Here is a 288358-nt window from a genome sequence, read left to right as displayed (position 1 = left end):
AAAATGGAGGCTCTAGCCCCTTCCAGAGCTGAGATATCGAAAATCAAAAATTCGCCCCGAAAAAAAACGACAGTGGTACCCCTTACGTTTTTTTTTTTCGGGTGAAAAATTAAGTTTCTCCAATCTTCCCAAAACTCTGGATTATGATAGAGGGCCATGAGACTCAGACCTGAGTGCAAAAATGGAGGCTCTAGCCCCTTCCAGAGCTGAGATATCGAAACTCAAAAATTCGCCCCGAAAAAAAAACGACAGTGGTACCCCTTAAGTTTTTTTTTTTCGGGTGAAAAATTAAGTTTCTCCAATCTTCCCAAAACTCTGGATTCTGATAGAGGGCCATGAGACTTTGACCTGAGTGCAAAAATGGAGGCTCTAGCCCCTTCCAGAGCTGAGATATCGAAACTCAAAAATTCGACCCGAAAAAAAAACGACAGTGGTACCCCTTACGTTTTTTTTTTTTGGGTGAAAAATTAAGTTTCTCCAATCTTCTCAAAACTCTGGATTCTGATAGAGGGTCATGAGACTAAGACCTGAGTGCAAAAATGGAGGCTCTAGCCCCTTCCAGAGCTGAGATATTGAAACTCAAAAATTCGGCCCGAAAAAAAAACGACAGTGGTACCCCTTACGTTTTTTTTTTCGGGTGAAAAATTAAGTTTCTCCAATCTTCTCAAAACTCTGGATTCTGATAGAGGGCCATGAGACTTTGACCTGAGTGCAAAAATGGAGGCTCTAGCCCCTTCCAGAGCTGAGATATCGAAACTCAAACATTCGACCCGAAAAAAAAAACGACAGTGGTACCCCTTACGTTTTTTTTTTTCGGGTGAAAAATTAAGTTCCTCCAATCTTCTCAAAACTCTGGATTCTGATAGAGGGTCATGAGACTTAGACCTGAGTGCAAAAATGGAGGCTCTAGCCCCTTCCAGAGCTGAGATATCGAAACTCAAAAATTCGCCCCGAAAAAAAAACGACATTGGTACCCCTTACGTTTTTTTTTTTTTCGGGTGAAAAATTAAGTTTCTCCAATCTTCCCAAAACTCTGGATTCTGATAGAGGGCCATGAGACTTAGACCTGAGTGCAAAAATGGAGGCTCTAGCCCCTTCCAGAGCTGAGATATCGAAACTCAAAAATTCGACCCGAAAAAAAAAACGACAGTGGTACCCCTTACGTTTTTTTTTGGGGGGGTGAAAAATTAAGTTTCTCCAATCTTCTCAAAACTCTGGATTCTGATAGAGGGTCATGAGATTTAGACCTGAGTGCAAAAATGGAGGCTCTAGCCCCTTCCAGAGCTGAGATATCGAAACTCAAAAATTCGCCCCGAAAAAAAAACGACAGTGGTACCCCTTACGTTTTTTTTTTCGGGTGAAAAACTAAGTTTCTCCAATCTTCCCAAAACTCTGGATTCTGATAGAGGGCCATGAGACTTAGACCTGAGTGCAAAAATGGAGGCTCTAGCCCCTTCCAGAGCTGAGATATTGAAACTCAAAAATTCGCCCCGAAAAAAACGACAGTGGTACCCCTTACGTTTTTTTTTTGGGGTGAAAAATTAAGTTTCTCCAATCTTCTCAAAACTCTGGATTCTGATAGAGGGTCATGAGACTTAGACCTGAGTGCAAAAATGGAGGCTCTAGCCCCTTCCAGAGCTGAGATATCGAAACTCAAAAAATCGACCCGAAAAAAAAAACGACAGTGGCACCCCTTACGTTTTTTTTGGGGGGTGAAAAATTAAGTTTCTACAATCTTCTCAAAACTCTGGATTCTGATAGAGGGTCATGAGACTTAGACCTGAGTGCAAAAATGGAGGCTCTAGCCCCTTCCAGAGCTGAGATATCGAAACTCAAAAATTCGCCCCGAAAAAAAAACGACAGTGGTACCCCTTACGTTTTTTTTTTCGGGTGAAAAATTAAGTTTCTCCAATCTTCCCAAAACTCTGGATTCTGATAGAGGGCCATGAGACTTTGACCTGAGTGCAAAAATGGAGGCTCTAGCCCCTTCCAGAGCTGAGATATCGAAACTCAAAAATTCGACCCGAAAAAAAAACGACAGTGGTACCCCTTACGTTTTTTTTTTTTGGGTGAAAAATTAAGTTTCTCCAATCTTCTCAAAACTCTGGATTCTGATAGAGGGTCATGAGACTTAGACCTGAGTGCAAAAATGGAGGCTCTAGCCCCTTCCAGAGCTGAGATATCGAAACTCAAAAATTCGACCCGAAAAAAAAACGACAGTGGTACCCCTTACGTTTTTTTTTTTTTGGGTGAAAAATTAAGTTTCTCCAATCTTCTCAAAACTCTGGATTCTGATAGAGGGTCATGAGACTTAGACCTGAGTGCAAAAATGGAGGCTCTAGCCCCTTCCAGAGCTGAGATATCGAAACTCAAAAATTCGCCCCGAAAAAAAAAACGACAGTGGTACCCCTTACGTTTTTTTTGGTGGGTGAAAAATTAAGTTTCTCCAATCTTCTCAAAACTCTGGATTCTGATAGAGGGTCATGGGACTTAGACCTGAGTGCAAAAATGGAGGCTCTAGCCCCTTCCAGAGCTGAGATATCGAAACTCAAAAATTCGACCCGAAAAAAAAACGACAGTGGTACCCCTTACGTTTTTTTTTTGGGTGAAAAATTAAGTTTCTCCAATCTTCTCAAAACTCTGGATTCTGATAGAGGGTCATGAGACTTAGACCTGAGTGCAAAAATGGAGGCTCTAGCCCCTTCCAGAGCTGAGATATCGAAACTCAAAAATTTGACCCGAAAAAAAAACGACAGTGGTACCCCTTACGTTTTTTTTTTTTGGGTGAAAAATTAAGTTTCTCCAATCTTCTCAAAACTCTGGATTCTGATAGAGGGTCATGAGACTTAGACCTGAGTGCAAAAATGGAGGCTCTAGCCCCTTCCAGAGCTGAGATATCGAAACTCAAAAATTCGACCCCAAAAAAAACGACAGTGGTACCCCTTACGTTTTTTTTTTTTGGGTGAAAAATTAAGTTTCTCCAATCTTCTCAAAACTCTGGATTCTGATAGAGGGTCATGAGACTTAGACCTGAGTGCAAAAATGGAGGCTCTAACCCCTTCCAGAGCTGAGATATCGAAACTCAAAAATTCGGCCCGAAAAAAAAACGACAGTGGTACCCCTTACGTTTTTTTTTTCGGGTGAAAAATTAAGTTTCTCCAATCTTCCCAAAACTCTGGATTCTGATAGAGGGCCATGAGACTTAGACCTGAGTGCAAAAATGGAGGCTCTAGCCCCTTCCAGAGCTGAGATATTGAAACTCAAAAATTCGCCCCGAAAAAAACGACAGTGGTACCCCTTACGTTTTTTTTTTGGGGTGAAAAATTAAGTTTCTCCAATCTTCTCAAAACTCTGGATTCTGATAGAGGGTCATGAGACTTAGACCTGAGTGCAAAAATGGAGGCTCTAGCCCCTTCCAGAGCTGAGATATCGAAACTCAAAAAATCGACCCGAAAAAAAAAACGACAGTGGCACCCCTTACGTTTTTTTTGGGGGGTGAAAAATTAAGTTTCTACAATCTTCTCAAAACTCTGGATTCTGATAGAGGGTCATGAGACTTAGACCTGAGTGCAAAAATGGAGGCTCTAGCCCCTTCCAGAGCTGAGATATCGAAACTCAAAAATTCGCCCCGAAAAAAAAACGACAGTGGTACCCCTTACGTTTTTTTTTTTCGGGTGAAAAATTAAGTTTCTCCAATCTTCCCAAAACTCTGGATTCTGATAGAGGGCCATGAGACTTTGACCTGAGTGCAAAAATGGAGGCTCTAGCCCCTTCCAGAGCTGAGATATCGAAACTCAAAAATTCGACCCGAAAAAAAAACGACAGTGGTACCCCTTACGTTTTTTTTTTTTTGGGTGAAAAATTAAGTTTCTCCAATCTTCTCAAAACTCTGGATTCTGATAGAGGGTCATGAGACTTAGACCTGAGTGCAAAAATGGAGGCTCTAGCCCCTTCCAGAGCTGAGATATCGAAACTCAAAAATTCGACCCGAAAAAAAAACGACAGTGGTACCCCTTACGTTTTTTTTTTTTTGGGTGAAAAATTAAGTTTCTCCAATCTTCTCAAAACTCTGGATTCTGATAGAGGGTCATGAGACTTAGACCTGAGTGCAAAAATGGAGGCTCTAGCCCCTTCCAGAGCTGAGATATCGAAACTCAAAAATTCGCCCCGAAAAAAAAAACGACAGTGGTACCCCTTACGTTTTTTTTGGTGGGTGAAAAATTAAGTTTCTCCAATCTTCTCAAAACTCTGGATTCTGATAGAGGGTCATGAGACTTAGACCTGAGTGCAAAAATGGAGGCTCTAGCCCCTTCCAGAGCTGAGATATCGAAACTCAAAAATTCGACCCGAAAAAAAAACGACAGTGGTACCCCTTACGTTTTTTTTTTGGGTGAAAAATTAAGTTTCTCCAATCTTCTCAAAACTCTGGATTCTGATAGAGGGTCATGAGACTTAGACCTGAGTGCAAAAATGGAGGCTCTAGCCCCTTCCAGAGCTGAGATATCGAAACTCAAAAATTCGACCCGAAAAAAAAACGACAGTGGTACCCCTTACGTTTTTTTTTTTTTGGGTGAAAAATTAAGTTTCTCCAATCTTCCCAAAACTCTGGATTCTGATAGAGGGCCATGAGACTTTGACCTGAGTGCAAAAATGGAGGCTCTAGCCCCTTCCAGAGCTGAGATATCGAAACTCAAAAATTCGACCCGAAAAAAAAACGACAGTGGTACCCCTTACGTTTTTTTTTTTTGGGTGAAAAATTAAGTTTCTCCAATCTTCTCAAAACTCTGGATTCTGATAGAGGGTCATGAGACTAAGACCTGAGTGCAAAAATGGAGGCTCTAGCCCCTTCCAGAGCTGAGATATTGAAACTCAAAAATTCACCCCGAAAAAAAAACGACAGTGGTACCCCTTACGTTTTTTTTTTCGGGTGAAAAATTAAGTTTCTCCAATATTCCCAAAACTCTGGATTCTGATAGAGGGCCATGAGACTTTGACCTGAGTGCAAAAATGGAGGCTCTAGCCCCTTCCAGAGCTGAGATATCGAAACTCAAAAATTCGGCCCGAAAAAAAAAACGACAGTGGTACCCCTTACGTTTTTTTTTTTTCGGGTGAAAAATTAAGTTTCTCCAATCTTCCCAAAACTCTGGATTCTGATAGAGGGCCATGAGACTTAGACCTGAGTGCAAAAATGGAGGCTCTAGCCCCTTCCAGAGCTGAGATATCGAAACTCAAAAATTCGACCTGAAAAAAAAAACGACAGTGGTACGTACCCCTTTCGTTTTTTTTGGGGGGTGAAAAATTAAGTTTCTCCAATCTTCTCAAAACTCTGGATTCTGATAGAGGGTCATGAGACTTAGACCTGAGTGCAAAAATGGAGGCTCTAGCCCTTTACAGAGCTGAGATATCGAAACTCAAAAATTCGCCCCGAAAAAAAAAACGACAGTGGTACCCCTTACGTTTTTTTTTTTTTCGGGTGAAAAATTAAGTTTCTCCAATTTTCCCAAAACTCTGGATTCTGATAGAGGGCCATGAGACTCAGACCTGAGTGCAAAAATGGAGGCTCTAGCCCCTTCCAGAGCTGAGATATCGAAACTCAAAAATTCGACCCGAAAAAAAAACGACAGTGGTACCCCTTACGTTTTTTTTGGGGGGGTGAAAAACTAAGTTTCTCCAATCTTCTCAAAACTCTGGATTCTGATAGAGGGTCATGAGACTTAGACCTGAGTGCAAAAATGGAGGCTCTAGCCCCTTCCAGAGCTGAGATATCGAAACTCAAAAATTCGTCCCGAAAAAAAAACGACAGTGGTACCCCTTACGTTTTTTTTTTCGGGTGAAAAATTAAGTTTCTCCAATCTTCCCAAAACTCTGGATTCTGATAGAGGGCCATGAGACTTTGTCCTGAGTGCAAAAATGGAGGCTCTAGCCCCTTCCAGAGCTGAGATATCGAAACTCAAAAATTCGACCCGAAAAAAAAAACGACAGTGGTACCCCTTACGTTTTTTTTTTTGGGTGAAAATTTAAGTTTCTCCAATCTTCTCAAAACTCTGGATTCTGATAGAGGGTCATGAGACTTAGACCTGAGTGAAAAAATGGAGGCTCTAACCCCTTCCAGAGCTGAGATATCGAAACTCAAAAATTCGGCCCGAAAAAAAAACGACAGTGGTACCCCTTACGTTTTTTTTTTCGGGTGAAAAATTAAGTTTCTCCAATCTTCCCAAAACTCTGGATTCTGATAGAGGGCCATGAGACTTAGACCTGAGTGCAAAATGGAGGCTCTAGCCCCTTCCAGAGCTGAGATATCGAAACTCAAAAATTCGCCCCGAAAAAAAACGACAGTGGTACCCCTTACGTTTTTTTTTTTCGGGTGAAAAATTAAGTTTCTCCAATCTTCCCAAAACTCTGGATTCTGATAGAGGGCCATGAGACTCAGACCTGAGTGCAAAAATGGAGGCTCTAGCCCCTTCCAGAGCTGAGATATCGAAACTCAAAAATTCGCCCCGAAAAAAAAACGACAGTGGTACCCCTTACGTTTTTTTTTTTCGGGTGAAAAATTAAGTTTCTCCAATCTTCCCAAAACTCTGGATTCTGATAGAGGGCCATGAGACTTTGACCTGAGTGCAAAAATGGAGGCTCTAGCCCCTTCCAGAGCTGAGATATCGAAACTCAAAAATTCGACCCGAAAAAAAAAACGACAGTGGTACCCCTTACGTTTTTTTTTTTTGGGTGAAAAATTAAGTTTCTCCAATCTTCTCAAAACTCTGGATTCTGATAGAGGGTCATGAGACTAAGACCTGAGTGCAAAAATGGAGGCTCTAGCCCCTTCCAGAGCTGAGATATTGAAACTCAAAAATTCGGCCCGAAAAAAAAACGACAGTGGTACCCCTTACGTTTTTTTTTTCGGGTGAAAAATTAAGTTTCTCCAATCTTCTCAAAACTCTGGATTCTGATAGAGGGCCATGAGACTTTGACCTGAGTGCAAAAATGGAGGCTCTAGCCCCTTCCAGAGCTGAGATATCGAAACTCAAACATTCGACCCGAAAAAAAACGACAGTGGTACCCCTTACGTTTTTTTTTTTTTGGGTGAAAAATTAAGTTTCTCCAATCTTCTCAAAACTCTGGATTCTGATAGAGGGTCATGAGACTTAGACCTGAGTGCAAAAATGGAGGCTCTAGCCCCTTCCAGAGCTGAGATATCGAAACTCAAAAATTCGCCCCGAAAAAAAAACGACATTGGTACCCCTTACGTTTTTTTTTTTTTCGGGTGAAAAATTAAGTTTCTCCAATCTTCCCAAAACTCTGGATTCTGATAGAGGGCCATGAGACTTAGACCTGAGTGCAAAAATGGAGGCTCTAGCCCCTTCCAGAGCTGAGATATCGAAACTCAAAAATTCGACCCGAAAAAAAAAAACGACAGTGGTACCCCTTACGTTTTTTTTTGGTGGGTGAAAAATTAAGTTTCTCCAATCTTCTCAAAACTCTGGATTCTGATAGAGGGTCATGAGATTTAGACCTGAGTGCAAAAATGGAGGCTCTAGCCCCTTCCAGAGCTGAGATATCGAAACTCAAAAATTCGACCTGAAAAAAAAAACGACAGTGGTACCCCTTACGTTTTTTTTTTCGGGTGAAAAACTAAGTTTCTCCAATCTTCCCAAAACTCTGGATTCTGATAGAGGGCCATGAGACTTAGACCTGAGTGCAAAAATGGAGGCTCTAGCCCCTTCCAGAGCTGAGATATCGAAACTCAAAAAATCGACCCGAAAAAAAAAACGACAGTGGTACCCCTTACGTTTTTTTTGGGGGGTGAAAAATTAAGTTTCTCCAATCTTCTCAAAACTCTGGATTCTGATAGAGGGTCATGAGACTTAGACCTGAGTGCAAAAATGGAGGCTCTAGCCCCTTCCAGAGCTGAGATATCGAAACTCAAAAATTCGCCCCGAAAAAAAAACGACAGTGGTACCCCTTACGTTTTTTTTTTCGGGTGAAAAATTAAGTTTCTCCAATTTTCCCAAAACTCTGGATTCTGATAGAGGGCCATGAGACTCAGACCTGAGTGCAAAAATGGAGGCTCTAGCCCCTTCCAGAGCTGAGATATCGAAACTCAAAAATTCGACCCGAAAAAAAAACGACAGTGGTACCCCTTACGTTTTTTTTGGGGGGGTGAAAAACTAAGTTTCTCCAATCTTCTCAAAACTCTGGATTCTGATAGAGGGTCATGAGACTTAGACCTGAGTGCAAAAATGGAGGCTCTAGCCCCTTCCAGAGCTGAGATATCGAAACTCAAAAATTCGTCCCGAAAAAAAAACGACAGTGGTACCCCTTACGTTTTTTTTTTCGGGTGAAAAATTAAGTTTCTCCAATCTTCCCAAAACTCTGGATTCTGATAGAGGGCCATGAGACTTTGTCCTGAGTGCAAAAATGGAGGCTCTAGCCCCTTCCAGAGCTGAGATATCGAAACTCAAAAATTCGACCCGAAAAAAAAAACGACAGTGGTACCCCTTACGTTTTTTTTTTTTGGGTGAAAATTTAAGTTTCTCCAATCTTCTCAAAACTCTGGATTCTGATAGAGGGTCATGAGACTTAGACCTGAGTGAAAAAATGGAGGCTCTAACCCCTTCCAGAGCTGAGATATCGAAACTCAAAAATTCGGCCCGAAAAAAAAACGACAGTGGTACCCCTTACGTTTTTTTTTTCGGGTGAAAAATTAAGTTTCTCCAATCTTCCCAAAACTCTGGATTCTGATAGAGGGCCATGAGACTTAGACCTGAGTGCAAAATGGAGGCTCTAGCCCCTTCCAGAGCTGAGATATCGAAACTCAAAAATTCGCCCCGAAAAAAAACGACAGTGGTACCCCTTACGTTTTTTTTTTTCGGGTGAAAAATTAAGTTTCTCCAATCTTCCCAAAACTCTGGATTCTGATAGAGGGCCATGAGACTCAGACCTGAGTGCAAAAATGGAGGCTCTAGCCCCTTCCAGAGCTGAGATATCGAAACTCAAAAATTCGCCCCGAAAAAAAAACGACAGTGGTACCCCTTACGTTTTTTTTTTTCGGGTGAAAAATTAAGTTTCTCCAATCTTCCCAAAACTCTGGATTCTGATAGAGGGCCATGAGACTTTGACCTGAGTGCAAAAATGGAGGCTCTAGCCCCTTCCAGAGCTGAGATATCGAAACTCAAAAATTCGACCCGAAAAAAAAAACGACAGTGGTACCCCTTACGTTTTTTTTTTTTTGGGTGAAAAATTAAGTTTCTCCAATCTTCTCAAAACTCTGGATTCTGATAGAGGGTCATGAGACTAAGACCTGAGTGCAAAAATGGAGGCTCTAGCCCCTTCCAGAGCTGAGATATTGAAACTCAAAAATTCGGCCCGAAAAAAAAACGACAGTGGTACCCCTTACGTTTTTTTTTTCGGGTGAAAAATTAAGTTTCTCCAATCTTCTCAAAACTCTGGATTCTGATAGAGGGCCATGAGACTTTGACCTGAGTGCAAAAATGGAGGCTCTAGCCCCTTCCAGAGCTGAGATATCGAAACTCAAACATTCGACCCGAAAAAAAACGACAGTGGTACCCCTTACGTTTTTTTTTTTTTGGGTGAAAAATTAAGTTTCTCCAATCTTCTCAAAACTCTGGATTCTGATAGAGGGTCATGAGACTTAGACCTGAGTGCAAAAATGGAGGCTCTAGCCCCTTCCAGAGCTGAGATATCGAAACTCAAAAATTCGCCCCGAAAAAAAAACGACATTGGTACCCCTTACGTTTTTTTTTTTTTCGGGTGAAAAATTAAGTTTCTCCAATCTTCCCAAAACTCTGGATTCTGATAGAGGGCCATGAGACTTAGACCTGAGTGCAAAAATGGAGGCTCTAGCCCCTTCCAGAGCTGAGATATCGAAACTCAAAAATTCGACCCGAAAAAAAAAAACGACAGTGGTACCCCTTACGTTTTTTTTTGGTGGGTGAAAAATTAAGTTTCTCCAATCTTCTCAAAACTCTGGATTCTGATAGAGGGTCATGAGATTTAGACCTGAGTGCAAAAATGGAGGCTCTAGCCCCTTCCAGAGCTGAGATATCGAAACTCAAAAATTCGACCTGAAAAAAAAAACGACAGTGGTACCCCTTACGTTTTTTTTTTCGGGTGAAAAACTAAGTTTCTCCAATCTTCCCAAAACTCTGGATTCTGATAGAGGGCCATGAGACTTAGACCTGAGTGCAAAAATGGAGGCTCTAGCCCCTTCCAGAGCTGAGATATCGAAACTCAAAAAATCGACCCGAAAAAAAAAACGACAGTGGTACCCCTTACGTTTTTTTTGGGGGGTGAAAAATTAAGTTTCTCCAATCTTCTCAAAACTCTGGATTCTGATAGAGGGTCATGAGACTTAGACCTGAGTGCAAAAATGGAGGCTCTAGCCCCTTCCAGAGCTGAGATATCGAAACTCAAAAATTCGCCCCGAAAAAAAAACGACAGTGGTACCCCTTACGTTTTTTTTTTCGGGTGAAAAATTAAGTTTCTCCAATCTTCCCAAAACTCTGGATTCTGATAGAGGGCCATGAGACTTTGACCTGAGTGCAAAAATGGAGGCTCTAGCCCCTTCCAGAGCTGAGATATCGAAACTCAAAAATTCGACCCGAAAAAAAAACGACAGTGGTACCCCTTACGTTTTTTTTTTTTGGGTGAAAAATTAAGTTTCTCCAATCTTCTCAAAACTCTGGATTCTGATAGAGGGTCATGAGACTTAGACCTGAGTGCAAAAATGGAGGCTCTAGCCCCTTCCAGAGCTGAGATATCGAAACTCAAAAATTCGACCCGAAAAAAAAACGACAGTGGTACCCCTTACGTTTTTTTTTTTTGGGTGAAAAATTAAGTTTCTCCAATCTTCTCAAAACTCTGGATTCTGATAGAGGGTCATGAGACTTAGACCTGAGTGCAAAAATGGAGGCTCTAGCCCCTTCCAGAGCTGAGATATCGAAACTCACAAATTCGACCCGAAAAAAAAAACGACAGTGGTACCCCTTACGTTTTTTTTGGTGGGTGAAAAATTAAGTTTCTCCAATCTTCTCAAAACTCTGGATTCTGATAGAGGGTCATGAGACTTAGACCTGAGTGCAAAAATGGAGGCTCTAGCCCCTTCCAGAGCTGAGATATCGAAACTCAAAAAATCGACCCGAAAAAAAAAAACGACAGTGGTACCCCTTACGTTTTTTTTGGGGGGTGAAAAATTAAGTTTCTCCAATCTTCTCAAAACTCTGGATTCTGATAGAGGGTCATGAGACTTAGACCTGAGTGCAAAAATGGAGGCTCTAGCCCCTTCCAGAGCTGAGATATCGAAACTCAAAAATTCGCCCCGAAAAAAAAAACGACAGTGGTACCCCTTACGTTTTTTTTTCGGGTGAAAAATTAAGTTTCTCCAATCTTCCCAAAACTCTGGTTTCTGATAGAGGGCCATGAGACTTTGACCTGAGTGCAAAAATGGAGGCTCTAGCCCCTTCCAGAGCTGAGATATCGAAACTCAAAAATTCGACCCGAAAAAAAAACGACAGTGGTACCCCTTACGTTTTTTTTTTTTGGGTGAAAAATTAAGTTTCTCCAATCTTCTCAAAACTCTGGATTCTGATAGAGGGTCATGAGACTTAGACCTGAGTGCAAAAATGGAGGCTCTAGCCCCTTCCAGAGCTGAGATATCGAAACTCAAAAATTCGACCCGAAAAAAAAACGACAGTGGTACCCCTTACGTTTTTTTTTTTTTTTGGGTGAAAAATTAAGTTTCTCCAATCTTCTCAAAACTCTGGATTCTGATAGAGGGTCATGAGACTTAGACCTGAGTGCAAAAATGGAGGCTCTAGCCCCTTCCAGAGCTGAGATATCGAAACTCAAAAATTCGACCCGAAAAAAAAAACGACAGTGGTACCCCTTACGTTTTTTTTGGTGGGTGAAAAATTAAGTTTCTCCAATCTTCTCAAAACTCTGGATTCTGATAGAGGGTCATGAGACTTAGACCTGAGTGCAAAAATGGAGGCTCTAGCCCTTTCCAGAGCTGAGATATCGAAACTCAAAAATTCGCCCCGAAAAAAAAACGACAGTGGTACCCCTTACGTTTTTTTTTTTTTCGGGTGAAAAATTAAGTTTCTCCAATTTTCCCAAAACTCTGGATTCTGATAGAGGGCCATGAGACTCAGACCTGAGTGCAAAAATGGAGGCTCTAGCCCCTTCCAGAGCTGAGATATCGAAACTCAAAAATTCGACCCGAAAAAAAAACGACAGTGGTACCCCTTACGTTTTTTTTGGGGGGGTGAAAAACTAAGTTTCTCCAATCTTCTCAAAACTCTGGATTCTGATAGAGGGTCATGAGACTTAGACCTGAGTGCAAAAATGGAGGCTCTAGCCCCTTCCAGAGCTGAGATATCGAAACTCAAAAATTCGTCCCGAAAAAAAAACGACAGTGGTACCCCTTACGTTTTTTTTTTCGGGTGAAAAATTAAGTTTCTCCAATCTTCCCAAAACTCTGGATTCTGATAGAGGGCCATGAGACTTTGTCCTGAGTGCAAAAATGGAGGCTCTAGCCCCTTCCAGAGCTGAGATATCGAAACTCAAAAATTCGACCCGAAAAAAAAACGACAGTGGTACCCCTTACGTTTTTTTTTTGGGGTGAAAATTTAAGTTTCTCCAATCTTCTCAAAACTCTGGATTCTGATAGAGGGTCATGAGACTTAGACCTGAGTGAAAAAATGGAGGCTCTAACCCCTTCCAGAGCTGAGATATCGAAACTCAAAAATTCGGCCCGAAAAAAAAACGACAGTGGTACCCCTTACGTTTTTTTTTTTTCGGGTGAAAAATTAAGTTTCTCCAATCTTCCCAAAACTCTGGATTCTGATAGAGGGCCATGAGACTTAGACCTGAGTGCAAAATGGAGGCTCTAGCCCCTTCCAGAGCTGAGATATCGAAACTCAAAAATTCGCCCCGAAAAAAAACGACAGTGGTACCCCTTACGTTTTTTTTTTTCGGGTGAAAAATTAAGTTTCTCCAATCTTCCCAAAACTCTGGATTCTGATAGAGGGCCATGAGACTCAGACCTGAGTGCAAAAATGGAGGCTCTAGCCCCTTCCAGAGCTGAGATATCGAAACTCAAAAATTCGCCCCGAAAAAAAAACGACAGTGGTACCCCTTACGTTTTTTTTTTTCGGGTGAAAAATTAAGTTTCTCCAATCTTCCCAAAACTCTGGATTCTGATAGAGGGCCATGAGACTTTGACCTGAGTGCAAAAATGGAGGCTCTAGCCCCTTCCAGAGCTGAGATATCGAAACTCAAAAATTCGACCCGAAAAAAAAACGACAGTGGTACCCCTTACGTTTTTTTTTTTTTGGGTGAAAAATTAAGTTTCTCCAATCTTCTCAAAACTCTGGATTCTGATAGAGGGTCATGAGACTAAGACCTGAGTGCAAAAATGGAGGCTCTAGCCCCTTCCAGAGCTGAGATATTGAAACTCAAAAATTCGGCCCGAAAAAAAAACGACAGTGGTACCCCTTACGTTTTTTTTTTCGGGTGAAAAATTAAGTTTCTCCAATCTTCTCAAAACTCTGGATTCTGATAGAGGGCCATGAGACTTTGACCTGAGTGCAAAAATGGAGGCTCTAGCCCCTTCCAGAGCTGAGATATCGAAACTCAAACATTCGACCCGAAAAAAAAAACGACAGTGGTACCCCTTACGTTTTTTTTTTTTTGGGTGAAAAATTAAGTTTCTCCAATCTTCTCAAAACTCTGGATTCTGATAGAGGGTCATGAGACTTAGACCTGAGTGCAAAAATGGAGGCTCTAGCCCCTTCCAGAGCTGAGATATCGAAACTCAAAAATTCGCCCCGAAAAAAAAACGACATTGGTACCCCTTACGTTTTTTTTTTTTTTCGGGTGAAAAATTAAGTTTCTCCAATCTTCACAAAACTCTGGATTCTGATAGAGGGCCATGAGACTTAGACCTGAGTGCAAAAATGGAGGCTCTAGCCCCTTCCAGAGCTGAGATATCGAAACTCAAAAATTCGACCCGAAAAAAAAAACGACAGTGGTACCCCTTACGTTTTTTTTTGGTGGTTGAAAAATTAAGTTTCTCCAATCTTCTCAAAACTCTGGATTCTGATAGAGGGTCATGAGATTTAGACCTGAGTGCAAAAATGGAGGCTCTAGCCCCTTCCAGAGCTGAGATATCGAAACTCAAAAATTCGCCCCGAAAAAAAACGACAGTGGTACCCCTTACGTTTTTTTTTTCGGGTGAAAAATTAAGTTTCTCCAATCTTCCCAAAACTCTGGATTCTGATAGAGGGCCATGAGACTCAGACCTGAGTGCAAAAATGGAGGCTCTAGCCCCTTCCAGAGCTGAGATATCGAAACTCAAAAATTCGCCCCGAAAAAAAAACGACAGTGGTACCCCTTACGTTTTTTTTTTTCGGGTGAAAAATTAAGTTTCTCCAATCTTCCCAAAACTCTGGATTCTGATAGAGGGCCATGAGACTTTGACCTGAGTGCAAAAATGGAGGCTCTAGCCCCTTCCAGAGCTGAGATATCGAAACTCAAAAATTCGACCCGAAAAAAAAAACGACAGTGGTACCCCTTACGTTTTTTTTTTTGGGTGAAAAATTAAGTTTCTCCAATCTTCTCAAAACTCTGGATTCTGATAGAGGGTCATGAGACTAAGACCTGAGTGCAAAAATGGAGGCTCTAGCCCCTTCCAGAGCTGAGATATTGAAACTCAAAAATTCGGCCCGAAAAAAAAACGACAGTGGTACCCCTTACGTTTTTTTTTTCGGGTGAAAAATTAAGTTTCTCCAATCTTCTCAAAACTCTGGATTCTGATAGAGGGCCATGAGACTTTGACCTGAGTGCAAAAATGGAGGCTCTAGCCCCTTCCAGAGCTGAGATATCGAAACTCAAACATTCGACCCGAAAAAAAACGACAGTGGTACCCCTTACGTTTTTTTTTTTTTGGGTGAAAAATTAAGTTTCTCCAATCTTCTCAAAACTCTGGATTCTGATAGAGGGTCATGAGACTTAGACCTGAGTGCAAAAATGGAGGCTCTAGCCCCTTCCAGAGCTGAGATATCGAAACTCAAAAATTCGCCCCGAAAAAAAAACGACATTGGTACCCCTTACGTTTTTTTTTTTTTTCGGGTGAAAAATTAAGTTTCTCCAATCTTCCCAAAACTCTGGATTCTGATAGAGGGCCATGAGACTTAGACCTGAGTGCAAAAATGGAGGCTCTAGCCCCTTCCAGAGCTGAGATATCGAAACTCAAAAATTCGACCCGAAAAAAAAAACGACAGTGGTACCCCTTACGTTTTTTTTTTGGTGGGTGAAAAATTAAGTTTCTCCAATCTTCTCAAAACTCTGGATTCTGATAGAGGGTCATGAGATTTAGACCTGAGTGCAAAAATGGAGGCTCTAGCCCCTTCCAGAGCTGAGATATCGAAACTCAAAAATTCGACCTGAAAAAAAAAACGACAGTGGTACCCTTACGTTTTTTTTTTCGGGTGAAAAACTAAGTTTCTCCAATCTTCCCAAAACTCTGGATTCTGATAGAGGGCCATGAGACTTAGACCTGAGTGCAAAAATGGAGGCTCTAGCCCCTTCCAGAGCTGAGATATCGAAACTCAAAAAATCGACCCGAAAAAAAAAACGACAGTGGTACCCCTTACGTTTTTTTTGGGGGGTGAAAAATTAAGTTTCTCCAATCTTCTCAAAACTCTGGATTCTGATAGAGGGTCATGAGACTTAGACCTGAGTGCAAAAATGGAGGCTCTAGCCCCTTCCAGAGCTGAGATATCGAAACTCAAAAATTCGCCCCGAAAAAAAAACGACAGTGGTACCCCTTACGTTTTTTTTTTCGGGTGAAAAATTAAGTTTCTCCAATCTTCCCAAAACTCTGGATTCTGATAGAGGGCCATGAGACTTTGACCTGAGTGCAAAAATGGAGGCTCTAGCCCCTTCCAGAGCTGAGATATCGAAACTCAAAAATTCGACCCGAAAAAAAACCGACAGTGGTACCCCTTACGTTTTTTTTTTTTGGGTGAAAAATTAAGTTTCTCCAATCTTCTCAAAACTCTGGATTCTGATAGAGGGTCATGAGACTTAGACCTGAGTGCAAAAATGGAGGCTCTAGCCCCTTCCAGAGCTGAGATATCGAAACTCAAAAATTCGACCCGAAAAAAAAACGACAGTGGTACCCCTTACGTTTTTTTTTTTTGGGTGAAAAATTAAGTTTCTCCAATCTTCTCAAAACTCTGGATTCTGATAGAGGGTCATGAGACTTAGACCTGAGTGCAAAAATGGAGGCTCTAGCCCCTTCCAGAGCTGAGATATCGAAACTCACAAATTCGACCCGAAAAAAAAAACGACAGTGGTACCCCTTACGTTTTTTTTGGTGGGTGAAAAATTAAGTTTCTCCAATCTTCTCAAAACTCTGGATTCTGATAGAGGGTCATGAGACTTAGACCTGAGTGCAAAAATGGAGGCTCTAGCCCCTTCCAGAGCTGAGATATCGAAACTCAAAAAATCGACCCGAAAAAAAAAACGACAGTGGTACCCCTTACGTTTTTTTTGGGGGGTGAAAAATTAAGTTTCTCCAATCTTCTCAAAACTCTGGATTCTGATAGAGGGTCATGAGACTTAGACCTGAGTGCAAAAATGGAGGCTCTAGCCCCTTCCAGAGCTGAGATATCGAAACTCAAAAATTCGCCCCGAAAAAAAAAACGACAGTGGTACCCCTTACGTTTTTTTTTCGGGTGAAAAATTAAGTTTCTCCAATCTTCCCAAAACTCTGGTTTCTGATAGAGGGCCATGAGACTTTGACCTGAGTGCAAAAATGGAGGCTCTAGCCCCTTCCAGAGCTGAGATATCGAAACTCAAAAATTCGACCCGAAAAAAAAACGACAGTGGTACCCCTTACGTTTTTTTTTTTTGGGTGAAAAATTAAGTTTCTCCAATCTTCTCAAAACTCTGGATTCTGATAGAGGGTCATGAGACTTAGACCTGAGTGCAAAAATGGAGGCTCTAGCCCCTTCCAGAGCTGAGATATCGAAACTCAAAAATTCGACCCGAAAAAAAAACGACAGTGGTACCCCTTACGTTTTTTTTTTTTTTGGGTGAAAAATTAAGTTTCTCCAATCTTCTCAAAACTCTGGATTCTGATAGAGGGTCATGAGACTTAGACCTGAGTGCAAAAATGGAGGCTCTAGCCCCTTCCAGAGCTGAGATATCGAAACTCAAAAATTCGACCCGAAAAAAAAAACGACAGTGGTACCCCTTACGTTTTTTTTGGTGGGTGAAAAATTAAGTTTCTCCAATCTTCTCAAAACTCTGGATTCTGATAGAGGGTCATGAGACTTAGACCTGAGTGCAAAAATGGAGGCTCTAGCCCTTTCCAGAGCTGAGATATCGAAACTCAAAAATTCGCCCCGAAAAAAAAAACGACAGTGGTACCCCTTACGTTTTTTTTTTTTTCGGGTGAAAAATTAAGTTTCTCCAATTTTCCCAAAACTCTGGATTCTGATAGAGGGCCATGAGACTCAGACCTGAGTGCAAAAATGGAGGCTCTAGCCCCTTCCAGAGCTGAGATATCGAAACTCAAAAATTCGACCCGAAAAAAAAACGACAGTGGTACCCCTTACGTTTTTTTTGGGGGGGTGAAAAACTAAGTTTCTCCAATCTTCTCAAAACTCTGGATTCTGATAGAGGGTCATGAGACTTAGACCTGAGTGCAAAAATGGAGGCTCTAGCCCCTTCCAGAGCTGAGATATCGAAACTCAAAAATTCGTCCCGAAAAAAAAACGACAGTGGTACCCCTTACGTTTTTTTTTTTCGGGTGAAAAATTAAGTTTCTCCAATCTTCCCAAAACTCTGGATTCTGATAGAGGGCCATGAGACTTTGTCCTGAGTGCAAAAATGGAGGCTCTAGCCCCTTCCAGAGCTGAGATATCGAAACTCAAAAATTCGACCCGAAAAAAAAACGACAGTGGTACCCCTTACGTTTTTTTTTTTGGGTGAAAATTTAAGTTTCTCCAATCTTCTCAAAACTCTGGATTCTGATAGAGGGCCATGAGACTTAGACCTGAGTGAAAAAATGGAGGCTCTAGCCCCTTCCAGAGCTGAGATATCGAAACTCAAAAATTCGGCCCGAAAAAAAAACGACAGTGGTACCCCTTACGTTTTTTTTTTTCGGGTGAAAAATTAAGTTTCTCCAATCTTCCCAAAACTCTGGATTCTGATAGAGGGCCATGAGACTTTGACCTGAGTGCAAAAATGGAGGCTCTAGCCCCTTCCAGAGCTGAGATATCGAAACTCAAAAATTCGACCCGAAAAAAAAACGACAGTGGTACCCCTTACGTTTTTTTTTTTTGGGTGAAAAATTAAGTTTCTCCAATCTTCTCAAAACTCTGGATTCTGATAGAGGGTCATGAGACTAAGACCTGAGTGCAAAAATGGAGGCTCTAGCCCCTTCCAGAGCTGAGATATTGAAACTCAAAAATTCGGCCCGAAAAAAAAACGACAGTGGTACCCCTTACGTTTTTTTTTTCGGGTGAAAAATTAAGTTTCTCCAATCTTCTCAAAACTCTGGATTCTGATAGAGGGCCATGAGACTTTGACCTGAGTGCAAAAATGGAGGCTCTAGCCCCTTCCAGAGCTGAGATATCGAAACTCAAACATTCGACCCGAAAAAAAAAACGACAGTGGTACCCCTTACGTTTTTTTTTTTTTGGGTGAAAAATTAAGTTTCTCCGATCTTCTCAAAACTCTGGATTCTGATAGAGGGTCATGAGACTTAGACCTGAGTGCAAAAATGGAGGCTCTAGCCCCTTCCAGAGCTGAGATATCGAAACTCAAAAATTCGCCCCGAAAAAAAAACGACATTGGTACCCCTTACGTTTTTTTTTTTTTTCGGGTGAAAAATTAAGTTTCTCCAATCTTCACAAAACTCTGGATTCTGATAGAGGGCCATGAGACTTAGACCTGAGTGCAAAAATGGAGGCTCTAGCCCCTTCCAGAGCTGAGATATCGAAACTCAAAAATTCGACCCGAAAAAAAAAACGACAGTGGTACCCCTTACGTTTTTTTTTGGTGGTTGAAAAATTAAGTTTCTCCAATCTTCTCAAAACTCTGGATTCTGATAGAGGGTCATGAGATTTAGACCTGAGTGCAAAAATGGAAGCTCTAGCCCCTTCCAGAGCTGAGATATCGAAACTCAAAAATTCGACCTGAAAAAAAAACGACAGTGGTACCCCTTACGTTTTTTTTTTCGGGTGAAAAACTAAGTTTCTCCAATCTTCCCAAAACTCTGGATTCTGATAGAGGGCCATGAGACTTAGACCTGAGTGCAAAAATGGAGGCTCTAGCCCTTTCCAGAGCTGAGATATTGAAACTCAAAAATTCGCCCCGAAAAAAACGACAGTGGTACCCCTTACGTTTTTTTTTTTTCGGGTGAAAAATTAAGTTTCTCCAATTTTCCCAAAACTCTGGATTCTGATAGAGGGTCATGAGACTTAGACCTGAGTGCAAAAATGGAGGCTCTAGCCCCTTCCAGAGCTGAGATATCGAAACTCAAAAAATCGACCCGAAAAAAAAAACGACAGTGGTACCCCTTACGTTTTTTTTGGGGGGTGAAAAATTAAGTTTCTCCAATCTTCTCAAAACTCTGGATTCTGATAGAGGGTCATGAGACTTAGACCTGAGTGCAAAAATGGAGGCTCTAGCCCCTTCCAGAGCTGAGATATCGAAACTCAAAAATTCGCCCCGAAAAAAAAACGACAGTGGTACCCCTTACGTTTTTTTTTTCGGGTGAAAAATTAAGTTTCTCCAATCTTCCCAAAACTCTGGATTCTGATAGAGGGCCATGAGACTTTGACCTGAGTGCAAAAATGGAGGCTCTAGCCCCTTCCAGAGCTGAGATATCGAAACTCAAAAATTCGACCCGAAAAAAAAACGACAGTGGTACCCCTTACGTTTTTTTTTTTGGGTGAAAAATTAAGTTTCTCCAATCTTCTCAAAACTCTGGATTCTGATAGAGGGTCATGAGACTTAGACCTGAGTGCAAAAATGGAGGCTCTAGCCCCTTCCAGAGCTGAGATATCGAAACTCAAAAATTCGACCCGAAAAAAAAACGACAGTGGTACCCCTTACGTTTTTTTTTTTTGGGTGAAAAATTAAGTTTCTCCAATCTTCTCAAAACTCTGGATTCTGATAGAGGGTCATGAGACTTAGACCTGAGTGCAAAAATGGAGGCTCTAGCCCCTTCCAGAGCTGAGATATCGAAACTCACAAATTCGACCCGAAAAAAAAAACGACAGTGGTACCCCTTACGTTTTTTTTGGTGGGTGAAAAATTAAGTTTCTCCAATCTTCTCAAAACTCTGGATTCTGATAGAGGGTCATGAGACTTAGACCTGAGTGCAAAAATGGAGGCTCTAGCCCCTTCCAGAGCTGAGATATCGAAACTCAAAAAATCGACCCGAAAAAAAAAACGACAGTGGTACCCCTTACGTTTTTTTTGGGGGGTGAAAAATTAAGTTTCTCCAATCTTCTCAAAACTCTGGATTCTGATAGAGGGTCATGAGACTTAGACCTGAGTGCAAAAATGGAGGCTCTAGCCCCTTCCAGAGCTGAGATTTTGAAACTCAAAAATTCGCCCCGAAAAAAAAAACGACAGTGGTACCCCTTACGTTTTTTTTTTCGGGTGAAAAATTAAGTTTCTCCAATCTTCCCAAAACTCTGGTTTCTGATAGAGGGCCATGAGACTTTGACCTGAGTGCAAAAATGGAGGCTCTAGCCCCTTCCAGAGCTGAGATATCGAAACTCAAAAATTCGACCCGAAAAAAAAACGACAGTGGTACCCCTTACGTTTTTTTTTTTTGGGTGAAAAATTAAGTTTCTCCAATCTTCTCAAAACTCTGGATTCTGATAGAGGGTCATGAGACTTAGACCTGAGTGCAAAAATGGAGGCTCTAGCCCCTTCCAGAGCTGAGATATCGAAACTCAAAAATTCGACCCGAAAAAAAAACGACAGTGGTACCCCTTACGTTTTTTTTTTTTTTGGGTGAAAAATTAAGTTTCTCCAATCTTCTCAAAACTCTGGATTCTGATAGAGGGTCATGAGACTTAGACCTGAGTGCAAAAATGGAGGCTCTAGCCCCTTCCAGAGCTGAGATATCGAAACTCAAAAATTCGACCCGAAAAAAAAAAACGACAGTGGTACCCCTTACGTTTTTTTTGGTGGGTGAAAAATTAAGTTTCTCCAATCTTCTCAAAACTCTGGATTCTGATAGAGGGTCATGAGACTTAGACCTGAGTGCAAAAATGGAGGCTCTAGCCCCTTCCAGAGCTGAGATATCGAAACTCAAAAATTCGACCCGAAAAAAAAACGACAGTGGTACCCCTTACGTTTTTTTTTTTTTGGGGTGAAAAATTAAGTTTCTCCAATCTTCTCAAAACTCTGGATTCTGATAGAGGGTCATGAGACTTAGACCTGAGTGCAAAAATGGAGGCTCTAACCCCTTCCAGAGCTGAGATATCGAAACTCAAAAATTCGCCCCGAAAAAAAAACGACAGTGGTACCCCTTACGTTTTTTTTTTCGGGTGAAAAACTAAGTTTCTCCAATCTTCCCAAAACTCTGGATTCTGATAGAGGGCCATGAGACTTAGACCTGAGTGCAAAAATGGAGGCTCTAGCCCCTTCCAGAGCTGAGATATCGAAACTCAAAAATTCGCCCCGAAAAAAAACGACAGTGGTACCCCTTACGTTTTTTTTTTTTCGGGTGAAAAATTAAGTTTCTCCAATCTTCCCAAAACTCTGGATTCTGATAGAGGGCCATGAGACTTTGACCTGAGTGCAAAAATGGAGGCTCTAGCCCCTTCCAGAGCTGAGATATCGAAACTCAAAAATTCGACCCGAAAAAAAAACGACAGTGGTACCCCTTACGTTTTTTTTTTTGGGTGAAAAATTAAGTTTCTCCAATCTTCTCAAAACTCTGGATTCTGATAGAGGGTCATGAGACTTAGACCTGAGTGCAAAAATGGAGGCTCTAGCCCCTTCCAGAGCTGAGATATCGAAACTCAAAAATTCGTCCCGAAAAAAAAACGACAGTGGTACCCCTTACGTTTTTTTTTTCGGGTGAAAAATTAAGTTTCTCCAATCTTCCCAAAACTCTGGATTCTGATAGAGGGCCATGAGACTTTGTCCTGAGTGCAAAAATGGAGGCTCTAGCCCCTTCCAGAGCTGAGATATCGAAACTCAAAAATTCGACCCGAAAAAAAAACGACAGTGGTACCCCTTACGTTTTTTTTTTTGGGGTGAAAAATTAAGTTTCTCCAATCTTCTCAAAACTCTGGATTCTGATAGAGGGCCATGAGACTTTGACCTGAGTGCAAAAATGGAGGCTCTAGCCCCTTCCAGAGCTGAGATATCGAAACTCAAAAATTCGACCCGAAAAAAAAAAACGACAGTGGTACCCCTTACGTTTTTTTTTTTTGGGTGAAAATTTAAGTTTCTCCAATCTTCTCAAAACTCTGGATTCTGATAGAGGGTCATGAGACTTAGACCTGAGTGAAAAAATGGAGGCTCTAACCCCTTCCAGAGCTGAGATATCGAAACTCAAAAATTCGGCCCGAAAAAAAAACGACAGTGGTACCCCTTACGTTTTTTTTTTTTCGGGTGAAAAATTAAGTTTCTCCAATCTTCCCAAAACTCTGGATTCTGATAGAGGGCCATGAGACTTAGACCTGAGTGCAAAATGGAGGCTCTAGCCCCTTCCAGAGCTGAGATATCGAAACTCAAAAATTCGCCCCGAAAAAAAACTACAGTGGTACCCCTTACGTTTTTTTTTTTCGGGTGAAAAATTAAGTTTCTCCAATCTTCCCAAAACTCTGGATTCTGATAGAGGGCCATGAGACTCAGACCTGAGTGCAAAAATGGAGGCTCTAGCCCCTTCCAGAGCTGAGATATCGAAACTCAAAAATTCGCCCCGAAAAAAAAACGACAGTGGTACCCCTTACGTTTTTTTTTTTCGGGTGAAAAATTAAGTTTCTCCAATCTTCCCAAAACTCTGGATTCTGATAGAGGGCCATGAGACTTTGACCTGAGTGCAAAAATGGAGGCTCTAGCCCCTTCCAGAGCTGAGATATCGAAGCTCAAAAATTCGACCCGAAAAAAAAACGACAGTGGTACCCCTTACGTTTTTTTTTTTTGGGTGAAAAATTAAGTTTCTCCAATCTTCTCAAAACTCTGGATTCTGATAGAGGGTCATGAGACTAAGACCTGAGTGCAAAAATGGAGGCTCTAGCCCCTTCCAGAGCTGAGATATTGAAACTCAAAAATTCGGCCGAAAAAAAAACGACAGTGGTACCCCTTACGTTTTTTTTTTCGGGTGAAAAATTAAGTTTCTCCAATCTTCTCAAAACTCTGGATTCTGATAGAGGGCCATGAGACTTTGACCTGAGTGCAAAAATGGAGGCTCTAGCCCCTTCCAGAGCTGAGATATCGAAACTCAAACATTCGACCCGAAAAAAAAAACGACAGTGGTACCCCTTACGTTTTTTTTTTTTGGGTGAAAAATTAAGTTTCTCCAATCTTCTCAAAACTCTGGATTCTGATAGAGGGTCATGAGACTTAGACCTGAGTGCAAAAATGGAGGCTCTAGCCCCGTCCAGAGCTGAGATATCGAAACTCAAAAATTCGCCCCGAAAAAAAAACGACATTGGTACCCCTTACGTTTTTTTTTTTTTCGGGTGAAAAATTAAGTTTCTCCAATCTTCCCAAAACTCTGGATTCTGATAGAGGGCCATGAGACTTAGACCTGAGTGCAAAAATGGAGGCTCTAGCCCCTTCCAGAGCTGAGATATCGAAACTCAAAAATTCGACCCGAAAAAAAAAACGACAGTGGTACCCCTTACGTTTTTTTTTGGGGGGTGAAAAATTAAGTTTCTCCAATCTTCTCAAAACTCTGGATTCTGATAGAGGGTCATGAGATTTAGACCTGAGTGCAAAAATGGAGGCTCTAGCCCCTTCCAGAGCTGAGATATCGAAACTCAAAAATTCGCCCCGAAAAAAAAACGACAGTGGTACCCCTTACGTTTTTTTTTTCGGGTGAAAAACTAAGTTTCTCCAATCTTCCCAAAACTCTGGATTCTGATAGAGGGCCATGAGACTTAGACCTGAGTGCAAAAATGGAGGCTCTAGCCCCTTCCAGAGCTGAGATATTGAAACTCAAAAATTCGCCCCGAAAAAAACGACAGTGGTACCCCTTACGTTTTTTTTTTTGGGTGAAAAATTAAGTTTCTCCAATCTTCTCAAAACTCTGGATTCTGATAGAGGGTCATGAGACTTAGACCTGAGTGCAAAAATGGAGGCTCTAGCCCCTTCCAGAGCTGAGATATCGAAACTCAAAAAATCGACCCGAAAAAAAAAACGACAGTGGTACCCCTTACGTTTTTTTTGGGGGGTGAAAAATTAAGTTTCTCCAATCTTCTCAAAACTCTGGATTCTGATAGAGGGTCATGAGACTTAGACCTGAGTGCAAAAATGGAGGCTCTAGCCCCTTCCAGAGCTGAGATATCGAAACTCAAAAATTCGCCCCGAAAAAAAAACGACAGTGGTACCCCTTACGTTTTTTTTTTTCGGGTGAAAAATTAAGTTTCTCCAATCTTCCCAAAACTCTGGATTCTGATAGAGGGCCATGAGACTTTGACCTGAGTGCAAAAATGGAGGCTCTAGCCCCTTCCAGAGCTGAGATATCGAAACTCAAAAATTCGACCCGAAAAAAAAACGACAGTGGTACCCCTTACGTTTTTTTTTTTTGGGTGAAAAATTAAGTTTCTCCAATCTTCTCAAAACTCTGGATTCTGATAGAGGGTCATGAGACTTAGACCTGAGTGCAAAAATGGAGGCTCTAGCCCCTTCCAGAGCTGAGATATCGAAACTCAAAAATTCGACCCGAAAAAAAAACGACAGTGGTACCCCTTACGTTTTTTTTTTTTTGGGTGAAAAATTAAGTTTCTCCAATCTTCTCAAAACTCTGGATTCTGATAGAGGGTCATGAGACTTAGACCTGAGTGCAAAAATGGAGGCTCTAGCCCCTTCCAGAGCTGAGATATCGAAACTCAAAAATTCGACCCGAAAAAAAAAACGACAGTGGTACCCCTTACGTTTTTTTTGGTGGGTGAAAAATTAAGTTTCTCCAATCTTCTCAAAACTCTGGATTCTGATAGAGGGTCATGAGACTTAGACCTGAGTGCAAAAATGGAGGCTCTAGCCCCTTCCAGAGCTGAGATATCGAAACTCAAAAAATCGACCCGAAAAAAAAACGACAGTGGTACCCCTTACGTTTTTTTTGGGGGGTGAAAAATTAAGTTTCTCCAATCTTCTCAAAACTCTGGATTCTGATAGAGGGTCATGAGACTTAGACCTGAGTGCAAAAATGGAGGCTCTAGCCCCTTCCAGAGCTGAGATATCGAAACTCAAAAATTCGCCCCGAAAAAAAAACGACAGTGGTACCCCTTACGTTTTTTTTTTTTCGGGTGAAAAATTAAGTTTCTCCAATCTTCCCAAAACTCTGGTTTCTGATAGAGGGCCATGAGACTTTGACCTGAGTGCAAAAATGGAGGCTCTAGCCCCTTCCAGAGCTGAGATATCGAAACTCAAAAATTCGACCCGAAAAAAAAACGACAGTGGTACCCCTTACGTTTTTTTTGGGGGGTGAAAAATTAAGTTTCTCCAATCTTCTCAAAACTCTGGATTCTGATAGAGGGTCATGAGACTTAGACCTGAGTGCAAAAATGGAGGCTCTAGCCCCTTCCAGAGCTGAGATTTTGAAACTCAAAAATTCGCCCCGAAAAAAAAAACGACAGTGGTACCCCTTACGTTTTTTTTTTCGGGTGAAAAATTAAGTTTCTCCAATCTTCCCAAAACTCTGGTTTCTGATAGAGGGCCATGAGACTTTGACCTGAGTGCAAAAATGGAGGCTCTAGCCCCTTCCAGAGCTGAGATATCGAAACTCAAAAATTCGACCCGAAAAAAAAACGACAGTGGTACCCCTTACGTTTTTTTTTTTTGGGTGAAAAATTAAGTTTCTCCAATCTTCTCAAAACTCTGGATTCTGATAGAGGGTCATGAGACTTAGACCTGAGTGCAAAAATGGAGGCTCTAGCCCCTTCCAGAGCTGAGATATCGAAACTCAAAAATTCGACCCGAAAAAAAAACGACAGTGGTACCCCTTACGTTTTTTTTTTTTTGGGTGAAAAATTAAGTTTCTCCAATCTTCTCAAAACTCTGGATTCTGATAGAGGGTCATGAGACTTAGACCTGAGTGCAAAAATGGAGGCTCTAGCCCCTTCCAGAGCTGAGATATCGAAACTCAAAAATTCGACCCGAAAAAAAAAACGACAGTGGTACCCCTTACGTTTTTTTTGGTGGGTGAAAAATTAAGTTTCTCCAATCTTCTCAAAACTCTGGATTCTGATAGAGGGTCATGAGACTTAGACCTGAGTGCAAAAATGGAGGCTCTAGCCCCTTCCAGAGCTGAGATATCGAAACTCAAAAATTCGACCCGAAAAAAAAACGACAGTGGTACCCCTTACGTTTTTTTTTTTTTGGGGTGAAAAATTAAGTTTCTCCAATCTTCTCAAAACTCTGGATTCTGATAGAGGGTCATGAGACTTAGACCTGAGTGCAAAAATGGAGGCTCTAACCCCTTCCAGAGCTGAGATATCGAAACTCAAAAATTCGCCCCGAAAAAAAAACGACAGTGGTACCCCTTACGTTTTTTTTTTCGGGTGAAAAACTAAGTTTCTCCAATCTTCCCAAAACTCTGGATTCTGATAGAGGGCCATGAGACTTAGACCTGAGTGCAAAAATGGAGGCTCTAGCCCCTTCCAGAGCTGAGATATCGAAACTCAAAAATTCGCCCCGAAAAAAAACGACAGTGGTACCCCTTACGTTTTTTTTTTTTCGGGTGAAAAATTAAGTTTCTCCAATCTTCCCAAAACTCTGGATTCTGATAGAGGGCCATGAGACTTTGACCTGAGTGCAAAAATGGAGGCTCTAGCCCCTTCCAGAGCTGAGATATCGAAACTCAAAAATTCGACCCGAAAAAAAAACGACAGTGGTACCCCTTACGTTTTTTTTTTTGGGTGAAAAATTAAGTTTCTCCAATCTTCTCAAAACTCTGGATTCTGATAGAGGGTCATGAGACTTAGACCTGAGTGCAAAAATGGAGGCTCTAGCCCCTTCCAGAGCTGAGATATCGAAACTCAAAAATTCGTCCCGAAAAAAAAACGACAGTGGTACCCCTTACGTTTTTTTTTTCGGGTGAAAAATTAAGTTTCTCCAATCTTCCCAAAACTCTGGATTCTGATAGAGGGCCATGAGACTTTGTCCTGAGTGCAAAAATGGAGGCTCTAGCCCCTTCCAGAGCTGAGATATCGAAACTCAAAAATTCGACCCGAAAAAAAAACGACAGTGGTACCCCTTACGTTTTTTTTTTTGGGGTGAAAAATTAAGTTTCTCCAATCTTCTCAAAACTCTGGATTCTGATAGAGGGCCATGAGACTTTGACCTGAGTGCAAAAATGGAGGCTCTAGCCCCTTCCAGAGCTGAGATATCGAAACTCAAAAATTCGACCCGAAAAAAAAAAACGACAGTGGTACCCCTTACGTTTTTTTTTTTTGGGTGAAAATTTAAGTTTCTCCAATCTTCTCAAAACTCTGGATTCTGATAGAGGGTCATGAGACTTAGACCTGAGTGAAAAAATGGAGGCTCTAACCCCTTCCAGAGCTGAGATATCGAAACTCAAAAATTCGGCCCGAAAAAAAAACGACAGTGGTACCCCTTACGTTTTTTTTTTTTCGGGTGAAAAATTAAGTTTCTCCAATCTTCCCAAAACTCTGGATTCTGATAGAGGGCCATGAGACTTAGACCTGAGTGCAAAATGGAGGCTCTAGCCCCTTCCAGAGCTGAGATATCGAAACTCAAAAATTCGCCCCGAAAAAAAACTACAGTGGTACCCCTTACGTTTTTTTTTTTCGGGTGAAAAATTAAGTTTCTCCAATCTTCCCAAAACTCTGGATTCTGATAGAGGGCCATGAGACTCAGACCTGAGTGCAAAAATGGAGGCTCTAGCCCCTTCCAGAGCTGAGATATCGAAACTCAAAAATTCGCCCCGAAAAAAAAACGACAGTGGTACCCCTTACGTTTTTTTTTTTCGGGTGAAAAATTAAGTTTCTCCAATCTTCCCAAAACTCTGGATTCTGATAGAGGGCCATGAGACTTTGACCTGAGTGCAAAAATGGAGGCTCTAGCCCCTTCCAGAGCTGAGATATCGAAGCTCAAAAATTCGACCCGAAAAAAAAACGACAGTGGTACCCCTTACGTTTTTTTTTTTTGGGTGAAAAATTAAGTTTCTCCAATCTTCTCAAAACTCTGGATTCTGATAGAGGGTCATGAGACTAAGACCTGAGTGCAAAAATGGAGGCTCTAGCCCCTTCCAGAGCTGAGATATTGAAACTCAAAAATTCGGCCGAAAAAAAAACGACAGTGGTACCCCTTACGTTTTTTTTTTCGGGTGAAAAATTAAGTTTCTCCAATCTTCTCAAAACTCTGGATTCTGATAGAGGGCCATGAGACTTTGACCTGAGTGCAAAAATGGAGGCTCTAGCCCCTTCCAGAGCTGAGATATCGAAACTCAAACATTCGACCCGAAAAAAAAAACGACAGTGGTACCCCTTACGTTTTTTTTTTTTGGGTGAAAAATTAAGTTTCTCCAATCTTCTCAAAACTCTGGATTCTGATAGAGGGTCATGAGACTTAGACCTGAGTGCAAAAATGGAGGCTCTAGCCCCGTCCAGAGCTGAGATATCGAAACTCAAAAATTCGCCCCGAAAAAAAAACGACATTGGTACCCCTTACGTTTTTTTTTTTTCGGGTGAAAAATTAAGTTTCTCCAATCTTCCCAAAACTCTGGATTCTGATAGAGGGCCATGAGATTTAGACCTGAGTGCAAAAATGGAGGCTCTAGCCCCTTCCAGAGCTGAGATATCGAAACTCAAAAATTCGCCCCGAAAAAAAAACGACAGTGGTACCCCTTACGTTTTTTTTTTCGGGTGAAAAACTAAGTTTCTCCAATCTTCCCAAAACTCTGGATTCTGATAGAGGGCCATGAGACTTAGACCTGAGTGCAAAAATGGAGGCTCTAGCCCCTTCCAGAGCTGAGATATTGAAACTCAAAAATTCGCCCCGAAAAAAACGACAGTGGTACCCCTTACGTTTTTTTTTTTGGGTGAAAAATTAAGTTTCTCCAATCTTCTCAAAACTCTGGATTCTGATAGAGGGTCATGAGACTTAGACCTGAGTGCAAAAATGGAGGCTCTAGCCCCTTCCAGAGCTGAGATATCGAAACTCAAAAAATCGACCCGAAAAAAAAAACGACAGTGGTACCCCTTACGTTTTTTTTGGGGGGTGAAAAATTAAGTTTCTCCAATCTTCTCAAAACTCTGGATTCTGATAGAGGGTCATGAGACTTAGACCTGAGTGCAAAAATGGAGGCTCTAGCCCCTTCCAGAGCTGAGATATCGAAACTCAAAAATTCGCCCCGAAAAAAAAACGACAGTGGTACCCCTTACGTTTTTTTTTTTCGGGTGAAAAATTAAGTTTCTCCAATCTTCCCAAAACTCTGGATTCTGATAGAGGGCCATGAGACTTTGACCTGAGTGCAAAAATGGAGGCTCTAGCCCCTTCCAGAGCTGAGATATCGAAACTCAAAAATTCGACCCGAAAAAAAAACGACAGTGGTACCCCTTACGTTTTTTTTTTTTGGGTGAAAAATTAAGTTTCTCCAATCTTCTCAAAACTCTGGATTCTGATAGAGGGTCATGAGACTTAGACCTGAGTGCAAAAATGGAGGCTCTAGCCCCTTCCAGAGCTGAGATATCGAAACTCAAAAATTCGACCCGAAAAAAAAACGACAGTGGTACCCCTTACGTTTTTTTTTTTTGGGTGAAAAATTAAGTTTCTCCAATCTTCTCAAAACTCTGGATTCTGATAGAGGGTCATGAGACTTAGACCTGAGTGCAAAAATGGAGGCTCTAGCCCCTTCCAGAGCTGAGATATCGAAACTCAAAAATTCGACCCGAAAAAAAAAACGACAGTGGTACCCCTTACGTTTTTTTTGGTGGGTGAAAAATTAAGTTTCTCCAATCTTCTCAAAACTCTGGATTCTGATAGAGGGTCATGAGACTTAGACCTGAGTGCAAAAATGGAGGCTCTAGCCCCTTCCAGAGCTGAGATATCGAAACTCAAAAAATCGACCCGAAAAAAAAACGACAGTGGTACCCCTTACGTTTTTTTTGGGGGGTGAAAAATTAAGTTTCTCCAATCTTCTCAAAACTCTGGATTCTGATAGAGGGTCATGAGACTTAGACCTGAGTGCAAAAATGGAGGCTCTAGCCCCTTCCAGAGCTGAGATATCGAAACTCAAAAATTCGCCCCGAAAAAAAAACGACAGTGGTACCCCTTACGTTTTTTTTTTTTCGGGTGAAAAATTAAGTTTCTCCAATCTTCCCAAAACTCTGGTTTCTGATAGAGGGCCATGAGACTTTGACCTGAGTGCAAAAATGGAGGCTCTAGCCCCTTCCAGAGCTGAGATATCGAAACTCAAAAATTCGACCCGAAAAAAAAACGACAGTGGTACCCCTTACGTTTTTTTTTTTTTGGGTGAAAAATTAAGTTTCTCCAATCTTCTCAAAACTCTGGATTCTGATAGAGGGTCATGAGACTTAGACCTGAGTGCAAAAATGGAGGCTCTAGCCCCTTCCAGAGCTGAGATATCGAAACTCAAAAATTTGACCCGAAAAAAAAACGACAGTGGTACCCCTTACGTCAGGGTTCACCAATCTCGGCCCTGGAGGGCCACTGTCCCTGCATAGTTTAGCTCCAACCCTGATCAAACACACCTGAGCAAGCTAATCAAGGTCTTCAGGATCAGTAGAAACTCACAGGTAGGCGTGTTTGATCAGGGTTGGAGCTAAACTCTGCAGGGACAGTGGCCCTCCAGGACCGAGATTGGTGAACCCTGCCTTACGTTTTTTTTGGTCGGTGAAAAATTAAGTTTCTCCAATCTTCTCAAAACTCTGGATTCTGATAGAGGGTCATGAGACTTAGACCTGAGTGCAAAAATGGAGGCTCTAGCCCCTTCCAGAGCTGAGATATCGAAACTCAAAAATTCGACCCGATAAAAAAAACGACAGTTGTACCCCTTACGTTTTTTTTTTTTTGGGTGAAAAATTAAGTTTCTCCAATCTTCTCAAAACTCTGGATTCTGATAGAGGGTCATGAGACTTAGACCTGAGTGCAAAAATGGAGGCTCTAACCCCTTCCAGAGCTGAGATATCGAAACTCAAAAATTCGCCCCGAAAAAAAAACGACAGTGGTACCCCTTACGTTTTTTTTTTCGGGTGAAAAACTAAGTTTCTCCAATCTTCCCAAAACTCTGGATTCTGATAGAGGGCCATGAGACTTAGACCTGAGTGCAAAAATGGAGGCTCTAGCCCCTTCCAGAGCTGAGATATCGAAACTCAAAAATTCGCCCCGAAAAAAAACGACAGTGGTACCCCTTACGTTTTTTTTTTTCGGGTGAAAAATTAAGTTTCTCCAATCTTCCCAAAACTCTGGATTCTGATAGAGGGCCATGAGACTTTGACCTGAGTGCAAAAATGGAGGCTCTAGCCCCTTCCAGAGCTGAGATATCGAAACTCAAAAATTCGACCCGAAAAAAAAACGACAGTGGTACCCCTTACGTTTTTTTTTTTTTGGGTGAAAAATTAAGTTTCTCCAATCTTCTCAAAACTCTGGATTCTGATAGAGGGTCATGAGACTTAGACCTGAGTGCAAAAATGGAGGCTCTAGCCCCTTCCAGAGCTGAGATATCGAAACTCAAAAAATCGACCCGAAAAAAAAAACGACAGTGGTACCCCTTACGTTTTTTTTGGGGGGTGAAAAATTAAGTTTCTCCAATCTTCTCAAAACTCTGGATTCTGATAGAGGGTCATGAGACTTAGACCTGAGTGCAAAAATGGAGGCTCTAGCCCCTTCCAGAGCTGAGATATCGAAACTCAAAAATTCGCCCCGAAAAAAAAACGACAGTGGTACCCCTTACGTTTTTTTTTTCGGGTGAAAAATTAAGTTTCTCCAATCTTCTCAAAACTCTGGATTCTGATAGAGGGTCATGAGACTTAGACCTGAGTGCAAAAATGGAGGCTCTAGCCCCTTCCAGAGCTGAGATATCGAAACTCAAAAATTCGCCCCGAAAAAAAACGACAGTGGTACCCCTTACGTTTTTTTTTTTCGGGTGAAAAATTAAGTTTCTCCAATCTTCCCAAAACTCTGGATTCTAAAAGAGGGCCATGAGACTTTGACCTGAGTGCAAAAATGGAGGCTCTAGCCCCTTCCAGAGCTGAGATATCGAAACTCAAAAATTCGACCCGAAAAAAAAATTACAGTGGTACCCCTTACAATTTTTTTTTTTGGGTGAAAAATTAAGTTTCTCCAATCTTCTCAAAACTCTGGATTCTGATAGAGGGTCATGAGACTTAGACCTGAGTGCAAAAATGGAGGCTCTAGCCCCTTCCAGAGCTGAGATATCGAAACTCAAAAATTCGGCCCGAAAAAAAAACGACAGTGGTACCCCTTACGTTTTTTTTTTTCGGGTGAAAAATTAAGTTTCTCCAATCTTCCCAAAACTCTGGATTCTGATAGAGGGCCATGAGACTTAGACCTGAGTGCAAAAATGGAGGCTCTAGCCCCTTCCAGAGCTGAGATATCGAAACTCAAAAATTCGACCCGAAAAAAAAAACGACAGTGGTACCCCTTACGTTTTTTTGGGGGGGTGAAAAATTAAGTTTCTCCAATCTTCTCAAAACTCTGGATTCTGATAGAGGGTCATGAGACTTAGACCTGAGTGCAAAAATGGAGGCTCTAGCCCCTTCCAGAGCTGAGATATCGAAACTCAAAAATTCGACCCGAAAAAAAAACGACAGTGGTACCCCTTACGTTTTTTTTTTTTTTGGGTGAAAAATTAAGTTTCTCCAATCTTCTCAAAACTCTGGATTCTGATAGAGGGTCATGAGACTTAGACCTGAGTGCAAAAATGGAGGCTCTAGCCCCTTCCAGAGCTGAGATATCGAAACTCAAAAATTCGCCCCGAAAAAAATAACGACAGTGGTACCCCTTACGGTTTTTTTTTTTCGGGTGAAAAATTAAGTTTCTCCAATCTTCCCAAAACTCTGGATTCTGATAGAGGGCCATGAGACTTAGACCTGAGTGCAAAAATGGAGGCTCTAGCCCCTTCCAGAGCTGAGATATCGAAACTCAAAAATTCGACCCGAAAAAAAAACGACAGTGGTACCCCTTACGTTTTTTTTTTTTTTTGGGTGAAAAATTAAGTTTCTCCAATCTTCTCAAAACTCTGGATTCTGATAGAGGGTCATGAGACTTAGACCTGAGTGCAAAAATGGAGGCTCTAGCCCCTTCCAGAGCTGAGATATCGAAACTCAAAAATTCGCCCCGAAAAAAAAAACGACAGTGGTACCCCTTACGTTTTTTTTTTCGGGTGAAAAATTAAGTTTCTCCAATCTTCCCAAAACTCTGGATTCTGATAGAGGGCCATGAGACTTTGACCTGAGTGCAAAAATGGAGGCTCTAGCCCCTTCCAGAGCTGAGATATCGAAACTCAAAAATTCGACCCGAAAAAAAAACGACAGTGGTACCCCTTACGTTTTTTTTTTTGGGTGAAAAATTAAGTTTCTCCAATCTTCTCAAAACTCTGGATTCTGATAAAGGGTCATGAGACTTAGACCTGATCGCAAAAATGGAGGCTCTAGCCCCTTCCAGAGCTGAGATATCGAAACTCAAAAATTCGGCCCGAAAAAAAAACGACAGTGGTACCCCTTACGTTTTTTTTTTTCGGGTGAAAAATTAAGTTTCTCCAATCTTCCCCAAACTCTGGATTCTGATAGAGGGCCATGAGACTTTGACCTGAGTGCAAAAATGGAGGCTCTAGCCCCTTCCAGAGCTGAGATATCGAAACTCAAAAATTCGACCCGAAAAAAAAAAACGACAGTGGTACCCCTTACGTTTTGTTTTTTTTTCGGGCGAAAAATTAAGTTTCTCCAATCTTTCCAAAACTCTGGATTCTGATAGAGGGCGATGAGACTTGGACCTGAGTGCAAAAATGAAGGCTCTAGACCCTTCCTGAGCTGAGATATTGGCTGCGTTCCAAACCGCATACTTAATGAGTAGGTACTTAATTTCGAAAAGTACTTACTCAACGAGTGCTAAAAGAGTAGGTACTTTATAACCAAATCTCGTTAAGTATGAATGAGAACCGGACATCTGCCATGTTGACGTTATCATGTGACCTACTAAGCGTTATCACAAGCGCAACAACTTTAAATATACGTTTAATTCATCTATCTATAAATATCTTGATATTGATGAAACTTCCTCATTTTGTTGTGCTTTTATTGAAGAAACAGCTTCCCATTTATTTTTTGAATACATTTAGGGTTGATTTAAGTTGTTATATTTTAAACCCTACTAATGTGACCCACAGTGTTATTCTTATAGCGATATTTTTTTAATTAAGAAACCCAAAAATCGTCATCTCTTGAATATGTTGTCAATTTCTTTATTTTATACTCAAAAAAGTTTCTCCTTAAAGTTTTCTTCTTTTTCTTGATGAATTTACCTCCTTTCATCCCTCAGACTTATAACAACAACACATTTTTTTAATGTATCATGAAGAACTATTATGAAGATATTTAGCCTTGTTATTGTTTTTTTCCTGTGTATAAATATAATTTTATGATGTCACATTATGATGTACACAAACCAATGATCCTTATATTTTCGGTTTTGTCATTATGATTGTTACATACAACTATGGTCTCTTTCCATGATCTTGTGTAATAGGTTTAAAATATATATGCAACAGGTGCACTAACACTTCATAACATCAGTAACTCGACAGCACAACCTAGAACAGTTTTCCTCTGCGTTTGTAATGTCTCCACAAAGGAGACGGGCAGCTGCTCGAAGATCTCTTTTGGAGAAAACTGTTGATTTTATACTCGAAAAAATGTAAGTATCACTCCTTAAAAATTAATATTTCCTCAGAATGAATTGCATTGTTAGACCACCCCAAAACTTAAACACAACAATAATATTAAATGCTGAACAATACTTAATTATAAAACTTTTTTACATACTAAAAATAAAATTTAATAAAACAAGCAAAATGAGATTTGTTTTGTCATCTGACAGTTATGCATGAATACATTTATATTGCTATATTTACATTGCAGTGAAACATCTCAATTGTCCGTCAATCGATGAATTAATGCATACATTAATTAATTATATTTTATATACTGACAACAATAAGAAACATGAATAAATGAGTAAAAGAACAAATAAAAGTAACCATCACAATAAACAAATGCATATACAAGTCAACACCACATGAAACAAAGCTTTATTCAAACTACAAGCATGTATTTAGAGGCGCTGAACACCACATCCTACTGCCGACTCAACACAGCGGGTCCCATTCTGCAGCTTTATTCTGATGAATTCACCAGAGGGGACTGTGCCTTCGTCCCAGAGCTTGTTGCTGTGCTGCGCTTCACAATCTGAGGCAATAAGGGCAGGTGAAGCGATAGAGGGACTCATAAGGGCAGATGGAGGGTATCATAAGGGCAGGTGGAGCGATGGAGGGTCTCATCCATGGGACCAATTCCAGGATTCAGCTCTGGGCTCCTCATCCTCAGTGCTCACACCAGTCTGCAGACATTTCAGATCCTACAAAAATACACAAACATTACACAAAAGCAGTCATTTTAACAGCACAATGTCATTTGATTTATGTATTAAAAATAACCTTACTTTATATTTGAGTAAAATCCCCCAAACTTTTTTTCCCAAACAAATACTGCCATAATCTTTCCTTGCAGGTCCTGCTCCGCCAGAAAAGCTCTGCAGCAAATGCACAGAAATCAAGACTCAGAAAAATGTTGTACTTTCTATCCATTTCTGTAGTGTACTCACTCAAAGCCTTTGATGACAGCATTCAGCATCATGAGCCTCTCTCCACCCGATAAACACACGCGTGTTCTTCTGTCCCTGTAACATACAGACAAGATTCACATTATGAGCTCAACACTGCATTTAGCCTACATGCTGGTTGATGTGTTAACTCACTTTTAATCCAACTTAAATGTTCCTCAATATATCAACACTAATAAGGGACAAATTAAATATATATCATGTTTAGTTACTTTATAGATTTGTTTATTTGCCTTATTTACAGCACATTTGTCTAGCAGTGTTGACAACAGTGAATTATCCTACATAATAGCACACATAACGTTACATCACTCAGATGTATTTTTCATGATGGGATGTGCTCACCTTCAAAACTTATACAATATTTTCCTTCCTGATGTAAATAGACATTTTAAATAAGCGTGTTTAAGATCTATGGTTATGTAAATCCACTTTAGAAACGTAACTTAACGTACATGTGCTTACTGGAGCTCCCCTGTTAACTAGCTATACATAATAAAAGATGTGTTTACAGCAAAATCACAACTATTCTATACTGTCCAACTCCTTTACACCTTCAACAGTTAAAACCTTTACTCTAGTTTAACACATACAATTTAAACACAAGGAACCGTGTTTACTCATTACTTCACCCAGGTAATTCTCGCCTACTCATTTGGATTCATACATACTTTTTCGGTCGCCTACTCTTTTTCCCATACTAAATAGTAGGGAAGTATGTGGTTTGGAACGCAGCAATTGAAATATTTATAATGGCATACATGGCCCTCTATCAGAATCCAGAGTTTTGAGAAGATTGGAGAAACTTTTTTTCTCTCACCGAAAAAAAAAAAAAAAAATGACAGGGTACCCCTGTGGATTTTTTTTTTTTTTTTTTTTTGGGGGGTTGAAATTTCAGTTTCTCTGATCTTCTTGAAACTCTGGATTCTGATAGAGGGCCATGAGACTTGGACCTGAGTGCAAAAATGGAGTCTCTAGACCCTTCCTGAGTTGAGATATTGAGATCCCACATAGCATTTATGCCATTATAAATATCTCAATATCTCAGCTCTGGAAGGGTCTAGAGCCTCCATTTTTGCACTCAGGTCTAAGTCCCATGCCCCTCTATCAGAATCCAGAGTTTCAAGAAGATCAGAGAAACTCAAAATTCAAAAATACGCCTGTCAGTTTTTTCGAGGCGAAAAATTAAGTTTCTCTGATCTTCTTGAAACTCTGGATTCTGATAGAGGGCCATGGGACTTTGACCAAAATGGAGTGCAAAAATGGAGGCCCTAGACCCTTCCAGAGCTGAGATATTGAGATACCACATAGTATTTATGCCATTATAAAAATAGTGGGTTATTACTATTGCCACTGCCAGTACTGTAAAAATACAAGAAAACACAGGATGCACACAGGAAATGACTAACATGAATGCATTGATTGATTCCTAGGGTTATTTTGTTGTGAATAAACAAATGTGCAATACATAAAAGGAAAACGGTAACACTTTACAATAAGGTTCCATTAGTTAACATTAGTTAATGCATTAGTTAACATGAAATAACCATGATCAACATATCTGTTCAGCATAAATGTGTGAGTTAATGTTAACAAATATTAACTAATGCTGAACAGATATGTTGTTCATGGTTAGTTCATGTTAAAGGTGCCCTCTGGGATAAAATAAATCAAATCATACACCATATTCCATACCAGATGGAGGCAGTATACCTCCAGAAATACCTCTGCGGCCGCGACAAACCCTCATGTCTTCAAACAACACGGGCAAGCGCTGTGTTGCTCTGTCTCCCACTCTCCCTCGCACATATTAATCAAATCAATTGACACGATAGTAAAAGCTTGGAAGACCGCAGTTTCACGTGGAGCATTTTGAGATGTTCAGAGATTAGAGACTAAATGAACAACATCTCAACACTAAATTATAAAGGCCGTCTCATAGACAAGCCGGTGCATTTCGACGATATCGGAATATTAAAGCACAGGCTATTATTTCTAGTTTATAGTATTCGTTTTGTTCATTTAACATTTTTATCATTAGTTTGAATTAATTTGACAGACAGCATTCCCTGATGTGGACCAAGCTAGCACCTTTCAGAGCTGCCAACTCTCATAAATTCACCGTGAAACACACAACTGATACTACACACTCTCATGCCACACATCCAGTTTGTCATGCACAGAAAAGGACACGGAGACCGATCTCAGATTCTGTTATTTTTATTACGCAATTCAAACAATAAATGCAGTTTTGGCGCTTGTAAATGTAACACGACAGATCCCTAGTGCACGTGAATCGATCATCTTTACTAGCTAATGGTAAAAGAACACGAACACTGTTGAAAGATACAGTATGTTACAACTTACCAAAATGTATTCCTCATGCATAATATCGACCAATCATTTTTTTTAACTCATCCCTGAACTGAAATTTAGTAGTGGGCTGTATTTTCCACACGACTGACATCAGGTTCAAGCACACACACACAAGCCGGCGCGACTTACTCGTGTACATGAGTTTGGCTGGTGGTTATGTTGCCCGCCTGCATACCGCCTCCCATGGTCGAAATTGGTATTACGACACCTGCCGGGCCGGGATTAGTAATTTAGCATGCTAATTTAGGTTTATATCTCGGCAGCACTATAACGTGTCAGTTTTTTAATGACATCATTGCACTCATTTCTTCTCATTTTTTTGATGTGTGTAGTTCATTTTTTGGATATTTTTACCTCAATTATTCCATATGGCACCTTTAACTAATGCATTAACTAATGTTAACTAATGGAACCTTATTGTAAAGTGTTACCGAAAAAACCTTATGATTAAAGTTGTAATGTTATAATGTTCAAGTTTTTGTTCTAAAAGAAGAAAGATGCACACAGAAAATTACTCTAATATGATTGTTTGTAACAAACTAAATATCTTCGAATCAATCAATGTGCAATCTGTAAAACAAAAACCTCAAAATTACAGTTGAAATGGTATACTGCTGGAATTTTTTTGACCTTGAGGAAAAGCTTAAAGTATAGACCAACAAATTTTATGTTTATTAATTTATTTCATGTTGGTAAATTTTTTGGGAAGTACACCTGTTTTGACCTGATGTCTATTGGAATGGACAAAAAAAAAATCACAATGAGCAATCAGCAATCAGCAATTGTATATAAAAAAATTCATTTGTTTTCATTTATAGAAACCTCATGAGCTGAGAAAATGTACTTTTATATTTTTCAGAAACTTGAAACATAATTCAGGTCTGAGGGGGTTAATTTTCTGAGGGGGTTAATACCAATTACTCTACTCTCCTTGTGTTAAGCCTTGTGTTAAGGTGGGCATACACTCTGCCATTTTCATCTGATTTTGAGCTGAATTGTGGCTCATACAACTCTTTTTTTCGGATCAAGATGAATTTCAGCTTTGTCGTGCACTGTTTGAATTTTAAAGGTGGGAACTAGAGGCAATTCTGGCATGTCAGAAATTTTGGTCGCTCCTTGTGATTACCGGTATATCGCAAAGTTGAAGCAGAGCTACAAACCTCACTGCGCCTGCACGAAAACAGAAGTTTCATCTTTAATGCAGCAAGAAAGAAAACGAAAAGAGGGAGATATTTAAGTTCGGTAGATATCTATAGCTACAAATTACTGTTGCTTTGCTCCAGTTCGTGTTGCAAAAGGATAAACCATATTACCTTCGTCTTCCAAGCCACCTGTGATGTAGCTCTCACCTCTTTTATTAATTTGTTAAATGCTCATGTTAAACAAGCTGCTTTTGAAATAAAGCTGAAAATTCATTTTAATTTTAAGTAATTTTTAATTTACTGTAACCGAACTAAATGTTTTTAGACATTTAATTTTCAATGAGGAGGTGTAGCTAAGCTTCCATCTAATCTTCCAAAGAGCACGCTAGATAGCCTGCTCTAGGTCTGCAAGCTGCTGCACTGTGGTGACAATAGATACAAAATTAAGGATAATTTTTGGCTTCAATATATCGAGAAGATAAATCTTTCCCATAGCGTAAGCTAAACTTATGAGAGTTTATAAAAATATGAGAGAACCTCTAGTAAGAGAATGCGAGCTTTGGCTTTACATCACATATTACATAGTATTGCTGAAAATCTTGCTGAAATCGCACAGACATCGCAGTGAATGCCCGCCTTTAGTTCTTTCGGGCCATTGTTAAGCGTCATCTATGTTTTATTTGATTGTCAGTTATTTCAGAGTTATCTCCGACGTGTTCTCTTGTGGGTTCTGCTCATTAAAGAAGCTTTTAGTGACTCCTTGTATTCGTGCGACTCTCTATAACCAAGTGTGACAGAAGATACTAATAAGATTCTGCACCATTTTTTTTGTTCACTAAAAAATAATAATAAAAAATATAATTTAATTGTATGACATTGATGCATTTTTAAAGTAGGCAAATAGTATATTGTATATTTTCTGTATTTACAATACACTTTACCTTATTGTTGGATGCATACACTTTGTTTGGGTTGCCCAGTAATTCTGCTGTATAATTTATTTGATATGATAAAGTGTCTGAAGCTAGAGCTGCACAGCATTATGGGGTTTGCTACACTACAAAGCTCTTGATCATGGAGGTCACTGAAACAAGGGCATGAAAGTGAATTGAATCGATCCATATACCTGATCAAGCCTCCATTTGATAGATGGTATTCCACACAAACTTGCACAGTAATCTCTTTTTCAGGATAAAATGAAAAACAGGAGAAAAAAAAAATCAAGGCATGAAAAAAAAAACTCAGTGGTTCTGCTGAATTTATTTTAAAATATTTTAATAAATAACTGATAGTTTTTAAATTAAATGATTATTTATTATATATTTCTGAATTTACCTGAACTCAGTTTTAAATAAAGATTGGGCTAAATCTTCTAGCCCAATCGTCTAATTACTCTTCTAGGTTTCCAGGTATTTAAAAAAAAAAAAAAAAAAAAAAATCTGTCACTTTCTTTTAAGCTCAATTTAACAGATGGACTGTTAGGAAAATGAAAGAATAGAAAAAGAGTGTGAACGTAGTAACTTTTTTTTGGAACTAGGAAATGACACCGACTGGATATGAACTATGGTTGCCCCAACTAATTGATCTAATAATAGTTGAACTAATTAAACTAATTATAGTTAAAGTTGTATTACTTTTTCATATAAAAATGAGAAATATGTTGTGATTTAATATATTCAGACACATAAAAGTGGATCTGACAAGTTCAATTTGACAAATAATACCCCACTTTTCTTTAGAGAAGGAAAGCATCAAGAATTTTACTACTGTACTACCGATGGTTTGTAGGGAAGGTGACTGACCTAAAATATTAAAATTGAGTGAATTTATTTTTCATAAACATGATAGACACGGAGAGGTCAATTTGTATTTTTCATGAAACCATCTGCAGTTTGGTCATTTAATTTAAACAGTATACCTCACATAGGAAAATGAAAGTGCTGCAGAGAACAGAAAGCTTGAATTACAACAAATAGAGATGTTGACCCATATCACATTATGAGATGGTTCCGAACAACTTCAAACTACTATGGAATATTAAAAGAAAAACTATGCCATTTATTTAGTAGTTACACTTACACAATTTAGCCTTGATGATTAGACATAATTTGTATAGACATCATCAATCAGGCCTTTCATGACTGACTTTACTGTACTTGTGCTCAAAAACTCCTACATGTAATATCAAGCCAAGCCAGAACACTTGCATACATTGAGCTCTGAAATTGGCCCAAAGTACATATTATCTTTTCAAAACTGAATGAAGACAAAACATGAGATAATGTGGGTTAAATAATCCTGTGAACACATAAATCATTTAAGTACTTATTGTCTTGGGCAAGTATTCTGAAAAACAAAAAAAAATATCTGTATTGTGTAGCTTTTAGATGAGGCCAAAAGTAAAGCACAAATTCCCTACACTGTCAGAAAAAAACAACAACTGATTGTCACTAGTGTAAGTGACAATTTGTTTCACCTTATCTGAGAAATATACCCTGTAAAACCTGACATATTATATAATAGTCTGAAAATACATTTAAAAAAATGGAACAGGTTTATATCGAACATTTAAACAAAAAGTCTGAATATGTTTTTTTTTTTTTTTTTTATCTTATTTGATACTCCAGAATTGTATGGCTTTAGCAATATGATATAAATTTAGCTTACTTGAGGGAGAAAAAATACCTTATTCAGATTTAAAAATATGCAATCTGGTGAAGTTGTTGATATTTACATATCCAAAAAGTAAGATAAAATTCTGATTGCTTGTCATGTAAATCAATGATTTTTTAACCATAGCAGACTTGCATAAAATGCATAAATATCACATGCAATCTACATATCTTAATAATAAGTCTTATTAAGATGATTTTTAAATGCTTAATGATCAAAGCTCTCTTGTGTTTAATTGAGAGGGGCAAAACAAAATGCAATGCAATTCAATGATGAATGATAGATGTATAAATAAATGCTCCTCTAAAGCAATTATATCATATTTGATAAATTTTATCATGACTTCTCATAAAAAAAAAATAAGTATTGGTATTTAAGTAAACCTAAGATGTTTCCGGACAGTAAATTCTCCCAAGGCATCACCTAACTGATGCCTTGGGAAGTATTTTGACCATGCTTCAATATCTGACGCTTTAGGCGCCCTTTAGCGTCAGTTAGATGACGCCCTAGGATCGCGTGTAACCCTACCCCCACCCCAGACCTAAACCTAACTGCGTCATCTACCTGACGCTTTCCTTTAGCGTCAGTTAGATGACGCCGTAGGATCGCGTCATGTAACTGATGCTAAAGGGCGCCTAAAACGTCAAATATTAAAGCATGGTCAAAGGTGACGCCTTGGGGTGAGAATGCATTGAATATTACTAATATAAACAACGCATTCTCACCCCAAGGCGTCACCTTTGACCTAAAGGAAAGCGTCAGTTAGAGGACACGGTTAGGTTTAGGTCTGGGGTCGTGGTAGGTACACGCGATCCTAGGGCGTCATCTAACTGACGCTAAAGGGCGCCTAAAGCGTCAAATATTGAAGCATGGTCAAATGCTTCCCAAGGCGTCAGTTAGGTGACGCCTTGGGGGTGAGAATGGGTTGATATAAAATGTAATAAAATACTTTAAACAGACGTGTTTGTATACCACAGTCTTCGAAATTATGAAAGTATGAACTATCAATCAGACAACAGAAGGCTGTGAAGAATGTGTGCAACAGCTTTCTATTCAGCAGATGATAATTTAGTGACCTTATAAACTTGAATATAATATGGTATCATAGGCTTTATAAAAGGTTAAGATAGTATCTGTATACAACGTATACAACAATGTCCCTATGAGAGAACTGCCCCAGTGACAAGCTGCTGTATATTTTTTGCAATTTATTTCTTAGAGTGTAGATAAGTTATGGATGGGGAACTGTCTACATATATTGAGTTGCTTAAAATCAATTGATGTAAATGACTGGGTACAAAGTACAAAGCCCTTAAAGGGACATGGTGAAGGAAAAAAATATGAGATGGGAGGAAAAAAAAAATATGTCAATGCTTTCGCGTTTCCTTTCGTGTTTTTCGTGAGTGAACGCGAAGTTTCTCCGGGGAGAACAAAATTTTTTTCGAATGGAAGCCAAGTTTATCAGGGGAACGCAAATGTTTTGTGAGCAAATTATGTCCCCTTAAAGGGACATGGTGGTGAAAACAAATATAAGATGAGTGGAAAAATAATAAATCAATGCATTTGTGTTCTCTCGCAAATGTTTTTCGTTCCCCAGAACGAAAGTAAAGCACAAATGATACAACGAGTCATGACTTGACAGCTTTTTTTGACAGGTAAGCAAATGTACATAAAACAAATCAATGTTATTAACGTGATGAAACGTTAGAATATGATCAGTATGTTATTCTAATGTTGATCTAGCTTACTGCTAGTTTTGTATAGCAAACTAACTAACACGTAGTATAACATTATAACTTTCAACACATATTTAAATGCCATTTAGTGTAGGATGACCATATTTTGATTACCAAAAACAAGAACACTCGGCCGGCAAACAGATACTCAGATGATACTCGAAGTTTACTCAAAGATGGTTTATTAATTTCAATACATTTAAAGTAGGCTATGCCTTCTCTGTATGGATAGAAAATTGTTATATTGCAAGACACAAATTCAGATAGGCTTTTCAGAGGTTACTCAACATGTTTTATTTTGACATGTTTAAAAAATAATTCATGACATAAAGATAGAAATAATGTCTCTTCTGTATTAGAAAAATAAATATATAAATAATAAATAACTAAAAGAAATATCTCCAAATTGAACAATAAATAGCATATGTATGTATATATGTACTGGAACTCTCTTCCCCGATCACTCTGCTCTGTTAACACTATTTCTAAATTCTAATCCATGCTAAAAACTCACTTGTTTTCTGAATGTCATAATTCTTAAATTGTACTACTTTTTTATTTATTTATATATTTAAAACAAAAACAAAACAACAACACTTGTCTATATACTGGTGCTGTCTTTGTCGCCTTTATTGTTGCTTGTTTGCTGTAAAGCGTTCTTGAGCTCTGGAAAGGCGCTATATAAATAAACCGTATTATTATTATTATTATTATTGGAAACTGTGCCCTCTTGTGGCAAAAAAACCCTACATATTGTGCCTTTAATGATAAGATGAATGTTTCACATTATTAGGGAGATACACTATACTATATTTTCTCAGGAAGTAGCTGTATGCCACAAGCATATTATGTGTTCGTGTAATGACAAAAACATTTAGGAAAAATGTTGCCTGCTCCCAATTTCAAGCAATAAAACCTAGTACTCTTATAAGAGTGTTTTTTTACCAGCATGATCGGTACCACCAGCATCGAAGCTTATCTAATCATTTGCTTATCGTGTTAAAGCAAGGCTCACCCCCTCAGATATGCATATCCTAATATGTGTAACCTTAGTTTGGCATGCCAGCTGCCTGGAGCCTTTGCCAATGCGAGTTTGTTGTTGTTGTTGTTGCCGTTTCTACCATTATGTGGATGTAGATGTAGGAGGCAGAGAAAATGGCAACAGGTATTAATACTGCTGGTTTCTTTTCAGACAGTTTCCATGGCAATTGCAGAGAATCTTTCTCAGGTGGAGGGGCTTACGTGCCTGCTGCAACTCAGTAGCAGGATGAGTTTTTCTAAATGGCCATGGGGTGAGTATAAGGAAGGACAATCGCAATAAACAGTGTTTTTCAGTCAATCTGTTTTTGCCGCTCTATTGCATAATGACATTTTCTCAGGGAATTCATGTTGCTGTATGCACAAGTCACTTGTGCAAATAGGTGACAGTGAGCGAAAAATGGAAGGTAAAAGTTTGTTGGGTTATCTTTTTTTTTTTTTTGTTCTTAATGGAAGAACATTCCTATCAAAGATTCCAATCTTTACCGCGAACTGCTTATAAAATCAGAGATTATGTTGCTAAACCCCTTAAAGGTCCCCTGACATGAAATTTTCACTTTCAGAGTTTTTTTTTTTTTTTTACATTAATATGAGTTTCCCTAGCCTGTACGTGGTCCCCTAGTGGCTAGAATTTTAAATCGGTGAAAACCGAGCTTTGGCTATCTTTCTCTGCTATCTTTCCTCTGAAAATGAAAGCTCAGACGAGCTGATCTTGAATCTCCTCTGTATGATGTCATACGGAGGAAAGGTAACCTCCTCTTTCTTTTCCCATGAGAAAGTGAGCTAGGATGTACGAACGTGCGAGGGCTATTTGAGTTTTTCCTAGAGAGATATCATGGCTTGCAAACAAGCAAATCAGTGTTCGGATGTACAAATGAACACTAAAGTATTTTTTAGTTCCTTCATCCGAGCCTCTGATGAAACAATGGGTTCATTTTATTTTCTCTGGAAATACGCTGACACAACTTCCCAAAGTTTTGTATGGTCCAAACATTTCACAGACAACTGTTTCCTCAACTTGGGCCAATACAGAGCTGGCCTCGATGAACATCTAAAAAAATTAATCGTTCGAGCAACCAACCAACAATTTCTGATGTGTAGCCTAATTGTTCAAGTTCAGACAGGTAACCTTTCACACAAAATCTTTTTGCATCAGTAAGTCAAGCCAGTGACGAAAATATCAACTTCACATCATTTCTTTTAGCAGGATGAAAATAGTCTTATTTAAATTCTGAACAAATTATACACAGTGCAAGTTTATCTGGAGAACTTGTTATGAAATCAATGACGCACGTTACACAACAAAGCTCTTATTGTATGTACATCTTAGGTGTAATTTGTGGGTGGAACATCTCCCCATCACTTTTTGCCAGGGTTGATATTGTCCCCACCACTTTTGAAACATCTCACGGCATGGATGTAACTAATTCAAATAAACAAAACATCTCTAGTTAACTAGAAGAGCATTCATTTCATTAATTTGTTAAATAAGAGGTGATCTAACATGTTGAATTGTGTTTTTTAAATCAAGTAATCAAAGTGCTCATTCACTGCAAACAGTGCCGCGGATACAGTGTTCTCTTGTGGCTCGAGCACAGTCTTCATATGGACGTGCACTTTAATCTGTTGCGGAGAGACTCTATTCGTTCCGGTGAAATTACAAAGTAAATGCAAACAAAGTGCCCCTGCTTGATATACAACCACTTATGAACATAATTGGTTTTAATAAGAGAGAAAAAAAAAAAAAACTATACGAATGCAGATAAGAACCCAGAACCTCTGACACAACCCGGTCTCATCCCAAGACGTCATATAACTGACGTTTTGGGACGTCTTTTGACCATACGTCAATATTCGCCTTTTTAGGGCCCCCTTAAACGTCGGTAGATGAGGTTATGGGATCCTAACTCTACCCCATACCTAAACCTAACCCTAAACCTAACCCGTCAACTGACGTTAAAGGTAAAGCGTCAGTTGTATGACGGCCTGGGATCGCCATCTACCGACGTTTAAGGGGGCCCTAAAAAGGCGGATGTTGACGTATGGTCAAAATACGCCCCAAGACGTCAGTTATATGACTTTTTGGGATGAGACTGTTATCTGACACGCTTGGCAAAAGTTCTGCCACTGGACCATTATAAAGTACATGCATGATTTCTGTCAGATCTATATATTATTTCATGTGAAAATTATCGGCACCAACACATTCGTTTGTTCAGCTCATAGGACTTGCTGTTAATATCCCTAGTAATTAGCACTTCCTTGTTTTAAGTGGGGAGAGGGATAAGAACGTCATTAAGGTCTTCTGGTGGGCACGCCCCTTCAAACAGAGCTTTGAGGCTAAAATTTTATTTTTAAATTGACTATTTTTGATCTAAAAAAACATACTAACATTATAAGGGCAACCCAATAAAAATAATAAAATAACCCCATGTCAGGGAAGCTTTAACTCAGATACCTTTCCTGATTTATTATTACTAAAACACGATTTGTTAGGAATGTTGTTCGAAGATCAACAAGGATGTTGATGAGGATGTTGATGTCCTACTCTGCAAATATTGCAGTCACACTTGTTTATCCATAGTGTTTTGCTCTGATCTAGCTATGAAATAAGGCATGTCACAAACTCATGTTGCAGCATAGCATTGCCTAGAATGATTTAATCACTTTGTCCTTTGAATGACAGCTCCCCCTGGGCATTATATTTGGTACTGCAACCTGTGCAAGGTGAGTAAATGTCAACTGTACATCTTTTTTTTCTGTTCTTGCCTGATGTCTGAAGCTCTGTTCAATATCCATGGAATTCCCTTTGTTACATCTCCAGATATGACTTGGCACTTTGGCTTTGCTGGAAACGGAATTGAAAAAAGAAAATTCTGTCATCATTTACGCACCTTCATGTGGTACCAAACCTCAGAGACTTTCTTTTTATGTGGAACTCACAAGATTACATTCAAAATACTATGTTAGTCTTTAATATCCAAGCAATAAATGGCTGCTTCATACAAGGACAGAACATACCGGTACCACATTTGATCTAAATTTGAAGCATATGAGAGCTTTTTGTGTGGAACAGGCTAAAATTCATTGTAACTATGGGGGGAAGGGGGGCATTAGAAAGTTTGTAATTTTGCTCAGTAATTTAAGTTTCGAACAGTAAGTTTTGAACAGTAATAGTGTGACAGAGCATTTAGCCCATGCCCGTTCTCATCCTTTAGCGTCACATAGAACGCTATATGACAAAACGGCGCTACTACGCACATGGCACCCTTTATCGTTAATATTCAAGCGAACCCAAAGCGTCATAAATCCTTTCGCGTAATATGAGACTACCCCACACCTAAACCTAACCATCACAGCGCGTGTTATATTAACGATAACGGGTGCCATGTGCGTAGTATAGCGCCATTTTGTCATATAGCGTTCTATATGACGCTAAAGGATGAGAATGTGTTGAAACGTGTTAGCGCTGCCCTGGCAGACTGAATAAGGAAGGGATCTTAGTCCCTTGTTCCAGTGCTTTTAATCTTGTTACACGCTCAATGTATGTATGTTGTGTCCTACTTTATTGAGATGCACACTACAGACCGACAAGAGTAGGCTTCAGGTTGAGTTATATCACAAGATGGCCTCCTGGAGTAAAAGTATGTGAGAGACAGTCTAATATACTCCTCCCTCCCCTGGTCTAATAAAGTAGCTGAGACGCCTCTACTCCTCGACAGCTCTAAACAAAAAAGGTACACAGCAGGTAAATACAAAAATTAAGCAACATGTTCTGTATGTTCTTCCTTGTAATCAAGAGTTAGCTACTTCAGAGTTAATTATCTTAATAAGGTGTGTTAATAAGCACCTTTCACTGGCCTTCATAAAAGACATACGTGTCACCATAGCCTACCAGTATACCTGTCATTTCTGGATAAATAAGATTTGAGCTCAACAATCCCAGTCCCATGGGTCACATAATCAGTCAAAAGCCTTGTGTTTTTGTATATAATGTGGCATCATTGTAAATTCCTTTGAGTTATGCTGGGCTTTTTCCGTTAGCATAAAATCAGGCTACAGATTAATGTGCACACACTGGCAGATGAATAATTCAGTGAGTCAAATGAAATCAGTACCCTTACGAAAAAGTTTATTCAAATGTGCTATAGACCTTTCTTACAACTTCCGGAAATACACAATTGTCGTGGTAATCTTCCTCCGCTCCGGTCAGTACAAATAGCGCAAGCAGCTAGTAAGAGTTGTTGCGTACCGGTCTTTATTTGTTATTCCCAAAAGCAACCATATCTGTCGTTTTCATTCCTTTCCTCAGTTGCCTGTTGATGAAGCTCGACGGAAATAGATTCAGGCTATACGGCGGGATATTATTGATCCTGTGATCTTTAACTTCTCATGTCATTCACTAACCCGCCATTGTTTACGTTTATCATTTATGTATTATGATTTCTGTATTATGAAGTATGAAGCTGTTATGTTAAGGTACAAATCTTGCATAGTGTGCCTTTAAATACGAGATATAGGGGGTGTTTATGGGTAGGCCTGGATGTATAATGAATTTCAAACCTGAACAAAACATTTTTTTTTTTTTTTTCAAAGATCAACAGTCTGTCATTAATCTGCCACTAAAAAACGAAGTGTTGTGGTTCCGGTACACCAGCCATGTCAACAAAATGAATGAGTGAAAGTTTGCTTATCAAATGTATATCTAAATTCCCGCCAAATCTTTGTAGAACTTCAAAAAAACGAAACACAAAAGATGTTCCAGCCAATGAGCTGCCAGCAGGGGCCGTCTCAACCTCCACGACCAGTTTTTAACATTTTATCAGACAATAACAACAAGATTTTGCTTTAGTATAATTTTCCGGACAATTAGGGCCGGATTCAGGACAACAGCTTAGATTTCGGGACTGTTTACATTTTATATGTACATTTTATATACTTCTCAAATATACTTAAAATTACACTTAAATTGTACTTGGCTTTACTTTTGTTAACTCTTTTGATCGATAGCCTATTAAATATACTTTTTTTTACATAGTTTTTCATATACAATCTTATGAAACTTATGTTGTTTGAAAATATTGATTAGAATATTAATACAAAACAGATGTGTTTTTAATTCTGCGTATCTGATTTTTTTGTGTATAGGCTAGTCCACTGTCTACAGGAATTTACTTTAATTCTACTTTAGTCTTTTCCCATTATTGACTGAATTTTCCAGCTATCAATGTGTTCACTGTTATATGGTAAGGGGGGGCTATGACATCTTCTAGTGCAGAATCTCTGGATTAAAAACACAGGAGAAGAAGAAGCTGAAACAAGTGGAAGATTGCTCGTGCAAATGTAAAATAACATGATCAAACATTAAACAGCGTGTAAATCAAAACTGCTTAACGTTTCCAAATGAAATGAAGCGTTATCCATTAAGAGAAAACGACTGTGAATGCTTTGGGGGTGTTGGACTCGATCTGTGTTTTGATCATCGCTCTGAATCTGTTCAAAGCGTAGTCTTTGACAAAAAACAACAACTTTTGTTTAAAATGTTTCCTTTCTTTATGAAACTTAAGTATTTATGTAAATGAAGCTAATAAAATGTTGTTTGTTTAACTAGAGTTAAAAGTATTTTTAACTCTACAGGTGCACTAATAAGTATTAATTCATGCTTAACTAATGCACAGATAATACTGAATTAATGTGTAACTAATGATTATCTAAGGTATTCATTAATGATTACCACATTAGGAAGTAATTAAGAGCCTGTAAGGTTAATGTAGTTCATACATTAATTGTTATTAATTAAATATGCAATTGTGGATTAATTTCATAATAACTAATTTTTAGTGTTTAATTAATTAATATGTTAATTACCAGATTGAGCAGATAATATGACAAGTACACTAATATGCATTAATACATGATTACTTAATTGTTAGTGCAAATTCATGTGCAAATTACTACAATGACTAAATGCTTAGTTAATAATGATGTGCCTCAACAAGTAAAGTCATAACATAATGATACCACAATTAGCTTTGACTTTGTTAAGCATGAATTAATGCATATTATTGCACCCGTATTGTGAAGTGTTACCAAATAATAACAGGCAGGGTCCAACAGTGGCAAACATAACAGAGAAGGTAAGGTTGGGACAAACCAGGTAAATAGGCAAAGGGTCGAGGCCAGAGTCCAGTAAACAGTCAGGGGTCAGGGCATGCAGAGAAGGGTCAGCAACGATAAACAATCCAAGATCAAACCAGGGGACTACCACTCAGAACCAATGGCCAGGGCAGATCAAGACTTCACACTGAATGAGTGTGTGAATGAGGCTTATATGAGTGTGTATGAATGAGATGCAGGTGTGAGTGCAATCAGTCCCAGGTATGAGGCATGATGGGAATTGGAGTTCGAAGGGTAAAGTTAACATTTCAGAGACGGCTCCCTCCGGTGGTGAAAAGGAGTTGGTGGGGGAGCCTGCTCCATTATAAGCCTCATTCACACACAATTACATTTCTCCTGACCTGATTAGAACAATAAAATAAATAAGTAAAACAAAACAAAAAAACTAGGGAATCACTAAAACGAGAGATTTATTCTGATTTTATAAAACACTTATACAAGTTTAAATGTAGGCAATTGTGAATACATGTTAAAACAGTATAAAATATGCCGTGGTGTATTGCTGTACTCATCGACAATAAAGGCCGGTGTCATGTATGTTTACCTGGTTGTGTGGAGTATTTTAGAAAGGTTTACAGGAAATTAAAAGTTGAATTATTTCAATCCTCAATTATTTCAACTCAATTTTATTTGTTAATGTTCCAAATACTAGTTACTCAGATATACTTAATTTGTCTGTTTATGGTATATGTAATTAATTTCATTGTGTTTACATTTAATCAATATTTTGAAGTGTAAAAAAAAGTTTCACTACAAAAAAAAAAGACAAAATAGTAAACGTTTTTAGAGTGACGGCCCCCCGACCTCAGGCCTCTGCCAGCACAGTAGCCTAGCAACTATCCATGGCTAGTGACACGTGCAACTGTCTCCCACTTGCCAGTATGGGAGTGAAAGCACAGATGCTCTTATGTTTGAGGGACAAACTAAATGAGTGCTGCTGTTTGGGCAAAAAGTCATGCCACTCATGATCCATTTAAAGTACAAAGTGAGTCAGTCGAACCACTAGTTTCCGCTCGAAAAAATGGTGTTGGTTTAAGTGATCAGCAGAGGTTTCGTTTTATGGACATTTTAGATGATATGCCGATCAAATGTCAATAAGGTATTTATTTATTTATTTGTAAGAAATTAATTCTTAATTTGCAAGGATACATTAAATTGATTAAGAGTGACAGTAAATACATTTTTGATGTATTTTCAAAAATATATATATTTTTAATAAATACTGTTCTTTTTAACTTTCTATTAATCAAAGAATCATAAAAAAAAATATATCACGGTTTCCACAAAAATATTAAGCAGCACAACTCTTTTAATCATTTACAATAACAAGAAGTGTTTCTTGAGCAGCAAAGCAACATATTCGAATGGTTTCTGAAGGATCATGTGATGCTGGAAAATTAATTTAAATTGCAGCCTTGGTGAGCATAAAGGGACTAATACAAATATTTCTGACCTGAAACCAAGCTTATGAATGTTGAATGCTAAAGGTATATTTATGACACACAGACATCTTTTGAATTTTGAATAGTTTTCAAAAAACAATCTGGAAGAGCAGATGTTGACACTTAAAAGTGCCAGGCTTCCGATCTATTTGTGATAAAATGGTTGGGCGATATTGTAACTGTGTGTTTGGGTTGCAGCCAACATTCGGCTGGTATCCAACCTGCACTCTCAGTTTGTGCAAACATCTCTTGCACAGCTGTAGATTTTAAATGTATTTATGTTTTCTTATTTTTATTAACCAAAGATTACATAATAAACAGCTTCCAAGTTAAAAGACAAGCTATGCGTATTAACACGTCAACAACGTACTAAAACAGACTTCTTTTTTTTCCTTCGCATTTTTCGAGTACAGACATTGTACACAACATTGCCAAAACAATACCCATTCACATAAATCTGTGACAAGTCACTAAAGAAACACTATGATCCAATAGACTTAACATGTAATACACATGCACATGGTAGTCAACGTTTTCCAAAATTTGCGTTTTTGTAGCTCAAACTTAGATAACTGTATAATTCTAAAAAAACGTGCACTTTGAAACCAGTTTTCAAAAGTTTGCTTTTTACGCCGTTTTTGTGAAAATGAACGGCCAAAAAGTTTTTTTTTTTTTTAGTTCTAGTTGAAAACAGTGCTGCCCCTAAAACCAACAAAATTTCATAGCCAAGCTTGATGAACTGTTTCATGGGTAAATAAATAAAAGCGCTCTTGCATGAGGTGAAGAAAATACTCCTTGAATATGTATTCTGAATGTAGTAAGGCAATCTCGCTCTTGCTCTTTGACTGGTTATTGGTGTGTCATGGACTCTAGATTGATCCTGTTAACCAGTTTGGCTTCTCTTCTTATAGCTGACCTGGCAGGCAATGAGAGGGCACCTCATTCATAAGAGTGAATATTAATCGAGTCAGGCTGGACCAGAAGAGTGCCTCACATTAACTTATATGGACTCATCAATTTATCAGTAACCCAAGGTCAGATTGTGTGATATCTGTGTTGGGAGAAAAAAAAACTTTAATAAAATGTCTTGATGAGATGCTGAGCTGGCTCGGGTTTAAGTCCAATTTGTAGCAAACGAAAATGATTATTATTTACTGATGTCATTCCAAACCTCTATGACTTTTTTCTTCTGTAAAAAATTAAAAGGCTTTCATGCTACAAAACTGAAACAAAAGCACCATAAAAGTGGGCTTGCGCACTTTATTGTTAACTTTATAATGTCATTTATTCCAGCCCATTCTCATTTTGACCATGCTTCAATATCTGACGCTTTAGGGACCCTTTAGCGTCAGTTAGATGACGCCCTAGGATCACGTGTAACCCCTACCCCTACCCCAGTAGGATCGCGTCATGTAACTGATGCTAAAGGGCGCCTAAAGCGTTGAATATTGAAGCATGGTCAAAAGGTGACGCCTTGGAGTGAGAATGTAACATCTGGCTTTTGAATAACAGTCAGAGTAGCCTAAAAGATGGCAGAATTTTATATACATACCTTATATACTCACTACCAATCAAAACGTTTCAGTAAGAGTTGATTACTGTGCGTGCAAAGGCTGCATTTATTTGATTAATTAAAATGTCAAAAACAAGAGAGTAGATGTTAAAATTTCATGCTGATTTGTACTCGGCTTTAGCCAAGATAAGCACAGACTAAGGTGTAGTTTTACAATAAACTATGCATCTATATCCATTTATGCTTCTTTCCGTATGATGATGTGACTCTACTTCGGTCCGGCATTAACGGCCGCAGCGTACTTGGCGCTTCAGCACACACGACGGCTGCAACTACAGTGTAGTCTTCCTAGCGGACCAGCACGACAACCGTCTGGATTGTCTAGATACCTACTGCAGCTTTAATAGAAATTTGAAAAGAACAGCATTTATTTGAAATATAAAAATTGTTGTACAATGTTAAAAGTTGTTTCAAAGTTTATTCATCTTTGAACAATTTAATGAATCTTTGCTGAATAAACGTATTAAAAAAAATCTTAATGACAGTACAAAATGAAGTGGATTTTTCTTTCAGTGTTGATCCAGTGTCAGTCTAGCAACAGCGGTGAAGCACAACATGAGTCCTTTGAGATACGAGCTCACTACTAAGCCTGCAAGGCTTTTGTGTACAGCAGTTCAACTCTTAATTGCAAGAAAAAATAGGCGCAGTCCTCCACTTACCAAAGAGGCGGATGTTGCCATAGAAACGGTACAGTACTTCAAGGCTTTAGCAAGAGAGAGGCCTTGGGTTTGATTGGCCTGGAGGTCTGACCGCAGGGGAAAGAGACCAGACACAACTCTGGTATTACAGAAAACCCAAGGATAGATGTTATAAATACTGCAGTGCTTGATATTGACCACATGCAGCTGTAGAGCTTCCAATACTCATATAGCTAATGCGTCGCATAGCTGCATATCATTTAGCACTTATGTTTTAGTGGGTGTTTTCTCAAGAGGGAAAAAAATGAACATATAGAATTCAGAAAGCTACTTTATAAGGACTTTAATGTGTTTTTCCCTTCAACTGTGCCTTAGGCGATCCACAACCAAGAATCAATCAAAAATACCAATGAGCTATACAGGCCAAGAGTTTACTGCGGTATTTGTGTTCTTTTATCTTTTCATATTTTATGTCAGAACACTTCTAAAAAATAGCTATTTAGCTATAAATAAATAAATACACATACCACTGACCTTACACTTGGGCAGAAGTCCTAGACTGAAAACAAAATGACTAGCAAACAAAAGGAACCAAAGCTCTTCATACCGACAAAACAAATTGTGTTATTATCTGAGCTTGTTATTTTAAACTAATGAGATATTCTTCCATTCTTTGTGGGGAAAAAAAAAAACATTTAATGTGTAATGTGGTCAGACCAGTGTGAAGCTATCTGTATCCCTACAGCAATGTTTGTTGTTTGTTTAATAGAATCATTTAAATTATTATAATTTTTATTTTATTATTATTTTTTTTTTTATCAGGCATTAAACAAGGGCATCTTTCCTCACATCGTTTTGTATGGCCCTCATAATAATGAAACTGTTAGGATGGGCAAGCTTTTAAAAAAAAAATATATATATATATATATATAAAATTTGTATCTGTATGACCTTTTTGTTTCTTTGTTCTAACACGAAGGTCAAAAATCGACGTGCCAGAAAGGAATACAAAGGAAAGTAAATAACACTTTAATGCTTGCAGAGTGATAAGATTTTCATTCAGGGAGTTTCAAAAGTTCAAGAAGCTGCAGGTGAACTGCACTTCAGTGGTTTACTAATACAGTGTATTCATTACTCTGTAAACACAGTCTGTATGACTCTTCCAGCATCATTCACAGGCCGGGAGGGATGTGGGTTAGCAAGGCTAATCGTAATGTAGATTTCTATTGACTTGCCTATTGACGTTAGAGCTGCATGAATGCAAATGTGTGCTGTGTGGATTGTTTGTAGTGTTAGCTCTTACAGTCAAAGCTTTTCATTTTAAAAGGTCTCAGTGTTGTGGTGACAACAATTGACTGCTAATAAATTAAATTAGCAACTGTATACACAAGTGGTCTGTGGATGGAAAATAGGCTGCCTGTATGCCATATTAAAAACTGCTTTTTGAGATCAACTCTTCTTTTTTATAATTAATAAAAAGTGGCATTAAAAAGCTTCTTTTGGTTATAAAAAGGACAGTGGATCACTTCTGCCACCTAGAGTCTCAGATAGTTAAAGCAGTCATCAAATAGGCAGCAACCCAGGCAATTTCATCAGTTTTTTTAATGTTAAAATACTTCCAAGTCAGCTACTGTTTTATGTACAAAAATAGATTGCAAATCAACTAATTATATTCTGGAAAATCACAACCTTTAATTTTTTTCTTTTGCATTACACTGTATTTGACAAGTCATCAGAGCTGTAATCCAATTAAATTAATTTGTGAGATTTATGGAGTGACAAATTCATAATCATAATCCTCACGTGTTAGATCAACATTTAAAAGTAGGCGGTTTATTTCTTACCGAGTGCATCTGTTAACCAGTTGTGCTAAAGGTCAGTAACGCTACGTTACTAACGTTAGTGATTTTAGAGCAATAGTGAGAATTGTGAGATACAATACAAACAGTGAGATACAAAATACCTGAAGAAAATGGCACTTATCCAGGAGTTCATATAAAGGTATGCAACATATTTTTAATCAAATTATTTATAGAGTATGTTATTGTGATTCTGTTTATTTAGTTGAAAATAATGAAACATAAGAATGTATAGTTGAGCATGCAGACAAGCTAACATGACATGCAATTGGAGTCCACTGGAAACAAAAGTCTTAATACAAAGACATCATATAGATAGGCGCCCTATCGACCGCTACTACCTATTGGCTCAGACGAGCTGTGGGGCCGCCATCTTAAACCGGTCATATCTCACTGAATACTGAACTGATATTCATGCAGGGTTTTTTGCTGCAAAGGTCATACATGTAGCTATACAGGACACATGGGATATTTTATTCACAAAATACAACCAATAGTACGATAATGTTAAATCTTGTGAAAAGTAATTACCGAGCGATAGTCCGCCGATTTGGGCAGGAATATGCTGCACAGTGCTCTGGCATCTACTGCTGCTATGCAGCACAATAGGAATATGACCCGTTCAAGATGGCGGCCGGATTTCTCAGTGCCCAGCGGCCAATAGGGCATCTAGTCTCTATATCATATCTATGATTTCATATACAGTGTTTGAATTTGAGATAATTAGGGATGACTGATAATTTGTTTATAGTTGATAATTTAGCGAACATAAAATAGGATTAAAAATAAAAAAGGATTTCCATAAAGCAGGTCCCTGGCCATATGATGTCATTGACATCAATGACATTTTAAAAGACTTTTTAAAGGTTATAAGTGACTAATAAGTCTATTACTATAATTACTAAATTACTATATCCTGAGAAAAGCGGATTTTCAGGGGTATAGCTCCATAGACCACCATTCATTCTGCACATGACCTGTCGCGCAACTCCTCCCGCACCTTTTGTCACATACCCACAAATGAAAAATACCTTACTCACCTGTAGAGTAATAAAAATCTCTCCAAAAGCCATCCCATCCTGATTCTCGTTTTATTACGAGCTCTGTTGTTCCTGCGTTTTTTAAAACTGTTGATTCCCCGGAGGTTCGAGATTTAGCATGCTCCATGTCAATCTTTCTCACTTAAAAAAAAAAAAAAAAAAAAAAAATCAGTAAAAAATAAATGACTATAAACTGCAGTAATGTTTATACATTTTATACTGACAGTGAAAAAAAGAGAACAAATAAATGTATTAAAATTAAACAACATTTTGTTTGAGTAGAAAACAGTAATAAATAAAGTAGCAAAATTCCTCATAAATATGCCAGCTAATAAACATTTAATATAATGTAAAAGCAACAAACAAGATAAAATTTTGAACAGCTTTTTCCAAGAAAAAGAATCATTGCTCATTAAATGAACACTACATTACATGGTTAAATGTGAGCCATACATGTCAAGAAACACTGTTAGTCCAGCTGTGGAAAATGTACCATTGTAAGTGCTTCTAAGAGTTCAAGTGAAATTTCTATGGAAAAAAAAACAGGTTAAATCGTTTTAAAGACTGGAAGAGCTGTTCTCCACACTATAACACAAAACAATCTTAATGGTTCATTTTTATAATGACACTGGATTTGACAATCAATTAATGCCCAACAATTAAAAAAAATCCAGCCTTAAAATGATTTACCTTGACATTTCCATTTCAGCAAACAACAGAAAAGACCTTCAAAAGGTGCTCCTTGTGATTTCATTGTCCCTGTAGAGAGATAAGAACACATTTTTTAAAGTGTCTGTTTCTTGCACTCGAGTCAATAAACGTCTTCCCGCAGTTCTGACAGATGTGAGGTCTCTCTCCCGTGTGGATCCTGACATGTGTGTTCAGGTGGCTGGATTGTCTAAAGTTTTTCCCACAAAAGTTGCAGTGGTAGGGTTTCTCTCCAGAGTGAATTCTCAGATGAATTTTCAGCAGTCCGGGTGAGCTGAATCTTCTGCGGCAAACGACACACAAATACTCTCCTGTACCGTGTGGATTTCCTTGAATGTCTTGATGCTGCGGGTAACTTTCAGATAGTTCCTCTTCGTGCTGAACGTCTTCCAAACAAATGTCAGCCGGGTTTGTCTTGGATTCTAAAGAAGAGGCAAAATTACAGTTTTACGTTCATCCAGTGCATCTAAAAGAAAAGACACCATATCTGACCAATACTTCTTCAAAACGTCATTATTACTTTGATTTTGAATTTGTTAAAATGTCCTTACGCATTTGTTGTTGTTCTTTATCAAGTGCCACTTCTTCAATGTGCCGGATCTTCTTTATTCTGTACATTTCCTCATTTTCACTCTTTTTCCTCTTCTTTCTTTCCCACTGTGATTGCAATTTACTTGTGGGAAAAAGAAATACACATTACTTTGATTAAAGCAGCATTTATTGATGAGATTTATCAGGGGGAAAGGCTCCTATAATACTGTAGGCCTATTTTTTGTTGGGTTATTCTCACGACAATGCAATGTCCAAATAATATAAATATTTATACTTGGCACATAGTGAAACCGCTGTACTTAAAATAAAATTAATATTTCTAGTTCTCAACAAAAAATGTTTTAAGTATTTTTGAATTTTCCTAAAGTTGATGTATGTTGACATCCACCATATTTTATTTAAAATGTCCAGTGTATTTTCACCTGTCTTATCAAAGCAATGGCAAATTAATTATAGTGAATGCATTTGACTTCACTCACACAGCAAAAAGAGCAAGCACACTGCATGGAACTGCTTAATTCACCTTTTTTATTTCAAAATTCAAGATCATAAAAAAAATCATGTTTCAAATTACTTGGTCCATTTTCTAAAATATATAGTACATTAAGAAATTTATTACACTGATGACATGGAATGAATATATATTTGATGGCATTTTTATCAGAAACCTCATGCACAGTTTAGTTTTTTATGGAATATTTGCATTTTCGCAGGTGCTTTAAAACACATGAAATACATAGATTTTAACATTAAGTGCATTTTCTGCAAATAGTACCAATGACTTTGGCATTGGCTAGTGACATGCTCTACCAGTTGAGTTACAGGAACACAAGTCTATTTTGCACAAATTTCTAAAAGGCACTAATGTTGAGCAGAGGTGGTCGGCACTGGCTCTGGGGTGATTTGATTAAAGTCTTCTTTAATGTTGTCTAAAACCTCCTGAAATGATTTCTTTTTCCTGTAAGCAGCAGAATTGTTCCTCCACCTTTTCTGTTGCCTTCTCAATTCTAACGGGCTCAGATCTTTAGCGAATTTCACTTTCCCCTGAGATTTTCGTCTTTGATATCTACAAAAATGAGAAATATCAAGGAGTCAGTGTCTAAAAAGCTCAACTAAAGCTGATTTTCACATAAAGACCCCATTTCTAAATACACTGCAACATATGTCACAAGCAACCTGTAAAGTAAAGCAGTGGTCCTCAAAGTGTGGAAGCAAGATGATATTATAAGGGGGACAGCTCTATCTGAGATATATATATATATATATATATATATATCAGATAGATATCAGATCTATCTATCTATCTATACACATCTATACACAATTGGGTCAAATATGGACAAACCCAAATGTTGGGTTAAAAATGTAATTTCAAATTTTATCCCAACTTCAACTTTCGCTTTCAACTGTACATTTTATTGCATTTTTAACCCAACATTTGGGTTTGTCCATATGAGTGTATATATATATATATATATATATATATATATATATATATATATATATATATATATATATATATAAATATACTGTATATATGCAGTTATGTTGAACACTTTAATTTTAAATCACAGAAAGATAACTGGATTATGGTGGGTTGCATAATTTATTTAAAAAAATTTACATGGTTCTTTTACATAACCTTATTCTTGTGGTGCTTCATATTTTTGTGGAAACCATTATACATTTTTATCAGGGTTTCTTGATGAATAGAAACACGAATATCACCACAAAAAAAGTCTTTACTGTCATTTCTGATCAATTTAATGCCTCACTGCTGAATAAAAGTTAAAAATATTAATTTCTTTTTTTTAAATGACCCTGACCCCTAACTTTTAAACGGTAGAGTATTTATTAAGAACACACTTTCAGTTGTTACTACACCAATGCATTATGTACTTGCATTAGTAATAAAGTATCTAAGCTACAGTCACTCCTGAACAGTATAGTTCCTCATGTAAGCTGCAGTATACCTCTCTCTCTCCTTTTTCCTGTATGCATCACGAAGCTCAGGATTCCCGTACACTTTCTGCCTGTGCTTTTGGGATCTAGCGCTTGCTGCAGCCTTCTTTTGCTCTTCATCAGCCAGTCTAAACAACAAGAAAGATTTGACCTTAAAAAAGGAACTATCATATGTATTTGCTTCCTTAGGGCGATGTCCCACAAGCCAAATCAAAACAACTCTATTTTGGTAGGGGATGTCAAACCTGCAGACTATTTCAGCTAAGATCTCACCCTTTTCTGTCACAGGTTAAAAAAAGAAGAGGCTCTAACAGGCTAAATCACTGCCTCTGAGTTTGCCCTGAATGAGTGTGATTATTTTTATCCATCCAGGTCTTGCTGGAGATGGTGTGCAGGAAAACCTCTGAAAACCGTGTGAAAAAAGTCATTTCCTAGGCCACATTTCCTAGGCCACATCCACCTACTACCTGAGAGATATAAATACAGCTTCAAAAACCTACCTGGAAATATATGCTGAAAAAATGGCTAATGGGATGCCACCCCTGCGTTCACATGTGTATGGCTGAAGGAGAATGGAGTTTCTAGTCAAGCGTGACTGTGACTATAATCATAATATAGCAACTTATTGCTTAATGTACACTATAGTTCAAACTTCTGTTTAACACAAAAGAATATCTTTTAACAAATGTTGGTAACTAGAAAGTTGGTGTTAGCCACTGACTTCCATAGTATTTGGAAGTCAGAGGCTACTGACAACTGTCTGGTTACCAACATTCATTAAAATATATTCTTTTGTGTTGAACAAGTTAAATATATGATTTAACATGAAGTTCTCTGACATAATCTAGCGTTCACATTACTAATTAAAATGGTCTAATGCGTTTATGCGGTTTTGAGAAATATGTGCAAAAGTAAAGAAAGTCATTCGATTTAAATAAGCAACTAACAGTACTGTAGTTACAGTACAGCAATATTTATAAAATAGTAAATATGATTATGGTGTGGTTGACCAGGATATGTTCTGATGCATATGTGATAATCACCCAAGAAGAGTACTAACCAAAGCATCTGAAAATAAAATATATTTCATTTTGGGAGACACTGTTTTTAGTATAACACTGACTGTAGGCAGCCTGAAACAATACATTTCTATTTACATAAAACTTAGTTTAGAGCTCAGCTGACAATGGAGTGTCACATTTGAGCATTATTAGCAGGTTACATGTTACGACAGGCAAAGGATTTGTGGCACAATAATTTAAATACCGGTAGAATAAGTTGAATCAAATCAGCATGGATAAAACACTAAAGAATTAATTCAAGTACCTTTCCCTTTTCTGAGCCAGCTCCATCCTATGCTGCGTCAACATCTCTTGATTTCTGAGGGGCAGCTGTAAAAACAAAGACATCAATCAGCTCACATTTATAGCTAAGTGTATATTTATAGCTTACAATTCATTCTGAGATATAAACTTAGAATTGCGAGAAAAAATACAGAATTGTGAGACAAAAAGTTTATTTGACAATTCTGACTTTGTCACAATTTCCAATCCAGTTTACACCTCACAATTCTTAGAAAAAGCCAGAATTGCGAGCTTATATCTTGCAATTCTGACTTTTTTCTCTGGATTTTAAGATAAACTTGCAATTGCGAGTTATAAAGTCTGAATTGCAAGATTTAAACTCAGAATTGCAAGAAAATAAAATCAGAATTGTGAAATAAAAAGTCATATATATCTTTTTAAATCAGTGGAGGAAACAATCTCCCAGTTTGCTTAACATAAACACAGACTTACATAAAATTCTTTTGCCTTATGTCTGGGGCTAATGTGGCTAACTTTGATTTTGCTGACATCACTGGATGCATCACTGGCCCCTGAATCATCCAAGACGTGTCTTGTGATGTGTTGCTGTGCCTGACAGGTGGTGCCTGTTTCAGTATTAGTCTCAGGTTCATTCTTAATTTGAGGTGCTTCATTAATAAATGGAAAAGTATTCAAGCTGCTGTCCATCATTTGGGTTTCAGTGTCTTTATTGGGCATCTGATCATGGTAAATGTCCATACATGGTGATAAAGATGCTGATTCACGGCACACAGGTACTTGCAATTCATTCTCCTCCTGCTGTGTATAAACTTCTAGCTTCATATGCATTTCTGTATCCTTCAAATCATGTTCAGATCTCCATTCTTCAGAAAATGCCTGGGTGTATTTGTGAGTGTGAGTCTCAGAGGAGCAGGGCTGCAATTCTATAATGAATAAACAAAATAAACATACTTTAGTTCTTAAAGATCATAAACGGGAGATCATGTCATGAGTACGTTAGTAAAAAATAATACGTGAAGAACAAAGAGCAATTCATACTAAAAATGCCAAAGTAGTGACACAACCTAAACGTATAAAATAAGCTAATGTTAATATAATGTATAACGTTACTACTAGTAAATGATCATGGTTGACTTAAAAGGTTATGGTAACTTTAAAGGAATTAAATACTTTAACTATCGATATTTCGTGCTAATTAAAGGCATAACATGATAGAAAAATAAGTATAAAAGTCCGATTTAAGTTGAATTGACTAACCAGAGTCCATCTGAACTCCTGCCTGCTGCAGTCTCCTCTTGAGCAGCTCAATCTCCTGTCTGGAGCGACACATCTCCTCATTATACTCGGAAAATATGTCTTCCACAGCCTTGAATATCTCCTGCGCAGCTGAAGTTAATCGCTCTGTCAGAAAAACGCTTAAAATCTGCAGTTTGGACATTGTGCATTGATAAATATCACTAAAAATCCCTATCGAGCTCTTATTTCCACGTTCATAACAGAAATTTCTCGTCTATTGTTTTATTTGAGGTCATCCTGCTGAGCTCGGTGATAATCAGCGCCACGTGCCGGTCTGGATGAACGCTGCGTCCGACATTGAACAAACTCCGTCCTGGTCACTGCTTAGGGCAGGCCACTGTCCTGCTGAATTTAGCTCCTCCAAACCTTATAAAACACACTTTAACCAGCTAATCAATGTCAACAGGATCACTAGAAGGCTACAAGCAGGAGGGTTTTATCAGGGTTGGAGCTAGCTTTACAGTTATACAGTACAGTCAGTGGCTCTCCAGGACTGAGTTTGCCCATCCCTGGCTTAGGCAGCTGACTTGCCTCGTTGGCAAGTCAAATTTATTTCGGACAGACTTCTACAGGCTTATTTAAGTAATAGTTAACATGACTTTGGTGTGGTTGACCAGAATATGATCTGATATGTATGTGAGAATCACCCAAGATGAAAACAGATCATCAAAAACCCTTCACCAGCCACTTAAGTTTTATTTGAAAATAAAATATTTCATTTTTTGGATACATTTTTTTTTTTTAGCATAACACTGACTGTAGACTAAAAAAGAAAGTCATATTTGATTTGTTTGTATTTACATACAAACTTTGTTTAGAGCTGACAAGGGAGTGTCACATTTGAGCATTATTATAGCATATTTACATGTAGGCTATGATGACAAAGGATTTGTGCACACTTCATTTAACTAGAATAAGTCAAATCAAATCAGCATGGATAAAACACTAAAGAATTAATTCAAGTAAGTACCTCTCTCTAAAAATCAGACAAAAGGTAATTAAATGTAACATTAAACTCAACACAAATAACTATTGAGAGGCAGTCAGTATACACTCCATAAAAAAATCCTCTTCATCAACAGAGAATGGATGGTGTCCAATCAAGTTTACAGGTCCATGAAATATGTGGACTGTATCCCTTAAGTCAACATCAGGAGTAATGGGCCAGGAAAACAAATGGCTGACTCCACGCTGCTCCATCTTCATCCATACTCCTCTGTCAGTAAGATTCAAGAACTCCTTGGGTGGACAGGTGGACATTCCCTAAGAAATTCCATCTGCAAATCCTGAAATTACACAATAACAAATAATACTGCTTTACTATGTGTCATACACACACACATAAATAAATAAAAAGTGACCCTGGCTCTCCATTCATAAATATGCTGTTAAATTGTCTAATGCTGGGGACACAATTAACCACTAGCTGAAGCATTCTAAGACTAAACTGAACATACTGTTTCCAATGACTGGAGCAGATTTTAAAGAGACTTTACATAAATTTATAAATAAGACTTTACTTGTGTTATAGGATGGTCACGCTGAATTTCACCTCGTTAAACCAGGTAAAATGTACGGAGTTGCCTATCGCAGCCATCTTTTGTCAAATTTAGATTGCAGAAATGAAACATCTCCTCTGCATTTTTGATAGTGATCCTATGTAACTGGACAGCACGTTGAACAGATGATTTTACAAACCCAGAGACACCATCACTGGGCCAGTTGCTGTGGTGGGATCCAAAGTAACATCTTTCAACAGACAAACCATGTGAAGCCTTGGAGTTGCTAATGTCAGCAAATGCCACCATTGACTTGTATTGTGCGGCACAACCATTTGTGAATTCAACTACATGCTCTAACTTCAGTCCTCGCTTTTCTTTTAGGTGCTTTATAGCCAGAGTTTCGAAGTGGTGAACGGCATTGGTATCGTAGTTGAGGTCATCAGAGACAAAAACCAAGGCATCCTGGATGGTGTATTCATGACCCTCTGTGGGACACTTGTAGTAACAAATCATCGGGTGAACGGTTATCTGCTGTGTGGACCAATGTGCCGGCTGTGTTTCGTCTTGGGATATGCACGAGTAATTTTCGGCAAAATCCATGATGAACAGCGACCAAGTGTTGGGCAACTTTTCCCGGATAAGAGAAAACTGTCCATGCTGCCAGTTGACTGTAAACAGATGTTTAGCCAAAAAGTCTGTTTCGCGCAATAACTCATCAAACATTGTCTTGAATGTGCCACACTTAGTCGATTGAAACTTCTTGGTCTTTTGTTTACCATCCTGGTTGAAAGTCTTACTCTCCCAATTTTGCCAGGACACTTCTTGTTTGCCATACAAATCTACAACCATTTTAAACTTTTCCTTGAGTAGTGATACACCACAGTCGGAGCAGGTTCTGTTAAAGCACTTTAGATTATGGTACTTGCTGTTGCCACTTTTGGGACACAGAGAAAAACTGATAAGTTCATATTTGTTTTTGATCTTGAGTTTTATACACTCGGCATTGTTAGTAGCAGTGAGAATTCTGTTCAGGCTCTGAAGCTTCAGTAAAACTCCAGTACAATATTCACAGAGAGACTGGCTTCTGTCAGTCCGACGCTGAAGAAGAACACATGAAGGTCGAAGGCATGAGAAAACTGGAAAGGACACAACATTCTTTTCTGGATTTTCCAGCTTCCAAAGTTCATAGGCTTCCTGTAGAGAGATCTCCATGAGGAATCTTTGTTCTTGTTTCTTTACAGTCCTCATGTAAGGAAGTTCTCGTGCTACCTTAGGATTACGATAGAAAGCAGTTATATTGTTCACAACATCCATGCAAGTGGCATCAGACTTGCGTTTTTTATGTAAACCTTCGTTGGATGAGGAATATGCTGGACGGAGGTTAAAGCGCCTTGCTACAATATGTTGCATTCTGTACTTTTTGGCAACCATCAAACTAGTGACCATCAGGCGCCTCTTCTCCAAGGATGCAGCATCCTGCTTCTTCTTTAGAGCTTCAATCGTGGATCGAAGTTTTTCTTGAGATGGCTCATCAAAATCTATTCGTCGACAAGCTGTTTTCAGACCTCTGGCTTTTAAAGCTGCTTGTTTACGAGGAGTACAGCAATGGATGAAGTCCATTACAATGTCTGCAAATTTTTCTGCATCAGTCGGGATTTTTTTGCACATCTGTGACTCTGGCATTTGTTTCGCCAATTTAGTTCTAAAGCCTGTAGATCTAGCTGTACTACTTGGAGGGACAACATTTGTTTGTGGAGTCTCAGTTTGCCTTTTTGTCTGGTTTCTTTTTTCCCTCTTTCGGGACGCATCTCTTTCACGAATTAGTCTTTTCTTCAGTTCTCCCATTCTCTCCCTCTCCTCTCTTTTCTTTATCCTATCATACTCTCGTTTCTTCATCCTCTCGTTTCTTGTTAAGACTTCTCTTTTCTTAGGTGGCGGAGGCTCTTTATCAGCTTTACACTGTTTTTCATCTGTTCTTGTACACTGTAACTTCTTTTTGGCTCTGAATCTTCTCTGTCGCTCACGGTTATTTTCCTTATCAACTTCGATAGAAGCAGCAGCCCTCTTTCTTCTATACTCCTTTGCTCTAGCAGCTTCCGAAGCTTTGAACTCAGCAAATTTTACAGGATCTTTTTTCAAACGATCCCTCCAGGCCTGACTGTATCTCGCATTTTTGGCTTTCCACTTGTCATGTTTTGACACTTCATCCTGACAGACAAAAGGTTGACTTTTATGCCCAGAGTTACGGAGCTGGATTGTCAAAGACATTCTGAAATGAAAATTGAAAGTTGATTTATTCAAACATGTATATCGGTGGAGGGAGTTTTAAAAATGTAACTTATAGAGTATATACATAATATAATAAAAGAGAATAATGTAGTTTACTCTATTCTATATGAAGAGTTCAGATGCAAAAGCCTCTAAATGCCATTTAAAATTTTCTTCTAGAATGATAATTTTTATCAAGCTTGTATATTTAAGTTCAGTGATTTCACTTAAATGGCAATGATAATTACTTATTAATTGTTATTTAAGTGAAATTACTGAACTTAAATATACAAGTTTGATAAAAATCATCGTTAAAGAAGAAAATTTCAAATGGCATTTAGAGGCTTTTGCATCTGAACTCTTCATATATATATTATATATCACAACATCAATGTCTGTCAAAAACATGCACAATAGTAGTATTTATGAGAAGCACAGGTCCAGGTAGTGTGTGTGTGTATATATATATATATATATACACACTGCAATTGTGAGTTATATTTATAAACATCATAAACATCAGCAGAGAGTCAAATTGAACGACTACAGGGACATATCTCAAGATTAGTGAATTATGAAAAAAGGGTAGAGTAGTTTGTGCATAATAAATGTCTGTCAAAATATAAGAAGAAATGAGAAATGTTTACTAATCTGTTTAAGTTTTTCAATTGGATTGGCATTTATTCTCTTTAGCATGCAGTGTGAAGGATTTCAGTTCCTTGATCATTCGGATTAAATTTCACAAATTTACACTCATAAATTTGAAATGTTTAAGATTTAAGATTTGAAATAAATGGCACACTTCATATAACTAGAATAAGTCAAATCAAATCAGCACAGATGAAACACTAAAGAATTAATTCAAGTACCGTTCTCTTATCTGAGCCAGCTCCATCCTATGCTGCGTCAACATCTCTTGATTTCTGAGGGGCAGCTGTAAAAACAACGACATCAATCAGCTCACATTTATAGCTAAGTGTCTTACAGTTCAATTAAAATAATAGGGCCTTGTCCTCCACTTTTCTATACAAGCTTGTATACAGTAAGCCACAGAATAAAAAAAATTAAAAAGGTAATTGTGAAGGTAATAGTCAGTTTAATGTAATTTAAGTTGACATGACTAAAACATCTAAGTTGACTGTAGGCCTACTTAAAAATGCAAGCAACTTATTTTTCCAGATTAATATCAGAGGAGAATAATTACACATTTGGTCAAACGCACATGGCCCTTGGAGTGTGTGTGCGGTTAAGAGCAGATTTACAGTGCTGTGAAGAATAAGTCATTGTTTGACAGGGCCAGCTGTCAGCTCCACTCTTCCTCACGACAGGCCTTGCCTGGCCACCTGCCTACTATTCTCCAACTATGGTCACAAACTCTCTCCTCAGACCACCTCAGATTAGTGCCAAAACACATTTATTGCTAATTGCCATTTTGTATTGTTCAGTATTAAAAAAGTAACCAGTTGCTCTTCTCAAAGAATCATATAATGTCCATTTGGAGCTGTTTAGACAAAACACCTTATATACAAATCAATCATTTATTTTACATGATTTACATGATCTTTTATCGTTCAAAGAATTTGGGGTCAATATGATTTTTTTCAAGGATGCAGTAAACTGATCAAAAGTGACAGTTTAACTATTTTACTGTAAAAAAAATATTGTTGGTTTAACTTAAAAAATTAAGTAACCTGGTTGCCTTAAAATTTTAACTTCATTGAAATGGAAAAAATGAGTTAATACAATGAATGAGATTGATTTAATCACCAGAAACTCAAAATATTATGTTATCTGAACTACATAAATTATTTAAGTTGATATGACAAAAGAAAAAAAAAATTTGATTACAAATCAGGAAAATATTTTTTACAGTGTTGAAATAAATCCTGTTTTTTGTGTATCATAGTTTCCACAAAAATATTAAACCGTTGCAATATTGACAATAATAAGAAAAGTTTCTTGAGCAGCAAATAAGCATATTTGGGTATTTCTGAAGGATCATGTGACACTGAAGACTGGAGACCTAAGCAGAAAATTAAGCTTTGTCATTACAGTTTTAAATCTATAATCTATTTAGATTATAAGTTATTTTTAATTGTAATTTTAGATTTTTAATAAAATAAATGCAGCCTTGGCGACCATAAGAGAAACATTTTTACCAACCCCAAGAGTATACAAATGAAGCCTAGAGAAATGGAACAAATTACAATATGTATCCACAAGAAAAAATGCAAAAGTAAGTAAAAAGAAAACTACTTAAATATATATATATATAAAAAAAAAAAATTATATATATATATATATATATATATATATGAAGAGTTCAGATGCAAAAGCCTCTAAATGCCATTTGAAATTTTCTTCTTTAATGATGATTTTTATCAAACTTGTATATTTAAGTTCAGTGATTTCACTTAAATGGCAATGAAGATTACCTATTAATTGTTATTTAAGTGAAATTACTGAACTTAAATATACAAGTTTGATAAAAATCATCATTAAAGAAGAAAATTTCAAATGGCATTTAGAGGCTTTTGCATCTGAACTCTTCATATATATATATATATATATATATATATATATATATATATATGAGCATTTATTTATAAAGAACATTACATTTTAATCTATACATTTTAATCTATCACAATATACAAATTTACTAAAACTGCTAAGAATGCATCTTAAATTAATGTTTCTTAAAAATGATCACTGGATAATAAAGTTGTGTTTGATCCCATGTTGCATCAGCATTGCAAATCAGTCAGAACTCAGTGATCCAAACAAGATTGAGGAAAAAAAAAACAGTGACACATCAGATGCCACTGTGTGCTGGCATGAACATGCCACAGACATGTCAGCACAGCTACAACATAACTGTCATTCTGTGTCGTCCCAACGCCCCACAAAAACACTCTGCAACATGCCACTAACCGGCGCCTCCTAAAACACAGTTCTGTCGTAAACAAGCCTTTATGCTTTCAAACACGTATAGTAGAAAAAAGGTTGTGTTATGTTTATGTAGGAAGCTGCCTTGACTGGAACCTGTCTTTGTTTATCAAGTCACTGAAGTCAGGGATATGCTTGGTATCTGTGCCACTTTCCTAGATTTGCATTCCAGTGACTGGGATGTTTACACTATTCCGTTTATGTCTCTTCAAGTAAGAGTAACCGTATCTGCATCATGGGCATTCTCAACCCGTCTTCAATGTTGTCTAACTATTTGGTCGCTCCAGAAACCAAAGCGCTAAATTTGTGCTACTGGTGACATGGGAGAAGGTCACTGGAGCCCAGAGTCGGATATAAACAGTGAGGGACGAGCAGAGAAGCTTGTAGGCCATATTTTTACTCGCAGATAAAGCCTGGGACGGGGCTCAACTTTCCTTAACGTCCCAACTGGAATCCAGACATGGAAGACAAACAAAATTAGGACCATTGCCGACATAGTTTCCGCAGAGAACATTTGAACGGGGTCCCATCCCTGCCCCACCTTTTCGAATGGATGTCATATACAAGTAATGATCACAAATGTTTGAATGAAAAAGCGTTACGATTTCCATGCATTCGTCTATGGAATGATCGCCTTTAACTGCTGAGAATGAAAAATATGCACGTCTTTGAAATCTCTATTTCGAATTCCAAAGACTATATTAAGTCCACAAACTGCAGAGAAAGATGCTATTCTGAGAAGCATTCCTGGATGTTCGTGGTATTGAGGCATCAGTGGAGGTCTGTGGGTGACAATCAAATGGAATTCAACAGGAACACACACCCTGTTATGTGAAGAAGAAGAGAAAAAAAAACAGAATAGATATCCAATCTTGATCTTGACTGACGCAAGTCATAGGCGATCCATTTTTAGCAGTTATAGGCCTACACGACATGAAAATGCAGAGGTGCTTTTTTCCATGATGTCTCCTGAAGGGCAATGCAGCATATTATGAGGTTTAATGGGTTTGCCAGCTGTTCTATGATGCTCTTGTCGAGAGGTGTTTCCACCAGCTTCCCACATGGACAGCCGCCATGATGGTGCACTTAGAAAGTGATGTATCGTTAACGGCTTGTCTGGTCTATTTAAATGACCCATGAGAGGCCGCAGTAGCACTGCCACAGTTTAAGATGATGATTGATAGTTTTCCTTGTGAGGTTGATCCCGTCGTGGAATACATGCTAATTGGGCACATCTGACGTATGGAAACAATCTATCCCTGAATGAGATGAAAGCAAGGTTAAAGGGTAAGTTCACCCAAAAATTTAAGTTCTCTCTCATGTTGTTCTGAACCCTTAAGACATTCGAGTACAAATGAAGATATTTTTTTAATGAAATCAGAGAGCTTTCTGAACCATCCATAGACTGCAATGCAACAACCACTTTCAAGGCCCAGAAAGGTAGTAAAGACATCATTAAAATAGTCCATGTGACTACAGGGATTCAACCTTTTTGTGCGCGAACCCCTCCAAAAATAATGACGTTATTCAACAATATCTTCTCTTCCACGTCATTCTCCTAGATATAGTAAACACGTCCGGGTTCTGCAGCAGAACGGAGCCTCACTTTTGGCCAACGGTGGTTACGAGCACTACGACACATGCGTGTGATGCTGAAGTAGGAGCTGGCCAATAGTGAGGCGGTGTCCTGACTGAAAGCGCTTGGATCAAAAACAATGATGATTTTTATCAAACTTGTAGATTTAAGTTCAGTAATTTCACTTAAATAACAATTAATAGGTAATTATCATTGCTATTTAAGTGAAATCACTGAACTTAAATATACAAGCTTGATAAAAATGATCATTCTAAAAGAAAATTTCAAATGGCACTTAGAGGCTTTTGCATCTGAACCCTTCAAATGAGAAAACATGTAGATCACAAAAAAAAAAAAAAATCACTTCTTCCATTCTGAGGCATTGAGAGTCGAATAAGAAGTAGAGTCGACTCCATTAAAAGGCCAAAGAAAAGCGCCAACAGCTAGTATTGGGAATTTTGATTCACAATAAAAATAACTATGGCAAATGCTACCTTACAGAAGCTGGACTTCTTTATAAAGAGCGGATCTATTTCATTTTAATAGAAACCGTCAAAATTTTTTATCATTAACAATATCAATCATATAGTATATTTTGCAGTATTTACTGTAAGATCTCACTTTACCTTCGTTTTTGTTTAAATAATCAGAATGTGAGTCTGGAATCGACTCTTACAATTGACTCAGAGTTCTCGTTTTTAACAAGCGTGTCGTTTGGCGTTTGATTGGACCCAAAGTTGATCCTTTTACAATAATATCTGCATACAGGGGTTTTGTCAGATCAGAGGACACATTTAAAAAAAAGTTGGGCAAAATTTTAAAATAAACAAAAGGTTCATTTCAAAAAGACTTATTTTTACACATACAATCTTCTCAGGGACCACAAACAGAGCAACAGTGAATCACAACAGATTATGAAGGTTAAATTGGCCAAATGGTTTTTATGTGGTATCCTTCTTTCTGCTCCGACAGTGAGGCAGATTTGTTTGTGGTCTCTTGGAGAGAGGCATTTACTAACAGTGAGTAGCGTGCCACTGAGGGGTGAGGCAGTCATGGTGCTCCGAGAGTCAGGATCATTCCTGACTAAACATGACACCACTTGCACTAAGACATCGACAGCTGCACATGCACATGCTTTCCATTCTGTTTGTTGTAGAGGATTATAACCTGATAAAAGAGACCAGTGACTATCGTATTGTAAGGCCCTGTCCACTACTGTTTCTTTCTGACCGAGAGGCATAGGCCCCGTCCACACTACTGCGTTTTCGTTTAAAAACGGAGAATTAAAACGAATACGATCTCCGTCCACACCAGCGTTTTATCTGCGTATTAGAAACGATCTCCGTCCACATTAAAACGACTGAAAACGCGGATCACGTGACCATTCACCAACACTGGGCATGCGTTTTGTCTCGTCCACACTAAAACGCCCTCCGGAGATTCAAAACGCAAAACGCAGCTGCAGCGTTTCTAAACTTCTCCTTTTTAGGTCTTCATTTTTCCCGTTTTAGTGTGGACGGGAGGTGCAAACGTAGCAAAAGGTCTCCGTTTTTAAACGAAAACGCAGTAGTGTGGACGGGGCCATAAAGACACAATAAAAACACAGGTACCGGTCAGTGCTATATTAGTATTATTTACAGTATATTGTTTTTATTCATATTTTTCATATTTATATAGCCTTTTTTATTTTCGTTATTTGCTATATTATTTTATGTTTCGTTTTTTACATTTTTTTAATTTATTTTATTTCCATTTAACTTTATTTTGATTTCTTTTTAAGTTTAAGTCATTTTAGTACTTCAGCATATACTTTTTTATTACAGTTTGTTGCCAAGTCAACTTTTTTTTTTCGCATAAGATTTTTAAAGGTTTTTATCTAATATTTCTATCTTTCTTTAAAAAAATTAATAAAAATAAACATAGATTTAGTTTTAGCTAACAATAAAGGCCATTGCACACTGAGTCCGAAATTCGCGTCCGAAATTTCTGCACGTTAAAAAAAGAATACGACCTCACGTTATGTCAATCACGCTAGCACACTGCCTCCGAAACTTTCGTCCGTCTTAAAAAAAAATCGAATCGGGTTCGATTTTCTGAGTTTTTTGGCATCCGTAGCAAACAGTTTGAATGGTGTTTTGACAATTCATAGCCACCGAATCACGAATACGAAAAAACGCATACAAAAATGTGTGCAATGGCCTTAACAACTGAAAACTGCATGAATTGAGGTATAGGTATTCAAATATTATCAGACTTAATTAGATCTAGCAGAACTGTAACTGGTTGTCCATCATTGATTGATATTGTTTTATCATAAACTTCACTTTTTCATGATCAAAACATGAAAAATGCAAGTTATATAACATATATAATCTTATAAGATTTATATTATGTTTTGCTTCTCCATTTCTTTAAAAATCAATATAGCATCTGCAAACGTGAATCTAACACCTTTTTTACACTTCACTTTTATGTCCTCCTGTATATGCTGTATATCTTATGCAATATCTAATGTATATCTAATGCAATCACAATCCCACATTTATACGTGGGTCTTAAACCATTTCTGAGGCCGCTGCGTTTGATAAGGCATGCTTAGAAGTCCTAACAGAGGTGCTTGAAAAGAGAGAGTCCCTGACAAACAGCCCTGATGAGACTTGAACCTGTTGCTAGGCCAGCTCAGCACTGCATGCGGTCCAGAGGATCCAAGCATCTGTTCCAGTCGGTACTCCCTCTCCTAACAGCAATAACAGAGCTCATAATATCTTTCTCGGGTTTGAGAGCCAAATATGAGCGAAGAGTGAGCATTCCATGGCTAATGCAGCCACGTTCTGGGCATTTCTTCACAAGAAGCCAATTCCCCCTCTCTCCTCCTCCCTTTCTGCCAGCTGTCCTGCAATGTGCTGCTGCTTGTCAGTGAAGAGAAGTAGCGCACTGTTTTCAGTGACAGGGCAGCACACCATGTCGCCTTACACCTAAGACCCACTCAAATAGACTGATATCATCTGTCTGGTTGAGGATCTACTCAATCCCCCGTGATAAACCTTTGTTTCTAGCGTGCTTGCCGTAGTCAGGGACACTTGAACTTGAAACGGATCATAGTGACTTCAAGTAGTTGGACAGACACAAATAATAAAAAAAAAGTTGCGAAATACACTGCCTGACCCCCCCAAAAAGTTGTCGTTTGGATTTAAATAGGCAAATGCTTAAGAGACTATGCCTGGATTGTTATTGCAGGGATTATTATGTTAGCATGAGTTCTAGCAACAGTTCTTCTAACCCTACATGATGGAGTGTGTAGCTTTTCATTTCTTAAACAACCATGTAGGAAGACACATCATTGCCTTATTCCAGGATGACAAAGTCAAGATTCATAAGGCTCAAATTGCTCAAAAATAATGGTTCTGAGGGAGCATGAAGAATCATTTTCACACATGAATTGCCTCCTCTGAGTCCAGACCTTTTGGTCAAGATCTTGTATTGACAAAGCAAGAGTCAAGCACTCTGTAAAGTCTCCTCCAGCACATCCCAAAGACTTTCAATGAATTCAAGGTCTGGACTGTGCCAATTCATGTGTCTTCATGCCAACCATTCTTTCACAATTTGAGCCTGATGAATCTTGACTTTGTCATCCTGGGATATGGCCATGATGTGTCTTCATACATGGTTGTTTAAGAAATGAAAAGCTGCACACTCCATCATGTAGGGTTAGAAGAATGGTTGCCAAACATATAACATGCCAGAAACATAATAATCACTGCAATAATGATCCAGTCAAAGACACTGAAGCATTTGCCTATTTAAATGCAAATAAACTTTTATTTTTTAAAATATGGATATTTTTCTTGCACAAACACACTGCTTTAGAAGGCCTTTATCAACCCCCCAGAGCCGTGTGGAGCACTTTTATCATGGATGGGTGCACTTTGATGGACTTCAAAACATAAACAGCCATTCACTGCCATTATAAAGCTTGGAAGAGCCAGGACATGTTTTTAAAAAAAACTCCAATTGTATTTGTCTGAAAGAAGAACGTCATGTACACCTAGGATAGCTTGAGAGTGAGTAAATCATTTTACTTTGAGGGCGAACTATCCCTTTAAGCTAGATTTTAACAAAAAAAAACAAACATTTTTTTTTCTGAAAAATAGGCAAGGTTCTTGTTCTTTCACAATGCTAAAACACTGTGGGGTTGCCAAATATTATCCACAATCTGGCAAAAAGTTTACTTTTAATGACAAGGAAGTGTTACTTTGTGAAATGTCATGTGGTTAGTCACACCAGAAATATAATGACATATATAAAGTATTAGTTATGGTTGTCAATACAAAAAGAAATTCTTGAAAAATAAATTTCAAATATGTTTAAAGGTATAAAACAAAATACCAGTATTTTTACTGGATGGTGCACCACATATTTAAAGTCATTAAATTGAAACTGTCTTGTTAATTAATTGATTATTGTGTTGTTTTCCAAAAACCATATAATGCCAGTGTGAACACACACACACACACACACACACACACATATATACAGTATATATATATATATATATATATATATATACACACACACACACACACACACACACACATATATATATATATATATATATATATATATATATATGTATGTGTGTGTGTTTTAAAGCCATGTCATGGTTTATTTATGTCATGAACACCCCTCTTTGTGATACACCTTTTGCACAAGACAACTGTGTTATAACATTGGTAACCTGACCTTTCCAAAAATGCTGAGAAAGTGCTTTCCTCTTCAGGACGAGTGTGTGTGGTGTGTGTTGTGTTGTGTGTGTGCGTGTGCTAAACCCTGAGTTGTGGGGACAATTTTTTGGCACATATGAGTAAAACAGTTTATAAATGTCACTAAATGTTTTTGGAAAATGTAAAACTGCAGAAAGTTTTCTGTGAGGGTTGTGTTTAGGGGTAGGTCTAGGGTTAGGGGATAAAATATACAGTTTGTACAGTGTGAAAGAATCACTGCCCATAAAACATGAAAACTCAAAGTGTGTGTGTGTGTGTGTGTGTGTGTGCGTGTGTGTGCTTGGCTGCATGGACCTGTCACCCTGCCATCCTCCATTTTTGCTGACAGTAGGCCAAGAGAAGGTCCGGGGTGAATGACTCCCCTGCAGCCTGGACAGCCACAGAGGCTCCATTGTGCTCCTCAACCATCAGTGATCATCCATCACATTTTAACCTGACAGCCAACTGCACAGCCTCCTAATTCTGCCAAGGATGGAGGCTTGGGTTACCATGACGAGAGCACCACGGGGCTTCCAGCTTCGGACCTGTGCTGGACAAGGGCAGAAAGTACCTTTAAGTTCTGAAACGGGTCTCCACTTCATTTACAAACTAAAGATCTGTGAGGACAAAGTCAAGAAGTATTTGAGGGACTCTTTCACCAGTGACATTGTGGAAGTGTTCAGGGTACTGTCACTCAAAGAAAATATCATAGTGAAAAACCCCCTTCACCATGTACTACATGAACCTCGAATAGCTGTGGTGTGTCAGTAACCATAAATAAGCCTGTGGATTCATTAGGGAACATAGCGGAAGCTCTTCCGAATTAGCATGTGAGCTATGAGCCCAGACAAGCACATTAGGGATTTCCAGCATCCGGAGAGCTTACCTCACATTTTGGGGTCAGGGACAAGAAAGGTCTACCTTACTGAACCAATGCCAGACATTACAGGACAGGTAAACGCATAGATATAGTAGCTACCACACACACGAAAAAAAAAAAAAAGTAAGAAAAACATGCAACTAAAACAAAACAATTCATTTGTTAATAGGACAAAGGTTGCGAACATGATCATTTTAAATATGAAATATATTAATGTATTTATTAGTTACATTGAAATAATATGTATTATTATTATTAACAACAGCAAATTAAGATAATTTTAAATATTTATTATTTCTATTATTTATTATTATTATTAACAGCAAATTATAATAAGATTGAGAATATTATACGTTTATATATGCATTATTAAAATTCTATTCTTGACACTATTATTGTTATATTAAAATGCCTTTATTATTATTGTCATCAAAAATTGCTGACTGCTGATTGGACAAAGATTGAGTAAATGGTCAGCACTTACATTAAAACTAATGTAATATTGTTGTTTTTTATTTTTATAAATGAATATATTCTACTTATTATTTTACAAGATCATTTATTATATTTTGATTTTATTTAGTTATATTAATTGCATTTATTTTCTTTGAAACAGCTATAGAGTATACAAATAAAACCAGAGGATTAAAGTTTCCCATTTATCATGAGCTTCTTTTTCCAAACAGACACCCTCAATAATATGAACTGCTAATAATACATGAAAGTGACGAGACATTCTTCTGCTTTAGAGACGAGGTGATATTGTCCGACAAGAATGTAGATCGGCTAATTAATGAGCCATTGTGGATCTTTCATATCTGCTGCAGTCTGTTTGATTTCCACAGCCCCCAGATCATGTTCCTGCACTTTCAACAGTGGCCTGACGCCGTTCTTGAAGCAAACCGGTCCCAAATCCCCAGAAGATTGGGGAATGAAAAGAGATGTAAAGTTTAGATGTGTGGCAACAGCTAAACGCAGGGTCAGGTTTCTTTCGAGCCCTTGCTATATTTAACCTACTGATCTAACACCAGGCAGAGAGTTTAAATGCCACCACTGCAGTTGGTGTGGAGCAGTTGTCGTCCACAGATCTTCTTCAGCACGAGCTCAGCTCCGAGGGTTACACCCACCCACACACGCTCGCAAGGACCGTAAAGGACCTATAACGCTTTCAGAGAAGACACAGCAGAGCCGGTGGACTCTAATTCCAGCGAGACATGGAGCTTTTCGAGACCAACCCCTACTTCTTCGCAGACCAGCGTTTTTACGAAGGCGGCGATAACTTCTTCCAATCCAGGCTGACAGGAGGCTTCGACCAAGCGGGATATCAGGATAGAAGCTCCATGATGGGCTTGTGTGGAGACGGAAGGATGCTGTCCAACGGAGTGGGATTGGAGGACAAACCGTCTCCATCATCTAGCCTCGGTTTGTCCATGTCTCCTCACCAGGAGCAGCAGCACTGTCCGGGTCAGTGTCTGCCTTGGGCCTGCAAGGTGTGCAAGCGCAAGTCAGTGACAATGGATCGACGGAAAGCCGCCACTTTGAGGGAGAAGAGGAGGTTGAAGAAAGTCAACGAGGCCTTCGAGGCTCTTAAAAGGAGCACGCTTATGAATCCCAACCAGAGGCTGCCAAAGGTGGAAATCCTGCGCAGCGCCATCCAGTACATCGAGAGACTGCAAGCGTTGGTCAGCTCCCTCAACCAGCAGGAACATGAGCAGGGAAACTTGCATTATAGAGCCGCAGCTCCTCAAGGGGTGAGTGAAGCTTGGGGGAACAGGGCCAGGTGTATGGTGGGATTTATCAATAAACGTAGATGTTGTCAAACAGGACCGTACTTCCAAAACCTGCACTTAAAATTTTTGTTCTCAAAGCATGTTATTGGAAAGTGCTTCATGTCAATTCAGTGGACACTGTTTTGACATTGCACAGTTTTGTGGGTATTTGATTATCGAACTCTATTGTGTAAAAGAAATTGTGCAAGTGCATTCATTCATTAATTGAAGATGGCGATACATGCTATTTGTATTTTAAATTGAAGGCTAAATGCAGCCTTAAATGCAGCATGCATTGCAAAAAATAAATATTACATTTTTTATTTAAATAAAAATGATATAAATGAATACAATTTTAAATTGAAGACTAAATAAAGCCTTGAATGCAAAATGGATTCCAAAAAAACCGCAGAGAAATTCAAATTAAAATAAAAGTTGTCTAAATTTAATTGTAAAAAATGCATTTTAAATGAAATTTTACGTCAATTAAACAGTAAAAAAAATTTAAATTAGTAGTTTGCATGTTTCAATTTGTAAAAGCACGAACACGCCTATATAAAATGTTTAATCAAGTGTGTAAAAGACGATGATTGCTGAGATCAGCGCTTGTTTCTGATGGTTGTGAGGCTGTTGGGGGTCCTGTGGTCGGGTGTGACTGACAGTAGTGTGTGTGTTTGCGTGTAACAGGTGTCGTCCTCCAGCGAGCAGGGCTCTGGCAGCACCTGCTCTAGCAGCCCAGAGTGGAGCAGCGCATCGGAGCACTGCGTCCCCGTCTACAGCTCCACCCACGAGGGTAAGACCACCACACCTACGTACACCAACTAACCTGATGACAAACATGAAGGATCAAAATAATGAATTTTACATTTAAATGTGAGGTTTGAACGACTTGCCTGGCAAACATGTGACAGTGACATTTTCCTCAGATCTCCTGAATGACGATTCCCCAGAGCAGACCAACCTGAGGTCTCTGACCTCTATTGTGGACAGCATTACAGGAACAGAGGTGACTCCCGTGCCCTATTCAGTGGACATAAGCAAATAAATGAGGAGGCTGACCCTACCGTTATGTTCAGATCACCTTTCAACGACCATAACAGCACTATCTATGACACCCAAGGCGAATGAAGAACCTTTTAAAAGTCATAAAAGCCTCGGGGGCTTAATTTCCAGACAAATCTTGAGGTACATGTGATTATATTTCCAAGTGTTTCTTATCTCTGTGGGAATAAGAACGAATTTCAGATCAGCCTAATTCCTGCCGAAACTTAAGACAGCCAGGCTGGGCAAATCATATTTTCATAATTTGTCCTTTTTTTTCCTCTTGATTCCTTTATTTTTTCACTCTGTTTGTGTGTGCTTTATGCTTACCAACAAAAAAGAAACATTTGTGGGTCCAATGTTTTACATCTGGTTTTGACCAATTTCTGCTTAATTTAAACTAGTTCCGAATGCCAGTTATGTAAATATGTTCCTATTTTCTACAGAGTGGTTTTGTTATTTTATTTTGTATTTTTTCCTGTGTGTTTGGAATAACTTATTTGGACTTTTATAATAAAGATTGTTGTGTATTTGTAAATATTCATTTCATTCCCTGTCCCCTAAAGGAAAAAGAAATTATAAAAAAAAAAATATTAAAGCTACACTGTGTAATTATTTTAGTTTATTCTTAGCTAAAAACAATTAGTTCTTTCAAAAAATATATGTGCTCATTAATGTATATTTACTTCGTTCAAGTAATAAAGTATTCTCGTGAGTGTATAATATGCCATTGAAAATATACGGGTAAGGGGTTCTAATGTCAGTCGCCATGTTGCCCTTCTATCTTGAAAGTACATTAGCCTAAGAGGGACATACCCGTTAATTCAAGCTTCGCCTTTCGCGTTTACGTTTGATTTAACACTCATGGACGAGGTCGAACTGGAAGCCATGTTAATCTTGGACTACATTGGCCACCGTAGGAGTTAAAACGAAATCGGAATTGAGAGGAACAGAAACTAATATTCACTGGATGGTCATTAACATTTTCACTGCTAGATGGGGGTAAAAATCACACAGTGTAGCTTTAAGTACTTTCCCAGCATTACCATTTATCTCTAAAATATGCTTTTGTTTAGGCTTGTGTGCAAAAAAAAAACCAACAACAACAACCCAAAAATCCAATAAATGATTTATAATACATAAGGTAAATATTTATTTTATATATTCATATATAATTATTTGTGACAGATTTTTACATTTTAAAGTGAAAAAAAAAAACTCAAACAGTATCTGACACATACTATACAAACAAACATCACAATAAAAGAAAAAATCTCACTTGTTCAACCACATGCGTTATGTGGAATCTGCATCTATTCTATACAGAATTATATACATAAATCATCTATTTACACACACATTAAACCTTACATGCACACAAAAGAGAACGAGTTTGTGAGAGAGCTAGTGAGCAAGGGAGAGAGAGAGAGAGAGAGAGAGAGAGAGAGAGAGAGAGAGAGAGAGAGAGAGACCTGCACCTGTTTACAGTTCACATTACTGTCAAGAGCTACAGAAACAAATTAGCGTAAAAATGACCATCACAGGAGAACACGCTGCAAAGCAAGAGGCTTCAGTTACTCCACCACTGTCGCATCAGGGAAACGTCTCGGCATTGTACTAAAGCTTGGTCCTAGTCAAGGCATTTTTTTTTAGCAAGCCACTAAAGGATCAAATCGATGTTCAACGAGCGTGCTGAACATTTAAGAGACATTATTATAAATGAAACAGAAACAACTAAACTGGCTGTGAGAGGCTAGGCACAATTGGCAGACCGAGGCTTAAAAAAAAGAGCAGCACACCACGGGATTTCAAGTTCAAGTGTTTGCGTGGTGATATATTCTTTAGATCTGTGGTAATGACGATTGAGAGTGAGTAAGAGAGGCAATAGATGCTACAGTGATTGTCAAGTTTAGTGGCATGCATGCTCCACCGGACGCCCCAATGCCAACAGTGACCCACACAGCACAAACAGGATCATTCATTTCAAAGATGGGGTTTTTTTGCGTATAAAATGAAAAAACAGTCACTTATATTAATCGTTTTTTTTTTTAATAGAGAGCACTTCTTAAAGTAAGAACATGATTTGTCAGCATTGTGTAACACTTAAAATACACATACACACGTTTTCACACACAGTACAGTAGCTGCCACAATAGCACGATACATCCTGTGACTTATACAGAAAATATTGTCTTAAAAAAAAGAAGAAATGCCCAACGCACTCATAACTTGTTTGGTAGGTATGTTGCTCAAGAATCATTTGCTCCCATAGTGGTTCAATTTCAAGTGACGGCACCAAAAGAGATCACATTTTTTTCCCCTCTCCTCTCCTGATGCTAAGTGAACTGAAGTCAATTGCTTTCCCTGATGCTTGACAATATTTAGCATCATGGCTTCATACGATCTCGATGTCCCGGAAGTGTGTGGACAGAAACTCTACGTGGATAAGCACTGCTGATGTGAACACAAACGCACGTTTCTTCAGTCAACACCGACTACAAGTGTAACACCCTTTATAGCAGACGGAGCTGTCTAACCGACAGGAAACAGTCACAACTGAGACTTTAAAACTCATATAATAATGATATATTCATCTCGATATACAAGTCTGATATATATATTTCCATAAAAAACATAATCGCATAATTTTCTGTTTTTCATATATACATAGACATTGATTAATAATTTGCATAACCAAAGGGAAGAAAGCCTTATACAGTAAAATGCCAATGGCACACCCAAAGGAGCAGACTAGCACTGACAGACTACAGGGCCAAGTACACCAGTTAAGTACGACCACCACAAAGACTATATAACCAGGATTACTGGGAAACGACTGATATGACGAGATTTCTCCTTTGCGGCTGCAATGCGTTCCATGCGCTCGAGAGTTCAAAATTCGTCTTTCTGTCCCCCTCTATTGCATGGTGTCCAAGAAAGCTCTGGAGTGGTTCAGGACGGGAGGGGTGGAGGTTAACCCTTCCCTCATCTTTTCAAGGTGTCCCCAGATTTTGGCATATTTCATTGTCGAAAGGCCGCAAGCATGTGTCCGTACAGGTAGTGGGAATGCACTGGCAGGGAAATGAGAGGATACAAATCACAAGAAATCATCAAAATTGTTCCCGGTTCGAGCATGTCAGGGCATAAAACTGCAGTCAGTATACCTACAAATTATCATATCAAGGGCAAGTAAATAGAAATTATTTTATGGAATAAATCACGCAAAATTAATTAACTTAACATTTAGCTTTTGTGTGTTCCTTTGTAAGGGGTTACACACACAGAACGCATGCATTTATAAGAGTGAGATGGAGGGCAGTGGAATAAAAAAGGCGTTTTTTAAAGTTTGGGCTTTCAACTCGGCAACCTAGTATTTTAAAGGGGTTATGAACTGGCTTTTTAAATTTTATTATATTGTTTTTCTGAGGTCAACTTATGATGTTCGCTTCGTTTTTACATTCAAAATCATCAAAATGAATAAGTAAAAGGCTATTTTCTACCCTAGTTTTGAGCCTAGCACAAAAACGCTAGGTTTTTATGGTCGTCTTGACTGAAGACTTGGAAGTAAACGCCCACTGCTGTGAGTGGATAACAGTTTTGCATATTATAATGAGTTTCAACTCACTCATCGATGCACACGGGGGAAATTGTTTTGAAAACATCCAATGTTAATCGGAATGATTCGCCCATAAATGTTCGACCCAGAGTCCGTGTGTTGCACCATTCCTGTCAGATCCAATATAGAAGGCACAGCATGTTTTTTTTAATCTTAATCGGTCTGCAAATCCAGTCTTGTTTACAAAACAATCTTCAGTGAAATGAAGCGAACAATTGGACAATGTTTTATCCTTATCAGCTGGAACGTCAAATAAAGTTTAACCATGCATTCCTATTGGAATCCAGAGGAAGCATATGCAGTGACTGTCTTCTTCCACAACCAGGCACTGCACAATATTTTGTATTGCTCGATAGCTGATTTGGTTTGTCATCACGAGGTAGGCCAATGTAATTTAGCTATGCGTGTAATGCGCGAATCGGTGGGCGGGGTTAAACCGGCTGCGTTGAAGTAGAAGTTGATCTTCTTCTGCGGGGGTGGTGTTTTATCCTCTTTGACGTCATATTTCCCCACTTTGAAAAACGAGTCGCTTGCTGAGCTTGGTGTAGATAAAAGCTTTTATTGGACTAACAAGGACGTTTTCAGTTCTGAAACTTAAAGGATATTCTTATAATATGATGACCACTTAGATGTCAAAAGCTCAAGGAAAATTTGATTTCTCAGTTCATCACCCCTTTAAATGATGTGTCATAATGGAAGATGCAACAAACAATACAAGACCTAAGTGCAATGGTCACACAAAATGCAAAAATACAGTGTGTATGAATTGCCCCTAAGTGTGTTAGGGGTCATTCAGATAAAGCATATTTTTGTGTTTAAAAATGCCAGATGGAGAGCAATGTAATGATACAGGATCTAGAGAGGCATTTTTTCATGTAACAACTTTTTTTTTTTCAACAAAAGACGCAAGCACAACATCAAATAGTCAATGTGTGTATGTTTACATAGAAACCCAATGGTTAAGCAATGCAGTGGAGTGCAAATATGCGTTTTTTAGTGTCGGACAAAAAAATGCAAGATGCCAAGCAGTGGAATGAAAAAAAAAAAGCTCTTTTAAAGGTTGAAACTCTTTTAACTTGAGTGCTGCATTTTAGAATGGCTTGCTATGAGCGAGAAAGATGTGAGACGTGAGCGCAACAGTCAAACACATCTGTCTAGAGCAGGTTAACATTGAAAAACAAGAACAAGTGTTCTGTGAACGGCCCCTTACTCTAACTGCAACATCTGCTTTGAAATAGTTTTCCAACATTACGCTACAAGTTCTGACAATTGAGCTTAACTTGTATCAAACCCAGAACAATACTTAATAATTATCAAATGTGACACATTTTAATACATCATAACACAAATTAAATATATACTTGATTAAATCATGTAAAGACAGAAAATGTTAATAGTTCAGATGATTTTTATTCAGTCTCATATAATCCATGAGACTGAATAAATATCAATGAAAGGACATTGAAAATGAATAAATAACCGAGCGCAAAAATCCATTGCAATCTTCATATAAAGATGTCAGTGTGTTGTTATGCAGTTGCTAATGTGTTCTGATTGGTTGCTAGGTGGTTCCTAGGAGTGTCGAAAGGATTATATGAACTTTCATTCAATTCTGTTTAATAGAAGCTTACGCTACTTTGCAATTAAAACCCTTGAAAAGAAACTCAACTGACCATTCATGTACAAAAAGCAGAAGAAAAAAAGAGAAGCAACAAATCTGAGTATCATTACCTAACCAGATGCGAAGACGATAAGTTTCTTTTCCATTTTTATCAGAGTTTTTATCCTATCCAGCTGCAACGGCGGTACTAAACAATTATATTTTAAAAACGGTTTCTATTTTTCTGAGACGTTTTTTTTTTTTTCAGGAAACAAGAACGTTCAAAGTTTGAACTCAATGCAAACAAACAATTGGTGTGGACAGACTGCATGACGCTTGAATCGCAGCGCGTCTGGTTAGAAGATGGTGTTAAAGATCTCTTACTGAGCCATCAGAGTTTATAGACGAGAGGCTGAAGTGAACACCTTACCTGTTAGTGTAAGTGCAGTGGTTAGTAAAAGCAAGTTAGCAGGAGTAAGTCCTGACAGCTGAGGGGTCTAGTCTCTGCGGGGCCGGGGGACCGGCTGCTGAACCACAGAGACACAGAGGGGAGAAAACATGCAATGACATAAACTGTGACCCCGACCTGTGCCATTCATATTAGTTACCTATAACACATGCTTTCACAGTCAATACGTATTCATGTTTTGCAATTAGTATCATAAGATATACTGTAAAAGAGTTAGAGAAGGCACTAATTGTTAGTACAGTACAGCAACCATTAAAGAGCAACGTGCTAATGGCAATGCCGAACTCTTTTCCCCATTGTAAAACACCCTGCCCCCCTTTCTACCTTCTGGTTGCAGCTGTCTCCTGGGCACAGCAGCCATAGAGGCGGGAATGGACATGGTGTTGAGGCGGAAGCTAGCGGGAAGAGTCTCTATGGATCCCGGCAACATACCAAGACCCTGGCCGTCCCTCGGCCTGAAGCGCTTACGCCACGACGGAGACCTTCGGAATGACTTGTCATCACTCTGATGAGAAGGATGACATCACAACAACTGGGTTCAGATCTTGTTCAAAAGCATGACTGCACACACATTCGTATTATTTCAAATATGGCAACAGAGAATGAATATGACAGCACAACGATATAGAAGCTCCAGCTAATTTTCTCAATATATGGTGAAGAAATGTCTACGTTAATGATGAGCAGAGCAATCCTGGCTATTTCTGCAGACATGCACTCCCAGCTCACAAATGTAAAAGCAACTATCTGACATTTTAAAATCACATTTCATAGTATTTCGCATTTTTTATAATTAACATATGCATTTATTTTCTTTATATTATTATCTTTAGAAAAAGATGTCTTTATCTTTATATTATTATCTTTAGAAAAAGTTGTCATACGTATACAATAAAAAAATTCTAGTTTGTTTCATTTTGAAAAAGCTGTTACACAGAAAAAAAGAAAAAAAGAAAAATGTATTTTATATATATATATATATATATATATAAATAATTTTATGTTTCTGTTTCACTTAAAAAAAGCTGTTACACCGATAAAATTAATCAAAAATGAATAATATATATATATATATATATATATATATATATATATTTAAACATATTAAATAAAATGATTGGTACTTGACATATAAATAAAAATATATCCACCCCCATGATTTCTATAAAATGAATAAATAAGATTCCTTATCATGTAATCAAAAATAATTGTGATTACTCCATCCAGACCAGCGCTGACTAAGTAACAGATAAATTATGAGTGTTGTTCTTAGCTCTAAATTTTGCAATCATTATTCCCCATTAAAAACAACGCAGTTAAAACAAAAGAAAAACCATAATGTATTACCATGACAATATTTTGTGTTACATGCTTTTAACTTTATAAGAAAACAAACCCAAGTGGACAACAGTGCATTCCCAGCTCCATTGCAAATGGGTCATGATTGTAGGCTGAAATCCAACCAGAATCCGAACCATCACCCACCTCTTCCAGGCGCCGGTCAGTTCCCAATGCTAATAGGTTATTGAACTCCCTCTCCAGAATCTGCCTGGCCTGGAAGACAGATTTTGTAAAGACCCTCAGTATGCTTAACCACCACATCACATAAGTGAGTTTTATATGTTAGAAGATCTGTGCAGTCCTCACCTGGGTGTTTTGCATGGGGATCTGTAGAATGAGGGCCAAGCTGCTGAAGTCAAATGTCTCATCTAGAGCAATGAGAGCTCCATGCACGCCACATTCCAGCAGGTTATTACAGTATTCCTTCAGACCGATGTTCTGAATCCACTGCATCACGTGATCATTGGTCCACACCAGGGTATCTGGAACAGACAGCGGTACATGCATTTGCTATTACCTTTGCTAGATACAAAAAAACATCATTTGTTTTACATTAAACTGACTCATATTACTTGCATTATAAAGCCATATTATAAAACATGTAAAATTGTTGAATTTACAACAACAACAAGAATATCCGGTTATCGTGATATAAAACGATTTCGGTCAGACCACCTCTAACCCATGCAGCAAACATTAACAAAGCAAATCTTCGAAGGGGGCTGTGTTTACAACTGTACTGGAAATATCTGTGTTTAGGTAATCGTATATGTGGAGTGGGATCATTTTGCACAGCTGGCTAGCCTGCTTTCTGTTTGTTCAATCCTGTGCGTAAAGTGTGTGTGTCTTAAGCAGTTGGTGCGTGTGTCTTTAGCTATGAAGATGAAAGATTTTAAAAAGCTGTGACAGCTGTGTCAAGTTCATGTGTTATGCTGAAGTTCAGCCGGGCGCCGTCCCTTTAAATGGATTTGACACTAAAAAGCTCAGCTGTTGACCTCTCACATTCCTGCCACCGAAATGCAAATAACAGGTACGGCCACTAGATAGTGCTCTTCCCTTCATAAGGTAGAAGTAATGAATCCAGAGAGTGCAATGATAATTCTCTCGTACCTTTGATGTCATGTTGGAAATTCTCTCTTCTTCGCTCCAACTCCTTCCTGTCATAGTTCAGCCTTTTTAAACACATGATGCCATAGTGCAAACTAGCCCTGTAAGGATATAATGAACGTATAAACGTATTGTATGTAAAGTCTACTTCACACTGCGGTTGTTAAAAATGAGCAATCACTGCGATAGTTTACCGGTGGAAGCTGTCCACCATCTTGAGATGTGTCCGCAGGTCTTTCTTAGTAAGGTGGTCCAGCATACGAGCGTCCACCAAACACTCCATGAAGTAGCTGCGGTACTGAGGCAGTCCGAGACTTGGCAGCCACTCGTTCCCAATCCACTCATGGTTCATGTCACCATATGCTAACGTCTGAGAAAGAAAAGATAAATTATTCTGCTGTGCCTCTGACAACCGGATTTAGTTTGTTTAAACAGTCATTTTAATTAGATTTCACATAGAGCAAATACTTTTATTAAATTGATATACAATATGCATGTATACAGTAAATAACTATATAATAAACCAAATTGTTTATATATAAAATATTTATTTATAATATTTAGTACAGAATTTACAATATATAGCAGTATTTATATATTATTTTAATTTTATAAATATAATATGCAACTATTTACAGTAGTTAGAGCATTTTATACTTTTATAATTGTCCATAATATAATAATACACTTAGATTAAATTTGAATGATAATAATAGTTTATGATATACATTATATATTTAATAATATACACTATAGTAAAATAATAATGAAAAGATATTTATTTATTTCATATCATCGTAACTACCATATTTGAAAAAGTTTACCTTCCACATACAGTATAACTGTATTCATCAAATTTCCAATAAATTATTATTTTAAAATCACATTCCATTTGAAGATAATGCATTCTTTCTAAGCCATAAACCAAGTCAAGAACAGACTTTGAAAATGAATGCTTAATGGAAAGGCAAGTGAAACCCACAAATAAGAGTAAGTGGACGGCTTTTGTTTGGTCAAAGACAGCCAGCTCTCTCACCTGAGCCCAGCTTCCTTCCTCATTCTCCTGTCAGTCAAAGGTCAGAGTGACAGCGTGTTAGAGCACAGAGGAGACAGTGTTAGCAATGCTCTCTTCTAGCTGAATAGCTCACTTAGCTCAGTTCAGTCGGGAAATGATGTGCACACCAAGCAACAGCACCAGTGCTTGTTACTAGGTAACAATTATTGCAAATGCAGTTAAAAATGGATTAATTTAGCAAAGCAACGAGACATGAATCACACAGAAACATGCGAAAAGGTTTAATAAGCGCACTCTTTAGGTAGATTGCAGGGCAGAGGGGGGTGGGGGTAGAGTCAGGGGCAGCAGGCTGGGGGTTGTGAGGGCTGCGGAAGCGTGGCATATGCATGGCACCGCGGGCACAAGGGAGTCACCCAGATGGACTAACCATTTTGGTGGAGGTTGCCATGTTTTCCATCTCCTCGTGAGTCACCCACACATTTCCGGAAGACTGCACGGAGAAACAGAGGCACACACACATAAAAATGATCACACATTTCATATTCCTCATAAACACCTTTACGAGTGAGTGTTTACAGCAAAGTAACTTTGGCAGCAATGTTACTACCGCCCCTGGGAAACTATGTTCTATGTATGTAATAGGCGAACAGATGTCTATATTAAGCTGTTTAAATGGGGAAAGACCAAAATCTCCAAAAGTGTTTGTTAATTTATAAGTTTAAATGAAATAAAACAAAATATTTTTTTATAGAAATATGTTCAATATTGTTTTTTTTTTTACACACAAACTGTTGTTCAATTATTATTATATAGTATATTATATATTTAGGGGCCAAGCACCGAAGGTGCGGAGGCACCTATTGTATCTGTGCCGGTTCCTATTATTATTATTATTATTCTTCTTCCGACTGGGCGTCTATGGCAGCCCATAGACCGGTTTGCGGGAAAGTTGTTTTGGTTTGACATTCTGATAGAGGACAGTCCCAACTTTAAATACACCAATTTTGGTGTCTCTAACTCATTCCCTCTAGCGCCACCAACTGTCCAAAGTTTCACTTTTATTATGCTAATAACTTTTGAACCGTAAGGCCTATCAACAAAATTCTTTTTTCCTCTTGTTCCTGAGCTCATGCCGATTCGATCGCACCCTATGACGTCATTTTCCGTCATAAAAAAACGGCCGCCATTTTGAATTTTCCAAAAAACCTACTTTTGCGAACTCGTCCTAGACGGTTTGTCCGATTTTCACCAAAATCGCACCGGATCATCTCCAGGCAGTGCTGACAAAAAGTTATGGAATTCAAGATGATTCGAACAACCATTTTCGATAAACGCGTAAACAAAATTTACGTAGCGCTTGCGAAAACAGACGTGAGGTTGTATCTCCGCAATGCTTACTCGTTTTCACACCAAACTTGGTACTTGTTATCACAAGCATGAGCTGAGGCTACGTGCTGCGTTTCGGCGCAGCGCCACCTAGTGGTCCGGAGATATGAAAAATGGCTATTTTTGCTCGTAACTTCTGAACGGTTTCTCCAAAAATCAAAAACTTGGTCTCGTTAGATTCAGGGCGTCATGCCGAGTCGACCGATATCCAATTTTCCCAGATCGGCCATTTTGGCTGTCGGCCATTTTGAATTATGTGCTAAAATGCTGTATTTTTTGAACGCATGAACGAATTGTTACGAAACTCGTTATGGGTCATCAGTACGATGCCCTGAAGGAGCCTGAGAAGTTTCGAAACAGCGCCACCTAGTGGTGAATTGTTTTATTCAAACGCTTATAACTTTGGGTGTGGTACACTTATTTTCACGGGAGTCATATTTTTGAGGTCCTGAATCGTTGCCGAGTCCAACGATACCAAATATGTCAGGTTTCGTCTCACGGATGGCGTAGCGTAGCGATTTAGCGCGAAAAAAACACTTGGCGATATCTTCAAAACCGCTGTTCCGATCGAGACGAAACCACCGCCAGAAACACGGAATCATAGCTTGTTAACTATATGCCAATGCCCAAATGCGTAAATATTGATAGTAAGGGGTAGTAAAATTCAAACAAAGTCATGTGTCAGTCATTTTTTACGTGTTTTTTCATATAAATGTTTATAACTCGGAAGTAAATTGAGATATTTGCACCAAAATTGACACACATATGTATGGGGTCACTCTGAGGACACATAAAAAAAATTGTGGGACTGAGCCTCTTGGTGGCGCTATAATAGAACAAAACGTGAAATTCCCATTGACTTCAATACAGTTTTGTGAAATACAATGCTATACTAAACAAATGCTTTGGTCTAACATTACGAAACTCAGTGTGTGCCATAAGCAGCATGCCCTGAATGTACTCAAAAGATTTTGAGACAGCGCCACCTGTTGGTCAAAAGTTATAATTAATTTCTGAGAACGCTAATAACTTTTGAATAAATTTGCCTATTGCAATGAAACTGATCTTAATAGATTCCTTGGGTTATGCCGAAAACATAGATATCAGGTTTTGCATAATCAGCCAAACTTCCTGTCCGCCATCTTTATTTCTTTGAAAAACCTTCTTTTTCGAACTCCTCCTAGACCGTTTGTCCGATTTTCACGAAAATTTAATCGCATCATCTCCAGACCGTGCCGACTAAAAGTTATGAATTGCACGATGATAGACAAAACCGTTTTCGTATACCACAGCATCAAAGTTTAGGCATGCTGCCAAAATTACTATTTAGGCTTTATCTCTGCAATGCCTTCACATTTTGACACCAAACTTTGCATGTGTCATTGTCACCTCCCTCTGACCACATCACATCTATTTCGTAACTGCGCCACCTATTGTTCGAAAGTGATAACCCATTAAATCATCTTATAAGTTAATGTTTATGTGATTTTTTTAGCCATTTGCCCAAAGTTCTCTCAAAATGCCCTTAATTGCTCCTTGCTGCAGTTGGTCTGCCACTCCTTGCCATTTTGGCATATGTTGCCGCTTCTTGCGCTTGGCCCCGGTAATGGCTGCTTGCAGCTATATTTATTATTATTATTATTATTCTTCTTCCGACTGGGCGTCTATGGCAGCCCATAGACCGGTTTGCGGGAAAGTTGTTTTGGTTTGACATTCTGATAGAGGACAGTCCCAACTTTAAATACACCAATTTTGGTGTCTCTAACTCATTCCCTCTAGCGCCACCAACTGTCCAAAGTTTCACTTTTATTATGCTAATAACTTTTGAACCGTAAGGCCTATCAACAAAATTCTTTTTTCCTCTTGTTCCTGAGCTCATGCCGATTCGATCGCACCCTATGACGTCATTTTCCGTCATAAAAAAACGTCCGCCATTTTGAATTTTCCAAAAAACCTACTTTTGCGAACTCGTCCTAGACGGTTTGTCCGATTTTCACCAAAATCGCACCGGATCATCTCCAGGCAGTGCTGACAAAAAGTTATGGAATTCAAGATGATTCGAATAACCGTTTTCGAAAAACGCGCAAACTAATTTTACGTAGCGCTTGCAAAAACAGACGTGAGGCTGTATCTCCGCAACGCTTCATCCTATTCAGACCAAACTTGGTACATGTCATCACAAGCATGACCTGAGGCTACATGCAGCGTTTCGGCGCAGCGCCACCTAGTGGTCCGGAGATATGAAAAATGGCTATTTTTAGTCGTGACTTCTGAACGGTTTCTCCAAAAATCAAAAACTTGGTCTCGTTAGATTCAGGGCGTCATGCCGAGTCGACCGATATCCAATTTTCCCAGATCGGCCATTTTGGCTGTCGGCCATTTTGAATTATGTGCTAAAATGCTGTATTTTTTGAACGCATGAACGAATTGTTACGAAACTCGGTATGGGTCATCAGTACGATGCCCTGAAGGAGCCTGAGAAGTTTCGAAACAGCGCCACCTAGTGGTGAATTGTTTTATTCAAACGCTTATAACTTTGGGTGTGGTACACTTATTTTCACGGGAGTCATATTTTTGAGGTCCTGAATCGTTGCCGAGTCCAACGATACCAAATATGTCGGGTTTCGTCTCACGGATGGCGTAGCGTAGCGATTTAGCGCGAAAAAAACACTTGGCGATATCTTCAAAACCGCTGTTCCGATCGAGACGAAACCACCGCCAGAAACACGGAATCATAGCTTGTTAACTATACGCTAATGCCCAAATGCGTAAATATTGATAGTAAGGGGTAGTAAAATTCAAACAAAGTCATGTGTCAGTCATTTTTTACGTGTTTTTTCATATAAATGTTTATAACTCGGAAGTAAATTGAGATATTTGCACCAAAATTGACACACATATGTATGGGGTCACTCTGAGGACACATAAAAAAAATTGTGGGACTGAGCCTCTTGGTGGCGCTATAATAGAACAAAACGTGAAATTCCCATTGACTTCAATACAGTTTTGTGAAATACAATGCTATACTAAACAAATGCTTTGGTCTAACATTTTGAAACTCAGTGTGTGCCATAAGCAGCATGCCCTGAAGGTACTCAAAAGATTTTGAGACAGCGCCACCTGTTGGTCAAAAGTTATAATTAATTTCTGAGAACGCTAATAACTTTTGAATAAATTTGCCTATTGCAATGAAACTGATCTTAATAGATTCCTTGGGTTATGCCGAAAACATAGATATCAGGTTTTGCATAATCAGCCAAACTTCCTGTCCGCCATCTTTATTTCTTTGAAAAGCCTTCTTTTTCGAACTCCTCCTAGACCGTTTGTCCGATTTTCACGAAAATTTAATCGCATCATCTCGAGACCGTGCCGACTAAAAGTTATGAATTGCACGATGATAGACAAAACCGTTTTCGTATACCACAGCATCAAAGTTTAGGCATGCTGCCAAAATTACTATTTAGGCTTTATCTCTGCAATGCCTTCACATTTTGACACCAAACTTTGCATGTGTCATTGTCACCTCCCTCTGACCACATCACATCTATTTCGTAACTGCGCCACCTATTGTTCGAAAGTGATAACCCATTAAATCATCTTATAAGTTAATGTTTATGTGATTTTTTAGCCATTTGCCCAAAGTTCTCTCAAAATGCCCTTAATTGCTCCTTGCTGCAGTTGGTCTGCCACTCCTTGCCATTTTGGCATATGTTGCCGCTTCTTGCGCTTGGCCCCGGTAATGGCTGCTTGCAGCTATATTTTGATAAAGTTTTTAATTATTTTTATATAAAAGATTATAACAATAAGCAAATAAAAAAGCTAAAAATCATGATTAAAATTTAAACAACAATTTTATAAAATATATGTTTCAAACAAAAATGTTTTTTTTACATAAAATGTTTCACGTTGATAAAAAAATAATGATACAAAAACTACATTAAAATAAACAAAAAATTGTTACATAAAATGTTTCATGTTGATAAAAAATAATGCCAAAAAAATTTGGCAGAAAGTCGGAAATGATTTGGGAATGGGATTGGGACATATTAAAGGCTATACTGCAACCGGCAACTCTCAGTTCCGACTTTCACATATTACCAATAAGCCAATAATGTAATAAGTATGTTTATGCAATATTGTTACAAAGATAAAGGAAAGGATCTGCACAGACTAATTTTTGAATCATAATTGTTTTCAGTTTGAGACTGTATGTGAAAATGAGCAGTTTAGGAGCAGGCATCTTACTGTGCGTGAGGTGAGAGGAGCTGATGGACTCGTCAGTGACACCATTTCTTGGATGGCCAGTCTCAGCTTCAATCGATGCAGTGGGTTACTGATGCCGATCTCTCGCTGAATCTCCGTGTCCGACAGAGCCGACATGATGGCGCCGCTCTTCACATTGGCACGGCACGCTGCCACGTACCAAGCTGGCATGCCCACCCACAGCTGGAGGATGTCAGAGAGAAGACCGTCAAGATGCATCTTGCTATCTCTGTCATCATCAGAGCGAGTAAGTAATTATCCTAATTATTGTCATCCGAACCCCCCCCCCCACCCCCATTGATTTTATTTGTGTGATTATAATCATGAAGATCATGAGTGCTGTGCTCATTACTGCGCGGTGGGAGGGATGGTGGCTGATGTCTTTGTACCTCGAGCCAGGAGACCACAGTGGGGCCGTCCCACTGAGCAAAAGGAAGCCCTTTCCTCCTGGCATCCTCCAGTAGCTCATGCCTAATAGAAGACAAAGAAAGGTCAGAGCTGAGAGGAAATACAACCCCAGAGACATTGCATCAGCATAGAGTGAAGTAGTTCAAACATATGGGGTTTTCACCACCCAATGTTCCGTACAATCTCTTGAGAGAAGGTTGGCTGATATCAACAGATATCTATATGTTTTTTAAGAAGTCTCTAATGCTCACCAAACCTGTATGAATTTCTTTCTTCTGCTGAACATGAAGGAAGATATTTCAAAGAATAAGTGTACCCAAACAGTTGCTGGGTCCCATTGCATTTTTTTTTTGTGTATTATTGTATAATTATTTTATAAAAAAATAATAGTTTTTATTATTTATAAACTATTATATTATTTAGTTATATTTAATATTATTTAGTTCTATTTAATATTATATTATTTCATTATATTATTTATAAACAATTATAAAAAAGTAATAAACATAACAAATTTATTTAGATTTATTGATAGCATATGAGAAGTTTGTCTGTTTTCAATGTTTTATGAATTTTGCAACATGACATCATGACTTTTGTGTAAACATACACGCCACTTTCAAGTCAAGTGGTGTGTTATCTGTACGCAGTTTGAGCTATCCGCGTGTATGCGTGTATGTCCACACCGTTAAATGTCCGAGTGATTCCGCGTGTATGTACATGCCGTTAAATTTCCGAGCGAAATAAAGCAAAATGTAGATCTACATCTGGGGACTGATATTTTTTTTCCCTAGGATGTTAGGGGAACACTCATAAATGCTATTAACCTCAGTGACGGGTAGGTTTAGGGATGGGGTTGGGGTAGGTCATATATTTATATATACAGTAATGTAACGTTAAGTCAACTGTGTTGATAAACACGCTGAAAAGTGATTATGGGTGTTGATAGCATGTCAAAAATGGAAATACGAATTGGCGTGTCATACATACGCCATTTCAAGAGATCAGTCTGGAATTTTGAGTAAATGTTGTGTTTAAGTTCAATTTCAACAACTACACAGGGTACTCGCTTGACATTCTTTTTTTATTAGACTGCAAAGGCTATTCAATTTATTTTCCTCATCTTACACAAGAAGTACATTTTGTTCTTAGCACAGTGCCAAAGAATGGACACATACACACACACACACACACACACATACTGGTACGGGTGGTTTATAAGGACTTTTTCCCCAAAAAAGTCCCATCATGGTTTATGGGGACCCACCTTTCCCTTTGTCATAGAGATTAATAAGAAATATTAAACTGCTCCTTATGGCATGGGGTAAAATTCTGACTACTCAGAATTTCATTCTAATGAACCAGTCTGGAAATATGAAGACCTGACAAACTACAGCACTATGAGGACAGGGCAGGAGTGGGCGTTTCTTGGTTTAATTATGATTTATGAGGACCACCCTGGTTTATCTGGACATCACTCACATACACACACACACACCCATCTGACCCTTAATTATGAGGACAACCCCGGTTTATCTGGACATCACTCACATACACAAACACACACAGCTAACCCTTAATTATGGGGACTAACCTGGTTTATCTGGACATTATCTACTAGTACACACATTATTATACATGAGCATCATAGTTTAACTTTATCCATGGCAGTGCCACATCACTTAAGTCTGTTTCAATACCAGCATATAAAATAAATAAATAAATAAATAAAATAATAATTATTAGCAATTGTTCAACCTGGCTTAAAGTTTAAGAGAGATTTCAGAAAACTAACCTGAGTTTGTAATGTGAGATTAAGCAGGTATGAAGTGAGTGAAGAGCAAAGAGAGAAGAGGGAAAGTGAAATAAATATGGATATATTTTAACATTAAAAATTAAGAAATAAAAAAACAAAAACAAATGGAAAGTTTACTACTTAACCATCACTGACAAATGACAAAGTTTTGTCTAAAGATAGTTTTGAATAAAGCTAAATATTTCCAGTTGATTGGGTTTGGGTTTTGTTAATGTGAAAAGAGAAGATTGTTTAAGACTTAGTTTTATATCTAAATGAACATTGCTGACCATTTGGTTTTAACTGGACATTAGTAACCATATGAATCATGCATACACACACACACAACCCTGACTAACCCTTGATTATGAGGACATTTTGGGTTTAACAGGACCTCACTCTCACACACTCAAACACACACAACCACCTGACTAACCCTTGATTATGAGGACATTTTGGGTTTAACAGGACCTCACTCTCACACACTCAAACACACACAACCACCTGACTAACCCTTGATTATGAGGACATTTTGGGTTTAACTGGACCTCGATCACACACACACACACAACCACCTGACTAACCCTTGATTATGAGGACATTTTGGGTTTAACTGGACCTCACTCACACACACACAACCACCTGACTAACCCTTGATTATGAGGACATTTTGGGTTTAACTGGACCTCGATCACACACACACACAACCACCTGACTAACCCTTGATTATGAGGACATTTTGGGTTTAACAGGACCTCACTCACACACACACAACCACCTGACTAACCCTTGATTATGAGGACATTTTGGGTTTAACAGGACCTCGATCACACACACACACACAACCACCTGACTAACCCTTGATTATGAGGACATTTTGGGTTTAACTGGACCTCGATCACACACACACACACACACAACCACCTGACTAACCCTTGATTATGAGGACATTTTGGGTTTAACTGGACCTCGATCACACACACACACACACAACCACCTGACTAACCCTTGATTATGAGGACATTTTGGGTTTAACAGGACCTCACTCTCACACACACACACACAACCACCTGACTAACCCTTGATTATGAGGACATTTTGGGTTTAACAGGACCTCACTCTCTCACACACACACACAACCACCTGACTAACCCTTGATTATGAGGACAAACTGGGTTTAAATGGACATCACTATTAAGTCCACACATAGCAGGAGTACCTGTATTAGAGTAAAACCAAATCAACTATTCTACATTAAAGAATGAATTCACGAATGATTGTGCATCGTTTTGCTGCCACTAAACCTGTAAAAGTAATACGCACACGAAATGAAGTGCTACCATGTGCTGTAGCTATATCAGCCAACATATACAAATGTGGTGCAAAATGAGCCTGGTTGGAGAAAAGTCAGTGATCAAAGATCAGCAGGTTTTACACTTCACTGAAGACTAGTTGAAGGGCTATTAGATGAAGAAATGCAACTAGAAAGCCAATAAAACTAACAAAATTAAACTGAAAGGGCATTTTTTTTTATTTGCAAATGGTAAAAAAGAAGGCTCAACAACTGAGATCTAATAAGCACATAATGCCTTCCAGTAAATGCATGTATTTGTACATTTCTTTCAAAACAGTGTTTAATAAAAGTATATAAAAGGATGTCTTGAACACTCTTCTGGCCCAACAACACTTTAGAGAACTTTACAGAACAAAACGCACAGACATTAAAGGTGGTATCAGCGATACCACCTTTAATGGAAGGCAATACTGATCTCTCGAAGAACTCTAAGAAGATTTCTTTTTCAACATCAAACCTCGGTTCCTCACGAAATGCCTTATATTTTGGGCCATTCTTTCTCTCAGGACAGGGTCCTCTGCAGTCTTGCACAGCTCTTTGTTGCTAGGTGTCCCTTTGAAATATGGAAATGTTTCACGAAAGCATTAACTTCATTTGGGCTCCATGGCCTTTTTGCTATTCTCCTTGATTTGGTCTCTGTAAAACAAACAAACAAACAAACATATACATACACATATGTATACCTATATGTATGTACATGGAATAACTTTAATATTCCCAAATGTTTAAATACCTCTGGAGTTCTCAGTTTCATCCTGATTCATTTGTCTTTTTCCTGAGGGGTAAAAAGCAACAATTAAAATGTATTCCAGCCCAACAATCCAAACAGTTTCGGACCATGTGAAACATCAGCAGATAAGCACACAGGGAAACTAGTCTCTGGTCCTGTGCAACACAAAAAGGACCACATTTACACTGTTAGCGGTGTACGAAGATCAGACCCCAGTTCCCTTTCCCTACTACTGTTACAGAGTAGGCTTCCACTACACCTCCTCTTCACCACTGTAGGACACTTTCACCAGAATATTACCCATCATGAACTCAACATCCCATCATGCCGCTTACCTGAGACCGATTACAAACACCTGCAGCTCATGCACCCATATAAACCCCGTTCACTCAAGTTCATTGAGAGGTATTGCATTGCCCGGCATACAATTTCTGAGCGTTTTTTCTGTGTTTGCTAAACTGTTACTGACCTTGGATTGTTTCTACCGACTTCTGATTGTTCTGCTGCATGCCTCGACTCGGACTGTTATATCGACCTCTGATTCTTCTGCTGCCTGCCTCGACTCTGACTGTTATATCGACCTCTGATTCTTCTGCTGCCTGCCTCGACTCGGACTGTTATATCGACCTCTGATTGTTCTGCTGCCTGCCTCGACCCGGACTGTTGTATCGACCTCTGATTCTTCTGCTGCCTGCCTCGTCTCTGACTGTTATTTCGACCTCTGATTGTTCTGCTGCCTGCCTCGACTCGGACTGTTATATCGACCTCTGATTGTTCTGCTGCCTGCCTCGACTCAGACTGTTATATCGACCTCTGATTCTTCTGCTGCCTGCCTCGACTCGGACTGTTATATCGACCTCTGATTCTTCTGCTGCCTGCCTCGACTCGGACTGTTATATCGACCTCTGATTGTTCTGCTGCCTGCCTCGACTCGGACTGTTATTTCGACCTCTGATTGTTCTGCTGCCTGCCTCGACTCGGACTGTTGTATCGACCTCTGATTGTTCTGCTGCCTGCCTCGACTCGGACTGTTATATCGACCTCTGATTGTTCTGCTGCCTGCCTCGACTCGGACTGTTATATCGACCTCTGATTCTTCTGCTGCCTGCCTCGACTCGGACTGTTATTTCGACCTCTGATTGTTCTGCTGCCTGCCTCGACTCGGACTGTTGTATCGACCTCTGATTGTTCTGCTGCCTGCCTCGACTCGGACTGTTATATCTACCTCTGATTCTTCTGCTGCCTGCCTCGACTCGGACTGTTATATCGACCTCTGATTGTTCTGCTGCCTGCCTCGACTCGGACTGTTATTTCGACCTCTGATTCTTCTGCTGCCTGCCTCGACTCGGACTGTTATATCGACCTCTGATTGTTCTGCTGCCTGCCTCGACTCGGACTGTTATATCGACCTCTGATTGTTCTACTGCCTGCCTCGACTCGGACTGTTATTTCGACCTCTGATTGTTCTGCTGCCTGCCTCGACTCGGACTGTTATATCGACCTCTGATTCTTCTGCTGCCTGCCTCGACTCGGACTGTTATATCGACCTCTGATTCTTCTGCTGCCTGCCTCGACTCGGACTGTTATATCGACCTCTGATTCTTCTGCTGCCTGCCTCGACTCGGACTGTTATATCGACCTCTGATTGTTCTGCTGCCTGCCTCGACTCGGACTGTTATTTCGACCTCTGATTCTTCTGCTGCCTGCCTCGACTCTGACTGTTATATCGACCTCTGATTGTTCTGCTGCCTGCCTCGACTCGGACTGTTATATCGACCTCTGATTGTTCTGCTGCCTGCCTCGACTCGGACTGTTATTTCGACCTCTGATTCTTCTGCTGCCTGCCTCGACTCGGACTGTTATATCGACCTCTGATTGTTCTGCTGCCTGCCTCGACTCGGACTGTTATTTCGACCTCTGATTGTTCTGCTGCCTGCCTCGACTCGGACTGTTGTATCGACCTCTGATTGTTCTGCTGCCTGCCTCGACTCGGACTGTTATATCGACCTCTGATTGTTCTGCTGCCTGCCTCGACTCGGACTGTTATATCGACCTCTGATTCTTCTGCTGCCTGCCTCGACTCGGACTGTTATTTCGACCTCTGATTGTTCTGCTGCCTGCCTCGACTCGGACTGTTGTATCGACCTCTGATTGTTCTGCTGCCTGCCTCGACTCGGACTGTTATATCTACCTCTGATTCTTCTGCTGCCTGCCTCGACTCGGACTGTTATATCGACCTCTGATTGTTCTGCTGCCTGCCTCGACTCGGACTGTTATTTCGACCTCTGATTCTTCTGCTGCCTGCCTCGACTCGGACTGTTATATCGACCTCTGATTGTTCTGCTGCCTGCCTCGACTCGGACTGTTATATCGACCTCTGATTGTTCTACTGCCTGCCTCGACTCGGACTGTTATTTCGACCTCTGATTGTTCTGCTGCCTGCCTCGACTCGGACTGTTATATCGACCTCTGATTCTTCTGCTGCCTGCCTCGACTCGGACTGTTATATCGACCTCTGATTCTTCTGCTGCCTGCCTCGACTCGGACTGTTATATCGACCTCTGATTCTTCTGCTGCCTGCCTCGACTCGGACTGTTATATCGACCTCTGATTGTTCTGCTGCCTGCCTCGACTCGGACTGTTATTTCGACCTCTGATTCTTCTGCTGCCTGCCTCGACTCTGACTGTTATATCGACCTCTGATTGTTCTGCTGCCTGCCTCGACTCGGACTGTTATATCGACCTCTGATTGTTCTGCTGCCTGCCTCGACTCGGACTGTTATTTCGACCTCTGATTCTTCTGCTGCCTGCCTCGACTCGGACTGTTATATCGACCTCTGATTGTTCTGCTGCCTGCCTCGACTCGGACTGTTATATCGACCTCTGATTGTTCTGCTGCCTGCCTCGACTCGGACTGTTATTTCGACCTCTGATTGTTCTGCTGCCTGCCTCGACTCGGACTGTTATATCGACCTCTGATTCTTCTGCTGCCTGCCTCGACTCGGACTGTTATATCGACCTCTGATTCTTCTGCTGCCTGCCTCGACTCGGACTGTTATATCGACCTCTGATTCTTCTGCTGCCTGCCTCGACTCGGACTGTTATATCGACCTCTGATTGTTCTGCTGCCTGCCTCGACTCGGACTGTTATTTCGACCTCTGATTCTTCTGCTGCCTGCCTCGACTCTGACTGTTATATCGACCTCTGATTGTTCTGCTGCCTGCCTCGACCCGGACTGTTATATCGACCTCTGATTCTTCTGCTGCCTGCCTCGACTCGGACTGTTATTTCGACCTCTGATTCTTCTGCTGCCTGCCTCGACTCGGACTGTTGTATCGGCCTCTGATTCTTCTGCTGCCTGCCTCGACTCAGACTGTTATATCGACCTCTGATTGTTCTGCTGCCTGCCTCGACTCGGACTGTTATATCGACCTCTGATTGTTCTGCTGCCTGCCTCGACTCGGACTGTTATATCGACCTCTGATTCTTCTGCTGCCTGCCTCGACCCGGACTGTTGTATCGACCTCTGATTCTTCTGCTGCCTGCCTCGTCTCTGACTGTTGTATCGACCTCTGATTCTTCTGCTGCCTGCCTCGTCTCTGACTGTTATTTCGACCTCTGATTGTTCTGCTGCCTGCCTCGACTCGGACTGTTATATCGACCTCTGATTGTTCTGCTGCCTGCCTCGACTCGGACTGTTGTATCGACCTCTGATTCTTCTGCTGCCTGCCTCGACTCTGACTGTTATTTCGACCTCTGATTGTTCTGCTGCCTGCCTCGACTCGGACTGTTATATCGACTTCTGATTGTTCTGCTGCCTGCCTCGACTCGGACTGTTATATCGACCTCTGATTCTTCTGCTGCCTGCCTCGACTCTGACTGTTATTTCGACCTCTGATTGTTCTGCTGCCTGCCTCGACTCGGACTGTTATATCGACCTCTGATTGTTCTGCTGCCTGCCTCGACTCGGACTGTTATATCGACCTCTGATTGTTCTGCTGCCTGCCTCGACTCTGACTGTTATATCGACCTCTGATTGTTCTGCTGCCTGCCTCGACTCGGACTGTTGTATCGACCTCTGATTCTTCTGCTGCCTGCCTCGACTCTGACTGTTATTTCGACCTCTGATTGTTCTGCTGCCTGCCTCGACTCTGACTGTTATATCGACCTCTGATTGTTCTGCTGCCTGCCTCGACTCTGACTGTTGTATCGACCTCTGATTCTTCTGCTGCCTGCCTCGACTCGGACTGTTATATCGACCTCTGATTCTTCTGCTGCCTGCCTCGACTCGGACTGTTATATCGACCTCTGATTGTTCTGCTGCCTGCCTCGACTCGGACTGTTATATCGACCTCTGATTCTTCTGCTGCCTGCCTCGACTCGGACTGTTATATCGACCTCTGATTCTTCTGCTGCCTGCCTCGACTCGGACTGTTATATCGACCTCTGATTGTTCTGCTGCCTGCCTCGACTCTGACTGTTGTATCGACCTCTGATTCTTCTGCTGCCTGCCTCGACTCGGACTGTTATATCGACCTCTGATTCTTCTGCTGCCTGCCTCGACTCTGACTGTTATTTCGACCTCTGATTGTTCTGCTGCCTGCCTCGACTCGGACTGTTATATCGACCTCTGATTGTTCTGCTGCCTGCCTCGACTCGGACTGTTATATCGACCTCTGATTCTTCTGCTGCCTGCCTCGACTCGGACTGTTATATCGACCTCTGATTGTTCTGCTGCCTGCCTCGACTCGGACTGTTGTATCGACCTCTGATTCTTCTGCTGCCTGCCTCGACTAGGACTGTTATATCGACCTCTGATTGTTCTGCTGCCTGCCTCGACTCGGACTGTTATATCGACCTCTGATTCTTCTGCTGCCTGCCTCGACTCGGACTGTTACATCGACCTCTGATTGTTCTGCTGCCTGCCTCGACTCTGACTGTTATATCGACCTCTGATTCTTCTGCTGCCTGCCTCGACTCGGACTGTTATATCGACCTCTGATTGTTCTGCTGCCTGCCTCGACTCTGACTGTTATATCGACCTCTGATTCTTCTGCTGCCTGCCTCAACTCGGACTGTTATATCGACCTCTGATTCTTCTGCCTGCCTCGACTCGGACTGTTATTTCGACCTCTGATTGTTCTGCTGCCTGCCTCGACTCGGACTGTTATATCGACCTCTGATTGTTCTGCTGCCTGCCTCGACTCGGACTGTTATATCGACCTCTGATTCTTCTGCTGCCTGCCTCGACTCGGACTGTTATATCGACCTCTGATTCTTCTGCCTGCCTCGACTCTGACTGTTATATCGACCTCTGATTGTTCTGCCTGCCTCGACTCGGACTGTTATATCGACCTCTGATTGTTCTGCCTGCCTCGACTCGGACTGTTATATCGACCTCTGATTCTTCTGCCTGCCTCGACTCGGACTGTTATATCGACCTCTGATTGTTCTGCCTGCCTCGACTCGGACTGTTATATCGACCTCTGATTCTTCTGCTGCCTGCCTCGACTCGGACTGTTATATCGACCTCTGATTCTTCTGCCTGCCTCGACTCGGACTGTTATATCGACCTCTGATTGTTCTGCTGCCTGCCTCGACTCGGACTGTTATATCGACCTCTGATTGTTCTGCCTGCCTCGAATCGGACTGTTATATCGACCTCTGATTCTTCTGCCTGCCTCGACTCGGACTGTTATATCGACCTCTGATTTTTCTGCTGCCTGCCTGCAAGGATGTTTGCTAATTGGTCACTGCAACTAATTCTAGAATCAATCAAAGTCTTAATATCTAGTGGCCCTTTCATGGCTCCGTCGTGCACAAAGCAGACATATAAAACATGTGAGGAGGAGAAGGCTGATATGCAGATCTTGTCTATAAAGTCAGATAACATTATAAACATCAACATACCATTTCCTTTCCAGTGCATATTGGTTCTACAGCTTATCCACAATAAAGCAGCAGCTGACACATACCCAAAGCAACATCTTTTCCTCAAACCCTAACCCTGACATGACGGTCCTCGTAGTGGAGAACTGTCCTTACATTTCAGGTCAGTGTCATGCCCATCCCCCAACACACGAGTTATGAAAATGTATGAACTGAGCAAGGTACATTCTACTCGAACTTGAGACGTCACAACAGCGTCTTTAAGACGACAGTCCACGTCAACCAGTATAGTATGATGCCCAACCATCCTACACTTAACATTGCCTGTGTCAAAGAGAAGAAAACAATGAAGGAACATCCATTCACTTACTTTCTGTTTCACTGTTGAGGAAGGATTCACACTGCATTCAGTCACAGCCACTGATGTCTCGTCACACAATTCCTGTAATTATGAGAAAGACAGGTACAACACTGAGGCAAGGATGTTTGCTAATTGGTCACCGCAACTAATTCTAGAATCAACCAAAGTCTTAATATCTAGTGGCCCTTTCATGGCTCCGTCGTGCACAAAGCATGCATATAAAACGTGAGGAGGAGAAGGCTGACACACAGATCTTGTCTATAAAGTCAGATAACATTATAAACATCAACATACCATTTCCTTTCCAGTGCATATTGGTTCTACAGCTTATCCACAATAAAGCAGCAGCTGACACATACCCAAAGCAACAGCTTTTCCTCAAACCCTAACCCTGACATGACGGTCCTCGTAGTGGAGAACTGTCCTTACATTTCAGGTCAGTGTCATGCCCATCCCCCAACACACGAGTTATGAAAATGTATGAACCGAGCAAGGTACATTTTACTCGAATTTGAGACGTCACAACAGCGTCTTTAAGACGACAGTCCACGTCAACCAGTCGAGTATGATGCCCAACCATCCTACACTTAAAGGGTTAGTTCACCCAAAAATGAAATTTCAGTCTGTATTTACTCACCCTCATGTTGTTCCAAACCTCTATGTGTTTATTTGTTCTGCTGAACAAAAAGGAAGATATTTGGAAGAATGTTTTAATCAAACAGATCTCATTCCCCATTGACTACCATAGTAGGAAAAAATACATATACAAATATCTTCCTTTGTGTTCAGCAGAACAAATAAACACATATAGGTTTGGAACAGCATGAGGGTGAGTAAATACTGACAGAATTTTCATTTTTGGGTGAACTAACCCTCTAACATTGCCTGTGTCAAAGAGAAGAAAACAATGAAGGAACATCCGTTCACTTACTTTCTGTTTCACTGATGAGGAAGGATTCACACTGCATTCAGTCACAGCCACTGATGTCTCGTCACACAATTCCTGTAATATGAGAAAGACAGGTACAACACTGAGGCAAGGATGTTTGCTAATTGGTCAATGCAACTAATTCTAGAATCAACCAAAGTCTTAATATCTAGTTGCCCTTTCATGGCTCCGTCGTGCACAAAGCAGACATATAAAACGTGAGGAGGAGAAGGCTGACACACAGATCTTGTCTATAAAGTCAGATAACATTATAAACATCAACATACCATTTCCTTTCCAGTGCATATTGGGTCTACAGCTTATCCACAATAAAGCAGCAGCTGACACATACCCAAAGCAACAGCTTTTCCTCAAACCCTAACCCTGACATGACGGTCCTCGTAGTGGAGAACTGTCCTTACATTTCAGGTCAGTGTCATGCCCATCCCCCAACACACGAGTTATGAAAATGTATGAACTGAGCAAGGTACATTTTACTCGAATTTGAGACGTCACAACAGCGTCTTTAAGACGACAGTCCACGTCAACCAGTCGAGTATGATGCCCAACCATCCTACACTTAACATTGCCTGTGTCAAAGAGAAGAAAACAATGAAGGAACATCCGTTCACTTACTTTCTGTTTCACTGTTGAGGAAGGATTCACACTGCATTCAGTCACAGCCACTGATGTCTCGTCACACAATTCCTGTAATATGAGAAAGACAGGTACAACACTGAGGCAAGGATGTCTGCCAATTGGTCACTGCAACTAATTCTAGAATCAACCAAAGTCTTAGGCTGAATCCCAATTATCCGTCTTACCCTTTCCCCTTCCCCCTACCCCTCAGCCCTTCCCCTCACCCCTCACCCCTTCCACCTTCCCCTCACCCCTACCCCTATCCCCCACCTCTTACCCTTCCCCCTACCCCTCACTCCTACACCCCACCCCTATCCCCCACCCCTTACCCCTTCCCCCTACCCCTCACTCCTACACAGTCACAGCCACTGATGTCTCGTCACACAATTCCTGTAATTATGAGAAAGACAGGTACAACACTGAGGCAAGGATGTTTGCTAATTGGTCACCGCAACTAATTCTAGAATCAACCAAAGTCTTAATATCTAGTTGCCCTTTCATGGCTCCGTCGTGCACAAAGCAGACATATAAAACATGTGAGGAGGAGAAGGCTGACATGCAGATCTTGTCTATAAAGTCAAATAAATCCAATACACATTACATTATAAACATCAACATACCATTTCCTTTCCAGTGCATATTGGTTCTACAGCTTATCCACAATAAAGCAGCAGCTGACACATACCCAAAGCAACAGCTTTTCCTCAAACCCTAACCCTGACATGACGGTCCTCGTAGTGGAGAACTGTCCTTACATTTCAGGTCAGTGTCATGCCCATCCCCCAACACACGAGTTATGAAAATGTATGAACTGAGCAAGGTACATTTTACTCGAATTTGAGACGTCACAACAGCGTCTTTAAGACGACAGTCCACGTCAACCAGTCGAGTATGATGCCCAACCATCCTACACTTAACATTGCCTGTGTCAAAGAGAAGAAAACAATGAAGGAACATCCGTTCACTTACTTTCTGTTTCACTGTTGAGGAAGGATTCACACTGCATTCAGTCACAGCCACTGATGTCTCGTCACACAATTCCTGTAATATGAGAAAGACAGGTACAACACTGAGGCAAGGATGTCTGCCAATTGGTCACTGCAACTAATTCTAGAATCAACCAAAGTCTTAGGCTGAATCCCAATTATCCGTCTTACCCTTTCGCCTTCCCCCTACCCCTCAGCCCTTCCCCTCACCCCTCACCCCTTCCACCTTCCCCTCACCCCTACCCCTATCCCCCACCCCTTACCCTTCCCCCTACCCCTCACTCCTACACCCCACCCCTATCCCCCACCCCTTACCCCTTCCCCCTACCCCTCACTCCTACACAGTCACAGCCACTGATGTCTCGTCACACAATTCCTGTAATTATGAGAAAGACAGGTACAACACTGAGGCAAGGATGTTTGCTAATTGGTCACCGCAACTAATTCTAGAATCAACCAAAGTCTTAATATCTAGTTGCCCTTTCATGGCTCCGTCGTGCACAAAGCAGACATATAAAACATGTGAGGAGGAGAAGGCTGACATGCAGATCTTGTCTATAAAGTCAAATAAATCCAATACACATTACATTATAAACATCAACATACCATTTCCTTTCCAGTGCATATTGGTTCTACAGCTTATCCACAATAAAGCAGCAGCTGACACATACCCAAAGCAACATCTTTTCCTCAAACCCTAACCCTGACATGACGGTCCTCGTAGTGGAGAACTGTCCTTACATTTCAGGTCAGTGTCATGCCCATCCCCCAACACACGAGTTATGAAAATGTATGAACCGAGCAAGGTACATTTTACTCGAATTTGAGACGTCACAACAGCGTCTTTAAGACGACAGTCCCCGTCAACCAGTCGAGTATGATGCCCAACCATCCTACACTTAAAGGGTTAGTTCACCCAAAAATGAAATTTCAGTCAGTATTTACTCACCCTCATGTTGTTCCAAACCTCTATGTGTTTATTTGTTCTGCTGAACAAAAAGGAAGATATTTGGAAGAATGTTTTAATCAAACAGATCTCATTCCCCATTGACTACCATAGTAGGAAAAAATACATATACAAATATCTTCCTTTGTGTTCAGCAGAACAAATAAACACATATAGGTTTGGAACAGCATGAGGGTGAGTAAATACTGACAGAATTTTCATTTTTGGGTGAACTAACCCTCTAACATTGCCTGTGTCAAAGAGAAGAAAACAATGAAGGAACATCCGTTCACTTACTTTCTGTTTCACTGTTGAGGAAGGATTCACACTGCATTCAGTCACAGCCACTGATGTCTCGTCACACAATTCCTGTAATTATGAGAAAGACAGGTACAACACTGAGGCAAGGATGTTTGCTAATTGGTCACTGCAACTAATTCTAGAATCAACCAAAGTCTTAATATCTAGTTGCCCTTTCATGGCTCCGTCGTGCACAAAGCAGACATATAAAACGTGAGGAGGAGAAGGCTGACACACAGATCTTGTCTATAAAGTCAGATAACATTATAAACATCAACATATCATTTCCTTTCCAGTGCATATTGGGTCTACAGCTTATCCACAATAAAGCAGCAGCTGACACATACCCAAAGCAACAGCTTTTCCTCAAACCCTAACCCTGACATGACGGTCCTCGTAGTGGAGAACTGTCCTTACATTTCAGGTCAGTGTCATGCCCATCCCCCAACACACGAGTTATGAAAATAAAGCAGAAATGCAGACTTTTTTTTTTTTAATAATCTGCATCATATAAAAAACTAAAATTCATGAAATACAGAACATGGTTGACTTTCAGTGATAAAGTCTTTGAGAGACTCACCCTTAAACGCCAAGGCCAAGAGGAATCCCCATAGTTGTATGTGACCTCTTCATCTGGAAAGATATGTCTTATAGTACACAGACACAGGTGTGGCCTTCCATCAACAATGATTGTCTTGACTTTGCAATTTGGATTTTTGTCATCATTCACCAACCGAAGTGGACCAAGCGAAGTGTCCTCTTTTGTTGCATCTATGTGGTGATAAAAAATAGTGCAGTAAGAATATAAGGTTCTAGTTGAACATTTGGGTTAGGCTATCCTTGGCTGGCCTATTTAACCTATACTCAAATACACATTGTGAAAGTTAACTTGACTTCCTAAGAATTTAATAGGTCAGATGATCCACATAAGGTAAAAAATAATAATAGCCCAGATGAACAATAACCATGTTATTAGAGATGAACCGATTACAATTTTCTAGGCCAATCCCAATTTCCGATTTTTCCTTGAGTTTGACCTGCCGATTTTAGCCGATTCTGATTTCATTTTTTCAAATCACTTCACATTACACACAAATATTTATTTTCTATCTTCTCTTTAATTGAACATTTTGCATAGAACATTTTTGAAAAGATAATTGCTACAAAACAGAACTATATCAAGTTCTCCTGGTGTGGGAAATTCACACACATCTGAAGTGCAGTGTTATGGAAGAACCATTTCCTTTTCACATCCAATAAACAACTAGAAAAAAATGATATATTTAATATAAATAAAATCGGCATATGTCAGACTGACTGGCCGGTCGCCGATCACGGCCGATCACGTGGAAATTGGTCGATTCCGATCACCAGCCGATCAATCGGTGCATCTCCACGTTATTGATTATCTCTAACTAATATGTTCCTAATGTTATGAGAACCCTAGCAAATCTGCTATTGTAATAGTGCGGCATGATTAACCATATCAAAATTGTAATCACTATGTCAAGCTTATGCGATCAAAGTGCTGCAATTTTATGTAAAATAAACAATGGGCTGTTAACACAATTAACCCAGCATCTGTTATTTTTTGTCATCCTTTGGCTAGTATTACATGATAATGCTCTCATGCGATTGCTTAAAACCATTCACGCGAGACAAGTCAAAAGAAAGCGCGCATCCGACTGTGACTCACAGAAAGACGTGTGCCAGTATCATGTGCATGCACAGACCGCGCGCCAGAATACAGTACAATTCATTTTTTTCCAGAAATCAATGGCTTATTGATCATTATAGATGTTATCAATCATTTAGTTGTTGTTGCTAGTTTGAGTTGAGAAATACACATTTCAGAATTATCACTAATCTGTGTGTGCATTTTGCTTTAGAACCAAGCAAGTCGACTCATGAAACTATTTGTTTATTATATCGCATTTGCAATATTGACCTCAAAAATTCCAATATAACATTTTCCCCAAATCATGCAGCCCTATATTGTAATAATAATAATCATCATAATCATAACTAAAAAGAAACAGCCAGCTTACCAATAACGTGTTTCATTCCATGTGAAGTTGAACAAGTAGTTGCCTTAAACATCTTTAACATGTTTACTTTGAGAGAGAATCCCACGGTATTCAACAACAAAGGTGGATGGTTCAATGTGCTCAAGTGCAAACACACCTCTCCCTAAAAGGGCAAAATAATATAAACAATAAAATTAAATGAATAATAAAAATAAAACATGAACCCAAGAGCACCTATATGTTACACAGTTAAACAACCTATCATTTTAAAGAGTTAAAACCTGTAAAAATGTGTACTGTAATATGAGGTGCAGGAAATAAATAAAAAAAAAAAAAATTAAGCATTGGTTTTCACTGTGATATTAATTGTAAAATTGTGAAAATTGACATCCCTACTGTATACATAGTTTTAAGTATTTATTTAAAAGTAACAATAATAATTATAAAAATTGATTAATCTCTTAACCTTTACGAAAATGAGCAGCTTAAATGTGTGAATGTGAAAGATCATGTCCAGACTGCCAGCAATAGGGGTACTTTTCATTCTTTCAAATGCATGTCTTGTCTACTTTATGATTTAATTTGCCTGCAGTCTGAACATGGTCAAATTGCCTTGTGGTGCACAATCAATTTACCTTTTAATGTGTTGATTTGTCGTCCCTCAATGAAGGCTTTGTCTTTATCCGACAATATGTGTTCTTTTGCATCCTGCTCAGGTTTTATTCGCTTCTTTCTTAACATGTTGACTGAAAACATTCCAGAAAACATAATTAGTATGTAGCCTATAAGCTTCATAATATACAGTTCATTATCGTCAGACTGTAGTCTATATCAATATATACAACATTTCAAGTCAAGTCAAGTCAAGTCACTTCACACATAAATAGGTTTTTAAGACTTGTTACTTTTGATAAGAAACAGTCACTGATTTCAAATTCAGTCCATTTTAATAACATTTTATCACTCCTTAATGTGGTGCCTCAGATCAAATAAAGCCAAACTCGTTACGTTAGAAAAATTAACTATAGAGAGAAAGTTTTAGAAAATGTTACAGGTATTACACCTATTTAAACATTAAAATAATCAATAAAAATAGAATCGAAAGAATGTGAATTAAAATTGAATGGAATCATAAAATGTCTGCTAATATCCAGCCCTAAAATAAATCAACTAAAGTTAAATAGTTTTGTCACATAATTCTATTGACAGTAACGTTACATTAACGAGCCTACTTTTACATTATTTTTCGTTTCTGCTTATTAATATATTTCTGTATCTTACTGTATTAAACTGTAAATTCATCCACTCAACTTTACCAGTCATCGTGATGACAACATAGATTTGATTTATTTCAAAATAAGTCTATGAACAACAAGAGAATTTCGTTTGTAATAAACAAAACAAAAAAAAAGTGAATAGCATGTGCAAGATGTTTGGGGACGCCCTTTTTAAATGCCTATGGACTGATATTAGCGGCCATGTTTAAAATAATGTAACTAACGTTATTTAAAACTGACTCATAACACTTAACTCCATAAAGGTAGAATATAAATAAACACACTTACCTTCCTCGTGATAATCTCCCGCAATAGCTCGTCAACTTCGCTCGAATTCTGCTAATTAATAATCTTCTCTTCTGATTAATCACACCGTCACAACACACAGGCGATAGAGATCAAATGCGCAGGCGCGGCGCGCTGACTTTGACGGACGTGAAAAGCAGCCAATCACTGACGAGGATTCCAGCGTTCCACCAATGAATCGCGCTTGGGCGTGGTCTGGGTGTATGAAATGTGTATGATACTGCAGTACCATCGAATTTCACATAGAGGGAGATTATACACTCTGAGCATACACTGATACACACTGAAAAACGGGTACAACGGATTTATAAGGACATATTGAGAAAAAGCGGGAGGTGGTTAATCGCTACCTTATAAGCCTTTCTACATTGCTCGACTTATGAGGACATTAGTGCTGTCCTCATAGTTACGGTATGTCCTCATAGAGTCGGTATGTATCCATGTGTTTTGTCCTCATAATCCGGTCGCACCAACGCACACACACACACACACACACACACATGGCAGGTGTTAATTAGGAAACCTATCTTTTTCTGTCACCCTAATGGTCAGGGGACAGAGATAAGATGTGAAGATGAGGACAGACTCAACAGAACGGTAAATTACACTTAAATGAGGCCCTGTTATTTGCCTACTATTAAGCGTTATTTGTAACTTGTTTATCTGCAGGAAATGGCCCTTTGCCATTGAATTGATTGGTCATTTGCTTTAATTGAGCCGTGTAACTAGGTAATAAGGATCAGGTCAGATTATTGAATGTCTCGGTGATTTGGTGTGCGTCAGTGTGAAGGAGCTGTATGAGTGAGAATCACAGAGGAGGGAAGACCTACTTTTTCTTCATCCTGCGGTCTCGCTCTGCCTGTGTGCCCAGTTTGCTCAAGGTCATGGTATCTCCAATACTCATCTCGAAATCTGTGACACAACATATTAAAATACAGATACTGTAGTTAAGGAGTATACGATCTTGGACTGCATTTGGTAAATAGACTGCATTTATATAGCGCTTTCACAGACCCAGTGGCCTCCAAAGTGCTTTACATTTTTATATTTACCCATTCACTCACTCATATACCGACGGCGGTGTCAGCCATGCAAGGCGCCAGCCAGCTCATCGGGAGCAGCTGGGGTTAGGTGTCTTGCTCACGGACAACTCGACACTTGGTCAGGTGGAACTGGGGATTGAACCACCAACCTTTCGGTTTGTAGACAACCTACATGAACCACTGAGCCACTGCCGCCCCAATTACTTAGTTATCTAAAATCTAATAAAAACGAGGATTTCCTGCGTGTCATGTTCATGGTACCTGGAATGACGGGTGGTGTCACCTGGCCGTCCCTGCTCGGAGGCTGATCAAAACGCGCTTTCTCCTTCTTGCCAAAAAGACGGCCAATGGAGGACTTTATACCCTTCTTTTTGTTGCCTCTAAGCAGAGAGAAAAAGAGAAAGTGAGAAAAAAATTAAATTGTGTGACTTTTAGCATCATAATAGGTGTTTACACAGACAGATTTGTGGTGACAAAGCAACCGGAAGTCCTAATTTATGGTGGAATAAGCAACTATTAGCAATAGCAAATTCACTTCATTTTATGAAAATAAGAAGTAAAGCAATGTGGGAATTGCAAATGGGTTTAGCAGACAGTGATCTTTCAGCGTATAAAGTTAAAAAGGAACAGCAACAATGGTGAGGCTTGGAGACCTTAATCACTGTCAGTATATTTTTTGGGATATAGTTTTGGGTTTTGTGATATCGCATTAAAAAAAACAATGGAAAGAAACGCCAATATGCACATAAACTGTAAAAATTCTCATTAACATATGCGCACAATTTTTGACGGATTTTTTTTAGCTGATAAACTATGAGAGAAACATTTATTTAATAAATCTCTCAATGCGCAACAAAAAAACTCACTTGACTTTGCTTCAAAAGATCATGGGAGATGGCATAACTGTACTAACCAGCTTTACTACTGTACTGTACTATAGCTGTACTACTATGCCTGAGCCAATGTCTGTCATCAAAATGAATTGGTATAATTACCTTCCAGAACTGACTTCCATTTCCCAACGCAAGATACTGTATCATGACAGCGTAAATTGTGTTTTGACTGCGTGGTCTGGGCCGCAAGTAATTTATTCTGTAGGAAAAACAGCGCTACAGTGGTTTCCCCAATTGCAGTAGCTTCCATTTTAATTACAGATATTTTGCACCAATTTCGATGGAAGTGGCCATTTTGTTCTCTTGAACACATTGGATGGAAACAGTGTTTAATTTGCAAATTTGGATGAAAATTAGTGCGGATGCATCACAGTGTCATAAAATGAAGAAAGAAAAAAAACAACAACAACATGTAAGACTGGAAACTGGTTATAGAGAAAATATCTGACCAGTGGCCTCTAAAGACAATGGCAAATTAACATTTGACCCCCTACCCCCTTCCTCTGAGCATCTTTTCTATATTTTCTCTCGCTCTCTCTCAGTCAGTAACACTGAAAACTCATACAAGAATATATATGGTTTTAATGTGAATGTGATAATCTTTAAGGATTGTTTAGTATTGTTTTAAAGATCTCAGTGTGACTGGTAATAATGTCTTATTCCAAAAGAAGTAAATCAAAAGGTAATAAAGTTGTAAAATGCAAATTACAACTAAGCAAATGGTTACCTACTGGTAAATTTCCACTGGATCTTACATATGAAATGAGGTCTTTCTATATAAGAAAAATGCAATTTGAGTTCAGGGCTGCATTTTATGTATCAGATCAGCCCATGATGCTGTCTTCAAGGCTCAGCATTCATGTAGTTAATATGTTGGGTAAAGTTCTCTCATCAAAAACATTTGATGGTTTCCATTGATTATCTTGTCGAATTGTAATAATACATTTACCTGACATAATAAATTGTTATATTTGATTATTCTAACAGACTTTGACTTTATTTTCATTAGAGTTAAAAGGAATAGTCAAACATTAACGTGCATTTAATAATGCACAGATATCATTGTTAAACCTTTTTTTTCATTTTATGGAGTCAGATGAAACGAGTTGATACATAAGATTAAATGTGTTGCATTTAATTAAAAATCACTTTGCCATGGGAAAGACAGAACACGCGTGAAACCTTCGCCTCAAATCAAACGGCGTCTTTGGATCGATTTTGTAGCCCTTTACAAACAAAAAAACAGTAAGATTGCACGTAGTGGTTAAAAACATTCATCTGAATGTTTGTTTATTTGTATAAAAAAAGAAGTGCAGGGAAAATGCTTAAAACCCACCCTGCGTGAGCTTCACCTTATACTCTATAACATGCACGATCATTTCTGTTCGTATCATTTTTATCTGCCTTCCCTGCAGAGAATTGCTTTGTTATTCCTGCACTCTCATTTGGATCTATTGAAGCCAGTTCAATCATACTGAAATATCTCCTCCCCTGACATCACCATAAATTTGTGTGAAGCATTACATTCTGAAAGAGTCTGGCTGCTCCGAGATGCCGTTTAACAACCTAACAAGGATCTGGAAGTAGAAAGGACAGAGGCAGACTAAACAAGAGCACATTAGGTTTGATTTCTCGCTTTGATTCAAATCAATGCGTATTAGTCTGAGAGTGCAGGTCTTATTTAAATTAAATTAGCCAGACTACAGAAGTGTGATTTTTATTCGACAATGCCCATGGTAGTTCATCATTGAAAACATCACACACAGCTAAAACAGCTCAAAGAGCTCACATAGAAGAAGATTCTCTAGAGAGAACATCTGTAAGGAACATCATTAAAAACTCAGCATCACTGATGGATGGCTAAATGCCCAGCAGGAAATCTTTTTGTTCTTTGTATAAGTGTAAGATTGGAAAGTATTTAGAGACACTGGGGCTCATTTATCATGTATGTAACATAGAAACGAGCAGAGAAATCATCTTACTGCCAATCCCATCGTACGAATAATCGGACGTTGATAAATGTTTGAATATATATATATATATATACACTGTGTATATGCACACACATTTATTTAGCAAAAAATACTGCAAATGAACTTACAGCATCTTTGACATTATCTTTCTACATTAGGGCATGTAGATGATAATACAATGTTCCATTTAAAGCAAATAATCTGCACAACGTATAACTTTATTAAAGAGCTGAAATTTAGACATGCAACTGTGTTTTAAACACAAGTTATGATTGACGTTTTTGGCTCAAAAATCTGTGTATGTGCGGGGAGGGGGTGCATGACACACCTGGAGGTGTATAACAGGGCAAATGTGACTTGCATGTGACTTGAACAAAGGCAAACTGGCACTAATTAACTACTTTGTAGATCCATAGTCTCAAGAGCAGTTGAGTGTGTGTGGGAGAGTCTGTGCCTGTAACAAACTCTCATCTGTCCTCAAGTGTGCCTGTTGGGTAAATTATGTCTCATCTAGTTCAATCAGAGAGGAATCTATTAGCACCTGAGACGTGATCGTCTGTGGATTTGTGTGTGCGTTTACCCTCGGCCATCCTCAAGGCTTCCTGTCAGCTGAGCGAAGTTCATTTGGTCTAGTCTGAGACTTCGGGGGGAGGGAGGGGGCGACGTCTCACACTTGATGGTGGCTTTGTCCTCTCGGGCCTCCACAGGGGACTGAGGCAATCAAACACACACACAAACAGACAACATCGTCACAATATACCCTAACATTAGCAAAAAGCTAATGACACCAAATCTTTCCCACTCCTCTGAACAGAAACTCATTTATATACTGTACTTTGTCACCTGCAAATAAACCCACACTTTATCCACAGAAGCTACACACACACACTGAGTTAGAACAAGCAAGCAGTCATTTAGAGATGAACACACACTTACAGCCACTCTCCTGCGGTGTTTCCTTAAATCACTAGGCTGAAAGTGTTAGCAGGAAGAAAGAGACAGAGGAAAAATACAGGGTGACAGATGATTAAGTGTTGTCAGTGTTAGAAAAGGGAGATTTAACAGGTTTAGCACAAATAAAAGCATTGCAATGTGAAGCAAGGATCACCAGGGTCATGATCCCCAACTCGTGGGCCGCTGAACCGGATGTCAGTTTTGGTGTGGATCGGCCACTGACGGGAGGCGATGAACTGGCCAGAGAGAGGGCGGTGACGGAGGTGGGGATGGAGGTGCGCGGGCGCAGGGTCACATTGAGCCCATCCATACTGCCGCTGTTCACTCGACTCTCAATCTCATCAGCCCGGAGCTCTGCTGATTCCCTCTCCACCTGGATCATTCTAGAACAGAAGAGATAGAGATAGAGAGAACATTCAGTACATGGACAGCAAGAACTCAAACGTCCTACAAAAAACACACACATCCCTAGACAGCATATTCTCTGAAGAATACACTTCAAATGCAAGCCAAACTCAAGTGTGTCTGAAGAGTAGTAAGCACATCTCCCAAGCTTTTGTTGGTCATCTTTTCATCCAGGAGGTAAATCTTATTTCTGTGCCACCAGCCCAAAACCAAATGGAACTGAAAAAACTATATATATGAAGAGTTCAGATGCAAAAGCCTCTAAGTGCCATTTGAAATTTTCTTCTGAAATGATCATTTTGATCAAGCTTATATATTTAAGTTCAGTAATTTCACTTAAATGGCAATGAAGATTACCTATTAATTGTCATTTAAGTGAAATTACTGAACTTAAATATACATCGCCGAATCATCGGAAGTTTCTTCACTGCAGGTGAAGAAACAAGAGAGGATCATAGGGAAAATGGCAGATCATGGAGACAAATGTTATGTTCCAGGCTGTGCAGGGGATGTGGGGACTTTTCATACCTTTCCCACAGAAAATAAATGTCAACAGGTGTGGTTGATGTTTATCTATAAGCAGATACCGCAACAGTTTAATTAAAAAAGTTATTAGTTTGCTCTGCCCATTTCACCACGGACTTATTTTCTAACCCGGGACAATATCATGCAGGCTTCTCTCAGCGTCTCATTCTGAAGATTCCATATAATTTTAATTGTGTCTATTTCATCAACACGTCAGGGGCTAACTACGTTAGTTTAGTTGGTCACAGATAATTTTAGCTCACTCAATCCTTCTAGCTAACGTCACATTCTCTACCACATAAGTTGAAGCTATTTATTTGACAAGGCATCTAACGTTAGTCCATTAGTTAAAATGTTTTAATTTCCGAAAACTGACGTATGATTATTTTGACCCTTCCAAATAAGGTAAAAACAGAACATTTCATTCCAAGGCTAATTTCTAGAGTGGAAAATGGACATGTAAAACCATTTTAACATTTTTAATGCCCTTAAATAAGCCACATACACCTTCTATGTAGATATAAGAGACACATTCAAGGGCACATTAATTTATTAATAATTAATTTAGCATAATTTACTGCATTTGCTATAGTACTTATAAGGTGATACAATATTCAATGTCAGCTATACCAATTTTTTTTATATTTAAAGTTATAAATAAAGTTATCCACATAAATTATGTAAATAATGCATTATCATCCAATTGCATGTCTTATGTTACATCTTAAAATGAATTATAAGTGCATGATGTGGAAAAATAAATGGCTGTATATTATAATATATTACAGCAGTGGCTAGAATTCATTGTCAAACCATAAAATGCACTACTAATATCCTTATAGGCCATTATGCATTCAGCTTTCATAGAAAGGCCATCAGGACTCTGCTTACTATTTATATTTATTAGTATTCATGCGGTGGAAGGGGAACTTGTCTGTTGAACCTCATGTGTTTAACCCACAGCTCAGCTCATGAGACAGCACTATCTACACATTTCAGGTGATAGCTCTGCAATTCTCTGGCATTTAAATTCATCCACGACTCAGAATCAATTTGTGTGATGGGTAGATTCAGCTTACAAACTGTTCAGCTTATTGCCATATATGACAGATGTTCTACCGCCAGCGCTTTGTGCTTCTGAAAGGAATCCAGACAGCTCGGTATCAGGACAAGCTTCAGAGGACTGTTTGGATTTAGACTGAAGTTTTCGGCCTGCCTGACAGTTTCTGTTACCGTAAGTTATATCTGCGGTCTGTCAGAGCACAGAGAAGCAGAGGAGGTAATATAAAAAAAAAAATAAAATAAAAAAACTTTCAGAGTGTGATACAGTATATATTTCATGCAGTAGTGTACTTACATTATCCCAAAAATGTGTAAATCCAGAGAAATTCCAACTCTGCTCTCGTGTTTTAATAGGCAGGTAAGCAAATATATAATGTACACATACAGTTATATTGCACTTTGTGTGTACTTCAGTAACGCTTTTTAACAAGTCTGGTGAACAAGTCTATGGCAGTGAAACTAAATATAGTATGTGGTGCATAAAAATATATAGCCAATACTTTCAAACTGTGGATTTGTTCAAATTTACTTTTAGGGCGATTGTTTTAAACGTGTAAAACTACGCAGCATTAACCCACCAAAACATTTGACAAATAGTTACATATAAGTAACAGGCTAAAATAGCATTACATTTCACTTTCCTTTGCAGCAAATTCATTACGGTGACATAAAATGTCAAACGTACAGGTAACTCCATGTCCCAGTTTTCCATGTTACGTCTTCCTTTAATAGTCTCTATTTCTAACCTGATTTCCTCATTGATGGCATCCAGCTGTTCTTGAAGCATGAGGGCAAGCGTCTGGGCGTCTGAGTGCCCGCTGGGGGACAGCATATCGGCTGAGCTGAATATAGTCTCGCGGTCTTCATCATCCAATTCAGACAGCTCAGTGTCGCTTCCCATCAGGTGAGTCCGGCTGGCCCGTAAGCTGGAAGGTTGAGAGCGATCCCAATCCTGCTCCACCATTGGCAGGATCTAGGAATAAAGACATACAGTAGATCAGTGCACAAATCAATATTTGGAGGATTTTTTTCAAATCAGGCTTCCAGAATTTAGTGTTTCAGTAAGATCTGGTGTGCTAAAAACATGTTTTATTGTGGATTTGAGAACCCGGAACTTACAATGAACACATCCAACGGGGCAACAGAAAAGAACAGAGAGAAAGAGAGAGATATGACTGAAACAATAAACATTGTTCATGTCTGTTAGTTTAGAACAAAGATTGTCAGTGACTTGCACCAGTTATACAATTGCTCATACTTAATACATGCTAGTACAGAGAAGAGAACAGGAAGTTTTGGTTAAGACAGCGACAGAATGTGAGATGTGTGACATTGACACCTTCATCGGTTCATCCCTGAGTGCCACCAATCGACCTTTCTGAGCCCGTCGTATGACCCCTGTGGAGGAGTAATGATCCCCCTGACCTTCCACCACTGAGAACCGCAAGTCTGTGGCACTGCCAACATGAGACCTAATACAGCAGATAGAGAGACAGAAAAAGAGGCTCAAATACTTAACTTGGCATGTTTACGGATATATAATTATTAAAAAAAATTAGGGCTGTGCAAAAGTTAATTGCGATTAATCGCATCCAAAATAAAAGTCTGTTTTACATAATATATTTGTGTGTGCTGTATATAATTATTTTGTATATATAAATACCTATGCATGCATGTATATATTTAAGAATTATTTGCGCTTAAATTCTGTATATATATATAAACACATAATCTACACTCACCGGCCACTTTATTAGGTACACCTGTCCAACTGCTCGTTAACACTTAATTTCTAAGCAGCCAATCACATGGCGGCAACTCAGTGCATTTAGGCATGTAGACATGGTCAAGACAATCTCCTGCAGTTCAAACCGAGCATCAGTATGGGGAAGAAAGGTGATTTGAGTGACTTTGAACGTGGCATGATTGTTGGTGCCAGAAGGGCTGGTCTGAGTATTTCAGAAACTGCTAATCTACTGGGATTTTCATGCACAACCATCTCTAGGGTTTACAGAGAATGGTCCGGAAAAGAAAAAACATCCAGTGAGCGGCAGTTCTGTGGGCGGAAATACCTTGTTGATGCCAGAGGTCAGAGGAGAATGGCCAGACTGGTTCGAGCTGATAGAAGGGCAACAGTGACTCAAATAACCACCCGTTACAACCAAGGTGGGCAGAAGAGCATCTCTGAACGCACAGTACGTCGAACTTTGAGGCAGATGGGCTACAGCAGCAGAAGACCACACCGGGTGCCACTCCTTTCAGCTAAGAACAGGAAACTGAGGCTACAATTTGCACAAGCTCATCGAAATTGGACAATAGAAGATTGGAAAAACGTTGCCTGGTCTGATGAGTCTCGATTTCTGCTGCGACATTCGGATGGTAGGGTCAGAATTTGGCGTCTACAACATGAAAGCATGGATCCATCCTGCCTTGTATCAACGGTTCAGGCTGGTGGTGGTGGTGTCATGGTGTGGGGAATATTTTCTTGGCACTCTTTGGGCCCCTTGGTACCAATTGAGCATCGTTGCAACGCCACAGCCTACCTGAGTATTGTTGCTGACCATGTCCATCCCTTTATGACCACAATATACCCAACTTCTGATGGCTACTTTCAGCAGGATAATGCGCCATGTCATAAAGCTGGAATCATCTCAGACTGGTTTCTTGAACATGACAATGAGTTCGCTGTACTCAAATGGCCTCCACAGTCACCAGGGCTGCGTCCGAAATCGCGTACTTCCATACTATATAGTATGCGAAAAACAGTACGCGAGCAGAGTAGTATGTCCGAATTCATAGAATTCGAAAAACAGTAGGCGAGAAGTACCCGGATGGCCTACTACTTCCGGCGAGATTCTGAAGTGCGCATACGATGGACACTTTACTATCCCATGATGCCACGGGAGAGGAGGAGTTGTCGTTATATTTGAAAATGCCGGAAACCGGAGACGCGGGAGTTTTCCACTGTATATGGATTTTTCAAGTGTAAGTACTATATTAAACACTTTTTGTTTATTTGTGGTGAAATTGTGTTTGTTTAACATCATATAAGTAAACGATTGACTTGTTAAACGTTTAAATAATGTAAATCGCGGGTGCAATTTTCCGATTTGGCTGCAAAATGACACTTTTGTCTTTGCCATTATTACCGAACTGAACGAGCTAATGCATGTCAGCTAACGTTAGATAACTTTGTTTTCTTTGTTTCGCAGTTGAATGAGATGCTTACACAACTTTTATTTATTTTAATTTTAAAACGATTAGGAAAATCAGGTGGAAATTAGCACTTAAGTGCTACAACCTGCAAATGCATCTCTCCTTTTTAAGGTTAATGTATATTTTGCATTGCCCTTGTTCAAAAATTAATGAATTAAATTAAATTTTATTTTATTTCTCCTTTACCGGTGTTGTTATTATGAAATATTTGTTGCCTGCATAGCAAACTACTGTTAACAAGTGTACCTCAACTTGTCAATGTAACATAGACTGATCATAGTTCATCACATGTTAAATCCTGTGTTGATTTTGGAGGGGCAAAATGATAAGATTAAGAATATTTAGGATTCATATTCATAACCATGACATAATGACACCTTTATAATCATGACATGACGCATGTCATTAATATTAAGGTGGTTTTATGCATGTATAACAGCTGTCACTAAATGTTATTTGCTCAATTATGGTATTTTTAATGCGAATATGACAGTTTGAGATGTCTTTGTCATGACAACTTGACATAAACCAATAGGCCTACATCATAACCTGTCAGTGTCAAGTGTGTCTCACTCAAACAATGTCATATTTGCAATTTTACATAAAAAAATTAACAATTGAGCGAATGACATTAATGACAGTTGTCATAAACCCTCATTCACATTAATGATATGTGTCATGTCAGTCTTATGCACACCCCTTCAAGTAAAGTGTTACCATTCTTTTTTTATTATTATTTTAATAGTTCACCCCAAAATGAGAATTCTGTCATGCAATGATTTAACAAATTATGTTTTACAAGCAAATTACAGTTATATCTGAAAAATATATTGTCTGTGACTATGAATGCTGCACTGTAGAGAAATAGCCACACACTTCAGACACCATTAACATTTATTTGCTTTATTTTTGTGTATTATCTTTTAAATGGATGCAGAATACAAAGCTTAAAACAAAATCACATAACTTTGGCATAAAGTAGTATAATAGAGCTTAAAGCACTACCAAAAGGAAAAGTATTAAAACATTTTTATTATGGTGTCACCATGAGGAAAGACAATGAACTTTAGCAGCTTTAGTAAGGTAACTTTCACAGGTTTCTAAAAAGATCTAAAGGGACTTTGATAATAGCAATCTCATTTGGAGGGCATCACTAAAATTATTCAATATGTTTTGTTTTTTTCAAGGCATGTTTACAAGATGAGGCAAGGATACCCACCATCTCCAAGGATGCACTATCCTGCAGATGGAAACAGGCGGCCAGTGCACACAGGCTGTTCTTCAGCACCCGGGCATCGTGCACCGACCCAAGATACCCAACAAAAATGTCGAGGAACTTCCCCTTGTGGTCAGTGATGGCCTGCAGCTGAAAATAATTAAGCAGCTTTCTGGTTGAAGTAGCACTGGACGTCACTTGCTAGTGGTTTGATGCGGATGTGACAGCCATCTATTGCACCAGCTACTACACTGACAGCTGGAGACCCTGCCAGCTGGGTAAAACCTGCTCCCACTGCCTCCTGGTCGTCTGCACTGGGGAAAGCGATAACCTGTCTCAAAGTGCCGATGACTGCCTTGCTCATTCTGTGCATAATGTCGTGCACAGCAGACTACGGGATGTCATAGACGAGTGATGCTACCCGGTATGATGCTGCATGGGCCAGCCAGTAAAGGAACACCAGCACCTCGACGTCCTTTTCCCACCCATGGTCGCAATCTGCTTTCACTACAGCAATCAGGGACTGGATGGACTGCCGTGAAAGTCGGGAGGCTGCTGTGCCAATTCTTCGGCTGTACTTTGAAGATGGAGCGGACCTCCACCCCGGTCCGCTCCTCCACCCCGGCCGAAGGATTGGCACAGCAGCATTCACGTGGCAGTAGGTTGTAGGGCTCACAATCTGTAAACATTTATATAGTTTTAATATAAAATACAATTTGAATCAACAAGACACTTGTTTCCTGTGTTTGCTTATTTATAAATATAAATATATTAGATCCCATTTCTTATGCATGATGTATTTGAATATGTCTGTGTGTGTGTGTGTGTGTGTGTGTGTGTGTGTGTATATATACTTATATATGATAATATAAAAGCTTTATAAAAACTAATTCTTGACGAAAATGTAAGATGTCACTTTAAATCTGAAGTCAAGTGTGTGTGTGTGTGTATATATATATATATATATATATATATATATATATATATATAAAACATTATATTTGACTTCAGATGTGGTGGTTTAAATGAATTATAATTTTAACAGGCTTGTATATTTGTGTTTAGTTATTTCACTGTAATGGCAATGAAAAAAACCTATTGCCATAAAATATAACATTCATTATATATATATATATATATATATATATATATTTGACTTCAGATGTAAATTGACATCTTAAATTTTGTTCTAGAATTACAGTTTTTATCAAGCTTGTATGATATATACACACACACACACACACACACAGACAAGCAGGCACACCGCTTGTGCTATTATTACCATCAATGAATGAATCAATAGAGGGAACAGGTACACACATGCTTACAAATGTATAAATAGGTAGGTAAATAAATGCTACTTACGTTATTTGAGAAAATCCGCAAAAGCTCTCGATGAAGGCATGATCTACGACCAGCTGGAAAAACGCAGATGAAAACAAAGCAAAACAGCGCAAAGGTGGGCTCTTTAAATTTCCGCGCTGTTATGACAGCGCATGACACGTGACATTTCCAACATGTCGCATGTAGTACGTCCGGAATTCATTCATACTACCCGTATTCATACTATATAGAACGTACTTTTTTAACGGTCGCGAAGTACGTTCTTTTTTAAATGTAGTACCTACTCACATAGTACGCGATTTCGGACGCAGCCCCGATCTCAATCCAATAGAGCATCTTTGGGATGTGGTGGAACGGGAGATTCGCATCATGGATGTGCAGCCGACAAATCTGCGGCAACTGTGTGATGCCATCATGTCAATATGGACCAAACTCCCTGAGGAATGCTTCCAGCACCTTGTTGAATCTATGCCACGAAGAATTGAGGCAGTTCTGAAGGCAAAAGGGGGTCCAACCCGTTACTAGCATGGGGTACCTAATAAAGTGGCCGGTGAGTGTATATTATATAAATATAAATATTTTATATATGAATAACACATTTTCTTAAACATATACATGCATGTGTGTGTATTTATATATACAAAATAATTATATACAGCACACACAAATATACTATGTAAACACAGACTTTTATTTTGGATGCGATTAATCGCAATTAACTTTTGCACAGCCCTAAAAAAAATACAATCATCATTTTAAATCTGGATGTCACCTAGGATATGTTCCGTCTCCATATGCCCCGCTCCTGCGCTTCAGGTGATCGAGTTCGGCCCGTAACTTCTCAATCTCCCCAATGAGCCTCTCCTACACAGCCAGAAAACACTTGATTAGTCCAGCAATCTCAAATCAATGTACTGTAATTCTTTTTCAGTTACAAGGAAAATTGCTTTTACAGTATATACTCGAATTGAGAATTAAAAAAAAAAAACATTTAAATTAGATGTTTTTTAAAATACCTTGCAAAATACATTACTGTTGTAATGTAATTAATTAATAAAAAATAGTAAATAATTAGTAATGTAGTAATTAATAAAAAAGTCAGTAATTAATAATTTTATTCATCAAGGATGCATACAATTTATCAAAAATGACAGTAAAGATATTCATAATGTTACAAAAAAAAATCTCATTTTAAATTTCAAATAATCCTGCAAAATATTAACACAAAACATATAAAGAAGCTGTTTTTAGCATTAATAATATTTGTCAATATTTAATGTACAATGTTTAATGACAGATATAGACTCATACACTAAGTTCTTTATACAGTGATATAAATATCTTAATTTAAAGTCTTGATGTAATAAGACACTTTATGCTACTCAGTTAATTCTTGCAATTCCAACATGTCTGACTGTTGTTGTTACTTGCATATCTGTGTGATATTAGTGAGCAGTGGTACCTTATTGTGATGAAACTCCTCCAGTTGTTTTTGGGAATTCTCCAGATCATGGATGAGTGAATTCTTTATGGGAAAAATAGAAGAAGAAAAAAAAAACCCACAGGAGAAACAAAGTTGAGAATAAGCTTCAAGCAGCAATAACCTGCATATTCTCTCTCTCTCTCTCTCTCTCTCTCTCTCTCTCTCTCTCTCTCTCTCTCTCTCTCTCTCTCTCTCTCTCTCTCTCTCTCTCTCTCTCTCTCTCCCTCTCTCTCTCTCTCTCTCTCTCTCTCTCTCTCTCTCTCTCTCTCTCTCTCTGTGGCGCTTCAGCCTGTCCCTTCACATTTGGCCATTCGGTCTATTCTGTCCTCTCGGCTTACAGCTCAAAAGAGAAACGAACTGGGCTATATTAATTCAAGCTGAATAGGGAACCTTTACATCTGTTTTTTACAAGCTATTCCTTGTGCCATTTCAGTATAAGCCTTCTAGGTCTTCCTATATAGCCTTGCACTCTCGCTAGGGTGTAGTAGGCAGAGTATAAATACGGAAATTTAGCCTCACTCATTTCTTTAAAAAAAAAATATAGATTTTTTTTTCTATCATATATCTAATGCATTTGTGTCCGTTTTGACTAGGAATTTGTACTTAATATGAAAAAAATAAATAAAGATTAAAAATAAATAAAAATAACCATAAAGATTTTACGAATTTTTTCAGGTTTCCCTATACTGCCTTGCCGCAGCGCAGCGCAATTTTATTCACCCTGCTAGGTACCATAGGTAGGTAGTCTGGATACCATGGACCAAATTTTCGCTTCATCTAGGGAACCAATCACAGACCGGGGAGGGAGCAGCAAGACGATGACGACGTCTATGTGACACACTGAAGCAGTTTGTTTATACCTATGGATCCAACATGGCAGCAGACGCGAAGTTACCTTTCAATGCAAGCGTCAGCGTAACTACATCATCACTTGCAGACATGCAAGAGTATTCACCCTGGAAGCATTATAGTGTCACAGCAGTGGCTCCAAAGCTCATAAGTACTAAGACAACTATACATTTGTTTTTAGTAATTGGTCATTTATAACACTGATAGTCTTGAAAGTTTGTAATAGAGAGATGTATAACATTTGCATATACTATTAATGTTAAACAAAACAACCCAGAAAATGGCTCCAATCTATTAGTTCGATCATACTTTCGATGTGTTTAAAAGACTGCAACTCAAAAAAAAAAACAAAAAAAAAAACACACGAAAAAAACAAACACTAAGGTTTGATTTGGGTTGTGCTAGCCTATGTAGCTGTCTGTGTGCTAGTTTACTTTAGGTTTTTTTTTATTATATATAATACACAAAATTTACCCAAACTGAATAATTTAAAACAAGTTTTTACTGTTTTTAAATCTTCTATAAATGTTTTTGAGTCTTTATTTTCTTTATTTGCCTACTCTGTGCAGTTTGGGCTCTTTTTATGTGAAATCATATTTATTTTTGTCCATCAAACATGTCCTTTCACTTTAATTGAGCGTGAGCAGTGCATCAAAAAACAGATTCGACGCCGAAACACCCGCTTCACTGCTACTCACGTGCTGCTCCTGATTAAATTACAGCTTTTATTTCTGAAGATTGAAACGTGTATTAAAAACACTTTCATTTCTGAAGATTGCTCTTAATATCTTGTTAAATGAATAAGTGTGTACACCAGTATAGACCATTTTGCAAGATGTAAACACTGGTCTAGAAACACTTCCTGTTTCAGTTTGTAACTGTCTTCTTTATTTCACATGTAAAGAAAAATATCTTAAAGATGTTTGTTTAACTTTTTGATTCAGTTTTATATGTTCTGTTGGTTGTATTTTATCCCAGCTTTTATGTAGTGTTAAAAAACTGAAACAGGAAGTGCTTCTGGACCAGTTTTGTTTACATCTTGCAAAATGGTCTATATGTGCAGGCAGGCATGGTAAAATCCATACCTTGTCCTCCAGCGCAGCCATGCGCTCCTTCAGGTGCAGCTGAAGGCGTTCATTGGACTCGGTGAGGAGACGGTCCACAGTGTCAGAAAGACGTTTGTTATGCTCCTCATTCATCTTCTCCCTCTGTCGAGCCTAAGAAAGCGTGAGGGAGTAAATAGAGAAGAGGAAAAAAAATGGAAGTATGAAACAATTTATTTTAACAGTAAACAAGATGTTTAGAAGAAAATGTGACATGGGATGGCTATAGGATTTTTTTTTTTTCTGATGATATACTGTATGCACAGTATAACCAATAGAGGGCAGTATTACACCCTAAAGCTCTGTGAACATATTCCAGGAGTTTTACGTCAGATTTTTAAGTCTCGTTCGTGATGTTAAAACAGCTGACTCTGGCGGTTTGCATTTTGATTCAGAAAGTAATACTAACTTCTCACATATTTCTAAAGGTGTGTATTCTGTGATGATCCCTCTTGAAAATGAATAATGACAGTCCTTGTACTTGAATGCAGGGGTGATGACTTTTAAACACAGTTGTGGTGGGATATGGGCACTCAGCTGCCTGGCAACACAATCTTAATTTTCTTTTGGTGGCAAACAGCCTTTAAAATGTAGTCAACACAGAGCTTTGTGACTGTCAGGGGAAGAATTCAGACTTAAGCTCAGTCTCAGGTGCATGTATCAAGGTTTAATTAAGGCTGACTCTCTTTGAGTGCTTTAGGTCATTACAACCATCAGCTCACACACAGGAGAAAATTAACCATGCATGAATTATTCAAAATCCACATATAGCAGCCAATTACAGCTCTGCTCTCACTGGGGGTGGGGAAATTCATCTGCAAGATGAGCTAAAAAATGTCCCATATTCACAGAGCAGCAGTGGTGGAGGAAGTACTGAATCCCAGTACTTAAGTAAAAGTACAAATAAACAGATAAATATTTACTTTAGTAAAAGTAGAAGTAACACAATGACAACCATACTTAAATAAAAAGTAAAAAGTACCTGATTTTAAATGTACTTTAAGTATTAAAAGTAAAAGTACTTGCATAACAATTCATTCTCTTTATGTCTATTTTTTTAAAACATTTAATTCTAACTCGTTCCACCTAATACTCCTATAATGATGTTCAATAATTATGGAAAAAAATTGTTGTCACCATTTCTGAAACAAGCTTGCAATTAGGCAATATGCACATCATGCTTATCCTTACTATATGTTAATAACTATGTTTGGCAGTAAACGCGATTAATTTATGGTGTAATTCTGAACCTCTTGGCTTGCAATAATCATAATCAAACGTATAGGCCTATTATACACGGTGCGTTTCCTATGCACATAAAAACAAATTTTTGCGTATAAATTGCACAATAAACACACTGCGTGCGAGACGCATTTAGTGTGACCGGGTTGATATATCTATGGCAACCAAACGTCACTGGTGAGACAAACGTGCAACGGACGAACGGTCAGATTACGTTTTGGCAGGGGAAAAACTGACCAGAAAATGTAATGAAAAGTAACAGAAGTTGTAGAAATGTAGTGGAGTAGAATGTATAATAATTGCTGCAAAATGTAACAAAGTAAAAGTAAAAAGTATGCACTATTTATTCTACTTAAGTAAAGTAAAGATACGTGAAAAATGTACTTAAGAAGTATTTGTACTTCGTTACATTCCACCACTGCAGAGCAGCGGCATATGCGTGTGTGTGTGTTTGTACAGGAGTGCTAGCTTAGCAATCTTTGTATCCTCAGTTTCTGTGAGAAACACAAGAACGGGCAAAGCAGCACAGGCTAATGTCCCTACTGTGAGGTCAAACACACCGCCTGAAGGCCTGGTCAAGGCCGATTGCGCAACAGGCAACATCTTCACATCTTCATAAACACACGTTAACTATCTAATTAGGACCATATACTTAAAATGTATAGCTGCTTTGAAACGGTGTGTATTGTGAAAAGTGCTGTACAAATAAATGTGAATTCAATTGAATACATTCAAAGTTACTACTAACTAACCTTGACCCAAACTACATGAACGTGTTTTTTTTATAACATTTTTAATACATTTAGCATAAAATAATGCAAACTGCCAGGGACTAATTTGTCAACATTTCCACTGATTTCCACTTTATTGACTTCTGACACTGAGCTAATAATGAAATAAATAAAAAATAAATAAATATAAAAAAATAAATAATAAATTTTATTTAAAAATATATTATAATTTTGTATTATTCATTATTGTAACACTTTACAGTAAGATCCCATTAGGTAACAGTTAATGTATTAACTAACATTAACCAATAATTAGCAATACATTTGTTACAGTATTTATTAATCCTTGTTTACGTTAGTTAATAAATATAAACCTTCATTGTAAGTTCAGGTCCAGTAAATGATATAAACAGATAAAACATTTGAAATGAATTTTTTTGGAAGTATTTTTATATATTTTTCTATTGTTAGGTAATGATAATGTACAGTATGTTTTTAATACATGGACATTTATTGTAAGTGCTACCTACTAACATTTTATATTGTATAAAATACTACAAACAATATGGTTAAACAGACTTGTTTAATACTGTCTAATATCCCTTATTCCAACCCTTTAACCTATCCATAAACACAACTCAAATAAATCTTTTTGCTATTTTACATTTTAATTTTTATAATTTGTTAATTTAGTAAATCTATTAAGCCTTTTGCTTAATAGGAACCATTTGAAATAGGTATTTCGAATTTTGAGGAGACATTGCGGCCACACATTCACACAAAAAACACTGGTGCCTCTTTATAGTGTTCATTCTTATGTGCACTTAAACAAATCAAAACCACACATAATGAACGAAAGCCACTCACACTTCCTCATTGTCTCCCTCCCATCATCCTTCAAGCAATCTCATCATTTCTCTATCAAACATTCACTCTCTCAATCAATGACACACTCTACCATCCCATTCCCTTTAGGTGTCCTGACCCCCAACCCAGTCCTCACCCTGCCCAGCTCTTGGTTCTTCTCCTCCAGCTGGGCCTCCAGTTGGCGCAAACGCTCTTCGATATTCCCATGACGCTCCTCCGCCTGTAGGAAACACTGAAATTAGTATAAAAAGAGCAGGGCAAAGACCTCCAAGAATAAGACACTTCACCTTTAAGAAGAAAGACGTTTAGAAATTGCTTATATTGTATTGGTTGGAGAAATTTACTTGTCATATATTTGAATAAACCATATTTAAATGAAAATTTGTCATGAATGTACAGTCTTTTAAGTGTATTGTTGTACAGTTCAGCTTCTCTGACTAAGCTCTATAGACCAATGATGGCATGTGGTGTGTATATTAAATGGGATCTAAAGAAGGATGTTGGATATGTATCATTAGGAGCATGAGGTGTGTGACAGGATGCCACTGACTGAGAATAACAAAGTTGCCATTTTTAATTAGCTGCATTAGCGAGACAATAAACAAAACCCCACTGCCTCACTGCCACGCTGACAAGACATTTGGCTGCCTTGGAAAAAACACTGTCATCCACAATTCCAGCTGATGTTCGGATGGAACGGGACTGCGACCGAATGATGATTCATTCATTAGGAGATGGAAGCCTGTAAAAGAAATATCTGCTCTACCTGTGCATGTCTGATGGCTGATGTAATAGAGTGCTTTATCATGAACAGTCCAGCTGTATTTTTTGCAAAAATGAGGAATTGGAACAAGATAAAGAAATAATGGCAGACTCAAACATGCATGAGCACCAAAACTCATTGCCTGATTTCTAGGTCACAGATCTGACCAAAACAAATGGTTTCAATCAGTGATCTTCAAATGGTTTTGCTTCAGGATCCAGATTTTACATTGGACATCAAGTGGAGATCCACCACAGTAAAAACAACCCAAAAATGCTTAAAGAAAACCTCCATATATCAGAACTGCACAAGTCCAAAAATATTCAAAATTGATAACGGTTTAATAGGAAGATATTCGAGTTTTCAATATTTTTCCTTTTGACTCTTTCAAGGTGTCAGAAATGCCAACTTCCTTGCAGCAGTTTGTGTGCAACGGAGGAATTCCTTCTGCTGTTTTCACTCTTTTACAAGCTCTTCACAAGTTCTTAGCCGAAAAATACCATCCAACAACGAGTGCATTTAGCCCAGCACAGAGCATTGTTCTGGATGTTCGATAAGTTCCATCGCAAAATATACTTCATTAAAGCCATTTTTTGTGTATCCTTAAGTTCTTAAAAAATGACAGTGTGAACCAGGACTAAATATAAATGTACTGAAATGACTAAAACTGATTTTGAATTAAACTAATTAAAACTAAATAGAAATATATACTAGTATATATATATATATATATATATATATATATATACTATATATACTAACTAGTATGCTTAAAGGGATACTCCACCGTTTTTTTCATATTAAACTATGTTATTCCTTTAAAGGTGCTCTAAGCGATGACCACTTTTTTTTACAGTGTGTTTAGGGGACAGGCAGCTAGCAGATAGTGAGAAGATGTTTGCTGTATGTGACAAAAAATGTTTGGGGCTAAAAAATACAGTTACTCGAGCAGTGTAACTCGGCCTAAGACGGTGACACAAAATAAAACGCTGCGCTTTTCTAAGCAAGTAAAATGGATAACTTTGGATGGATAAAATAATAAATGGATAAAATGGAGCACTTCGACTCGGCGCAGTAATATCATCACTCGTGAAAAGTCCCCCCCCCCCCCCCCAACATAGTTTAATATGAAAATAAAACGGTGGAGTATCTCTAATACGTTAACTGTTTAACTTATATGTATCTGCTTAATATGCATTTGCAACTCAAATGTGGGTCTTGACCCTTCACAGAACGTATGTTTCTCTAAATCATGTCTCAGTAGGCTACAAAGTCTTCTGAATAGCTTTTCTTGTTTATCTCGTATCTAATCCTGCTGTGAAATCTAATCGTTTCATGTCAGTTCTTTACTGTACCTTATCATTTTGTTTCATCACCATCTCAGAGGGTGTTTTCCTGACAGAAAAGAATCTTATGAACTGACTCTCTCATTGTTTTCTGTTGTCTGGAGGAGTGATTGAGTACTTGCCTTGGTGAGGGCGGCCACTCTCTGGGCCAGTTCAGCCTCCACCTCGGGTAAAGTCTCCGCCTTCCTCATAGTCTGCTGCAGACGCTGTTCTGCCAACTCCAGCAATTCCTGGAGGTGACGTACCTTCTCCTCACTCTGATAAAAAAAAAAGACAGGCGCACGCAAACCGCACGAAAATAAGACAAACAGAGGGTGTTCACTCATGTAGACACCATAAACACCCATTTTAGACATATTGAGATATTATACACCTAACATATGCATTCACACACAAAAAGATATTAAGTCCACACAAGGGTACTCACGACATTCACATAAACGAAAAACACACCATACATACGAAAAGGAAGCACACATACAACATAAAATAAATAAGTGCACATAAAAACAAACCACCAGTGTACGTATATACACAACACACACAAAATAAAAAGACATGATAAAAGTATCCAAATCAAAATTTGGATTATACACCACAGATCAAAACTTTGAGGTAAGATTTTAAAATGTTTTTGAAAAGAAGTTTCTTATGCTCACCAAGGCTGCATTTAGTTGATCAAAAATACAGTAAAACAGTAATATCGTTAAATATGGTTAGAATTGAAAATAATTGTTTTCAATTTTAATATTTTAAAAAATGTAATTTATTCCTATGATGGCAAAGCTGAATTTTCAGCATCATTACTCCAGTCTTCAGTGTCACATTATTCTTCAGAAATCTTTCTAATATGCTGTTGCTTATTATTACCATAACTAATATATTTAGAAAATAGAAAAATTATATAAAGATAAATAGAAAGTTCCAAAGAACAGCATTTATTTAAAAAAAGAAAAATCCTGCAGCTTTATGAATGACTTTACTGTAGCTTTTGATCTATTTAATGCATCCATGCTTAATAAAAGTATTAAAATCTTACTGACCCCAAACCTTTGAATGTATTGTACATCAATGTAAAGTAAATGCAGTATTAAACAGGGTTAATATTCAACGTTTTAATGGGTCTGCCCACTCTCCCCTGGGCCCAACAAATAACGTTGCTGGAAGTCCCGGCTGACGAGTGCAAAATCACAAACTTATGCTGTCTAAATAAGAGCAGATGTCTTGATTTATCTCTCTCTTTTGAGATATTTATACCCACTGCATTCAAAACAAACACTGTCCAAACTGGCACCAACATCAATGCAGTTGGGAATCCTCTTTCTTTCTCCAGATGATGGATCTGGATATTAGAACAGTCGGGTGGTACCTGCTTCCTCCCAGCATGCCTCTTCTCAGCATGTTGTAGGATTCTAACATGAGTCTGCTGCTGTAGGGCTAATTAAACCCCTTCTGACATACACACACCCACCCTTCATACGCACATGCACAGATGGAACATGACTCTCATAACATCTCAACTAAATTATGGGACATCAACCAGCACTAACTTGAGACGTTCATTTGAAATGATCTTCAAATCAGCCGAGGTCTGATTCAAGGTTGACGTACCTGTCGGTAAAGTGAGTCCTTGGTGGCCAATTCATTCTCTAGCTTGTCATTCAGGTCATGGATTGAGGTGGTTTCTCTCTGGGCGGCCAGATAACGCTTTTCTAAAGTTGTGATTCGCTCCTCCATGTCCTCCTTCTGTGCCATCGCCTGTCGAACAGGCACATAGTAAGAGAAAACAAAAACCCTTGGGAAGTTTGAAAACCTTTAATAGACTACTACAACATTTGGGAAGGATTTGTTAAAACCATGAAATGGTGCTTAAAGTCAGCATGAAATAGAAATGTATTTAGTCAGCTTAAACCACGCCACTTCGATTCAGTCAACTTCCAACAAAATAGAACAAAGTCTGAAAACTGTATTTTCCACACAATAATGCGCACCGGATTATAAGGTGCACCTTCAATGAATTACCTATTTTTGAATATTTTTCATATATTGGGCACACCGTATTATAAGGCGCATATGATGCACTCAAACATTTGACTGGGTTTGTGTTATGCATCCACTAGATGTGCTAAAGGGAATGTAGCGAGTGCCGGAGGTGAGGCGTTTATTAGTAAGCGTGAGCACCACGTAACTTACATTCGCAGCCTGACTCATATGAGTATTCATGTGCGGCGGCTCGCTGACAGCAACAGCTGGCTGTTTTGAATGAGACGACCCGGTTACTGTGAACGGGGAGCGCTTTATAAACATTCTGTGACGTGCGTGCAGCGCCGGGAACAGTCTGTGTGTTAGTAAGAGTGAGAGCTCGTGAGCGGGCACGTGACTTAAACGCATAACCTTATATATACGAGGTTGAACTGGTTGTGCGACAGAGCGGGCATAAGATGGACACGTGCGCGAGTTTGTGGGCAAATTTAATAACGCAGAGCCCTATTAACCAATTGATCCATATATAAGGTGCTCCGGATTATAAGGCACACTAAAAATTTTTTTGATAAAATTAAAGGCTTTTAAGTGCGCCTTATAGTGCAGAAAATACGGTAAATTTTTCGCTTGGATGCGTCACAATGTCTGTCGACAGTTCTGATACATTGTGACTTTACTAGAAATATTTACAGTCATTATAAAAAGGTATTTTTAAATTTAAATTCTGTCACTATTTACTTACCCTTTTTTAATTCCAAACCAATATGACTTTCTTTTTTTGGTGGTAAACATAATAATTCAAGCTACTTTTACGCAACGAGAATCTTTAAGCTATCTTTAAGCAAAAAACACCATCAAAGTATCATAAAATTAATCTATGTGCACTATATTCCATGTCATAGTTTTACTTAAAGAACAGACGAAAATCTTAGCCATTATTCACTGAAAAGCATCACTTTCGCTGTAGCTTTGAAATCTCATTCAGGTTCCCGTCACATTTAGTTACAAGACGCAAAAACGTTTTGTTTGTTGCTGATGTCAAACCTGTAGTGACGTTATGTGAATATGCTTAAAATGTATGGAAAAGAACAACATGATATTTAGATAAATATAATCTGTTTTCCACAAAAACGTGATACTGGTTTGCAAAGTAAATACCCTACTGCTGTTAAAATACCCTAACTTTAGACCTTGTCAAGGAATGAGTCACAATTGCATTTTTTAACCTTCTGTCTCTCAGTGAAAATAAAGCAGATCTGAGAAAATGTCCTTGCTGCCTGACACTGTATCTTCCCCGAGACGAGCCCGCGTCGGTCTGTCCCCATTCTGTTCCTTTCCTCTCCCCCCAATCATTCTAACCTCGCGTATGTCCCTCTGGTGTTTAGTGCTCAGCTCTTCGCTCTTCAGTAAGTCTTTGCGGGCGGTAGCCAGTTCCGTCTCAAGCTCAGACATGTGATTGGTCAGGCCGCTGATCCGGTCTCTGTGTTGGGCCAGCTCCTTATTGGCCTTATCCAGCAGTTCCTGCAGCTCCAGACACCTGCTGGTGTCGTCGTGCACATCGATGGAGCCATTGGGAAGCCTCTGTCACAAACACAAAGAAATGTTAGAGAAACAATGGATGGATAGTTGAGAACTTGTTTAGCGGTCCCCTGATTTCCACTCAGGGTCCTAAATAAGCTTCTAAATAAGAAAAATATGCTGAGTCAGAGTCTGAAGAACACGGTCAGCAAGTTAAGCAGCTTCATTGCAATTATGGCCTCAGGAGTTCAGAGGTTCTCTCGCATGCATCACATTGTGACCGTGCATTTCAACCATCTCATTTAAAAAGCTGAGCAAATTAAAACCTCCAGATTTGTCATTTTGACAACCCTGAAACTCAGGGTTCCTCAGCACATTATTGGGAACAAAAATAAGACCTAGGCGAGATGCATATCTTTGCCGCCTAAATGACCTGCTTTATCAAAACAGAAATAACCAATTCGTGGCTGACATAAGAATTCCAATGAGGCATATTTAATGAGGACACTTTTACAGGGCTGACTAAAGTGAGTGGAGTTTGCTTCACTGATATGCTTGGCTCTATATCACTGCAGGAAAGCTGAGACAGGGACTTTAAAAGAGCTCCGTCTAAAGTGTTTTTGCACATATGTGTTTGTGGATGTCAATAATGCTGATTGGCAGATGAGTTGATGTGCTTCTCGGCCTTAAACTGAATTACATGCTGTTAATTAAATAATTCTTCAGAGAGAGCTCCAGATTCAGAAGCGCAGCAGGTAGTCTGGCAGCCAACTAATTCACAAATGTTTCTTGTCTCTTGCATCTCTATGACATTTAAGCCTTATATTTACATTTGAAATAACTCAATATACTAATTTAATACATTTCCACTAAAATCATTTAATAGTCCTACTTTCTGAACAGAACAGGCACTTGAACTATTTGATTTTATCGAAACAATTCGCTTTGTGTATTACCTTTAGCTATAAAACAAGAGATTTTATGTGATGGCATCAACATGTTGCGTTCCTTTTTAAACAGCTTTATGTTTTCATTTCATATGCATTGATTTAACCTTGTCACGAACTATCAAACATAAAATGTGAAAATGTCATAAAAATATATTTTTTTCTAACTATAATGATCCAATCAAAAAGTTAATAATATTATATGGTTTTTCAACCTTGACCAAAAATGTTATATATAATAAAGTTTTCTCAGAATAATAAGGAGAAAAAAAGTATGTTTTTGAAATTTTTATATTTATTTGGGACATAAATTACTATAGTAGCTATGAAATTAGCACTTTGTGAATACCGGAGTTTTATTAGGGGGAACAAAAACTATGAAAATATCATTCTCACCACTGATATTTCTATTAAAGAATGCTATTAAACACAATACATAATTAGAAATGTGTTGAAATGACAAATCATGAAAATGATTCATGATGTGTCTCAATGTGACAAAAAAAAAAAACTATGGCTTTATTTGAAATTTTGTGGAAACCCTCGCCGTCACTCTACTGGGAGTCTGCTGAGAAACCCACGTCGGCCTCTAACAATATTTGATGAACCATGAACCCCAGGGACTATCAGCCATATTTCTGCCCTCCAGGGAGGCTTCAGCCAGCTCTCCAGAGACATAAAGTCTGGACCATGTCTGCCGTGTCTGGGAATATACTTCTCTCTCTGCTTTCATCCTCTCCATCCAGCTCCATATGATTCATCCTTTCTAATCACAAATTCAGATTTAAATATACAATTTTCTGAAATGTCCGATTTTCTGCAAAAATTCAATAAAGGTATGTTTGGAAAAAGCCTGCAGGCCTCTCATCTTCCCCTGAAGGTGTAATATTATGGAGCATAACCTTTAAGTGCAAAATACTCCCAGAGGAAACCTGCCAGAACATGTTTTGATCTTGTTCTATTAAAAATAAATTTATATAAATTATACCCATAACATCAGAGTGATTAGAGCACAAAAAGGAGAGCTTCCTCAGTCCACATTTTCTTAGTCTGACTACTTAAAAACCTGACAGTGATGATCTAAAATAAGCACTGAGGAGCCAGACCGTGACACCTGGAGGAGCTCCACTGATAAATGGCAAAAGTAGAGAACTTAAAGAGCTTCAATTCACACAGAGACTGGTAAAGAGACAGTGAATCACACACTGTGAGGTATCAAACAGTCAGCATGGCAGTATTCTTCCTCATTAGGAGTAGTAACATTTCAGTTACCTTTTCAGAGTCAGAAACTTTTCAGAAAAATGCTGACACAGAACATTGGCAATCAACAAAAGTTGAGAAAATGACATTAAATTAGCTCCTTAAAAAAACCTATGAAATCAAAATAGGAGTTTTATGACTGAGTTTATGTGCCAGATACACTAACAGCTTGCACCAGCGCAAACCCTCTTTTGGTGTAAAAAAAAAAAAAAAAAAAAATACTGTCAGTATTTACTAAAGACACAGTGAAATATTAGCACTGAAAAGATGTGGACGCAGTTATTGCATACGCATTTGTAAGATTTTCCCTGCCAGACAGCAACACCTATCGAGGAGAGTATTTAAATGAACCATGCAAAGTGATTTACTAAGGTTTGCACTAGTCAATTTACTGTTTTTTGCACCATTGTTTACCAAAAATCAATTCAATCAATTCGCGATGGACAAAATAAAGTCCTGTCCTTCATTTTTTTGTTCGAGAAGCTGTTTCACTTGGATATACTGTTCGTCACAATAGAGTGCCGAAGTTACGACGTCACTCTGTAGGCCGAAGTTAGCATTTGTAAGTGAGTTAGCATTTTAGCACTCCCGGTTCCCTCGCTCTAAAGTCTATGGGATTTTTTAATTGGGTTTTTGCTAAATCGCCTGAAATAAGGTCTGTGGTGAACAAAGCCTCTAGATAATTTCACGTTTTGATCTATGACATAGAACACACAGTCAAAACCTGCTTGTGTTTTTTTTAAAGTTTATTGTGTCTACTTTAGATATAAACTTTATATAGGCTTCAAAATGTATACATTTTGGGTTAACTTGTAAAGATTATCTTATAGACAAAACGTGTAAGGGTCACAGGTCTTTGTTAAACACACATCTTATTTTTTTGCGATTTTCCAAAAGTCTATGGGGAAAATGCATAGCTTTTCGATCGAAGGAACCCATGCGCCGCTAGCTTCCGAGTTGTCCTACAAAGTGACGTCATCACTTCTGCATTCTATACATCGCAATTTACCTTTCATGCCGACTTCAACTATAAAGTACATCAACTGTACATGCTATTGCACTCCTAAAACCTAATATTTAAGTAAAAATACACTTTTGAATGTATTGTGTTTATTTACTTCTTTAAATGTGATAAGTTTATTTAAACATGCCCTGCCATAACCTCCATTTTTAATAAGAAATACATCAACATGGAAATATGTGTTTGTGAAGTCTGTTAGTGTACAGTAGGTTGCAATGAAACTAAACTTGCATCAGCTCTTTTGTATTGTGATTTAAATGCGATTGTAGGGGATCATCGAAAAATACATTTTCCGATGTGGACGTTGCACTCAAAAAGGGAAGCAGATCCTGCATATGTCACCAGAGAAAAGCCTGAAAAAATTACGAGGTGATTTTTTTTTCTTACGAAACACAAACATGAGTGAATAAGATCACGATAAAATCTATAACATTTAGCAAAATAGGGTGAATTTTCATTTCAAGCCGACTTTAAAGACAAACCTTTATAATGAAACCACAAGCTGATATCTGCTCCCAAACTAATTTTGCGTACTAATGGACAAATCGATACATTGAAACAAATTTCTTACTACAGAAAAATCAATCAATAGCATTTCAAATACATAAATAAAAGATAAGGTGATATTTAAACAATGAACCACGGGATCAAAGTTGAAGAGCAATTCACAATTCTCCTATTGACCAGACTCCAGTTGGCTGGCTGCTACAAGTGAGTCACGCTCAGAGACAGGATACACTTTAGCAGCCTGTGCTGAAGGTTGAAGGGCAAAAGCACTTGGCGCATAATCAATGTAGTTTGTTTCTCAGTATATAGCGAAGAATATGCCATCTGTGAGAGAGGTATTAGAGCAGCAGGGATCCCTTTTGGACCAATGCCTCAGATATAAACAGTTACAAAGTGGATTAATGATAAAACCTATTGGGTCATACTCTATCTTTCAAAAGTCTGGGGCTAGTAAGATGTTTTAATATTTTTGAAAGTCTCTGCTCACCAAGACTACATTTATTTGATCAAGAATACAGTAAAAACAGTAATATTGTGAAAAATATTTTGCAATTTAAAAATTTAATTTCAATTTAATTTATTCCCATGATGGCAAAGCTGAATTTTCAGCATCATTACTCATTAGAAATCATCAGAAATCATTCTAATTATCTGTTTTTGGCACTAAAAGAAGACATGTCTTATTCTAAATATTAAAATAGTTGTGCTGACCCCAAACTTTTGAAAGTTAGTGCATTTTTTATTTTGGCATGACATTTGTGTTGTTTTCTTAGGGATTCTAGGAGGTCAGAATTTACAGAATGAGGTACAGAACGTTCACAGCAAGTTCACTAGAAAAACAGAAAACAGACTCGATAAGCCTGACTTATCGATAAAATCGGAAAACAGACTCGATAAGTCGAACCACGAATGCCGTTCATACAGTTCAGTAGTTCGTTCAGACTGTTTTCGAAAGATGGCTCCTGTCTGTATACAAAAAGTGGACTGTCTTTAAAACGTATCTTCTTATTAAACGGTCTGTACACTTACAAAGTTCTCAAAACTTTGTTTTGCATGTACGGACCCTCATTATGTTACTGTGTTAGTGTGGGGCTATTTTGAGCCTTGTTAGTGGTATAAACTAGCGATTTCTTTTTACTTAGCAAATGCCCCTTTACTAGCGTTATGCGAGTTATGTTATGAGTTTTTAGAGATAAAACTCTTCACATTCAATTATTATGAAAACAAATCTCAGAGAACAGTTGACTGGGTACCAATGTTTTATTAGACCAAAGGTTCATTTTGCGCCGGAGTTCTCCTTTAATGTAGCTTACTTTTTTTTTTTTAAATTTGTTTCCCCGTAATTTGACCCTCTGGAAAAAAAATCTAAATTCTAAATTCTTGTTAAAGTATGCAGAAACATGTACTTTAGAATGATTTAGCACAAGTGACTATTGTAAGCACTAACTAAGTCAAAATATTGAAATATATGCTAATCCAACTTTAAGCAAACACACACAAACCTTCCAAGTAGGTTTCGAGCTGTCCATCCTGTCCACAGCATCCCCATCTGCTCGTCCATCCTTTCTCTGTCTCAACATGATCACCTAAACAAAAACACAGCAAAAAAAGTCCCTCTATCAAAGTGTTAAACAAATAACATTCATGTTAAATCCATTAAATGTGACATACCACATAATTACTGTTCACAAAGCACAGCACAGGCAATGATGCACTTTTTCCTAATAGTACATTATGAAGATGTACATTTTCAGTGATAGTGGGATTTAATAGTGTTCCTTTTAATAGCATTTGAGCGCTGTTCCTCTCCTCTAAAGGCAGGCTAGGAGTCTTGCGGGAGATAAGATTATACGAACTACTCATTTTTGAGGAATTAACTTATCATTGTGCTTAAAAGCAGCATGTTATTAAGGTATTAATGAAATACTGGTAGGCCATTTGCATTTGAATCCTGCCGTATCAGGACCAGTGAAAATTGGAGGAAGACAATTAAAATATGTACACATTCATTTGCATGCCAGTATTTGGATGAAGGGATCTGATTTACATATTTGCAAAACTCTCTTTATTACAGCTCGTTTGTATTAGAGTATTAGAGCAGGCTGGCGAGACAAAATCAGCGATACCGCTTCGTTATTATAATACCTCAAAACCAACTACTTTCAACACAGTTACAAAACTGAAGAAAAAGCAGAATTACAGACTCTCTTTCTCTAGTATTAAGACTATAAAATCAGGTTTGGGAGAGTGAATTGAAAGAAAGTTTGTGTTCTTAGAGTTTTATGACACAATCTACCATAGTGACCATTAATGGTGAGTAACTAGGTAATAGTAGCACTAGCAATAACTTGTGATGTAGTTCAGTGGTTTTTAATATAGTGTAGCTTTTTCCAAAGAGTAACATGACCAAACGCTTCATCTCTGTTTTAATATTTGAACTGAGGGAAGAGCAATAGTGCAATACCTTTTTTGCACTATTGTTCTTCCTAGTACAAACCAGCAAGTTAATGATTATGATTCTAAATAAAAATAACAGTTCGCGATATCAAGTAGCATAACAAACAGTTTTTATACAGATAAAATAAACCAAGAAGCCTTAAATGCTCAAATTTAAATGCTCTTATGTAAAAATAAGGTGGGTAGCTTGACTGTAGATTAACTACTTCAAATTATAATTAGCTTGTAGCTTGGGAATTTCAGAGTAGACACCCCAGCACTAGTGATGACCACTTCCCTTGTTCCCTTTGCAGCATTAGGTCCTGTTTGTCAGCATAAAATCTTCCAGTTGGTCTAAATGCAGCATCATGACACCCAGAGGCCACTTCTCATGCCGCCTCTGCAGTGCGGGCTGCAGCCAAAGACTCCTCTTACTCAGCGAGTGATGAAAAAATAGCTTTTTTGTCAGTGTTCTCACATGCTGACTGACCAGTACTAGACAGTTATGAATGATGTGAAGATTCAATGGGGCAGTGTGAAAACTGGAATATTAAGGCAAAGGACATGTACTTAAACATATATTTAAACAAAGGACATGTATTTGACATTTATTATGTATTTAAGGGCTGCCCCCTAACAGTCATCTAAACGTTAGTCGGATAGTCTCAGAAAAAAAAAACGGAAAAAAACAAAAACAAACTTTTGGCGCAGTCACACACTACGTGAAGGACTGATTGTTAATGATTGTTCTTTGTGGTAATTACAGTATGTCTGGCAGGAAATCCAAACGTTCGCCAATCATTCATTGACCTCAAATATGGCTTATCATTTGAAACATGCAAGCAGCAATTTTACATGGCCGCTCACTCTAACGTTAACCTAGATAAATATGCGCTATTATTAGAAACATATCCAAGTGTTTGTGTGAAGTGTGAAAGGTAAAGTATTTACACGCTTACTGCATGACATGGAGGCGCCGGCGGGATCACAGAAACAACTTAAAATACTCTGTAATGTATAAATATAAGAACACAAACAGGATGCGCTTTCTGCTGTCTTGGTCTCCTGAACTGAAGTGCGTCACAAAAATGAACCGAAACTACTCTAAGTCGTGTATACGCTACTTGCCTCACAGGCATTAGAAATATTAGAAATGTCTCTAAAGACACAGTGATGTCAAGTCATCATCATCAGCTTCATCTTTGCAGCTGACATTGACACAAAAAATTATAGTTTATTTATAAACAATTCATTCATTTTATTATTATTATTATATTCTTATTAGAATGTCTCCTTGCTATTTTTTTCAGCCATATTCATAATCATTACTTTTGCCGGTGCTTTGTGGCAAGCTTTATGTGTGCGCTTGAGCACGACTATACACATACACACACACACACACACATATATATGTATATTTATATTTGTATGTATGTTTATATATTTAATGCTCATTATGGTTTCATTATGTTCTTCTCAGTGTATTAAGTAATTAAATTAATATAAACTTGCGATTGAATGTACAACTACTAGTTGACTAGAAAAATCTTTAGTCAGGGGCAACCCTATACTATTTTAAACTATAGAGCCAGTATAAATCCATCCTACTTAAGCTTTTAAATTAAACAATAATGAGATGCAAAATGTTCCAAACCCACAAGCGTTTAGATTATCGAACACAAATTAAGATATTACTAATATTCTTTCATCATTTTTGTCCATCCACTGAAAGTCTATGACATGTAATCAACATTTCTGATGACACAATTTTAATTTCCGTTGAACTACATTATATGATGGTGACACTGGAAAGTGTTGTTGATGTTTGCATAGTTTGCACAAAGTCTCTAAAGCAGCTGCAGTGAGTTGCTGAAGGCAGTTACTGAAAATAGCATCTACAATATATTCTCAGTGTAAAGGAAGAGAAAGTACTGCTGAAACTAGATAATGGGCATTTTGTGTAAAAAAGAAATATTAAAATGTAAGTTACAAATAATGAGTATAATTGGTTTGTAAAAAAGTATATTTTGTTTCATTTTGCAAATTCACAAATCATCAATTAATGAAAAACATTCATTAACAAATATATATATCACAAAAGAGTGATGTTACAAAGAAACCAATTAGGCCCCATGAATTATAGTAAGCAAAAACCACGTTCAATTATTCGTATAAGCTACAAAAACAGAATACATTGAAAATGAAGTGCGGTGAGTAATTGTGTTGTCAATGCCTTTTCTTCTCAGTGTAAATCTATGCTATGTCAAGTGCATTCACTATGCTTGAACTCTCAGTGGCGGTCGCATGAGTTATGGAAACAGACAGCGTGCATTTCCTGCATGGGTTGACAGCACGGGGCAGGTGCTCATTGGACAGATGTTAATGAGATGAGATCAGCAAATCTATACAAGTGTTTATGCATATACCTAAACACACACATGCACAAAAACAACTGTACCTCCTGACTGGCGGCTGCCAGCTGTCCCTCTAATGTAGTTACCCTTTCAAGAGCCACCCGTAACCTTTCACGCACCTGTGCAAATGAAAAACAAAAGAGACTGTACTTGCCAAATTTAAACGAGCCAACAAAGCCCTGTCAGCATCTACTGTATTCCACTTGAACTACCACTAATATTATATGCTCATACGGACTTAATTGAAGAGAATTAAGTCTTGATTTTGTTTTCAGGGTCTACTAGAATAGGTTTTATGCTTGAATGTTCAAAAATATCCCCACCCCCCACATATTTTACATTGTTGTTGCACCTCTCTTCCCAGACTGTCAGGAACGCTCTGTTCAGTTCCTGTCTCTAAGGCCTCGTTCAGACTGCCAGTCCAAATCCGATTGTTATGCAAATCCGATCCGATGCAGGTCAGATTTAGATAGGGTGAAAATATGAATTTAAAAAGTCTTACTTTTTCATCCAGGGCCTTATGATGCTCGAAGAGGGATTTCAAAGCCTTGAGAACCTCCACCTCACTGGACACCCCGGATGGCGGAGGAGCCTGCCTCTTCACCACAGTCATCCTCAGCGAACGCTCGTGACGAGACACCAGACACTCCAAGTGCTCCAAAAGAAGCTATACAACAACATAAAGATGCAGAAACACACAAGCACATCCATCGACAAGTCCTGTATCACATAACTTCAGCTGAGCTTGTTCTTTACATGGTTACACTTACAGGAAGAACATTTCTCTTCACACACTGCTACTCGTTAGCTTTGTATAGTAATATGTAACAGCATAATACATTATTAAAATCACACAATAGTGAAAAAGTTAATTTGTATTGGAAAAGCATGTCATAAGCAAATTTAGCTGGCACTGCGACATTACATTAGAGAGTTCATCTGGGGTGCTTATACCCCAAGTCAAAAACCTTGCAAACCGCCCTGAAGGGAATCAGGTGTTGCCTAGAGGCTGACAGAGTCTACAATCAAGTGGGCATCTTTTACATTTTTCATGACAATGTATCAGTATGAATCTGGCAATGGAGATATGCACACTTCCATTTGTCAACAGCATTATCTCAGCAGTGTGAACAGCATCCTCTCCTTGCACAACATCTAGCAGCATTGGTCTAGCTAGAAACATAAAGACCGCCGATTCTGCACAAAATGTGGCAAGTAATTTACATAAGTGAAGCATTTACATAAACGCTTACCCACTGACTAAATTTCAGCAGAACTAGTTGACAATTAACCTTCAAATGGTCTTCGTTTCCTGTTTACACTCCTGGGCTTGAGTACAAATGATTGAGTAATTGTACAAAAAAATATACATTACATATACATACAACATACAAATAATATATCATTATTTTTGGTTACTTCTCATCTATTCATTAATGCTGTTTTTTTTTTTTTTTTTTTGGGGGGGGGGGATAAAAAAAAAATACTTTTTTATTCATATACCAAACAATTCCTCAAATATACCATTAGCTTGCATATGAAATATTATTTTTTATGATACTGTACATTGCATTTATGCTCTAGTACTAGGCCTTAATTTCTGTGTAAATTTCTTCATTTCTGTTTTTTTTTTTTTTGATACATGAAGAAAATATATTTAGTTTTTTTTTTTTTTTCACATTTCCCATTAATTTTAATGTGGGGTCATATTGAAAGACCCTGAAGACCAGAAGTGTATTTTTTTTTTTTTTACATACCTTCAGAACAATCAAATCAAGCCCAGTTTTTTTGTGTGTATAGATAGATAATGTATGAAAAGTCACAAAATCTTATTCCTCTGAGATGAAGGGAACCTTTTTTTTAGTAAAGTTGATTGGTTGATTGGGGTCATGTGGTATAGACCACATGCCCCGATTGAGGGCTACAAAATGAGTTCTCTAACCATTCAACAGTTTGAGCTCAGAATGATTTTTTTAAGTCTCTTCTGCTCACCAGGGCTGCATTTACTTGTTCAAAAATAGGGTAAAACAGATATATTCTAAAAAATATTATTAGAATTTGAATTTAGACATTTTAATATATTTAAAAATTTAATTGTTCGAGGCGGAGGTGAATTTTCAGCCTCATTATTCCAGTCTTTAGTGTCACATTATTGAAAATAGAAATTTTGTGTAATATTTTACGTCTTTACTGTCACTTGTGATTAATTTAATGCATCCTTGCTTAATAACAGTTATCATATCTAAATTAATTTCTAATTTAATTTATAGTTTAATAATAAGTTCATTTTTTTAAAGAAATCTTACTCACTGAAAACTTTATCTAAAATAAACTAAAGCTAAAATAAAATAATGGGACAAAACACTTAAAGGACAACATGTCCAATATGTTTTCTTGATTATCAAATATAAAAAGTTTTATCTCTAAAAATCTTATAACGCTAGCACTGTATATGGGGCATAGAGTAATGAAAATAAAAATTGCTAATTAATACCACTAACAAGGTTCAAAATAGCCCAACACTAACACGGTAGCATAATCAGGGTCCCTACATGCAAACCGAAGCATTGAGAATGTTGTAAGTGTACAGACCGTTTAATAAGAAGATATTTTATAAAGACAGATATATAAAGGCAGATTTTTATAAAGACAAATATTTTATAAAGACATTCATTACTCTATGCCCATATTCTAGCGTTATAAGTAGGGTTGGGTATCATTTGAATTTGAACGATTCTGATTCCGATTCCGATTCCTTGTTTCGATTCCGGTTCCTAACGATTCTCGATTCTAATTCTTTTAAGAGGCAGGGTCAAAAAAGTTTAACTAACCTTGCTAACCAACGGTCTTTCTGAAGGAAATAATCCTTTCTGAAGGAAATACTCCTTCTGTCACAAATACTCCTTTTGTCACAAATTTTGCATTTTGCCGAGATTTCGTTATTTTTAGAAAAGTAAAGCCACACTTTGGACCACCGACGTAAGCTACTCATGTTCGACTCGCGCGGTTATGCCAACACTTCCGGTAGACGCTTCTTCGTTGGTGTTGTTCAGCGGTTTCTTCTTCCGCTCGGCGGACTGTGAATATCGAAACTAGGAATCGAAATTTTAACTTTTGAACGATTCCGGGAAAGACGAAAAGTTAGTCCCGATTCCAATCGATACTCGATTCTCGATACCCAACCCTAGTTATAAGCTAAAGGGTTTTTAAGGATAAAACTCTTTGTATTCAATAATCATGAAAACAAATCTCAGGGAGCGGTTGACTATGTACCAATGTGTAATTAGACCAAAGGTTCATTTTGCGCCGGAGTTCTCCTTTAATACTGGGTAAAACAAAATACTGGGCCTGTACTGTCCAGAATGTACAGTATTTGGGATGTCTGCTTACCCTGGTATTATTCCTCTCTGCTTTAAGCTCCGATATCTCCTCCTCTTTTTCTAGAAGCTGCTCTCGACACAAATTCAGCTCCTTAGTCAGGGTAGCAAACTCCTGTCAGGAGAGAGAGAGAAAGGAGAGAAATTAATTCTTTCATTCGATATAAATAATTCACACCAATATGCTACTGTTACACCAAACTAATACACAACACTCTGGTTTGACATGTCTTTTTTTCATAACTTCCAGGGCTATACATATCTGCTCAAGGAATGATAATAACTCAATAGTCACAAACAGTTCAAATAGTCACATTTCATACTGTATGTTTGTTATTGATCTATCTTTACATCTCCTCCTCAGTCTCCTCCTTTACATGTCTCCTACAATGAAAATAAATGATCATAGCCCATAGAGCTCCAGAGTTAGTAAAGCTTTAAGTCCTGTTCCCACAATTACTGGCCTTTTGTTGACCAGGACCACACATTTTGAACACAGGACCACACAGATGGACATCACCCATTTTTGTGTGGTGTGAGTAGGACCTTTAGCCAGCAGAAATGCCAAAACACCAGTCACACTTTAATAAACAAAAATCTAATGTTTGTAAGGACTAAATAGGTACTTATGTTTAAAGAGATACTCCACTTTTTTGGAAATAGGCTTTTTTCGAAGCCATTTTTTGTTAATATTTAGAAGAATATCAGTAACCAGACAGTTTCTGGTCCCATTGACTTCCATAGTATATATTTTTTTCCTACTATGGAAGTCAATGAGACCAGAAACTGTCTGGTTACTGATATTCTTCTAAATATCAGAAAATCGGCTAAATGGATTTGAAAACGGTAAAACTCAACTCAACTCAACTCTGGGAGAGTGGTAAAATGAGCCTATTTCCAAAATAAGTGGAGTATCCCTTTAAATGTGGGCCCTCAATTGTATGCATGGTCAAGACATCTTAACCATAACCCTTTCTGCATAGTGTGGTCACATTTAATGTTGCACTGCAAAATTCTGTGGACAAAATTCAATCAGTTTAATTGGAATCTGCGTGATTGAAAAAAAAATTCCCCAGTTATTGGAATAGGTTCAACATTGTCACACTAATCTGCTGTGAATGCACCTATCGTTGGCTTACGTAGAAGATCAATCTATTTTATTTCAAAAGGGCAAGAGATATATTGTGTTTCAGGATTAGTTAATATAACAGAACGTCCATTAAACAAAAAGAATGAGACTGATCTACAGTATATCAGGACATCACCCACATTATCCATTACATTCCACTAACATTTACACTGCATTTCTCATGAAGGCAGCGACATTCTGATTTGGGCTCTGCCTGTCAGTCCCGCCGGCATCAGGGCTGCAGTATTGCATGGCTCAATTGCTCTGTTCTGCGAAGAGCCCTGGCCAAGCCTCTGGCACTAGGCCCAGTTAACCCAGCTGTTACTCGTGGTCTTTTGGGAAACTTTCAGGGCACTGTTGAAGCATGTCAATACCCCCTCCTGTTTCGGCATGCATGCATTCATACGCTCTTTAATTCAAGTGCACAAAATACTAGGGGGCTGAAAAAATGGTCACATGGATTTTCCACAGATGGTGAAATGGACAGGAGAAACTGTCATCCTTGCTGAGCGGCAACAGGGGGATACGAAATTATTTTGCTTTGGAGGAGCAGAAGGGTTTGAATCCAATAATGTGTTAAAATAATATCAAAAGACATCAAAAAATTGCACCACTCAGGATCATGTGATCAAAAAAACTTTCTTAGAGGATAGTTCACCCAAAAATGAAAATTCTGACATGATTTAAAGACCTCTATGTATGTTCTTTCTTCGGTGGAACATGAAAGAAAATATTTTCAAGAATGTTTTTTTTTTTGCACATACACTAGAAGTCAATAGTGGTGTTGATTTGGACATTGACTTTCGTTATGTAGGCAAAAACAGTTGAAACATTTGTTAAAATACCTTCTATGGTGTTCCAGAACAAAGAATAAAGAAAGTCATACAGGTTATGAACGACATGAGGGTGAGAATGAAGGATGAAGTCACGACTTTTATTTTTGGGTGAACTACCATGGAAGTTTCTTTTCTGCGAGCTGACTCTTGATTCCTGCTAATGAAGTGATGACCACACTGACAATCGCTGTATTCAAATATGCGTACTTCCATACAATAGTAGGTTAAACAGTATGTGAGCCGAGTACGCAGTATGTTTGATTTCATAGTATTTATAAAACAGTAGACAAAAATTACCTTCTTCCAAGCAAGATTCTGAAGTGTGTATTAAATGGACACTTGACTATTCCATGAGGCCACAGGAGAGGATTTGTGAATGGACGAAATGCGAGTGAAACGGAGCAACTGCCGTATGTCATGAGACAATGACACGTCCAAATTTCCTTCATACTATATACAACATACGTTTAATGGTTTTTCAAACCAAATGTCATACGTTAGTGCTTTTGGAAGCAGCAAATGAGTTTTTATCAAGTTAACACACTGTATTCAGGCTATTGGGTCAGCTAAGATTGCCATGCTTAATGATTACTTTCAAGGCCACACATTGTGTTAGTGTGCTGTTTTTCTGCTTTTTGAATAATGCTGCCTGACTGAAATACAGGGGCAGAAAGGACTGGGTGGGGGAAGAGAAAAAGGAAAATGGGTCAGTGCGTTCATTTGATTTTTTTTTCACAGGAGTGAAGGAATAGGCAGGAAGCACGTTCAAATCCACAAACAGATGTTGGATCTTCCCGCCTCTTCCAATCACTGAAACGGCCTCTGAAACAGTCAAGCATTTCTCTGATTATAGGAATGGGTGAAAGACACTAAAAACACATTGTATCAAAGAAAGCAATTCTATTTCAATGGGTCACGACTCCTCGATAAATGCTTGAGAATAAACAAAGGAATTGAAAACAAGCATTTGGGGTTTGTCATCAGAGATTGCTGTTTCAGTGCTCAATTCAAAAAGGGAAATTGCAACTCCAGAACTATAGAAGTAACACAAGAGGATTTTCTGTGCTGAGGTTTTGCATTTGAAGCCCTGGATTATATTTTTATTGTGACTTGTGAGCGTGAAAACCTGAAATCCCCCCAGTTAGTAGTCGACTTACTTTCTCGTCTAAAGAATGTGGTTCTGCTTAAAAGTGGTTGCTATAAAACTTTTCAGCTCTTGAAGTTAACCAAACAACTATTATTGCTATAAATAAGTCTTTACAAAAATAATATTTCAAACTCCAATTGATCCAAAAATGTCCACATAATATCAATAAATGGTCAGTATAAAAAATCAGTATTTTGTCTCAAAAAAAAAAAGATATACTTTAAAATGAAATCATTGCAGTTAAAAATGATGATTTTAATTTGTAAGTATTGCATTTAATGAAGTCACTGAATTCAGCATGAGCATGGATAACAGATATGGACCATATTGACCACCACAATCATATGGTACCATTATACTATGCAATATATGCAGCCTCATTGCCATTCACACTTCAAGCTCTAGTGGTGTTAAACACTTGCAAAAGCTGAGATATCCCATTCATAAGCACATAACTCCTCAGGTGAATACTATATGAAAAGCAAATCAGTCCAACTGAGATATAATTCATAAGCTGAGCCTCTGAGAACACTTTCTTCATTTATGCGTCAATGTAGGTACCACAGTTAACTTTTCTGTGTGTTCTAAAACTATTTTCTCAGCAGAGGAATAAGGCTGACATAATTACCATTTTGGCACTGAAAAAAATGGCACCACAGGAAAGGAACACTGCTGTTACAGGTCATCGTATGGACATCAATCATGTAAAAACAGTAAACGTATAGTTTTGTGTTTTCATGAGATGATAACATATGAGGTGTGAGTGCTTTTTGTCTGTGACAAAAAGCATGTGAACACGTGAACACGTTTAATGCCTATTAGCTCTTAAAAAAAACTGAATCCAAACTTTCTGTAATTTTTGATGGCTATAAAACATCACCATCCTCAATTATTTAAAACATTTCTATGGCAAAAATACTCGTTCAAATCAGGACAATGTTTTGCATGGCAGCTAAACTCACTAAGGAGTTTCTAAAATGTCAAATACTGCAGCAGTACCAATAAAAGAGGTAAAAATCCACAACATGTCAGCCAGCATTGTGACCTTGTGAGACGGTTGTCAGCAGGTGAGCAGTATTGAGCTCAGACAGCTCCAGGGATTTCTCTGTTTGGTTGGTAAAAGCCTTGGGATTAAGGAAAGGAAGGAATGTTGCCAAATACAGCAGCGTTTCTGAGCACAGGATTAAGTCATTCTGAAGCCCACATTACTACAACACTCACACACACATTGTAGAGGCTATTCAATATGCTACAAATAGTATACAACAGTATAGTATTTAACAGTATTGTTCATTTGACACCTGACATGGTTAGCCAAGGTCTATTGACGCTCGATGCATATATGACAGTGGATGAAGCAGAATAAAATAAAATCCTTTACTACAAATATCAGAGCAGGTACAGTAAATGTAAAAGGGACTACTACAAAAGTCTGATCAGGCATGTTGGATTTTACAGAACATTGTCATTTGAGACTATAAATTTAAATTAACAAACTTCTTTTATTTTGAAATTACTAAATTACGGTAATTCCGTGTCAAATCAACCAAATTTCAGAAATTTCCCTGGCTCAAATTTTTTATTTTGTTGATATTTGCCTGTACAACAACAAACATAAAGTAATGCACTATTCTGTAGACATCCTCCTGAGATTTAGAGACAATTTACAGGGGTGTAAAAATGACTTTAGAAAGATGGCAGCATCATTATTTTATTTTATTTATTTCTTTTTTTTACACAGAGATTGGTAGGTCTTTTAGTGAAATCTGCCTGATGAAGTGAAGCCCTGCCCTCGGTTTGTCCCCTCTATCTCTGCTGCTTTTACAGCATTTTTCAAAATTGCCAGTGGGTGGAGGTCAGGCTCTGACCAGGGGTTTAGCTACCCTTTAATATCTTAGATTCTCATTCTTAATAAACTCTTCTTTTGAAATCTTAATTTTTAAGGCCCAGGCCCTATATAATTAATTGGAATTATATCTTTAATATTTCCTGAGTTACGGACAAAAAACGTGCTTTTTGCCATTTTTGAACTGTCAATGTTGGCATATAAAGCAGCAAAGTGAGCTTAAGTCGACAGCTTTTATTAACAGACCTACCAATTTCTGTGCAAATATACAATTATGATGCTGCCATCTTTCAAATTAATTTTTACTCTAAAAAATAGTGGATTACTCAGTAAATATACATCTGTGACATTTAAAATGTTGGCTTTCATCACTTTGTATGTTTGTATTTGTACAGAAAAAAATATATGAACAAAATCAAATTTTTTAACTGGGGACCTCTGGTTGAACTGACACAGACTGACCCTAAATATTATCGGCGACGGCATTAAAAACAAAGTAGTTTAATTTTTCATAAATGTTCCACAGACGCTCACGCAGAAATGCCACAAACAGCTTTAAACTTTTTCCCCACCTCCACCAGACAAGCTTACAGTAAGCCGATTTCTCTTAGTCTACCCAAATCCATAACAATGTTCAATGTCTTACACATGAAATGGGTCCAGAATATACAGTAGAAACATGTTGAAAATCAAGGACTGAAGAAAGGCCAACAGAACTAAGCAAACATCTGTACAGGTCTTTAGCCACTCTCTGTTGTAAACTAAGACCGCTTAGTCAAGCCTTCCTGCTCAATGAGTGCTTTTACACATACAAAAAAAAAAAAAAAAGTCAAAAGTTTAAAGGCAGATTTTTGCTCTAGAGTGAAAACCAGACAGTTCATTGTGACACTAACTGACACAAACACTTACCAAACAGGTGAACATTTCACAAATTAATATTGCATGTTATGTCTCTTAGAAATTTTAGAAACAGTCTCATTGTGGTTCAATGTTTCTCATGTTTTCCGTATCAGTGTTGGTGATAATGTCAAAGCTGTTTCATCTGACTTAACTAGTTTACATCACAAGGCATTTGATTTGTTGTTTGTATAGGACAACACCGAACTGGAACACATTTTTTTCACTGGATCTCACAGCGCTGTTTAGTGGCCGCATGGTCAAAATGGTCAAAAAAAAGTAATTGTATTCTTTCTATGTGAAATATGTTAAATCTTACTGTAATAGCACAAAAACCCTATCTATCTTTCAATGTAGACCTTGTTAACAGTGTGCTTGAGTACGACGATACAGCTAAAAAAAAAAAAAAAAAAAAAAAAAAAAAGCTTTTTTAGACAAGTGAACCACTAAAAAAGAATCAATTGAATCAATACACTAAACTAATTCATGGAAATTAATAAAATTTACGGACTAAAACACTATTTTGCTAAACAACACAGGCACTATTGAAACATCACCATACGTGCAAATTGCAATACAAGAACCATTCATGAATTTAATGAATCATCAATAACACTGAAGTCATTGGTAGATTAAATTTTGCTTACTTTTATTAAAATTTGTTTGTGACTACATTGCGGATAAACATTGCTTTATACATCTACACACCCTGAAGGTCCATTAGTGGGTATGTCAGAGTACAAAAAGCAGACTGAATCTCTTGGCTTTTGGGTTTGAAGGGTTGGGACTGATAGGAGGACTGATATTGGTTTATTTCATACCACAGCTGCTCTTTTTTGGCTCATCTTTCCCTTGGCCCAATGCAAAGAGGTAATTGTTGGAAAGTATGCAGAACCTAGTGCTTAATTAGCTGCTAATGGATTGATTCCTCTAAAACACAGCATCTCCTGTGGGATCTGGACAGATTAGGGCCATGCACTCCAGGGCTGGAATCAGTTGGGCAGAGTATAGAGACAGGCATGTAAGGTTTGGACAGCAGTGGCCTAAACACTGACAGGATGCCTGTGGATACTGGAACAGGCGAAGCAGAGGCGAGGGGCTAGACTTTTAAGTTTGCATTTAAAGAGCACCAAAATATTCTGATTGATCAAGGCAGCCAGGAACTAACATCCTGCAGATTCACCACTCCCTTCATCTATCATTTCACAAAGAGAATTTATTCTCAGACTTTATAAAAATCAAACTACACTGTAAAAATGATTTCTATCACTTTGCTCACTCTCTAACATGACACATGGAAAGTAAACTTATGCTCAGTTATGACAGCTCAGCATATGAAATATTAATACAAATAGTGAGAGTAAACGCAATGCAGTTAACACTGTTTTATCAACTGCTAGCAGCACAGATGGTTTCACTGACAAACCAATGTGAAATTTATAACAGTCACTCATCACTGCAGTAGTTTAATGTAAATTTCCTCCCTGATTGGTCAAATGTGGGCTAATGATAGCCTCCACAAAGACTTCATTCCACAGAAAAGTTATAAATCACTGGCCCAGGGAGTCCCAGGGGAGACAATATGGAGTAAAATCAAACCCGATGCTGCAGAAAAACTACAAAATGTCACTGAAGGACAGAATAAACCAATAAGTCACTCAAGGTCATGTGTTACAGTGATAAAATCCCTGGAATGCATTGTCTCGAGAGGCTTATTGCTTTTAAAAAGTGGCAGCAACAGCAATATAATAAAATACATAATTGTTAATAATAAACATTAGATCTAGGGCAGTCAAACGATTAATCATGATTAATCGCATCCAAAATAAAAGTTTGTGTTTACATATATATATATATATATATATATATATATATATATATATATATATATACACACACACACATGCTTGTATATATTTAAGAAATATTTTCATGTATATACTGTATATAGATTTATATATAATTTATATTATATATAAATATAAATATTTTATATATAAATAATATTTTTTCTTAAATATACAGTACATGCATGTGTATATATATATATATATATATATATATATATATATATGTCTGAATCATGTGTAAGGACCATTACACTATAATAATTATTTTTCATTTATCATTTCAAATGGACCTCCAGTCTCACATCGCAATGCAGATTTATGGATGAAGTATCAGATAACACAGAGAATCTAGGATCAGATTTTTCCATAACACCCCCGATCTTGCTCAATACATACTAAAGCGACTCGGTTGATAAGCAAACAGGATGCATATGTAAAACCAGATTAGTGTTTTCAGCACCTCCACTTCCCTCTGAGGTGTGATATCAGTACCATGGTAACGATGGCTCGAACACATCCGCTGTCGTCACCCTTGCCAATGCGGCAGAAAACGATGCATCCCTGAACTTTGTGTGTGTTAGAAACAAAGACCAGCCTTTGACATTATATTCCACTACTCCCTAACATATACAACTGGGCTTGTTTAAAGAGACAGGGCTCTCATACTTGATTCTGATTCTGCAGTAAATCTGGATAAATGACTGTTGTTTCAGGCAAGCAATTTCCTAAACATCTGCACTATAGTGTGATGTGTCTCATATCACTCTGTACCATGTTAATATGAAGTATTTTGATGTTTTATCTGTATTTTGAATTACTGTATGCATTGCATTGTGTTGTTTTAAACGTCCGTAAACTTAATGGAAAAGTACGGGCAATTTTCTGCCAGGACATTATTCGTTTATTTCTACTATGGATTTTTTTTTTTCATACAGTGTAGCTATTTAATTAGGAACAATTGATGAAACATCACCTAAGCCTCCGTTGCCAATTCCAAAACTTTGTTTTAGAGGTAGTAACGGAGGCTTGAGCCACTGATATGCAGACTAATGTAGTTATGAAAGAGAGAGAGAGATTTAGCATATGTAAATAACCCGAGTCACTCAGTATTCAGCAACAGCGTCTCTAACAGCGAAATTGCTTCAAGTACAGAAACGTTTCAACCATTCTGAAAAAATTGTTGCGAAACGATATATTGATAAAGTCGCCAATGCTGACTTCTTCATAGATAATAAAGCTTAATTTTGTGGAAAATAGTTGGAAATAGTCTAAATAGTAATAAATAATGGAAGTAGTTTGTCACTGAAATAGTTTGTGCCTTGCATGTCATTTTGATCATATTACTTGTTATATCTATTTTCTTGAGTTTTGGTTCTTTTGCTGTTGTTGACTTTAAGGACCTTTGAAATACCTGAAAACATGATTTGGCGAAGTGATATGGAACTCTAAGAACTCTAACGCGCCTGGCGTATGTTTTCAATTGATGTTCCCAATGTTCCCATTTCAATTTCAATAGGAGCGCCGCGTATTTTAAACGCCATGAGCGTACCGAGGCGCTGAGCGTTTTTTTTCACGCTGAAGCGCCGAGCGCCCGGCGTTTTTACTGGTCGCTGGGAGTTGAAAAATGTTCAACTTTAGATAAAACGCAGCGCTCATCACTGTCACTTTTTACCCAGCCATCCAATCACAGTGGAGGAGGGGCGGGACTAATACCACACCGACCAACTGTCAACATTCAATCTGCTGCGGATATTCTGTATCATAGCAACAAAATGTCTCAACGGAAAAAAAACGCTCTCAAGCGCCCAAAGCATGGCGTCTTCAGCAGAGCGTCTAGAAAACTGGATAAAAACGCTTTGGTGGACACACGGCCTAAGGGTGTATTCACACCTGCCTTGTTTGGTTCGTTTAAATCGAAGATAAATCGTAGTTCGTTTCCCCATGGTGCAGACCTTTTGGACAGGTGTGAATACGGCAATCGAACTCTGGTGTGGACCAAACAACCGAATCGAGACCCAGCTGAAGAGGTGGTCTTGGTACGGTTCGTTTACGGTGTGGACATGAACCGACCCAATTGCAAGAAAGCACTGCGCCTTTGAGTTAACAGGCTTCCGTAGTCGGAGTTGCATTATGAGAAAGTCATCTGTTGTAGCATACTACATTCTCTATGAATGAAAACTTTATACCTTATCCATCTTTTGCGCAGTGCCACTGTCAGCATACCATGGTAGGCGCACATGAGAGCATGTTCTCTCTGCCGGAACCGTCTTGCAGGACATCGTCGTGAACTATCGGACTTTCCTGGTGTGAATACACTCTTAATACAGACCTTCCTGGAACTACTTTAGCTGTGGATCTCCTCAAAAATAATTGCACACCTTAGAATGTTCTTCAGCCAATCAGAATCAAACATTCAACAGCCCCCATACTATTACTGTTAGATGTTCATATGTAAATTGCACAAGCTTATTTTGCATTAGATCAAAATGTCTGAAAAGCAATTACATTTACATACCAACCCATTGACCCTCCCATCAAACAAATCAGGACAGAAGTGGTTGAAAGTGGACAAAAGAGACAGATTAAAACACCACTTGCAAACCGGTATGCGTCTGCCTCGTCTATCTGTGATCCGATCGACCAAAACACATCTTAATACCAGGTGTAAACAGGGCCTTAGAGATTGTAAAATGTCAGAAGAGGCAGCTACCCGATAACTGAAAAAAGGTTTTGGCACAGGACCAAAAATATGAATCAGTCTTACACAAATTTAATTAGGTGCAAAGGCAACAAAAGCGCAGTTGACAAAATGCCAGAATACACATTTACTGAAGTGTATCACAGACAGGGGACACAGCTCAGTGGGACCAGTTCTGATCCTACAGCCCAAAGCTAAGATTACTGACAGAAACCGAGAAGATAAAACAGAAAAAAAGAAGAAAAAAAAATCACACAGAAAAGAGACCAAATATATATTGTAAAACAACTCTAAAAGTTTCATATAGTTCTTCTGACAAATTACATTTATCAATACATGCATAAATTATATATATATATATATATATATATATATATATATTATTTATTTTTATTTTTTTCCCCAATACATTTATTTTAACAGCAGTATTTCAAAATATATATTTGGTCCAATTACACAACCATTCAAATGTTTGGGGTCAGTAAGATGAAGTAAAAAGAAGGCGAGCTTGAAACCCTGCAGGACAAGCATTGTTCTCACCCCTCTTGTTTCTGCCTATGTTTGGTCTTTAATGTGCTATTATGATGAATCAATCTCTATCAGGAGCGCTCGCAATTAGAGTTCGGCTTTTTCCGACAGATGTCGGATGGCGTCACCCGGAAGACGGCGCTCTTCGTGACTTTCCGTAACACCATCTATGACAGTCAATTCGCCATAAAACCTATATTCTTCATTCATTTCTCAAGTAATATTTACAATCACATAAATACCTGTTTGACTTCACAATCACAGTCCTTGTCAGAGCTCATTTCCCAGTACATTCAGAATCAGCATCTGGCTCATTATCACAATCTCAAACAAAATACTCAAAACTGTAATTTTCAACATCTTCAAAATCAATATTTTGACCACTGTCAGCTACTTCACCAAATCCAGCATTAAGTGACACCAGTACTTGCTCTGCAGTAAATCGCTGAGCCATTTCAAGTTAGCTGATGATACTTCCTATTATAATTTTGTTTTTGGTTTTCTGCCTGCGGCAACTATAAGTGAAATGTCAATTCGTCATTGTGTATCAGACACTGCCACCTTGTGGCATTTATTCAGTCATCAAAGATTTTATTATTTGTGAGCAGGAAAATATAGGCCTACTTACACTATTACACACCTCAGGTTGTTTACAATTTTTACAAAAAAAAAAAAAAGAGAGAAAACAGGCCTTCTTTAATATTTTATTTTCGTGTTATATTGTTCATAATTTATTGATTGAGAAACTAAAGGTTGTTGAGGAGGAGGGTAATGAATGACACCCTTGTCACTAAAGACCCGAGGTATGCGTTTAAGGGTTAATCGAGTGCAAATGCAGAAAGTAAGCTAAACAGTGAGACAGATAAACAAATAGAGAGAAAAGTAGAAAAGGAAAAGCAGAGAGTGCACAGAGAGAGACACATCTCTCATCAGACCGAATCTGTCAGTCACACTCTAGTGGAGGCAGATGCTGTGAAGGTGCAGACACATGTCGTTCTCATCAGTGAACTCCAGTAACGTCCAGCACAGCCATCAGGCTCACCGAGAACGAGAGGAAGCAGACTCGCATTCGGCAGGAACATAAACACGCCACATTTCAAAGGACATATATACGGCTAGCTAGCCTGACAGGATTTTGGGTAAGGATATAACAAGAGTTGAACTGAGCCTCAATACTGAAAGTGAATCTTTTAGGTGACGTGACATAACATGACCAAGGGAACCGTCACATCCACATCACCGGCTCTTGCAGAGTTCCGTTCTCTCATGCATCACAGACGGTCTGATTTTGACAAGCTCAAAAGTGCCTTTGGTGAGAATAGAGAAAACATCCATCAATAGATACACAAGAGAACACAAAAGACAGTGTCGGGCCGGCACTTCCTGACAGAACCAAAGTTAGTTCTCCCCAACAACTTTCACATCAGATCACCACCTCTATCGCTCCTTCTCTTGTTCTCTGTGGTGCCTCAACCCAAAATAGCTTCACGCATGTATTCCTCATTACCAAACAACAAAATGTCTCAAGAAACCTGGCTTGGAATCTCTCTCTCTCTCTCTCTCTCTCTCTCTCTCTCTCTCTCTCTCTCTCTGGGGATCCAGGCGACAGAAAAAGCTCAAGAAGTTCACTGCAGTCAGTGCTTGAGAATGCATCTTGAAAAACACAGTTTTTATATAGAGAAATATGCAGCTTGGGGATTTACGGTCAAGTTATTATGAATGAAGACATTAATAATAAAACATTAACTTAAAATATAATAAGTAAAATATACAAATAAGGTTGCAAATTCCAATCTCAGAGACATTTTTACTTTCTAAGTTACGTTTTATAGACCATTTTGGTAAGTAACCCAATTTTACCAATTATTATTGGAAAAATAATGTGTTTTTCTACGAATATCCATTTCAGTGTAAGTCCAAAAACAGTGTATCGGCCAACAAGTTTAAGCTACCTTCGAGTTCAAAGTTTTTGCTTCATGTAAATTAAATTTTGCATCCATTGTTGTCATGACACTCATCAGTGTATCTTGTTTTTAGCTGTGCAAGGCAAGTGATGCATTACCAGTGCATTGTAACGGAGGCTAGATAAGTTTAAAGATGCAAGAATGAAAAGACCAACAGCAAAATGTCTTGCAAACACTGTGATTATACATAAAATCTACAGACACATACAGGCAGTTATCATTTAGCAGCACAGCACCTGTGTGCTAAAAACAACAGCTTGTCTTTAATTAGCGATAACACACGTGCGGGACACTGAACATATTAAGACAAGAACATAAATATTGCGTCCGTGTCTGTTTCAAGCAAATCGAATCTTAAATAATTTGAATTAGGTTTATACTTAAAACAACTGGGTATAAAAAAGATTAAAAAAAAAAAAAATCAAGATATATTCTCTAAATACAAGTCTTATTAACTTCTAATGAAAATTGATATCATTTAAGGACGATACAATACAAACATAAATACCTCGACACAAAACACTTGAAATAAGCAACACACGTATATACGCTTCCATACACACACTAAAGTTTAAATACGCCACTGAGAGTGGCCTGTTTCCCTGCTTTGAGTTAATTAATGCACCGTCAAACCTGCAATGTAAGCAAGTCAAACAGCCACTTAGTCTGTGTTCCCTTCTGCGATTTACTTTCAGAATGACTCTGCACAAGAATTCCCATGTAGGCAAAGGCTCTAACAAGAAACGTCAGCGGACGCAGATGTACATGTTTAAACAGCCAGCCAATGCCAGGACGGGTCACAGCCCTTCACCTACCTGATACATGTATGTGCTCAAGTAGATCCCATTGTTTAGTTGGATCTTCAGAGAGGTGAGGTTCATCTCGCAAGAATCATATCAGAACCTGGTTTGGATCTGTGAGCCCCCCGCAGTGAGGAGTGAAGGGGAGGGTGGAAAGAGAGAGAGAGAGACAGAGAGAGAGAACACAAGTCTCCCTCTGTCTCTAAATCCCTGATGGATGACAGTAAGCTACAGAATAAATTAAAGTATTCGATGCCAGACAGCGGTACAACACAACTCTCCGGACAGAGACCCACATGAAAACCAAAAAAAGCGTGTAGCAAGAAAAAAGGATGCTAAAAAGTGCGAACAGAAAAGTAAATAGAGAAAGGGATGGGGGAGAGGCAACAAAATGAGGATGGGAGGGACACAAACAGACAGTTTGGATAGAGCGTTTACAAGCATCGCATGTGAGGTTACATGAGCCCCTTTCACACAGAGCGTTGATCCCATAAAATTGCTGGAGTGCCTTCTGTGTGAACGCAAACATGTCCCAGGATTGATCCTGGAATTGATCCCGGATGGGGACCTGGTAACAATACCGGGATCAGACACCTCATCAGTGTAATTTTCGGGAATCTCTGTGTCAAGGGGGCTATGGAGACAGAAAGGGTTCAAAATATGGTGGACACCAGCCCACCTGTCATGGGCATCCAAACCTTGCAATGGCTTCATCAAAACACTCATATGGAGGAGCTACTATACCAGGGACGATTGTTTGCAGGTTGACAACCATCTTTGTCATACAGCTTTTTAGATTAAATGGGACGTTGATTGCGATTTCACTTTTTAGTGTGTAAATAGTGTGTAATGTTGCTATTGTTGCTAATGTTGCTATTGATATATTATATATACTAGTTATGCTATTTTGTGTCTACGGCAAACGCGTACAAACATTTTGGACCTGAATTTTGTATATGTACTAATGTTGTAAATGTATTTTTCATGTATATATACTTTATTATGTTATTTTTTGATTTGATCAAGAACTTAACACTAGAAGTGCCAGAATTCCAAAACTACTAGAACGGCCACAAACGGTCATTTTGACCGTTAGATTCAAAACAGTGTTGATGAATAATTTTCGTAATTATTTTTGTCAACCACATTTTTTCAAAGACGAAAACGAGACGATAACTAAATAAAAACTAGGTTTGAATGACAAAAACTATGACGAAACTGTTAGATAGTGACGATTTGCGACGCGGTCAAGGCTATAATAATAGGACTCGCAGAACTAGTGAACAGCCCATGCAGCAAAACAAACAGCGCAGGACAGGGCAGCAGAGCTCACCAGGATCATCCGACGTAAATAGAACATCTGGATCCGCCGTGTCTGATGATAGCAGCCGTCTCTTTTTGCTTGATGTGGACTCTGACTCTGAATCACTCTCTGATGAGGAGGAAATGTTAACTTGCACCCAGGAAACGTCGCTGTCACTTTCCACCTCCGATTGTTCCCCTGCATCCGAATTATAGATAACTGTAGTCCGGTTTTATTTGCTTATTTCTGATCAACAACTAATGTAGAAATTATTATATAGCAAACACCGCTACAGAGGTGACCGGACGGACCATTCTGTTGACAGTTGAGAGAGACCAGATCAACCGCGGGATATTTAACAAAAAAATACCGCAAAATTCAGTGCGGTCAATATGACCGTCTATGGCCGAAATAGGTAATATGTTCATTTTTTTTGTTTTGCCTTACGTTTACGTAACTTAATTTATATGAAAAGCATTTTAAATGAAAATACAGACAATTTTAGGAAAAGTCAGGTACCAGCAGGATTTTATTATTTTTTTCAACAAAGTTATTATAGATATAAAATTCAAAACGGTCAAAATGACCGTTGTGGCCGTTCTAGTGTTAAACCAATGCCAACTCAGTTAGTTCAATGCTATTTTGTGTAAGACAAACGTAAAAAAAAATATAGGCAAATTACCATTCAGAAACGTTTTTTAAGAGCCGTGTGTGGTGATGTTCTGCTTGCCTCTCTTCATCGCCACTGATTCTGGCTCATACTGATACTGCAGTATCGACACCATTATGTACATTTGACATGAACAATACATGCAACTTCGCCCGTAAAGGTAATGGGCGTGAATTTTCCGGACAACGTGCACTACAGTTTAGCAAATCACATCACACCGGCCCAAACTAACCAATCTGAGCCCACTTCCTGTTTCTGAGGGAGTGATTTCATAGACTCATGAAGTCAACTGGTCGTTCAAATGACAGAGGAGAAAGCAGCTTACAGTAAAGGTGAAATTTATGAAAAATAAGACTTTTTAAAAAAGAAAAACACAAATCCATGTTATATTGAACCCCATAAACACAATCATGCAAAGAAAAAAAGCAATAAACCACCTTTTTAAGATGAGTCAATGAAAAATGCCCATGGGGTTAAGCTGAGAGACATCTTAACCTGACAGTGTTAAGGGCTTGATTTAATAACCACAATAGGTACTTTCCTGTTATCCGGACCCCACCATATACCATTTCGGAACTATAGTCATCCCTGATTGGTCTTAACCCCAGTGACGGGTAGGTTTAGGGGCGGGGTTAGGGGCAGGCCATCATGGGGTCCGGATAACAGGAAAGTACCCCACAATATTCCGCAGGTCTATCAGGGTTTTTCAAATGAAACAACATCAAAATCTATCTATCTATCTATCCATCCATCCATCCATCCATCCATCCATCCATCCATCCATCCATCCATCCATCCATCCATCCATCCATCCATCCATCCATCCATCCATCCATCCATCCATCCATCCATCCATCCATCCATCCATCCATCCATCCATCCATCCATCCATCCATCTATCTATCTCTGACTATTTATGTTTTATTTTTATTTATTTATTTGCTGATGCCAATATCAGTCGATATATATAGTCGATATGTGATATCACAATATTTTATTTAAAATAGTAAATAATGTGACAAGATAGTAAAATTCAATATGACATAAAAATTCTAATTGAATTAAATCTGTACAATAAAACATGGTTTATACTTCTATCAACTTGATTCTGTAATCATATTATAGTATTTTCACAAATAAAGAAATTATCTATGTGCACTGGAAATAATATTTTATATAACATCACATTGTTATCTATTTATTCCAATATTTTTGCAATTATTTTACCTTGCTTAGTTACAGTTTTTCTCAATTGCTTTGGCACATTTTTCGAAACAGTCTTAACATTCTCTAAACTGTGAGTGCAAATGTCACAACTGTTTGCAGGAACTTCAAAACTTTATAGCATGTCTGCAAAATGTAGTTACTCACCCAAAACATTTAATTCATGCTTCAAAACCTAGTTATTTTGTCAATAATTTGGCCAAGGCCACCAAAATCTAAAGTATTTTTGTCATTGTGTGAGCCACACTGGTCAAAATGTTTAGTTGTTTTTTCACCACAACAGTCAACCATGAAAATTAAGGGTTTATTGTAAACAAATCTCATATTTGTTGAGAAAAGTCAATATTAGTTAGTAAAAAAAGGAAAAAACAGTGTTTACAGTGTTTATTTTTGTACTTCATGTGTATATACACAATACAAGTGCATTTACTGTACATGTAAAGTAACTGACAAGAGTAACAAAATTTCACTTTACATTTCATATTTGTGTATTACCACAAATACACAAACAACAAATAACATTCATGGAAAAAAAAAAAGAAACAAATTATTCTTGGTGGACATCTTGTCGCTCACGTTGGTCAGGCCAAAGATTTTCATCAACATCACATCTGATGTTACCATTGCCACACACAATGGAAAAAATCTCCTTGAATGCTGCACCCATCCCCTGCAATGGTCAGATTTATGACATGATCCACAAGTGTGGCTCTGATTTCATCAGAGACTCTGACTCTTCTATTTCCACCTCTTCCTCGATTATTTCTTCCTCTACCGTATTCTAACACGCCTTCCAATTGCTCTTCCATGAGCATGTTGCTGCAGTTCAGGGTTGTGAATGTCCTCCATTCTATATATATATATATAATCTATATATATATATATATATATATATATACTCCCAAAGTTGATTGGTTAAATGGTTAAATGGTTGATTCATATTAGAGGTAATTTGCAATTCGATTGCGAATGCAATTAGAGGTCATGTGCCAATTTAGCAAACACTACAAACAATGTCAATGTCAGATATATTTTAGAATAAACAGTACATTCATGTGTACTAATAATGATAATTGAATAGATCGTTTTGAATGTGATGGCTTACACAATAAAAAATGTCTGAGAAGTTCTGAAGTGTTTGACAGTATAAGTGAGAATCGGGTCATCAGTTTTGAACAACAAGCCATATGCAATTATTTGTTGTCCAAACTGCAGACAGTTGTATGTACTCTTTGCACACATGTGCCAAAGCATTTGCAATTTGCTCAAATCAATAAGAAATTCCAATCTGATGTGAAAAAGAAGCGAATTGTTCAGAGATCTGAACTTAATGTTTTGGGAAATAAAAAAAACATTTGAGAACTGAGCCAAAGCAATTGAGAAAAACTGTAAGATGCAAGACAATAATAAAATAAAAGCCAATTACATATCTCTGTAAAAATAAAAAAAATAAATAAAAAAACAGCAAAAAAGGGCAGTTTTATGCAGGAGCAGTTTATAAAGAGCAGTTTCTGTATCTAAAGGGCAGTTTATATATAAATGGAAACTGCCCATATAAAATGACCTGTTTGTTTTGTTTTTATGTGACATTTAGGGCCAGGTAAATCTGAAATGGATATCAATAGTCTGTGGAATGAAAGAGTGATAACACTCAAAATTGACCTGCATTATGTTCTGAAGCCATTCCCCCTCTCGCTCCCTCTGTTTTCCTGGCCAAATCTCCACCGTCCTACAAAATAGGACATAAGGGGGGAAAGAAAATGTGCACCCTAACATTCAGAAGGTGTTAAGCACGTTAAGCTGTCCAAGAATTTACTATATGTATTTAAGTGTGTGATATATGTGTCCGAGACAAATCAAGCCCTGAGCCAAGTCAATTAACACAAAATCGCATTCATAAAAACCTCATAGTGATGATATTAGGGGCTAGTTCTATATCAAGAATTACACTTGCGCTGAAATATAACAGAGGCTGCAATAAAGAGAAAGGGATTAGCGTCATATTCTTCTGTTTCTGGGTTAGACATACAGCTACTGTTCAGCTCACAACACACAGCTCAAAGGCTTTGAGTAAAAGTGACAGAAAAATGGTCCATCCAAAGGAAAGTTTTTAAGAAACCAAACCATGTCTCAAGGCACAGAGAAGATGTGAATATATATTGAAGCAGAGCTCGCTCTGCAAAACATATATCTTTCATCTCTATTTTTGCGTGTTTGTCATTTCTACTTTTTCTTGTTTTTGTTTTTTTCTCTTCGTCATATCTCAAACACAAGATTTCACCAACAGACATAGCTAACTGTGAGCTACTGGGATTTCACAGTTTGTGTGGTGTTTTGCATTTTAAAATTAATAGGGACAGTCTGGATGTTTAAGGGAAAACAGAAGATCATCTTGTCGAAATTCACACTGAAAAGCTAAACTGATCTGGGAACAGTGTGTTTGGTTAGTGAAAGGAAGAAGAGTGACAGACATCTGTTGGGACTGTGGGAGACATGATTAGGATAATGGTGCGTTCACGTGATATGGTAATTATGGTAAATACCAAAAGCCGACGTGGAAAATGCACATGAACACCCCACATGTGGTATTATAGAATATTGATTCACGAGTTGCCGAGAGGAGATAACCTTTGACCATTTCAAAATGGCGGTGAGCAACGCGAAAAATACTATTCATGATCTAGAAAATACACAGCATATTATTTACAGTTTGAGTTTTAGATAAATCATTTTCTTGCAGTAGTAGATGACTTGAGCAATCTAAAATAGTTTTAGCTAAATAACAGGTCTGGATCTCCATCTTTTTACCACATTACGACAACAAAAGCACTTGAATGCAACACACTAGTAAATACCAGTTCACAAGTGGAAAATATCAAATTTTCCATAGCATATGCTATGGAAGACACTTGATTTGGAGGAAGAAAAACAGGAAATGTAATGGCAAGAAAAAACACCCAATGGGACAAAACAAGCACTGGGTCTATCACAGGCGGTTGACACTGACTGAAGAGTCCCACATGTGGGAGGACATAATGGCAAGACTAAAGGAAAGCACAAAGACTCGAATCATGGCGGTACAAGAAGAAGCACTTAGAACCAGATCAATGGAAAAAAGCCAACATAATACCAGTGAAGACAGGGGTATCCCAGCACAACTGCAACAGATGCAGTTAAAGGTGAAGATCCAGATCCAGATCCAGAAAAGAGCAATCCTTGTACCATGCAGCTCAGATCAATCTCTGAATAATTAAGCCCACAGACCACAAATCAAGAACCACCTCTGATCAACAGAAGTACATTTGCATATGTGTCTGTGGGACCTAATTTATAAATGCCACACTTGAATATCAAAGCCACTGAATATAATGCACCGACTGGGAAATTCTGGGCCGATACTGATGTTTAACATGACAACTTTGCCGATGTTTCTTTTTTCTTTTTGTTATTTATTCCTTCTTTTGAGCCACTGAAACATAAGTCTTTCGGCTCTTGATCACACTATCCTAGAATGAGCGCAAATTCAATCAGACCAATTTATGAAACAAAAACAACCTTTAATGTCACTTTCTGGTTGAAAGTTGAAGTTCTTTTCTGAAAAATATCATTCAAAAACCTTTGACTGCTAACTAATCAATGAAAATATTGTTTCAGTACATTGCCCAACAACATTATTTGAGTGGTTTTAGCCTGATAAACAAAGGCCCTGTTTACACGAGAACGCTAGCTGGTGAAAACGTAAAAATATTTTATCGGATGTGCCTTTCGTTTACACAGCGACAGCGTTTTTGGGGCTAAACAAATTTTGGGAAATCTTAAAAACGCTCCACCGTCGCGTTCCCGTATAAAGGGTAAAAACGCAAAAGTCTGCTTACAGTGAAGGTTGTACGTAGGTGCGCGGACTTGGTGTTGTTGTGTGGCAGTGCTCCATATTGCCACCTAGCCACCTGGAGTGCATACTACATTGTATTGACATTTGTGTGTCACCGTATGCACACGGATTTCCCACCCAAAACGCTCGTCTAAACGCAGAATTAAAAGTGATAACGCAACGCCACTTTTGCGTTTTCTCTTCAGAATCGTTTCCGTGTAAACATAGCCAAAAACTTGTGAGTCAAAAACTCAATGAGATTATTTTCATGGCCCAATAAAAAATATTTTTTTCTGATAAATAAAAAAAAAATGCATCCAAGTGTAAATGCAAAAACAAGTGAAATAAATAAATTATGTTATTAATATAAATTATGTTATTCATAAATACAAACATAAATCTTTCACCGTGTGCATTTTTCATACGGAATAAAACATTACAGTGTTTCAGAACTAACAGGCTGGAACATGGGGCAACTTATAAAACAAAAACAGTACCTCAACTTACAGTAAGTCACCTGCTGCTGTATCTCTGGGCTACTTCCTAATAAGATGCATGTTTTACTTTACAAAGATAAGCATCTCTGCCTTGTCACAGCAAAGCCTATTTCTCTTTTCATCCAAGACATGAGACACAGAGCTGAACCGCTCACTCACTAATGTATTTGCGTGCCATTTGAGTTCTGGAAAACGCAGGTGGTTATTTCTCCAATAGCAGAGTGCACTCTAACCTCTGGGAATAGAGGTCTCTGCCAGGACAATACCCAGTTGTTGGGATTCAGAGGTACTTGTCCTCTCTGGTCCATTTTCTTCCAGGAGAGAGCGCGGGTTCCCTCTTCCATCTCGGTACCTTCCCCCGCCCAAATAAAAAGAGGGGAAAAAAAGTTTCTCCTGAGCACAGCGATCATGACACATATAATCATCGGCGAATGTCATTTTTATTTCCCGATGGCCGATGGCAGTTAATGTGTTTATAAAACTTCACAAATAGCTCTACTGTATCACCAGTAATATAAGAGAAATATAATGCTCTTTTTTGAGATGTTTTCACACATACCGAATGACCTGTAAGGAAAGTTCCACTTCTTGTTCCCTGTCTGGAAGTCTTTAATCTTCAACCAATAACTAATTACCAATCTCATATCTACCCGTTCAGTCGGTTCAAACACACTGCATTTAAAAATGCAGTTGTCAAAGAAACAGAACACATCTATGCCAAGTAAGAATCTGGTTCTGAAGAGAAGAGATTACAGGAGAGCAGCACTATGGTCACTATTAAACACAACACAGTGAACACACCAAGCTTAATGAGCAGCTCTCAACTTCACTTCTTACGGCAGCTCTAGAAATTCACTGAAGGAATAACTGAGTTTGAATAAGGACTCTTAACTAAAGATTCTCAGCAAAGTTTTTTTTTTTTTTTTAAGCAACAAGTTTTCTAATGAGAAATAACAATAGTGTGCGCTCGGCTGACTAAAACTGGATGGCTCTGCCACTCACAATACAGTAGTGCAACAGTAAAACAGATTGCTGTCATTGGACACTCAAAGGTAATGGGTGAGATAAGAATATCATGATGACCTCACTTTGAAAAACAGTGAAGTAAAAGTTCTGACATTAAAAATGAAAATCTCCCCTCAGGTCTTGCCTCCCCCCAACAAGTCACTGTTGGAGACCTGCTCCATCATTTGTAATGAGACTGAGCCCCCTTGTGACTAGGAGGTGTAAGTGCTGACCTGGAGTGGGGCCGCTTCTCTGACTGCATTTCCCATGATGCTCTAAAACAGATGTTCTTCAGTAAGAGCTTGATGAAGAGTAGCTAATTTCAATTACACACTCTCTTTAAAAACATGAAACTTAGAGTTATGTGACGTTTAGTCCAATTTGTGGTGGCAATTTGTGGCCTTTACAATTGTTTCCTTTTTTTCCCCCCAAATCTGTTTGATGTGAAGGACCCACTAATGATGATCCCCTGTCGACGGACTTCTTTCATACATAGCCATCAGTATGTTTTAAGATATATTTTTACTGTGTGAGTTAGCAATATTTAATGTTAATTTATATTATTTATATATTATTGTATTAAAATAATTTTATGGTATTATTGTAACAAAGTCAAAATACATAATTAAATGGTCAAATAAAACATTATTCTAATATATTATTAATTTATCACAACACTTAAAAAAAAAAAAAAAAAAAAAAGGGGGTGGGGGGCTGGAGGAGCATTTTGTAGCAGATAAACACATGTACAATTTCTAAGTCTTTCTTTCCAGGAAATGTAATTTTTAACAAAGCTATTCAAAGATTACTTTGAAAAATGTGTTTCAGTACACATGAAAGCAGAGAGGGCTTGCCAAAATATTATATGGCATCTTTAACACAACTAACCTAGATGATGAAGAGAAAAAGCATTATGTCAAGGACAGAATAGCTGACATTTTACAAATATTTTTAGTAATTGCTTCAGTTGCATTAACATTTGTGAGAATCCCACAACCCCTTTTCTGTCTCATGACCATAAGGTGAAGAAATAGACACATTTCTGGAAGGAAGACCACAGGGCACAATGATGTCAGCAGCTCTACAAAAAAAAGCTTTTACTCATCTGTTCCCACCCTGTCTCATCTCTTGTACCCCACACCATGCATCTTTCTTTCCTGAGGTTTTCTTAAAGCACCTCTTTAGATAATCTCCTTACGCTGGACTGGGTGACTGCATGTTTGAGGAGCCATTTTACAGCTCAGCACGCTTCTCGAGGAACATACTGTAGTGTACATGCACATGCACGTTAACGCCCAGTTGCCGGTGTCAGCACAAAAACAGAGACTCAGCCACATATGTAACTCACAAGCACACAATAACTGCGGCCACACCCTGAGGTGTCCCTTGTGAGGTCAATTCACCTCCAAAAAATTCCACCCTGGGATTTCAGGGACTCAAGCTCTATATCTTCTCATAATGTAAGATTTCTGTGCATAACATCTGTCAGAAAAGGTGCTGGTTAACCTGATGCTGAGTTACAGCTCCAATCCATCATTGCAAAATGGCATAAGCAAACCATTAATCACTCATACCATGTAGTGCTGAGAACAGAATGTGAGTGAGTGATTTTATTTTAGCATGAGGTTATTGAGTGTCCATGATGCCATTTACAGCAAAACAGAGACAATCCAAATGCTAAAATTTACTTTGTATAATTCTCAAAATCAAAATTATCTAAACTAAAAAATAATAAGAATCAATAAAAATAAACTTATCTAAACTAAAATACATAGCCCACAATACATAGTCACTATATTTTATCACGCCATTTTATAATATAATTATATATTTAATTTTTGTGTGTCTATTAATGTATATATCTTATTCAAATATTGTCTTTATGATATCACACTTACTATTTCAGTGTGTGTGTACTGTATATATATATATATATATATATATATAATACATTTGTTAATAAACATAATTGTTAAAAAACAATATGTGTTAAGAAAATTTAAATTGTATTTAAAAAAGCGATAGAATTTTTTTGCACTTGTATTCTCAGACTTTATAAAAAGATACTGTATATATCAGCAATAAACATTTTTTTAATGTTTATTTGCCAACCACTAACAAAAAAAACACATGCTCTCATGAACGAATATACATGTTTATTACACACTCAACGAACGACATGTCAACACATCCAAGCAAATGACATTCCCTCCTTTACAGTTGTCACATGCAATTATTACTGCTATCATGCCATCATCATGTTTCCATTCTCTCTTTCTTTGACTGTCTTATAGTCAGCCTCCTTTTCCAAGCATACAGTGTCATCTGTTAACAAAGCCTTTCATGTACTTGGCCATCCCATTAGTATCTCTCAATGGTGCGAATGTGTTTTCCTTCCCTTCTCTGAATCTCTGTATGCATTTTAACTCGCTGCATGTCAGTGTCATGTGCCTGCAAGCTCCTTCCTCATTAGTTAGTCATGCACAAAGCCAAATAGTAAAATTGCCTCATTCAAAGCTTCAATCATGGAAAAGCCAACAACAAAGCTGAAGGAGCTATCAGCAGACAAGATAGCACAACAAGGAAAGCCATTCTGTTTCAAGTGCTTGTTCACATCAATGAAAATCTCTGAGCTCAGGAATGCACGCAAAATGCCCATTTTTTTCTATTTGAGGTTATGTCTGTTATGCAGATTTTTTTCCCCATTGACAGGATCACAAGCAATCTCTGCACCCAGAGAATTCTACGGAAAGCTACGAATTTCCACATAATGTACAGTAGTGGCCAAAAGTGGTAAATGGACTGCATTTATATAGCGCAATGGCCACCAAAGTGCTTTTGGTACAATATTGCCCCGCATTCACCCATTCATACACTGACGGTGATGTCAGCCATGCAAGGCGCCATCCAGCTTGTCGGGAGCAGCTGGGGTTAGATGGCTTGCTCATGGACAGCTCGACACTTGGTCAGGTGGAACCAGGGATTGAACCACCCACCTACATGAACCGCTGAGCCACTGCCGCACTCTAAATGATGTCATTGAGGGGACATTTGCACAATGTTTGCTTTTAATGACACTTTAGGTTCTATTTAACAATCCAAATGTGAGGAGTATGTAATACTGGGAAGAAGAATACACTAAACTTGGTCAAGGTAATAAAAATCTCTTATCTTCAAATCACGTTCTTCTTCTCAGGTAAATTCAAGGTAAACATGTCTCTTTAATAGATCCAGCATGTCTTCCAAACTCGATGAAAAGCAGAGAAATGATGAAGTGTTATTATTTGTTTAGAGGTAATGAGGGCATTTACAGGTTCGAATCACTCGTGCGCGGATGTGTTCACATTCAAGGTAATGAGGATGTGCTTGAGAAACTGTACCTCTTGTTGCTTTCATACGGATTTCATAAACAGAGAATATTTGTTTTTGATATCATTTAAAAATAGAAACTTCAAGCTTTGTAAAGAAATGTCTCATGTATGTGTGGCAAAATTCGCAGAGTGCAGTTTATTTTCTGTTGCGTTTCAGAATGAACTTCACACTGAGAGAGACCGGAGAACGCGTTTATTTTCATTACGAAAAGCAAAACATTTTGTTTTTATTATAAGTTATCTCACTGTGCTTGAATAATTCTGTGGACATTGTGAACATTCGCATCCAGCAAATGAGCAATATCCAAACGATTAACCAGATTTAGCCATTTTAACGATATCCCCCTTGGTTGCAGAATACAACTCCTTCCACATATATATAAACACTCACCTAAAGGATTATTAAGAACACCTGTTCAATTTCTCATTGATGCAATTATCTAATCAACCAATCACATGGCAGTTGCTTCAGTACATTTAGGGGTGTGGTCCTGGTCAATATTTAAGCAATTTTGAGCATGACATGGTTGTTGGTGCCAGACGAGCCGGTCTGAGTATTTCACAATCAGCTCAGTTACTGGGATTTTCACGCACAACCATTTCTAGGGTTTATAAAGAATGGTGTGAAAAGGGAAAATGCCTTGTTGATGCTAGAGGTCAGAGGAGAATGGGCCGACTGATTCAAGCTGATAGAAGAGCAACACTGACTGAAATAACCACTTGCTTTTGTGAAGCAAATCATTTTGTGAAGCCACAACACGCACAACCTTGAGGTGGATGGGCTTTAACAGCAGAAGACCCCACTGAGTACCACTCATCTCCACTACAAATAGGAAAAAGAGGCTACAATTTGCAAGAGCTCACCAAAATTGGACAGTTGAAAACTGGAAAAACTGTTGCCTAGTCTGTTGAGTCTCGATTTCTGTTGAGCCATTCAGATGGTACAGTAGAGTCAGAATTTTGGCGTAAACAGAATGAGAACATGGATCCATCATGCCTTGTTACCACTGTGCAGGCTGGTGGTGGAGGTGTAATGGTGTAGAGGATGTTTTCTTGGCACACTTTAGTCCCCTTAGTGCCAATTAGGGAATCGTTAAAATGCCACAGCCTACCTAAGCATTGTTTCTGACCATGTCCATCCCTCTGACCATGTCCATCCTACTTCCAGCAGTAAACCGCCCCTTTAATTTTTAAAACCAGTAATAATTTATAACATTGTCAATTAATAACATTGTCAAATTTAATCTTTATAAAATCTCAATTTCTCTTACAAAATTCAGTTGTTTTTTTTAATGTCTGATTTTAGTTTTAAGGTATTATGTTCTTAATATATATATATATATATATATATATATGAAGAGTTCAGATGCAAAAGCCTCTAAGTGCCATTTGAAATTTTCTTCTAAAATGATCATTTTTATCAAGCTTGTATATTTAAGTTCAGTGATTTCACTTAAATGGCAATGAAGATTACCTATTAATTGTCATTTAAGTGAAATAACTGAACTTAAATATGCAGGCTTGATAAAAATGGTCATTTTAGAAGAAAATTTCAAATGGCATTTAGAGGCTTTTGCATCTGAACTCTTCATATATATATATATATATATATATATAGAGAGAGAGAGAGAGAGAGAGAGAGAGAGAGAGAGAGAGAGAGCATTAACAAAAATCTTACCTGTGTCAGGCAGAATCTCAATACCCTATTTTACAATTCTGCATGTTTTCTGCACATTGATAACTGTTTTCCATTGATATAGCTTGCTATGTGTCACTCTAAATAACATTTTATTACCCAGACGTTCAATGTCATTATTAAATCAGATTTTAATATCACTGAACGCTCTATCCAATGTAATCTGTGAGTGCTATTAGAGAACAGCCTCCGCTGTGTAATCTGATACGGGACATGATCTGATACCTGCATCACATTTATCAAGAGGAGGAGGGGAAAGAGATGAAACAGGAGAAAGGGTGAGAGAGAGGAAGTGGAAGCTCATTCCAGTGGGAGTGGTTATGGCACATTTTGCAGAGTTTGTGAGTATGTAGTGAGCATGGGCGGACTGATGCCTTTATAGTCGTGTTTATGGAAGTGAATGCTGGGACATAAACAAGAGGTCAAGGCTACAGCTACACATATCCTCAAATCTTCACCAAAATAATGTGTGTGTGTTTGATTACATATCTAAGCTGTGGAGAGATACCTTACCCCTTATGGGGGACAATGGGATTTGAATGGGAGAGAAAGGAGACGGTCATGTGGCAGGAAGCTATGGCGCCACAGCCTTAATCTTGACCTTTTCCAGTCTGCGCATCACACTCCTCCTCATTAATAATAAATAGATGCTAACACTGTCATCTCACCGTAAACATTCTTGTGTATTTTAGTCAATTTAATTTATGGTCACCTTTACGAGATTTACTCTAAATAAAGCTGAGCATTGAATGGGGTGACCAGATGTCCAAGTTTCATGAGGTATGCATGCACCAGTGTTCTAACAATTCTCTAAAAATTTACTAATTTCAGCTGGTAGGCTTGATGACCTTTTACTTTTAAATTATATATACTCAAATGTCTTTCTAGCTAGGCCTTTAAGGCATAAAGTCCATTGATCCATCAGACAAAGGCAGACAAATACAGTGGGCCTAAAATTATTTAAGACAATTCTGGACACTAAAATAATGTCTAAATGCCATTGCATCAGATACAAATGCCAAAATTTGTCAAAAATTATCAAAAGTCCCATCAGCAAACAAATTATGCTAGAGCTTTTCTCACTATACACATTAAACTGAAAAAAATATAATATGACATGCACTAACGAGTTGATTTTGAAAGCACTAGATACAATATAATATAATAAAGACTTAAATGCTTAAATGCTTAAAGTTGGCATGCAGAAAAGTTGCAATAGTCTTTTCTTGTAGATTTTAGTTCATCTGGAATTGACTGAATTTTTGGACTTTTGTTTGATAATAGTGTTCTCATGTGAGTTACAGGTTCTGGAGGGGAGGAATTATTGTATCATATTGCACACAAAGTCATCAGAGAAAAGACATAATTGCAAGGGGACATTCAAATTTACGAGGACACATGAATTAAAAATGAATGATGTGCATGGATAAAACCTAAATTGCTGTATATATATATATATATATATATAAAAAGAATGGTCAAATTTGATATCACTTTAAATCATCCAGAACATGCTCCATTTTTATACTTAATTTATCTAGATTTGTCCACAGCATTCAACACAGTTAATCACACACTGTTGATCTTAGTGCTCACGGAGTATTACTGAATTTGCATTTTCCTTGTATATTGCCAAGATCAGATCACACAAAGTTAGCTGGAAAGGTTCAATCTTAGCACTGTTATCTAGCTGTATAGATTCTCTTATCACTGTTAAGCCGCCGATACTGTGCATCTCATTTCCTTCCTCTACATTCTCAGAGGTGGACTTAGCATGCCTTCCTGACATATTGACCTGGATGACTACTCATCACCTCCCAATTATCCTTGACAAGACTAAACTCCTCTACCTCCCAGCCAAGACCTCCCCCTCGCACGCTTTTTTTCATCTTGGTTAAAAGTAATTCAGTCATCGCCTTCCAATAACCCCCAGGAGACGTCCTAGATGACCGAGTGTCCTTTCTAAGACATTGCAGCACTAAAGCACGCTTCTGCTCACCCTCAGATCTGCTCTTTGTCCAGGCTCTGGTCCTGTCATGACTAGACAAAACACCAACCTTCCTGCCACATATCACACAAAACCTCATGAACTATATATTCTCCGGCAAAAAATAAAAAATCCATTTAACTATAGATAAGTCTTATAAAGCTACAGCTTGTTAAGAAAAGAGTCATTACTGGGTGAAAATCACATTCACAATCACTTAATTTAAAGTGAGACAAACAGACAAAAGTAGAAATAAAAAGCGAGAGACAGATAAAAAGTAAGAGACGAAGGCAAAGAAGTAAAGAATGAGCAAAATAAAAAAGAAAAATGAGTGAAAGAAAAGCAAAATAATAAAAGTAAGAGCGGACGAAAGCGTAAGAGAGGTCGAAAAAAGAAATAAAAAGAGAAAGAAAGAAAAAGAAAGGGAAAAGAGTGAAAGAAAGAAGAGGTGAAAGAAAGAGTGAAACAACGAAAAAAATAGAAAGAAACAGAAAAGCAAAGAGCGAGAGAGACATGAAGACATGAAAGAATGAAATAAAAAGCAAAAGAAAGAAACAGAAAGAGTGAGGAAACGAAAGACGGAAAGAAGAAAGAGGGACAGAATTACAGAAATGATAGTGTGAGAGAAAGAAAGGGCTAAATAAAAAGAGTCAAAATTAAAAAGGGGAAAATAGTGAGAGAAAGAGCAACACAAGAGCAAAATAAAGAGAAAGAAAGAGTAAGGGTGGGAAAAGAGCAAAAGAGAAACAAAGGCAAAAGAATGGGAAAGAGTGAAGTAAATACAAAAGAAAGGGTTAAAGAGAACAGAACAAAGAGTGAGAGGGTGCAAAAGAAAGAAAAAGAGTGACAGAAGGATAGAGTCTGAGACAGAATGATAGAAAGACAATAGAATGGCAGACAGACAGAGACAGAGACGGACGGATTGATAGATGATTGTGTAGTCTTTCTCACAACACAGAACACTATCATTTTTCAAAGAAATGGCTTCATTAAAACCCATATCACTTTTCGTACATCAATAAAAAGCAGTTGTGTTGACGCCGCAGAATATCAATGGCCCTCTCTACTGTAACTGGGAGTAAAATCACTGACCACAATGGCTTGGCTGTTTCCTGTTTCACAGCGTCCGTCATACCTCTCTAATCTATTTGATTTAACAGCATTCACGCCAGACAGCCTTTAAACTACAGAATTAACCTACGAGAAGCTTCAGTTCCCCAGGCGGAAGAGAGAGAAAAAAATGCACATTTCATAAATAAATCAGAAACGCTCCCTGAAAGAGAGAGAGCTACAGCGCTGCTGCTGAGATCGGCCATGGCCACCCAGAGACATCTGAGATATATGACTTCAGAGCTGTATTTAAAGCTGTGTGTGTCTGTCCAATGACAGGCAGGAGGCTGGGGGAGGCACATGGAGTCTGGGTGAGAGAGAAGCTTGCTCGTGTGCATGTATTTCAGCATTCACGGCCGCATATATGTGAACGTGAACTTGTGCAAAGTGATCCTATAAGCCCTTACACATTTACAGGACGGACAAGTGGAGGAGCTGGGTCTCAAAGAAGTGCTCCGCTCGGGTCAGGTGATGAGTTTTAGTGACCTTGAGAGCAGACCAGTCAAAACAACAAGTAAAAATACATTCATTAAGTGTAACAACTCCAATATGTGGGGTACAGTTCAGTGTTATATTGTATATGTCCATAAAACAAATTAATAAAATAAAAACAGTTTGTAATGCATTTTACTTTTGGATTTGAGATTTGTCATTTATAAAGATTTACATATATTATTATTATTATATTTATAAAGATATACATTTTATTAAGACTAAATAAAAATTATGAACAGAGATGTACAGAAATTAAAATAATGTCTGAAAAAAATAAGTCTGATAACTGATAAATGGTCCATTAAAATTCTATACTGATTAATCTAGGTAAAAAAAATAAAATGGGTTAGTGTTGTTACTGTTGACTAAAACTATACAAAAAAAAACAAACAAACATTTTTTGTCATTTTAAAATGCATTACAAACAAAAACAGTTTGTAATGCATTTTACTTTTCGATTTGTCATTTAAAAAGATTTACATATATATATATATATATATATATATATATATATATAAAGATATACATTTTATTAAGACTAAATAAATATTATGAACAGAGATGTACTGAAATTAAAATAATGTCTGAAAAAAATAAGTCTTATAAGATAACTGATAAATGGTCCATTAAAATTCTATACTGATTAATCTAGGTAAAAGATAAAAATAAAATGATAAATCATTTTAAATGCTAGAAGTGAATCTAGGTTAGTGTTGTTACTGTTGACTAAAACTATACAAAAAAAACCAAAACATTTTTGTCATTTGAAAAAAGCTAAAATAAAAATACAATATAAATACATTATAGAAACTTTAGAAAATATAATAGAAATTATAGAAAAATTAACAAAAATTTGAAAAGTTGCCATGGCAGCTAACTGACTAAGTGCTAAAATAAAAAACAAAACAAAAACAAAAATAAATTCAAGCTAAATTAAAAATGACAAAAAAAATTAAAAGATTACTAAATCCCAAATTGAAATTAAAATATAAAAATGTAATCGTATTCAAAATATTAATAATAATCGTATATAAATAATACAAATTTAGAAATCACAACATTATAAAGAACAGTATAAAATAGATATTAATTTTGAGATTTGATATAAAGATTACAATTAGTTTATTTATGTATTAGTGTTTTTAAAGCTTAAAATAGGGGAAATGAGTATGGACAAATAAATATCTGATATAAATCAATAAGACTATATGCATTTACAAATTAAATAGGGCCAATTAGGTTTTAATTTCATGTTCTCATTAACCGACCAAGGCAAATCGACAGAGAGCAATCAATTTAAATAATGTAATATGCGGCTTGTGCGGCTTAACACATTATGACAATGAACTGTTGAAATTTCTCTATCACAGAATAGATATGGGCATTCCTTTGAATTTCATCTGTAAGACTATATCGTAAATGTGTGCTTCGTTCTACCCTCAAGGACTTAACCGAAGGCATCTGGATGGTATTTTTGGCCCAGGATTGGTTTAGCTCGCGATACTGACAGCACAGCCCATGAACAGCTCTAGCGCCTCTGCACTCACTCCATGAATAATGAAGAGACACGCTACTCAGACAGACTGTGGATTAGCATTAGTATGATGTAATGCTTCTGGAGCAGTTTGTTATTTTTTTATTTTATTTTTTTTACTATGTAACACATTGGCTTCATCTCATAAGTTTGGAAGAACCACTTCCCTCTCTTGGCTCCAACCCGGGGCATTTTTACTTTGTAAATTCGCAACATAAAGAACAGAAATGGAGCTGCAAAAGCTGTTTTGGAATATCAACGAGTAGCAATTTCAAACCCCACCTCATGAGAAGCAAATAAATCTTATATCCACTGGCATTATGGCAAAACAACAACTTTCTCTTGTGTGCCAGGAAGACCACACCAAGCTAGAGGTGTAGTTGGAGCACGTGCCAACCTCGAGTCAGCCCCTACTGGGCTGGCATGGCACTGTAGATGGCAGACAGTGTTGTCTCTTTGTGTCTGAAACTAGAGACACCACACCCCACTCATGCACGACTGACTATATCAGTCACGACAGGACAGCTACAAAAACAGAATTGATCCACTACTCATATAGGATGATGAAAAAACTAATCCCACTTAAAGAACAGGTGTGATATAACATAGAAGCAGATTACTAAACATTGTAGTATGTCTAATTGAATGACAGACCCAAACAAGGTTGTCCTTTATTTGCTCTTTCCATGTTTATGTAAATGTATGATTGCGCCCTTCGGCTAACGTGGTTAAGATGACACATTTATAAACAGCGCGTCCATAATGTGTGCAATGCACACTTGGATTTAGCTGTAAAAAAGCGCCGTCTTCCAGTATAAATAATCACAGTTTGAATGATTCATGAGTCCCTCTGAGTTTAAGTGTTTAATTTAGGAAGTGTGAATCAAAACATTTCACGGATCTTTAACTATATTCTTCCATAGCATTCATAGTTTACGAGCAATTCACGGTGACCATGTCCCAAAAATGCACTCATAATTTGGCTGAGGATCAAGAGGCAGACAATGACACAAAGAGAATGATGTAATTCACTCTGCTCATATAATGCAAAACTGCCTTAAAACGCAACATTTACAAACAAAGCACTTTATCTCCTATTAAAAATTGTATTTACTCACCTTCATGTATATTTCAAACTTACACTGTAAATAATATGCTAATTTAATTCACAATTTACAGTAAAATACTGTTAAATTTACCGTTTTTGGAAGTAAAAAAAATATGTTGGAATGACTGGATTTACTGGTTGTTGGATTTTTTTAATTGCCAGATTTTGTCTTATTTCTTTATTTTTCTGTTTTTTGCAGTTTACAATTTCAGAAGAAAAAAAAAAATTGTTCTACATTTTCAGTATAGCTTGTCACTGTACCCTCAAAGGGATAACTTGGTATCCCTAAAAGGTCCATAGTATTACCATAAAGGTACATATCACTAGAAAAAGTACCACATTTGTCCCTTTAAAGGGGTCATAAAGTGATACATTCACTTTTTCAAGTTGATTGTACTGAAATGTGTGTTGGCAATGCCTTTACACAACCATCGTATAATGATAAAAATATATCCAGTGTTTTTGTTTTAATCTCCTTATATGTTTTTCCCCATCTCAAATCGAGCCGTTCGACCGCGTGACGTCACTAGATTGGACACCCCTCCCACGATTGTTGATTGACAGCAGTGTTTCAACACTAACACTCTAAGCGATTGTGGTGTTCTGTTCTTGGGTGTAATAATGAACAAAGCAGTCATTTTGATGTTCCTAAATCCGAACTGCTGAAGACACAGTGACACAGTTTGTTTTCTAAGGGAATATTCCCCACGATCGATGTCAATGCGTTCATGTTTGCGCAAATCATTTTTCACCAGACTGCTTTATAAACAATGGTCAGTATAAAGCTGGTTTTGCTAAGAAGCTGCTCCTGAAAAAAGAATCGGTGGCTACTATTCATCTATTCATGTTCCTGTTGCACCTCCAGAAGAAGTTAGTGTTAAGTTTTATTAACCTTATATTATTAATCTTTATACTTATATTAATCTTTGCCAATTGCTTGCGCGCTTCACAATGAATGTGGCGAAGGTTTACACTTAGGATACATTATGGCATGTTTTCTATGTAACGTTACGACGTTCTCAATATAATTCATAATCCCGTGTTTATAATGAATAATGCATTATGGTTATTGTGTTATTACAAACTGAGTACATATACATCTGTAAACACATAGCGTTTGTACATCTCACTAAGTTACTCTACTCTACCAGTACACTAAGATAGATCAAAGTGACATTACGTTAACCAACCATTCAGAAACGTACTGTTCTAGCCTTAATAGTCAAATTTCTTTGCGGCCGCCATCTTGTTCCAGGTCCGACTCCGATACTGATAGAGAGTATGATAAGGTTGCACAGATGTGTCCACAAAGACTCCCGCTGCCATTCTTTCTCCAAAATATACCCTCAACTGTTGTCAAGGCAACACTCCTCATGCGTTGTGTCACAACGCCTGCAGAACAAAGGGGCGGAGTGAGTGAAGCTCATTATCATTTAAAGGCATATGCACTGAAAGGGCGTGCTCAAAACAGAGCTGTTTTTGACCAGGTGAAACGAGTGATTTCTTACAATTCTAATGAGAATTTTTAATTTTAATTTTCAAACATTTCATTTAGACCCTAAAGAATCAAATTAACGTGTATGAAAATGGCATTATATGAACCCTTTAAGGGTACTTCCCCAGTGTCAAGCCTAAATGGTACAAGTATTGTCTCCTTTTTTTTATAGTGTATTTTTCAACCATCTTTCAGCCATGGAATACACAAAAGAGAAATTATGACACAGCATCAAAGTAGTTCATATGACTCAAACACTATATTCACATTCTATAATACAAGCCATGTGTAAGTGTAAGAAAATTCACCAAAAAAAAAAAAAAATCACTGATGATCTTCACTTCAGCCAAAGTTTGTACCCATGTCCAAATTCAAAAATTGTCAATACTGTTAATGAATAATGACTTAAATGTTGGTCTATTCCTAACACAAAGTCATCATAAGGCTTCCGAAGACTTGAAATATAGTGCATTATTAATATGGACTACTTTTATTTTACATTTGTAGGATTTTTGGTGATTTTAAGGAGCTTGTTAACTGGTCACTATGAATGGTAATTTCATGACAATAGCACCATGGAAAACAATACACATTTAGACTTCATGAGTAATTAACAAAAGAATTCAAATTTTTGGTTGAACTATCCCTACAAATCACTTTACTTTTCTGGCAACCAAGTTGTTGGTCAGTATTTGCACCTGTCTGGAGAATTAGACCAAGAATCTAACATGAAACTAACCCATCAATTCTAAAATCTAGTGAGGTTGTTTCCTCGTGAGTTCATTTGTGAAAGGAAGTCTGACTGTTTACACCTCTTGGGGTAGATGGAAGATGTAAAGTTGATTTCAGTTGCTACAACGTCTCACTGTTTCCAAGGAGACTGGATTTCCAGGGCCCCTGGACATGAGCCATTTAAAAAAAAAAAAAAAAAAAAAAAAACAAGGAAAGAAAGAGACAAAATGTCCAGAGCGCAAAGAGGCAGGGCACGAGTTACCGAATGTGACTTCTGAATGGAAAACGGTCAGCATACCTAACCAATATACACAGTGTAAACACGAGCGAGCTATAGCGGTCATGTTTACATGCTGCATACACTTAAATAGACGAGCCCCTCTTTGTCACAAGCTTTAAAAAGCACATAAGGCTAGTGCTCAACTGTTCCATCAACAAAATACAATGTGAAGAGAACCTCAAGAGAAATCATTAGACCATATATGCACCTTGCTATTTCAAAACACAACAACTGCTTCCAATTTTACTGACTCTTTACTTGCCCTACATTTGAATCCCCAGCCAAAACCTCCTCCAAAAACACCCCTGGCAGAGCTATGGCGTCATCATAACCTGCACTATTTCCCAGAAGCGGCACAAATGACTTGACCCTGTCATCGAGTCCCAGCGAGTGCTGGCCCAGACAGCCACGGCCATTCCAGAATGGCCTGTGGAGCCACACATGACCCTTATTTTTAATTACAGCCCGTCCCAGTCTGGCACACCGATGCACACCCACTATCACTTAAACACAACAAGAGACCATTACACCGACAATGGAGATTACTGTTGTGTGGTAAAGAACATTAGTCACAGAGATCTAGGGAGAAATGGAAGAGAAACAGAACTGACAGGGTTTAACCGTTTAATTGAGCAACATGGAGGATTTCGAGCAGCGTTTTTCAGGGGGCGAACCACTTTGAGGAAATATGAAAAACCTGCAACTACTTCAACTATATCTTAAGTTTTAAAACTGTGAATCATTTATCCTTAATTCATACCATAGAGGTCTTCACACTCTTTTCAGCGACCCATTGGTCAATAAAGAAACTGAATATAAAATTGAGTGAAACATTTTATACTAACATGCCTACTGTCTCTTAATACATTTAATGTGAACATGAACACTGAACAGACAATAAAACAGACAATTTTTTTTTTTTTGAAGATCAAAAAATAATCAGTGGACCCCCTGCAGTATCACCGCAGACCCCAGCTGAAGAATCTTGATCTAGAATCAAGCACCTCGTACTGTAAGTTCAGGCAGGCCACATCAGCCAAGTTCGTATCAGCTGATAGCCAGCTGTTCATGACGTGTTCCAATCAGTGTTGACATCTATCACAGTGGCACATATAAACTCCCATTTCTTCAGCATTTCCTCCAAAGCATCGCTGCTCGCATTAACACTAGAAGTGCCAGAATTCCAAAACTACTAGAACGGCCATGAACGGTCATTTTGACCGTTAGATTCAAAACAGTGTTTATTCATTGACGAATAATTTTCATAATTTTATTTTCGTCAAACAACATATTTTCAAAGACGAAAACGAGACGATAACTAAATAAAGACTAGGTTTGAATGACAAAAACTATGACGAAAATGTTAGTGACGATATGCGAAGCGGTCAATAGGCTAATAATAATAATAGGACTAGCAGAACTAGTGAACAGCCCATGCAGCAACAGCGCAGGACAGGGCAGCAGAGCTCACCAGGATCATCCGACATGAATGGAACATCTGGATCCGCCATGTCTGATGATAGCAGCCGTCTCTTTTTCCTTGATGTGGACTCTGACTCTGAATCACTCTCTAATGATATATAGCCTATAGATAACGTAAGTATTATAGATAACTGTAGTCTGGTTTTATTTGCTTATTTCTGATCAACAATAATGTAGAAATTATTATATAGCAAACACTGCTACAGAGGTGACCGGACGGACCTTTCTGTTGACAGTTGAAAGAGACCAGATCAACCGCGGGATATTTAACAAAAAAATATCGCGAAATTCAGTGCGGTCAATATGACCGTCTATGGCCGAAATAGGTAAATATGTTCTTTTTTTTTTTGTTTTGCCTTACGTTTACGTAACGTAATTCATATGAAAAGCATTTTAAATGAAAATACAGACAATTTTAGGAAAAGTCAGGTACCAACAGGATTTTATTATTTTTTTTTAACAAAGTTATTGTAGATATAAAATTCAAAACAGTTAAAATGACCGTTGTGGCCGTTCTAGTGTTAAACAGCCTCCTCCAACCCCAACTCCATCCAACGACCGTTTTTCTGTACAGTCCTACATTGCAAGATTTATCATACAACTTATACAACTCGTGCAATTGAGTATTTTAAAAATGCATGCATTTACTGGTTCTGTTCTGTACCCGAGGGGGTTTGACTTGCTTCTCTTCCCGCGCTGTCCAGGCATAGCAGCATGGACAGGCGTAGGAGTTTTTGCCCAGAACAGAACCAAACTGCCAACACTAACTGTATGCTATAATTGCAATACATTTATATACTTGGCAAAGTGGTCCTGACTGAATTACAAAGTAGGCTCAATTTAACAAATAAATTTAGCAAAATTGTCATTTTATTCTTTATTGAAACAAACTAGCTAATGCATTCTAAGTGAGCTGAATGTTTGCCAGCAAATTATGCTAGACTGAACACTTGCGTACACTGACTGTCAGGTAGCTATTGAAGTGAGAAATTTACTGTCACAAATTTATTTACACATTCAAATTCACTTTGTCTTTACGCTGGTTAGATCATTATGCCCTAGTGTTCACTACTCACAACTCCTTATGTTTGTGTACTAACTTGGAAGGGTTATGGGTTACTATAATTGGCCTTCACATCATACAGGTTTACAAAAATGTATACAATTAGAAGCATATCTTTACTTCGGGCATTCGGAAGCAATGCTTGCCTCTTTCTGTAATCGTTTGTATTTGTGATGAACACATTTGCTACAGACACCCTAAAGCTGAGGCATTTTGGCATTGTCAGCGGCACAGAGCTGAATTTTTCAGCTGTAGTGGACATTCACCATTAGAGTATCCTTTGAAAGGTTTAAGCGCTCAACTGTGCACAAGACAGAGCGGAAAATGCCATACATCTGAGTCTTGAGTCATCTTACACAAGTCATTGAAGCGTTCATGCTACTTATCATTAAAGGGACAACGATTTTTTTGTTGTTCTCCAAATCTTCGAGGGCAGAATTCAGTCATTTTACAAAAGAAATCCACATGAATCCAAGAAAGAATTCACCATACAGATAGAGTTTACATCACATTCAGTTGGTAATGTGAGTTTGCCATATTGACCAACACAAAGCTGCTTAGTTTGAAAATGACTTCTGTGTGAGCTGTGCCTCATTTGACATTTCTCCTAGGAATCCTTATTTATGCCTAATGCATAATCATTAGCATTGACTTCCAAATAAGCATCAGTTAAAGGGAGCTCAAACATGCCATGGTATGCAGAAACCTATCCCACCACACTTTCTCGCAGTTCTCTTTCTCAAAAGATGCTGTGGAGAACGCCTGGAGCCACATTAATCTTAAAATGGCTACCATGGAAACAGTTTGGGATTGCGAGGATCAGACGTGATCTATTTTTAACAAAAGAGCAAAGGTGTTCATGCCAGGCAGTCAATGTGCCACATTTATACAGTACATATCACATTTTAATATGAGCAAGAACACATTATGCTTACATTGGAACAGATCTATTTTGGTCTCAAGTGTAACGGTTTTAGGACCACGCACGAGGCACGTGAGTCTTATGAACGTCAATTAAGATTGGCAAAATGAGTGGAAAGGAATGGCACAGATCAGAAGAACGCTTCAATTACTCTCAGTGCCTTGCCAGTGTCTTTAGTTTACATGCCAGTGACTGCATTCAATCTTGAACAATTAAAGAGCATTGCCCTGTGTGTATGTCTGTGTGTGAGAAAGTGTGTGGAGCCTGTGTGTCTGCCCTAAAGATAAAGGACACCCTGATACATGTGCACACAAAAAGGAAAACATTGATTAACCCTGAGAGACCGAGAGAAAGCTAGAGGAAAACAATGTGAATGCAAAAGAGCGAAAGAAATTAAAGAAACAGAAAAGATTTATACGCTGATTTCACGCAGCCGCCATTTTGAATTTGAAAGCATGGCTCCGGTGGGAGGAACCTGGAAGTACAGATAGACAACAATGCCTTGGAGTACCAACCTGAAGCTGCTGCCGCGATTTACACTATTGGATGTTAATATCCAATAAAGGATATACAGTAGTTTGTTCCTGCTTCTTTTTTTTTTACGTTCTGAATTATATATAAAAAATAATTTTTAATTTATTAATTAATTTCACTTTATATAGTCTAAAGTATGAAAGAAATGTATGTACATTTTTAGAATAACTAATTTCTATATTAATCACAACATTACACCATCCTATGATTAAAGACGACTCTTCCGGTTTTCTTCCCACCAGAACCATTTCAAAATGGCGGCAGCATGTGCACATATTGCCGACAGCCAGAGGCATTCCCTGTAACTTTTATGTAATGAATCTGTAAGCAGTTGTTGCTCGTGTCAAAGGCAGGTCATTGACAAATAAAGCTTTTAAAATGGTACCCAATTTTAAAGCGTTTAAAATTATTTTTTTTACCTTTTTTTACCAGCAAAAAAATGTCAGGCGGTACAACCAAATATTTTTATATATTCCTAATTTTATTTCCAAGCGAAATCTTAGCAAAGTAACCCTTAGGACGACTACAGTGCCTAACACATTATCATTTTGTGGTTGTGTATTTTATTCATATTAATTAGAATTATCACATTCTAGTAGATATATATATATATATATATATATATATATATATATTTAGTATCTTTACTTTTAAAGACAGAAAAATAATAATAAAATTATTCAAATAAATGCATTTAATAAAATACCTATTCACTATTTAGTAATTACATGGTTGCACATCCTGATGAATATTGATTGTGCCCCCCGACAACATTAATAATGAATATGCTGAATACTGGATTTCTATTTATTTACCTATTTATTTTTTTACATTTCAATATAAAAATAAACACACAAATACAAGTCACATGACAAGAACATTTTATATGACTGTATAACATTTGAATTGTTTAACTGTTTTTATATAATAATAATAATAAAGTTGAATAATAATATATGAATTTTTATTAAACGGTCATATCCAATCCTTGATTCTGATTGGTCAATAGTTGTGCTTTATTCACGATAAAACACGCCTATGGCCGCTTCACCCAACGGTTTATCACAGCGCAACACTGCAGTTCCTGAGTTGTTTTTATTTGAGCTTTCATGCATATTACACATTGGAAGGAAGGAAGGCTTTCAGTGATTTTACTTCATGAAAGTTGCACTAATACATATTTTTTCATACTTTAATATATGTATTGTGTGGTAACTGTTTTATAAAAGCAATAAGGTACTCAAGGCAAGTGCTGTATCGTGAATAAGTAACGGCTCGACGTGAACAACGCCCTTCAGGCGTTACTTATTCACAATACAGCACAGCCCCTCGTACCTTATTGCTTACACAAGTCACCCCATGGCCCCCTTGGACATTTGCTGGGGCCCCCTAGTGTGCATTTAAATCGGAATAAAAACAACTAAATTTTGCATTAAATATTTTCCTTATATATTGATTTTAATACCTATCATATTATTTATTTAAAATCACCTTTTTATCCCACCTTAGACAGTGCCCTGAAGACACACAGGCCCAAACAAAGAGGTCTTTGTCTCACATATTATAGTTGTGTGCTATGTATGCTAACTATCAATTAAGTAGCTCACTAGTAGTGATTAATGAAATTGTAGGGAATTTTTGAAGTGTTCTTTCCCACAGAGATCACATAACCACAAGCAGGAGGGGTCATGTTTGTGCCTCTATTAAAAGTAAAACATCTGAAGAGGTATTTAAAAAAAGAGTGTAGGGAGGTTGAGATATACAGAACAGAGGCCAGCCGTTTCGGGTGACTGGGACACAGTGGAAAACAACATTGACATTCATGGCTGTAGGACAGGGAATCTGTCACACATGGGGATTACTAAATATTCAAGGACTAATATTTGCTTTTTACAAAATGTATGCCTTTTCCACCCTAATCTCCTTTCCGGCTGTATTGTCCTCTCTCTCTTGCATCGAGGACTGTAGCCAAGTGTTGAGGTCTACATTGATCCAAGCTGGACATTGAATGAATGTGTTTGTATTGATCTTCTGGGCATGCCTGGAGGTCCAAAATAGCATACTAAAGGAGAAGACCCAAAATAAACATCTCATAAAAGTTGCATGTAAATATGGCTGAGTGTTTGGCTCATGCTGCCTATAGGTTTGTACTGTACTAAAATCAAGTGAGGGAGAAGGAAAGATTATATTGTGTAAATTGTATATTCTATTTTATATTAGCCTATATAACTATGACTTTCGTAATATAATTATTCTAAATTAATTATTATATGTTAAAAATCTGAACTAAATTAAAGATGCAGTATGTGAGATTGACAGCTAGCGGATGAAATGGGTACTCCAAAGCTGTGTCCCAATGTGAAGGCTGCATCCTCCGAAGTCCGTATTTGAAGGACGGTTGGCCGTATTTGAAGACCGATTGCGTCACAGCCGCGCGACGAAGTACGTCCCAATTCAAAGGCTGCATCCGCGTAGTCCGCATTTAAAGGCCGATTGCGTCATCTCGGTGGGATGAAGGCTGTCCCAATTCAGTTATGCATCCTCCGAAGGCCGTATTCGAAGGGCGGTTGCGTCATTGCAGCGCGACGAAGGCTTACCTAATTCAAAAGCGACGCCAAATGCACCCTTCATTTCCCCGTGAAAGGAACGATACATAAATGGACACTTCGCGGACTATCCTACCCGATCCTACCCCATAAATCATTGCGCGGGTGACGACAGCATTTTTATTTAAAAAAAGGGTGGCCGAGAGTTCAGTGGTGGACGGCAAATTCACATTTAAATGTAAAAGTATTATGTTTTTATTTACTCAAATAGCCAGAGAAACCAGTGTTAAGAGCCAAAAGTTTTTTGTTTTTGTTTTTCGTTTTTTTTCTTCTTATTATTCATCTTAACTCATTCGTCAGCATTGCATGGTTTTGTCAAGTGGAAATGCGAAAACGGCTTTTATAGCCTTGTATTGCATTTCTTGTACATTGTATTTCTTTATTATTCATTATTTCATTATTTTGTGCAACTTTAAATGTGTACACAAAAGAGAATTCATGGCTCTGGATATTTGTTTATTTTTGTAAGGGTCTGTGAGTGTTTGCAAGGTTGATACATTTAAACTATAATTTTGTTTTGTGTGGTTTAATGTAAAATGTGTAGTGTTGTGGTCCTGTGAGGGAAAAGGGTAGGCTACTTCACATTTGTACATGAATACTTTCGCAGTATGAAGTTCCTTACATTCTCCCACTGGTTATTTTAAAAATTAAAGTAACAAATTGTTGGTCCATTGTCACAATATTAACAAATTGTTGCTAACTTCAACTTCGTCCCATATCAAAGTGCGCACCTGAAGCGCTCGGACCGGTCTAGCCTGCGGAGGATTGTTCTTGTCGCCTAGCAACTGTGACTGACAGCTGACGACGACGAGCGGGAGTACGTTTGCACTGGACTTTTTATATTTGGTTTAAAATATTCAAATAGGATTGACAGCCTGTATAAATATATTCACCATGGTCCATTTAGACAATAAAAAGAAAACCCTACAAAATCGTATGGTACGATTAACATTTGAATAGGCTATTGGCTATATATGTGCCTATGTTTTATCATTATTATTTTTTAGGCTATTTCATTACAATATTTACGTAGGTTAACACCCAATATTTGAACAGTTTACAGTGTAATCTGGCTATTCAGGACGCAGCCTCTAGCATTAAACCAGCTCTGGCCAACTCTTGAGCCGAAAATACATGACTCGAAATATTTTTTTAGTGGTTATGTGAATTGAAATTATGTGATTTTATATATATTGCCCCTCATTTAAAGACAGGACTATATAAAACATAAAATTTCCAGTAAAATATAAAACAACAAAATGACAATAGCCTTTCTCCATAGCTGTTTACTCAGTTTCATTAAATGAATGATCAGGGTGGCAGCTGTACTCTCGCTCCGTTGCTTGGCGCCAGGAGCAGTAATAGGGAACACCTGGTTGCGCAATTAGGAAATCCCACGAAGGCTACATGAAGCGTCCTTCGAAGGCCAAATAGACTGCATCCTTCGAAGTCTACAGCCTTCGAAGTACGCAGCCTTCACATTGGGACACAGCACAAGAGAGAGTTGTTTCCCCCGCCCCTTCCTCCTCACACTCGACGCTCGCGCAGGTTGCCAGATCGAGGACATGCAACAGGAACGATTGCAATTGATAATGGAATGTGAGGAGACTTACACACTGTAAGTTGATGAGTATTTATTGATTTATTGGTATTGCATTTTTAGGTCGGGTAGAATCTGTAACATCTGACCCAGTTTGTTCGCTGGCTTCCATGGCTGCAATAAGCAGTGTTTTCCACCAACTGGCAACCTGTGGTGGCGAAATACTATTGGGTGGCACGGACCAAAATAAAGACAGACATTCTGACACGGAGCGAACTTTTCAAAGTAAAATAACTTGTTTTTCAGAAAAACGAGTATGTGAACTCAGCATGTTCCCTACATATCTGTAAATCATCTGCATTTAATTGTATGTGCTGGAAGCAAATCTCTTAGTGGCTCTTTATCTCTTCAAGTCAAATTGTGACCAGAATGCAGATAACCGTGCCCTCATTAAAAATTGTGTCGTTTTATGGCAGCAAATTGAATTCGCAGGACACATGACTTGGCCTGACTCACTGTTTACTAAGACTGTCTCTCTTAACATTCAGGGAGTCCGGCTCTACACATCCCAATTACAGCCTTAATCAAATGAATCACATGGCTTATTTCACAGAGTTTGGAATAGGTTAACAGTCTCATTAGCTAAGTTGATTTATTTTTTTTTTCCTTTCTTGTTGGCATGCTCGATTTCTTGAGGCTTGTGAAGCCACATGAGTTTAATCTCAGCTGTTTCTAAGTCCTTTAAAACTAGCCGACAAGACCTATGGCTGACAAAGATTGATTGAAATCAAATGATGACTTACATAAAGACAAAAATGAAAAATTTGTCATCATTTACTCAATGGAGACACATCCTTTCCCAGGCAGAATGTTACCATCTCCAGTTGGTTTAAACTTCTTAATTATTCTCCAAATAGTGAAAATGAGTATTCCAACAATTAAACTAATATCATATAGCCATTTAAAGATTTGTGCAGCTCAACAACCTTTTTTCAACACATCAATTATGTGTTCTCAGATCTTTCCGCAAGTGATGGATGGTTATAGGAATTTGGCCTGTATGTCATTTCATATTAAGTCATGACTTATCACTTAAGTATTACTGATCACTAAGTTGAACTTAAAGGGTAATATAACTAAACCCCTGCTCAGAGCCTGACTCCACCCACTGGGCACTGGCAATATTTGAAAAATGTTGAAAATGTGGGCAGACCCCAGCGGAGATAGAGGGGACGAAATAGATGCTAAAAAACTCTATCCTGATCGGTTTCAATACTCGCAATTCCAACTCCCGTGACTCGCTACAGTGGTTTTGACGAAACAAGCTGTTATTTATACTGCCAAGGGCGTAGCTCGTGCCAAGAGCGTGGTGAGCTGAAACGTGCGTACGTCACGAAGAACCGCTAACATCCAATAGGAAATTTCAACTGCAGAAGCCACCGTTCAACCTGAAGAGGGCAGCAATACAACGTTTTTACACCATATATTTTAGAAATAAAACACTTTATACACAAAAAAGTTACTCAAATCAATGACTGGTATTAATAAAGATCCACAGAACATTAACTAAAAAAAGTTGGTTTAGGGTTTAGTTACTCTTTAAAAACATGCCATATGAATGGGAATATACTTCAGTAAGATTTGTACTTCGAATTATGTTGGGGTGCCAATAATTTTGTCACACAAAATGGTGATTTATCATCTGACAAATCATATCATTGAAACTCAAGCTCAGGAAACAGAAGGTGATTTCAGCCTATTCAAAAAGTGCCTGTAGGGCTATACTGTCCTTCGGATGAGACGTTAAACCGAGGTCCTGACACTCTGTGGTCATAAAAAATCCCAGGATGTCTTTCGTAAGAGCAGGGGTGTAACCCCGGCATCCTGGCCAAATTTGCCCAGTAGCCTCTGTCCATCATGGCCTCCTAATCATCCCCATATATACACCAATTGGCTTCATCACTGTCTCCTCTCCACCAGTAAGCTGGTGTGTGGTGAGCGTTCTGGCGCAATATGGCTGCCGTCGCATCATCCAGGTGGATGCTGCACATTGGTGGTGGTTGAGGAGATCCCCCCCTTCTATGTGAAGCGCTTTGAGTGTCCAGAAAAGCGCTATATAAATGTAACGAATTATTATTATTATTATTATTACTGTTTCTAGGAATGGAAATGGCTACCCAAGGCCACTGGCTGGACTGACTTGCTTTAAAAAAGGACTTTAACCACGTAGTGAGTGATACAAGAGAGAGGAGGAGGAAATGACGGAGCATTTAAAGAAAAACAGGAAAGTCACAATGCTCAATATGGATGTCGAAATGGAGCCAAATGTCATTCTAATAGTGCCATCAATGGTTTTTTTTCTCTTTTTTTTAAACACTAGAACAAACATACATGCACATTAGCTGGACCAGTCTGGAGGATTCAAGCAGCTGTACTTGTATGTCTTTTGCCCACATGAAAAATAGCTGCCAAGAGGTGGCGACTTGGCTCATAGGGACTGTGTTGGACTTTGGCAGTTCTTTTTGCAGGGAACTGCTTTGGCATGAACAGAAGCATCCATCATGGTGCATGTGAAACAGAAAAAGTAACGGATAGAGTGGAAAACTAAGTATTAAATTTTGCCAAGTGTTTTTTTTTTCCCCTTCCTGAGGACAGTTGGAGGTTGAAGCTTTGGTGGGTCAGCAGCGTGTTACTGGCTCTGGCTGCAAGAGAAGCACTTTCTTGCCAGTTAGTGCAAAAGCAGCACTGGGCGCTCCAGGAAAACGTTCCATGATGCGGCAGTGTAAACTTATTTTGAGGCTAAAGTTCCTTTGATTCAGAAACAATAAAAAAAGAAAGTTGTGTAAAACTGCTTTCGAAGTTTTTCAGAAGTGGTAAAATCTCTACGTCTTCTCTCCCAATGGGAATCATTAACCTAGTTAGGAATTCATTAAAAGTCTTGACTGCCTAATTTAATTTCTTTAGCCTGACTTTATAGAATTAAATTATTCAACAATTATCATCAAGTATCTTAGGCCCCAATCCATGCTTTCCATGTTCCCATGTAATGGTCCACACAAGTGCTACGCTACATAAACCGACCAGTTTCTCTAACAGACTGCTCATATTCTCTTCATTTCATACTGTACCTTTTGGGTATGCTAAAATTGAGCTGTCTGGCTCAGTGGATGACCTATTTAGCATGACAGAGGCGAATTTACTTGAACCTCCTTGAGATATTTTCCCCTCCATTGATTTTTGGGTCCAGCACGGCACCTTCTTGGCAACATGCACGTCTTGACGTCTCGGGGGTTGTTCTCAAGGAGAAGCCAGAGCTACGCGTATTAGTCAAGGATTTGAAAATGCTTTAAAATACTAGAATATCATTAAGTGAATGTGTTTACTGCTGCATGCATGAGCAAAACAATGTCCATGACAACCAAAAAAATTTGCTCATCCTAAATGTAATTAAATTGGATTATTTTCCCCGTGAAAGTCATGAAGGAAATTAGACAGCGTCTAAATGATTATTCAGCTGCGGCTGCCAATTGTTGTGTCTTCCACGACATGCCACAGTAAACTAGCTCTGTAAATGGACAGGCTGGTGGGAGATAATACCAACTCACAAACGCACACTAACACAAGCCTGTCCTGGAGAGGGATTGTTAACGTGTAAGAAAATAACACAGATGCTATCTAGAGAGGAAAGTTAACAAGATATGTCTGCCTAAGTATTACTGTTACATTATGTAAGTTGTATTCAAGTTGTCTTCTAAACAAGGAGAAACGAGAAAGAGTTTAAAGTAATACAGTCATATTTCTGGATGGATGGATAAACGGATGAAATGATTATTTTAAAAAATGTCTTTTTAATACTATTTTCTACATGTAAAAAAAAAAAGCTTATCTTAAAGGGATACATCAGGATTTAGCACTTAGCTTTGTATTAGTAGAAAACCTGTAGTATTTTCGAATTACCATGCTTGCCACCCTCATATCACTGAGACGAGAGATTTATGTATTTTTTTTCTGGAAAAAAAAATCGTCATTTTGCGTCATCAGAGGATTTTTTGGCCAGAGGCTGAAGACTACAGTAGTAGGAGCTGTCCCGCATGTTCTCAACCCACCCATTTAGGGGGGGAACTCAGAATGTACACATATGCTGCATCCCAATTCACCTACTTATACTACGCCCTAAAAGTATGTACTCTTTTTGTGAAGACAAAGTAGTTTTGAGTGTGTAGTAAAAGAGTAGGCAAGCTTTGGGACATAATACTTCGTCATCTTTAACGGACAGCTCAGTCGCGTGCATCCTATCACCGTAAACTGACCTGTCCGTCATCTCGTCATATTTAAAATCCTCCATTCAATCTAATTTAATTTCTTGAGAGAAATGCTGTCGCACGTTCACCTGCCAGTCGTGGGTCTTTCATGCGGAGACTCTCCTCATGTGTTTGCAATTTGAATGTAATGATGCATTTAAAAGTTAATGGCTAAACGTATCTTTACAAAAGTTCACAATGCTTCTGCAGATGCAATATAATAATGTAGCCACCATTGAATATACATTTTCGTCAGGTTAGATACTGATTATTAATCACTTAAACCCCTTATAATTAATCACTTAAACCCCTTTATCTAACCCTCTCTACACAACCTCCTCCATGTCTGTAGTTTTTTAACACCTTTTCACTTGTGTTTGTAGTTCTAACCGAATCCTCATCCAACGCGCGATGGGTTGTGGGAAATATCAGCCATTAGAGTGTGCATCGATCTGCACCTCGGATCCTGACCAGATATAGTAGACCGTCTTTGGAACACTCATTTCAACATACTATGATTTGGGACGTACTAATTCTATTTTAGAATACTATTTAGGACGGATAGTATGCATATTGGGACGCAATAGTGTCATCTTTTTTTGGAAGCTAAGCTAGCAGGCTCTTGTTCTGTGGAGTAGTAGGGGTTACCATCCTCTTTTTCTCGGACATGCCTGGCCGTCAATGTCCTTGATTCAGCTTTTTCTGGATTCTGCAGTCGCCATTCATTGTTTACATGCACACCTTTTATTTCAATCTAACTGAATTCATTCCGATTGGTGAATCTGAATGTAGTGCTTACATGAACGCTAAACAAGTGATCGCAAGTGAAACAAGTGATCACAGGTGTCGCTCATGCCACCAACCTCGCACCGTTCTCCCGCGGCCCTCAGTTTCGTCCTGCTCGCCACAGTAAACATAATGAATGGCGACTGTAGAACGCAAAAGCCAAATCCTTGGAATTTTGGGCGATCTTGAAACACATTTTCAGGCAGACTCAACACGGAGACTCACTAGTAGCCTAAACTTGTTTAACTACTGCGCTCTGTTACCAGTAGGCATGGCCTTTTAGGGCAGCGAAGCAAGTGCATTCTGGGAGTTGTTGTCTTTCATCCACATAAGCCAAAAATACATTCTAGAAAAAGTTATTCAATTCTTCAAAAGATTATCAATGACTAAGTTTTAGCCAAATAATATACATGGTTTTGTACACTGGCAATTCACCAACATATGTAATATTTTTTAATCTGTACACATTTTCTTTGATCTGACATGAAAAAAGCTGTATATGAAGGGCCTTTTCCAAACAAAAGGTCATGTGTGCACACAATTTGCTAAATTTAGGGGCGCTTACCCACTTACACATCTTTCCCCACTATCCCCTACTGTCCTTGACACATTCTCCACTTATCCAGTTTTAAAATAGACGCCACTATGAGTAACGCTCGACCCCCTAAAAGGATCTAAAGCGACTTCAAATGGTCCATCTTATGCATGAAATCTTCCTTGTCACCTTCCCTCAGTCCAGTGACAAATGGCAACACTTTCATTGGCTCCTCAATGTAATGAGGCTATCACATCCTTGTTTGGCTTAGCCGTGGGGGTGGGTGTGAGGGCTGATGATGTTACAGTAACTGGACTCTAAATTGACTGCCTCAATGACTACATATAGCGATTATTCACAGTCCTGTCAAACACAGGAAGAGAAGAATCTCCATGAAATGCTCATAAGCCTCTTCCAGTGCACTTTTTCCAAATATCCTCCACTGATTTCCACATTCATCTCTCAGAATCTGTCATCCTAAATCAAATATGCATTAATTATACATCTTATCCTTAAATACACCAAATGCAGCCTCCTCACCATGTGCTAATGCTACCGCTATGACTTTTTAAAGAGAGCTGGGCCTCAGAAGGGTTCGGCACTCCAGTGATGTTGTGGTAGCATTGCAAAAGGTTCAGAAATGGGCTGTTTTCTGGAAAACTGACAGCCAAGCCCTCAAGGGGAAATGCTTTCTTGTTCCTGGCTTGAGTGACAGCCAGCTGAAGTTAATCTACTGCACACAGATCAACATGGCTGACATATTATGTGTTTCTGTATTACAGAGTTGGACATTTATACTGACAGATCATACACTGCAAGCTTACCAGGCAGAGCGACCAATGATGACACAGCATTTTTTCCTTTTTAGAAGAATAACTGTTTTACTATAGCGATCTAGGTACCACTGCTAACACTTTATATTAACAGAGAGATAAAAGCTTTATCAATGGATCGTCATGTCAGGACTGTTAGTGTTCAGCGCTGGAGTTTTGTTGAAGCATTAGTCACCTTAGTTCTGCATTCATTCATGCTTGGACAAATCTGTATGAAGAAATACATGCAAAAAATACATGTTTTGCTAAATTTAAATTAGGGTTCATAAAAAGTTACGCAAAATGCATTTTTTTTTTTTTTAAACCCACAAGTGATTACTCTTCAATCAGGTGTGACAGTTTCCATGTTGCTGCTAATATTCACCCCATCTGATGGCAAGAAGGGACAAATTGACATCTCGGTGTGCTAATCGCACTGAGAGCCTTTGGTGGCAGATGGTTTGGCAAACCTACAGAGGCTAAGACACGGCATCATGCTGTGTGAAAGCACTCACAGCAATATTTCATTAGTGTTCAAGAGTCTTATCTTTACATGAATGCACAAAAGAGTGAACTCTGGCCAGAGTTGTGTACAGCACAGCCGGGATATCACAAGACACTAGCCGTGGTTGTGGCAGTAAACTACAGAGGTGGCAGAACAGCAAAAAAAAAAAAAAAAAAAAAGAACCACCTTAACCTTAACTATTAAACCTTGGCAACTAACTCACCCAACACTGTTTGTGCTATGGAGATGAATGATCCCTAAAATTCAGGATGTCTAAAGTATTTTAAATACTTAGTTGGCAATACTAAAAAAATAAAATAAAAAAAATGCACTGTTTATATATTTTGCATCTTTCTTCAGCTTTATTTTTATATTTTATATAAATACTTTACTTATTGTTTAATGGCATTTCAGTTTTTGTTGTAGTATCAAAGTTGCTATGAAGAAACATGGAACTTTGTGGTTTGTTGAGGAGAGGTGTGCTGTAACTGCTGTTATGATAAGACTAACAATGAAAAATTATTTTCAAAGGTTTGGGGTTGGTAAGAATGTTTAAATACTTTTGAAAGATGTCTCTTATGCTTATCAAGACTGCACTTGTTTGATCAAAAATAGAAACAGTAATAATATGAAGTATTGTTCCAATTTTAAATAAAAACATTCTCTATTTTAAATCTGCAGTTCAAAGTTTTTCCTCTTTTTCCCACGAATCTGCTGTGGAAATACACCAGTACCACTGGAATTAAAAACATTATTACAAGCTTACTGCTTTGAATCGAGGTAAGGGAAGCATACTTTTGAACACTAGTTTTGGCTGGTTGTGCATTTTCTCAAATATGTATTTTGGATCATTTTTAACCCCAAAAAAGCTATACGGACAGCAGCTTTAATATATTTTAAAACATAAATTTATTCCTGTGATGGCAAAGCTGAATTTTCAGCATCATTATTACTCCAGTCTTCAGCGTCACGTGATCTTTCAGAAATCATTCTAAAATGCTGATTTGATAGTGATAAGATATGTTAAAAACAATTGTGCTGCTTAATATGTAAAAATATGTGGAAATCGTGATATACACTCACCTAAAGGATTATTAGGAACACCATACTAATACTGTGTTTGACCCCCTTTCGCCATCAGAACTGCATTAATTCTACAGTATGTGGCATTGAAACAACAAGGTGCTGAAAGCATTCTTTAGAAACGTTGGCCCATATTGATAGGATAGCATCTTGCATTTGATGGAGATTTGTGGGATGCACATCCCGGGCACGAAGCTCACGTTCCACGACATCCCAAAGATGTTCTATTGAGTTGAGATCAGGTGACTGTGGGGGCCATTTTAGTACAGTGAACTCATCGTCATGTTCAAGAAACCACTTTTGAAATGATTTAAGCTTTGTGACATGGTGCATTATCCTGCTGGAAGTAGCCATCAGAGGATGGGTACATGGTGGCCATAAAGGGATGGACATGGTCAGAAACAATGCTCAGGTAGGCCGTGGCATTTAAACCATGCCCAATTGGCACTAAGGGGCCTCAAGTGTGGCAAGAAAACATCCTCTACTACACCATTACACCACCACCACCAGCCTGCACAATGGTAACATGGCATGATGGATCCATGTTCTCATTCTGTTTACGCCAAATTCTGAATCTACCATCTGAATGTCTCAACAGAAATCGAGACTCATTCAGACCAGGCAACATTTTGCCAGTCTTCAACTGTCTAATTTTGGTGAGCTCTTGCAAATTGTAGTCTCTTTTACCTATTTATAGTGGAGATGAGTGGTACCCGGTGGGATCTTCTGCTGTGAAATGTTTGTGCATTCTTTATTTTTTTATTCTTCTTATTATTATTTTTTTACAATAGACCGTTTATTTCAAACAGAAACTTCATTTATTTCAATAAGAATTCTTTAACATTATAAAATACTTGACATTACAAATGTCAATGACACTTTTGGTTAATGTAGTACATTCTTGTTAAATAAAAGTATTAATTTACTAGAAAATAAATCGTACAGACCCCAAACTGTATAAATGTGTTTTTATTATAAATTAAAATGGTAATGGTACGGATTCATTTTTAACAGTTTTTCTGTCTTTTTTCAGCCAAGAACATCACACATATGACTATTGACTAGGTTTAAAAATTGCCATCTCATTGAGTAAACACCTCCTGCTTCCACAACAGAGTGTTCAGACTGTTTCAAACAGGGCCAATTCTTCACAAATGAAAAAGCTTATTTTCCTAATGTGTATTCCAGGAACTGTCATTCAAATGTTGCATTTCTTGAATCAATAAGATTTGACAGCTCATTCAGGCCTTAATGAAAATAAATATAAAAACATGTCTCTTCATGCGTTTCATGGGTTATCCGCCCCCTTGCTTGAAACAGGAGACAGCAACGATCTTTGATTTTCCCCAATATTTGATCTCTCTCAAAATGTCAAAATAGGCAGATATATACTGTGTCCTTTTATTTACTAACTATACAGCAGCTAGCACAAAAAGAGTCACACACACAAAAATTCACAGCATCTCGAAAAATAAAAATAGACCAGACGTTCGCTGCTCGCCTATTCAGTCTCCTTTAAATATACATAAACACTTTCATTTTTAGCCTGTGACACAAGTCTACATTTTAGCATGACCTAAAAACAGCTGTCAACCCCCATGCACTTTTTCCCAAAATCTGTAATTCTCACCTTGTCTCCAACATTTCACATTTTCCCCCCTCTGCACACAGTAACTGCCCTCAGACTAATCCCTTAAGATACTCGAAAACTCTCTCGCTTGCTCTGTGACTCTCTTCCTCTCACTTTGCAACACTCTTTCACTGTTTGTCAAGTCACCAAAGCTCTCCTCCTAATCCCCTGCCATAGCATCTGAGTGGCATTACGCTTATATCACGCCTGGAGGAAAACACACCAAAGATAACGACTAAATTCCACCCATATTTCCTGAGGTTTCGTACATGACAAACTTCGGCATAAACCCAGACCACCATGACAGACTTTTCCTGATTTTTGTATGGTTGGTTCTTCAGTCTACAACCCAAAATCTCATAATCCCCTAAAATAGACCCTCGGATTTTGCCTTCAGTTTCAGTCTTGGAGGAAAAGGTCCATGAGAAATTGCAAATCAATTTCCCTTCTATTATAAGGGTTATTGTCTTCTTTCATAGCTGTTAACATATAGATAATATAAAATGACTTTTATACTCTAACATGAGAAAGAAAAGAGGTCTTGGATTACAGCCTCTTCCTTCCAATCTTTCCTTTGGGAACCCTGCATTAAACAACCATTCCTGTATTTGGTCCACATAATATCTTTACATACTGTAGAGTTAGACTTGATAAAAGCAGCCTGAAACAAGTTATTTTGTTAAGGAACATAATAGCACGACTCCTCTAATGTTTGGGTAAAAGACCTTGATGGTAAAGTGTTGTCAGAGATCATGTGAGAATGTAGTCTTTTTCTCCGGCACTTCTGTACAGTCAGCTGTGCGCTACAAGCTCGAGTGCGCAAATGACTTCAGACATAAGCCGGCCACACGCTTCGGGGTGCTTCATTTTAATTTAATTACACGCACACACACACACACACAAATTGCAGCAGAACAAAAATGATGTGAAGGGGCGGATCCAAATTTATTTTCCTTTCAATCAGCTGCAATAGAGACCATAAACCAGCAGATGACCAAAAAAACTTCCAGTGCTAAATGCCTGAGATACTCTAATGTCAGGGTGGTCCACTTTAAAAAGAAAAACACAACCAAACCATCTGAAATATACAAGTAGCATTAAACACGTTATTTCTATGTGTTGGACAGCCGACTACAGTATCAGTAAATGTACTTATAAAAATATGTTAATATAAAATTCAAGAGCGCTGCTTTGTCCGAAACAAAGAAACAGAGTGAAATGTGTGCATGTGTGAGGTTAACTCAACAAATCGCCCGCAGCTGCTGAGGGAGGGTCCGGCAGCTCAGAGGTGCCATGCTGGAGATTACGGCAGCTGCCAAAAGCCATGTGATGCTGTTTTTACACCTGTGCTGGCCCGGTACCAGCCTGCAATGGTGTGAGTTTAAGAAAACAAAGCCAGTACTGTTTCTTTTCTCATATTATAAACAAATGTAAACTGGATTTGTTGGTTTCAATTACCAGTGTAATCAATGTATGGATTATACCAGCAAAAAAAAACAGCAATGATAGTTTCTGTGTTTACATTTACATTTTAATTATTTAGCAGACTTTTTTTTCCAAAGCGACTTACAAATGACGAAATGCATCATGTTTTTTTTTTTTTTCTATAATATTGGCCCAGCTGCCTAAAATTAAACTGTATGCAGGGTCGCACTGCTCTCTGATAGATAGAGTGTAAATTTTCAGAGACCCTGCAAAACTGACACATCCTCTAATGAGGCAGTGATGAGAAAATAGCATTTATTGATCAGGCTCATCTATCACTGAGAGCTGGGGAATGCTGAGTCGCTCGATGAAGGGGGACGAAGAGCAGTTGTGTTGTCAGTGAAGCACAGCAAACTTTATTTCAGGGGTTAGGAGCTGTTCTGGGGTCTGTTATTTTAGAAAAAATACTTTAAGCATTAATGATTGTAAGGATTAAGATACTGTATGACACACTCATAAAAATCTGAGTGAAAACTAAGGCTAAGCAATATCGAAAATCTATTTGCTGAGATTCTGCTGACGATATTTTTTTTATTATTATTAGGTTTCCTAAAGACTAAGCCATTACTTTACATTCAGTAACTTTTTTAACAACGTACTGATCCCCAACTTTTAATCAGTAGTGTGTATTACAATTTCTTTTTCAGCTGCAAGAATATTTTGTTTTACAAATATTTTCCCTTGGATATTAATTTGGAAAAAAAAAGAGAAATGAGCCATTATTTGTAGCCCTCAAACCGTATTCACTTTATAGCCCTTAATCCTGTAATTGTGGACAAAGGTGGGCACAGAGGACTCAGGTGATCCTAATTTTTATTTATTATAAATATTATATCACTGTCTTCGATAAAGTTTTGTCTATCCATTTATGGTGATTTTTTTTTATTTATTTTGGGGGTATTTTTGAATTTATTTACTTCAAAAAGTACCATATTTTCTATGTAAATTATGCTTATTTTTATGTTTTATTATTTTTAATTTTTTTAACTACATTAAAATATCATTCCAATAAGTTATTGGAGCTAAAACCTAAAGATGAAGTGACTTTGCTGTCACCTGGTGTCTTACTTCGCCTTATTTTAGAATGCTCTAAATTACAGTTTTTCCCATTCATATGGGTGCCCATTTTTGACCCAAATACAAGATTAAGGAGTTTTTTTTCACCCACTTAACATTGTAGAATTGAGTCAAAAAAATTGTGTGTGTTCAGGAGGCAAACTTAGGAAAAGTAGACAAGTCTTGTACCGTTCAGATTAAGGGAAGTATTTTTTAAAAATAAATAAAAACTATTTTGCCCACATTTGTCCAGAATACGGTTTCGGTTTTAGGGTTAATTTGATTTTTTATATATATATATACTTTTTTTTTTTCTTCTTCTTCTTGATTAATTTTGAATCTGCTTGGCTTTACTGATGTTTGGTTGAAAATGAAATGGATTGAAAGCAGTCATCCTTTGAAGCCATTAAACATCAAATTTAATCAAAAACCCTGACTGGCAACCATTTAAAAAGAAATAGATATTAATCTACTTTAAAATGGGAAAAGACATTAAAAGGCCGTTTTCATCAGATGCATGAGCACAAAGAAGAAGAAACGTCTCAACTCTCCCAGGCAGGACTTCTCAGTATTCTCATGTCATACACTTCTACAGAATACACCCCGCCACAGATCACACACAGCGCTAGGGTGATCAAATGAATCCCTTTTGCTATTTAGTACAGCTTATTATTCAAGGACGTCTTGGAACAACTGCTTGGTGCACAAATGAAACAATCCCACACTTGACCTCCATTCTACATGAATGAGCATGTGACTCAGGATTTTTAACTGCTCAACTCAAGAACCATCTCCACATGCCAGTTCCTCTAAACATCACACAGATGAACAGGGTACAGAGCTCCTCCCCACAGTAGACAGAGACAGCCTGGCATTTCTCCCCACTCAGTGCATGGCGTTCGGCCAGTTCCCCAGCCCTCATCCCCACTCCAGTTCTCCCTGATCTGAATGGACAAACCAGTTTGATTGACGGCCCTGCTGACAAGCCAACATCCCTGATAGACTATAATTCAAGAGTGAGAAGGAGGATGCTAACTCTGCACTGAGGTAAACCCTGTGAGTGCAGGACACAAATATCTGTCAGCTGTCTTTGCCAGTTGTCTTAAAGATGACTCTGCAGAATCAAGTCTGTATACTGTTCATGTATCATCACCATCCTCAATACCGTCTTTATGCTCTGCATTAACAATACACTTATAATCAATAACACAGTGCCAATTAATTTCCAGGACCTAACTAAAGGATGTAAAGCACATCTTTGTGTTTGAAAACCTACTCGTACTAGCTGCTCAACAGCAATTACAGACCACCAACCAAAACAGAAGTGATCAACCATGGCAAGGTATAATTAACTTTATACACTATGGACAGAAAGAAAGGTGGTGTGCACTAAACGACTATCAATGAAACCGTTTACTGCACACACAGTGGCCTATGAAATTACAATACAATGCAAATGGGAGTTAATGACTGAATCATAAAGAAATTAAAATGACAAAACTGATATGTTATCATTATTATTAAAAATGAAACCAGAGCAATTATTTTACACTATGTTTACAGTAAGATCTCTTAAAATGTCATTTATTTCTGTGAAGTCAAAGCTGAATTTTACTGACAGCAGTCGTTACTGTCTTAAAGGGATACTCCACTTTTTTTGGAAATAGGCTCATTTTACCACTCCCCCAGAGTTAAACAGTTGAGTTTTACTGTTGTCGAATGTATTGATCAGATTTTTTAATATTTAGAAGAATATCAGTAACCAGACAGTTTCTGGTCTCATTGACTTCCATAGTATATTTTTTTCCTACTATGGATTTGAAAACTGTAAAACCCAACTGTTTAACTCTGGGGGAGTGGTAAAATGAGCCTATTTCCAAAAAAAGTGGAGTATCCCTTTAAGTGTTACATGATCATTCATTCTAATATGCTGATTTGATACTAAACAGTTGTACTGCTCAATATTTTTTGTGGAAACCATGATACTTTTTATTTAAAGAACATTGTAACATTATAAATGGCTTTACTGTCACTTTTGCCACTAGTGCCTCAATAATGCTACTAACCTCTCACCCTTTTTCATCCACAAAAGCATTCATTGGATGCTTCATCTCACCTTATAAATAAGCCAATAAAATTGGAGCTTGCCAGGTCAAGAAAGTGCCAACAGTCTGAGGTAACATGCCATTTTAGGATAATAGTACAGTATACAGCCAATAAGTTAAATCAGAGGGTTTAAATGTAAACGTTGGCTGTTAACTAGATTAACTGGCCTTGTAGCAACAGTCTCACATACCCAAGAGCATCACATAAAAGGAGGCATTTTCCTTTGAACAGTCCTAGACATGCTGGACAGGAAGTCCAATTTTCCTCTGGAGACAGATATGGTGATGCATCTCTCAGCTACATCCGCTGGTCCTGTCTCTGTTTCCAGGGTTCAGTCACCTCCTTTTAAAACTAATTTGCAAGTAAAAGTCTTAAAATCTTCCCATAGGAAGAGATTTCTTGATCCACCAATTAGCAGTCTGGATGAGCAGGGTGACGTAAACTGAGAAGTAAGCTGCTTTTGCATCACTTGTGTGAAAGACAAAATTAGAGGGAGGGAGACGGGGGAAGGAAGGGGACCGGATACTCAGATGAATCGATATCACGTGTGTCCTTGGCGAATGACCAAAAAGAGCTATGTGATACAGAGGAAGATACACTAGAAGATGCCCTCTTCATCTCTGCTCTTCTGAAGCCTGACCTACCACAACCCTCATACACTTCAATAGGGAAAAAAGTAAATGCTTTTGATATGCATAGATAGTATTTGTCTTTAAATTATAACCTTATTGCCATTTGACTGGGATGTATGCACAGTCACAACCACTGACATTTCTGGAACACAGATAATGTACCTTTGTGAAAACAAGTGTTTACCTGCCACCAGAAGTTCCACAATGCATCCCCAATAATTGTGTGGGTCTGAGAAGCTACTAAACACAATATACACAAACTGAATAATAGATCAGTTTTAGATATTTTGTCAAAACAATTCATCTGGGTACATTTCTTCTGAGGACAATTATTGGTTCAAATTACCACCATACCATATTAATGGTCACTCAAGTCATAAACAATGAGGAAACCTTTAAAGCTTCAGTTCTCATTGCCATATCCATTTAACTACATTGAAATATCTTCATCATTGTATATTAGATTTGAAGTTACTAGTGTAAAAGGTAGGTGAAAAACTGAAAAACAGGAGGTGTTGACATAGAAACCCATAAATGCCAGACTGGGTTGCCATCTCATAATTATGGTTTGCTGCGAACCATGAACGACGTGCCAAGTGAGCTGAACTGTTTGAAGTTCAGCGAATTTCTGAACTGTATGAACGGCGTTTGTGGTTCGACTTGTCGAGACTGTTTTCCAAAGATGGACGAAGCGGACTGTCTTTATAAAATATCTTCTTATTAAACGGTCTGTACACTTATCTGTGGGGCTATTTTGAGCCTTGTTAGTGGTATTAACAAGCAATTTCTTTCTTTTTATGTATTATATGCCCCCATATACTAGCGTTATAATTAGATAATTATTTAGAGATACTTACATTACTTACATTCGATTAGCATGAAAACAAATCTCAGAGAACGGTCGACTAGGTAACAATGTGTTAACTTATTAGGCCAAAGGTTCATTTTGCGCCAGACTAAAATATTTAGTCTCTTCTATAGGAAAACAGATTACTCACTATTGGTAACTAAAAACAGGCCTACTGTAAGTTATATTTATATCGATAGTATATGCTTTTGTTGAAGCCATCATCCTGCATTATCTCAACTTTTAATCATGCTCAACCACACAAATTTCTGGAAATTTCAACTATATTGCCCATGATTATAGAAAGAAATTAGCAAATCACACCAAAAGAACTCTTTAAGGCCCATCCACTCCCATTTAGCACTGTGATATACATTCATTCAGTACTATGCCAATTAATCTTCAAATCAAACTTTGTAATGTTGTGATTCACCTCGTTGGTTTATAGCTTATAAATATTAAACAAGTACATCCCTCAGGGAAAAACTTCCAGAACCAAGACCACAAGTAGGCGGGTCGGGCTAAACAAAATGGGACGAGCCCTTTGCCATGTCCTGCCCCAACTTTCCTGTTTCCACAGGACATTGCAATATCATGGGGTCCCTTAAACACATCAATGGGTTGAAAGGAAAAAAAAACTATTTTGAACTCACTGAGTTTCTTTCAAAAGAGCTGCTACAGCTATTGTCAATTTGGGAACATAAATATAGACGGTCGAATTAGCTTCTTGCACTGTCCGAAGATCTCACATTTAATGTGTTGAAAAACAAAGTAAAAAACAAATTTTAGCGTAAACTTACCTGCGGTAAGGCGGAGTTGAGCTGTCTCTGAAGCACGTCTCTCTCGTGAAGAACATCCTGGAGTTTGGTCTGCGACTGGATGAGGGTCTCCTGTGTCTCCCGTAAAGACTCCAGCAGCTTATCTCTCTCATCTAACATATTCACCATCAGCTGTTCAAAATTAGCCTCGGCATCCGTGCCGTTCTGAGAGCCTCTCTGGGAACTCACAGAGTCTCCTTCATTTATGGTCGGCATCACTTCGCACATCATATTGTCAAATTAGAAATTGCTTTGATTTATTTATTTATTTTTAATTCAGGATTGAGGTGCACTATTAATCTTTAGTGCCAATTAAATGCATACTGATATCCATGTATTTTAAAATGCATCCTCTGATTTTACTAATTGCATCCCTGTCTGGATTCTTCACACACCTTGACCTCTCTGGTCCATGACTGTCGGCCTTTTCCTCTCTAACATTATCCACCTAGTTTGACTTGGAACTCAATGCATTTCGATGCACGCTCATCACAGCGCTCGCCACATGCATATTCCGATTTCAGCTGCTTGAACCTCGGCACCCTTCGCTTTAACATCCACCAGTTGCCATTAACCTTTCAGAAAACGTTGAAATTCGCGTCTGCCGCATCCTCCAGATCCATCTGCCACCATCATCATCATCTCCCTTCACGGCGAGCCGAGCGAAGCGCTCCTCCCTCTACGAGCTCATTCCCGCTTGCAACACAGCTATTCCGCTATCTACACAAACATTCGCGCATGTTTTAAAATATGAATGCACCGACGCTTTGGTGAATGTAAAGGTTAAACGTCTCCCACGTCGTCGGCGAAGATCATATCCACCCGGCGTGGCTCTGTAAAGCTCGTGCAAACAGCGTAAAATCGGAGTTCCTCACATCAGCACCACGCGACTACATGACTGTCATGCACGAGACGCCAGTGTGAGTCTGTGAGAAATGTTGTTGTCACGCGCTGCGCCCTCTGGCGGCAGGCAGGTATATAGAAATGACGGACCTATCATAAAGTTTTAAAACATTAAAAAAATTAAAAGATAAATATATAAAAGGGATTTTTGGAGCAAGTCTCATATTTATAATATTGTTCTTAAATGTTATTCCGTATTTTTTTTCCCAATTTTTTTTTTTTTTTTTGTGCATTGTTTAATTAACATTACTGGCATCAAGTTTAACTGAAAGTAAAACATTTTTTTTAAAGAACATTAAAACATGGTTTAGATTAAATAAAGTAAAAATAAAAGAAGAGAAAATGTGTTTAAAAAGAAAATATTTTTGTTTGGTTGCTCTATGTCAAACAGTTTTCATCAACACGATCAAATGTGTTTACATGTGTGATGTAGAATCTCATGAATCTTGAAATGCAGAATCTATCAGGATTCTGTTTAAACTTTTTCTCGAGGTTCAGTGGTTTTTAATGTTTAGTGACTCTCCAATATATTTATTTGTATAAATATTAGTACTTCAAGAACTTTCAAACAAGGAAAAAAACAGCGAAGATGACGTCATTGTTTTCCTGTTTAAAAAAACCCTGGGGCAGAGTTATGAATATACCCCGTCTGATTGGACGATTCATCTCACACATGATTTCTGCGTCCAATTAGCGTCCAGTCTTCTAAATCGTTTGCCCTCTGAGATCTCGCGAGAATGTACGCGACCTTGAGTGTCAGTTCCATAATGGCTGAAGATCCTGGAGGAGCTTTCTTTAATTTCACCCTCATTTTTATCGGGTTTTCTTTACCTCTGCTGGAAAGATGGCAGGGCACACAGCCTCGATAAACGGCCACAGACCCTCGCTCTCGTCATGCCCAAGAAAGGGAACCGAAAACGGCTGAAATTCAAAGCCGAGGATGTTTGCTCGGAGTCAGGTAATAGAGTGAGACGAGCTGATGTTATTATGTGTTTTGCGTATAATATAGCCAAAGTCCACTTTAATGTCAACTTAATTTTTTTGTATTCCTTCACCCTTTTCCTCCCAGTAACTGTGGCTGACTATGCCAACGCTGATCCAGCCATCGTGAAGTCAGGAAGAGTTAAAAAGGCTGTTGTTAATGCAATTGAAAAAGAAGGTAACTTAATTCAGGAATACTAAAGTCACCATAAAATCATTATAATCATGGCGGGACAGGCTGTCTCACTCACTTGAGATCATATCAATAGACTATGATGATGATCAATGAGTGCATTAGTGTCCGCCCACATTTTCAGTGGCGTTGGTTCCGGAAGTGTATATATTTTTTCCATTCATTTTTCTCATAGGACTTTAAAAAATGTCTTTGTTTAAGGATGAAACCATCCAAACAGCTACGAGGTGAAATACAACATTACAATTTTATTTAGGCTTTAGTGAGAGAAAGAACTACAATCCCATGAACCATTGCAAAAAGCATAATTGATTTTAAAAGTACTTATTGTAACATGTTGATTAAATATGAAACAATGTAATGCAAAATATGCATATAATTTCATTCTGAGGACCCATGAAACAAATTGTGGGATTTTACCTCTTCAAAAAAAAAAACAAAAAAAAACATGACTTCAATAGTTTTGTGATGTACAATGTAACCCTTAAAGGGTTAGTTTGGTATTTTAGACTTGAAGCCCTGTTTTAAGATCGTTTCTGATGAAATAGAACAATTCTTTTTCAGTGAAATTACTCTGTGGACTCGAGGCATCACAGGGTCCTGTGCAGGAGGTCCTCTCGTCTGCAGTCGGTGTGAGTAACGCAGTTCATGAGAGCAGTGACGAATTGGACTCAGAGGAAGGGGATGAAATCAAAGGGTCCAGCAAAAAGAAAAACAAAAGATGCAAAGGTAACCACTACCACTAGTGAGTTTTCTAATACAGAGTTTCCCAAATTGGGGTTTATGTGGGAAGTTTGTGAGTTAATGAAAAGAAACTTACTAAAACAAAAAAATTAGTAGAGTAAATATTTGATTTCTTAACCTGAATGTCATGTTGTTATTTTTGTGGTTAGTTCACCCAAACATTTAAATTCTTTCATTAATTACTCATTCATGTTCCAGACTCCGCAACACACAAGAAAATCGTTATATAAATGTTTTGAGTTATAATTATTAAAAATATCTTAATTTGTGTTCTGCAGATGAATGAAAGTCTAATGGGTTTGGAACAACACAAGGATGAGTAATTGACAGAATAAAAAAAAATGGGTGAACTTCTCCTTTAATTTTAAAATATTAAATTTAAAGTTTAAATATTAAGTTGGGGGGTACTTCTTTAATCTGTTATTTAGGTAAAAGTATGGCTGACCAAAAAAAGTTTGGGAATCCCTGTTCTAATGTATTCTGATATTATTAATTTTCTTGTTTGTTGACATTGATTAACCCCTGTTATTATGAATGTCAGAACACAGTGAAAACATAGATGGAGAGGAGTATCCCATTGATATTTGGCTTGTGCTTGCTGCATACATTCGTCCAGAAGATGTCTGCAGATTCTCTTTGATCTGCAAGAATGCGTGGACTGCCACATGCACTGCTGCATTTTGGAAACGACTCTACAAAAGGTGGGCTGCCGAAAAAAATGTATTTAACGTATTATTAAGATTGCAACAGTCGGGTTAATCTTTAAATGAATAATTTTATATTTCTCCTAAGTTTTTAATTGTATTGTTATTCACACAATGCTTCATGGGATTGTCCTTTTGTTCCTTATTTAAACCTGTCTTGTACTTTTATCTTTTTGTCCCATTTTTCAAGTTTGTAATGTTGATTTACCTCGTAGCTGGTTGTTTTTTTTTTTCATCATGTCATAACTCATTAACAAAGACTTTTCTTATAATCCCTATGAGAAAAAGTAATGGGTAAGATACTTTCGGAACCAGCTTGGTGAAAATTCATACAGGCACTGTTGTGCAATATTAGACATTTTTGTTTTCCCCTTCCAGGGCATTTATGCACGACTAAATTCCCTCTTGATGTTTCTTTTTACCTTTCCCCAGGCACTATAATCTTGATGCAGACCTCCCTGATCGCCTTCAGCCTGATTTTATCGCAAGGATGCATTGTCTTCGTGCCCGTGTGATTCGCTCGCTTTTTCACTTATATGAGCCCTTTAGCTTGCGTGTGTCCAAAAGCCCTCCTCTTCCTGAATCTACACCTACTACACTCCTCAATTCCAAGGTGTGTAAATGTACTTTCTCTTTAAAATGCTTCATTTTAATTTAATTTACCCAGTTAATGTGAGATTTGTCTGTTGATGCCTTTCTTGTTCCTATAGTGTTTATTGTTTTGGATCCACAAAGTTTCTGGAAGTAGGTCAGAGACGATGTGGGAATTCAACTTCAAGTTTGTGAAACTGGTATGCCCACAACAACATTATTGTAACAGCAGAATATTGATTTACAGAGATGATTGTGTTGTTTTAATTCAATTTCATTGCATTTGAACTTTCAGCCAACCAAAGGCAAAAATGGATGTAGGATGGGTCTTCAGCTGCCCAAGCAGTATAAAGATGTTCACATTAATCCAGACTCAGACTGTTACCTCCTGCGGGTCACTACCCTCAATTTCATTTTTACTTCTGTTGTGATGGGTATGACATTAACTTTGGTGAGTTATGAGATAATCTATTTAACATGTTATGATTATGTATATATAACGTTGTTTAATTACAGGAGTAGGCAATACTATATATCTGTAATCCGTTTGCTTAATCTAATCATTATATAATTAAGGTGTCAGTTTACCCAAAAATTAAAATTGTCATTTACTCACCCTCAAGTTGTTCCAAACATGTATACATTTTCTTTCTTCTGCTAAATTGCAAGCAAGAAGAAATTTGGAAGAATGTGTAACCAAAACAGTTTATGGGCCCCATTTACTTCTGTAGTATTGCAAAAAAATACTATGGAAGTTATTGTGGCCAATTAACTGTGACCTATCCCTTTAATGTTCTATATATCTTGAATGTGTGTAGAGAGTACAATTTTCCCATACAACATTCGGCATCTTCCAGCATCAGTTGTCACTTTAAAGCCATTCACAACTCCTCTCCCATAGTAAAGTGTCCATCAAATTCAAATTCACACTTCACAATAGGGCTGCAGCTGAATAAACAGAAGATTGAAACACTTTGGGTTTTTTTTAAATTGTTGTCTTTTGTTGGACAAGAGGTTCATAAATGCTTCTCGTGTTTGTAAATGATGTTTGGCGTGTATTGCCGTTTCAAATTCACATTGTAAGGGACTCAAACTCCCAGTGCTTTCAGATGGAGCAGAATTTATTACTGATTACAGAGCTGTACGTCACTGACAAGCTGCACATTACAAAATCACAGCCTTTGCGATTTCATAATTGCAATAAGTCAAATCGGCTTAAGCGCGATTTCAGTTAATTGCAATTAATCGTCCAGCTCTACTTCAGAATATTGCCGGAAGTACTAGATTAACTGGGTTATTTGGACCTACTGTTTATGAGTACTGTGAATTTAGGCATACAATTCTTCTCACACACTTAATAGTAGGGCAGTAGTCATTTTTACTTGTGCTTTCTGAGAACACCATTTCTGTTTGGAATGACTGATAATTTTTGCTGAAGTTTTTACTTGCATTTTCACAAGTCGTCATGCTGATGTCACAAATGACAATGAATCTTTCTCTCCCTGTCTTTCAGTTCAACATTAATGTGAGCACAGACATGAGGCATCACCGAGTGCGCTTGGAGTTCCAGGATTCACCAGTCATTCGGGGAAGGAAACTTAGGGGTGAACAGGGGGTGCAGGTAGTGCTGGACCCTGTCCACAGCGTGCGTCTCCTAGACTGGTGGCACCCTCAGTACCCCACATCTTCATATAATTAGACTGATGAACTCCACCAATCTTCTGGATTATAGAAATATTGAAGACAATTCGGGCCTGTTTCAATCATAAAGTCCTGAGTTGGTTCTTCTGTTGATTTTTATGGCGCTTTTCCACTGCGTGGTATGACTAGGCTCAGCACAGCTCGACCCAACGAGAGGAACGTCTGCACTTTGTGGTACCATTTAAAGCGAGCCTGTACCGTACCGTACCATACCATGCAGTGGAAAAACGGCAGAAGTGAGCCGTTTCGTACCATGCAGTGGAAAAGCGCCATTAGGCTTTGAGCTTAGTGTGCTGCTTTTATGGACTTTCTAGTTTGATCAGAAGTCCTAACTCAAGGTCTCAGGACATTGTAGGATGAAATTGCCTTTAATAATTTGGGTAGCTGCCATATTTAATTTGACATAAATGAAAACAAAGTGGGATGTCATGCTGGTAATTTTCAACCTGTTTTTAATTTTTTTTAGTCCACTAAAAAAAAAATTCTTGAATGATCGAGTCCCAAGTGCACTAATGTACTTTCTGAATAGACTGTAATTGCCTCCCTCAGTTTTCGTGTATGGCAAAAAAAAATTAAATATGACATCTACATCAGAAGTACATGGTGTGCTTTTCTTTCCTTTGAAAGTGATTTAGTAATTCAGCATTTCAGAATCAAGTCATCGTAATAGTTGCGTAGTCAGATTTGCATGACTCTAATCTTGAATCAAGTTTTCTTTTTTCTATCTCTGCAAATTTATGATTCGGTAAACTGGATGAACATTCAAATAGACTATCAAAAAAATCGTAATGTTAAGAAATCTCCTAAGGTTGTGCTGGAAAGGTGTAGCTTAACCCATTTTGAATAACTTCAGATTTAGGATAGAAAAGCTGCATTTCATTTATTCAGTGCTTTCTTTGGGGCCATTATGAGTTCAACTTGCTACGGTGCATGATTGCCTAGTTAAAGTGGTTCTAATTGACTCTGTTGGCGAGGGAGTTTCTAAGTGTTGTAGATATCAAAGTGGTTAAAAGAATGATATTGTTTGTTATAAAGAGAAGTTATTAAGCATAGATTAAATAAATGTTATTGTTTTTTTTTTTTTCCTTATTATAATCAAACAATAGAAGTTTGTGAAGTAAATTCAGTTTCTTTTAAGCCTTGGAGCATTTGGTTTAGATTGGAAAGTTGCGTCAGAGGGCACTGATGTTTTGGGCTATTAAACAAAATGAGCTGTTATCTGTTTTGTGGTTCTCTCCTGCATGGGAAAATATACTGACACCCGGTGGGCCAAGCTGAAACAACAGTGGGGATTGTCTGCTTATGTTGCTCCGTTCTGATTGTAATACCAATGAATTACACTCTGTATGATTATATATTTGCTGGAGTTAAGAACAGTTGTGCATTAAACAAATGCTTGACAACTGAATGTTGCAATTACAACAATCTTTGTAATGAGTCAGCTGCTCTGCCTCTGCTTTTATTTTTCATTCTGGCAAAATGTATTTGCACTAGTAACTGGCAGACTGTGCATTATCACTTAATTTATAGACAATATAAGATTCTAAATAATAGCAAAACAACATTTGATCTTAATGTAGTTACATTTAGAATAATTATTTTAAAGTCCTCCTGTAGTACATTTTTTCCCCTTAAAACTCAACTTTGATCACCAAAATTACATATTTAAACATCATATTCTTGTGAAAAAATATTTCTTCATGCCATAAAATATCTTGAATGTCACTACACCCTTGCTTCGTTTAGTACCCACGGAATCATGAATATGCAAATGAGCTCCGCCTCCACTCACAACAGTTTAGACATCCACTCAGTCAATTTACTGTAATAAACGCTGCACAATGACAAGTAGAAATACTATTTTATTTCAACCATGTTTGAACCAGAAATGGATTGGTAAAAGTGAATTATACAGGCTCGTCTAAAAAGTCAATGTCTCAGAATGGTAATGCATTTATGCCCCTATTTCAGTGCATAGTTAAAGATTGCTAGATAACACACGTTGATGTGATTGGTTAGTAATTTGTGATGTAAGAAACACAGGTGATTTCAAACCGCAATTTTTCCCTAAGGAGAAAATACTCTGCAATGGTGTTTGTCTTAAAGCATAATTTAAAATATCATAGGTATAGGCATATAAACAACATTAAAGACTTGGTTTTCACCACAGAGTTATATAAAAGTAAGGTGTAATGCCATGAAATAAAAAAAATGCTCATAAACGTGTGTAGAAAGTGAATATAATTTCTTGTATGAAATTAGTTTGGCACTGCCAAAGGTCTACATAATAAATACACACACGCGGGGTTATGTTTACAGTCATCCTTTAACATTGTCCGAATTGAACAACATTTCCCACAATGCACGGTTCGCGCTGTGATTGGTGGATGCGGCTGTCACAAGCGCCTACAGGTGACTGGTGTACAGCGCTGTCACATCACATACACAGCGCAGTGAGAAAACAAATCGCACATCACACAGGGGAGAGAGTGAGAAATTATCGAGAAGTTGTAAACGGTGCTGCTTCGCAGTTTCGCTTCCATACGAATGTAGAAGGAACTGATACCAAGTTGAGTTGAAGACTGCACAACTGCCACTTCTTTCCAAAAAACTAAGTTACGTCCTAACTTTGTACTTTCTGACCTTCAGCGGGTAAGTGATACAGCCCATTGCGCTCCACTCTTGTCTAAATAAGTCTGCCTCTGCTTGAGTTGCATTCATTTAAAGCTTATTCCATTGCGACATTGTTTACATACATATTTTACCTTTTAACAATTGGTAGAAACGCAGTTGCTGCGTATGCTTTTCGATTTTTGAAAGTCATTGACTTTTGGTGGAGCGAAAATTGACTCAAACTGTATATTCATAACTTAGTAATGCTTGAAATGACTAGCTATGCCATCAATTCAAGTTGTTCCGTGACGTCTTTATTGTTGTTATTGTACCTATATATTTATTTTCGATGCTGTTCACTAGGTCAATTCTCTATATATTGACATAACGTATGGTTATTGCAAGTTGTGTGTGCTTATTGTTGGCACAGAGCCACACAGGCTACTGATATCTATATGTATAAACAGCGTCTTATGTAATGCGAATAGCGCAGCGTGCGCAAACCACCACATATGCGTCCCCTATAAAAGTTTAAGCTATTTACACATAATGTACAAATATAGCGCTCAAGTTATTTATAGGCAGCATAAGCAATGCATCTGGGTTTACTTCCTAGTCTAACTCTGCATGACACTTTCAGTATGGCTATATATTATCTATATCAGAGAACGCATATGTTCATGCGCATCCATGCAAGTTGTCGGATTAAGCGCCATTTAGTGTCATTAAGCATTTCTTACGAAAACGAATATATTCTGAATAAATGTAGGCTACTCACAATAAAATGATTTTGCATTTTTTTTATTTATGAATATTAATATAGTCGTAATTCATATATTCCAATATTAATCAGAATTGTCTTGTGCATGTGAATGTAGTCAATGATGGTCTTACTTTTCAATATGGTGACATAATCACTGTGTAGTGAACAGTCATTCTGTCACTAATCCCAACCACAATGTCATTATAATCTGCTTGAGAGTTGTTGTAGCTAGGTGTTTTTATGATAGAGTTGGTTTGGTTCAAGTATCAGATAACCCACACTAGTATAATCCAGTATTCAGATTTAGTTAAGCGAAAAAGTGAAGAATGTATGAAAGTTTTTGCCTCAGTGAAACTGATAGTATCAAGGCTATCCCTTGTTTGTTTATAATTGTGTCCTCCTGCCATCATACACAAACCTTCACTAAGGACAATTAAAACATTCAAGTAATGTTGACTGCATATTTCATTTTTTTCTCAAATAAAAAGTGAGGCTGTGAGAAATATATATAGTTTTTCTTTTAGTTTTTCAGCGGATCGAAATTTGAATCAAATGCATCTTTTAAAGAACTTTTGTCCCAAAAAAATACTTGACATTAAACATGACAGGACGGTTGCGTTTAACTGGTTCGGTAAGTTATTTTTCTCTTTGATTTTGTTGACTTTCACACAAGTGAAAAAATGTCAGCCTCCGGCTCTTGCGTTTCTCATTAAATTGAGCGGGCCTGTCAAAACGTTCCCTCCGCTGCTTCTTGTAGTTCAGTTGAATCATCCATAGGAGACATTTTCTGACGTGCCAGAAAATCAAGTTCACCCGCAGGTCATATCAGAGAGCGGCAAAAAGCTGAAGGCTTTATCTATCCTCTCTCTCTGATGGTAAGTGATAAACACACAGTCTTGTCGCAGGTGTGGCACCACAGCCTTGTCCAACACACGCGCCGACACGTTTGACCGATGCATATCATCCCAACAATGTCATGGCATTAGGCGGCAGTTATGCGTTTGTTTTGATGCATTTGAGTGACTCGAATCAGATATACACAGAGAGGAATACAGTAAGAAAGGTAACTCCAGAACACTCCTCTCCCACACACCTGTGGACACACAAACACCCAGCAGAGAGGACAACGGTAAACACGTGTTACTGTGGATTTGGGTATTTGGGTTGGCTTGCTGTTTCTTTGTTTCCATTACACTGCCTTTGAGTCAAGCATTTTAGTTGAACATAAACTACGCTTGTGTTAAATCTAGACATGACCCTGTCGTCTTGACTTAAAATGAGAACTTTTTGTTGGTGTACACAATGAACAGTGTATTAAATTCCTTCCCTTTTTTCATGTACAGGCTGTGACATAAGTCAAAAGGGTAGTGTCATCATTTGATTTAATTGTAATTTTATTATTTGGTTGAACAACTAACGCCCTATGTTCTGGCCAGCACTTCAAAAAGCCTTTTTTTTTTTAAGTCAGCTCTTGCACCAAATCATGCGCCATAATAACCCTTTCCTCTAAATGTGAAACCAAATTTTGTTCCTCTCTGCTTGTTTTCACAATGCTACTCTGAGGCGATACTTGAAGCTGATGGAGCGTGGAGAGAGAAAGAGCAGTGGGCCATTTAATGCAACAGCTGTTCTCAACAGTGACGGAGGCATTACTGACTGAGAAAGTAGAATGTACGATGGACAATACAGCTCACTGTTCTGTTTCTAAAGTCCGGTGCACAGATTTTGGTTTAGCTGTCTGAGAACATTTTCAGGAATTTTAAAAGAAATCTTTGCTTTTGAATAATCTGCAGTCTTGGTCAGATTAGCATGACATGGCCACGATTTCCTGTCTTTTGCGATGAATCTTAGCCTAAAATTCTGCCTGGAATCAAAATGGACCCTATTTGCGAGCTCACATTACTAAGTGCAAGGTAATCCACAGGCAAAATTGTTTGTCTTTGTAATCTTTAGTCAAAATGTGAACATCTGCTCCCCCTCTGGAATGGACCCTTTTCACAGAGTGTGATGATGCGTTTTAAACATTCATAAATTCATCGTAATTGTTGCATTTTTATTTTTAGAAATATGTATGTGCATTTTCATTTATAACACTATACTTTGTATTAGATTCCCCTTAGAGCCCGACCGATAAAGGATTTTGAAGGCCGATACCGATACAAATATTTTGGGGTTTTAAAATCCGATATTCCGATATGTCGGCTGATATGTTATTTATTTATTTATTTTAAACTAGACATGATAGTCACAAATTTTGTCATGCTTATTTGAGTTAAGAGAACTGATGGGGATGTTCTTTTAATTGTTATTCAAGCAATTTATGTCTCGTGACCAACTTAATGAGTGTTACCAACAGGGACGGTGTAGAATGCCCTCTGGTGGACAAACTATACAACTCCAACACTCATGACATGGTTGAAGCGTGTTTTGTCCGTTTTTATTTTATTTCTGAAATATTCATTTATCGGCCATTATAACTGCCGATACCGATAGTTTGGAAAATGCCCAATATCGGCCGATAATATCGGTCTGCCGATGTATCGGTCTGGCTCTAACTACATTTGCATCAAATTTCAAGAACTAGTTAACGCTGTTGTGAGGGTGTTTCTAATAGTGGGAGTGATGGTTAAATAGGCGTATGTCTCTCTTTTGAATGCCGTTATCAATCTCTCTTTTTGAAAGTTGTGAAAATACTATTGTGGAGTTTTTCTTTTTCTATTTGAGCAAATGGGAACACAAAATATATTTCATGTAGTCTCTTATTTACTATGGCGACTTCCTCTTTCACCCGGAAATGTGAAAAGGGTTCATCATGGCGTTCCTTCTCTGATGACATGAGCCTGAAGGACTTCCAGATGCAAAGAAATGTCCATATGTGTATTTCATTGGATTCAAGTGTTTGAAAACTTTTACAAATTAATTTGCAGCGCAGACAAATAGCAAGCCTCTAGGTTTGGCATGGGCAGAGATTTGTAACTTAGCAAAACTGAAAACTCAAAATGGATCACACACTCATTCTGCTTGTCTACTTAAACAATTTTTAATAACATGACTCTGCAAAATTATAAAATGATCCATGAAAAAAGAGGCTGTTTGCAAAGCAGTTAGTTAGTAGTGGTCTTAAACGGCTTGGTCACCCAAAAATGAACATTGTCATCTTTTACTTGCCCTCATGACATTCCAAACTTGGGGTGTGTTTCACCTTCAATGATGTCCGTTACTTGTTTATCATCTACCATACTACAGTAAAAAAAAAAAAACAGTTATGACTAACATGTAGTCATAAGTAACATGTTTCTGAAACAGTTTCTACATCTGTGCTGTGGTTTGAAACACATTAGTTAAACAATATAGGACTGTCACACTCAGGTGGAGGAGTAATAACTGCTGTAAACAGGAGTAAAAAGTAAAAAAAAAAAAAAACGTGTAAAAAAAACTGGTCAACTGCTGCTGTAACATGCATGGAAGAAAAACAGTCAAGTACTCATTATGTGCCAGTAAAATATAGCTATAGCTTAAAATGTATATGCATGGTATCTCAAAAGTAAGTACACCACCTCACATTTCAGCAAACATTTTAGTATATCTTCTCAAGGGACAATACTATAGAAATGAAACTTGGATATATTTTAGAGTAGTCGATGTCCTGCTTATATAGGAGTATATATTTGCTGTCCTCTGAAAATAACTCCTCAACATACAGCCATGATTCAAGTCAAAATAGATGGCAACAAAAATGAGTACACCCTAAGTGATAGTAGCTGTACGTTGTTTAACCAAAGCCTATGGTTATCCTATTCTTTTTCATGTTTTAGTCTGCTTGACAGGCCACAAAATTGTATACCTTGTATTAGAGCAGTTAAAATTTGTGCTTTGAGTACAATTCTCTCATACTGACCACTGGATGTTTAACATGGCACCTCATGGCAAATAACTCTCTAATGAAACTGAGATGCAGTACAGGCCAGGGTCATACAGAGGTTTTCCAAGACGGGCTTCACTTGGAACAGGCCTCGCAAGGGTCAATCAAAGAAGTTGAGTCAAAGAAGCTGGCTTCAAAAAACAGACGCATGAGTGTTGCCAGCGTTGCTTTAGAGGTTGCAGAAGTGGAAGGTCAGCTTGTCAGAACTCAGACCATACACTGCAACGAGTCGGTTTGCATGGTCGTTGTCCCAGAAGGAAGAAGCTTGAAGCTTGCCCACAAGAAAGCCCACAAACAGTTTGCTGAAAGCAACCTGTCCAAGAGGATGAAGTACTGGAACCATATCCTGTGGCCTGATGAGACTAATATAAACTTGTTTGGCTCGGTTGGTGTTTAGCATATGTGGCGATGCCCTGGTGAGAAGTACCAAGAACACTGTGTCTTGCCTACAGTCAAGCATGGTGGTGGTAGCATCATGGTCTGGGGCTGCATGAGTACTGCTGGTACTGGGGAGCTGAGCTTTATTGACAAAAACATGGAATCCAATATGTACTGCAACATTCTGAAGCAGAACATGATGCTCTCCCTTCAGAAACTGTGCTGAACGGCATGATAAACGACCCCAAACACACCGCCAAGATGACAACTGCCTTGTTGAGGAAGCTGAACGTGAAGGTGATGGAGTGACCAAGTGTTTTTCCAGACCTGAACCCTATTGAGCACCTGTGGGGCATCCTCAAGCGGAAAGTGGAGAAGTGCCATATGTCTAACATCCAGCAGCTCTGTGATGTCATTATGTAGGAGTGGAAGAGGATCCCAGCAACAGCCTGTGCAGCTCTAGTGAAATCCATGCATAGGAGGATTAAGGCAATGCTAGATAACAATGGTGCTCACACAAAATATTGACACTTTGGACACAGTTTTGACATGTTAAATTAGGGTGTACTCCACTTTTGTAGCCTATTTTGACAATAATGGCTGTATGTTGAGTTATATTCAGAGGACAGTAAATATATACTGCTATCCAAGCCTACCATTGACTACTCTAAAATATATCCAAGTTTAATTTCTATAGTATTTTCTATAGTATTTTTTTTAGTATAGTAGTTATTTCTATTTGTATTGTCCCTTGAGAAGGTATATTAAAATGTTTGGGGTGTACTCGCTTTTCTGAGATATTTTATATTTAAATCGAATGAAGTATAATATATTGAGAGCTAGCTTTCTTATTGTGCTAGTACCATGTAGTTTAACAATAAACTATGCTTCTAACCACAGGTTGAGAGTTGTAGTTCCAACCATGTAAGTTTGTGTTGTTTGTAACTATGGTTTTGGGAAAATGCCAAATAGTTTAACTATGTTGATAACATTGGAACTAACAGCTAAAAATGCTTCCGGGAAACGCACCTCTAGATGATTTTTTATTTCTTTCTTCTGTCAAACACACACAGAAAATAAATAAATAAATAATAATAATAATATATATATATATATATATATATATATATATATATGTATATACACACACACACACACACACACACACACACACACACACACATATACACACACACACATTTTTTATATATATATATATATATATATATATATATATATATATACACACACACACACAGTATATATATATATATATATATATATATATATATACACACACACAGTATATATATATATATATATATATATATATTAGGGGTGGCACGGTTCACAAAACCCACGGTTCGGTTTGTATCACGGTTTTAGGGTCACGGTTTTCGGTTCTGTACGGTTCTTGTTATTTTTTCTTTTAATCTTTAACACTCCAGAAATGTACTTCAGCATGTGATATATAGCTTAATTATCCACACTTTAGGATGCAGTATTAAAAAAAAAAATATTATATTCATGCAATCATGCACAAACTGAATTTGACTCTTTGACTTTAAGCACATTTTGGGACTATCTCAGAGGAAAGCTAGGTGAGATTTAGATACAGCAAGAGAGAAGAAATTGACATGCTTTTTGTTTATTTGGCAAAAAAAGGAGAATGTGTATCACTATCATACAAGAACTTGTGCATTTTTATCACATAAATCTTATTTACACAAAGAAATTAACTTTCATGTATCAACTGCTAACTTTTGTAGCTCTTACCAAAATTCTATCTTTTAAAAGAAAAAGAGAGCAACTCTTAAAACACTGTCTTTTAAATGTCAATATACATGAAACCTCATTGCCTATAGATAATTAAGCTATAGCAATAGCAAAGGCCATAAACATAAAGTGAAATTTAAGTTCAACCTCAACACAAAAACAGTATCAACAATGCTTCTATTCCCAAAATGTGAGGGTACTTTTTTCCACTTAAAATTAAAGTGCAGGGTTTGGAAACGTATGACTGAAGCTCTTATCTATACATAAAGTGCCACTGTAGTTAAATTAAAATATCATAACATGAAATCCAAAATGTTCCCACACACCGGACTTATACCATAGACTTATACGACGCTGGCGCATCCTCCAACTCCCTCATCTCTCCCACTTGCCATTTCTCCGCGTGCCGTGACCTGCAGCGCTCCATACTCCACTTTAACTGGCTTGTTTATTAACTTGAACCGGCGCTGCACAGAGCGATCGGTAATGACATCAAATACCGCGAAAGTGATGAATGCATACGGAGCCGACTTGCGCTAGATTGATGTTATTCACCGGTCGCTCTGTGCAGCGCCGGTCCAAGTCGAACAAGTTTATGTCGCGCGAAAAGAAAACACGTCACATACGGGCACGAGGTTACATTGCGCATGCGTCGAACCGTGAGACGCACACGCGCTCCGAACCGAGACAAGCGAACCGAACGGTTCGGGTGTTTTTTCATGTACCGTGCCACCCCTAATATATATATATATATATATATATATATATATATATACAGTATATTGAAAAATGTCTTAATGTTACTTTTGTCCGTGAAAATAAAAGGTTAATTGGGTCCACTGTTGTTTTGGACCACACTGACTTTCATTGTATGGACAAAAGCAGTTTGTTTCTGAACAAAGACTAAAAAAATAAAGTCATATAGGTTTGGAACAACACAATGTTAATTTTTAAGGATCCATTTTAAACATATTCTAAACTTTAATGTTATAATTAAAATGCTAAACCAACCTCTTGGAAGCTGTTGCCATGCAATCCAACCTGAAACCCGACCAGGCGGTCCTGTTCTTATGTATACAGAAGCGCAATATCCTGTTTAACTTCAGACTCATCTTCATTGTATGCATTATCAGGGAGTGAAGATAATGTGATGCATGTTCTCTTCTTGGAGAGTCTTGTAGTCTTTTAGTATTCAAGATACAAATCAAAGATAATTAAAGTGTACATGGGGAGGATGGAAAAAGTAATGTGGTGTTCACAGTGTTCTGAGGAAAGTGAAGGCCAGAAAGCACAGTACAGAATTATGTTAGGCTCAGACGATCCCATACTCTTGCTGTGGGACATTTACGAGAGCAACAGTGATATGAATGTATTTTAAGTTTCTATAATGTCTACCCAGCAGAACTATGATCTCGTTGTTGTTGTTGTTGCTCTACAGTTTTTCCAGTCAGTCTCCTATCCCTCTGAAAACACACACTGTTATCGCTAAAATACAAAAATTATTTTCGTGAGATGAAATGTCACGTAGCACGTAAGCTGAGACACCGTAAAGGAATCTGTAGCAGTATTAGTACATGGTTTAATTTAAATTTCAACCTCTTTAGGATGATAATATGGTCATTAAAGGAGGCGCATGACACATATTTACTTCTATTGTAGTTCAAGCTTTTAAAAGGTCAGTGATTTCAGTATATTATTGTGCAAATCTTGGCAGATGATGGTTCTTAACCAGGCGTCCGAACTGAATAGGGAGCATCAAGATTATTTTAAATAAGCTAAAACATTTTAATTAATGTGTTTTTAATTATTATTATTATTATTATTAACCAGATTTTTATTTTATTTTTATTTTTTATAACTGTTCATAGATTGGTCTAATTTGATACCAAAAAGCAAGACTGATACCCCTAACTAACTGCTAGTTGGTCAGACTAAGTCTTAAAGGAGTCATATAATGCCATTTTTTTACTTAAGTTAATATGAATGTTTAGGGTCTAAATAAAAACTTTTTAATATACTTTCATAAAAAATTCTTATTAGTATCATAAGAAAACACTCATTTTACCTGGTCAAAAACAGCTCTGTTTTCAGCACACCGTTTCAGTGCATATTCCTTTAAATGATAATGAGCTTTGCTCACTCCGCCCCTCTGTTCTCCGGGGCATTTTAATACAATGAAGTGTTGCCTTGCCAACAGCTGAGGGATATTTTGGAGAAAGAATGGCAGCAGTAGTCTCTGAGGACCAAGGTTATAATAGTTTTGCATTTTTCATTAGTTTTTATTTTTATTTCGTTTTGAATTTTTGTTTTCAAATTCAGTTTAGTTTTAATTAGTTTTAAAAGTGGGTTTGCTAGTTTAGTTTAGTTTCTATTTTTTGAAAATGCTTAGTTTTAGTTTAGTTTTTATTAGTTTTAGTGTTAGTTTTAGTCTTTTTTTTGTAGTTTGGGTTATTTATCAGGGGCAAGGTTGAAAAAGGTCAGAAAAAGAATTGTGTAATAACTCAACAAAAACATCATACAATTTTAGAAATATCTTTTCAACATTAAAACCAGTACATAAAATGAAGCCTACAATGTGAAAATCCTTTACCGTAACAATCTAGATATCTTCTATAAAAAAATCCCACAGCTTTACAATTTCCACACCTTATACTAAATTTACCCTATACAACACTAATCTGGACTGAAGCAGCAAACAGTCAGTGTAAGAGTAAAATAATGACATAACATTATTTAATATTTGAATCACAGCTTATAGAGTTTTGACACCGACAACCAAGCAGCAAGGCTGCAACCAGGGTCTGAAAACTAGTGAGGTAATAATGGTTAATAATTACCTCACAATAATTAGTAATATAATAATGGTTAGGCTATTGGACCCACATTTCCCCATGGACATGAAGGGATTTTTTAAAGGAATTTACCATATATATATATATATATATATATATATATATATATATATACTATATATATATATATATATATATTATATATTGTATATTATATATTAACTATTAAATGGCACTTTCTGGAGAGTTTTGTGCAAAGTAGGAAAAAAGAAAAGTAGGTCTAAATAAATTGCTAGTTGAATAGATTGCTAGTTGAGAAACACTACTTTAATTATTGCATTTATGATGACTATGTGAAACTTTAACAAAGCATGAGCTGTCTTCCAGCTGGCCAGTAAGGTTATTTTGGCAAATTTTATTCTGTAACATACAGATCTGTTTTATACTATTGTTTTTACAGATAATCACAATGATCATTGCGTTTGGTGTGGTTGCCTTATGCAATTGCAGTTCGTCTATAAGCTTTTTTTATTAACGCAGACAGTAAAATGTTGCCAGATATTGCTACGAAAAACAAGCAAATAATATAATAACAATTCGAAATTACTTCAAAGCTTGTGTTTTGGAAATAAGATTAATATATCACTAACACTAACATGCAACTTTCCACTATAATAACTTCCTAAAGTGTCACAAAAAATCCGAAAAACAGGTCCAGAAGATTACCGCACCATTCGATTAGGTGGATCTGGCAACACAGAGGCTACACTAGCGCCCTCATTCACAATGCGTTCTCAAGCCCCCTTCACTGCGCTAGCTTCTCGCTGCAACATGAATTGCAAACACACAGGTGGTCTAAACATGGCTAATTAATCATTCACATAATCATTCAATCATGCCATTCCATTTTTGAATGTAAAAAAAAATGGCCGAGGTCCGGACTGGTTAGCCACCACGGCCATGCCCAGCAGCATTTTACCTCAAAATTGCAACTAAGTCAGTAACTTTCTAACGAAGGCTTAATCGCTTCTCGGGTTGACATTAACACACTTACAGAATTGTATTAAGAATTTAACATATTTTTACACTACCTTTTAATGTGTGATTTATCATGAGATACCAACCTTTCGCGAACTTGCTTTTAACATTGATCGAACCCTCGTTTTCATAGAGACGCGGTGTGCATTGCACGGAGGGGAGGGGCTGTGTGTGTGCGTGCATTTGAGAGAGAGACGGAGGGAGAGAGCGTTACAGGGAAATGAAATGCAACGAATACACTGCGTGTTTTAAATAGTGTGAAAGACGAAAACTAAGGACATTTGCTCTATAATTTTATTTTATTTTAGTTAGTTTTGCAAACACACATTACAGTTTTAGTTAGTTATAGTTTTTTTGTAATGGCTCGTTTTTATTTTTATTTCAGTTAACGACAATGTTTTTTCCCATCTAGTTTTCGTTTTTTCGTTAGTTTTCGTTAACGATTATAACCTTGCTGAGGACACATCTGTGCAACTGTATCAATTTAAACTGTAGTCGGACTCGGAACAAGATTATGGCCGCAAAGAAGTTCGACAATTAAGGCTCGAACAGGACGTTTCTGAATGGTTGGTTAACATAATGCCACTTTGATCTATTTTTGTACATACTGGCAGGGTCGAGTAGTGAGATCCGAACGCTATGCGTTTACTGACGTATATGTTAGTTAGTTTACAGATTGATGTTACAGTTAATGGTCATGAACAACATTTTTCGCGATTTGCAAAGATTAATATAAAGGTTAATAAAACTTTACACTTACTTCTTCTGGAGGTGCAGTCAGAGCCGTCGCTAGGGCTGTGCTAACTGTGCAACCGTACAGGGCCTCGCAATTCTGCTAATATGCCAATTAGTAATAATCGTTTTGAACTGCAGATGCATTTCGACGGTATTGCGCAATTGTAATGTATTTGTATTAAGCCTATCCTTTATTTTTCAGTTAGCCTATGCACTTAATTTCGTTTCTGCTCTAGTCTTGATCAGGTTTGTTTAATATATTTTTTTTTTTTTAAAGTGGACGTGCCTTGTGTGTTTAAGAGTAAAATATTTAAGTTAAGTCTATTCCTGTCTCAGCCGTGAAGCTGAGCTTCAGCCTCGCTCTGTGCAAGGACATGTTCGCACAGAGCTCGCATTTCAAGTTCGCAAAGAGCTTCGCACCCCACCTGCGACGACACTGGGTGCAGTCACCGGTTATTGACGACACAAAAAGTAACGGCTCAATTTAAGATAAAGAAAACATATAAGGAGATTAAAACAAAAACTCTGGATGGATTTTTATCATTATATGATGGTTGTGTACAGGCACTGCCAACACGCATTTCAGTAACAATCAACTTGTAAAAGTACCATTATATGACCCCTTTAAGATACTTGTCATAATGGCTATGTTTATGCAACTGGCCCCTGGAATAATATTAATTATAATTATTTTAATATTCAATATTTAATTTATTAAAAATATACGTATTTTAATATTTTGAGACAGTTTCTGTAATATTGAATTTTTATTTATTTATTTATTTATTTGGGGCCTTTGACAATGAGGGACCACAGCTCTATTCTCACGCGTCTCATTGCGTACAAACATGGGAAGTGTTGGGTAATCTCCAGTTCCAATCTGATTTATGCAATTAAAACAAACTGTTTGAGCCTCTGACCAAAATAAGCTATAATGATGACATTGTGCTGTTTAGTCTAATTGGCATTATCTGCACAGTTGTCCTCCGCTGGCACTGAGTTACCATATTGTATAATAATGAACACAAATGAAATGACATTCGTTTGTTCTCATTCCCATATTGTCTCACAGCGTGCACAATGTTTATTTCATCACTCTGGCCTGTAAATCTCACACAGCTAAACATGGACATGGTAGCTTTCTTTACCCTCTGACTAAGGTCCTAAAGCATCCCGTCTCTCTTTCTCAACCTTTCTCTCACCACACACATGCCAGATAGGCCAAAGCCGGGCATAGTTGCCATACTGTCACGTAAATGCTGCTAGTTTTGAGTGGGGGAGGTGGATCCTGCGTTGTAATGCAGAATAAGCAACATTGACAATCGCAAACAGTGTTCTACCGCTACCAACGCTCTTAATCTCACAACATATCTCCCAAAGAGCCTGTTGGCTGATCTCCAAGCATTCTTGTTTAAGCCCTCACCAACAATTTGTCACACTTGATGACTGAAAAAGACCGAAATATAATATATATTATTATATAATATTTATTGTTTGCTTTTTTCTTAGATTGGGGGGGTTCATATAGAAAGTGCCACCAAATTCACAGAGTTCCAGTAAAATAAAATATTGGAAAAATTCAAAATGTTCAAGACTCTATTTTCAGTCTGGCTAAAATAACACCTACATTATTACAAAAACATTCCACAAGCAGACCGTGAATATGTAACTTTGGGATCCTCATAGATTTTAATGTCTTTGCAAAATGCACAAGTTTTTAGTTTCCTCCTGATCAGATAAACTGAGGGAAAATAATAGAAATGCCTGACCAGCTGGTTTAGACATAGTCAGGGTCTAGAAATATCCTCCTTTCCATAGGCTATTGTCAGGAACACAACAGTTCCTTGGTCATAAACATGGCCTCCTACACAGGAGCTGGATCATTGTAACAGGCCCGCAGCTGTTCAGACCAATGAAATGCAGATTTGTTTCTAACACTCCTTCCATGGCCCAAATACTACTGTAAATAAATACATTGTTGTCTGTATTTAGTTTATTAAACTGCCTCAGTGTGTCCGCACAAGGCTGGTCTTGTCTCTCATGCTGAATGTCAACAAGCCATTTAAACCGCTTTTGCTACAGTTTGCATCTGCGTAACTCTTTCAGTCTGTTTATCATTTAAAAAAAGCCCCCTAGCGAGGTCTTTTTAGAGGAAAGGTCACCGGTGGTTTTAGTACTCTGCAGAGGTCACAGCACGTGAATGGAAATGCATGTCCAGCCTTTTATTTCCCATCATGCACCTTCCAAACAAAGCCATAGAAAAAACTGAGCTTTGATTACAAAAGCCCACTGAGAAAGGAAGAGACAGTGAAGCTTAAAGGTGATGTGGGGTATATATATATATATTAATGTTAAGAATCAAATTTAGAATAATTAAATGCATTTGAAAATAAACTGACATTGCTGACCAGGACAGGACTAAAAAGGAGTAGTTCACTTTAAAAAAAAAAAACTTTCGCTGATAATTTACTCACCCCCATGTCATCCAAGCTGTCCATGTCTTTCTTTCTTCAGTCGAAAAGAAATGAAGGTTTTTGATGAAAACATTCCAGGATTTTTCTCCATATAATGGACAAACGGTTGAAGGTCCAAAAGACAGTTTCAGTGCAAACTGTTCAAAGGGCTTTAAACGATTCTGGAGAATGAATAAGGGTCTTATCAAGTGAAACGATCACTTATTAAAAAAAAAAAGTTTTAAGTTTTATAAGCTCAAATGGTCGCCTTGCTCTGTTCTGTGATGCACGTTCATGACTCTCCTGTTCGAACTGAAAATGAACGAATATTTTTCCGAGTCAATTCTTTCATTTCGTTCGTTGAATAAATCAAATGACATGAAAAAAAGACTTGTTCATTTTGATAAATGAGTTCGAACAGGAGAGTCACGAACGTGCATCACAGAACAAAGCAAGGCGACCATTTGAGCTTATAAAACTAAAACTTGGTTATTATTTTTTTTAATGAGCGATCGTTTCACTTGATAAGACCCTCATTCGTCGTCTGGAATCGTTTAAAGCCCTTTGAACAGTTTGCCGTTTGCACTGAAACTATCTTTTGGACCTTCAACTGTTTTTTGACTGACCTTCAACTGTTTTTTGGTTACCAGAAAAGTGCATTATATGTAGAAAAATCCTGGAATGTTTTCATCAAAAACCTTAATTTCTTTTCGATTGAAGAAAGACATGGATATCTTGGATGACATAGGGGTGAGTAAATTAACAGCAATTTTTTTTTTAAAGTGAACTACTAATTTAAGGCCTGATACTCACGGCAAAGTTCTTTTCCGTTCTTTTCTTAGCGGTAAAACTAAGTTCACAAACAAAACATCCGACACCACCCACTCTACTGAGAGCGAAGTTTAGATGAATGTTAATATGTGCTGCACATTGTTATTTCCTCTCAATAACAAAATAAATGGACAACAAAATTGAGAAAACCACTAGCATTTTAATAAAGTGTAAGAAAAGAATCTGATCATAGCAACGTCATAGATATGTTTGCACCAGCTCTGCAATTTGGCACCCTTGTGATGTCATATAATGCTTATTTATTGAACAATTTATACAAAAGATTGCTTAAAATCAAGCCGGTTTACCGTATTTAACATGAAAAACAGTGTACATCAGATGTCTACCCTCGACTGACTAAACAGGAGAAAGAAATCATAAAATATTTCCATGTGAAAGAAGGCGCAGTCTCCACGCACACGTATAATCGCCAACGACCAATCGTAGCACGAAGGTGTTTTACCAGCCGTAGCAAACTTTTCCAGAAAGTTTCAGTTTGTTTCAAACTCCCAAAACTCCACATGAAATTCCTTTCGCCCTGATTTTGTTCGAAATTACATCACATCAGTTCAGTTCGTTCTTCGATTTTGAAGTATATCGGGGGCTGTGGGCCCCTGGGCTTTAGTCACAGTTCAGGCTCTACAAATGACCTCAACTGGAACAACATCATTATAGAGTAGCATAAGTAAACTAGGCCTTTGCTTTGAAGTTCCTATAACAATTAACATGTCTTGCCCAGTCAAAGTTTAGAGGTAATACTAAATAGCCATTACAATACAATATAATACAGGAGGTGCTCTCAGTAGCGAGAAGATATCAAAACTACTACAAGAATTATTTTTATAATTTTTTTGTCATATCTTTCATTCTTAAATGTAATCAATAAATTTAGTTATAAACAGGAATAAAAAGACAAAATAGGGCTATTACCAAATCAAATGAGATCAGTATCAACAAAAGTGGCACAGAAGCTGCATCTGAAGTCGCATTTAGATTTAGATTTTAAAAGCAGCTAAGAAGGCAAGACATGAATACATTTACACTGCAATTACAATGACAATATGAGATTGATATTTGAAATATATACATTTTTTAAAAATGTAGAAATATGAAATGATTGAAATAATTAAAAAAAAAAATATTCTGTTCAACAAAACCTCTGGTTGGAGGCAGCAAAAGTTGGAGGCAGCAGTGAATTAAATCATTTATTTAACCGATTCGTTAAAAATGTTCTTTCAGGAATGGAGCAAATGACTGTGACTGAATTCGGATTCTGAACAGCAGACTAGCATACTACTTTTTTATTTAATGGTAAGAATAGTATGTGATTCCGTCGAATTCAGTATGTGTTTATGAATGGGTCATTGAATCATTTACTCTACTGATTCGTTCAAATGCGCTGATTCATTCAGGAAGGGAACAGCTTGTTGCTCAGAGACGCAGCTGATCTGCTATGGCTTTGTTAAGTGTGAGCAAAAACAGACTGTAGGTGTCTGATATGAAAGTTACTCAACTTGTTTATTGAACTGTTGTGTAAAATGTGTTGATGTTCAGAAAAACAGCACTGCTTGGGTATAAAAGCAGCCAAATGGAGCTATTTAAAGTGATTACAAATAAACAGGAGTTAATAAAAGTTCAAATGTATGTATTTTTAAAAATGGTTAAAAATTGACTTATGTGGGGTTAGCCCTGTCTGGCCCTGTTGCTGAGCTGTGATGGCAGTTTTACATTAGTTTGCCATCAAAACCATAAATGGCCACAGACTTTCTGCTGTCTCTTTGTTATTTTGGTAACTTTGTTTTATAGCAGTCTTATTTGCATGTAATTAATTTTATTTGCATGCTTGTTTAACCTTTAGAAAGTATTGCACATACAATTGCAAAACATTTCTGGCAGACTGGAATAATGTCATTGATACGGTATATACTGTAACTGTGGTTCTCTACGGTTGGCTGATTGTTATGGGTAATGAGAAGCAGTGAAAATAAAAAATAAAAACACTTGCCATTTTATTTTCAGTTTTTCCCAAATGTTTGGCAGATAAATAAACAATGTAGTATTTTACCAGTTTTAAAATGTATTCCTGTGATGGCAAAGTGAAGTTTTCTGCTGCCATTACTCCAGTCTTCAGTGTCACATGATCCTTCAGAAATCATTCAAATACTGTTTGATGCACAATAAACATTTCAGTTGTGCCGTTTGATAGTTTTGTGGAAACCTTAATACATTTTTTTTTCAAGATTATTTGATGGAAAGTTCAAAAGCTCAGCAATTATTTGGAACAGAAATATTGTGTAAAGTTATAAATGATTTAGCTGTCTCTTTTGTTACATTTTATGTATCCTTGCTGAATACAATTGTAAAAAATATATACAGCTTTTAGTAAATGTAGCACATTTAAATTTTTCATTATAATAATTCTGGTCTATAGAGAACCAATGGTATACTGGCGATTAAGCTATCTATAACAAAATATGAGACCTTTTTTGACCTTATGTCAATAATTTCGTCCTCCAATGTCATTCTAAATGTCAAAGAACCCCATAATGCAGACATCTATTTTTTGTAAGTTCACATGACCTAAAGCAGAGGTGGGTATTATCCAGGCATAATGCAATACTCATTTCTTGTAACTAAGATCTCGCTTCCTCTTAACTCACCCTTCCATCAGTCTTTGTTTTGTCTGATTGTGATTCATTACTTTGGTGGTAATGGTTGATAGACCTCTGTATCACGCTGCTGAGTTAGTAAATTGATGGCCCAAAATCAGGGGTGTCACTAGGATTTTCATTTTAGGGGGTCTAAGCCCCCAATGAGTGTATGATTTTTTTTTTTTTATAATAACAAAAAAAGGCAACACTTTAGTTTAGGATCTAATGCTCACTATTAAGCAGTTTCAGGACCATGCAAAGGCAGAGTTTTATAATCACTGTTGTCCCGAATGTGAGGTAGGTTAGTTAGGGGGGGTTCAGGGTTTGCCTGAGAAAATTTTGATTTCTCTGATCTACAAATGTGCATTTTAGGATGTTTTGAAGGCCAAAAAAATTTGATAACAGCTTTAAAACCATGTCACTGATTATTTTTCTCTCATTATCAGTATTATTATTGATCTTATGCCTAATATAGGGCCATAGAAAGGGCTTTATAATCAAAGAGGTCCTAAATTTGATGTACACATGCTGCTGGCCCGAGAATTTTCAATGCACCAATGCAACCATTGTAGAGGTGGGAGGGGTACTACCACAGAAACTGAAAATTCTCAGGCCAATGTGTCCAATTTTCAATCTTAACCGTTCTATTTCATCAGAAACGATCTTAAAACACAGCTTTAAGTGTAAAATACCGTACTTGTCCTTTAATAGAAACCGCTTAAATAATATGTTTGACTATTTTTATGACCACTAGGGGGAGACAGTTTCACAGCTGTTATTTTATTCTGAAAGCACCATGTAACATTTCTGTCTTGATCTTAAAATGTTAGAAAACCTCTTACTGTATTAAGTTTACTGCTGTTTTAGTAATTCACCTTCCATTACATTTGACTTTTCATAACCTTAAAGATCATAACCAAAGCATTTGCAATTTAGCATTGAACAGAAGCTTCATTCAAGGTTCACATTTTTGCCAGAATATTTACTCACCCCCTTGTCATTGCAAACGTGTCTGACACTTTCTTCTGCTGAACACAAAGTAATTATTTTCTGGTGCATGTTGGGGTCGAAACAACATTGTACCCCATTAATTTTTATTGTATTGAGAAGAAGCTTTTTTTTTCAAAATAGAAAGCCATACAGGGTTGGAACAACATGAGGGTGAGAAAATGATGACAGAATTTTATTTTGTAAGTATACTAATCCCTTCAATAGCCAATGATTATACATTTCCAATCAAAATCGTTTTGATTATGTATTTTAATATTAACTCCTTGTGTATCCCACAAGAAAATGGGTTCTGACATGAGGACGCAAATGATCTTAATGAAATGACTCAATTGGACTGACTGAATTTAGACATGTGAATGGGGATTTCTGCATTTTAGACATTTTACTTACCAAAAAATTAACTTTGATTATTAAATTGAACGGTTATTGTATGTTGCTTCTATCGTAAAAAGCGACATCTTGTACATTACCATTCAAAAGTTTGGGGGCAGTATAAAAAAAAAAAAACTTTTATTCAACAAAAGATGCATTAAATTGGTAAAAAAAAGTGTCAGTAATCTGTTTCAAATAAAGGCTGATCTATTTAATAAGAATCCTGAAAAAAAGTGAATCATGTTTTCTACAAAAGTATTAATGTAATTTATCAAATGAATGCAGCTTTAGTGAGCATTAGAGACTTTCAAAAACATTTTTTTTTTTTAAATGACGACTTGTGAACAGTAGTGTATGTGAAGCCTTAACCATCATCATGTAAGACTTGAAGACCATATCATAATATCATCATGTACTATCACGGTAGAGTACAATGCTAGCAACACCCTGGTTATGGATTCAATTTCCAGGAGCAGGTTATAAAAACACACGAAAGCAAGTCGCTTTGGATTAAAACCTCTGACGAATTAATTAGACATTCATCTGACGTTCAAGTGTATTTGCATGCTTCAACTTGTGTAGGTGAGATCTTGAGTTATCAAATTTTGATGAAGTCACTTCCCTAATAGCTCACAGTAGACCAGATGTAGTCGTGTGAAGTGTGTTGACACGCATGTCCACATGAGTGTTTTGCTGACCCAGCCTAACCAGTGATTCACCACACTCCTCCAGACTCATTACATTCAGAGGGGACGGAAGAGGACACAAGGAAAGGGATGAGGGACAATAAAGTGCCCTTGTTCCTCTCTCACAGAAGCTCACAGGATTTAGGTCATTTAGGGGAAATGGAGGAGGTAATAGACAGAAGAAGAGAAGTTGTGGACACTACTGTAAGACTTCATGACTAAGGATTTCCCTGTGACTGTTGATCGCTCTTCTCCCTCTCTCTTTCTCTGTGGCAATTGGTCACGAGTGGCGGCGCTATCAGCCAGCACAGTCTCAAGTATAAGAGCCACGCTTCACCATGAAGGTTATGCATTCTGTTAGGACTCCACTTGGGTTTGGACTTACATGAGGATTGTGTATTTGTGGTGAATAGGACGAGATAATCATTGACCGGCCTTCTTCATTTGCACTGGCCGTCTACGACTGCATATAAGGTATAGAGAGTGAATCATTACCGAGATTTGTGTAATTTGACATCAGCGATGCATAGCGGGCTTGAATATTAATGGGCACACATATTTAGTGAAAGTCATCTCAATGGTTGGGAAATGTGTTTTATTGGAAGTCTCACATTTAACAGATATACTTGGAGCTATTTTAAACAGTTTATAAGTTTTTTGACTTGTACTCGCTTTTATTATGATGGTCGTAGTATTGTGGGATACATCAGTGGCAGAGACCCATTAGCAGGTCTTGATGGAGTCACTGGACTTTTCTGTGCTGATTTATGAGGTGTAAATCTGCAGATTAGGTTTAAATATAGCTTAATAAAGTGTGTTTAACAGAGCTGATAGTTTACCTCTATTGGTGTGCTGGAGAACGATAGTTGTTAGTGTAGTTTCAAAGCTGTTTCACTGCACTCACACAATATGGCTATAACATTAAAAAGCACAGTGTAAAATAATAAAGCATAATATATTTAGCAGGAGATATACAAACAAAGGATTTTTTTCAAATGGTCTGGTGCCACTTTCAAATTTGATCTCGCCTTGCGCATTTTAAAACGCAGGTTTTTTTTTTCTACATGGACAATTCACAATAAATATTAGCAGTATTATGTAAGAGCTACTTTTCAATTGCATTCCCTATTTTTTTTATTTTTTTTTTTTTACAGAGACAATTCACAATCTGAATATTAGCAGTGTTATTTAAAGGAATAGTTCACTTTGAAAATAATTTTTTATATGTTTTAGCTTACCTCAAGGGCATCCAAGATGTAGGTGTCTTTGTTTCCACAGTATTTTCAATTTTGATATTTTTAGGTCAAACCGTTCTTGTCTGTCAGTCATATAATGGAGGTATATGGGGTCCACCTCAAAGAACATGCACAGAGATGTCCAAATTAAACATGATTTAATGACTCGTAAATGTAAGTACACATGGTGTAAGAAATGAAACGAGCGGTTTGTGTGAGAAAACTAACCGTATTTATATCATTTTTATCTCTTGTAATCACAGTCACGTCCAAGTGATCTGAAGGCACGGGTGCTTCGGTCTGCGCAAGCACCGGAAAGCCCCGGAAGTGATCTCTCGCACGTGTACGTCACTCTTTGTTTACACAGAGATTTCAGAAGTGTTGCCCTTCACTGAGAAGATCTAAACATATTTAGATATACATGAAATTGCAATGGAAGACGATTTCAAAATATAAACGGACAACGTTGATTTTTTTTTTTTTGCGCAACCGCGCAAGAGATCACTTCCGGCAATTTCCGGCACTTGCCGAAGTGCCCGCGCCCTCAGATCTCTTGGACGTGGCTGTGGTTTCAAAAGGTAAAAACTATTTAAATACTGTTTGTTTTCTCACACAAACCGCTCGTTTAGTGTCTTAGGCCATCAAAGTGTACTTACATTTAAAAAAAAAAAGTCATTGAATCATGTTTAATTTGAGGAAGACCCCAGACCTCCATTATATGACTGACAGACAAGAACGGTTTGACCTAAAAATATCAAAATTGAAAATACTGTGGAAACAAAGACACCTACATCTTGGATGCCCTTGGGGTAAGCTAAAACATAAAAAAATAATTTCAAAGTGAACTATCCCTTTAAGAGCTATTTTTCAATTGTGGTCCCTATTTTATTTATTTTATTATTTTTACAGAAATAGTTCACAATAAATATTAGCAGTATAAAAGCATTTCAAGAGCTTTATGGCCAACAAAAAAAAACATTCTGTACTGGAGGCATCTGCTCTAAGATCATTGGACCACACTGAATACAAAGATTGTGGTTACATTATCAAATCTTTATCATCAGCTGAGTTACACGTCATTGTGCAGAATAACTTAACGGTGTTGTTGGATCTATAAGAATAAATGCACTGTACAGGTTTAATTCTCACAGTTTGGAAAGAAGTTTAATTAGATGTTTCATGGTTTGACCCAGAAATCAACTGTGCATATAAATAGATATATCTTCGATACACCTGTTGCCTTGTTACTTGGACCGCTAGAAACAGTGCAGCCGCAACTATCTGCAGTATTCTCATCACTCCGATTCATCCAGCCACAACCGGACACCTCTTTATGTTACTCACTGGACAAAGCATGGCCACTAATACACATCTCTGTGTTTCTCTTCCAGTTTTTCAGCCCACTCATAGGCAGGCACCCAGTCATGTAGAGAGCAGCGCGTGGAGGACACCCAGATCACTTTCAGCACTTTCTACACAAAGAGGTAATTGTGAGATATTTCTCACAGAGACAAATGAATAAAGGCACAGAAAGCCATGGAGAATACAGCGTTCAGCGTGTGTCCGAGTGCAACTGGGCTTGTCTGTTAGGAAAATTGTGTCGTTTGTGTATTTTCCCGTAAATGCCAGACAAAGATGGAAGTTGCATTTAGGTTGTATTGGGTTATGATTTCCTGTTGAACGAGTGAGTAATAAGTGACACGGGTTGAGTAAATATAGTACCCCCCCTGAATGAAATGGCCCAAATACAAGGGCTTTATATAAAAAGCATATTCTACATTGTTTTTACTAATAGAAACCTTTTTTGATCCTTCCCAAGTCCATGAATATCTTTGCACGTGGCTGTCTGCACATCACAGCATTTGCAATCTTAGATGATTTATTTTTAAAAAGACTTCTCAATAGTGGCATTGTCTGATAATAATAAACAATTATATTTTCCACTGCTTCAGAGTCAAGAGGTCAGATAGTAATTGACTTTGTAAAGACGGTAGAAACGAGGTTTAGAAACATGTTGTTTGCGTATGTTTTAAAAATTTTGAAAGAAGTCACCCACAGGTCATTGCAGTTGTTAGATAAGTTAGAATCTAATCAAGTTAGTCTACACACTAGAACATAATTGAGCTTGACAATGCTCTAGATTATATCAAGAATCTTGACACACTTGTACAACACTGACACTTCAGGAATGTAGGAGTGTCATCCCATGTCATTTGTGTATTTCCACTATTTTTTTTTTCTTCTAGATGGTAGATATAACTACTGGTGGTATTAAGATGAAGTGTATACAGGCCTAAATTTCTTTAGATAAATTAATACTTTTATTCAGCAAGGATGGGGGATGGATTAAAGGGACAATGTGTACTTTTTTAGGTATCTGAAATCAATATTTTCATTCATAAATATGTCCTCAATGGTGTGCAAATACCTCTGACTTATCCTCAGAAACGTATCCTTTATTTTCTTTAAATACATGGGACTGGTAGGTCCACGGAGGCTTCGATGTAGTTCCGCCATCTTGAAAAACTATAATAGCAGAGAGGGACAAAAAGTACTAGGCCAACGCGTTTCCACAACGCGTTTTCGTTCAGAGCCAGTGTGACGTAACCGAAAGCATCAGAAACAGAGGAGTAGAGCAGTGAGAGTCACTGCCCCGGCAAGTTTAAAAGGCTGCATTCCACTGTTATTTTTAATGGTGGACCATACATATGCCGAGCCACAGGAGAAGAAATCCTCGTCGCCAAAAAAGTTGGCGATGATATCTAACAATGCACGTAGAAAATATAACGAATAAAGGTGGCATAACTTCTAATTATAATAGTGCATGTCTTTCAGTAATTCATACTGTAACATTTGTTTGTTCGTTGTGTTGCTGTTGCTGTTTGTTTGAAATAACCTTCGCCTGAAGGAACACTTGACGAAGTGCTATTAGAACTTAGAAGACATCCTGTCACAGCTTTTTGGTACGTAACGGCTTCCGTAGATGCGGCACACATTTGAAAAAGATGGTAGAAATTCCTACACAAGGTCCCTTTAAATTGATAAAAAGTAACAAAAAAAAAAGGATTAATGATTTAAAATATTCTAGTCATCAAGGAATCCTAACATTGATTTTAAGAAATGTTTCTTGAGCAGAAAATCAGCATATTACAATGATTTCTGCTGTGACTGGGGTAATGATGCTGAAAATTTTGATTTGCCATCACAGAAATAAATTCCATTTTAAAATATGTATAAAGTTATTTTAAATAGTTATAATAATAATAATATTTTCATATTTTAACAATTAAATGCAGCCAAACAATATACTGTTTTTATATACATTATATTTTAAAACTGTCTGGAAAAAACAGCTGTTGTAGAAAGTATGTGATGTATTGTGTCACTGCTGTGTCAGGATTAAGTTGTCTTGCCTCTTGGACTAAATCCAGCAATCCGTTTAATCCAGCATATGACCACTTAACTCTTTCCCAACCAGCATTTTTTTAAAGTTGCCAGACTGACAGCATTTTTGGTTATGTTCACAAAATTCCATGCACCCCAAAATATTTTGTTGTATGAATATCTGATCTATATAAAGAGAACAGAATCTTTTTTTCTGTTCCTTTTTTATTTTTGATTTTATTCTAGCTTCATACATTCTTTTTGTTTTATCAACACTTAAATGTGATCATTAAAAAAAAATCAGGTAGGTTTCATACAAAAAAGCAGCATTTTGAACAAAAAGCTGAGAAAATTGTTGTTTCTTTTTTTTTTTTTTGACTTTCATTCAGTAATATTTCTATGCTGTTTAATGTTTGATGATCATGTTCGCTTACATGTGCATAAGCAATGCTTCGATCACTTTTTTTTTTTTTTTTTTGCATGTTTTTTTCCGGATATTCTATACAATGCGTCATAGCACCCCTACCATACAACAGTGATAACCATAGATTGGCGGAAAAATTCCGTCAATGGTGGGGAAGCTTTAATAATAAATGACAGAAAAACATCAATGGCAGGGAAAGAGTTAAAAGTGGAAGGTCATGGAAGTTCATGGAGGTCTTATTCACGTGAAAGCTGGGAAACCTGAAAGTGTTTTTTCTCTTTTGATGTTAAGTAAATTGTCATTTTCTCCATTCTCAGTGTCAATCAACAGTGAAATGAAACAGTGTAGAACAGTTTTGGATTGAGGACAGCGGATTAGTGACTTTAAAAGCAGAAGTTTTCGTGATGTTTATTTACTTGATTGCATGAGTTTGCGAGTGAGGTAATCGCTGTGTTGTTGAGAGCCCAAAAGGCATGACCACACTGCACATGACACAAGCATCATTTGGGGATTTTTCTGTTTTTATTTTCTTGAAATCATGGGACCCTAGATGATATTCAGTTTATCAATCAATGTGCTCCATTTTGTTTTAAAAATCTCTGCCATCTTTGTGCTTATTTTACGGAATTCATAAAAACGATAGATAATATCAGTACTATATTTAAGTTGTTGTTTATGTTTTTTACATTTATGCATTTAGGAGACACTTTTATCCAAAGTGACTTACAGAAGGAGAACAAAATCATTCATCAGAGAGCCAACAATCGTTTTAGTACACATTGCTAGATTTATTAAACAACTAGATTAAGAAACCTGCAACAAGAGAAGAAATGCAGAATTGTTTTAAATGATCATATTATGTTATTTTTAGCATATTGGTAACGATTAGGCTAACGTAAAAGTTCAACATTAAAAAATAGTACTTAAATGCTATCTTTAGCAAATCTCAAAATGAGTGTACATTTTGTTTATACTCTACACTATAATGTTGTGATGCCTACATTTGCTTGTAGATTATTTATTTTGACAATAGCATATCATTTTAATATCTGCCATTTGTCGTTATTTGCTCCAGTTGAATTCCTTGTAATGTTTGTGACCTGGTTTGTACCAAATCAAAACTCAAATAAAGCAGCTTTGTGGAAAACTGACGCTCTTGATTGTCTTGAGGAAAAAGAGGAAGGAAAAGGGTGCTGTGAAGACACTGTCAAAAGGTTCAACTTCCTACTTGAGTGATGTCCTTCCCTTACCCATCCCACCTAGCGTTATCCCGGCGAGTGTTAATCCCATGTGCGAGTGTGAATCCATAGAACATGCCAGATAAATTGGCCAGAGCATGGAAAGTTCACTGTGTGCTGCAGAGTCATTTTACACAGCAGCAGTCTATTACCCTGAGGGAACAGGGTGTCTCTGCAAGGAACAGGAACAGAAAGTGTGGGTGTTATTTTTGGTTCCGCTTGCCTCGCTGCTTTGCTAGAAAGGGCGGACGGTAAATCAAGGGTGGGCAGAAACTGAAGACGAGCCAATATAATCAGGTACTTTACCAGACCCTTGCCCACCATTCCTGTGCAGGTTACTGCAGTGTCAGAAACCCCACAACTATGATGTATTCATATTTGCATATAAGGAGCAGTTTCTAACCAAATCTCAGAATTGTGAATGCCTGATATTGCAGACGTTAACTCTGAACACAAACTGATCACTTTAGCCACTCTGGCTAATGCTAATGCTCATTGCATTCTAGGAAATAATGAAGACCTAAGCAAGCTATTAAATTCCCTGGAAATGTCTGCCATGCTATACTGAAATAGTAGTCATATGTTTCAAATAACCTGCAAATTGTTTTATTTTTGTCCGAATCAACTTTTAAAATGGCCATTAGTACATAAGGATACATTTCTGAATGAATACATTTCTGTATTCATTTTGTGTAGTTACATTATCTAGTAGTTGGGGCTAGTTGGCAAACCTTGACCACCCAGTGTATTAGTATTATTGCATTAGTATTCACACACAAGTATTCTGAGGGCATTTTCAGATTTATGTTTACATTTGTTTGAGTATTGGCCTGGTTAGTGCATGTGCTCTGACATATGGTGTTTGGATAGGCAATGTGAGTTTTTTTTTGTTGTTTTTTTTCCACATTATCACTGTCTTCGCCACTTAATGAAGACATGCATTATATTTTCCACCAATTGTTTGCTTGCAACTAATAATAATATATCACAGTATTGATCTTTGCTGTGTTAAAGGGGTGATGAACTGAGAAATCAAATATTCCTTAAACTTTTGACTTCTAAAAGGTCATAATATTATAAGAATATCCTGTAAGTTTCAGAACTGAAAACGTCCTTGTTAGTCCAATAAAAGCTTTTATTGACACCAGCCCAAGCAAACGACTCATTTTTAAAAGTGGGGAACTATGACGTCAAAGAGGATAAAACACCACCCCCGCAGAAGAAGATCAACGCCTACTTCAACACGGCTGGTTTAGCCCCGCCCACCGATTCGCACATTACACACAGAGCTAAATAACATAGGCATATCTATGTTATTAGGTATGACAAACTGGATCGAGCTACCGAGCAATATAAAATATTGTGCAGTGCCTGGTTGTGGATGAAGACAGTCGCTGCATAAGCTTCCTCTGGATTCCAATAGGAATGCATGGTTAAACTTCATTTAATGACATTCCAACTGATGAAGGTAAAACATTGTCCATCTGTTCGCTTCATTTCACTGAGGATTGTTTTGTAAACAAGACTGGATTTGCAGACCGATTAATATTAAAAAAACGGTGATGTTACGTCTTTATTGGATCTGACAGGAATGGTGCAACACACAGACTCTGAGTCGAACATATACGGGCGAATCGTTCCGGTTGCCATTTTACAACATTGGACGTTTTCAAAACAATTTCCCCCAAGTGCATCAACGGCTGAGTTGAAACTCATTATAATATGCAAAACTGTTATCCACTCACAGCAGTGGGCGTTTACTTCCAAGTCTTCAATGCGAGACGCCCATAAAAACCGAGCGTTTTTGAGTTAGGCTCAAAACTAGGGTAGAAAATAGCCAATTACCTATTCATTTTGATGTTTTTGAATGCAAAAACCAAGCGAACGTCATAAGTTGACCTCAGACAACAATATAATAAAATTAAAAAAGCCAGTTCATGACCCCTTTAAAGGCGGCACACAGGCATAGTGACATATTGAATGATATGAGACTTGTAAGTATGCAGGTGTATTTGTGTATATGTGCATAAGCGTTGTGGCTTTTTCTATTTTTTCTTCATGCTTTGATGTAAAGATGCCATAAATTCACTGGTTAGTGACTACTGTGACAATGGAGCACTTTGATAGCTGGCTCTGTTTGGATGCATCTCCAGTATGCCTGGCATTCGCTGATGGGCGGTGTGGGAGAGTGACGTCACAGAAGGAGGTGGTTTACGCACAGAGCAGCGTCAGTATATGCCGGATATATACGTCACTATGTTTAGGGCTGAGCCTGAAATGTTTTGTTGATACAAGATATGAGAACGCCCAACTCTGACTCTTCAGTGGACTTCTGAGAAACAATCAAGCAAGCAGGTTGTTTCTTCATTGGAAAATCTGGGAAAATTACAAGTTATTTGACCAGATATAAATCACCACCTAGTCATGTGCCATAGTCATAGTCAAGCTATTGCTCATACTTACAACTTAAGTATTTGTGTTGAATGTTAAAATACTCCTATTCCCATTTAAGAGGTAGATACGACTACATGTAAGCTGATGATAGTTTAATTCCCTTGAAAAATGGTTATTGGCTGATATTTTAGAGATTTTCAAGTATTGGTATTTTCCTATCTTTTCAGTAATGATAATATATAAGCACTATTAAATGCAATATTTAGCTAAGTATAAAATGAATATCCATTATTTATACTGTGCATTAGTGTTATTCACTTGTAGAATTTTAAACAATTGATTACATTTTTTGTCTTTTTGTTTATTTACTCAAAATAATATATCGTTTTAATAAAGATCATAACATGAAAATAATTATCGGATTACCAGTACTGGACAGAATTTTAATTTCAGTGTATGCTTTTTTAAAAGTCTAAATGTATGCTGTGTGGCACTATCAAAACATTGCTCTGTTTGCTTGAATCCCGATCGGCCCGACACAACACTGACTCAACCAATGGTGTAACTTGGGGTGGGACCAGCTCTAAGGCCAATGGCAGATTGCTTTTTTAATAGTTTTGTTGCAATGTATGAAGTACATCTCTGACAGAACTCACTTTCAAAACAAGCAGCTTTCATTAGGTTAACAAAGAGAATTCCCATTATCAACTGAACCCAAAGCTAATTGTGGAAATCACTCAAAATAAAAGTGAATCGACGCAACTGATGTCGTATGGCACATTACAATGACAACATGGCAGATGTAGTACGTCCAACTTTCATACTATATAGAATATACTTTTTTTAATCTATCCTGAAGTAAGTTTCAAACCAAGTGTAGTACCTACTATGGTACGCGATCAAACGCAGCACTAAAAACTTCCAGACTGGTGTATTGACGCAACAGGCAAGTTGGAGCTAAACTTTTCGGACATTGGCCCTCCAGGAGCAGGTTTGTGAATTCCTGCTCTAGAAACTTGCCAGAGCATCTTTCCAACCATTAAAGCAACATAATAACACCTGCCACAAGTATCATAACAGTCATTTTTTTCAAATGGTCTTGTGCCACCTTCAAATTTGATCTTGGCTCACTCATTTTAAAATCAAATATCAGCAGACTTGAACCACCCACGGTGATCCGGTTCTTCTGTATATCAGTCCAGCTGTTTGTAAGACAGCCCGTCCCAAAACTCTGCTCTCCTGGAACTGAGTCAACCTCTGGCAACTGCCCTGGTGACAGAGCCTGAAAGTGTTCACTGACCAGTATGAACCACAAAGCTTGTAGTGTGTTTGCCCCCCCTCCACCGCTGAAATGTACACTGTGGGCTAAATACTGCTTCAGTACTATCTCAATAGGAGCTGCTTTGCTTATTGTACCTCTAGTACAATAAGCTTTTCTCCATAGTCTCTCTGGGTTGTCCTTTCTACTCCGTGGCCATGTACTGTATAGTTTGTGATGTAAAGCAACTGAGGACGTGCCTGGCAGGCTTCAGATGGCTTTATCTAGCATAGTGTGCATACTTAGTACCCCATCCTTCTCTATCAGTACTCTTAAATTCCACTTCCTTTTAGCAAAGTCATGCTTGTTTGCATATTGGTCTTCTGAGGCACCCCAAAAAGAGGAACTCGTTCAAATAGGGACTCCCCAGGACCACAGAATAATACAGGGTGTGGGCCTTTATTTATAGTGGGGTAAAAGGCATGGAGTGAGGATGTTTGAGACATTTCCAAATTAAAAAGACAACTCACATGAGCTTTAAAAGAAAAACACCACCTGACCCTCACATGACTTCCCCATCACACTCATCGTTACTTCTGAGTTGTATTTAATAAGAGCCATCGGTCTCCTTGTGGTACCATAGGAATGCCTTAGGTTTTTGATATTCTTTCAGGCAATTTGAGGACACCTAATTGACATGGATTTATCATATGGTGGTTAAATGGGGAATGTGGTTATAATAGCTAAAAATCTTTTAAAAAAATTGTACACAGTGATTTTTTTTCTATTTTAGGAAATGTCAAGTTACGTGATTTAGGTTCTATACTTTTATTCTGTTATTAATTTAAACTTGAGGCTTTATATTGTGATTGTACCTTATAAATATGTCAAGCCACAGTCTATACATTGTGTGTGTGTGTGTGTGTGTTCTGGAAAATCCATCTTAACCATGTAGCTGTGTTTGAAGATAGGGGGCTTGTTTCTAGCTGCTTTAAGATGGTCAGAAAAGATAAATATATATATATATATATCATATTATTTATTAATGAATTTATTCAGAATAATTTCCCCGATAACCCTGTCAGGGTTTATTTTGTGATTACAAAAGTTTGGAGTCAGCATTTTTTTGCTGTTGCAATGTTTAATTGATCGCAAATACAGATACAGAGTGCAATATAGTGGGGTGGTGATGATGCAGTGGAAAAGACACATGCCTTTGGTGTGAGAGACCCTGGTTCGAATCTACTGTGAGACACCAATGTGTCCCTGAGCAGGACACTTAACCCCTGGTTGCTCCAGAGGCGTGCGACCTCTGACATATATAGCAATTGTAAGTCGCTTTGGATAAAAGCATCAGCTAAATGAATAATTGTAAATCTAATGTAAATGAAATACGTATTTTAAAATGTGATTCAAAGCTGAATCTTTACACTGCTCCAGTCTTCAGTGTCATGGTCCTTCAAAATTCATTCTAATATGATATGCTACTCAAAAACCGTTTTTATTATGATATTGTACTACATATAATATTTTTTTGGAAGCCATGATTTTTTTCAGGATTCTTTGACAATTAGAAAGTTCAAAAGATCAGCATTTATTTGCGTCTATATATATATATATATATATATATATATATATAAACACACAACTCTAAACCCAACCCAATTTTTTTTTTAAACTAACTGTTGCTACTGATACTGTTTTTAAAACTATAAATATAAAGTATAATACCTTGGATCCATTTACTTCATATTCTCTTCCTCTAACTATTTCCTTTGCAGAAACCCCACCACTCTTCGGGCTGGACTGCGCGGCGACAGCAGCCCGCCCCCCGCGTCCCCCAGCCATGTCGTCACGCATCGGCCTGCGCCTGCAGCTCATGCGGGACCAAATGCAGCAGGAGGAGCAGCGGGAGCGGCAGCAACAACAGGCAGCATCCATGCATTACATGCAGCATCGCATGCCAGGCCCAACTGCACCCTCATCAGCCATCACCGCACCAACTCACTTCCAGGCACCCATGCAGGTGCCTGTTGAAGTCCTAAAGGTATATCCATCATCATGTGTGTGCTCATCTGAATTTGGGTGTGATGAAGCGAATTAACAAAAAGGAAGAAAATCGCTTTGTCAACAAGAGTCAACAATAATCATATGTACATTAAAGACTACTTTGGGAAAGATTTACTAAACAGGGCAAATTAACACGCAGCTGCAATCTAATAAAAACGCAGTTGTAAGAGGAAATTTCTGCAGAGAATAGGCGAATCCAATGTCATGTCAGATACAAAATCAGTTAATACATGTATGTAATGCCGGAAATACCACTAAATTAGCTACTTAAATTAAACCAAAATAAATAATCTCCACCCATAAGTTTTACTGTCTGACAGGGAAACTCCTACAAATACACATGCAATATGGTCATCCGCAAAAAATAACTGTGTCCAAGCTTTTTCAGCGCTAATTTTTCACTGCGTCTTCAGTAAATATAGCAGCTTTTAATGCCAAAAGAGGGTTTGCACGGGCACAATATTATTAGTATCTGCCCTTTTGTGTTTTAGTACCTTGGCATTTATTTTCATATTGAATCTATTGAGATTGGATCAACTGGTAATCCAAAAAATATTTTGGTTGTAGTTTCTGTTCACCACTATAAAAGTTTATCAAAACTTTACCCACTTCTGCTTCAACCCCAGAAATGTGAAAAATGTCTGTTAGTTCGAAACCTTTTTTTTTTTTTTTTTTTTGGTTTTCATAAAAAAGCGTGATAGGTGTTTGTGGGAAATACTAAGATAAGAAACGCCCTCTCCCTTAAATCTTGCCAAATTCCATCTAATCATTGTGCAGCTATGTGTTCTGTAGTATGAAAGAGCTCCCCCGTGAGACCCTAATCTTGCCTTCCATTGGGTAGTCTAGCCGTCCTCCGGCCACCCCAGTGGTCCCAACTGGATGAATGAGTTCTAAAGAGTGCACGAAGACCAAATTAGGCAAGATTAAGTACTTTGGTAATCTCCTCTTATATTGCGGTGAAAGAGTAGTGGGCAAAGTCCAGAAGTCAGTGGGTCGTGCAGGACTGACCACGGCTTTGGTGTGCCGGATTACATTTCAACCAAGATCAAAAACAAAGTGAGGAATATTTGTAGAAGAATGCGGTGGAACGGCAGCCAGGTAAGAGGAAAGAGGGGCCACTCTGACATGACTTATACAGAGATAACGCACAGGAAGACATTCTTACAGGTGACATGTTTCTGTCTGATTCCATCTGTATCCTGGATTGTTATCAGTTAGTTTAAAGAAAGCGACTTTGTGCTCAGTGTACGTACATTAAATTTTGAGTTTAGGTGTGTGCGATGTTATGAAACTTTGTACTTCACCTACAAGTTAACTTAATTGTTTTCTTCATTCTTCTTTTAGAGCATGACAAAACATCTCCACAGTTTTTTTTTTTGGGGGGGGAGGGGGGGGGATCTGTAAAGTTTTAGACAGTTGAGGTTATGGAATGTATTGTAGAGTTATTTAATCATTTATTGTAGTTACTTCTTGTGCTTCTTTGAATGGACAATAACAGGCTTTGTTATCTGTTCAGTTACTTGCTCAACAACTGTGTGGTAGGCGACAAAAACATTAAGGTTTTAAGACAATAATATCAATAAATTTCTTAGGACCCATTAACAATAGAGATAGAGACTCATAAACAGTTTGACTGTTTATATATGTATAAACAATTTTTAACTAAATTGCTTCAAATAATAAAATAACAATGATATTTATATAATTAATAAGCTATAATGCATATTATGGTGTTAATGTTTTATATTAAGGTCATTTAATTGTGTTTAAAAGCATAAATAAAACTACTACAGTTCTAAAGTTCAGAAAGGTGGGGTCAGAAAGATGTTTTTAAAATAAGTCTCTTACGCTTAAGTCTGCATTTATTTGAACAAAAGTACAGTGAAAACGGCAATATTTGTGAAAAAATTATTACGTTTTAAAAACGCTGTTTTACAATATAATCTATTTCAAAATGTAATTTATTCCTGTGATGGCAAAGCTGAATTTTCAGCATCATTACTCCAGTCTTGAGTGTCACATGATCCTTCAGGAATCTTTCTAATATGCTGATTTGCCGCTCAAGAAACATTTGAAAACATTGAAGTTGCCTAATATATTTTGTGGAAACCATGATGCATTTTATTCAGGAATTGTCAGTTCGAATAAACAGCATTTATTTGAAATATAAATTTTTTGTAATGCTATGCATGTTTCTGAATCACTTTTGATCAATGATCAATGCATGCAAACTGTAGTACATAATTTAAATTCAGTTTAAATCAAATAAATAATGACATCTGACAATTGGCATGTTGGTTATCATAAATCAAGCATTAAAATAACCTGTATCTTGATAATAAAGTAATATTAGTCGACTTGACTCGTTCTTTAGTTATGTTTAACTGAGCCAAACGGAACCTGTTAGGCTAGTTAAGCCTCTGTTTTGCTTAGACCAAAGTAGTATTACTTTCTTGAGTGTAAGTGGCAATACATTTTGCTACTAGCACATTATTGCTAATTTCCCATGCGGCCAACCACGTGTTACCTAAGGATTAAGCAACAGTAGCTCATGTTTCACACAGAGCGTATTACCACCACAGTTCCTAGATTGAATAAAAATATCTAATGAAGAGCTCCATGCTAGATGCACTTCTAACCACAACTAACCTTCTGTAATTTCACCTCTGAGAGCTCAGTGCAACTGGCCCTACCCAAAATTGCTTTACATAGCCTTCATGGAGAGGTTTAACACCAGGGAATTGCCCTCCCCGACAGTGTCCCCGGTTTATAGCTTGTGTGTGTGTGCGTCCTGTATCCTTCACTTACACTGCCTATAAAAGTTTCACTTGCTCCATCATGTTCTTTAATCTTACAGTTAAATAATAGAAGTGATTGGACAGAAATGGAATAATTTGCAAGCTTTCATCCACTAATCCTGAGGCTTGTTTTCATTCTAGAATGTGGTTGATGTTTTGTAGCTGATATTTTCCATCGGTATACAGGCATTGGAACACAGTTTTGTTGATGTGCATGCCCGCTCAAATATGAGCACAGTTCACAGACAATATGTTGCTTTGCTAACACTTAAATCCTTTTTTTCTTTTCATCACTGCACATTTATCACACATTTTATCAAATGTCAGTTTTGTGTTCTAAATCACTCAGTTAAAGACAGTCTGGCTTTGAAGTGAAAGAATGAGGCCAGTCCAGTCAGACGTCAACCCCGCTCTGAACCTCCACCAGCAGGTGCCTGTGTGATTCATTGAAGCTCTCTAGAGGCTCTTTCTGGCCCCTGTGTGCTCCGTACATGCCTAGATTTAAAGCCCAGTTATGTAACCATCTATGACTGTGGCTCTAAAACATAGATGACTGAGACTGAAGGCTTTGGCTTGTTTTTATTTTTTTTTTGTTTTTGGTTTTGTAACGGTGACAGTTAAAACGCTGTACTTTCCCCTGGAATTGTAAGTCATGAGACATTGATATTGAGATATTGCCAGACGATGCACACATTTTTAAAATACTTCTGTGTTTACTCAATGAGTGGCTTTAGAAAATGCAAGGTATTGCATTCTTACAGTTCTTATATTTCTGTCAAAATATATTTCCACTACCGTACATTTGGAGAATGTTTTTGAAAAAAGTCTCTGTAAGGTTTAATCAATATTACTGTTTCCTATTCAAATACAGTTTAAAATGTATCATGATCCTTCAAAAATCTTTCTAATATACTGATTTTGCTCTCAAGACATTTATTATGATCAGTTTTATGATGAAGGGTTTTTTTATTATTTGAAATATTAATATATATGATTTTAATATATATTTTATTTGATGAATAAAATAATTAATTAAAAAAAAAACAATGTTTACTGTATGTTTTTGAACATACCGTAAGTGTACTACTATGTACTATTAGTGTACTACTACTATTAGTACTGTTCTATTATATTATAAAATCAATACAGGTTTAGAATGACAAGAGTGAAAACATGACATAATTACATTATATTATATTATATTATATTTTACAGGTGCAGACCCATCTTGAGAACCCCACAGACTACCACATTCGACAGTCTCAACGGCAGCAAGTCAAGGAGTACCTGTCCACCACATATGCCACCAAGCAGGCAGTACACGCCGTCACAAGCTTGGTACAGCCCTCTCCACCCACCATGCCCCAAGGTCAGACAGGAACCGTCCCACCAACCATGCCCTCTACTTGCATGCGCACTGAGCAGCTCATGAACTCCGCTGGGAACAGCGCACCCAACAGTCCCATGGCCATGCTCAACATCGGCTCTAGCCATGAGAACGAGGTAGTTTCTTAGTTTTCATACAGTTGTGGGCTGGAAGCATGTCCAGGCATGTTTGAAATAAAGACTTTTCTCATAACATATCTACACATTCAATTATTCATGTTGATGTCTCAACACCTTTAATAAAAAAAAAAAAACAGTTGCAGTTATATATTTAGCACCATAGTTCCTCTTTCAGTTCACAGAAAATGACAATGTCTTGCTCATCTATCATACGCTATGCCTTTTATGATTTTCTCCATTTCTCACCCTTGGTTGGTGTTTTTTTGCCCGGGTGCACATAAAGGTCAGAGTGTTAACTAACTTAACTCCATTGTCATTGGTGTTTAAGTGGCCAATTATGGCCGTGGAGGTATAATTACAGATTAAAGAGTGACAGGGAACCCAGGGCAGGATGGCCCTTTGGAACGAAGCAGACTTTGGTCCTTCCTTCCTTCCTCCGCTCCCAATGCCACCAAATCCTATGGGATTCTAAGTGAATGTTTGCTTGTGGCACACTAACAACCTTTGTGAGCTAAGCTACAGAGGGATTATGCCTGTACGGCTCTTTAGAGGAATACATCTTTCATCTGTAATATTACAATTATATATTTACTCGACACAGTTATTTTGGAGAATTTAAGGCAAAAATCTTCAGAGAAAATCAAGAGAAAGTGTACTTATTTTGTAGAATGCAAATGCACAAGGTGCCTAAATCCTCCTTATGTGTTTTTGACAAGATGGACGAGGTTATTGATGACATCATCAGCCTGCAGTCCAGTTATGATGACATCCAGGCTTATATTGACCCTGTGGTCCAGATGCCAAACACAGTAAGTAAAGACTTCACTCAGTTCAGGCCTTTTAGACGTTGATATTGTCGCCGGTGACTAATACAGATGACTGAATCCCAGAAGGTAAGTGGAAAATTGAGTGAATAATTCCTGTTTGTGATGCACAGTCTGCGTCTTCTTGTCTCTGAATAGGTCTATTTTTGAAACCCCCGCAACCTCGTACTTTGACAATGGAGGAATTATGCTGGATCCATTTGTTGTGCTGCTTTTTTATCAGGGTTATAGGGATGAAAAGCATCTTTGTCTGATTTACAAAAGTCACATCTAATTATAGCAAAGCTCCATCTCAGTAAAATGAAGCAACTGTTTTTGTCTCATGCAACCTCAAAATGCTTCATTTTCTGTTTAGACTCAGAGAACTTTGCCGGCTTATTTTTATTTTTTATTTTTTTGTGCTTGATTTATTGGATAACTGATATTAGGACCTTGCCAGCTTACTTCGACATGTCTCGGGAGGAAATGTTTTCAGTATTTAAAATGTTTAATTGACTTAAAATTTACTCAAGGGAAGACATTGCGTTGGAAATCAGGAAAGTGGGAGCACTGTGCTTTGTATTTAAAGTAACTGCCCAACATTAACAATTAAGCCGCTCTCAGTTAGAGTTCAACTTGTTTACAAGGCATTTCGTGAAGGTGGGGGAGCAGGGGGGAGGTTTGGGAGAGAGAGGGCTGGGGAGGGGAGGCTGAAAGTCCAGATAGGGGAAAGTTCAGTGTTTAGTGGTTAGGAGAAAGTAGAAGAGAGAAGGTCCCTGGGCGGCTCGAGTTAGTCTCTTCGGGGAGATCTAGGGTGAACTACAAGTGTGCGCAGCAATGAGAGATTCAGAGGCCAATATGAAAGACACAAATAAAACTTATGCTATTGTGGAGGTTATCGATGGAGAGAAGATTCAGCTGGTAAGGCCGACTTTTTCCCATCACTCTCCTTTCTGCAGGCAGAAGAGGGGGGTGGGGTTGTTTAGTCTTGCTGCTATTTGTTTCTGTGCGTCTGATTCCTAAAAACAAGAGGGACTTGCCATGGGCGCTTTAAGGACACCAGTAACCTTGTCACACACATTTAACTGTACACTTATAGCAGGTTGTGCTCATATATCTGTAAATGGCTCATTGTTTATGGCTGTTGTTTAGGTGGACCTGCAGGGGAGCAACTGAGTACAACAGTTTCAACTGTTAAAGATATAGTTCACCCATTAATTAATTTCTGTCATCATTTCCTCATGGTGTTCCAAATATAGACACACAGTGGAAGCCAGTGGGGTTCATTGATGTTTTGGATCTCAATGATTTTCATTATACAGACAAAATATGTGTCCCACAGAAAAAGAAAAAAAGCAATACAGGTTTGGAATGACATGAATACATGATGACAGAATTATATTATATTATATTTAACAGTGTTTATTTTTCACAGTATTGAGTGAATGCGTCTGATTGAATCTCCTATTGATCAGTGTTCGGAATGATTGATCTTTGGGTTCCAGATTCTCTGACGTCACGCATAAGGAAGTGTTTACTTCTGTTTACCAGCAACATATCTACCTTGCTATTTTTCCCAACCATTCTTTCCATATGCAAAGGTTTTCCTTGATAAATGATGTTATTATGCTTATCTCCAGAACGATTAAATACCTAATCCTGGTGGATTTGTAATATGGCCATTGAAAAAGCAAACGGGGCAAATAGTCTCAGATTTGATGAGGTACATCGACCACTTTGCTCAATATTTAGTGTGCAAGCTTTATTTTTATGTGGGGCTTTAGAGGTCGGAAAATACTTGGGGGTGAAGAGGTGAGGTTTCAACTCCTAATGAGGCCGCAAAGGCCGCCTCTGACCCTGTTGACCATGCCCTCTTTGATCATGGTTTCTTTGATCAGTGATTAAAAACCTCTAAAAATGGAATACCCTAAACCGATTGGGCATCAAACACTTTGCATTGTGCATACACATATTTCAAATCATCGCCATTGTTTGTCAGGAAGCACCATTCATAAGTTCACACCCTCTTTTTTTAAACATTCCTCTTGGATTTTCTCATCACATCCGAAATGCTAAATGAGCCATTTCTGTTTTCTCAGTATGTCATCATCTCATAATATGAGGCGTGCTTCGCCGAGAAATCGATCGTAAGAAAATCGTAAGGATTTATGCAACAGTGGTTGCACGTTTATCCAGAAGTAATGGCTTTGCATAATGGGATTCGTTACCAATCTGATTCGTTACTGTTGATTTGTGTTTGTTTGCCTCCGTGCTTCACAGTAGCTTCTGTGATAAGGTATCTGAGCTGATTTATCTGTTACGGCTCATTAGGAGCTCATAGCCGGCTTTGAATCCCATATGCAAAATGGCTTTGCATATGGGATTCGTTACCAATCTGATTCGTTACTGTTGATTTGTGTTTGTTTGCCTCCGTGCTTCACAGTAGCTTCTGTGATAAGGTATCTGAGCTGATTTATCTGTTACGGCTCATTAGGAGCTCATAGCCGGCTCGCTTACAATTATTCTCTGTCACTTAGATGGAATAAAAGATACAACTGGCATAAAACCATAAAGACCCAGATAAGAAAGAACATAGTCAATCATTGCTCTCACCTAGAAGCAATAGCAGAGTGTGATATTTTTTTGTTTTATCTCCATTATCTCAAGTGTTTATGGCTTTGCTCTAGAGATAAGCAGAGTGTTTATTGGGTTTCTAGTGATTGTGATGATTTACCAGGGTTACGCTGAATATAGCTTCATAAAAATGCCATTTGCAAGACAAACTAGTTCTATCTCCTTTAGTAAGGCCGGATTCACATATAGCGCCTAAAAACGCGTAGAAAACGCTGGGCGCGCCGCATTCTCCATTTTCCAAAGCGCCAGGGCGGTTGCGCTTCAGTTGGTTCTTGTCACATGACCTATTGTGTGCGTATGGTGCGCTTGCGGTATTCTGAAAAGTTGAGATGTTTTTATCTCGACGCGGACGCGCATGGAAAAAACGAGCGCGTCGCACCGCGACCGCACCGCTTACATACCGCGCGCCTACATTTGTAATAACGAACTTGAGCGTGCAAAAGACGCGATGTGTGAACCGGCCCTAAGTAAAGCATAGATTGCAGTAAGGACATGCAGTAGTCTTCAAATATAGGGGAATATGTTTTTCAACTGTACCCATGGTTTAGTTTAACTGATACTCAATGGTTTGAAAGATTTTTGTCTTTGTAGCTTTAAATACAGCTGTTGTCATCTCACCAAGACTCACATAACTCTTTTTGCACCGTAGCTCCCGCTTTCCAGCAGCCATTTGGATGTGTACACAGGGCCAGGTATGTCCGGATCAGCTATCGCCATGACCAGCAACTCCTGTCCTGCAAATCTGGCCATAAAGAGAGAGCTGTCAGGTACATTCTCTAGAAATGTACAAAACAAAGCACTGCTGCACACACTGACATTACTGTTAGGAACCACATACAATTTTAGCTATGGCATCAAAAGTTCCAGAAACAATCTAAAGTTTAGACACATTATTAGCAATACTACCCAGACTTTAAACTATTTTACTATAGTGGTCAAGAATAAGCCATGTGAATGAATAGGAATTATGAACCAAAATGTATCTAATTAAATAAAATAAAATAATTGTCAACTAACTTCAACCATTATCCCGTGTCGCCTTATTGTTTTCCCCTATTAAAAACCATAATATATATATATATATATATATATATATATATATATATATATATATATATATATATATATATATATATATATATGAATATTGAAAACATTTATTTTGCTAAGAAATACAAATGTGGGATTGATTTAATTCTTCTACAGAATTTATATACTTAATTTTTTTTTAAGATTGTCAGGTAGTATATACCTTTTAAAAAGAGTGCATGTAAGTGATCTGAATGACATGAATTATGGGAAGCATAAGCATTTTGACATCAAATTGGTGAGAATATTAGATCATACTCAAAAATGTTTGTTTTATATCATGAGTGTTGTGTCTTCGAGTAATTTGTTTCCGTACCAACCAAGAAAAAAAAAACAACAACTGCAAATTCAGCAGAGCCTAAAAGACACTGCTTAACATCTATAAGACACAAGAGAAACTTTATCACATATCTCTGCTGGATAAAATGTAAGCGCATTTCACTATTCCAAAGCAATGTCATTTATCATCACTATTGCAAAGCGTCATAAATCCAGTTACAACATTTGCGTGTATAGCAAAACTTGTTAGTTGAAAGTATTGCCTTTTGTTTTTGGCAAGATGCTGAAGTTCGGTGTATAGCTAAACTTGTTAGTTGACGGTATTGCCTTTTGTTTTTGGCAAGATGCTGAAGTTCGGGCAATGGCTAAAGAGAGGCAGAAGAAAGACAACCACAACCTGAGTGAGTATGCTCTTTTCCCCCCTCATTTCTTTCAGTTTACAACCCCTCACAGTTTAAAGTACACTATCTCCGCTTGTGCCCTGCCATTGACACCCCCTGTCACCACCACCTCTGGGCAAATTTAGCTGACAGCACACTATACTTTGGTCTATCGTTAACTCGGACAGATCCTGCTGTCGTGGCATTAAAATGTAATTGCCTGTGGCATTTCACAAGTATTGGAGTTGTACAATAAGAAGCTTGGCCTGTTCCCAAGTACTTTGGGATAAGAGGGTATATATATTGCTAGTGCATTATAAACAATTTACACACCAGAACCGATCTCATTTCCCATCATTAGATTGAGTCAGAAGACAAATAAAACGATGACCAAGGTCAAGGTCAGACATCATACTATAGAACTGAAAGTGTGTATGAGAAAGAGTAGGCTCGATTTTTCATTTTCTCCTAATACTACTAATTTTTAGTATTATCATACTAACAAAAATGTTTGGGTTTTTTTTCCTTTTAGTTGAAAGGAGGAGAAGGTTTAACATCAATGATCGAATTAAGGAGCTGGGCACCATGATTCCCAAAACCAATGACCTGTAAGTTTGTGTTATTTATTTGAGCATTTAATTTCATACTGACTAGATGTGAATGTTATAGACTTGGAGATGAACTGTAGTATTCTTTCACTGATAAGCACTTGACCTCCTGTGTTCAGGGATGTGCGCTGGAATAAAGGCACTATTCTGAGGGCCTCTGTGGAGTATATTAAACGCATGCAGAAAGACATCCATAGAACCAGAGAGGTGGAGAACAACTTCAGGAGGATGGAGATGGCAAACAAACAGCTGTGGATTCGTATTCAGGTGAACATTTATTCAGGACTTATGTGACATAATATAGTCATTACAAAAAAAAAAAAAACCTAAAGCATCCGCTAAGAATAATAGTCTGTGACAATATGGAAAACATTTGGCCTAGCAACAAGATATATCATATCAGTTCCTTGTTCGTCCATCTCTTTTAAAGTAATGAATGTTTATTCAGCAGGATGCATTAATCTAATCAAAAGTGGCAGTAAAGAAATGTATAATGTTACAAAAGATTTCTATTTAAAATAAATGCTGTTCTTTTGAACTTTTGTTCATCAAAACATCCTGAAAAAAGGTATAATAGTTTTCAACTGTTTTCAACATTGATAATAATAAGAAATGTTTCCAGAGCAATATTAGGAATGCACAATATTAAATTTAGGCTGATAGTGTTTTTTTTGCTGATCGTTACTTTTATGTTATGAACAATGCATACAATAATTATAATAATTGTTTAGGGTCCCACTTTAAATTAAGTGGCTTTAAGCACTATGTACTTACATCGAAAAAATAAATATTATGTACTTATTGTGTTCAGGTTATATTGTAAAATACTTTGCCTGTTATTGAGGTGCAATATGGGTAAGGTTAGGGACAGGTGTGTATGGGTAGGTATAAGGGTGGGGTAAGTGCAACAGTGTAATTACAAATGTAATTACATTGATTAATTACAGCTGTAATTACATGCAGGTATTTTCAAAATATAAGTACAATGTAAAAACATGTATGTACACAATAAGTCCATCGTATAAAATTATTAATTTCAAATGCAAGTACATAGTACTTAAAGCCACACTGTGTGATTTTTACCCCCATCTAGCGGTGAAAAGGTATATGACCATCCAGTGAATATTAGTTTCTGTTCCTCTCAATTCCGATTTCATTTTAACTCCTACGGTGGCCAATGTAGTCCAAGATTAACAGTTCAACCTTGTCCATGAGTGTTAACTGAAACGTAACCGCGAAAGGCGAAGCTTTAATTAACGGGTATGCCCCTCTTTGGCTAATGTATTTTCAAGATGGAGGGGCAACATGGCAACCGACATTAGAACCCCTTACCCGTATGTATTTTCAATGGCATATTATACACTCACGAGAATACTTTATTACTTGAACGAAGTAAATATACATTAATGAGCACATATATTTTTGTTGCTTTAAAGCCACTTAATATAAAGCGGGACCTAAATATTTGTTTACAATCATTTTAAACATAATTTTAAAGTGAATTCAGGCACCATAACATTACAATGTACAGTATGAAAAATGGATGTTAACTTCTACATTTAAAGGGGGGGTTGACTGCTTTTTTTCTTTGCATGATTGTGTTCATGGGGTTCAATATAACATGTATTCGTGGTTTTTCGTTTTTAAAAAGTCTTATTTTTCATAAACTTCACGTTTATTGTCAGCCGCGCTCTCCTCTGTCCTCGAGCGAGCGGTAGACTTCCTGAGTCTATGAAACCACTCCCTCAGAAACACGCAGTGGGCTCAGATTGGTTAGCTTGCCCCGGTGTGTTGTGATTGGCTAAACTGTCGCTTACGTTGTCTGGAAAGTTAACGCCCATTACCTTTACGGGTGAAACAACGAGCACGTCATGACCTCCGGTCCTGATGTAAATATGTGTCGAACTGCAGTATCAGTTTGAGGCAGAATCAGACCAAGAAAGCCGCGATGAAGAGAGTCAAACAGAACCTCACCACACACGGCTCTTAATAAACGTTTCTGAATGATAATTTGCCACATTTTGTTTAACTTTATAGACGTTTTTTTACACAATAGCATCTGATTGGCAACAATAGCAACTGACTGGCTACTAATGTTATACTCAAACAGCGTTGGCAAGTTTCCGTTCTTGATCAAATCGAAAATAATGTGTGGCGGGGTCCTCCTCCAAACTCCTCACAATAAGGAAAAACAGGTGTAGTCGAAAAATAGTGTACATTTTATTATGCCTTCACTGAATGTGGGCCACACATAAATATCAAATTTACTGAAAATGTTAACAAAATAAATGAAAAATATTAAAATAATTCAAACTATTAATAAAAACGTTAATTGGATCTCAAAGATACCAAAATAACACTAAATTAGAACAATACAAATGAATTAAAAACCAACAATCTAATATGGACACATAACCAATATGGACACATAACCAATGTGGTATGTATATATTGTGTTTCCCTACTCATTAAAAATGACAACTGGTATTTTGAGAGATACTAAATTGACCATCTTATTGTGATCAACTTGTGCTTTTTCTTTAGGAGCTTGAAAGGCAGGCCCGAATGCACGGCCTCCCCAGCACCTCTCCCTCGGGCCTGAACAACACTGAGGTTCTAAGCCCCTTCGTCAAGCAGGAGAGTAGCCCTGAAGAGAACCACCTCACACATCAGCCCCATCTCCCTCCTCACTACCCCCAGCATCAGCAGCAGCAGCCCCTGTCCCACCCTCAACTCCACCAGCACCTCCACCCCCAGCCCCCACTGCAGTACCCAGCAGTGGGCAGCTCCCAGCACTTTGACTATGCCCAGTCGCTGGACTTGTGCAACGGCGGCGGCATCACGGGATATCAGGATGGCATGGGGGATCTCAGCACGTTGGGTGGAGGTATCGCGCAGATGGGAAAGAAGAGTGAGCTAAGCTTCTTGCTGATGGAAGAGGCCCTGTCGCCGCTGGGAGGAGACCCGCTGCTGTCTGCCATGTCCCCCGATGCTTCTGTTGACAGCAGCCGCCGTAGCAGCTTCAGCATTGAGGACTCAGACATACTGTGACCTGGACAGCCTTGGGTGCCTCTGCACCACATTCATATGATCACACACACAGATATTGCATTTAGTCTGGCACACGGGGAAATGGGGAAAGGTGCGTTTTTGATGCGTCCTGCCTCCATGAATTTCAAGTTTCAAGCTCATTTTTATTTTTTATTTTTTAGTCTGACATTTTTTTCCTCCACAAATATCATGCACGTTGATCCATTCAACTAAACAAAGATAACTGATATGCTTGAATTCTTCCTCCCAGAATTGTCCTATATCGAAACTTTTTGTGACGTGAAGGCCAAGTATAAACCCATATTCGGAAACTGTCCTCTGCATTTAACCCATTCAAGTTAGTGCACAGCACACACATTAGGGTGAACACACTGAAAACCATGAACACACACACCCGGAGCAGTGGGCAGCCATTTTGCTTTGGCGCCTTGGGAGCGATTGGGGGTTAGGTGCCTTGCTCACCTCTGTCATTTTCTGTCGGTATTGAGAATCGAGCCAGTAACCTTCGGGTTACCAGTCTGACTGTACAAAAATATGTACTCCCGCTACATATTGTCTTGAAGGCTATGAAAACTTTTACACTCCATGCAATATACCAGTATATCTTTTGAATAGTCCAAACTAATTTAAATCTGGCTTTCAGATACACGTATTAACCCTAGAATTGTAAGTTCAAACCACACACTCACAATCTCTATCTGTAGAATTATATATTTTTCACTTTGACATCTGTCAGCCTTTCCCATGAGTGAGACTGTCACACTTAATGCCCCTAAATCCAGACAGAAATGATTATTGGAGCATTTTTTTTATACCACCACATCTGAGCTCTTAAAGGGTTAGTTCACCCAAAAATGAAAATTAAGTCATTAATTACTCACCCTCATGCTGTACCAACCCCGTAAGACCTTCGTTCGTCTTCGGAACACAAATGAAGATATTTTTGATTAAATTTGAGAGCTGTATAACTACCACATTGGCTCCTAAGGGACTGCCTCTTGACGGCCCAAAAAGTCAATGAATAAAATGTTTAAATATCCCAAGTGACTACCGTGGCTTAACTATATGTTTATCAAGCGACGCGAATACTTTTTGTGCGAAAAAACAAACAAAAATAACGAGTTTATTCGACTATTTTTTTCTTCCTTGTAGGCCAGAACGAGACTTCCTTATAGATTTCCACGACGCATGCGCGAGAATTGCGATCTGAAGTAGTGTAAGCCGGTGTACGCAGATCGCAAATCTCGCGCATGCGTCGTGGAAATCTATAAGGAAGTCTCGTACAAGGAAGAAAAAAATAGTCGAATAAACTCGTTATTTTTGTTTGTTTTTTTGCACAAAAAGTATTCGCGTCGCTTGATAAACATATAGTTGAGCCACAGTAGTCACTTGGGATATTTAAACATTTTCTTCATTGACTTTTTGGGCCGTCAAGAGGCAGTCCCTTAGGAGCCAATGTGGTAGTGATTCGGCTCTCAAATTTAATCAAAAATATCTTCATTTGTGTTCCGAAGACGAACGAAGGTCTTACGGGGTTGGTACAGCATGGGGGTGAGTAATTAATGACTTAATTTTCATTTTTGGGTGAACTAACCCTTTAAACAGTGCCTGCTCTATCAGAGCAATATGCAAAGGCAGCTTATCCTCAGACAGTTTATCAAAACGCAGGAAGGACAGGGTTCCCACAGCCATGGAAAACCTGGAAATATCAAGGAATTGTGTTTTCTTAATTGATATTAATACATAAATACAATCTTAGTTTTATTAATCTTAGTCCTAAGACTTTGAGTGAATCTCTTTTTTCAATTATTTTAGTCAAACAGAGTCACAAAACAGTCGGAATGATTCATTAGTGAATCAGTTTGAATTTGAAGGATTAGTAAAAGTGACACTGAGACTTGAAAGGTCCTGGAAAATTCATTGGTTAAAGTGTATGGGAACTCTAGGGTGGCCCTGTAATGTCCTTGCAGAGAAATTCAAGAAGAAAAACGACAGGTTATACTCGGGTGTGACTCTCCATCGATATGGAGAGACTTGGGAATCAAAGAAACCTGCTCTATTACCTTTTAGCATTAGTTATAAACAAAAGGTAATAAAATCTATTACCTTTTAGCATTAGTTATAAACATATATACACACACACACACACACATATACATATATATATATATACACATGTATAGAGAGAGAGAGAGAGAGAGAGAGAGAGAGAGAGAGAGAGAGAGAGAGAGAGAGAGCTGCTTTTTGCCATGTTGAGGCTTCTTTTTGCATAACAGGCCAGACCAGGTGCTAGTGTGTACGTTCAGTGCAGTGCAGCAGAATGCAACAAATTAATTAGGTAGTCCTGTTGCCACACACTCCTAGTAAGGTGCCTTAAAGCCAAGGCCAGATTCTTCAAGAAGCACACACTCAAATGCCCTCTCGTATTGGCACGCTGTAAAATAAAGCCGACAGCTGTGAACGCCCGTTTGTTCAACTGAAGTTCATATAGCCCAAGGTGCCTTTCGGGGAACCTGGATCAACATGAAATTTGATCCAGCTTTTGAGCTGTACACTGAAGGATGTTTAATATATAGGAAATGTACATGTATTATTATAGGTTTTCTCATTTTCTTTTTCTTCCCAAAGCACTGGAAAAAAAAAATATTTTAATTTTATTGATATTATAAAGATTTTATGAAGTGAGTTTTATTTCAAATGTCACTAAGCCATTTAAATGTACTTTATCAGACCTTTTTTTATTTTTTTCTATCACTGCCGAGCCATTAATATGTATAAATATTTCTGCCATTCTATTATACAAGTGGCAAGTGCAGAGCCATATTATATTTTTCTTTTCTCTTTTTTGTGTGTGTGTGTACAGAATCGTTAAAACACACTAGAATTTTAAGAGATTTAAAGTACAATGTGTACTGTTGTTTTTATATTGATTTTATTCCTTTTTTAAGAAAAAGACAGTTGAGGAAAAGTGGTACTGTTGAGTAGTGATTCATTCAATTTTAATTAAAACATTGAGAATGTGAATTGTATGTATTGTACAGTTAAACTAAGGTGGCTGTGTTGAACATGAGCTTTAATAGAACCTATGCGCTGTCCTCAGAAACAGTATGATGCTCCTCCAGTGTCTTCTTGCCTAACCACCTCTCCCTGTTTTACTGCTTTATTGTTTTAAAGGTAAAGGCTGAAACCGCACCATTCAAACCTCATGAATTAGTTTTAAAAATACTAGAGACACTTTTTGTGATAGTGTTATTTATCCATTATCATTAGAGGTGTATGTCTAACTGGATCATACACCGGATTCACCCGAGTTAAAACCAGCCAACAGCTCTTATTAAGAGTTTGTTACTCTATGCAAATCTTTGACTTGGTTAGTTAGAATAGGCGTTAGCGTTGCAAAATAAGCAAGGGCATTTTGGATGGCATAGCAGGAAGGGGCTTCTAATTTTGCTTGTGTGACATTTTTGTTTTGTTTTAGCCATGCACCAAGAATGAGAAGGTTTGCCATTTAAGAATGAAGATAAATCACTTGAAGTAAAGAGTGTGCTTTGGTAAAAAAAAAAATCTTGATGATTAAAAAGAGAAAAAAAAAACACTTTAGCATTTGACAGCATACAGCATGCTGAAAGACAATACAAACAGAATGTGTCTCAAGTTTTTACCAAAACCCTCTGAAGGCATTGAGAATGTTTCAGTACTGTGGATGTGTCATGTTTATTATGGGATTTGCTCTTTCATAAATCTCTGGAAGTAAATGACACCTCACATTAAATGTATTTAAGTTGACGGTATATTGATTGGCTTGTGTGTTTTGTACACTCAATAATGGGTTTGTGTATGAATTGAAATGAGAAGGTACTTAATTTGAATAAGTGATAAACTACTATGAGTGTATGTAGTATGAATGTAATCCGGCATGTACTGTACTACATCTACCATGTTGTCATTATGTGACCTACCTAAAAATGTACACAGTCATTCACGAATCCTCTCCGTGGCCTCATGGGATAGTAAAGTGCCCATCTCACCGGAAATAGTAGGTCCACAGTGTACTTTTTCCCTACTTTTTTATAAGTAGTGTGAATCCGAACCCACATTTTGTTTTTCGCCTACTACTGTATCGGCCAAAGTATGAGATTTCGGATGTAGCCATGGGTTGTAATGGTCTTTAGGACAAAGTGCCACGTGAGGGCGCTCTACACCAGCATTCTGAATTAAAAAGTAATCTTTTAACTTAACGAGGAATGGAATACTTTTAGTCAGTTAAATGCTGACTGAATTTGAATTAATATATTGTATACTCAATATAATTAATTATGATAAACATTTCAATCAGTATGCATTGTCACATGATCTCATTACACTAAAGTGATTTAGTCATTTGAAATGGTACTTTTATTTATTTACTTTTTCATAATGGATACAGATTATTTCAAATTTTAACTTCTGACAGTTTAATCAAATTAGTTAGGAAAGAGGTGTTGAGTTGCATTTTAGTATGCTATTATAGAATTTATTAGCCTACTAATTTTTATTACTATTGAGTTAGATTTATTTTTTATATTTTCCATTTTAATAATATTGTATTTCAATCAATTTTTAGTGACTTTGTGTGCTTTTTATTAGTTTTATTTAGTTTTCTTAATATTAAAATAGCCTATAGCTCCCAATTCAATTTTTATTACAGATTTATTTCTATTACCAAAAACAATTTTTAGTCGTTTTACTTAACGGTAACAATACTACTAGGTAATTCAGATATTCCATTCATTCATACAAAAAATAGACTGTGTTGAGTATGCATTCTATATTCTGCAGAAACTGCAGTAAAGTAAAATGACAGTAGTCTTCACTATTCGGAATTAATTTTTTCAGCTTTCAGTAGGCCTACACACTTAGAAAAAAAATCAAAAAGCATACGTAGGAATTAAATAAAACGACGAGAGGAAACATGCAACAATGAAGAAAGAAATAGAAATAAACCCTGGGAAACATTGAGTTTTTGAGCTGACCTCGTTGTTGTGTCTTACACCAATAATCTTAACTGTGTATTATATCAGATTTCTAATCAATGACATAACAGCATGCAGCTTGATGTGTTTAACACCATACTTCGGTATGGCACACATTTCTAATTTTTCAAGTTATAAATAGATTAAATGTGAACATGAACTCATTACTTAACTCAAGCATCAATCTTGACTAATCTGCCATAACCACTTAATTTACCCATACACTCGTGAATCAAGAGATCATCTTCCGTGGGAAATAGACTAAAGCAGTCGCCAAGAAAACAAAACACGCTGTATCCTCTAGGGGGCACCAGAGAACCGTGAAACTCCCTCAGTGCAACCTCATTTATTTCCTGTAACAATTACAGAACAGCACTGCAATGCAATTAACCTATTTTTAAATACAATTTTATTAGGGCGGTTTATCCCAGATAAAGAGAGGCTTAAAATAGGACGAGGTGAGGAATAATTAGCTTGCAGTCATCTTGCCACCTCTCACGCATCTGAAACGTTCTTTCCGAGACCTGTGATGCTTCATTAAAACGATTGAACTGTAAACAGAGACTGAGAACAACTGTAGAATTAATCTCCTCTTTATGATTGGCGTCAATTAAACTGACAGTATGCTATATCATCTAAAGAAAACAAACACAAATTCCACACGTATTAAAAGATAAACATGACTCACTTTTATAGGAAAATATTTACATCCAATTATCACTAGTGTTTTTTAGGCCTTGATCTAGACCGGGGTTAACACTTAACTGAATACAAATACACACAATTCACACTCCAAAACACTTATCCAGTGCATTCATAACTTATCATTATTCATTTGGGTAACACTTTACAATAAGGTTTGTTAATTAACATTAGTTAATATGAACTAATAATGAATAGCACATATACAGCATTTGTTAATCTTTGTTAATGTTATTTTCAATATTTACTAATACTTGATTAAAATCTTGTTAACATTAGTTAATGCACCGTGAACTAACATGAACAAACAATGAACAGCTGTATTTTCATGAACTAACATTAATAAAGATGAACAAATGCAGTAACAAATGTATTGCTCATGGTTAGTGCATGTTAGTAAATACATTAACTAATGTTAACTAATAAACCTTATTGTAAAGTGTTACCGTGTTCTTTATTAGGCTATATATTGCATATTAAATACTACCAAAATTGTTTGTAAGAAAAAAAAAAAGCTTGCATCCAAAAGATGTTTAATTGCTCTATGGTGGAGGAGGAACTGTTATAAATGTTAAAGACCAGCTGTTTAAAACATGAAATAGTCAGAAATCTCTCTCTCTCTCTAGTACATTTTCATTTTAAAATATAACTGACAGTATAAAAGTTATTATTATTCTAATTTAGGCATTTACCTCGACCTGAAGGCGAACATTTTACCCAATGAAACCAAAAAGCCTTTGGCTTGCAAAGAAAGTGTGACCTATCAATCATTGGGCAGAAGGCATTCAGACTGTGTGCAACAGGTTTTAATTATTTAGAAAGTGATTGTATCAAATATGATAATGTTGGCTTTATAACCAGCAAAACCCCAGCTAGCTTGCGATTTGACCAGATTCCCATGAAGTGTGGTCTACAATGCAAAAATACAAAAAGAAAAAGTCAAAGAGCAGCACTTTCGAAATAAGAAAAAGGCCCATTGAATGTGGAGCTTGTATGTAGTTTTCTACTCACTAAAAGGGGTCTGGATATCCAACTGTGAAAGTGTGGTCTATTTTTCATCTGTCAAAGTAAAAGGTGCTGGAGATTGTATCTTTAAGACCGTATTTGCTCCTGCCGTGCACATGGATGCATGTACACACTCACACACTCATTTGCCAAGCCACCATCTGCATCAAATCGGGCACTAGCATAAAGAAAGTGCCGTGCAAGTGTGGGCTGTTGGTGGTCTTCCTTCTCTCAAGTCCTGCCCCATGATTATTCAACTTTCTTCAGACTCTGAGAACTGAAGATGCATATCTGACTTAAACAGCCCTTCTTGTGCTTAAATCAAGACAAATCGGCTTATTCTGATCCAGACGTCCATGTGTCTTTAAGCTTCCTCAGGCCCCAGCCCTGGCGAAGCGCCATTCAATGCCTGTTCTTTATGATGCTAATGGACTTCCATATCTAATAAATCCCTGTAGATTTGAAGTGTGGAGATGTTATGGCCCGTTTGTTGGAATCCTCCCTCCCACCCCCTTCAATACAAATACACCTTTATTCATTAATACACCCTCCAGCCCTACCCCCCCTCCCCCCTGCTCCCCGTCGTCAAAATACATGCAAAAAATGCCTGACCAGCACATACTTCCTCATGGTTTCCTGACGAAAAACCTTGTAAGTTTGAGGAAGAGAAAAATCAAATGTGGAAACAAATTATGGTACAGGAGGGCTTGTGTTACGCCACAAGGTTTTAGCACTGCTGAAGCACGTCTGCCCTGGTGGTGGCCTGGGCGGGCTCTATATTTCCTGCCTGCTCTGGTGCTTTGCAGAAAAGCCTCTTTGGTGCAGAAGGGGGGGGGGGGGGGGGGTGGAGGAAGATAAACTAGAAAAAAGAGGGGAAATTTTCAAATAGGTCTTTTTTTCCCCCTCAACAAACGAGAAACATAACAAGGGATTCCACTCATGGAAGGGAATTATACCATTGTGTCAGATTTGTTTTCTTACACATATTATGATTTCACCTTTCTAACTTAAGTGTGTAATATTGCTGTTTCAGCATAAACAACATCTGTGAAGTTACAAAGCTCAATGTTCTAAGCGAAGGGAGATGTTTTCTTTGAAAGAAATGACTTTTTAAGGACTCCAACAAACTGCAGGTAGGGACTAGGCTACACAAGCTTCCTACCGGGTTAGTGACATCACAAACCTTAAAATTTACATAAACCCTGCCCCCGGAACACTATTTATAGATTTTCATGACAGAATGTGATAAACAATGACAAGATAACTATACATAAGCTACATAAATTCATCAACTAACCATTCAGAAATTTTGTCTATATATATTTTTTTAACCGCGGTTGAAAAGCAAGAAATAGCCCATCCGAGCATCTCTAATACGAAAGGAATATTATTATGTGTCATCGGCTCCCCAACTCGCGAAAGCTCGGATCTGCTCTAACTTTTGATAAGTTTTGGTTAGACAACCTTGAATCCATGTAAGACACAATGTCATTAGACATAATCCATGTCATTAGAATCAATGAATCCATGTCATTAGACACAACGTGCACACATGGGCAGGCCAATGTTTTTTACGGTGTTTTAATAAATTCTAATTCATAAAAATATGACTATCGGGGGATTATTATTATTATTAATATTATTTGCTGTCATGGTGCTATGTAAGCGATCCACACTTCAAATAAGCCCTTAGTTGTTCTGTATATTTGTTCTGACTGTGTGAGTGCAAAAGCTGAAATTCCGCTCCCCAATAGGCCCAATGTTGCAATATTACAACATTCTTACTTACTAAAAAATAAAAAACTTACTAAAACATAATTTTGTAAAAAAAAAATAAAAAAATAAAAAAATAATTAAAATAAAAAAAAAACTTCATTATTTGCATCAGAGGCCTCCAACAAGATATGTTAGGTGAAAAAAAAATTCTATATAAAATGTATTCTTTTTTTCTATATTTGGGTCTTACAGGGTTAACATGCTATATAAAAATGTGGGGGTTTTATAGCTTTTATAGCTTTTTATATATGTGGGGTATTTTGAGCTAAAACTTCACATACTTATTTTACATCTTGTGAAAAGGGCATTATACCACCCCTTTAAAAATCCTATTCAGGTCTATCTTTAATCAACACAAACTAATAAGCCTACTTGGTATTATACTGGATATGCAACCATTATGTAACCGTCATTATCATTAGGCATTATCACTTACCAAGTGGCACATATATTCTGCCTTGAGTTTCATCTGCTCAAATATGTGCAGCCAATGCTTGCGCTCGCAGTATTCAGCGTCTGATATTTATTTTATATTCGCTGTCATCCAGCCAGAGCAGCACAGTCAGTCCACTCATCTGTGTACCTTAAATTGGCGCTACTTCCACGTCTCCCGTATCATCCGCAGACAACTGTTGTTCATACAGTACAAATGCAGCGTGCGCCATTTTCCGTCTCAGTTATCGAGTTTAGTGAAAATTATATCAGAGGACTTCAATATTGTTTCTATCTATCTATCTATCCATCTATCCATCCATCCATCCTGCCCCAGGTAACCAAGGTTGTTTTGCTCCCGTAAAACCTGGAAAGATGTCGTCTTTATCTGACACTTTCCGCCATCAGATGTTCCTCCAAGGGCTTCTCCTGAACCCTGTCTATCAGGGCAGTGTATCATCTGGGTTTAAACCCAGAGAGCAGAGGGCAAATATCTGCTGATTGAGGTAATTTAGCCCTGTGTATCTCTCTATCCATCCTCTATCCTTTTTAATAGGCATGTGTCAAGACCAGTAAGGAGGAGGGGGCTGGAGGCTGTAAAACCTGACAGACTGGGATAAATTTATCACATTTTGTTCACAAGACAGTAAAAAAAACTTTTATGAACACAAAGTGACATTGTGAAGTTCGTAAAGGTTTATGCATACTGGATGGTTTTAAAACTTCTAATATTGCTTATTGATCCTACACTTATCCATTACCACACTATTCATCAGGGGCTTTTTATGATCTTGTCTTGAGAAATTGACAGCTCATTTTCTCCGTCAATGCACAAAGCACTGAACGTGTGGATTCGGTGCAAAATTGAAGGTTACGTATTCTTTATGGTGAGATGATCAATTGTAACCTCCGCCTGTCTGCAGTGGCCTATTTTAATGAGGGAAATGAGACCAAACTCTGTGTCCTGAGAGAAGAGCCTCAAAAAGAGAATAATAAAGTTGGACAATCGACACATGGAGGATTGTGTCAGAGAAGTAAATGGGGGCTCTTTTTTCCTCCCAGAAAGGTCAATTATGTTCGGTGACAGCTTCCTCTCAGGTAGTTACCCTGTCATCTTCCTCTCTTCCTTCACTGCAGACTCCACTACATATTTAATACTTTTTTTCCTGACTTATTTCAATCCACCATCAGACAGAGGCCCAAATTGGCAGGGGTGAGAAAAGAAGGTGAATAATTCTCTTCTGCATTAACATGGTTGGGAGACTGATTGCCCTTTCGCGTCTAGAGAACGTGAGTCGAGGCCAAAGGAGCAGAGGTGAGAGAATGTAGGAAAATGACATTGTTCAGCCTTGAGAATGCCATCGCTCTTTAATCCGGCACAGATCGCAATTCTCCCTTGCGACGCAGCCTGCGACCTGCTGATGTCTCACAAGGTTCTTTCTTCTTTTCATATAGGCTTAATTAAGTAAGCTGGGCTTGAAAATCAGGAAATAAGAGGTCAATTTACAACTTATAGAATGGAGAGATCAAATCAACTCAATGGTAATTAACAAGGGAATGAGTGAGAATAAAAAATGGGATTCTGCTGCCGAGGGTCTCTTTTTGTACTAGTGCTGTTAAGGATTAGTTAGAAGGTCATCTATAACCACAGAATGACCTTGAAGATTAGACCCCCACGCAGAATCCACTCTGTCCCAGTGTAACCAATCTAGGCTGCCCCAAGAATGGATCTGAGCTTCCTTTAAGGCCCACAGCAGCTCCAGCTGGGGTTCTTCTGCTCTGAGCTCCCGCGCTGATCAACCTCAGTGTCATTCTAGCATTTACAGAATGAGTGCTGAAAGGTTTTAAAGTGCATACTGCATACATAATGAAAGGACTTTTCCTGCTTAAAGAGGTCATATAATGCCATGTTCATACAAGTTAATTTGTCAATTTAAAACTAAATGAAAAGTTTGTAATATAATTTAATTAAAAATTCTCATTAGTATTGTAAGAAAACACTCATTTTACCTGGTCAAAAACAGTTCTGTTTTCAGCATGTTGTGTAAGTGCATGTGTCTTTAAATGATAATGAGCTTCACTCACTCACTCCACAGTCAACTGTCATGTTGACTGTTCTGTGGGCGTTTAGACACAACGCGGAGTGTTGCCTTGACAACAGTTGAGGGATATTTCGGAGAAATAATAGCAGCGGGAGTCTCTGAGGACACATCTGTGCAACCGCATCAATTTGAACCGGAGTCGCACCCGGAACAAGATGATGGCCGCAAAGAAGTTCGACAATTAAGGCTCGGACGGGATGTTTCTGAATGGTTGGTTAACGTAATGTCACTTTGATCTATCTTTGTATTGGCAAGGATAGAGTAGTGAGATATGAACGCTGTTTACTGATGCAGACTGATCTCATGAAGTAGCGCGTGTATGACACGCCAATTCGTATTTTCATTTTTGGCGTGCTATCAACACGCATATTCGCTTTTCAGCGTGTTTATAAACGCCATTGACTTAACGTTATTACTGTATATAAATATATGACTTACCTCAACCCCGTCCCTAAACCTACCCGTCACTGGGGTTAATACCATTTATGAGTGTTCCCCTACCATCCTAGGGAAAAAAATGATAGCTCCCCAGATGTAGAGCAACATTTTGCTTCATTTCCCTCGGACATTTGACGGCGTGTACTGACACGCGAAATCACTCGGACATTAATGGCGTAGACACACACGCATACACGCGGATAGCTCAAAATGCATAGAGATAACACGCCACTTGACTCGAAAGTGGCGTGTATGTTCACTCAAAAGTCATGATGTCATGTTGACTGATGTATACATTAGTTCATTGACAGATTGATGTTACAATTAATGGTCAAGAACAAATTTTCTTCGCAATTTGCAAAGATTAGTATAAAGGTTAATAAAACTTTACACTCACCTCTTCTGGAGGTGCAGTAGGAACATGAATAGTTGCCACTGTTACACTTTTAGGAATGAGGCGATGTCACTTCCAGATGCAACACATTTATTGATCTGTATAAAAGACAAGAAAATGCATTGATCACACAGGGAGCACATTTCTCTGCACTTTCGCACTTCATCTCATTCTGGACTACTTCTACGCTCTTATCCTGTGATACCTTCACAAATTATCCTAACAAATCACATGTCTGATGTCTAGACTGATACGTCACACTAGACACATTACTCTTTATACAATACAAAATTCTCAAGAAATGCATGTTCTATACAGAAACAAATTAACATAGATCTAAACGTGCTGTGCCCGCAATTAAACGATATAAAAAGGAAAAGGTCTGAAAAATAACATCATTAAAGTACCATAAACTCTATGAGTCATGCATTTAAACTCAAACAAACATGTAACTAGCATTTGGAATTAGAATAGATATTCAGGTATCAGCAATAGTTTAGTCTCACATTAAGCCAAGTTCACACTACAGGATTTTAAGCCCGATTTATGGCCGATTTGCAAATCGTTGAGCTCGCCGACAGGTCAGGGTGTTATGGCGTGCAAATTGCGGGGGATTATTTTACTTCTGAATCTGACTGTGGTTCATATTTAACAGTGTTAGCTTAATTTCTTTTACATGTAATTGCTGACAAAGCAATGCTAAACGAGGGTAACATGTATGCAAGGGCTAACAACAGTCACGTGTGCCTCGTTAACTTCAACTGCCCAGACTCTTCACTACACGCATCTTAATCAATGTCCGTACACTTCTTTGGTTCATTATGCCTCGTCCCGCACTCACGTCGAGTATATCTTTTTAAGCCTTTATTTCTCCGTTTTGTTCACGTTAAGAGTTACTAATTTCCTACTAAAAATTAACGTTAGTTAACACTCTCGTCCGCCATTTCACGCATAATATTCTTAATCACGGTTGAAACTTCACTTATCTAAACGTCTCAGGCACGAACTACGGCTCTAAAAGAATAAAATACTGTTATGTATTTACCAGTATAAGGTTATTGTCAGCTTACCTGTATAAAACACAAGAAAATGCATTGATCACACACTCTGTACTTTCGCGCTTCTTCTCGTGCTGGATTACTTCTACGCTGCTAGCTAGTCACTAGTCAGCCACTCATGCGCTGTGCAACTCCCGGGTGCCCCCTGCTGGCGACTACTCGTCAGTTTCCGGTTGGGGAGACAATAAAGCGGAGGAAAATTTAGGATTGGAAAACGGGATTATGGCAGAGTCTTCACAATTTACTGTCCTCCCGTCTTTGAAACGAAACTTTCATACGTTTAGATGTAATTTTAGTTATGTTTATTTAATATAATTTAAAAAAGAAGCATAAACACAACGAGGGGTGTCTGTTTTGTCTGTTTTTGTGGCTAACGTTTCTTTAGTATAACCATGGAGTATAAAATTCAATATTCTGGGTATTGCATTGGACTCTACGGTCGACAGAAGTTATTGAGCATCCTTAGAACTTCACCGGAAATCTCGCCGTGCGTGCATAGAGCCCATTGAACACAATGCAATGGGCTCTATGCACGCACCCTTGAATGAGTGCAGATTTCTAGTTTATACACAGTAAATACACATAGTTGACTCAACTGCTTGTATGTTGTGAGATTTATAAAGTTGATTAAAAAAAAGTGAAGTAAATAGTCTCACTTTTAGTTACATCTTTTAACTATTATAATATTTCGAAAGTCAAAAACATGAACTTTAACTATTGGCTTTAATTCTTCAATCAGCTGTCACTTAAGCACGAGGGCAGCACTAGCACCTCAGCTCCACCCATGTCCCACCTCTTTGCCCATTTTATTTTATCCAGTAGTGACGAGAGGTGACGCGGGTGACCAATTCTACGGGTGACGTCATGGATACTAGTACGTCCATATTTTTTTACAGTCTATGGTTGCCACTGTTTCTTTTTTCAGGAACAGCAAACCCAGCTTCTTAGCAAACCCAGCTTTGCACTGACCCTCGTTTAAAAAGCAGACTGGTGAGAAATGATTCGAGCAAACATGAACGCATTGACGTTGATCGTGGGGAATATTGACGTCACAAGATAGAACTGCTCTATTTGAGACAGGGTAAAATATATAAGGAGATTAAAACAAAAACACTGGATGGTGATTTATTATAGGATGGTTGTGTAAAGGCACTGCCAACACACATTTCAGTACAATCAACTTGTAAAAGTGCATGTACCATATGACCCCTTATATGATCCCACAAGCATCATATACCAAACATGATGTAACTGTTACCAAATCTGACTGGAAGAATGGGCCAAATATCAAACCTGAATCTGAAGGTTTTAAAGGATACTTGGAAGGCAGCCTTTGTTTTGCGTCATTCAGCTCATTTTGAAGGATGCATCAAGTGTATCCTTTGCTTCCTTCAATCACCCACAATCCTTTGTACACATTCCAATTCACACAAAAAGAACTGGTAGAAATGAGTTGGCACTGAGATTGTCTGAAATGTAAGACAAAGGTAATGTTTAGGAATGTCTTTGTGTAAATTAAACTATTGTAAACGACAGGGGGGACCACAGACGGTTATCATTCACTGTATTGTATTATTAGAAAGATATTTAATATTGAGATTTTAATACAAAGTATTTTTCCAAAATTAAGTTTTAGTATTTTTATGCTGTGACCATTAGGGTGGAAATGTGTATGATGCAGCCATGCGTACTTACTAAACTATCTCATTCTAGCATTTGATGCTGGATAGCCTACTCTACGAAGTAGGGGTGAAGGATTATTTGCATTTGCGATAATATCGCAATATGATGAAAAGCTATTTTGTAACCACACTGGTCATGTGAAATGCAGGAGAAAAGCAGTCTGCAAGATCAAGCATCAACTTGGCACACTAGCATGGTGCTGTGTCTGAAATCACTCCCTATCCACTATAGTGCACTGTATCGGGTGTCGGCCATTTGTGGTGTCTGAATTCTGAGTGAACGACATCGTTCCCTACTTTCATTCACTAAAATTACGTTAACACATTGATTAATGCTGCGAGTTTCAAAGGCACCAGTGGGCCTTTAACAAATAAAATATCATTGTAAACTGTTTACAAAAATTCAGCAGAATCCAAAAGCCTGACACATATATTAAAAAAAAATCTTATTTTGCATTGATATACTTTGCAAAAAAATTAGGATAAACTAAAATTAATTTATTTGTAGGTATAACATTAGGTCATGTATAGCCAAACTGTCAATAAAAAAAAAACCCCGAAACAAGCTATAACTAAGCAAATAGGTTATTTATGTTTGATCATTTATTAAAAACGTAACTATTAAAATGTTGCTGTCCAGTGTGCATGTTTGTTTGTCTGTGCGTCTGTTTGCACGCTCATGTGTTTAAATGTTACATGATGGATGTTTGTTTAGCCTCCAGCTGTGTTTTTCTCTGGTTGAATGAATATCCAAACTCGATAAACCAGAGCAGAGTCTTTTTAAGACCCATATTCTTCCCTGTGGGCCTTGCTAACAGATCTCCTCACCTGAACAACAGAACAATATGCAGATGAGAGACTAAACACCATCCAACAACCAGAAGACATTGCAGAAACCAGCACCCAAAGAACCAACAGGGGGAAGCAGTGCTTCACACTTCACCGTTTCTTAAAGGGCAGTAAATGATGCCTGAGAGCAGACTGCAGCCTGAGATCAAAATTCATGTTCTGGATGTTGCAACTGTACATAGGTGTTTTGTGTGTATTTGGGGAAAGAAACATACTGTCAGGCTCTACAGTATGTTTGGGGTACCCGAGGCTTTATAAGACCCCAAACATGAAATATTTTCATTTAAAACGTATTATCCAGATGAAATAGCCTAATGAAATATATATAGAGAGATATAAAATTCAACTCAGTGCATGCAAATTGAATTGACAGAAGAAGAGAGTGCTCATATTTTTTCAGATGGTGCTTGACCCTAAGGACTGCATGAAGAATGCAAGAAAATGCTTACGCAATAATGTCTTTGCCAACTACAACACCAACACACAAAATGTCTTTCACAATAACACTGTTGCAAAAACCTTGTGCAAAAATCACTGTTTACACTACTTGATATGCCACATCAAAATGGAAACGAGAAACAGCTGTCCAAACTGAATCAAATTCATGAATGTCAAACAGCAGGACACATTATGGAACATGTTGGCCCATAGGCCTACGCATATAAAATTATAAGGCTGTCAATTTAGCATTTTCATTTAGTGTGATTAATTAAAGAATATAAAAATACTTACTTAATTGTGCCCCTGACCTGTACATTTATAGATAAAAAAATTAAAGGGTTAGTTAGTTCACCCCATAATTCAAATTATATCAGTAATTACTCACCCTCATGTTGTTCCAACCCTGTAAGACTTTCGTTCATCTCCGGCTAATAGTTGAATAAAGTCGGTATTTTTGTTTGGCTTTTTTATTTTTTTTGCCCACAAAAAATATTCTCATCGCTTGATAAACTTAAGATTGAGCCACTATAGTCAACTTGGACTATTTTAACAATGTCTTTAACTTTTCTCTGCAGGCAATTTTCAATCCCGTATAAAGCTGCAGTCCTCAGTTTTTCTTCTTTGTCGCCATCTCTGTTTGAAATCTGCAATTGCAGTCATTCACAGAATTATCAACTTTACGTGAGTTCAACACTCTCGACACAGCTCAGCGCGGATGAACACAATGTTTGAGGAGAGTGTACAGCTATCAATCACCACACCGGTGTGGAAAATTATTATTTTTGGAAGTATGACCAACATACAAATTTTCACAGGAATCTGTTGTCACTGGTGATTGTCGTTTGAACCTTTCTGGATCCGCCATCAAATTGATAAGTTTAATTATATCAAGTTATGTGAGAAAAGGCTGTAAATCTCCACCTCCAACATTTCACACGCAATATAGCCAACTAGCCGAGACTCTTCTTTATGTGTACAGATGTGACGTAATGACGCAAAGACATGCTCGAATCTCCCGCTGAAATCCACCTGAGTTAAAAATATTTTAACAAGCTTACCATTTTGAGCTACGGCAAGCAGATAGCGTTTAACTCTGGCTGGTTATGTATTTTCTCAAATTTGTATTTTGGATAATTTTTAACCCCCAAAAAGCTACGGACCGCAGCTTTAAGAAGCCTATGGAAAGTGATCCACCTCTCAGATTTAATCAAAAATATCTTAATTGGTGTTCCGAAGATTAACCAAAGTCTTACAGGGTTAGAATAACATGAGGGTAAGTAATTACTGAAAAAAAATATCATTTTGGGGTCAACTAACCCTTTAAAAAGCATTACAGATGAAACACAGGCCAGTAGATGGCGACAGTTAACGATTTGTAGCTAAAGCATTTAATGATTTATTGGGGAAATTGTCTGTGTCCGAAATTGCTCCATATGGGCACTATTTGAGGAGACAACCATTTGTAGTGGTTTCCGAAACCATTGTGGACGTTACCGAGTGCACTCGTTTAATCTCAACAGCTATTGAATACCCATAATGCACCGTGAGGGTCGCGAGCCGAATAGACATTATTCAGAGCAGCGCCATGACAGGTATGAAAGCGAGCCTGTGAGGGATAGATTATTTTGGCTATTTAAAGATATTTCAGGAATTCAGCCAGTGTCTTTTTAAATGAGTCACCGAATCGTTCATTTTAATTTATTTGTCTAAATTATTGATTCATTAAGTGACGAAATATTGCAAATGCAGTGTACGTTAGCCTAACGTTAACTCAGTGATTGATTCTAAGTTACTTGGCTTCGTTCGTTTTTTTTTTTGTCATTTCCGGAGCAAAAACAAACAAACAAACAAACAAACAAACAAACAAACAAACAAAAAGAGACAAACTAAGTGGGGATATTTTGTCTAGAAAGTAATCTACTCAATATTAACCCTTGTTTGCTGAACTGCTGTATAAAATAAAAATATCACGCTAGCAAATCAGTTGAGTCTGAATATCAGCCCGGCTGTGATTAACTTACGTGTGGCATGAGACTGCGCGTGCTTTATTGATTTTTAAAACCACTTTTTGTAACATCTGTTCAATGCTTGGCTTCCCTTCTACAATAATGTGATTTCATAATATCCTTCTTTAGAATTAATAGCTAGCCTACTCTTAGAGGTCAATACATCATTCAGCCTTGATACTAACACTGGAATATGAAGTTGTCCCTACAGTCAGAGCTGACTCATTTGAGAACTAATCCTTGAATAAAATGAAGAATAATATAGTTGCCTACATAATGCCTTTCTTATTTCTGCCGATTTAAAGTCTCGGACAATGCTGCCGTCGCGGGGATCCCACTTAAACCCCCTCTCTCTTTGCTGAGGAGCCCAGAAGCCAAACCTCCAGAACTTCAGTGAGAGTCAGTGTGTCCTGAAAGTGTTGAGTCGGATCCAGTCTTCCTCCGAGATATGTGGAGACTTAAACTTGGATTCCATTTTCACTTTCCAGGTAATAAGAAAAGTTTCTTCTTTCGTCTGTACCGCTCGCAGGAGATAAAGCCCTGGAATGACTTTGTGGCGGAGAGATCTTAACACCACATAAGGCACCAAGAAGCTCTTCTCAACTATTATTACAGCTCTTGAAAAAAGAAAGGAGAAGATATGGAGAGAGACAGAGGAAGAGAAACAAGTTAGTCGCTAAATGCAATGGAACCTGGTTACAATTAGAGGGCGATTTCCAAAAAGGTCAATGAATTCAGATAATATCCTTAGAGGGAGGAAATTTAATACCCTTTTTTTTGCTGAATTAATTAATTGTAATATTAGGCTCACTCATGGGGGCTCTTTCTTGAGTGATTAAGCGAGCACATATCTTTAAAAGAGTCCGGCTAAACCCTCATGGGTGTTGAGCCTTTGAACCCGGTGTAAGATATATATTTATATATAATGCATGAGTCTAAAATAATATACATAAATGTGATATTACCTCCATCAGAGAGATGCTACAATTATTTGGATGAATTCCGTTTGCCCCTTTAACTCTCTTTAGCTTCATCTGGACAAATGTATAGCCTAGTTCCTTAATTCATTTTCCCTTTCACAATGATTTGTTTCCAAATGTTGTTTTCTGTTTGCAGTCAATATGAATTACTTTTCTAGCTCAGAACCATGAGATGCCCAGATTTTTTTCAGTAACACTTTCATTAGTATTTAAATGTTTGATTAAGAATATTCAGTATATCAAATTGTAATATTAATAATATTTATTATTTTCATTCATCACTACATATTACAATGCTTAAATTAGACAGAAACAAATTATTTAATAGTTCATATGTATATTTTTATGTTTATATCTTCTCTTTGGACCCCTTGGATAATTTTTGTGGACCCCAGTTTGAAAGCCCTGTGTTTTATTGGCAAATGTATAATGTTAGGTCATTGTTATTGTCAAATTTTGTGATCATTGAACAAACTTTAGCATTCAACTGTGGAAGTGACAAACTCAACTCAAAAACCTCATTTAATAATCAAACTTAATATTCAAGACCCATGTATTTAGTCCTGTCTGTCACATAAAAAAAAAATCAGATAGAGCAAAGCATCTCCTCGATGCTACTTTTATGTTTTCATCGTTCATTCCATTGTACGAACCCCCCTTTAGGGGTCTGTGTTGTCCCAGGCCCCCTTTCCTGTCAATTGCTTTGCCCCGGGGAGAGTTACACAAAGACCTGCAACATGACAGTTTCCTTAACCTGCTGCCAACAGTCCCCAATCAACTTCTCATAATGCGTCATGTCCAGCAGGAAAATAACCTCCCTCATTCCCTTTCAGACTGGCAAATGCGTCAGTCACTCCCTAACCAGTGATATGTCAATCAAACAGTTGCTTTTGAAATGCTGTTTTTTTTTTTCTTTTTTCTCAGCTTTACAGAATACTGTTGGCGTTTTGAGAACTTGATCTCTTTGTTTGTCAGGTAAGATTGCTGGGTACAAATAGACTATGAAGGCTAGAGGCATGCCATGCTTCTGCTCGCCTTTTTTATGGATCTCAGAGGAGCAGGTAGCCTGTTTATCCGAAACGTTCCCAGATGCGAGGGCTAAAAAAAACAGGAAATTGTATTTTGTTGAGAGAAGGATGTCTCTGTGACATTGCACACAGTGATTTTCTAAAGCATCCTCTCGCCAAGTTCAGGGGTTAATGTTTTTGGTGTCATAAACTGCTCTCCTTTTAATGAGCGTTTGTTGAAAACAGTTGGGAATGTGCTCTTAAATTCGTTGCTTCTCACACATTCTCTCCTCCACTTTCTAAATCTGACACATCAGGTTTCTTCCACCGGTAATGATCAAAGTCATATTAAAACGATGCTCGTTTCACACAGGAGGGGGGTAGGGGGCAATGTGTGTGCCTCCAGCTTCAGTTCCTGAATTAATTTCAAGATGAAAATGTTGGTTTAGCGCAATCAAGTGATGTTATAAACATCCCTCTATACCTCAGGCGTTGTGCTACCATTCTCTGACCTTGCTAAACATTCAGGTGCAATTAATTATTTCAGCGAGATCTAGCGACTGCTTCAAACTGATTAGTCTCCCTGGGGGGTTGGACATTATTTTAAAAACACTTTCTCATCATGAATTTTAATCATCCCAAAATGTATCGATTAATTATTAATTAAGTAACTTTAAGTGATGCCAGGTGGGTATAATTTCAAAAAGAATTGGAAAAATCCTTTTGGGGGTGAAGACTTTAAAGTACAGGCGCTGTGAATTTATGAACCAAGTGTAGTTTTGCAGTTTGGTTTCTTTCATGTTCAAAAACACTTTTTTCCTCCCTAAAGTGGGTCTTTGGTCTTGTTTGGACAGAAGAGACTAACTATGGATTTTTTTTTTTTTTTTTTTTGCTTGTTTGCACGGAGCGCCAGTTCTTCGCTTTTAGCCCTGAGATATATTTAAAGTTGAGTGCACTTGCTTTAAATGGCAGAGTTGTACTATTTAACAGGTGCCACTGAGAGCCAATATGTGAATATGGGAACTTGTCTGAAATGAATCTAGTCTGAAATGAGTACTTACAGTCAACCCCCCCAAATAAATTAACTTCATACATGATTGCAGATTTTGCCCCCAATTAATTGAAGGTGTCCTTATAGTCTACATTTTAAATGTTGAAGCCTAAATAAAAGAATTGTTTGTTTTTTTGCTAGCCATTTTTAATATATTTTTTCTTTTACACTACCGTTCAAAAGTTTGGGGTCGGTAATGTAAATTATATTATACTCGCCAAGGTTGTATTTATTTGATCAATGCAAATACTGTCAAAGCATAATATTGCACATTATTATTACAATTTAAAATAACTTTTTTTTTTGAATATTTTTTAAATGCAATTAATTTCTGTAGTGACACCTGAATTACTCTAGTCTTCAGTGTCGCATGATCCTCTAGAATTGTATTCTAATATGCTGCTTAATATGTGGAAACAGTTGATACAGAATGTTTTTTTTTCCAGGAATCTTTTAGGTTCAAAATAAAGAACAGTAAAAAAAATAACATGAAGAAGTAAAGAACAGACTAACATTATACTGTAATTTAGATAGATAGTCAAATAGATACTGTAGTAGATATAGATATAATTTGTGGATATGGGTTTGTTTATTAGTCAGTAGCTTTTCATTTCAATAGAGTAAATCCAAATTCTATGCTTTGCAACATTGCATTAAATAAATCCAATTTGTGCAGATGTCTAAATAATGCTGTTTGAAAAAAGGATTTTGAATTTGCAATCAGCAACTCAATGTCATTTCTAAATAATAACCTGGCCCATTGTTGCAACCTCTAAAAAATCTTTTGATTTTCTGTAACATACTTAGTGAAAATGTCATATGACAAGTTTTCATAATTGCACTATAAATAATAAATAAATAGCCCAGGTAAGGCAGGCAGTACTTCAAAAAATCCCCTAGTTCTGTTCAAATAGATGCATATTAACCTATGCGGCAGGTCCTTGGTGAAAACACAGCAAATTACAAATTACCTGGCTGATTATGGCTGACCCCAAATATCCTACAGGCATGAATATTCATTACGAAATATATCCCAGTCTCGAAAAATTATTAATTTCTTCCTTCTCTATCTCCTCTCACTCTCTCCGTCTCTTTTCTCGTCTGGGAAGACTGTGAATAAGAATGATTAATGAAATTCTCACACATACAAATTCATCATTCTCAGGGAGCCGGAATGGTAATAAGGATCCAATTAAAGACACAGTTGGAAAAGAGCAGTGGGGGCTTTAGATTCACACTGCACTCTGACTGCAGCGAGGGCAAGTGAGATAAAGAAGCAGAATCGCCTAGTTTGCCACAATACCCTGACGTTCTGTCGAAATGTAACTTTTAAGATACACAACTGTTTATGTTGTAAAGTCTTCTTTGTTTTAAAAGTCATAGCATTACACAAGTCATTTTTTTTAAGTTCACAGCCATGTTACTGAGCATATGTCACCTTCGACCTCTTACGCTCCACACCTTTGCCACCCACTCTGTTGTATTTACAGAGGCCTAAATCATGTTTTTGGTTGATCTGCACCCCTGCCCGTCTGCACACCGCTTAATTTCATGTTCGGTTGGATTCTAAGATGGCTCATCCGCCAGCCAAATATTTGTTGTGAGTCAGCGGGGTAATCTGTGGCTGAGTACATACACTTATCTTTGAAGCTGCCACCGGAAAGGAAGGACACTGGAGTCATGGAGGGCAGGAGGTTGTGTGCATGCTGAACCCTGTGATAACAGCATTTGGATAAATCCTCTGCACTGCCAAAACTGCTTCAACCATGTGGCATTAGGGCTGAATCCACTCTTTGAGACCACTTTAAAAGGAACCTCAGGGTTTGCAATGGGGTGCTGGTGTGGTGGTGCTGTGGTAGACTAAAATGCAAGCAGGTCCTTGGTTTTGCTGTATATTCTAATTCGATTTATGGTTGTTTTTATTTTGGATCCCAATAATGTGAAGATTTTCAGCCCATTCTCACCCCCAAGGCGTCACTTAACTGACATTTGGACATGCTTCAATATCTGACGCTTTAGGCGCCCTTTAGTGTCAGTATGATGACGCCCTAGGATCGCGTGTACCCTACCCCCACCCCACACCTAAACCTAACCGCGTCCTCTAACTGACGCTTTCCTTTAGCGTCAGTTAAAGGACGCCGTAGGATCGCGTCAAATGAGTGACGCTAAAGGGCGCCTAAAACGTCAAATATTGAAGCATGGTCAAAGGTGACGCCTTGGGGTCAGAATGCGTTGAAATTTTGTATGTCTGAGTGTACACTGATGAGCCAAAACAATACGACCAGTGTCAGTGAAGTGAATATTGTTGATCATCTTCTATGAAGGCCACATGTTAAGGTTTGGTAGATGGTAAGCTAACACAAACTGTTCTTGTTATCAGTGTGTTGGATGCAGGAGAAATGGGCAGGAATAACTTTGACAAGAGCCATATTGTTATGGCAAGGCAACTGGGTCAGAGTATCTCTGAAACGGCAAGGCTTGTGCATTGCTCCCAGTCAACAGTGGTGAGAATTGGCTTTATGCACAGCTGCACTACTTCCTGAACTTAAGCCAGCTCCTTGTTTCCTGTCTGCTATATTGGCCAAACTTGATTAATTCAGGTGTGTCTGATTATTGTTGCCATGACTACTGAGGTCAGGCACACCTGAGGTGCGTTCCATTCGACAGGGTCCCTACGCAGTGTTCACTGCTCCCTACTCCCTGAACACGGTATATCAGTTGAAGTGGACTTCACTGACTTCCTGTGAAGTGATGCCTCAATGTTCCCTTATTCCCTATGCCGTTTGCAGTGCCCTTCGAACTGAACATGTTTGTTCCCTTCGAATTGGAATCTCACTTAAGATGGCGAAATACCCTGTGAAGTCCACTTCGCAGTCCACTTACGGTCGAATGGAACGCACCTCTGAATTAATCAATTTGACCAATAATGGCAGACAGGAAACAAGGAGCTGGCTTAATTTCGGGACGTAGTGCAACTGTGCATAAGGCCAATTTACCAACAGTTGTTGGCAACAGAGTGTTGGACGCCAAAGGCTCATCGATACACAATGGCAACGAAGGCTATCCCATCTGGTCTGAGCCTACTGTGGCACAAGTCACAGAAAATTGTGATGGTTATGGGAGGAATGTGTCACAACCAGCCCGTTCTCATCCTAGGGCGTCATATACTGATGCTTTTACCAATGTGTATACATCCAACGCACATGGGACCCTTTAGCGTCAATATGAGATGCAGATATATATGGGCCAGAAGGTGCCTCCTAGTGGTCAAACCCTAACCCTACCCCAGACCTAAACCTACCCATACTCTGTTCGTCTCATATTGACGCTAAAGGGTGCCATGTGCGTTGAATGTATACGCATTGGCAAAAGCGTCAATATATGATGAGTTGGGATGAGAATGCGTTGTCACAACATACAGTGCATAACACTCTGCTGCGTATGGGGCTGCATGGCTGCAGACCAATCAGAGTGCCTATGATGACCCCTGTCCACCGTCGAAATCTACAAAGGGCTCGAGTAGCGAAACTGGACCTTAGAGCAGTGGTCGCCTGGTCCAATGAGTTCCGTTTTCTTTTCATCACGTGTATGGCCGTTTACATGTGCACCATTTTCCTGGGGAAATGACGGCAGCAATGTGGGACAATGACAAGCCTGTGGAGGGAATGTGGTGGTCTGGGCAATGTTCTGCTGGGTAACCCTGGATCCGGCCACTCATCTGGATATCCAGCAAAGGTGTGGAAATTTGACACCTTCCACCTGCCTAAACATTGTTGAAGACCAGGTACACCCCTTCATGACAAAGGTGTTCCCTGGTGGAAGTGGCGTCTTTTAGCAGGATAATGCACCCTGCCAGACTGCACATGTTGTTCATGAATGGTTTAAGGAACATGATTTCAATCCAATTAAGCATCTGTGGGATGTGCTGGACTTGGACCAACAAGATTGATCCACTGCAGCTCCACCTCGCAACCTACAGGACTTA

At 37.9% G+C, this 288358-nt stretch overlaps 6 protein-coding genes and 2 long non-coding RNA genes across 22 annotated transcripts; 3 read left to right on the top strand and 5 right to left on the bottom strand.

Annotated features, from left to right (window-relative positions):
• Positions 1-35305: 35305 nt before the first annotated feature.
• Positions 35306-64066, bottom strand: LOC120480572 (uncharacterized). 4 transcript variants are annotated; one of them, XR_016148511.1, is made up of 10 exons: positions 63628-64066; positions 62842-63293; positions 62372-62436; positions 61057-61173; positions 59083-59204; positions 58514-58953; positions 57824-57964; positions 36112-36186; positions 35950-36039; positions 35306-35865 (listed from the first exon to the last, which is right to left on the bottom strand). XR_016148511.1 is itself a non-coding variant. In XM_039673813.2 (6 exons), the coding sequence occupies exons 1-6, from the start codon at positions 63806-63808 to the stop codon at positions 58574-58576; spliced, it is 1317 nt and encodes a 438-aa protein (XP_039529747.2). In that variant the 5' UTR covers positions 63809-64066; the 3' UTR covers positions 58116-58573. The 4 variants fall into 4 exon arrangements, 2 of the variants coding, with proteins under 2 accessions (XP_039529747.2, XP_039529749.2); XR_005623129.2 differs by lacking the exons at positions 35306-35865; positions 35950-36039; positions 36112-36186 and adding an exon at positions 47478-47942; XM_039673813.2 differs by lacking the exons at positions 35306-35865; positions 35950-36039; positions 36112-36186; positions 57824-57964 and having other exon boundaries at positions 58116-58953.
• A 286-nt stretch (positions 64067-64352) lies between these two features.
• Positions 64353-68512, bottom strand: LOC120480573 (uncharacterized). The gene is made up of 2 exons (XM_039673818.2): positions 68306-68512; positions 64353-67437 (listed from the first exon to the last, which is right to left on the bottom strand). Exons 1-2 carry the CDS (start codon positions 68386-68388, stop codon positions 65223-65225), a joined length of 2298 nt encoding a protein of 765 aa, XP_039529752.2. The 5' UTR covers positions 68389-68512; the 3' UTR covers positions 64353-65222.
• A 10176-nt stretch (positions 68513-78688) lies between these two features.
• On the top strand, positions 78689-80850 carry myog (myogenin). The gene is made up of 3 exons (XM_039673328.2): positions 78689-79352; positions 80058-80163; positions 80297-80850. Exons 1-3 carry the CDS (start codon positions 78816-78818, stop codon positions 80413-80415), a joined length of 762 nt encoding a protein of 253 aa, XP_039529262.1. The 5' UTR covers positions 78689-78815; the 3' UTR covers positions 80416-80850.
• A 687-nt stretch (positions 80851-81537) lies between these two features.
• ppfia4 (PTPRF interacting protein alpha 4) lies at positions 81538-211379 on the bottom strand. 9 transcript variants are annotated; one of them, XM_039673671.2, is made up of 30 exons: positions 210432-211378; positions 149647-149748; positions 146759-146923; positions 146301-146375; positions 142909-142992; positions 137513-137734; positions 135782-135928; positions 134293-134427; positions 132198-132281; positions 129204-129335; positions 127249-127311; positions 126559-126650; positions 121350-121482; positions 120757-120983; positions 118173-118401; positions 118001-118036; positions 117645-117775; positions 114460-114578; positions 113986-114067; positions 95598-95679; positions 95191-95391; positions 89987-90049; positions 89581-89607; positions 88739-88914; positions 88548-88645; positions 87744-87919; positions 87582-87650; positions 86421-86601; positions 86058-86154; positions 81538-83482 (listed from the first exon to the last, which is right to left on the bottom strand). In XM_039673671.2, exons 1-29 carry the CDS (start codon positions 210678-210680, stop codon positions 86093-86095), a joined length of 3642 nt encoding a protein of 1213 aa, XP_039529605.2. In that variant the 5' UTR covers positions 210681-211378; the 3' UTR covers positions 81538-83482; positions 86058-86092. The 9 variants fall into 9 exon arrangements, with proteins under 9 accessions (XP_039529605.2, XP_039529606.2, XP_039529611.2 ...); XM_039673672.2 differs by having other exon boundaries at positions 86058-86151; XM_039673677.2 differs by having other exon boundaries at positions 120757-120962.
• On the bottom strand, positions 96776-106749 carry LOC148970448 (uncharacterized). Its single transcript, XR_016148684.1, has 4 exons — positions 106678-106749; positions 105756-105827; positions 99499-99540; positions 96776-99401 (listed from the first exon to the last, which is right to left on the bottom strand). It is a non-coding gene; the product is annotated as an uncharacterized LOC148970448 (long non-coding RNA).
• Positions 109542-111756, bottom strand: LOC148970447 (uncharacterized). Its single transcript, XR_016148683.1, has 3 exons — positions 111594-111756; positions 110126-110316; positions 109542-109614 (listed from the first exon to the last, which is right to left on the bottom strand). It is a non-coding gene; the product is annotated as an uncharacterized LOC148970447 (long non-coding RNA).
• A 707-nt stretch (positions 211380-212086) lies between the features above and the next one.
• On the top strand, positions 212087-217482 carry tmem183a (transmembrane protein 183A). Its single transcript, XM_039674085.2, has 8 exons — positions 212087-212310; positions 212422-212511; positions 213091-213255; positions 213812-213971; positions 214407-214587; positions 214685-214765; positions 214861-215016; positions 216079-217482. Exons 1-8 carry the CDS (start codon positions 212247-212249, stop codon positions 216262-216264), a joined length of 1083 nt encoding a protein of 360 aa, XP_039530019.2. The 5' UTR covers positions 212087-212246; the 3' UTR covers positions 216265-217482.
• A 1068-nt stretch (positions 217483-218550) lies between these two features.
• On the top strand, positions 218551-264207 carry tfeb (transcription factor EB). 4 transcript variants are annotated; one of them, XM_039673473.2, is made up of 10 exons: positions 218551-218918; positions 240914-241006; positions 250002-250267; positions 254304-254591; positions 255311-255403; positions 258681-258798; positions 259753-259800; positions 260312-260387; positions 260507-260654; positions 262932-264207. In XM_039673473.2, the coding sequence occupies exons 3-10, from the start codon at positions 250067-250069 to the stop codon at positions 263436-263438; spliced, it is 1479 nt and encodes a 492-aa protein (XP_039529407.2). In that variant the 5' UTR covers positions 218551-218918; positions 240914-241006; positions 250002-250066; the 3' UTR covers positions 263439-264207. The 4 variants fall into 4 exon arrangements, with proteins under 4 accessions (XP_039529407.2, XP_088981438.1, XP_039529405.2 ...); XM_039673471.2 differs by having other exon boundaries at positions 218552-218918; positions 259744-259800; XM_039673472.2 differs by lacking the exon at positions 218551-218918 and adding an exon at positions 238161-238761 and having other exon boundaries at positions 259744-259800.
• Positions 264208-288358: the final 24151 nt, after the last annotated feature.

The sequence above is a fragment of the Pimephales promelas genome, chromosome 21 (genome assembly GCF_988280905.1).
Source record: "Pimephales promelas chromosome 21, fPimPro1.hap1.1, whole genome shotgun sequence".
Classification (NCBI taxonomy): Eukaryota; Metazoa; Chordata; class Actinopteri; order Cypriniformes; family Leuciscidae; genus Pimephales; species Pimephales promelas.
The sequence above is the reverse complement of the archived record's forward strand: the minus strand, read 5'-3'. Positions and strand labels throughout refer to the sequence as shown.

Bases quoted from the DNA above. Each gene is read 5' to 3' on its own strand.
- myog (XM_039673328.2), top strand. From the start codon at position 78,816: ATGGAGCTTTTCGAGACCAACCCCTACTTCTTCGCAGACCAGCGTTTT. The intron at 79,353-80,057 runs GTGAGTGAAGCT...TGCGTGTAACAG, and splicing joins GAGCCGCAGCTCCTCAAGGG to GTGTCGTCCTCCAGCGAGCA. The intron at 80,164-80,296 runs GTAAGACCACCA...CATTTTCCTCAG, and splicing joins CTACAGCTCCACCCACGAGG to ATCTCCTGAATGACGATTCC.
- tmem183a (XM_039674085.2), top strand. From the start codon at position 212,247: ATGCCCAAGAAAGGGAACCGAAAACGGCTGAAATTCAAAGCCGAGGAT. The intron at 214,588-214,684 runs GTGTGTAAATGT...TTGTTCCTATAG, and splicing joins CTACACTCCTCAATTCCAAG to TGTTTATTGTTTTGGATCCA. The intron at 214,766-214,860 runs GTATGCCCACAA...TTGAACTTTCAG, and splicing joins ACTTCAAGTTTGTGAAACTG to CCAACCAAAGGCAAAAATGG.
- ppfia4 (XM_039673671.2), bottom strand. From the start codon at position 210,680: ATGATGTGCGAAGTGATGCCGACCATAAATGAAGGAGACTCTGTGAGT. The intron at 142,993-146,300 runs GTACAGTTGTTT...GTTTTTGTTTAG, and splicing joins TGGCAGCCGCCAGTCAGGAG to GTGATCATGTTGAGACAGAG. The intron at 134,428-135,781 runs GTACGTCAACCT...TTTTTTTATCAG, and splicing joins AGGACTCACTTTACCGACAG to AGTGAGGAGAAGGTACGTCA.
- LOC120480572 (XM_039673813.2), bottom strand. From the start codon at position 63,808: ATGTCCAAACTGCAGATTTTAAGCGTTTTTCTGACAGAGCGATTAACT. The intron at 63,294-63,627 runs GTTAGTCAATTC...TATTCATTATAG, and splicing joins AGGAGTTCAGATGGACTCTG to AATTGCAGCCCTGCTCCTCT. The intron at 58,954-59,082 runs GTAAGGACATTT...CCTCTTCTTTAG, and splicing joins TAAAGAACAACAACAAATGC to AATCCAAGACAAACCCGGCT.
- tfeb (XM_089125312.1), top strand. From the start codon at position 250,067: ATGTCGTCACGCATCGGCCTGCGCCTGCAGCTCATGCGGGACCAAATG. The intron at 254,592-255,310 runs GTAGTTTCTTAG...GTTTTTGACAAG, and splicing joins GCTCTAGCCATGAGAACGAG to ATGGACGAGGTTATTGATGA. The intron at 255,404-258,680 runs GTAAGTAAAGAC...TTTGCACCGTAG, and splicing joins TGGTCCAGATGCCAAACACA to CTCCCGCTTTCCAGCAGCCA.
- LOC120480573 (XM_039673818.2), bottom strand. From the start codon at position 68,388: ATGTCGTTGTTTTTACAGCTGCCCCTCAGAAATCAAGAGATGTTGACG. The intron at 67,438-68,305 runs GTACTTGAATTA...TTTTCATTTCAG, and splicing joins CTGGCTCAGATAAGAGAACG to AATGTCTTTGACAATCCAGC.